Source organism: Phallusia mammillata, chromosome 6 (genome assembly GCF_965637545.1).
Source record: "Phallusia mammillata chromosome 6, kaPhaMamm4.hap1.1, whole genome shotgun sequence".
NCBI classification, from domain to species: Eukaryota; Metazoa; Chordata; class Ascidiacea; order Phlebobranchia; family Ascidiidae; genus Phallusia; species Phallusia mammillata.
The window spans coordinates 26,198,164-26,480,251 of NC_137257.1; the positions used below are offsets into that span (position 1 = coordinate 26,198,164).

Below are 282,088 nucleotides of genomic sequence, written 5' to 3' on the forward strand. Positions count from 1 at the left end.
ATTTTGTCAAGAATTGCTTTTTTTCTGATAAGAAGATGTAAATTTTTGTGTTTAGCATAATCTTGTGCTGATTAAAATTGTTGTTGTTTTTGCAATTAAAATGCATCAACTAAAAAGTCCCAATGTTAAATTATTGTATAAATTACCTATCTGTTTAAATTACTATTTTTAGAAAAACATCTGTTTAAAAATTTCTGTGTTTCTTGTAAAAGTTTGACAAGGCTGCAACAAGCTGACCATAAACCACCATGATTTCTCTCCTGATATTTTGCAGGAAGCTTGCCACTGCTCAGTGTCTTAATGAATTGCCTTCAACGTGTACTGATGGAAAAATATGGTTATATAAATTGGATTTAAAACAAATCTTTCAGTTGAATATTGGTTTGGTGATAAAGTTTTCTCAAAATTCTTCCACCAATGTAAGAAATTATGTCAATTTGTTGTTTGCCGACAGATTTAGAGATTTTGTCATATTGTTAAACTTGTAGGTTGCACATTGTTTAACGGTAACCTATGTTGCCTATTGTTAAACCTATGCTGTACTTTAATAAAGTAATGTTACACATAATGTGCCATACACAGATTTACTTAAGAAAAACATGGGTTGCACATAGATTGGGTTTTTATGGGACAAGATTATTTAATGTATATATTGCTAATTAGACTATATGTTTTTCAATTGACTATGTAAACAATTTTGACAATTTTTGACCTTTTCTAAAAATTTTGACAAATTGTTTTCAAAGAAATCAAAAAATAATCACCCTAATGATAATCTGCAAAAAAGTTATTAACAATCTATAAGAAGTGTGTCATTTGTCAACCCTGGACCTTTCCAACAAAATAAAGAGCTAAATTTCCATGACTTGATGAACCATTTGATGAAGTCTTCCCCTTGATATTGTGGATTTAAGAGGTAAGATATTTACACAGAACAAAGTGTATTGCAGGTGCCCCGAAGTTCAATGCTGTCATTAAATTTGTTGTTTCAGATTGCTGAATGTTTGAATTAAAGCCACAAAGTTGGATCCTAGCAAGCCAATGGAAATGTACTTTCCAAGCATTTCGTGGAGCCTGCAAATAGCAAGAAGATGCTTTTACAAAACAATCTAAATAATCAAGGTATTTTTTAAAGGCGTGTCATTGCCATTAATAATTGCTAACAACATGACATCTGTAAGATAAACTTGAGCGTATTTTTACACATATATATGTAAGGTTAAAAAACTACAGCCATCATCACCACTACTTGGATACTGCCATCATCACCACTACTTGGAGGTGTTATAAGTACAATGTAAAGATCATCAATATATTGAAAACTGTCAGTAACCAGACATTATTATTATTAGTTTCTTGGGGTCAGGTACTGGATATACATGTAACCAATGTGCTTATTTTTAAAAATTATAGTAAGTGTGTACCACTTTTTGCAGTGTGGATGTGACAGATGCTGGAGATGGTATTGTACTGACCCAATGGGTAGACAATAAGAACACACTGCCGTATATCTGACTCTAATAAACAAACAAACTATCACTGTCGAAACGAACAACAAGACGCAAAACTAGCTTAACGTTCCCACATTATATTTTAATAAGGCATACCACGAGAGCGCCTCTTGCGCTAAACACGCAACACAAAAGTCACCGCGCACGAATCAACTGTGAGACATCAATTCTAATGCGTACTCTAGTCACTTAAGGTAGCTTAAGGTAACTTAAGGTAACTTTAGAACTGATTTTAAGTCTAAAATGTGTCGATCTTTATAGCGTTCAGGTCAAATCTCGTTATCACCGGCATAGTCGTAAAACGTACGCCCGAGAAGATTAACTGTGTTCTAAACCGTAATTATTCTTTAAATTGCTTATAGAAGTGTCAAGTTTAACATGGCTGGAAGCAGATTAAGACGTTGCTTCACGTTAACACGTAAGGGGATGATAAAACGATAGCCTTAAGCAGTAATTGACCGGAGCAGTAAAGAAAAACAGGTTTAACAGGTGGTCAAGCTTTTGTGTAGAAAAAGGCGAGTTATGAACGGGGATGACCGTGGTGATATGACACGACAATTACACGAATTAAAATGTTTTGAATTAAAAAGTCCAAAGTCCGATGTATTTTGAATTAAAAGTCCAAGGTCCGATACAGTATCATACAAGTTGCACTGGGATCCCAGAAAGTTTTGCTGCTTCTGTATGCTGGCCAAATCCTGTTTGATTTAAAGAGCTTTTTTATTGTTTACTTCCATTTCTCATTCTGTGTAATAAACAAAATAGCATATTACTGTTTTTGTCACACATAGGTTAACATGCAGAAGCGAGAAGCAAAAATGACTAAAAACCTAATTTTACTTTTAGCAAATATGTTTAGCAATAATAAGGATAATTTTGTGTGTTTAAAGGGAATGCCAAAAAAACTATGCATACTTTGTAAGCTGTAATTTTCACAAAAATTGCACTGTCGGTGTGTTCCCGTTTTTTGTCAATTTCCACCTTGTTTTAAAACTGATCCTTACTCTGAGTTGCTGTGTCTTCAAACTCTGAAATGAATTTACTTAGTATTTCAATACAAAGATTACTTTCCTTAGATCTTATGGTAAAAAACTAAATATAAAACAAAAATTACCAGCAGGTCCAGTAATATGATAATATCCAGTTTTGTTGTGTCTTGCATGTATTGCTGATCTGTCATAAAATGTAAAACGTTTTTTCCTTGCTGTTCAAACACTAACCAAAACTTGACTAAGTATTACAGGAAACAGCAGCAAAAGTATTTTTTTCCAAGTGTGGAGCTGTAATTCTTGGCTAAGATTAAAATCAGTTCATTCTGGGTGATTACTTTCTCTAAGTATTACTTATATAAGATATAAAACACGTCTTTGATGCTTCATAAAGGTTAGTTTCAAACAAATTAAGATTCACAAAAGCGGCAGATGAAGTGGTTGACATATAATAGCCGAATTAAAACAGTTGCGACCGATCTAAATCAATCTGCTCAGTAGCCAGGAGGAACAGACAACGCTAAACTGTACCGCTACCACTAGCGGCGCTACGTGCCAACTCAATATCAATGCGCTTGCCATCTTGTGTATGTAGTATCTATGGCCAATGTCCACGTGAAGCTCAACTGCTAACAAAAACGGCCTTCCACAAGATGTCGCAAAGCGCGACTTCCTGATTTTGCTGAGTCAGACGTCTTTTTTCTCACGATTTTGACGCATTCTCTCGTTTTTGCGTCAGGCTTTAGCGAGGCGTTTGCGAGGACACTTCGTAATACCAAATACGTTAGCGAGTTTCTCGCTCGCTAAGTCCTCGCTAAAAAATATTTCAGCGAGCTCGTTAAGTCAGCGAGCGAGGAAGTGTTGATAATGCCGCCCCAGATCTCAATGTTTTTTTTAGAGCTAATAAGCAATTTCAACAACACAGAAGACATGCGTGTCAGATTTATGTATTGAGTACAAAAAGGCAAAATTTACAATCCACTGTGTATCAATATAGATGGTAACGTCATAAACAGATTAAACTAATCGCCAAACGGTTTGGTTTAATCTTTGCATTAAGTTAGAAATCTATCGAAACTGTAGGCACGCTTGTTTTACATCCGTTTATTGCGAGACACTGAATAGAATGAAGCGTGCACACAATCCAACATCGCAAGTACTGTCGCGAGTCGCGTGTCGCGTGTAATTTAAAGATACGCTACAATACCCCCCACCAGTGTTCAAGTCATACACGATAACGCAAAGGTAAATTAATAACACGACCAGAGCGCGTCACTGTTGGATGGGGAGATACGATAGGAGGAGAAACAGGTACAACACGATTGGTAAATTCTTGCGACGTAAAACTTTGTTCAATATGGGCGGGTTTTAAACGGTCAATTGACACAGTGTCTTGTCGCCCATTAATTTCAAGACAAAAGTATTTAGCGTGCTTTTGAATAACTCTAAATGGACCGTCATAGGGACATTGTAAGGGTGTACGGTGCGCATCGTTTCGAACAAAAACAAAACTGCAATTGCGTAATAAGCTGGGCACTCTGTTATGAGAATGTCGATGCCAGGTTGTCGGGGTCGGTCGCAAATCCCTCATTGTTTCTCGTAGTTTTGAGAGAAACGACGTTGGATCTTGTGGTTCAGTTGACGACGTGAAAAACTCCCCGGGCAACTGTAGTGTACCACCATACACCAATTCGGCGGTTGAACATCCAATATCTTCCTTAACAGCAGATCTCATTCCGAGCAGTACGAGTGGAAGATGGTCCATCCAATCGGTGGTTGTTAAGCGTGCTTTTAAAGCGGCTTTTAGCTGACGATGCATTCGTTCCACAATGCCGTTACATTGGGCATGGTAGGAGGTTGCTCGTTGTCGATGGGCACCCAATAACATACTAAGGTTGGCCCAAAGTGTTGACTCGAACTGACGACCTCTATCTGAAGTAATGGTCTGAGGCGTTCCGAAACGTGAGACCCAAGAGAGTAGAGCTCTTGCGCAAGACTGCGCTGTTGCGTCAGTCATGGGGAAAGCTTCTGGCCATCTAGTGAATCGGTCGATGCACGTGAATAAGTAAGTGCATCCCCGAGAAACGGGAAGAGGTCCGACAATGTCCACATGTATATCAGCAAACCTTCTGGTTGGCAGTGAAAAAGAGCTGTAAGCAGCAGCTGTATGTTGTTGGATTTTAGCTTTTTGACATTGTAGACAGGTTCGTGCCCAGTTACCAACATCTTTGTTCAAACCATGCCACACAAAACGGTCTGAGACCAGTTTACGGCTTGCACGTATGCCTGGATGTGACAAATTATGAATCGCCTGGTAGGTTTGGCGACGATACGCATAGGGTACAACAGGACGGGGGTACCCTTTAGAAATATCACAAAGAATCGTTAACTCTGTTCCAAACAAAGGTACATCACACAAATTAAGTGACGTGACCGAGGTGCGATATGCAATAATTTCTTCATTATTTTGTTGTGCAAGTGCCATTTGAGCGAAATCAATTGCAGATGATGTTGTAGCATTAATGCTGGCTCTCGACAATGCGTCAGCAGCAAAATTACTTTTACCCTTTATGTGCTGTATATCAGTAGTAAACTCTGAAATAAAGCACAAATGGCGAACTTGTCGAGGTGACAATGCAGTAGAGTTTCGTTGGAACACATGAATTAAGGGCTTGTGGTCAGTAAAAATAGCAAACACCCTGCCTTCAACAAAATAACGAAAGTGGCGAATAGATAAATAAATAGCAAGAAGCTCGCGATCAAATGTACTGTACCGTGTTTCTGCGGGTTTAAGTTTTCTTGAAAAGAAACCTATTGGTTTCCATTCCCCGTTGTGGCGTTGTTCCAGTGAAGCGCCAACCGCAGTGCCTGAAGCATCTGTTGTGATTCGTGTAGGCGCGTCAGCCTTAGGAACAAGCATCACTGATTTTGCCAGGGCTTGTTTTGATGCCTTGAATGCAGTTGTGCAATCCTCTGTCCATTCAAAAGTTTTCTCTGTGCCTGTAAGTGCCTGGTGCAGGGAATGCAAAATTTTTGCGGCACCAGGGACAAAACGATGGTAGAAATTTACTAGTCCCAAATATTCTCTTAGACTTTTCTTGGACGTTGGTTGGGGAAATTTTTGGATGGCTTCCACCCTGTTTAAGAGTGGAGAATGCCTTGGGTGGTGATTTGATGTCCCAAAAAGGCTATTGTTGTGCATCCGAATTCACATTTGTCAGGAATCACAACAATCCCATAGGTTTGAAGCCGTTTGAAAAGCAAACGCAAATGTCTACGGTGAGCAGACGCCGAAGGGCTGAAAACCAAAATGTCATCGAGATAGACAAAAATAAAATCTAAACCTCTGCACACCTCATCCATAAATCGCTGAAACGTCTGAGCAGCATTGCAGAGGCCAAAGGGCATTCGTGTGTGTTCGAATAATCCAAAAGGGGTGATAATTGCGGTTTTGGAAATATCCTCTTTAGCAACCGGAATGTGGTGATATGCTCTGACAAGGTCAATCTTGCTAAAAATTGTCGCACCATGTAGATTAGCTGAAGAATCTTGTATTAAAGGAATTGGGTAGCGATCAGGAATAGTGATTTTGTTAAGCTTGCGGTAATCGCCACATGGCCTCCATTGGCCAGACTTTTTGAGCACCATGTGCAGTGGAGAGGCCCATGTACTTGGTGAACGGCGAACAATCCCTAAATCCAACAAGTTTTGAAACTCTGCTTTAGCACATTTTAGCTTGTCTGGAGATAGCCGACGAGCTTTGGCATAAGCGGGAGGACCATTGGTAACAATGTAGTGCTTGACGTTGTGTTTCAAGGAAGCATCATTGTATACCGCACTTTGCAAAGCTGGGAATTCCATAAAAATAGCTTCAAATTCATTTCTGTTGTTGGTTGCGGCAAACAAGGCAAGCGCGGCAGTGTTAGAAATGCCAGTTTTGACGCTGTCAAATGTTTTGGCATTTATTAATCTATTTCGACTGAGATCAATAAGTAAACCAAAATGTCGAAAGAAATCGGCGCCAAGAATCGGCTGCGTGACCTCGGCGATGCTAAAATTCCATGAAAAGATTTCACCCAAACCTAAATTAAGGTTAATTTTTCTGGTGCCAAATGTTGCAATGGTACTTCCGTTTGCTGCAACAAGCTTTAGGTTTCGTTGGCAAGTATTGCGATCTATCCGGTTTGCAGGAATAACACTTACTGCGGCACCAGAATCAACCAAAAATGTCCGACCAGTTGCTTGGTCAGTTACATGCAGAAGGCGGCGAAAATGACCAGCGGCACCAGCCGCCATTAGTGGCTGGTCTCCACGTTTCCCTTGCGGCTACAAGGCGAAACACACTTTCTTGCATTATCCCCCCAGCGTCTGTGGTACCAACACAACGTGGGAAACGTGCTTCTTTGCTATTTTCGCCTGTTTGAAAATGCTGTGTTGCGTTTCAGCAGTGCAACATCTTGTTGTAGTTGGTCTACTTCTGCTAAAAGAGGCTGTGGGTCAACTAGATCAACCATACTGTCGGCTTTTTCGGCAAGCTCAGTTATATCCAAATCTAGTGCAGCAAGAACAATTCGTAGGTTTGCTGGAAGCCTTTGTAGAAATACCTCACGAAGAATCTGTTTAGCTTCCACGTCACCCAGTAGTTGTTCCATGTCCCGTAGCATTTGTGAAGGTTTGCAGTCCCCTAGATCATCAGGCCGAAGAAATTTTTGCAGCCTTTGGTGCTGTGACATACCTACTCTTCGCAACAAAGCATTCTTTAGTTGTTCGTAGGGTTCCTCACTAGATGGATGCTTAATAATGTCTCTGACCACTGAGGCAATCTCAGGAGTGACAGCAGAAACAATATGATTAAACTTTGTCAGTGACTGGGTTACTCCTCTGACGGTGAATTGTGCTTCCACCTGCAAAAACCATAGCTCTGGATCTTGCGGCCAAAAGGGTGGAATTTTGACTGCAACTGGTGTCACATTGCTTTCTGTCATGACTGTGAGTTGATTTATAGCTAGCCTACAAATCCAGCATCAATAGCTCACGTCGGGGTCACCATTTGTAGGCACGCTTGTTTTACATCCGTTTATTGCGAGACACTGAATAGAATGAAGCGTGCACACAATCCAACATCGCAAGTACTGTCGCGAGTCGCGTGTCGCGTGTAATTTAAAGATACGCTACAAAACTATGGAGTACCAATACTAGCAGCATAATATAATGAATCATAGGAGACACTTGGCGCGATTGAGGAAACAAACTGACTAAAATGTATTTTTTTTCTCTTGATCATCTGCCACAAGCAAGAAAAAAACAAGTTTCAGGGGTTCTTTAACCTTTAGCTTTTATATGGCTTGTCTGTTGAAAGTTTATAAGCCCACACGATTCAAAGTTGGCTAGAAACAACAGTGTCAGATTCCGTGAAGCGAGGTTTTTGGCTTCACAGGGACAACTACAAAAGCAAGCAATGTCTTTGTATATGTCAGTGGTTCCCAAACTTTTTCATTAATTTGTCAAAACGGTCACTTTGCCATTATTTCGAGGGCTCGCGGTCCTTAAGCTGGAATGTGCATTTCAGGAAAACGAAAGTTGATTGCAGGATTTTCGCTAGTTATGCAAAATTGCGCATAATAATGATCTAAACTCTATAAAAGACAGCTTGTGACATTACAGACAAGACAAAAAGCAGTACGATTGTGCGTGAACAATTGCATTTTTGATAGTTGTCTTTCAATAAAAGCTATTGTTTAGCAATGGAGACGTCGACTTCTCAATTCTCTTGATTTAAACTTATTCAGTGGCACAAACTGACGCTAAATAAGATTATAGAATTACTTTACCCGCTTCGCGGTCCCCCCAAAATTGCCTCACGGACCCCTAAAGGACCGCGGACCCCAGTTTGGGAACCGCTGGTATATGTGTATACCCCTTGTGCCTCCAGTGCTTTAAACCGTGATGTGTTTTCAGAATGCTTTTAGCGAATTGTTCTAGTGCAATAAGTACGCCGCATCCTGGTTTATGGAATCTTACATTTAAGTTACAACAGGGATTTTAGACGTGACTAAAAGTCTGGAAGTTTGTGGTTGGATCATTGCTATCAACTACAACACTGCACAGTAAATTTCACGACTTTGTCAAATGTGTCATCCAATGATTCCAAACATTGCAGACTTGGTTCAGTTTGCACGATTGCGACTTGTTCAGTTCAGATATTTTAGTTTAGGGGCCACTGATATGTGACACGGAAGTTTCAACGCGTGTGTGAGGTAACCTAATACAAGTCATTGAATTAAAGCTGACACGGGAGCTGTGGTTATTTCAGTCACAGTTTAAACTTAGGCTTAACAAAAGTACATCAAAGCTTTGTACTGAGCTGTATTGCAAATGTTTGAGTAAAAACAACGACTACAAGCGTAAGGAAAAGCTAGTCACAATCAAAATATTAGCGTTAAAATGCAAATGCCAAAAATTAACAAGTTAAAACTTTCGACTACGACCCAGCAGACAGAGGCAACTATTTGACAGCATCTGACGGTCAATCAAATTTCTTTTTCAGGAAAACAAACAAAACGAAATCAAAATTCGTCGATATGGAACTTAAGTTGTTTGCAGTAATAGTATTTTATGCTTGCATTCGGCAAGTACATGGCTTAGATTGCATGATCGGATCACAACAAACTGTGGGTACAGACCCTGCAATTGGTACAATTATCCTTGCAACATGTCCGAGCGATCACCTATGTGCCCGGACTGAAACTACCACGACTGGTAAGTATGAATTCACACCATTTTGCAAAGTAATTAAGCACATGTTGTTTTGCTGGGTACGTATTGTCGATGTTGTGTCGATGACAACGATAAATATTTTTTTTTATTTGTATGGCATGACAATTATTATTTCAACATATGCTATTATCAGTGTTATTAAACTTCAAAATAAGCGATCGAGTGTTTTTATCTTTTTTTATCAATAAAACGCCATTTTTCCATAACCCTGTCTTGTGCCGTATTTTTGTGCTTTAGTTGATGCAGTTGCCACTGAAGACGTTTTGGTATTTTGCTCAACTCAAAGTGCTTGCGACGTTCTATGCCACGGTGCAGCGTAAGTCAGTTTATAAATATCCATTATCGAAATTTCACACGTAAATAAAAACCTTTCACGCCACATCATGTCGGATGTTGCACTTCGTTACCTGATAAAGTTTCAGTTTAAATCCCAATATGTAATTTTGGAGTTGTTGTAGTAAATACATGTTTACAGGAATTGTGTTGGGGCTTGCTGCAATGAAAACAACTGCAACAACGAACCAGTGGCAACCATCAAGAACATTGTGAAATGTTTTACTGGAACCGACACTGATGCCCCCTTGACGATCATTGAAGCATGTGGAGAGGGAGAGTATTGTGGAAGAATGGAAGTAACAGACGCGGGTAAGGTTGACCTCCAAATAATAATTAGTCCGTTTTTACGCATTTAGCAGTAAAACATCTTCCGCACTCTGCAGTGATATAGATTATGCCAAGCAGGAAACAAAAAGCAAGTAACGCTATCAGAACTTTCCAAGAAAGGTTGACATGTGACTTTAAGTCCCCTGTAAGATTAGTAATTTATGACAGCGAGATGGAAAAATCGCTTCGCATTGCTCCATCGTCCATCTCACCGAATATTGCCAAACTAGTTAAGAGAACAACTTCACATTGAAATGTCGACGTATGGGAAAAACCTTGTTGACTTTACTATATCTTGGTATGTTTATTGTTCTTATAACTGTAAACGAGGATAATAGACATTTCTAAGATTAGAATTTCGGTGTGAGGATTTTAATTAGAAATTATAAGACAGCTATTTCTAAGATTTTTTAAATTAGCAGTAACTTTCAAGTGGCCCGCGCAATCATTCGTAAACCGCATGTGGCCCTTTGGCCAAAAAGGTTGGACACCCCTGTTCTATAATCTTATTTGTCTGGTGATGCGAGTGTTAAAATGTGTAGTAAGTCAAATCTACCAAGCAATGCTCCTTTGCTACGTTACAAGGAAAAAAGAAAGCAATTGTTCGCGAACAATTATTTTTAGTCTTTTTTGTGATGTAACAAACTGCCTTGGTTGAAATCCTATGAGACTAGGTAACGTTAATCCTACACGTCGTGGCAGGAATATCTGACCCGCGGCCGTAGTTTGGTGCAAAAAAATTGCGAGTTGTCGGCTTTCAGTAAATCAGTGCTCTTCAACCTTTTTAGTGGCACGGAACCCCCAAGGTGTTTTGTCAAACTTTGCGGAACCCCCAATAAAATAACTTTAATGAGCGTAAGAAGTAGGCTATGTCAAAGAAAAAGATTTCATTTTTCTTAACACACCCAAAGCACATAATAAAAGTTGAAATCAGTTGAATGACTATTTGAAACACGTTGCCGTGTTACTTGGATCGGTCGTTTTTATATTATATCGCAATTTGGAGTGGATCATGGCTGTGTTTATTACGTCACAATTGATCAATGGTGTAACCAAGGTTAACAATATTGAACAGGCGAGCATTGCTGTTCGTAACAGTGATATTATGAATCATTCGTGTTTGACTTGCAACACCTAACCGCTGCGAACCCTTAAAGTTCATGGAACCCCTGTAAGGGTTGTACGGAACCCTAAGGTTCCGCGGAACCCCGGTTGAAGAGCACTGAGGAAAATAGGAGGTGACACTACGTTGGTTATTTGTGTGAACAGCCTCGGTATAATCAAAGATTCAGTATTTGCAAAAACAAAATTGGTGTTGTTGACGGTGACTCAAACGTTTCAAGTCAATGGAAGAAAAATTACAACTGAAAAGTGCCAAAAAGTTTGAGCGTTTACAAATTCAAAAAAACGCGACTCTGCAAAAAATAGGTTGATTCCGAGTAAAGTTTCGGCAACACTTACAAGAACGTCCATACGGACCAGGACGTGATTTTAGTAAAATATATTTGTGGTCAAAGGCCAAAATAGTTGCTGATTGTCAGCTTTGGTAAAACAGCGGTTTAACAATTTAACGGTAGTTTATGTGAACTATTTTCTTACGTTACACATGGATTTCAACCTACTGCGAAGTGTGTTAATGTAAGCTGTGTCTCAGTGTTATGATATATTTGAACTGATTCTGTACATTCCAAAACCGCTTGATTTTGAAAACGCTAAATATAACTTTAATGAAATTGTCGAGTGTCATGGAAAACAGAATCTAGTATTATGGAAGTAATACGTAAACAAAATTCTACTCCAAAACAAACTGATTAATGTTCTGGCGGTCGAAAGAAAAATTAGGTATGTAGTACTGCGTCATTTGATTGCATTGAAAAGTTCGCACGTAATCCATGAATGTCTTTCACTTTTTAGTAAGTTGCCTTTAACTACATGCATTGAGCAGTCAAGGAAAGAGACGAAATTTGATCAACAATTGCCAAGTGTCAAAAAAGACCTTCAAACAATTTTAAATCGATAAACACTTAAAACAGCTGGTGGTCAAAAATTGCTTTCCAGGTTTTATTTAGTTACAAACCAGGTAACGTCAACCACTGTGTATTTCCTCGTTTCTTACTTAAAAGCAGTCAGGGGACAAAAAAGAAAAAAATGGGGGCTGTCTGAGCGCGCGTTCGGGAGCCACGTGTTGTGGATTATGTTCTAATGCCGCCTCAACGCTCACAGCAGAAGCAAACCGACTGCCACTGAACTAACAACAACAGTCAAGTACTCATAATTACTAATTTAAAGTTGCTGTTGGATAACTTAGTTATACAGAAAAACTCAGTAGTTTAGTGGTACTCAGAAAAATACACATGTTAAATCGTAAATGCTTGTCACCGGTAAACTTAGCAAGCAATAAATGATTGGTTAGAAAAGTCACGTGTATCGTTTATGGCCAAAAGAATCAGCAACATGAGACCTCAAATACCGTGGAAGCAAACAGAAGCGCAAATCAGCCACGAAAAAAACGCGGATCATCACCGCACACGACGAGTCAACACGTGGAAGCGACCTTTGGAAAATTTCTAATAGCGCTGTGCGAGAGAAAAAAAAAGTTTTGGGGGGAATCAGACTCCCTTGAAAGAGTCGGCACGCTACAATGTAGTGAATATGTGCAGTTCGGTTGAGTTTACGGTGAAGTGAAGAACAAAGAAACTCGGCGAAATTGCGCTTGGAACAGAATGTGTCGGACTGTCGGTGCTACGCGGCAAATTGGTCCAAAATTGTCGAAGGTTGGCAATGCAGTCGAAGCCGTCTTTTGGGCGTTTTTTTTCTTCGACATAAGCTGAGGACACCAGCAAATGTACAGTTATTGTGTAGGCCTTTTTAATACAATTTTCCGTAACTGTCACAAAAACGCCCATGCGTACTGTGTAGTGCATTCAGCAAAATATTTTGTGTCACAAGGCTTAATAAGCTCAACATCTCAACCTGTTGTTGTCGGATTTAAGCGGTAGAAAGGCGCCAATTTTACGTTAGTTATTTGGCCGAACATACGCGACTTTAATAGGAACATGCGCACTGACAACTTTCGTAGATGACCGAAGACAAAAACTTTTACACGTGGTGCACGGTCGGCGACTCAAACGTTCAATGAAAGCGAATTTGCAACAGAAAAGGAAAAACAAACTGACCGCTTCCAAAGTTACGAAAAATAGACAGTGCCATAAATATCGTAAGTGGGGTCGTAACTGCAATGTTATGGGTTACACCTTAGATTTATTTGCCATTGCATATTTTGAACTCTTCAGAATTATATAGGAAAATTTTATGTCAGCAAAATAACCGAGCCAATACATTGATAAGATACTGTTGGGTTTAATTTTATTTAATAATTCATTATACATTAAAATGGACCAAAAACACGTAGTTGCACTGTTGGCTGTTTTCGATTTGTGTGGTGTGTCGTGTATCAACGCTCAGCCTTCGAACTGCATGGTTGGTACGAATATTTTAGTCGAAACTACCTGCGCTAGCGCTGAACTTTTCTGTGGGAGAACAGAAACAGCGAACGGCGGTAAGTATTAAATTGTTATAAGCCACCAAACCACAAAGGTTTGCTTTGGTAATTGACTTGTTCCACAAGTAGTAACAATTTAAACAATGTAATGTTGTACATTTTAGATACGGTAGGAGATTGTACTGCCACACTGGCCGCCTGTGACGCTCTCTGCGCCGAAACAACGTAAGTAGATGCAAACGAATCAAAAGAAATAAAAAAGGAAAACTGAAACTTTGTTGTCATTAACACCTCGACATCAGTAAAGCTGTGACCACTGTGGTGGGAGTAAAGCATTGTGAAATATTACATTAACGCCTTTTCAGTGGCTGTGTATCAGCTTGCTGCAACGATGCAGATAATTGCAACAGTCCAACCGTTGCCGAGATGCGGAATGTGGTGACTTGCATGACGGGGTCAGTAACTGGTACGACACTCACTGGTACCACAACTTGCGCAGCAGGACAATTATGCGCCAGGACTGAAACAATTGATGCTACACGTAAGCAAAACAAAATGTTGGGGTGAAGAAGATTTGAAATAAACTCTTTAATCCTAACGTAAGATTGTAAGAATTTTAATAAGTTTACAAACTATCTGAAGTTCACGGTGGGACTACCGGCTCATAGTCGAAGCGTTTCGTTTTTACTTGGACTATTACATCCTATAAAACGGTGATCTTAGAATGAACATATGCAAACTGTGTACAGCCAGGTTAAAACTATATGCTGGCACGAGATAACAGTTCATATGTAACAATGTTAAGCATAAAAGGTTAAACAAACGCACATTCTTTTTCAGCCACAGTAACAACCTTTGGGTCGTGCGCGACACAAGCACAATGCTATTTGCTCTGCAGTGGTGTCACGTAAGTGAACAGTTTAATGAAGCCACAAACATTTCATGGGGCAAAACACGAGCTTTAAATAAAAAACATACTGCTTTCCAGAGATACGTGTGTATCGGCATGTTGTAACGATGCGGACAACTGCAATGACCGAACAGTTGACGATGTAAACGACATTTTACGGTGTGGAACTGGTTCAACTACCGATGGAAATCTTTCTGCCTACATGACCTGCGACACCGATGAACAATATGGAAGAACCGAAACTTCGGTTACAACGAATGGTGAATTCAAAAAAATATATATTTCAATTACTTTTTGACATGTACTACCAATGTCCAATCAATTTTTAGGAAATACTGTGGTGACAACCGTGGGATCTTGTCAAACATCGGGTGCTTGTGGAGGGGATCTGTGCAACAGCGCTGCGTAAGTTTCAGATTTACCATCATATCCACTAGCGGTTTGCATATTTGCAGACATAAGTATTTTAACTGAGGTAAAATAAACGCGGTTTACATAACAATTGCGCAACAATTCTTTTTACACTGCAATCAAAGCAGTTTAGTCGGTTTGCTTTCAAATATCACAAACTTGAACTAAGACCTCTGATCAACAGCAAAAGCGCACAAAAAAAACAGTCAACGAAAAGGAAAGTAGTTGCGATGAAAAGCATTTCGAATCTTTTTTCTTCTTGCCATGGACATAGTTGCAAGCTCAGCAACAAAAAAATCAGCAATAAAAACAATAAATATCTTCTATTAGCACACAAAATGACCAAAATACGTTTTTAGAGGATGTGTGGATGCTTGCTGTAACGATGTAACACTTTGACAGTCGCTGAACAGACAGGCAGAGTTTGCATGGTTGGAACAACCAGAGTTGCAAGTCGGGCCGGGCTTTTCGGGCCGGGTTCGGGTTCGGGCTTAGGTATTTGTGAGAAAACGGGCTTAAAACGGGCCTGACTTTACGTTCCGTGTCCGCCATCGTTTTTTAAATAAAATCACTCAGCTAAGTAACAATTCTCTGGCTTTGACCCAATGCCCACCCTCCTCTAAAACGTATTGTTTACCCCATTGTCTACTATTGTTCATTGTGTTTGTTGTCTTTCTCTTTTTTCTATCTCATCCTTTGTTGCAAGGCTTTCGTGGATAGGCCTGTCAATCAAAATTTCGGGCCTAAACGGGCTTTGCAAAAACGTTTCGGGTTCGGGCCGGGCTTCGGGCTTATACTTTCGGGTTCGGGCCGGGTTCGGGCTCAGATTTCCGTCCCGCTTGCAACTCTGGGAACAACCACCACAATTGGAAGCAACGCTGCAACTGAAAGTATGGTGGCCACACATTGCAGTCCAAACCTTTTACTGTGCAAAAACTGAAACCACCACAACAGCAAGTAAGATCCGACACATAACTCTACTTAACTTAATGTTGCCTTTCAACAATATAGATTACACAACAATACACATAACTTGTTTTTTTAGATTCTGTCGATACTGTAGTTGTTGTTGGTTCATGCCAAGCTACAGTCATCTCTTGTGAACTACTTTGTGTTGGTGTTGCGTAAGTAAATAATAAAAAAAACTTTTAGTCCAGTGAGGATGCAAAAATACCTGAAAAAATTGCATAAATCCAGAACTTTGCCATAAAGTTGTACTTGTCAGTCATTTTAAAACATGCAAACTGTAAACTCAAAACATGTTATATTGTGTTACAGGGGTTGCATGGCAGCATGTTGCAATGATGCCGACAACTGTAACAGCGAAATAGTCACTGATATCAAGAACGTAGTGAGATGTGGAGATGGGACATTATCAACCGAGGGAGTATTTCCAACCCCAGCTATGGCATGCCAAGCTACGGAACAATGTGGTAGAACAGAAACAACCACAAACGGTAATTCAAAGTTAGGCTTTAGTGCGCGGTTTAAAACTTACGGTCGTAATAGTTACTAATGTTTGTCATTTTTTTGCAGAAATTGTGTTTCTGCTTGCTGTAACAATGCTGACACATGCAACACTCTAACCGTAGCCATGCAGAACAGTCCAATTTGTAAGGTTGGAACAACTACCACAGTTGGAAGCAACGCTGCAACTGGAAGTTTGGTGGCCACACATTGTAGTCCCAATATGTTCTGTGGAAGAACTGAAACCACAAAAACAGCAGGTGAAAACCATCGGTATGATGTTGAAACTATTCGTCTAAACTTTAAAACCACCATTTTGCAGACAACGTGGACACAGTGGTTGTTGTTGGATCATGCCAAGCTTCAGCAGACTCATGCGACTTGCTCTGTGCAGATGACTCGTAAGTTTATAAGTTCACACGCTACAAAAACCAATATAACCAACATTACACAACTGCGTCCGCGCATGTTGTAACAATGCTGACGGTTGCAACAGTGTTTCGGTTGCTATGATGACAAGCACGCTGACTTGTTACGATCAAGCAGTTACAGGAACAGCGACAGCTTTAACCACAACAGCGGACTGCACCACCGATCAAGTTTGTGCTAGAACAGAAACCGGAACTGGAAGTAAGTCCTGTTGGTGTGGATAGTTACGTCGTTCTGTATGACTTAGGTTTGAATTACATGGAAACTTATTGTAAATGGACATGGTAAAGGTAACTAGTTTTTATTCGGCAGTGAGAATCGTGCACTTTAAGCAATTATTTGCTGTTGAAAAAGTCAAATAAACAACAGAACTGACAAACGGCTTCCCCTGTGTACAATAATACGCGATTTTACTGCCGAACAAAAACTAACACCAGAGCAAAGATTATTTTACCGCAATAATGTTCGAACAGATACAGCAGAAGTTGTTACATCTTGTCAAGCTGCAACTGCATGTGCAACATTGTGTGGCTCAACTCAGTAAGTATTCAACTATGTCACAATTTCTATTACTGCCTGAAACAAGTAATAATCTCTTAAAGCGCCGTGCACAATACGTCCTAGAAGCTTAAATCATAGTTTTAGTTTTTGAACCAATGGACTTTGGGTTTTCGGGAACTCCTAATTGGGAAGCAGTGACCCAAATTAATAGTTGTCAGCAAACCAGTTTATTCTATTTCATCAGCCTGTGAGATCAAAACACAGGTTACAATAGACAAGGGTCAATTTTATTTGTGATTTTTTTATTTGTCTATTTTTTCACAGAAATTGTGTGAGTGCTTGCTGCAGCAGCTCGGATCTCTGCAACATTTTAACAGTGAGCCAACAAACAGCCCGAAACTGTTACGTTGGAAGTTCAACTTCAGACACACCAGTTATGGATATGACTTACACTCGGTGCGCTGCATCTGAACAATGCGGAAGAACTCAAACCTCTGCAACATCCGGAAGTAAGTCTTGTACGACGTTACCTAATGCTTGGGTCTTATTTGGACTTTCGTGCGTAACAACCCTAACTAAACTACTGATAATGGACATTATACTCCATGAGCATATTTATATTTTGCAGAGATATTTTCTAATTTTGATTTGCTAATGTCCAGGTACAACAACAGTGACTACAGTTGGATCTTGTACAGCAGCAACTGCATGCGACACACTTTGTGGAACGTAAGTTGGTAAAACATACTCATAAAATACTGTAACTGTCTCAAATTTCACACAAACCTTTGCCCTTAACTTGTATACAAATGGATTCATACTAACTTCGTCCCGTCAAATGTAATAATAACATCATTTCTTTTAACATGCATATTAACATGTTTTCAGAAAAGAAGAAAAAAGAACAAACAGCAAAACATGACTATCTTATTTTCATAGAGCGGCAAACTGTGTATCAACTTGCTGTGACACGGACGGTTGCAACTCTGCCGCTATTGCCACAACAACAACCACTTCTATAACCACCACCACTGCAGCAGAAACTACAACAACTGGTGGTGCTGAACATGCAGCACAAATTAATATGTTGGTGATGATGGGTCTTGTGGTTCTCGGTTGGTTCATGGCTTAATCGATGTGTTTCCAATGCATCAGCATTACTGTGTTTGTGTGATTTAGAGAATATATATCCAAGTTTAAACTATTTTCTTACGTTGCACATGGATTTCAACCTACTGTGAAGTGTGTTAATGTAAGCTGTGTCTCAGTGTTATAAAACTATTAAACTGATTCTGTACATTCCAAAAGCGTTTGCAATTTCGCCAAATATAACTTTTGTAGTAAAATGCCTGTGATTTATGATTCAGATGAAGTCAAATCGTGTGCACAATAGTTCTACACTCGACGCTAATGACTCAAAATAAAAACGCGGAAAAGACGCGTAAACACAAAAGTAGCGCAGCATGAAAAACGTTTTTCGATGTCTTAGATTACCCAGTTTTTTTGCTATCTGTAATCACTCAGCACCGATCTATGTCTTACCTTACAATGACAGTCACCAAACATTATAAAATTCACAACATTAACTGGGATTAATTTGAACCGATTCTGTACATTCCAATACCTATTCCAGAAATAAAAAAATAGTTTGTTGTGTGAAAAAATGTGTTACATCCTCATGCATAGACCCGTCCGAAATTTAAAGAATGGTTTAACACCAATTTTTGCTCAATGCCTTTGGTATAATAGGGCAGTTAACAGGCAAAAAACATGCAAAATTTAAACAACATAAAGTCACCCGTAATTTAGGCAACCAGACATGACAACCCGCAGTAAACACCACAAAAACACGCTTCCATTCAACACGAAATAATGGGGCACGGGCTAAAAGTGTTGATGTTTTTTGTTTAACTCGAGTGCGAAAAGGGAGTTTTGGTGTAACTCTATCCTATTGAATTGATTGCGACACCACGGTGATGTGCATAGAAGAGCAACGCCGAGTTGTTTTTACACTGTTGGGAGCTGTTTTAATAATAAAGCGTATGTTCACTCTGTTACTCTGCAATAAAGGTAAACTTTAGCACTAGAACAAATAAAAACTGGGCTGCTATGTAGACATTACTGATATCGACCTGATAAAAACATTAACGTTGAAAAACAGAATTAAAAAAAAAAAAACAGGTTCAAGCAGCGTGAACTTATTCAACAGTGGCAAGCACATTGTTTCCCCCCAACCACAAAAATTGATACATAAATTTTACAAACTTCGGTTGGTAATGGACATTACAAATTAGAATTTAAGGGGTCTTGTAGACGTTCATCACCTAATCCATGCACGATAGGGTTTCGTTGTGAAAATTGTTCCATAACCACCAGCAAAACAAACGTTATATAGACACTTTACAAGTGATGCATTTCAAAGTTTTTTAAACAAACCGCTGTATATTAAAAACAAGCTATAAAGGTCTTCGCTGACATATTGTATATTTTGGCCCGAAACCAAACAACATGAGGATTTTGGTTGCCGATCAACACTGATGCCTTACGTCAAACGTAACGAACGGCAGCCCGGTTAATACCGTAAGGTGGCGATCTTAAGCGATTTAAAAGAACGAAAGTGTTGCCTATTCAGTTTCAAACGGCAAAAATGATTTGCTCTTTGTTGGATTTGCAGAACGCATATACCATGAGGACCAGATGTTTGTGTAGAACATAAAAAATACCTCATCTATCAAGGTTTGTAGTTTTCTATGCATTTTAAGTATTAATTTAAACGACAACTTGTTTAGCCACGTGAGGGCAGTCTACACCCAATAACGAACAAAAAAGAGGGAGGGGCTTGATCGATTCCTAGCACGAGAAAATGACCGTGTTATATACAGAAAAACAATATACACTAAATTTAGTTTGACGTAAACATGTATAATCAAATGGACCGTGAATGGATTTGCCAGATATTCGGCTACAAACCAGGGGCGGCATTACGAACACATCTCGCTAAGTTTAGCGAGCTCGGTATAGACGCACGACCTCGTTAACTCGAGATTTGGTATTACGAACCCCCGTCTCGCTAACCGGGCCTCGCTAAACTCCTCGCTAAGTAGCGAGGAGCTCAGACCACTCGCTAACGCCGAATTATTCCGGACATAGCCGCACAGCTGCGTCAGCAAATAATAATGGCTGCCTATTTTGCGGTAAAACGCTCAAATAAACGAAAAAAGGTCAGACAAAATCCTCTAGAAATGTCGGACGTAGAATTAATTTCAGAATACCGAATGCCGAAAGCTGTAATAATGGATTTGTGCAACCATTTGCACGAAGATTTAAAACCGAAAAGTGCCAGTAAAAGATGTCTTACAGTGGAAGAACAAGTTTTGATATCACTAAAACTTTTGGCATCGGGAAGCTTTCAAAATTCAGCCAAGGACAATATTAATGTGTCACAACCAACTGTTAGTGTGGTACTAAGTCGATTTATGGACAGTTTGATTTCAAAACGACATCAATTTATCCACATGCCAAACAGGGTGTCTTCAACAATGATAAAGCAACACTTTTACTCAATTGCACGGTTTCCTGGTGTCATAGGTGCCATTGATGGAACACATATTCCCATAATTGCACCAAGTGAAGAAGAACATCTCTTTGTTAACAGAAAGGGTTATCATTCTATCAATGTGCAGGCAAGTTGTATACTTTTCCCTTGTTATATATTGGTTTCATTTTTAAATTATTTTTGCAGGCTATATGTGACGCCAATATGGTGTTTTTGGATGTGGTATGCAAGTGGCCTGGCTCATGTCATGATGCATTCATTCTTCGACAATCAAATGTATACCAGGATTTTGAGGATGGAAAATATCATGACGACATTTTGCTAGGTGACAGTGGTTATCCATTAAAACCTTGGTTAATGACACCTCTTAGCCACCCAAGTACCCCTTCATAACAGAAGTATAATAAGGCTCACAAACAAACACGATCAACAGTAGAGAAGTAAGTTACATTTGTCCTGCATCTCTTAATGTGAACATAAATGATAATAAAGCTTTGTTGTTTAGGTCATTTGGTGTTTTGAAACAAAGATGGAGAGTTATTGATCACACAGGAGGAAGGTTATGTTATTCACCTCTACAAGTTTGTAAAATTACAATGTGTTGTTTCATTCTGCACAATATTTGTCGCCTTTACAATGTGCCACTGCCTCAACCACTGCCAGCAAATGCTGACATAGATTCGCTTTTAGACACCACCACAACAAATGAAATTCATGACTTGCAAGGTAGTACTGTGAAAGATTCGATTATTTCCACATTCCAATAAAGATGTTTGTGAAATGTTTTTTGTGGTTGTTTATTGCAAAAAGTGGCAACACAGCAACACAGAAATGAACTTGAAAAATAGGTAACAGAACACTGAACGAATATGAAAGTCATAAGGTAGGTAAGAATAACAGTGAAGAATAGGAAACTACTGAAGTAGGGCAATTAAAAACAGTGAACAAGAATGAATAAAACCTTGACAGGCTTGCACAGATTGAGGCCTTTAACCAGCAGTGAAAGTAGTAAATAACAGAAAATTGAAAAACACATGCAGAAAAAAGCATACTGTTAAAAATGCATATTAAATCTAACCATCAACTGTAAAGGGTTGACTGCAGGTTAATTCAACTTTACTGGTTTCAGACAACTGCAACTTTTGTCGCTTCAAATCATTTGCTATTATCATTTGTTCCAACTGTTGCTGTTGAATTATAGCTATGTTTGATATTTGGACATAAATTTCTTTTTGTATGTCAACTATGTCCTTTTCTGGATCACGACGGCGGCGCTTTGCTTTGGGTTGTAATGATGCTTCAGAGTGTGACGATGCAGGGCTCACTGGTTCTTCAATTATTTCAAAAAGACTGTCATCTATAGTCGAACATGTGAATGCCACCGGTTCTTCCACATCTTGAGGTGCTTGGCTTGTAGTGGCAACCTGGGAAACACTTCCTACAAAAAAAATTAAGCATTACAAGTGTATGAACCATTTCTAACGTAACAAAGGGTACTTAACTGTCACTGCTTTCAAGTGATGATGCACCTTTTATTCCATACACTGCCTGTTGTCCAATTTGATAATGAACATCTGAAGGTGGTGTAGCTTTGTTCACACCACCACCAGTTTTAGTTGATTCTTTTTTCCATTCCGACACTGATTTTTTTGCAACACTTTTTAGATCCCACCACTTATGTTCCACTTGCTCAATTGTGCGATTAACACCACTGATATTGACTGAATTAACCTATAAAATATCATAATCTATGTACAGCAGTAATAAAAAAATATTGTGCACAAATCTTACCATAGTTGTCACTATTTTCCAAGCTTGTTGTTTTGAAGCAACTGTAATTTCTGGTGAAAATGAACCCAGAATGCATTTTGCATGTTTTTCCACTGCATTAACTAATGCTTCTACTTCAGCAGCTGTCCATCTTGGAGATCGCTTTTTCACAATTTTACTGGTCTTTGTATCCATAATCAATTTACTTTTTTAAAAACTAAAGCTTACACAATGACTAAACACAAGAATAAAATAATTCGGCGTAAAACTTCCAAAACAATGCCGCCAATGCATAGATACTACATACCCAAGATATAAAGCAAATTTCTATGTTTCTCTGTGAACCAATTAGATATTGAGTTGTCACTATGCGCCGCTAGTGGTAGCGGTACACTTGTCGAGATTTTGCAGACAGCTTAGTGTAGCTTTAGTTAAATAAAGTTTGTTTCAGTCAAATTTTATGCTTATTGTATCGTGTAATGTAGTATAATACAGTGACAACAACTATAGCGCGGTAATAACCAACTAAAACTGTTTCAAATTCTTCATTGCAGTGAATAAAAAGTCTATATTCCTAAAACAGATTTCGGGTGACACTAAAACGCTGAATGGGCGGGATGGGCGGGACGTCGCGGAAACCGCTCAATATCGGGTAAATTGCTGACGGTTAGTGCTATTAGGGTTAGGTTGAGGTTTTATAATAGTATATGAATCAAAAAATGTCCCTGCCTAAAACTTATTCAACTATTTCCTGACATTAGGCAAAAATGCTATGGCGGGACGTCGCGGGAGATGGCGGGACGTTTCGGGCGCGGAATGTAGTGTTCGGCGGAATTTTTTTTAATGATTTTCTATTATAAAACCTTATCCCAACCTTAATAGCTCCAACCGTCAGCAATTTAACCCGATATTTAGCGGTTTTCACGACGTCCCGCCATCTCCCGCGACGTCCCGCCCTCCATTCCGCCCATTCAGCGTTTCAGTGTCACCCCAGATTTCCATTTGCGAGAGGATTAGAGATTTTTTTTCACGACGTTTTGCGTAAATTATCAGTTTTTAACTTATTAAATTGTGTGCATTCAGTTGTGAAATAACTGACAAATATATTTTCATTTGCAGCATTCTTTATTTTGTCAAGAATTGCTTTTTTTCTGATAAGAAGATGTAAATTTTTGTGTTTAGCATAATCTTGTGCTGATTAAAATTGTTGTTGTTTTTGCAATTAAAATGCATCAACTAAAAAGTCCCAATGTTAAATTATTGTATAAATTACCTATCTGTTTAAATTACTATTTTTAGAAAAACATCTGTTTAAAAATTGCTGTGTTTCTTGTAAAAGTTTGACAAGGCTGCAACAAGCTGACCATAAACCACCATGATTTCTCTCCTGATATTTTGCAGGAAGCTTGCCACTGCTCAGTGTCTTAATGAATTGCCTTCAACGTGTACTGATGGAAAAATATGGTTATATAAATTGGATTTAAAACAAATCTTTCAGTTGAATATTGGTTTGGTGATAAAGTTTTCTCAAAATTCTTCCACCAATGTAAGAAATTATGTCAATTTGTTGTTTGCCGACAGATTTAGAGATTTTGTCATATTGTTAAACTTGTAGGTTGCACATTGTTTAATGGTAACCTATGTTGCCTATTGTTAAACCTATGCTGTACTTTAATAAAGTAATGTTACACATAATGTGCCATACACAGATTTACTTAAGAAAAACATGGGTTGCACATAGATTGGGTTTTTATGGGACAAGATTATTTAATGTATATATTGCTAATTAGACTATATGTTTTTCAATTGACTATGTAAACAATTTTGACAATTTTTGACCTTTACTAAAAATTTTGACAATTTTTTTTTAAAGAAATCAAAAAATAATCACCCTAATGATAATCTGCAAAAAAGTTATTAACAATCTATAAGAAGTGTGTCATTTGTCAACCCTGGACCTTTCCAACAAAATAAAGAGCTAAATTTCCATGACTTGATGAACCATTTGATGAAGTCTTCCCCTTGATATTGTGGATTTAAGAGGTAAGATATTTACACAGAACAAAGTGTATTGCAGGTGCCCCGAAGTTCAATGCTGTCATTAAATTTGTTGTTTCAGATTGCTGAATGTTTGAATTAAAGCCACAAAGTTGGATCCTAGCAAGCCAATGGAAATGTACTTTCCAAGCATTTCGTGGAGCCTGCAAATAGCAAGAAGATGCTTTTACAAAACAATCTAAATAATCAAGGTATTTTTTAAAGGCGTGTCATTGCCATTAATAATTGCTAACAACATGACATCTGTAAGATAAACTTGAGCGTTTTTTTACACATATATATGTAAGGTTAAAAAACTACAGCCATCATCACCACTACTTGGATACTGCCATCATCACCACTACTTGGAGGTGTTATAAGTACAATGTAAAGATCATCAATATATTGAAAACTGTCAGTAACCAGACATTATTATTATTAGTTTCTTGGGGTCAGGTACTGGATATACATGTAACCAATGTGCTTATTTTTAAAAATTATAGTAAGTGTGTACCACTTTTTGCAGTGTGGATGTGACAGATGCTGGAGATGGTATCATACAAGTTGCACTGGGATCCCAGAAAGTTTTGCTGCTTCTGTATGCTGGCCAAATCCTGTTTGATTTAAAGAGCTTTTTTATTGTTTACTTCCATTTCTCATTCTGTGTAATAAACAAAATAGCATATTACTGTTTTTGTCACACATAAGTTAACATGCAGAAGCGAGAAGCAAAAATGACTAAAAACCTAATTTTACTTTTAGCAAATATGTTTAGCAATAATAAGGATAATTTTGTGTGTTTAAAGGGAATGCCAAAAAAACTATGCATACTTTGTAAGCTGTAATTTTCACAAAAATTGCACTGTCGGTGTGTTCCCGTTTTTTGTCAATTTCCACCTTGTTTTAAAACTGATCCTTACTCTGAGTTGCTGTGTCTTCAAACTCTGAAATGAATTTACTTAGTATTTCAATACAAAGATTACTTTCCTTAGATCTTATGGTAAAAAAATAAATATAAAACAAAAATTACCAGCAGGTCCAGTAATATGATAATATCCAGTTTTGTTGTGTCTTGCATGTATTGCTGATCTGTCATAAAATGTAAAACGTTTTTTCCTTGCTGTTCAAACACTAACCAAAACTTGACTAAGTATTACAGGAAACAGCAGCAAAAGTATTTTTTTCCAAGTGTGGAGCTGTAATTCTTGGCTAAGATTAAAATCAGTTCATTCTGGGTGATTACTTTCTCTAAGTATTACTTATATAAGATATAAAACACGTCTTTGATGCTTCATAAAGGTTAGTTTCAAACAAATTAAGATTCACAAAAGCGGCAGATGAAGTGGTTGACATGTAATAGCCGAATTAAAACAGTTGCGACCGATCTAAATCAATCTGCTCAGTAGCCAGGAGGAACAGACAACGCTAAACTGTACCGCTACCACTAGCGGCGCTACGTGCCAACTCAATATCAATGCGCTTGCCATCTTGTGTATGTAGTATCTATGGCCAATGTCCACGTGAAGCTCAACTGCTAACAAAAACGGCCTTCCACAAGATGTCGCAAAGCGCGACTTCCTGATTTTGCTGAGTCAGACGTCTTTTTTCTCACGATTTTGACGCATTCTCTCGTTTTTGCGTCAGGCTTTAGCGAGGCGTTTGCGAGGACACTTCGTAATACCAAATACGTTAGCGAGTTTCTCGCTCGCTAAGTCCTCGCTAAAAAATATTTCAGCGAGCTCGTTAAGTCAGCGAGCGAGGAAGTGTTGATAATGCCGCCCCAGATCTCAATGTTTTTTTTAGAGCTAATAAGCAATTTCAACAACACAGAAGACATGCGTGTCAGATTTATGTATTGAGTACAAAAAGGCAAAATTTACAATCCACTGTGTATCAATATAGATGGTAACGTCATAAACAGATTAAACTAATCGCCAAACGGTTTGGTTTAATCTTTGCATTAAGTTAGAAATCTATCGAAACTGTAGGCACGCTTGTTTTACATCCGTTTATTGCGAGACACTGAATAGAATGAAGCGTGCACACAATCCAACATCGCAAGTACTGTCGCGAGTCGCGTGTCGCGTGTAATTTAAAGATACGCTACAATACCCCCCACCAGTGTTCAAGTCATACACGATAACGCAAAGGTAAATTAATAACACGACCAGAGCGCGTCACTGTTGGATGGGGAGATACGATAGGAGGAGAAACAGGTACAACACGATTGGTAAATTCTTGCGACGTAAAACTTTGTTCAATATGGGCGGGTTTTAAACGGTCAATTGACACAGTGTCTTGTCGCCCATTAATTTCAAGACAAAAGTATTTAGCGTGCTTTTGAATAACTCTAAATGGACCGTCATAGGGACATTGTAAGGGTGTACGGTGCGCATCGTTTCGAACAAAAACAAAACTGCAATTGCGTAATAAGCTGGGCACTCTGTTATGAGAATGTCGATGCCAGGTTGTCGGGGTCGGTCGCAAATCCCTCATTGTTTCTCGTAGTTTTGAGAGAAACGACGTTGGATCTTGTGGTTCACTTGACGACGTGAAAAACTCCCCGGGCAACTGTAGTGTACCACCATACACCAATTCGGCGGTTGAACATCCAATATCTTCCTTAACAGCAGATCTCATTCCGAGCAGTACGAGTGGAAGATGGTCCATCCAATCGGTGGTTGTTAAGCGTGCTTTTAAAGCGGCTTTTAGCTGACAATGCATTCGTTCCACAATGCCGTTACATTGGGCATGGTAGGAGGTTGCTCGTTGTCGATGGGCACCCAATAACATACTAAGGTTGGCCCAAAGTGTTGACTCGAACTGACGACCTCTATCTGAAGTAATGGTCTGAGGCGTTCCGAAACGTGAGACCCAAGAGAGTAGAGCTCTTGCGCAAGACTGCGCTGTTGCGTCAGTCATGGGGAAAGCTTCTGGCCATCTAGTGAATCGGTCGATGCACGTGAATAAGTAAGTGCATCCCCGAGAAACGGGAAGAGGTCCGACAATGTCCACATGTATATCAGCAAACCTTCTGGTTGGCAGTGAAAAAGAGCTGTAAGCAGCAGCTGTATGTTGTTGGATTTTAGCTTTTTGACATTGTAGACAGGTTCGTGCCCAGTTACCAACATCTTTGTTCAAACCATGCCACACAAAACGGTCTGAGACCAGTTTACGGCTTGCACGTATGCCTGGATGTGACAAATTATGAATCGCCTGGTAGGTTTGGCGACGATACGCATAGGGTACAACAGGACGGGGGTACCCTTTAGAAATATCACAAAGAATCGTTAACTCTGTTCCAAACAAAGGTACATCACACAAATTAAGTGACGTGACCGAGGTGCGATATGCAATAATTTCTTCATTATTTTGTTGTGCAAGTGCCATTTGAGCGAAATCAATTGCAGATGATGTTGTAGCATTAATGCTGGCTCTCGACAATGCGTCAGCAGCAAAATTACTTTTACCCTTTATGTGCTGTATATCAGTAGTAAACTCTGAAATAAAGCACAAATGGCGAACTTGTCGAGGTGACAATGCAGTAGAGTTTCGTTGGAACACATGAATTAAGGGCTTGTGGTCAGTAAAAATAGCAAACACCCTGCCTTCAACAAAATAACGAAAGTGGCGAATAGATAAATAAATAGCAAGAAGCTCGCGATCAAATGTACTGTACTGTGTTTCTGCGGGTTTAAGTTTTCTTGAAAAGAAACCTATTGGTTTCCATTCCCCGTTGTGGCGTTGTTCCAGTGAAGCGCCAACCGCAGTGCCTGAAGCATCTGTTGTGATTCGTGTAGGCGCGTCAGCCTTAGGGTGAACAAGCATCACTGATTTTGCCAGGGCTTGTTTTGATGCCTTGAATGCAGTTGTGCAATCCTCTGTCCATTCAAAAGTTTTCTCTGTGCCTGTAAGTGCCTGGTGCAGGGAATGCAAAATTTTTGCGGCACCAGGGACAAAACGATGGTAGAAATTTACTAGTCCCAAATATTCTCTTAGACTTTTCTTGGACGTTGGTTGAGGAAATTTTTGGATGGCTTCCACCCTGTTTAAGAGTGGAGAAATGCCTTGGGTGGTGATTTGATGTCCCAAAAAGGCTATTGTTGTGCATCCGAATTCACATTTGTCAGGAATCACAACAATCCCATAGGTTTGAAGCCGTTTGAAAAGCAAACGCAAATGTCTACGGTGAGCAGACGCCGAAGGGCTGAAAACCAAAATGTCATCGAGATAGACAAAAACAAAATCTAAACCTCTGCACACCTCATCCATAAATCGCTGAAACGTCTGAGCAGCATTGCAGAGGCCAAAGGGCATTCATGTGTATTCGAATAATCCAAAAGAGGGTGATAATTGCGGTTTTGTAAATATCCTCTTTAGCAACCGGAATGTGGTGATATGCTCTGACAAGGTCAATCTTGCTAAAAATTGTCGCACCATGTAGATTAGCTGAAGAATCTTGTATTAAAGGAATTGGGTAGCGATCAGGAATAGTGCTTTTGTTAAGCTTGCGGTAATCGCCACATGGCCTCCATTGGCCAGACTTTTTGAGCACCATGTGCAGTGGAGAGGCCCATGTACTTGGTGAACGGCGAACAATCCCTAAATCCAACAAGTTTTGAAACTCTGCTTTAGCACATTTTAGCTTGTCTGGAGATAGCCGACGAGCTTTGGCATAAGCGGGAGGACCATTGGTAACAATGTAGTGCTTGACGTTGTGTTTCAAGGAAGCATCATTGTATACCGCACTTTGCAAAGCTGGGAATTCCATAAAAATAGCTTCAAATTAATTTCTGTTGTTGGTTGCGGCAAACAAGCCAAGCGCGGCAGTGTTAGAAATGCCAGTTTTGACGCTGACAAATGTTTTGGCATTTATTAATCTATTTCGACTGAGATCAATAAGTAAACCAAAATGTCGAAAGAAATCGGCGCCAAGAATCGGCTGCGTGACCTCGGCGATGCTAAAATTCCATGAAAAGATTTCACCCAAACCTAAATTAAGGTTAATTTTTCTGGTGCCAAATGTTGCAATGGTACTTCCGTTTGCTGCAACAAGCTTTAGGTTTCGTTGGCAAGTATTGCGATCTATCCGGTTTGCAGGAATAACACTTACTGCGGCACCAGAATCAACCAAAAATGTCCGACCAGTTGCTTGGTCATTTACATGCAGAAGGCGGCGAAAATGACCAGCGGCACCAGCCGCCATTAGTGGCTGGTCTCCACGTTTCCCTTGCGGCTACAAGGCGAAACACACTTTCTTGCATTATCCCCCCAGCGTCTGTGGTACCAACACAACGTGGGAAACGTGCTTCTTTGCTATTTTCGCCTGTTTGAAAATGCTGTGTTGCGTTTCAGCAGTGCAACATCTTGTTGTAGTTGGTCTACTTCTGCTAAAAGAGGCTGTGGGTCAACTAGATCAACCATACTGTCGGCTTTTTCGGCAAGCTCAGTTATATCCAAATCTAGTGCAGCAAGAACAATTCGTAGGTTTGCTGGAAGCCTTTGTAGAAATACCTCACGAAGAATCTGTTTAGCTTCCACGTCACCCAGTAGTTGTTCCATGTCCCGTAGCATTTGTGAAGGTTTGCAGTCCCCTAGATCATCAGGCCGAAGAAATTTTTGCAGCCTTTGGTGCTGTGACATACCTACTCTTCGCAACAAAGCATTCTTTAGTTGTTCGTAGGGTTCCTCACTAGATGGATGCTTAATAATGTCTCTGACCACTGAGGCAATCTCAGGAGTGACAGCAGAAACAATATGATTAAACTTTGTCAGTGACTGGGTTACTCCTCTGACGGTGAATTGTGCTTCCACCTGCAAAAACCATAGCTCTGGATCTTGCGGCCAAAAGGGTGGAATTTTGACTGCAACTGGTGTCACATTGCTTTCTGTCATGACTGTGAGTTGATTTATAGCTAGCCTACAAATCCAGCATCAATAGCTCACGTCGGGGTCACCATTTGTAGGCACGCTTGTTTTACATCCGTTTATTGCGAGACACTGAATAGAATGAAGCGTGCACACAATCCAACATCGCAAGTACTGTCGCGAGTCGCGTGTCGCGTGTAATTTAAAGATACGCTACAAAACTATGGAGTACCAATACTAGCAGCATAATATAATGAATCATAGGAGACACTTGGCGCGATTGAGGAAACAAACTGACTAAAATGTATTTTTTTTCTCTTGATCATCTGCCACAAGCAAGAAAAAAACAAGTTTCAGGGGTTCTTTAACCTTTAGCTTTTATATGGCTTGTCTGTTGAAAGTTTATAAGCCCACACGATTCAAAGTTGGCTAGAAACAACAGTGTCAGATTCCGTAAAGCGAGGTTTTTGGCTTCACAGGGACAACTACAAAAGCAAGCAATGTCTTTGTATATGTCAGTGGTTCCCAAACTTTTTCATTAATTTGTCAAAACGGTCACTTTGCCATTATTTCGAGGGCTCGCGGTCCTTAAGCTGGAATGTGCATTTCAGGAAAACGAAAGTTGATTGCAGGATTTTCGCTAGTTATGCAAAACTGCGCATAATAATGATCTAAACTCTATAAAAGACAGCTTGTGACATTACAGACAAGACAAAAAGCAGTACGATTGTGCGTGAACAATTGCATTTTTGATAGTTGTCTTTCAATAAAAGCTATTGTTTAGCAATGGAGACGTCGACTTCTCAATTCTCTTGATTTAAACTTATTCAGTGGCACAAACTGACGCTAAATAAGATTATAGAATTACTTTACCCGCTTCGCGGTCCCCCCGAAATTGCCTCACGGACCCCTAAAGGACCGCGGACCCCAGTTTGGGAACCGCTGGTATATGTGTATACCCCTTGTGCCTCCAGTGCTTTAAACCGCGATGTGTTTTCAGAATGCTTTTAGCGAATTGTTCTAGTGCAATAAGTACGCCGCATCCTGGTTTATGGAATCTTACATTTAAGTTACAACAGGGATTTTAGACGTGACTAAAAGTCTGGAAGTTTGTGGTTGGATCATTGCTATCAACTACAACACTGCACAGTAAATTTCACGACTTTGTCAAATGTGTCATCCAATGATTCCAAACATTGCAGACTTGGTTCAGTTTGCACGATTGCGACTTGTTCAGTTCAGATATTTTAGTTTAGGGGCCACTGATATGTGACACGGAAGTTTCAACGCGTGTGTGAGGTAACCTAATACAAGTCATTGAATTAAAGCTGACACGGGAGCTGTGGTTATTTCAGTCACAGTTTAAACTTAGGCTTAACAAAAGTACATCAAAGATCTGCAGTGCTTTATTGCAAAACGTTTGAGTAAAAACAACGGCTACAAGTGTAAGGGAAAGCTAGTCACAATCAAAATATTAGCGTTAAAATGCAAATGCCACAAATTAACAAGTTGAAATTTTCGACTACGACCCAACAGGCAGAGGCAACTATTTGACAGCATCTGACGGTCAACCAAATTTCTGTTTTAGAAAAACAAACAAAACGAAATCAAGATTCGTCAATATGGAACTTAAGTTGTTTGCAGTAATTTATGCTTGCATTTGGCAAGTACATGGCTTGGATTGCATGATCGGATCACAACAAACTGTGGGTACAGACCCCACAACTGGTACAATCATCCTTGCAACATGTCCCACTGATCACCTCTGTGCCCGGACTGAAACTACCACGACTGGTAAGTATGAATTCACACCATTTTGCAAAGTAATTAAGCACATGTTGTTTTGCTGGGTACGTATTGTCGATGTTGTGTCGATGATAACGATAAATATTTTTTTTATTTGTATGGCATGACAATTATTATTTCAACATATGCTATTATCAGTGTTATTAAACTTCAAAATAAGCGATCGAGTGTTTTTATCTTTTTTTATCAATAAAACGCCATTTTTCCATAACCCTGTCTTTTGCCGTATTTTTGTGCTTTAGTTGATGCAGTTGCCACTGAAGACGTTTTGGTATTTTGCTCAACTCAAAGTGCTTGCGACGTTCTATGCCACGGCGCAGGGTAAGTCAGTTTATAAATATTCATTATCGAAATTTCACACTTAAATAAAAACCTTTCACGCCACATCATGACGAATGTTGCACTTCTTTACCGTGTAGAGTTTTAGTTTAAATCTCCACATGTAGTTTGGGAGTTGTCATAGCAACTACATGTTTACAGGCAGTGGTGGAATTAAAAATTTTTTGTCAGTAGGTTCTATCACAAAATACATTTTTTTCAACCGGTTCTGTTACTGAAAGTGAATTGACAGTAACCAGTTATGCTAACCGGTTCGCTGATCTCATAAGTTTCGTGAGACGGTTTTATAGAACCAGGGTGAACCGGCTAAATCCCACCACTGTTTACAGGGATTGTGTTGGGGCTTGCTGCAATGAAAACAACTGCAACAACGCACCAGTGGCAACCATCAAAAACATTGTGAAATGTTTTACTGGAACGGAAACTGATGCAGACTTGATGACCATTACAGAATGCGGAGAGGGAGAGTATTGTGGAAGAATGGAAGTAACAGACGCAGGTAATGTTAAACTCCAAATTAAATAGCTAAATATAGCTGAATCTTCAAGCATTGTAGTTACACATACGACAGTTTGTTTCTTGGCCATCAAAAAACGGCAATCTTTTCCATTTGAATAGATTCAAGTGCTGTAACTGTGACCGGTTCCTGCCAAGCAACTGACACAACAGATTGCACCATCTGCGCAGCGGACGATACGTAAGCGTTTCCTTAACCTGCTTACTTTTTCAAGGACGATTTCAGCGTTATTTATTTACAAATGTAGTACATTTTGTCAGATGGAAATAACAAAAATGTTAAACGAACTATAGCAACAAATTCCAAAGAGATGTCGGTATTACGTATACGTGTTTCAGAGTAATAAAGCCACTTGTATAAACCAGACTAAAACTCTTTACAGTTTCATACAACTGTTATTACTTTATGAAGCTTTGCATGGCTGACGTGGTATTTATATATTTCCCAGTTGTGTGGACGCGTGTTGTAACAACGCTGACGGTTGCAACGGTCAAGAAGTTGCAAAGATGAATGTTCTATCGTGCACGGACAGCGTCGCAGGTTCTGTTGTAAATTGCACCGACAACACGCAAGTTTGTGCCAGAAGAGAAGGTAAAAAAGCTCGCTCATATCGAGCTAGCTGACACAATACATATGTAAGAATAACCAAATACTTCGTATAAGAAAATAAATAATAAGTCGGTCAACATTAAATATGTTGTCCTGCGACGTCCAGCAAAAAAGCAGGACCGTAAGAGCGTCACATTTATTTAAAAAAAAACTTACTGTAAGTCGGTGGGTTTTCTTTCCAGCAGTGTTTTAGGACTACACTTGGAAAACCTCCGCTTTGATCTCAAATTTTTCAGGTTCACTGTTTTTTCCTGTTGCAATAGAGAGTAGACAATTACGTGTTCAGGCCGCTGTTTAATACTTGTTTTGTTGCAGCCACTAGCGGAACTGCGCAATCTTGTCGAAACCTGGGAGATTGTGGATCATACTGTGATGAGTAAGAGTTTCATGTATATAGCAAAATGTTTTGTTAGCTTTTAGGCGGAATAATTTACCTCTAGCATGGCAATAACTTATTATTCAAACCAATCTATATCGAGCACCTAATCAAAGACTGGTACTAATACTTATGCGATGGTTTAATGCCGGAAAGTCGTTGGCAATATTGACCGTGGCAACCTAAAATGCAATAGTTACCATAAAAACGCATGTGTTGCTTAAAACAAGAAATTATGGCCCAAAATAGTAAGTGTGCTTACTGACAACCAATTAAAGCGATTTGATAACCCAGATTTTAACGTAAATCAATGTTGTTTCAAAAACTCTGCATTCAGTAAACATCAAGAATAGGAGCATTTGAAATTGATATTTTTTTCAAAATTTCAATGCCAAAAATTGAAACATTAATTACTCGAGTAATTGAATCAAAACTTTCACGCAGCTCGTGTACTGAAGCGTGTTGCCATTCGGATGACGACTGCAACTCTGCAACGGTCGCTGATTTAACGACAGCTCTTAATCGGAGAGTTTGTATGGTTGGAACAGTTGTGGTGGTGGATGGAGCTGATTCAGCTGACAGGTTTACAGTAACCACGTGTGATTCTGACCAAATTTGCGGGAGAAAAGAGACAACAAGTAGGTCTTGCAGATTTTTTACTCGCTTCACAATTTAGTAGTGCATAAAAATTTCTTCAGGTAAAAACAATCTTTAAAACAGATACTTCAGAAGTTTTTGTCGCAGTAACCCATATCTAAAGCAGTGATGCTTAAACTGTGTGTCGCGAAATATTTCCTATTTTAAAGTGCAACATTCTCCGGTGTTTAAAGACTTTAGTGAATAAAAGAAGGTGAACATAACAACGTTTTATAGTTCATATTTTGGTTATTGGTAATGAAAAGCATTCTTAGCCATCATAATAAAGTGGAAAAGAAACTTTCTCTTCACAACTTTTGTTGTTAGCCTGCAAAGCGTGCCGCTGACAGAAAATTTAGTTACCTAATGCGCCGCATGGTTTAAAAGTTCGTAAAGGCCTGATCTAAAGCCTTTAATAACCCTTGATGTTTCACTAAGTATGTGTTGTTTATATCTTCAATTGTAGACACAATAACATTTTCATTGTGTGTTTGTGGCAGGTGGAAATACAGTGACAACAGTTGCATCGTGTGAGGCATCACTGACAACATGCGATGCACTTTGCTCAGACGAAGTGTAAGTTGAATTCCAAACAGCCATCACAACAACAAAAATCATAGCAACAATGTCGCAACAGCCTACGCCACGTATTTCTTACAATAGTTGCGCAATTCGCACAAAGAATACCGCACTATATTTAGCCAATTAGCTTTGAAATAGCAAACGCGGAACAACAACACGGGTGTTTGAATTGAACACGGTGAAATTTGACCTCGGCTCTTTTCGAAGTCACTAATTAACGCAGGGATCCGCAAATAGTGGGTCGCGACCCAAATAGCAACTGACAATATCATAATACCAGTCTTAGTTGAATAGTATTTTCCACAGACTTGATGCTTGGGTCGCGAGAATTTAGAGCGATTTTTTAGGGTCGCGCCAAAAAGTATTTGCGGACCCCTGAATTAACGCACAGGGCCACTGGAATCAAACGGCAGGTTCACAACAAAAAAGGCTTACAACATCAAACTTTCAATATTTTAAGTAGCTTTATGGCCAAATATAATCACTGCACCGGTACAATGTATAAATCGTAATATTGCGCACTGTACTAGCTGCCGATAACCAAAACTAATGGGTCTTGTTCGGCACAGGGGTTGTGTTTCTGCATGCTGCAACGACGAAGACAATTGCAACCGATTCTCGGTGTCCGAAATAAAGGCCGTGCTTACATGTGTTTCTGGAACCGCCGATGGCGCTGTACCGACAACAATAGCGATTTGTGGCACATGCGAACTATGCGCAATTACAAAAACCGGTACCAGTAAAAATATATACTTCATACAAATATGCTGTATGCATATTAACTTGTTCAGAAGCATGTTGGGTAGTAATGACAGCATAAATGCGACACTGAGGCGAATCTTACACTCCGTAACTGCTAAACATGCTGACTTTCAAGAGTTTGTAAACTTTTTTTGCACGAATGTGCAGTGAGTATCTCGGTATTTTCAGAAGTATGCTGCGTAGTAATACCAGCATAAATGCCACACTAAGGTGGACCTTCTATTTTTGCACTTTACAACTTATGTACATACTCACTACTATTATCAACATGCAAACTACCTTTGTTTGCTTGCTCAATCTGTTTTTGCAGGAACACAATATGATGGATCATGTTCAACGCAAGCCAACTGCGACCTGCTTTGCACGGGAGTAACGTAAGTTATATAAACTATTGCTGCCAGCGTAATATCAAGTTTATAGCTCTATAAACTTAACGTATGTTATCTGACAAAATTATCTTAACAAACAGATATCCTAGATTTGTCTATTGCGGTGATAGTTCGTTTAAAATTACAATACTTTAAACCAGGGACTGCACATCAGCTTGTTGTAATGACGCGGACAACTGCAACAGTTTGCCTATTTCTGACATTACAAACATTCTCCGTTGTGGAACAGGGACAGTCATGGATGGAGTATTTACCGAATTCACAACATGCGCTGCAGGACAACAATGCCAACGAACCGAAACTAGTACGAAACGGTTGATAAATAAAACCTCACACTATACAATTATTAAAGTACTCTTACAGTTAAAGCAAATATTGTAACGGACATTGCAAAAATATTAGTGACATAGGCGCCGGCACAATTGTTTCGAAGGAGGGGCCAATTTCAAAAACTACTCACATGCATAATTTTACTAAAATTACTATTTTAAGTAATAATGTACACATGGCATAAAATATATGCAGTAGATTTGTGTTAACGATAAAAAAATCCCTGCACAGCCAAGTAACCAATTACTATTTTGTCCGTTCAAGAACAACAAGAACGGCAGAGGCTTTGGAAACAACGCTGCATACGTAAACAAAGCAGACATCGTTAAGGACTCTTGTTTAGTCATTTGCTTGTGACTGTATAAATTTCCCTTCTCAGAGCACTATCTATTTTCAGTCATCAAGTTTTTCGAGAAAATATTGAATTTTGGGGTACTTTGAAATTAAAAAAGGGTGAGGACTGCCCCTTCTTGGCCCTACGTGCCGGCGACAACGATTAGTGATAAAAATTACCGGGGTAGTTTGGCTGTGCGCCAGATGGTAACTAGTACAGTGTAACACCACCAACTAAACTTAACTTAATCTGATTTATAGCTGCAGGTGTGGCAGTGACCACTGTTGGGATGTGTATTGACGCAAGCGCAGAGTGTGGAGTTGGATGCACCGCACCGTAAGAGTTTGAAGTCTAAAAATGTTAACACACAAACGATAATCACGACAAAATATACCAACAAGTTTCAAGCAGGAGTTAAAAAAATATAAACCAGACCCGACATAACCTCATAAATTTTTTCATGAAACATTTTTTAAACCAATTCCACGAATACTGCTTTTATTTGAAAAAACAATGATTTAGTTTTCTTTTTGATATGACAAACACAATTAAATCGCTGACGTCATGTATTCAGCTACATAGCCTAGCCAAATACGAAACAATTCTGGCAAATTTGATTTGACTCAGGGATTGTGTATCGGCATGCTGCAACGATGCTGACGGCTGCAACACACTGACTGTTGAACAACAAACCGCCCTAAAGTGTTTGGTAGGTTCTGATGCGAGTGCAGTGATTGAACATTGTACGGGAGGCCAAGTGTGTGGAAGAACCGAAATAACAGGAGCAAGTAAGTGACAACTTATGTCTAAACTTCGCCTTTTAAACTGGCCCAACTAACTTTACAAACAATATCGTTTATTCGACACACGCTCATATTGTGCACCCTTTTCTTCTTTATTTAACAAAACTATGTGTTACTAACCATTTCTCAGAGGAATGTATATAGCGCACAACGCAATACAGAAAAGAAAGTAAAAAAATCTGAAGACAATGAGTCTATGTGCTGAAAATATGTGGTCGCAATTTCTGGACACGCCAAAAACGAGTTTTTGTTGCAATTTACAGGTCCTGCCGTTGTCACAACTTGCCAGGATTCACCAGCAACATGCGACGCTTTGTGCGATGGGATCATGTATGTAATGCAGACTTTTAGGGTTTATGTGTGTTAGGTAATAATAAACCGGAAACAAACACAGCTGTGATGGGACGTACGGTTGCCAACGCCTGGTTTTAGGTGTTGGTAAATACAACTTCGGTGGTCCCTAGGTTGAATTGTCAATGATTATATGCCCGTAGCAACAAACACAAAGTTTTAATTAAATACAAAACACTTGCCCTTTTGAAATCACTAACGAAAAGACAGTTCTTTAGCAATGCTGAAAACAAATAAAAAACGTTTCCACAGCAAAACTGGGTAACATATTTCTTGTTACCCACCAGCCAAGCAACAGCTTCCATACAATTGGTTATTTGCAGGGACTGCATTTCAGCTTGCTGCAGCGAAGATAACTGCAACAGTCAAACTGTGACCGAAATGAGGAACATAGTTACTTGCGCAATAGGAACAGTGCTTGACACAAGTGAACTAACTGACACGGAACAATGTGATGCAGGGAAGCTATGCGCGCGGAGGGAAAGAACTACAGAAGCAGGAGGTCAACAAACAACAAGATAAAATCTTAAACTATATGTTGATAAAGTGTGAAAAATGATTCCCTATTTTATTAACATAATTATCAACACAACTTTTAGATTTAACAGGAACCACTGGAGCATGCGCAACGCAGGACGAATGTGAAAACTTCTGCAACAGCGTTGCGTAAGTGCCATCCCCGATTGAGTATTTCTCTAATAAGTCTTAATATCAAGACAACTGTGTTCTGTTTTAACCAAATAATGATTCTGCAAATTTTCTGCTAAACTAAATTAATGTAAAGTGATGACAATAAGTTTAACGATCACGAATATCGGTATTTATTTACAAAATTGTTTTAACTGATTGCTTGTAATTGCCAGACTGTGCGTAACGGCTTGCTGCAACGACGCTGATCAATGTAACAGTCAGAGAGCGGCAGAAATGAACGCAGTTCTAAGATGTGCCAGTGGAAGCGAAGTGGATGGGACCTTAACTGACTCTGTCACGTGTTCAAATGGAGAAATTTGCGCAAGGACGGAAACAACAGACGTCAGCGACGGTAAACTATAAAAAACAGCAAAAAAACTGGATTGGGACAAATTCGCTTCATAGGAAACTCCGTTTTGTTGCATACTAAATCTCAAATTGTAGCCCTCCCATATAGTTCAAAAAATAGTGCGGTAATCGAGTGTTTTGCAAAACCAAGTTGCTATTGCATAAAAAAAGCCGCAGAAAAATACTAATTAAGATAAAATATGTATTGGGGTTTTAGGTGTTTAGATTTACAAGGGTTAGCATAGTAATTTAGTTTAGATGTGTGATGAAAGAAAACCTTTTAAACAGTAACTAGTACATCAATATTGCGTTCAGCCATCACCATCGTTGGAAGCTGTCAAGATGTTGCCGCTTGCGAATCGCTGTGCCAAGGTGCAACGTAAGTAACGTTACCAATAAAAAACATCAGACCTACCTTCAACTGAAAAAAGTTTAATACTTTATCATCAGTAATAAGTGAAAGAAACTAACTCCCGTTTTCTGGTATTAAAAGAAACAATAAATTTACTGCACTGCAAAGCACACGTAGACGCTAAATAACAATATGGTTGACGGCAGGGGTCGGCAACCCCTGGCACGCGTGCCAAGTTTGGCACTCGATGTGATTTTTTATAGCACTCCAAAAGATTTGCGTGTTTGTATTAAAGTATTATTTTGAACTGTTACACTGCTTGTTTCCAGTTGTTTATGATTTAATATTCTTAAACTCCAGCTTACACGCACAGATCTGTGTGCTTTCTGTTTATTATTGACATCAGCTGGCACAAACCACTATTACTTAAAAAATGTTGGTACGCGAAGTCGTTACCACATGAAAATAACAAGTAAAATGACATGCGTCGCCTGAAAGGTTACCGACTATTTACGGTTTATCACTCTATGTCTCAACAGAGTTTGCGTATCCGCTTGCTGCGGTAGCGGAGATCTCTGCAACAGCCAAGCTGTCAGTGTGATGAAAACCCATTTGGAATGCACAGTAGGAAGTGGGACAACCTTAACACGGAGAAAGAACTGCGATACTGGAGAAATCTGCGCAAGAACAGAAACAACAACGGCTGATGGTAGGGTGCATGTGTGAGCTTGTGCTGTATATAAAGCACACCATGAGCAGCATTAATATTTTGGCAGGTACAACAGTGGAAGGGTCGTGCCGAACTCTGGCACAATGCCAAACGCTTTGTTCCGGTCAAACGTGAGTATCCGAGATACAACCTACAATACGGTACTGCAATATACGTGTACGGATAAATATAAGTAGAAGAATAGACTGCGATGCAAAAAACGAATCCATAAACTTTTAGATATATTCACAGTGGAAGCGACAAAAAAACGTACTGACACAGAACTTTTGCTTTGGACATCCGCAACATACTAATTGGGGCTGTTAGATAATTTACTGGTATTTTTGGCAGAAATTGTGAAGCGGCGTGCTGCGATGATGCAGACAACTGTAACAGTCGCGGAGTAAGCGATATAAAAGCAATTGTAACTTGCGGCACTGGGACTTTAACTTCTGGGGGAACGTTCCCTGAAACCACCACGTGTGGCACAGGAGAGCTATGCGCAAGAACAGAAACGACCCCAGGTAATATGTTGTGTGTGAATTATACAGTGATACCTGGTGAATTATACAGTGATTTTGAAATAGCTTTTTTGTTATAACCAGGAGACACTGTTGGATCGTGCCAGGCGCAAACGGCGTGTGACGGAGATTTGTGCAACGCAGCAGAGTAAGTCACAACAACAACAACAGCACTCGTCGGTAATATGACGAAAACAAAATCAAACCAATGCATTCTACTGAGTACCGTAATTCTACAAATTATGCTTCACATGGAAATATGCATACCAGTTCAACCATAACTGCAAAAGATAAACATTTAAAATTCCGCATTGAGTGAGTTTATTTTTTGCAGAGGTTGTGTGGCTTCATGTTGTAACTTTGCGGATGGGTGCAATACCTTATCGATCACCCAACAAACAGTAAGACAATGTTTTGTGGGTACGGCCACCCAGACAGGCGACACAGTTCCTTCAACTACACCTCAAAGTTGCAACGAAAATCAAATTTGCGGACGAAGTGAGACGAGATCCACAGTGAGCAGTGAGTCTCAGTGACACCTGACTTCTTTGAGTTGCTGAATGACACCTGTCATATTTGATTTGCTCAGTGACACCTGACACATTTAAGTTGTTTTATGACATTTTTTTTTCATACAGCTGAGCAGATTGAAATCAAAGGAAGCTGTGTTACCTCTCTTACAGATTGCGACTCGCTCTGTGCTGATTCCAGGTAAGTTTGAAAACAAACTACAATGGTCGATATCATTCCGAAGGTATAGCAGATTGTATTGGGTAGTCTTAATTTACTTATGAGTGGACGAGTACTTTGTGCCTTGGGTTATGTTGAGTTTATTTCGCTTGGTGAAAGACAACATAGCGACACAATTGCACTAAAATAATCACCAAGCTGGAAATAGCTGCACAACGTTAAAACGTTATAGAGCGCAAAATAGTACATTCACAATTGGTGGATCATGATTAAACGCGTTTACTGTTTTGTTTACTGTATTAAAGCGTTTGCCTTTGTTGACAGTGCTTGTGTATCTGCATGCTGTGATCAGAACGACTGCAACAGCGCAAATGTAATAGCGATGACTCTCACAGTAACATGCGCAACAGGAGAAGTCACTGATGGAACACTGACTGGAACTGAAAACTGCGCGGGAGGGTTGCTCTGTGCACGAAAGGAAACCACCACAAACACTGAGAGTGAGCTATTTTCTCATATTTTTGAATTACGTCTTCGTAAAGTCTTTTATTTAGACCTGCCGTTTCTGGTCAGCGTACAGATATTTGAGGTAACGTTTAAAATTATTTGCAGCTACCACCGTTGGATCGTGTACAAGTCAAGCTGATTGTGATGATCTGTGTGCTGGTACAGAGTAAGCATGATTTTGTATCACTGCTGGACATATTAGATTTGTTTCAACTATTCTTCTGCTTCTTAGTGGTTGTGTTTCGGCTTGCTGCAAAAACGCCGACATGTGTAACAGCAAGGCCGTCACCGAAATGAAAAACACTTTAATTTGTGCAACTGGTATCGATGTGTCTGGGACTGTTACTCAACTTACAACCTGTGCAGCTGACGAGCTCTGTGCAAGAAAAGAAACAACATCACCTGGTATTCATTACTGTACTGTTAAATATCCCTGGTGTCGTCCTGAAATTAAGACCAAACCAGAAAGTACAATCCTGAAACTTGCCTCGACCCGACATTTGGTTGAACTAAAACCCTTATTAGGCCTAAAAGTTTTATTTACCAAGGTAAAATTTAGGCACAAAAATGAGGTAGCGTGGAGTCAGGCCTGGATCAAACCCGGTACTTTAAGTGAAGCCCGAATCCGAACTACAACTCTGACATGGATCATAAAACTGGAAAACGCTCAGCCCTGCACGAGCAAACCACAAAATCCTAAATTCATTAACAGCTTCGTACAAAGGAATCAAAATAGACATCCAGCAACACAAACTCTCACAAAGCAATACGCCTGATGGCGACCTGTACAAACACGCAGATTTTCGACCAAGTTTCAACTGGACAAATATGAAACAGTTAGATTAAAAGCAAATTTACAACTTCCTTAAAACTAGCTTTATTAAACCAGGACTGCCTGACAACTTTTGTTTTTCAGATTCAACTGAGTTATCTTGCCAAACTGAAGCCGCATGTCAGACCCTTTGTGCAGCTGACGCAACGTAAGAAAACTTATTTCGAACAAAATCAGATTTTTTCGCAAATCTCTAAAACATAATGCATTTTTAGTTACTTTACGACAAATAATAAACAATGCAGTTTTTTGAAAAACGATACTATTTAATTTATTTTAGTATGTATAAAGTTACCTGAAAAAGTTATGCATTTTTTTACATAATGGTCTGACTCTAAAAAACATTCATTGCTTTGCAGGAATTGCAAATCGACGTGTTGTAGTGATGGGGACAGCTGCAATAGTCGCAGTGTTGATGACATAGTTTCTGTAACAATTTGTGGAACCGGTACTTTTTCTGGTGGAAACTTCCAAGATGTTAAAACTTGTGCATCTGGTGAACTTTGCGCGACTGTAACGAACGGAAGTAAGTTGCAGATAAATATGTTGCCAGAGAAAAAAAATTATAGCCAGTATTAAAACATAACCGAATAGTGTACCTAAATTTGTTGTTAGTTTGACGATAAATACTTTTGTCTGAAAAATTGCATAAATGCATGTCCAAGTCAACATGTCTGCTTATTTCTGTCTGATTTTTTCAGATTAATTGGCATATAACTTTCTCCAATATTTTCAGATGTAATAACTGGATCGTGTCAAAGTCAGGCTGCATGTGACGGAGATTTATGCAACGGCGCACAGTAAGTCACAGCAATAAATTGAATGATTCTTGCCTCCTTGAGTTGTTTGTGTGTTTGAAAGTAATTAAAGTGCAAAACGACATGATGTGTGGGCCTTGGGTGCTAACATACTAGTTATTGGAAGAAGCATAGCCTGTACAAAACTGTGTAAAGGGCAAAAACATAATGGGAGGGAATACTGGGTTCAGATAAAATGTCGAGTAAAACACAGCTTTATAGTTGCCAAAACGTGCATTTTCAGTGGCCACTTTGGGCCTGCTCGTAAGTCCACATTTCGCCTGGGTAAATACTATTTAGTCCAGCGGCGGCTGTTTATATTTTGGAATACCAACTACCGTGCTTTTTGTGCAGAGGTTGTACAGCCACGTGTTGTAACAACGCTGATGGGTGCAACAGTGTTGGATTAACTGAACCTGAAGCGAACAGACAATGTTTTGTGGGCACGGTCACCCAGACCGGAGACACAGTTCCTTCAACCACATCTCAAAGTTGCAACGAAAATCAAATTTGTGGACGAAGCGAAAAGACATCCACAGTAAACAGTAAGTTACAGCAGTATGAACATGTATTGGGTGCAAAATTCACTTATGTTGTTCACACAGACGAGCAGCAGATTGAGATCGAAGGAAGATGCGTTGATGCTCTGACTGAATGCGACTCGCTGTGTGGTGATGCCGAGTATGTATTATTTTGGTAAAGCGCACAACATCAAAAAAAGTTTTACTAACGCTGGGCCGTGCTGATGTAGAGTATATTATACTAAACTCAGTTGTACATATATACCTCTGACCCTGGTACTGGAGTATAACTAACAATACTGATTTACATTTCATAGATTCTGGTACTGGAGTATAACTAACAATACTGATTTACATTTCATAGATTCTGGTACTGGTGTATAACTAACAATACTGATTTACGTTTCATAGATTCTGGTACTGGTGTATAACTAACAATACTGATTTACATTTCATAGATTCTGGTACTGGTGTATAACTAACAATACTGATTTACATTTCATAGATTCTGGTACTGGTGTATAACTAACAATGTCGGTTTACATTTCTTAGCAACTGTGTATCTGCATGCTGTGATCAGGACGACTGCAACAGCGCAACTGTGAAAGCGATGGCGCTCACAGTAACATGCGCAACAGGTGAAGTCACTGATGGAGCACTGACCGAAACTGCAGACTGCGCCGAAGGGTTGCTCTGTGCACGAAAGGAAACAAAATCTGATCCTGAAAGTAAAAATCCTTTGCTAAATTTAAAAACAAAAAATGTTTTATAACAATAGCACAGAAGAATTGAAATTTTTCTCGATCTAGCTACAACGACTGTTGGATCGTGCAAGAGCAAAGAGGAATGCGACAACCTTTGCGCTGACATCGTGTAAGTTTCACACTTTTACATGACACATGACTTCTGCCACATAGGCATGAACATGTTGTTTTCTAGTGGTTGCACTTCGGGATGTTGTAGCAATGCAGACAAGTGTAACAGCTTGCCGGTCAGCGATATTAAAAGCAAGCTAAAATGCGACGTTGGCTCTTCGACGAGTGACAGTCTTACAAAAACCAAAACCTGTAAAACCGGTGAACTGTGTGCAAGGAAAGAAGAGACCACTGACGGAAGTATGTGTTGTTTGCTAAGTCTTGGTGTAATAAATCACTAGTATCAGTTAATAAAACGGAAAATTAAAACGAAAAGCCTATGCTGCCCAACCAAAAACAACCAATTGTGAAAAATTTATCATCAGGATTTGTTCAACGGACCTCTTTAAAAAGATTCAACAGCGTTTCAACTCATAAAAAAATATAAAATTTCAACACTAAAAAACTACTGGAATTTTCCCTTTGGTTAAAGAAATCAAGTCACATTTTGTCCAAAAAATAAAACTTTTAAGCGATAATGTTTGCGTTTTAATTTAGCCACCACCATAGAAGGAACCTGCCAAACCAAAGAAGCGTGCAAAACTCTTTGCAGCAACGAAACGTATGCAAAATTAAACCAATATTATTTCTTTGATGTAAAAACTTGTTTTAATTTTCAAATTAAACGGCTAAAAAACTACCAGAAGTAATTTGTTTGTTTTGTTGTTTAACACAGAGACTGCGCGTCAGCTTGTTGTAATGATGGCGACAACTGCAACAGTCGTAGAGTTGCCGAAATAAGAACTGTTATCAATTGCGGAACTGGGAATTTGACTCCTGGCGGAACGTTCCCTGACACAAGCACGTGTGCCACAGGAGAACTCTGCGCAAGAACTGAAACTGAAGGAGGTAAAACAATAAGACTCGCCGAAAGCCGTATACAAATTTTAACGTTAAATATTTTTGATTTTCGTAGGAGCTACAGTGGGTTCGTGTCAGACGCAAACTGCGTGCAATGGAGATCTATGTTCTGGAGCAGCGTAAGTCAAAATTGCTGTAAAACTGATACAAAAATGTGAAAAAGGTATTTGCTCTATTTGTCTAGGGGATGTCTGAGCGAATGCTGCAACTTTTCTGACCTCTGCAACACAATTCCAATCAATACAACGAGTGCTAATCCTACAACAACCACAACAACCACCACTGTATCAACTACCACAACAGTATCAACAACAACTGGTGGTGCTGAACATGCAGCACAAATTAATATGTTGGTGATGATGGGTCTTGTGGTTCTCGGTTGGTTCATGGCTTAATCGATGTGTTTTCAATGCATCAGCATTACTGTGTTTGTGTGATTTAGAGAATATATATCCAAGTTTAAACTAGTTTCTTACGTTGCACATGGATTTCAACCTACTGTGAAGTGTGTTAATGTAAGCTGTGTCGTAGTGTTACTTAGGGCGTCCATGCCGGATATCCGTAGAACACATATATATATAATGTCAATGCAGCATTTCAATAAATTCTGTACTTCATAGTGTTTGTGATCGTGTTTATTGTTGTATCTATTGAGTCAACAACAAATCTTCCACGCAAATCTACAAAAAATGTTGTCACCAAGCAACAAATTATCCTTGCCTATTAGAAAGGGAATTATTAGAAAACATTACAGTCACAAAAAGTTTCGGTCCCAAAACCAAGTTAAAAAAGACTGATGTGCAACACCGTTTTTTATCTCAAACATATTTGAAAAGTGGTAGACGAAAAACGAAAACAGTGAGCTAAAAAAAGGGAAGTTACTTATAAGTTTGGACAAGCTACACGAGGACAGAAAGCTGTTAACTCTTGGATGGCTCTTTACATGAACAGTGGAAGACAATTGTAGAAAACATGAACAGTTTGAACGTTTGATTTGCGCCTGTAACCCTGGGTTGTGACGTTCATTTTACGGTTTGCCTAAACTTTATGACCGGAACGGACGCAACCAAAACGAGCGTTCCTGGTGATATTTACCGTTATTCAACTGTAACCACGCGTGGTGAGTAAGATAAGTGTCAGATGACAAATGTTCACTTAGAAAAAAGTGGCTAACCACGCTTCGTTGATTAAATCTTACCTCAACTAGATTTCAGGCAATATGTATGGTAAAGATAGAAGACAAGCCTTTTATTAGTGAATTGGACCTGAACGTCTTTCGGTATGAAATAGATACTGAATTAACTAAACTGCTGTCCATATACCAGACGAAATCACGTTTGTAGCAAATGCTGGAGATTGTGTTCCACGCTTCAATTACGCAGGAAGTCCATTAAGAAGACACAATATTTACGTCAGGCTCATAAACTTTTATAGCGAGATCGAGTCATAGCAACCGAACAAAACAACTAGAACACAAAGACCTTAAACGCTTGAAATGTTTTGGTAACCTTTGAATTTCACAGTCTAGCTCCTCTGTCCCGCGGCCGTTTCATGCCTAATGTCACAAAAAAACAGTCCATCACACAGGAGTATAGTAAAGTGTACAATATAACAAGTCTGACAAAAAAAATTAACTCAACATAACTATAGTTTACCAGTTTGGTTACTGCGCTTTGTGTAACTTGAAGTACGTCCTATCAGACTTTACACGTAATCTTTCAAAGTCAATTTACACAAAATGTTAAGATGAACATAAATTCATAACTGGGATCAGCCCTGAAGCGTCCCGGAAAGACTCCTGTCGTGGGTTCGAATCCCACCGCAGGCTAGATTTTTCTAGCCTACGCCTTGCCATATGGTGGTGAATGCTTGGTGACCGGCTGATTCGGTGTGACGCCTTTAATGGGCCTGGCGTACTGTGATTTACACAAAATGTCAATTTTTCGCCAACGATTTCCAGTTTTACAGATTTCCGAAAACCCATTTTTGGATTCCAGGTGTGAAAAACAAGTGGATTAAACGAAAAATAGGTGAAGTATCCTTTTAAATCGGCGTAGTGGTAGTGGTAGCAATAAGCTCTTCACACACAAAACATCTGATGGACTGTAACAGGGTCACAGTTTAACATCCAAAAAAACATTCAAAAGTGGATAAGTTTCTGACTGAACAATAAAACGCCTTGGAATTTTAAAATGCTGATGAAACTTATCATTGGTAGCGCCCATGATAATAGCCTTTTTGTTTTGTCATTAACCTGTGCTAATAAATATGAAACTCTAACTACAAATGCAATTGGTTTTAACCAGTTACAGACAAACAAAATATATTAATAGTCACATTACGGTATGCGATATACAAATACCTAGAATGGTCGCGGGTCGTAGCAACGGACGCGGAACAAAAATATTGATATGAAACCAGTTCAAACTCGTCGCGACAAAAACGTTTAAGTGAAGTATAGTTCAATTAAATGACATTAATAACGCACGTTTTAAAAGATAACAAAACCGAACAATGCAAAGAGTCACGAGTTAGAGGAAGAAAGCCTTGCAAAAATATTTTCAGCATTTCGTAACAATGTGTGTCAGATCCAATCGCTAATAAAAAGTTTTTCCAAGCCTGACAGACAACGGCAGTGTATCAACGTTACGCTGAGACGTCAACGGTATTGCATTGAGCGAATCATCGGGTTTGAATGAAAGTCTCGCTTTTGAAGCGTTCAACAACAAATAAAAAAGATAACAGTCGCACGTTCGATATGGTTGCTTGGAAACTGGCTGTGCTTTGGTTACGGATGTGCACATCACAATGCCGTGCAGCGGTGGAAAAACACCATATATTATTGCGAGGTGAAAAAATATTATCACACGAATAGGTATAATATAGCCACCTTGCCGTCGAGCGATGCCAGTGTTACAAGTATTCAAGCGGGGAAAGAGAGTGGGGGCAGACCACAGGCTCTAAAGCTAAATTAATAGTCTAACTTTACTTTGTCAAGAAAAGTAAAGTAGGAAGATAGGTTCCAAACATCATGTGCTAAAAAACAGTGCCAAGATCGGGGTAAATAACTTATAAATTTATAACGGTTTCAATGTATTACAGAATTACTGTGGCAAATTATCGAAACAAAATTAGGCATGATTCAATTACGAGAAGTCGCACTATTAGCGGTGGTATTTGCGTGTGGCGTTTTGTTCAGTGATGCTCTGGTTGCAACATGTATGGTTGGTACTGGTGGTACTTTAACTCAAACTAACTGTACATCAAGCGAACTCTTTTGCGGAAGAACTGAAACGGGTGGAAGTAAGTAGTATCTTGTCGAGAGCTACTATTTTGTAGTTTATTTATTTTTTCGTAACAAACAACGTTACTAGAGTCGGTCCACTAAAAGATTTAAAAAAACAGTATGAAAGGTTGTCAAGTGGTAACCGCTATTTTACGTCATTTAAGGATTCAGGACGGTTTATTGCACATTGTCTTACTACTGTTTTATGTCTCAGCTTTTGTCGGGTCGTGTGTGGCTGATCTTGCCGCTTGTGATGCTCTCTGTGCTGGAACCGCGTAAGTTTGCACAACGACTATTATTATTAACCGTATTTTTTCATTACATATGTAATCCACTTCAAAATACTTTCACAACACATTTGTTGAATAGCATACTCACAAATATGCTATGTGCTAAAATACATTTTTGGATCTTCTTGAAGTAAAATCTAAACGTTGAAAACTTTGTTGAATATAAATTTTGAACCAATTTCAAAAAATATTTTACATAAAATCAACAAAAGCGTTTTTGCCAAGTACTTGTCGTTACGAGACGCCTCTTTAGGGATTGCATATCGGCTTGCTGCGATGTTGCCGACTGCAACAATGATACTGTCGCCATAATGAGAGAAATAGTGAAATGTGGGGTTGGAGTAGAAACCGGTAGCGCGTTCCCTACCCCTGCAATGACGTGTGCCATGAACGAGTTGTGTGGAAGAAAGGAAGTAACGCCTGCTAGTGGCAGTAAGTATTAGCAGATACCCCTACAAATGCAGATGTTCATTATTACATGAGAGTTTGTTGTTAAAAAGTTTTAACAGTCCTTCTTGAAAAACCACTTGTGCCTACAACACAACATTTTTCAAAGAGATAAACAATTTCGTGTAGAATCAAACAATTATAAATAAAAAAGACATTTAATTTTAATTGTTTGATCAAAATTTGAATGACTAGAACAAAATGTAATACTTTACAGCCACAACCATCACTGGATCGTGTACAGCTGCTGCAGATTGCGAAACACTCTGCAATGGCGAAACGTAAGTCGTTTGGAGTTGTATAAAATCTTCAGTAATAACCAGAGGCAAAAACTCCAAATGCTTCAAGTGAAAGCCGATTGTGGATAACTTGCGTTTAATGCTAAATAATTAAATTCATAAAATCGTACCATTATGTGCACGTTTGCAAGCCATACAAAACGTATATTGCTACAAATGAACAATTCAAGTTGTTATTGTAGAGATGCGTGTGTATCGGCATGTTGCAATGATGCTGACACCTGTAACACTCGGACAGTGGAAGAAATGAGCACTTATGTACGATGTGGATCTGGGGCGGACGCCACTGCAGCAATGTTGACATGTGCTTTAGGATCACTTTGTGGAAGAACCGAAATTACTGGTGGTAAGAAATAATTGAAACTTATTGTAACTTTAACAGTTAACTAGTGTGCACACGCCTATTATATAATTCTGGTTACAGGCGCCACCACAGGAACTTGTTCCACTCAAGCCGAGTGCGAGACTCTCTGCGGCACTACCGCGTAAGTTACAATGCCATAAGTTTAGTCTCACATTTTCACTATCTGCTTGATATCCTTGATAACATTTTTTTTAATTTTAAAAACATTAAAAAGTCGACCTTTCGGTTGATGGTAAGGTGACAGTAGTACAAGGTTTTGTTTCTCGTAAGTCAGCGACTCAACACAGCTAATTGAACTACAGTTATTAACTCCAGCAAAGAATAGAAAGCTTGCTATACAAATCTTGAGCAAATTCATGCACATCTACTTTATCCCCTCGCAGGAATTGTGTATCGGCATGTTGCAATGATGCTGACAACTGTAACACTCGGACAGTAGCACAGATGAGTAATGTAGTGCGATGTGGAACTGGGGCAAATGCTGCGACACTGTTGACTTGCGCAGCTGGATCGCTTTGTGGAAGAATGGAAGTAACTGGTACAAGTAAGGAAATTTGTATTGCTTAGTAGATTGTGGTTAATTTCAGTTTTACTGTTTTCTATTCCCATTAACTTCATACCCCACATTTAGATACAAGTTTTCTTGCTGTATACCTGAGAATGCGAAAAAAAATGACAATGAAAAACAACTATGATACCAGAACTCTAGTCTTGTGTTTAACAAAAATTGCCACTCAATCACTGGGTTTTGAGCTATAACTTACCCGAATAAGCATGCAACCAATTTAATTTTTGGAGGAATAATATCCGACACGCACAAAAACAGTTGCTTTGTAGCATCGTTGCATAAATTAAACAATGGACTGGTGCATGATTTTTACTTAATTGGAACGGTGGTCCATGGCGTGAAACAGGTTGAGAACCACCACCGTACAGTAACCCTCCCCAGCTTCATTGCGTCACAAACGTGTTGTGACGTCATAAATAGCTCGACAACTAGTGACGTGGCATTGATGGCACCTCCAAGCAAAAGCAAATTTACGAATAGCGTTGTAATTTACGTGTTAATGCAATGGTAATATCAACGATAACAAACTACATCGCAACAACGAACCACTTGACTTCACCAAGTTTGCCATCCCACGAAATACGGTTGTGCCCCACTAATCAGAAAGCGCTGGTTAAATTAAACTATTTTGCACAACTTTCAAGTTAATGGGAATCAGTTTGTTTTCGCTTTAAGGTGCAGCAACAACCGGTTCATGTTCAACTCAAGCAGAATGCGACGACCTCTGTGCTGGAACCGCGTAAGTGTGAAAAAATATCATATCAAAAAACCTCATAACAAACACCGAAGGATTTGTTTTGGGGGAATTCGAAAGAATCAACAATTCATATTTTTCGTTATTTGTACAAACGGAAACTGCTTTCAGTTTATTGTTAAAACGAACTAATTTAAGCATCATATGCACGTTTCACAGAAACTGCACAGCTGCATGCTGTAACAATGCCGATGACTGCAACAGTCGAATGGTAGCACAGATCGAAGCTGCCATTGTATGTGGAACTGGAACTTGGGATGGTTCCGCATTTCCTACAGCCACCACTTGTGCCGCTAACGAACTTTGCGCAAGGACAGAAATAACAGGAGGTAAACAAATATAACTTTGATTAGCGAGTCGATATTTTCTAGACATTCTTTCATAGCAAAAAAATCCAACTTGTGAATTTCGCCTCTTTTGGTTGTTTAGCTGCAACTACACCTGATAGGTAACAACCACACACAACAAATTTTTCACCAGTTCACCAGTAACATGTAACCAAACGAATAACGATGTTTTATTTTGTTAAACACCAAAAATTATTTCCAGGTGCTACAGAGGGATCGTGCCAGACACAAGCTGGATGTGATTTGCTCTGTGCTGGACAAACGTAAGTTCCCGTTAACATTAACAACGGGATTGTCGAAAATAAACTTCGATTACTTTACAATTTCCCTTGCAAATTTTACAGGGGCTGCACATCTGCATGTTGCAATGATGGAGATTTCTGCAACAGTCTTTCTGTCATGAACATAATAGATGTGGTCCGATGTGGAGCAAGCACTGAAAGTGGGTCTGCGCCGGCTACAGCATTCACTACAACAATGGTTTGTGCATCTGGTGAACAATGTCAAAGAACTGAAACAACTACAGGTATTATCTGTTCTCCCTCTTGATTTAACACATGATTAACATTGGATTTATTTCAGGCAGCACTGTTGCAACTGCAGGGTCGTGTATTGCTGGAACAGCTACATGCGGAACTGGATGTACTTCTCCGTAAGTTTATTTGTGAAAACCATCCTTCTCTTTGCACATCACACTCTGACAGGTTCAGCTAAAAACAACTTTTGGAGCAGAATTTTCTAAATTAGTTTCAAATAAATTACTAGGGAAAAGCCTGTTAACTTCTAAATGCTAGAATGTAAGCCTTTGGACAACAGCAGTTAAAACCATGATGTTTATACAAATACACTACTAAAGTTCATAGTCATTAAAACACTGCAATGGTATTTAAGATTACAAGAGCTATAAAAAGTGGCATAAAGTTAACAACCATTTTGTTATCATGTACAGGGATTGCATGTCAGCTTGTTGCAACGACGCAGATGGATGTAACACTCTGTCAGTGGCAACACAAACAGCAAGACAATGTTTGGTTGGAACAACTACCCAAGTTGGAAGTGCAGCAGCAACTGGAAGTTTGGTTCTTCAGCATTGTGCAAGTGGAGAAATGTGTGGAAGAAAAGCAACAACAACCACAAGTGGAGGTTCTAAACTTAAGTTTAACATTCTAGAAATACAAAATCTCAAATTGATCAAAGTAAAATATCCGACTGTAACATGTTCAACCATTTCAATATATATACATGACCATAGCCCATAACTGCCTTTGTTTTAGACACATCTACAGTAGTAATAGAAGGATCTTGCAGCACAGCAGCACAATGCAACGATGGAAACATGCTTTGCAATGGGTATGTATATTAACAATTCAATCATACTAAAATTTACCCAGATGCATCAGAACTAAAACAATAACTTAAGCTCTGATTTTAAGCGGACCAAATATATTTCATTTGGTTTTATGATGTTAATTTACACTTAATGCAAAAAGTTTGCTTTCATCACCATAAACAGCATATTGAATCACATATTATGTTTCTGCAATGTGTATTTTTCTGTGTTCAAGTCAAAATGTATGTAAGGGTAATTGTTTATTTTGTTTGCAGAGTTGCAAATTGTGTTGAATATTGCTGTGACACAGATAATTGCAACTCTGTGGCAATTACTACAACCACCACCACCACTACTACAACCACTACAACAACTGCAACCACATCTGGTGCTGAACATGCAGCACAAATTAATATGTTGGTGATGATGGGTCTTGTGGTTCTTGGTTGGTTCATGGCTTAATTGGTGGATTTTAATGCATCATAATTACTGTGTTTGTGTGATTTTAGAATTTTATTGTATTCTATTTTATTTTTTATGTTGCACATGGATTTAATTGAACTGTGAAGTGTGCAAATGTCAAGTACGTGTGATATGTAGGTTTGAACATGTTTTTGCTAGTTCCATGGTATTTTCTTTGATACAATTACAGCAGAGATATTGTTTATCAGACATTACAAACCTCAACAGAAAGAAACCAGCAAAAAAAATGTGTCTACTTTACAGGCACCAAAAAATTAAATAGTATCAGGTCTGACAGAAAAATACTACTTGAGCTGTGGGCAATTGCACTTAAGCCAGGGAAAACATAAACAGGTTAGCTGCACATTTGTACGAATTCTTACAAATGAACCTTTATGTACAGGTCCACAATCTGATAACAATATGTGATAGCCAAAGATGAATTGTTGTGCCAAATAAAACTCTTTAAATAGTTAGCCTATAAACCTATAGTCTCTTGTGTAGTTTAATTAAATGCTAATAATCCCCTAAAACAAAAATTAAAAAATTGGGCTACCAACTCGAACACAAAAAAGCATATCTTTAAACAAAAGTGTTGCAACAATTTGAAGGTCCTTAAGTATTTTGAGCCAATTTATACGTTACAGCTAAATTCAAAGCTAAATTCAGCTTAAACCATTCTTAACTAACATTCAAATTTTTTCAAAGTTAAAACATATAAGCATTCAGCAGAATTATTAACCATGGCTAACAAACATTTTGAATCATAAACTAATAGGTTAATAGTATAATTAAAACTTTGCATTCAATTATCATCAATATGCAAAAGTATATATCACAACACAAACTAAGCACTTATATAGTTATTCTACTGATTTAGTTACAATGTGACCATAGACATTTTTAAAACAATCGAAATATTTTTACTCCAATTATACATACATACATATACTTTCTAACAACACTAACAGTAATGTTTACTAATATTCCATTTCAAGAATCAATTACATTACACAAAAGCACATTCATCCTACCGTTATGATCAATTTTGTTTCAAAAAATTGAATTCTTCAAATTCTTTAAAAAACTCAAACTCTTACTGCCTTTTATGAGCCAATTACCTTGTTCAGTAAGAATACTTTCTCAGCGTTTTTCACTTTTCTCAGCATTTTCTTTCTTTGGAGAAACCGGAGTGATGATAAAGTTCCAACACTACCAAAAGTCTGATGAGCAAAAAAACGTTTTAATGTGATTTTAATATGTCATTCCTAAAATACACTTTTGAGACTTCTTTCAACATTTATAAAAATAAACCCAACACATATATATGAGTCTACCAAAAAAATTCAAGACTAAAGGGTTTTAATTTGTGATGACATCTTCATTCTGTGAAATGTCTTCATTTTCAAAATATCAGTGTGATTGAAAAGACACACATCCAGGCATGTAGTCATCACAAAAGGTGTTTGGAATGTAAATGAACAACTTCAACCAATGAGATATTTTAAAACCACCCTAAGCAAATTTTCAAAAAAAGAGTTTTAAAAACTTTCTATGAAAATGGTATGATTTTTTTCAAATTTACACCTCCCACATAAACTGTGCAATATTATTTTAATTTGTTCATTATAGTAATTATAATTTATATTAAACCATCACAAAAGTTAGTAAATATATCAAATTGTTTCACTGACAACAGCAACTAAAAATAAGAACCTTATCAAATGCTCAAATTTTTGTAGATTTTGAAAAAAATGTAAAGGTAATTTAATATGAGTATTAACAAAAAAATTATTTACCAGAAACACAATATTCTAAAAAATATTTTTTTTAGTTTTTTGGTCTTCAGGTTTGCCAGAGCAATGGGTGAATGTCCATGACAAACTTAGCACCAAAAGAAACATTTTTAAACTCAACTATTTGGAAAGTTTGTTCTATCTGAATATTTGTATTTTAGCTTTAAACAAAACATATTTTTCAAATAAATTATGACAACACAACCAGTTGTCACAAATGTCTATCCCAATGGGTAAAGGTAAAAATTAAACAAAATATTGTTTATTGTTATTCCTGCATGTTTTGTATTTTATGTCTAAAAAAACAATTTAGAGTATTAAATACAGTAACACATTAGACACTGCCAATAAATGTGGACACTGCCAATAAATGATTAGACACGTCTCATTAGACACTGCCAATAAATGTGGATTTTACCTACAGGGTTAAACATTTTGTCAAACAAGCTGTCCCCAAATAAAATTACAATGCAAGAAAATTCTGTTGGCCCCTTTAAAATCAAACATGAATCTTACCGACAATTACCGATTTCCATACTTCAATCTTCAAACACCATATTGTTTTTCAATTTTACTTTTTGAGAACACCAGATCCAACATGGGAATGTCATAAACACCAAGTGCCCATATCTAATGAGCAAGAAAATGTGATTATTATTCTTTTACTTTATTGCAGTTTGTTCACATGTATTTTGATGCAATAAACATAGAAACACCTTGTAGTGGAATAAAAAACACAGGACATAAATGTGAAAATCTAATGGTTGCAATATGGCTAAAATGAGGGGAAGAAACAATGGTTAAAATAAGGCATTATAAATTAAAATTTCAAACATTTTTTCAATCTGTATTTTAGCTTAAAATGTATTGTAGCTTTTATTGTTTTTATTTAGTTTCATTTGGCCAGCAGAACCCATAGGTTCAACCACCCTCTTAAGCAACCGGTCAGACCCTGCCAGGCATGGACAAACGGCAAGTATGGGCACTTGCCCCCCCTTGGGATTTTTAAGTTTCTTAATATTAATATATTTCGCATAGCGGTATGGGGATTTTTAAATCTTGGACGCAATTTTACTGTATATATTTTATGCCTATGTGTACATAATTATCAATATATTACAGTAGGACTAATCTATCGATGTAAATATATATGTGTTTGTCAAAATTTGCCTCCCTCTGGAAAATTTTCTGCTTGTGCCCATGCTGCCAGGTATGTGCGGTTTGTTGCGATCCTATGGCAGAACACACCCAGAAAACAGATTTTACCCACCATTTAAAAAATAGGACACTTGACTCGATAGCACACTTTTTTATGTCCTTGCAGTTTACTTTAACCATTTAACAAAGGAGCTGTGATAATGACGTGACAATGCAAATAATTTTTTGACCTGACTAGACTTAAAACAAACCTTTGCAACAACAACAAAAATCAGCACATGCATACATATATTTGGAAAAAGCAATATCAATAAACATCAATCATTTACATAAATCAGGCAACTATAATTTCAGTTTAGTTGTTTGTAAATTTTAGTCATAGCTTTATGTATGTTGGTACCAATCAAAATCTTTCCAAAAAAGATAGTCTTTTTTATAATTACCACTTGGGCTAACCAGCTTACTTAAATACCATACATCAATGGCACCTTTTTAACTTATTTACATTAGTGTTTATCAAACTTTAAAACTCAAACTCTATATAACACATAAGCTCACCCGAAAGGTTTGGCAATTCATTTCTATCATGAACAACGACTTCATTTTTCATGGGTTTTTTTATTCTCAACAAGTGTTGATTATCTTCAAGAAATATGGGTCAAAAATGAAATGTAATTCCAACGTGGCCAACCATTCAGTGTAGTCAAACATAAATCTCTTGAAAAAGCAGGTTTCAAAAAAGGAGTTTTTAAATGCATAAGTTAGTATATTTTGTATTAATAATATTTGTCAATGTCAGAAGAAGAAGAAAAGGCGAGAAAACTGCTTTTGTTGTGACGCTTTTGGGCAAAAGGAGGCTGTTTTGTCGTAAAATTTGTGTTGAATGGTACCTTACTCCTATTTTACGGCAGAGACGCGACTGTTGTGCTTGCGCTGTTCGCGTCACAGGGTTAACTTAGTTTAAGGTGTCAAAAAGTTGTGTTAATGATGAGCGATTGACGTCATTTTTTGCATGACGTCATCAGAAGGTGTGATGACGTCATGTATAAAGTTTGGGCTCGCTACGATGAGTATTTCACAAAATGGCGTTTTTTAGAAGGCCTGTAAAATTTTATGATGACGTCATAGTGACGTCATTATGTGTGTGACGTATCCGGGTTATGACGTAGTTCATTATATATCAATATCGTAAGGTTACGTCATAGGGTTCGGAAGTTATTGCGTTTGGTCAAGAAAGTACACCAGACCCTAAAATTCTTGCCAAAAACGCTACATATTCTGTTGTGATGTCACTTTTTTCTGCTGAATACTAATTTTTACTGCTAAATGATTTCAAAAAATGCTGAATCCAGTAACAAAAATGCTATATTTGCAACACTGCAAGCGCCCAGCAAAAATGAAAACGAACGACCTTGAAAAATCGCAATACTGCGGATGAACACTTTCAACCAATCAGACGACGTTCTATAACCATTCTCTTTGTCATCGAATTTAAATTGAAAATAAACGTAAAAAATAAAATTACTCAATGCAAATGTTATTCTTTCTTAATTTTACAAGTAGATTGTTTTATAAATTTAATTATAGGTTAAAAGTTATTAAAATATTTTTTTATTCATAATACCTATGTGTTTTGTGGTCGCAAAAGGTTGTTGTTTATCCGTACTTTGTCAAATCTCCTTTTTGTTTACAAATCTCTTTTTCTTGCACATGACATAACAGAAACAAATAACAACCCACATTTTACCAATTTCTGCAAGACAGAAGGTTAGTTTAATGCAACAAAAACGAGAAAACAAATTAATTTTAACGTGAAACATATGCAAAAACGAGGGATTGTGTAATAAAAAACGTGCGTTTTCGTGTCTGACTGACTGACTGTGTGTTGCATAACAGGCAATATTTATTTCGAGCGTTTCGGAAACGCGACTTACGTTAACTACTTACAGGTACAAACAAACTGATTAACTATAAAAAACAATATATTTTGTTTGATTGTTGTCCAAAAAAATTCAGATCAAAATACCACCCACGGAAAACAATTTGCAAAAAAAACATGTCAGGACTTTTAGCCAACAAGGTAGTAGTGGTCACTGGAGCTGCAAGTGGGATTGGAAAAGCAGTTTGTTTCCATTTCCTAGCAGAAGGAGCAAAAGTTTTGATGGTGGATAAAAACCAGGATTTACTATCCAAAACCTTTGACGATTTTGGACATGACCATGCAAAATCTGTTAAAATGTTTACGGGTGATGTTGCAGATGAAACTACTGCTATTGATGCGTTCAAGACTATTTCTTCACAATTTTCTGCTCCCAGTACAGTGCTAGTGAACTGTGCTGGAGGGGGAATCAGTTCACCCATTAACAAGACAACTGTAAAGGATTTTAAAACTGTCGTTGATGCAAATTTGTTGGGAGTTTTCATCTTCACTAAGCACTTCCTTCAAAACCTTGAATATGGAAGAAATCTACCATTGGTGAATGCTAGCATTGTGAATATTGCAAGTGTGGCTGGTAAAGTTGGCATGGATAGACATGCTAGTTATGCAGCAGCTAAAAGTGGTGTGATCGCTTTTACCAAGTCTACCTGCATGGAAGTTGCTAGATATGGTATCCATTGATCGAATCATCGGGTTTGAATGAAAGTCTCGCTTTTGAAGCGTTCAACAACAAATAAAAAGATAACAGTCACAAGGTTCGATATGGTTGCTTGGAAACTGTCTGTGCTTTGGTTACGGCTGTGCAATAGTCGTGCGGCGGTGGAAAAACACCTGATATTGTTTCGAGGTGAAAAAATATTATTACAAGACGAGGTATAATATAGCCACCCTGTCGTCGAGCCATGCCAGTGTTAAAACTATACAAGCGGGGAAAGACATGGTGGTAGAACACAGGCTCTGAAGCTAAATTAATAGTGTTACTCATCTTTTTCAAGAAAAGTAGGAAGATAAGTTCAAAAAATCACTAAAAAACAGTGTCAATATCGGGGTAATTAACCTAAACTTTATAACGTTTCCAATGTTTTACAGTATTACTGTAAATTTATAAATTATGCAAAAAAATAACATGGGCCAAGTACGAGCAGTTGCACTGTTAGCTGTTGTATTTGCATGTGGCGTTGTGCTCAGTGATGCTACAGTTGCATCATGTATGGTTGGAACTGGTACTTTAACTCCAACTCCATGTACGGGCAGCGATCTTTTTTGCGGAAGAACTGAAACGGGTGGAAGTAAGTAGTATCTTGTCGAGAGCTACTATTCCTTAGTTTATGTATTTTTTCGTAACAAACAACGTAACTTTTAAAGAGTCGGTCCACTAAAAGATTTAAAAAAACAGTATTAAGGTTGTCAAGTGTTAACCGTTATTTTACGTCATTTTAAGGATTCAGGATAGTTTATATTTGTACATTTTACGTGTCCTACTCCTGTTTTATTTCTCAGCTGCTGAAGGATCTTGTGTGGCTGATCTCACCACTTGTGACGCTCTCTGTGCTGGAACCGCGTAAGTTGGCACAGTCGTATTTTTCAATGCAAAAATATGATTTTCGTTAAATACGTAATCCACATCAAAATTCGAAACACATTTGTGGAAAAAGCATCCTTACAAATGTGCTAAAATTTGTGAGCTTCTTTAGGTGAAAGTATTTTATCAACAAACTTACAACTATATTAAAGTAAAATCGTTTATAAAAGTAACAAAAGCGTTTTTTGTGTGAAGTAGGCTACTTGTTACGAGTCGCCATTTTTAGGGACTGTGTATCAGCTTGCTGTAATGATGCCGACGACTGCAACAGCGATGATGTCGCTACAATGAGAGGAACAGTGACATGCGGGGTTGGAGTACATACCGGTAGCGCGTTCCCTACCCCTGCAATGGTGTGTGCTGCAAACGAGTTGTGCGGAAGAAAGGAAGTAACACCGGCTGGTGGCAGTAAGTATTAGCAGATACCCCTACAAATGCAGATGTTCATTATTACAAGAGAGTTTGTTGTTAAAAAAGTTTAAACAGCCCTTCTTGAAAAACCGCTTGTGCCCACAACACAACATTTTTCAAAGAGATAAACAATTTCGTAGAGAATCAAACAATTATAATTAAAAAAGACATTTAATTTTAATTGTTTGATCAAAATTTGAATGACCAGAAAAAAATGTAATACTTCACAGCCACAACCATCACTGGATCGTGTATAGCTGCTGCAGATTGCGAAACAATCTGCAATGGTGAAACGTAAGTCGTTTGGAGTTGTATAAAATCTTCAGTAATAACCAGAGGCAAAAACTCTAAATGCCTTAAGTGACAACCGATTGCGTATAATTTGCGTTTATTGCAAAATATTTAAATTCATAAAAACGTACCAATAAGTGCACGTTCGCAAGCATTACGAAACGTATATTGCTACAAATGAACAAGTCAAGTTGTTATTGTAGAGATGCGTGTGTATCGGCATGTTGCAACGATGCTGACACCTGCAACACTCAGACAGTGGCACAAATGAGCACTTATGTACGTTGTGGATCTGGGGCAGACGCTACTGCAGCAATGCTTACATGTGCATCAGGATCACTTTGTGGGAGAACCGAAATTACTGGTGGTAAGAAATAATTGAAACTTATTGTAACTTTAACAGTTAACTAGTGTGCACACGCCTATTATATAATTCTGGTTACAGGCGCCACCACAGGAACTTGTTCCACTCAAGCCGAGTGCGAGACTCTCTGCGGCACTACCGCGTAAGTTACAATGCCATAAGTTTAGTCTCACATTTTCACTATCTGCTTGATATCCTTGATAACATTTTTTTTAATTTTAAAAACATTAAAAAGTCGACCTTTCGGTTGATGGTAAGGTGACAGTAGTACAAGGTTTTGTTTCTCGTAAGTCAGCGACTCAACACAGCTAATTGAACTACAGTTATTAACTCCAGCAAAGAATAGAAAGCTTGCTATACAAATCTTGAGCAAATTCATGCACATCTACTTTATCCCCTCGCAGAAACTGTGTATCGGCATGTTGCAATGATGCTGACAACTGTAACACTCGGACAGTGGCACAAATGAGCAACGTAGTGCGATGTGGGATTGGGACTACTGCATCTCTGATGATGTGCGTGGCTGGATCGCTATGTGGAAGAATGGAAGTGACTGCTCCAAGTAAGTAAATGTTTCGTTTGTTTGCATTAAAACGCCGATTTCCTGTACCGAAAACAATATTTGAAGCCAAAATATTGCTTCGACCAAGACACTAACCAACTCGCAAAACATTCAAACTGGTTCCGATGTAAAGATAGACCAATTTGTCAGTAGATTCTGATCAGTTTCAGTTTTACTGTCGAACCTCATTAGCTTCGTACCCCATATTTAGAAACAAGTTTACTTGGTAAACAACCACAAGAGAATGACAATGAAACCAACTATGATATCAGAACTCTAGTCTTGTGTTTACCAAAAACTGCCACTCAATCGCTGGGTTTTACCTAACCAATTTAGTTTTTGGTGGAACAATATCCGACACGCACAAAAACAGTTGCTTTGTAGCTTCGTTGCATAAATTAAACAATGGACTGGTGCATGATTTTTACTTAATTGGAACGGTGGTCCATGGCGTGAAACAGGTTGAGAACCACCACCGTACAGTAACCCTCCCCAGCTTCATTGCGTCACAAACGTGTTGTGACGTCATAAATAGCTCGACAACTAGTGACGTGGCATTGATGGCACCTCGAAGTAACAGCAAATTTACGCATACCGTTGTAATTTACGTGTTAATGCAATGGTAATATCAACGATAATAAACTACATCGCAACAACGAACCACTTGACTTCACCAAGTTTGCCATCCCACGAAATATATGCTGAAAAATCGACGCCTACGGTTGTGAGTTCTGACCCACTAATCGGAAAGCGCTGGTTAAAACTATTTTGCACAACTTTCAAGTTAATGGGAATCAGTTTGTTTTCGCTTTAAGGTGCAGCAACAACCGGTTCATGTTCAACTCAAGCAGAATGCGACGACCTCTGTGCTGGAACCGCGTAAGTGTGAAAAAGATCATAATAAAAAACCTCATAACAAACACCGAAGGATTTGTTTTTGGGGAATTCGAAGGAACCAACAATTCATATTTTTCTTTATTTGTACAAACGGAAACTGTTTATTGTTAAAACTAACTATGTTAAGCATTATATGCACGTTTTACAGAAACTGCACAGCTGCATGCTGTAACAATGCCGATGACTGCAACAGCCGAACAGTAGCACAGATCGAAGCTGCTATTGTATGTGGAACTGGAACATGGGATGGTTCCGCATTTCCTACAGCCACCACTTGTGCCGCTAACGAACTTTGCGCAAGGACAGAAATAACAGGAGGTAAATAAATATAACTTTGATTAGCGAGTCGATATTTTCTAGACATTCTTTCATAGCAGCTGTTTGTTTAGCTGGAACTACACCTGATTAGGTAACAACCACACACAACAAATTTTTCACCAGTTCACCAGTAACATGTAACCAAACGAATAACAATGTTCTATATTGTTAAACACCAAAATTTATTTCCAGGTGCCACAGAGGGATCGTGCCAGACACAAGCTGGATGTGATTTGCTTTGCACTGGACAAACGTAAGTTCCCGTTAACATTAACAACGGGATTTTTTGAAAATAAACTTCGATTACTTTGCAATTTCCCTTGCAAATTTTACAGGAGCTGCACATCTGCATGTTGCAACGATGGAGATTTCTGCAACAGTCTTTCTGTTACAAACATAATAGATGTGGTCCGATGTGGAACAGGCATGGTAATGGATGGAACACTCACTGCAACAATGGTTTGTGCATCTATTGAACAATGTCAAAGAACCGAAACAACTTCAGGTACTATCTGTTCTCTCTCTTAATTATCACATGATTACGATTGTATTTATTATTTCAGGTAGCGATGTTGCAACTGTTGGGTCGTGTATTGCAGGATCAGCTACATGCGGAACTGGATGTACTTCTCCGTAAGTTTATTTGTGAAAACCATCTTTATATTTGCATCTTACTCTACTCCAAACTGAGACAGGTTCAGTTTAAAGAAAAATTGAAGCAGAATTTCCTAAATTAGTTTTTTTAATACTATGAAAAAAGCTTGTTAACTTCCAACTGCTGCTAAGTATGGACAACGGAAGTTAAAACAATGATGTTTATACACATACACTACTATAGTTTAATGCCATTAAACACTCCAATGGTATCAAAAGATTACAATAGTGCTATAAAAAAGTGGTACAAAGCATATTATCATATATATACAGGGATTGCGTGTCAGCTTGTTGCAACAACGCAGATGGATGTAACACTCTGTCGGTGGCAACACAAACAGCAAGACAATGTTTGACTGGAACAACCACCCAAGTTGGAAGTGCAGCAGCAACTGGAAGTTTGACTGCTACGCATTGCTCCGCTGGTGAAATGTGTGGAAGAAAACAAACCACAACCACAAGTGGAGGTAAATAAGCAACTTCTACTGAAATGATGCTTTGCAACAACAAATAGACATAAGCTTACGTTAATATATGTTTAGTATTGACCATAGTGACCACAGTTGGATCTTGCAGCACAGCAGCCGAGTGTAATGATGGAAACATGCTTTGTAATGGGTGAGTTGGTTATACAAAGCCATTGACCGCATATACCAAGATAAATTATAAAAAAAAAAAAATTTTTGGTGCAAATTAGTACAACCTTGGATTGCTAATATGTTATACAACATGATAAGTGTTAAAGAATAAATAAGTCCAGTTTCAGTGCACAATTCACACTTTGTCAAGAATGACATTGTTGATCAGTCAGTTATCAAATGTTACAATGTGTGTCATTGTTTAAGTCAAATTGTAAATAAATCACTGATTTGTAGGGTTGCGGATTGCATCGAATATTGCTGTGACACTGATGGTTGCAACTCTGCCGCTGTCACTACAACAACCACTGCATCAACTACAGCCACCACCACTGCATCAACTACAACAACAACTGTATCAACAACATCTGGTGCTGAACATGCAGCACAAATTAATATGTCGGTGATGATGTGCATTGCTGTTTTTTGTTGCTTAATGATGTAAATCATGCATTATTTAATGCATGTTATTAGTGATGATGTGATTTATATATACATACATATCTTTTATCTATCTCTTTTTTTGCACATGGATTTAAACCTATATACACTGATTTAAACCTGAAGTGTGCAAATAAAATGTGTGCGTTTTGTAGAATAAAATGTTGATGTTAAACTTTGTGCTTTGTTTCAATAAAATTATCACGTTTTACTGAATGCTTTATTCAATTATAGAGGTAAAATGAATGTTTAGTTTGGACAACAACTAACAACTCCACTGTTTGGCACTATCCCATTGTACTTCAGGTATTATTTGAACTGCCAAAAGAAAAACAATCAAGAAAGCAGAAATGCATTGTATGTAGACAAGGCAGTTTAAAAGTTGATACTATTTGCCAGTTGCCACATTTATAGTGACGGTAAAATATTTTTTGGCTCATAATACAAGTAAAACTGTTAAAACATCATACTCAACAAACTATAAGTATTACAGAATTCCAGTACTTCAGGGAGTAAGCAAAGATGCTTGATTAAAAGATAATCACAAATAAGCTAAACTACACATATAGAAATTCTGGCAAACCAAACACAAGAAATTCTTCATCTCGTTTTGACTTAAAAAAGTTCTTACCTTCTTGTAAAAATTTTATTTCAATAAAAAGATATATCTTAACTAACATTAGCTTTGAAAAACACTGTGTACTATTGTATTGTCCCTAACAACTGAAAACAATTGGAACCAAACAATTAAATCTTACCCTCAAACCAGTTTAGTAACAGATTCTCCATGCAATATTTTAATTATTTGTTCTATTTGTATTTAAGTTTAGCACAAACTTTTTCGTCAAACATGTGCTTTTTTTCTTTTATTTTTTAAGTAGTTTTTTTAAATGTTCATTAAAACAAAACAACTTGACAAAAACATTATGAAAATAGATTTAGACAGTATGTTAAAAATTAAATTACATCACACTTTTTTATTGAGACCCTGTGGTAAATTCAACTTACCAAACTGATATTTTCAAAATATTGAAAAATACTTTAAATTACAACATCGTCATCTAATTAAAATGTAAAACAAAAAATTGAATTTTCTTTTAAATGAATAAACCAGTCATCAAAGTATCTCTTTAAACAAAGCGAAATAAACTGAACTCAACCATACTCGAAAACTTCTTTCTAACTAATTTCATACAAAAATATCTAAAAACTGCTGAAGAAAACATACAGATATCCATAACTAAATTACCTTATTCATCAGGAAATAAAGTTTTTACTTTTTGTTTCTTTCTTCATCCCGCTTTTATTTTTACAAACACCTAAACCAGGGGTGGCCAACCCGCGGCTCGCCGCATGCGGCTCTTCGCCTGGTTTTATGCGGCTCTTCGCCTGGTTTTATGCGGCTCTTAAGTTGTTGTCGAAGTTTGGGGCCATTGTGTATATTTGGGTTAGTAGGCTATGTGGCGATCTGGTATAAAAATCGTTAAATTTAAAGTAAAGCTTCAACAATTTTGCTTTTGAACACACTTATTATTGGTATGGCCACAAACCTTACCTTAAAACTGCAACTGTATGTGGCAAATGGCTTGATTATGATGGCATATATTCAATTGTGAACAATGAATGGTTGCTCATTGTTGCGTACAATGCGAATGAGACACAAAGCAACAGCAATATTTGCAACAAATGTGTTCCAAAGTACATATTGCTTCAATCCGTTTTTTCGGGTTATGACGAACGTTATATTTTATCGGCAGTTTGTCTTGGGTTTGAATTGAACGGTTGTTGGTGGTGAATGCATTAAATGACGTCGCAATGAATTAGTTTTGCCACTTTGCACCTGGCGCACATGCGCGTTAGGTGTTTAGGGCGCGTGCGCGTTAGATGAAAACACCACGAGTTTTTTCAGCAGGGAAAATCTTTTAAATGCACAATTTTTGTCAAGTTAGCCTTCAAATTGGCAGTGAAAAAAGATTTTAGCAATTCACCAGAAATGAATCTCACCGCACGTTATTTATAGCAGGGGTCGGCAACCTTTTTTGCACTGCGGACCGTTTTTGAAAGTGAAATTTTATCGCGGACCGGTCTTCAAAAAACTACAAATATTTAGCAATAAAAACGCTTATCATCTCCGGGATAAATAGACAAAATGTTTTAAAGCATTTAACCTGAAAAATTATACGGACTGGTAACGAACTCCTCGCGGACCGGTACCGGGCCGCGGACCGGCGGTTGCCGACCACTGATTTATAGAATGAGAAAAGAAAGGGGATTTTAATTCATATGTTTTTGTTTGATGGATTCGTTGAAATAAGGGTTTTGTGTGAGATACAGTGTTTGCACTGACCATTTATTGTTGAAAATGACTGGCCCGTGGTCTGTACAAGTCAAATATGTCGTTATTATGTTGGTATGCGACATTTAGAATAGATCTGGCTAAGCACAGGTCTCTGTGTGTGAGGAAGGGACAAGGAATTGAACATATCTGCTTATGCGTATAGTGTGGCTCTTTGTGGTAACACAATAAAAAATATGGCTCTTAGGCTTTGACCGGTTGGCCACCCCTGACCTAAACAATGATCGAATTTCAGCAAAGTTAAAACTACCAAACTGATTTTTTTAAAACATTGATAAAAAACTTTAAATTACCACATCATCTAATATACAACCTAATCAAAATGTGCATGCTATTTTTTTAAATAAATCAAAGAATCCCTGTAAACAAATATGTTAAGAAAAAAACATACAGATATCCATAATTAAATTACCTTATTTATCAGGTAAGTTTCATTATTAATCCCACTTTATTTTCTGCAAAAATCAGAAGAATGATGCATTTCAACAGAGCCAAGGGTCCAGTCAGCAGGAAAACGACATTCTAAAATTGACTCCGAAATAATCAACAGGTTTTTTTTCAATAATATACGTACCATATGTGTGTATTTATTTTTAAATTAACATTTTGCATTAAACATCCGTCAGAAAATGAGTTTAGAAACTGCGTTAAAATTTAATGTTATGTGCATTCACAACACAAATTGTAGGCAACAATACTTTATTTCTTTTAAATTGTAGTTTATATTCTTAGTCTTTTAAGCCAAGTAAAAAACTGTTTTAACTTTTTTAAAAACTTCAACTTCCATAAAATATTAACTGAACATTATTATCTCTTCAAACTGGTCTATATTTACCGATTTCTTTCGTTAAATATATTATTATTATTATGAACAGTGGCAATCAGACTTTTTATAAACCACCATACATGAAACATACCTTTACCATGAAAAATATGACATTTATATGGCCTGTTTAAATCAAACAAACATAGCTTACAAATAATACTACATTCCATGATTCATTGGTTCTTTGTTTTTATTCTTCATCAAGTTTCTATTCTTCGAAGAAAACTAGAAATATGGTCACACTGTGCCGCAGCTTGCAACCTAACATTTAATAAGCATGAAAGAAAGTTTCAGAAGGATATCAACAAACTCTGCCACTGAGATGGCGTTCTAGAATCAGCCATACCAGGACTAAATTTACAATACTTCGTCAAGACAGCTGTTGAATATTTAAAAACATCCACAATCCCACATTCATTTCACCTACAATATCTAACATTGTCATCCCATTACCAAAAGCAGCACATCCAATTTTACATCGAAATATTCAACCATTTAAAAGTCGAAACCTCAACACACACGCTTACCGCAAAATATCGACTTTCCCATTCCAACAAGTTTTTTTTTTGTTTCTTAGTTTCAGTTTGATACTCAAAATAAGTTTTTTAATTTTTTTAACGATGAAATTCCAAGCTATCAACGCCAGCGGTCATGAAAACGACCTTCACAATGTTGACAACCGAACTCAGTCAATCAGACGACGTTCTAAAAGTCGCCAACTTCAAATTAAAAGAAAATTAAATATAGTTAAAAGTTAAAACTAAACAAACACAAACGTCATTCTGTCCTAAGATTAAAACAGGATTGTTTTTTTTACCTTACCTTAATCAAAGATTAGAAAAGAGCTAAAAGCTTACAATAAAATAACAATGTTTTGTGGTCGCAAAAGGTTGTTGTTTATCGGCACCTTGTCAATTTTACTTTTTGTTTACAAATCTCTTTTTCTTGCACATGGCATAACTAAGAAACAAGTAACAACTAACAACATACATTTTAGCAACTTCTGCAAGGCAGGAGGTTTTTCTAATGCAAAAAAACGAAAAAAACAAATTAATTTTAACGTGAAACATATGCAAAAACAGGGATTGTGTAAAAAAACACGTGCGTTTTGGTGTGTGACTGTGTGTTGCATAACAGGCAATATTTATTTTGGGCGTTTCGGAAACGCGACTAACGTTAACTACTTACAGGTACAAACAAAACTGATTAACTATAACAAACTTCCCAGTACTAACAGAAAACAATTCGCAAAAAAACATGTCAGGACTTTTAGCCAACAAGGTAGCAGTGGTCACTGGAGCTGCAAGTGGGATTGGAAAAGCAGTTTGTTCCCGTTTCCTAGCAGAAGGAGCAAAAGTTTTGATGGTGGATAAAAACCAGGATTTACTATCTAAAACCTTTGATGATTTTGGACATGACCATGCAAATTCCGTTAAAATGTTTATGGGTAATGTTGCAGATGAAACCACTGCTATTGATGCATTTAAGACAACTTCTTCCCAATTTTCTGCTCCCAGTACAGTGCTAGTGAACTGTGCTGGTGGAGGAATTAGTTCACCCATTAACAAGACAACTGTCCAGGATTTTAAAACTGTTGTTGATGGAAATTTGTTGGGAGTTTTTATCTTTACTAAGCACTTTCTTCAAAACCTTGAATATGGAAGAAATCTACCATTGGTGAATGCTAGCATTGTAAATATTGCAAGCATGGCTGGTAAAGTGGGAATGGATAGACATGCTAGTTATGCAGCAGCTAAAAGTGGTGTAATTGCTTTTACCAAGTCTACCTGTATGGAAGTTGCTAGATATGGTATCCGGTGTAATGCAATTCTGCCAGGGTTTGTTGAAACTCCTATTTTGGACAAAATAAGTGAGTCTTACCTGGCCGCGAGTGTCCAAATGAATCCACTTAAACGATTGGGCAAACCACATGAAGTTGCAAATTCTTGTCTGTTTTTAGCTTCAGACGAAAGTTCGTATGTGAATGGAGCAGCATTGGAAGTCTCTGGGGGACTAATGGCATAGTGTGTAAAATGAGGTGCAATAATTATCAGTACCTCACAGTAAGATATGCAATTGTTTTGTATTAATTATGATTCCTACCTGCTTCTTTGTTGTATTTGCTAAGTGACAAGTTTGTGTATTAACATACCTCTTTTTGAAATGTTATTTAAGAATGCACATGAGACCCATTGAATGTCTTTACATTTACATGTTATCAGAAGCAATATGCAAAATGTAATTTACTGTTTAAAGACGTTTAATTGTATCTAAATGTAGGTTAATAATGTGACTTGTTGCAGTTAATATGTAATAATTTTAATTTTTTAGGAAAATGACTAGTTAACAAAGTACTTAAAATGGAAAGAGATAGGGATATTAGTAATTTACCTGATTTTGCATATCATGAAGTTTTCAAATACCTTGACTACAAAGACATCAGAAGTGCAAGCCTAGCCTGCAAACATTGGAATGCAATATCCTCCGAAGATATAATCTGGAAACCGTTGTGCAAATTCTATTGGCTGTTGGAAACCATTCCTGACAATTGTGTGACATGGAAAGATGCCTTTACACTATTTGAGCAAAAATACAGTGACTATATAAATGAATACAGGCATATTAAGGGAGCATGGTCAAAAATTGAAAAGTGGTATGAAAACAATTGCCCTGAAGTTCTTCACAACTTGCAAGATGGGATTGATGAGTCTACCCTTGAAGAATTTGAGAAAGAAAACGGTGTATTTCTGCCAAAAGATTTAAAGCTTTCATTTTTGTTACACAATGGACAATCCGGTGAGGCTGAAATCGGAATTCTTGGAAGTTTGTTTGAACAGTCATCATTTACAGCTGGAAACATGATTTCGAACTTTCTATGTTCGTTTGAGACATCCCAGGAGAATTATGATAACAGTCGGAAAATGTTGCTGTTAAATGTGTCACCAGATCCTGAAGTTTTAGTGTCTCCTGCCAAATTTTTCCTGTTTTATCAGAAACTTTCTGAGGCTGACCAGGAAGAAAATACGAGCGACATTGTAGCATGTTCAAGATATGTCACTGGAGAAAATTATGTTGCTTCTGAATCATACACACAGTGGCTGTGGGAATTTGCTGAGAAACTGGCAAGCGGCAGTTTTGCTACCATAAATGGGCAAGTAGCACTTTATGATAGCACTACAGAAGTAAAAGCTGTCACAGAAAATATCACAGTAACAGTAAGATGGGCTTTTGTGCCGGGATGGAACCAAAACCAGGCACGATTTGAATACTTTATCCAAATGGAAATGGATGAAACGGCAACTGAGCATGAGGCATGTAAACTAGAAAGTCGTTATTGGATTATTCGTGATGATGACACTAAACATCATGAAACAGTTTCTGGCAATGGTGTTGTGGGAGCATACCCAACTATGAAACCAGGAGCAAAATTCTATTGGCAAAGTAGCACCTGGTTTCAAAACAAAGGATGCATGGGAGGTCACTTTGTTATGCACAGACTACGCAACCCTGGGTTCAAAATAAATGTAGCCTGTCCAAACTTTTACATGGTGTCTCCTTGGAAGAAACTAAATTGAAACTCTGTTCTTTGTGTACAAATTGTAATTGTATTTTGGTGTGTTTGTAATTTGCATGGTTCACTACAACTAACACATTTTTGTGCAATATCTTTACAGTTTTTTGTGTAAATAAACAAACTAACATTTACAAGCAATGTCTGTGTAAATATCTGCCTACGTGATTATTAGATAGCAACATTTGTGTAGGTTAGTATGTTTTGGTCTGGCTGTAATAGACAGAATTGGAACTTGGAAGTAATGAGAAAAAAATCTATTTTGTACACATATACGGCAAGTGACCCCTTACATCCCTATGACACATTTGTCTCATGTACTTCTGAAATTTGATGTACAGTAAAACAAAAAAAACTAGTTTCTGTTTTGTTTGTGCTATTTTCTCAAATCTCAGCTATTACCATCAGAAAAACCATTATATCAAACAAACTAAAATTAAACCACAATTTGCAGGCATTAGGACATGTTTAATTGTACCAAATGTGAAAATTCAACATAATAAGTTAACCTTGTATACCAAACAGTGAAAAGTCAGGTGACATAAACGCAGTTTTCATTCCTCCTTCGCTGCAAGTTCGTCAACAATTTTTGCATATTGGCTTTTAGCTTCATCTTTACTCATAGACCCAAGAGAACTCCATGCCTTCCATTTTGCTTGTCCCACGAAATTAAAAGCTCCTGGCTTGTCAGTTGTGTTTTCACCGATTGTGGCTTGCTTAAAAAGTGCGTACATCTGTAATTTAACGTCATTTCCAGGATCTTCTTTTAACGTGTTTAATTTTTCTTTTGCAGCTGCAAAATCAGTGTCCACGTCTGTAGACATTAATCGCACATTACCCCGCATAAGTATGGCATTCTGCCGTTGAATCGTTCGCCAAACGTTACTAAAAAGAAATCTGGTTTGTTTTGCCATATTTGTTTCTCACGGTCATTTAAAGAAAACTGCAATGTCCTAACTTATGGGAATTCCCCCTGGTTGTTGTTGCTGTTACGACCGCCACCTAACGGACAAATTTTCTTAAATTCCTTGTCACTTTTAGCAACGCTCGTAAGTATTATAAAAACAGTTTTGTCCTTGCAACCTAATCAATGAAAAAAATCAGTCTCTTCCACCTAAGATTTGAAACGTGCATCTTTTCCATAGTACACTGTCTCAATTGTCTCATAAATACTACACACAAAATATTTGAAACAAAAAATGTACTTTTTACAACAGGAAAAGAAGTGAACAAAAATCAGCAAACTTCAAATGAAGGCAGAAATACTACGCATAGCTCCGTGAATAATTTTGTTTTACAGCGATGCATGCTTTTAATTATTTTTGGGTAAATACACATTGAGGATAATTTGCACAGCTACAAAAACATTTTCTGTAACTACATTTTAACGACTTACACACCAACTATTACAAACAAATCAAATATTTCCAAGTTAAGTTTTGATCTAGCAACAAAAGCACTACAAGCTTCAGTGCTAATTTCTTCACAGCCTCTTAGATCAATTTCAGTGATCTCAAGCATTTTTGTTGTTGTGTCCAGAGCAGTATCAGTTAGTTTGGCACAGTGTTGTGCTACAACTGTTGTCAACATGTACTGGCCAGAACAGCTTGGATTCAGGATGGTCTGAAAACCCTCATCAGTTATAGGACAGAAACTGACATTGAGTGACTTTAAATGAGGTAGAGTGTTAGTTATCAACTTTACACCTAGGTCTGTGATATCTGTCCCAGTCAGGTTGAGATCCTTGCAGAATCGAAGTCGAGTATGAGTCATTTTTTGACCAGGACGGGCATCAGAGGGAGTTGATAAGAGTTGTTTCAAATGTGAATCTGTAAATCCGGATGTCCATGACAAATCAAGCAGTCGCAGAGGAGGGCAAGCTGCTGTTCCAAGTGCAGCTACTGAAGCCCATGAGCATCTTACCAAGTAAAGCTCTCTCAAAGCAGGGGACCTCTCAATTAACCACAGCAGCTGTTTGTATCTTAAGTTTGTTTGTGAAAGATTTAGTGATGTCGGGGCCCTACGTACCAGGGTTTGCAACATACTGCTGCTGATCGTAGCATCTGTCAGGTCTATTTTGGACCAAAGTGATGGTGCTCCACACCATCGCAGGAAATCTTTGCAAACCAACATACAGTTCACCAGTTCCTGATGAGACAAGTATTTAACTACTTGCTGCCATGCTTTTGCATTTGGAAAATCATCTGACTCAGCTGCAGGCTCTGCAGGTCTGATAGCATATCTACTTAGTTCATTGGCAGGAACCCTTGTCACAAATACCCGAGGAACAATTGGTCTTGGTGGAGGCGATTCTTCTTCGGGAAAAATTTCAGGTTCAACTTTAGTAACTTTCACAGTAACATCGCTCTCGTTGGAGCCAGCTCTTTTCCTTCCCCTTTTCCCGGGCTTGGGAGCTGGTGATTCCACAACAGGTGGGGTAGGAACTGTCGGTGACTCAATAATGGAGTCATCCTTTACTGTTGATGGCAGAATTGGATTGAGACATCGTCGCATAATGCATGTTTGCTTCATTGTACCAGGCCCACCATGTTTTCTCATATCTTTGCAGAATGCACACTCCATACAGTCATCACGTAGGCATGCCTCGCACTGTTTACATCTAACCCGACGCACTCGGCCAGTTCCACTGGGTTTTTTGTATGCTGGAGTTGAATTGTATGGTTTTGGCTTTCTAATAGCTTTGGCTGCATCAGGTCGGTGAACAGCTGGCCAAAAGGCTTTTGCTTTGCCAGTGATTGCCAACTCATGGTCATCTCCAGAATGATTGTAGAGTAACTTCTTTGCTGCTTCCAGCAATTCTTCTGCTCCAATTATACCCTCTGGGACATTTTGTTTGTTTTTTGGTATATACTCCAAAGTTTCAATCATTTTCTGTAGTCCCTTGTACTCAAATGGTGTAAGATGAACATACTCTTTGTTTTCCTTTTCCTCTGTATTAACTTTGCTGTTGCCCAGGTTTTTGCTTTGATACTCTTCAGTTAAGTAATTGTTTCCAGTGAAGCAATGCACATATCTCTCCAAGGCATACCAGAGAACCTCGGAAAAGAAGGGGAATCGAAAGCGATTTGGCACATGAAGTCTCTCCTCCACTTGTGCAATCCTCAACTGCATTGGAATATTAAAAGAATGCAAAAAGTTGCCTCCAAATACAATAGAATCCAGTGGAGTGTGAACTGCATGAATCCAGCCACTCGGAATTATTAAGGAATTGCCTGCTTTCAATTCAATCCTTTGACAGGTTGAAACCATGTCACCGAAAAATATGTCACCTTGACTTCCTGACATCGTCCAACGCTCGTATAAACTCAGGTTTTCATTGGTTGGCTCAATTAACCAAAACACTTTTCCGCCTTTAAGTATGTGATACCAGACTGAAGTGCCACCAAAGTCAATATGAAAATCTGTATAGCATCCAGCCACGGACATAAGGCAATACTTCTGCACTTTTGGATATTTCATGTGTACCAGTTTGTTTGTCTGTTCAATTTGGTTCAGTTTCAGGTGCTGTGGCCAAACCAAGTCAATCCAGTCTAGACAATCAATTAACTTGGGTCTTTGAACCAAAGATTCCAAACGAGATTGTGAAAATTCCAGGGATATTACATTGTAAATGTGTCTTCTATCTTTGCCTTCAAAGTATTGCTCAAAATCTCTCATGGACATTTCAAGCGCTCTTTGAGTTTTACATTCCATAACATCGACCATCCGACGACTTCCCACCATAGCACGGACATTGGAAACACTGAAATTTGAACTGTCTGGAACCGTGAGACCTAAAAACAAACATTGCAAGGATGCTTAACTTTTGTCTAGTACATACACAAACACAACATACTACAATGTTACAATTTTTACCCACTAAAATTATTTAAAAAATTGCAACTTGTTGCCAAAACATTTACATTTACTTTAAACAACATATTTCAAAAAATAAAACCAAAAAATTTGCATTTCAAGAAATTGTCTATTTGCATCATATTTAAAAAAAAAACATGAAAAAATGTAAATGACATAAATAACAGTAATAATATCTAACAAATGTAACATACACAATTACACTTAATATCCAAAACAGCATGCAATGACGTTGCACGTTTATTTAGGAGAAATGACTGCTGGCAAATATTCAAAATGGCTGGCCGTATGTGTTTGGCTCAAATGTATATTAATCAACAACCTAAAATAGTCATTTAATCCACATTAAAAATAACACTAGTTTGCAATGTATAAAACGAACAAAAGCGTGTTGTTTTGTAAAACCGTTTCAAGTTTATGCCGACCCGTAAGCAGTAGCCATATGTGTACAAGCAGCTATCAGCAGTTTACCAAATTTTAAATTCCAAACTACGGTTAGTACGCATCGTTATAATAAGCCACCTAAGGCGAATCAAATATACTTTTTATTAATAAAACTAGTTTTATTACTTATAATTAATTGAATTTAAGAAATAAACTTACCCAAACCATCTTTGTTTTTGATACGAATTGGGTGCGTCAAGCCCACTCTCTGTATGCGCTCGAATGTAACGTCGCTTCCTTCCAAGTCCAGAAGCAGGTCGGCATTATATTTGATGCTGTTTAACTTATCTTGCACATCATAAGTGCGTTTTCCATCAATTTCATCAAGTACAGCATCGTCGTCATCATATACAGGAACCGATTTATGTCTTAAATACCGATCACCCATGGTATACTTGTTACATAATCATTACAGGCCTACAAAAGTTAAAGGCGTTGATCACAAAATCACCCTAAAAACATGTTGTTTGTTTTTTAGGTTGTTATTTTGATGAACTTTTATGCATTGATGTAAACTTACATAAATAACGCTTAAAATGTTCACACCAAAGCCACGACTTAGGTACATAAAGCGCGTTTGCACTACATTGACTTGTAGACATGTTTTGCAACGCGTGTTAAATGGGCTTTCCAAACTACATGGGGCAACAAAAAAACGTTTTAGTTAGTAAAACAAAAGTATTAGCGTCTAGCATTAACAAAACTGTAACCGAAATTCCGTAGAGTAGTTTGTTAAACCGACAATTTCCGAAAAATCTTATGTCAGTTTGGCAAAGTCGTACCGAAATGTATGATTCGGGCAGTTGTCAAAGCGAAAATTTTGCGTTTTCTGTTTGCAAACGGAATTATTATTCATACAATTAGCTGTAAAAGTTTGTTAAAAGTATAAACTTCCACAATATTTGCAAAATTTATTTCAGGCTGTTGGCAAACATTTTTTATTAGCGTTGTTTCAACGCATCTTTACCATTTTCAGAAAAGCTGTTTCGGCAAAATTATTTTGTTTTCAGCAAAGTAACAGCTTTATTTGGTTATTTTTATTAATGTCCAGTAAATTTTTAATTGTTTGTATTAAAAGCTTTATTTGCAAGTGCACGAAAAGTAGTTTTTCACTCGAACATTTTTCATATTAATAGCATATCTGGTTAGTTGATAAGATTCGAATCATTTTTAAAATACTCTAAACTTATTACATTGGATTGAAACGATCTAATAGTGATCCCAAATTAATGTTTGCTTATATATTTTACGACTTTGGCCGAAATTAGTTGCCATTTCGGCGTTTAAATATATATTTTGTTCATTACTCCACGCCGCATTTACCATTAAAGGTTGGTTTAGTTGACCGTTGGTTATATGTTTGGCGCATCAAACATATTTTTATCCACTCAATCTTAAATGAGTTTTTTGCATTGTCGTATATCAAGGGCGATTTTAACCGAAATTTGCAGTTACGCTATTTCCAAAATGTCGGACAAGGAGAAAAGAATCAGCGCAAGCGATCACCTTTGTCGCTTTGTTTGTTCTCACATTGGTTCGTGCAAACAAGCGTGCGAAATTTTTTAGTCTTTGTATGTGGATTTGTGGACAAACAAAGTCATTGGTGTAATCATTAAACAAAAATCTATTAGAAACTTTACTACATCTAAAAACTGATAACATTAATCCAAAATTGTTGTTGAACTGATCGTTTTTCGGCTTAAATTTGATCTATGACAAACACTGTACAAGTCAGCAGGTTACAAATCTTGAAAAACTTTAGCCACACCCTAACGACAAAACCCAAAACAGTCAAAAGTAAAAACGCTCAAAGCTAGTCAAAGCAATTCTTCTTTTTCTTTTGCGGCAACCTACTTTAAAATCCCCACTTGCCGCTTTTCACACACTTTTAAATGTTGAAACCGTTGGCAAAAAATTGCTTTAACCAGTGGTGAGATTCAAATTTTTTGTCAGCCGGCTCTACCACAAAAGTCATATTTTTTAGCCGGTTCTGCTACAAAAAGTCCATTGACCGTAACCAGTAATGCTAACCGGTTCGCTGATCTCATAAAATTTCGTGAGACGGTTCTACATAGAACCGATGCGAACAGGCTGAATCCCACCACTGGCTTTAACCCTCCTTTGTTTTGCATCATAATCAAATCAAAAAGAGGGTTTTAAGCTTTGTAGGTGACATTGTGACTCCTATGGCTGACCACACGCTGTTTTACCAAAGTTTTAACAAAAAATACATGAACGGCCACAAGCGTCCGTGAGAGCTTATTTTATCACGTAACACAGCAAGTATAAAAAACTTTGTGAGACTGCAAGACCTTGTTGAACGGGTAAGGAACCACTGCTCTGGATTAAACCACTTTTATGAACATCCTACTGATCCTAGTACAAAATATCCGCGGTCCGATTGGCCTTGACTTTGCCCTTGTCTTTGGAACGAAAATGTATGAAGACAACTTCACGAAAACCACTATTCTCGTCAATGCACAGTGTGGTAAATTGGCGAACACTAACAATTTTGACAATGTAAGCAAAAACTGAATAATTGTAGGTCAGGCTACACAAAAACGCAAACCGTATAAAAAAAGTTTTATACTTTGCAGCATAAATCGCAACACTAAACATGTATCTCGTATGACGTCATACATCGCAATGTGACGTCACTGTTCCACTAGGGTCCATTAAAAGTGACGTAATTTCCACAAATTCAACAGAACTTCATCTTTTGGAAATTTTTAAATGCACAAATTCATCTTTTTTCACTGTCCTTGTCTGAATTTTCTTGACCTTCTTTTTCGATGTCGGACGCATACGGACCAAATGGAACGGTCGGAGTCTGAAATTAATTGCCACTTTTAGTCAACATACCAAGCAAATTTAGACATTCATGCATATGTTGAAACCCACTTCAACCGTAAGAAAATTAGTTTAGAAAGGGAAAAAGATCCTACTAGCATAACGCACACTAAGGAAACTGGTGTTTATTCGCATTCCACTTCAACCATAAACGTCAAAACAAAAAACGACCTAGATTTTAGTTTCTAATCGCAAAAATAATTTAACCAATGCTAAAAACATAAGCTACGGGCCTCATTTTATACCACACGCAGTGGTAATCATCACATACAATTTATTTACAATTTTGAAAACTACTTTGTGTTATTACCCTGCAAACTGTATCACGAAAAACGATGGTTAAATTTTTTCAAACAAAACAACAAACTTTGATTTGCTTTTAAAACTCACCTGTTTTTTATCGGCGTAAGCTGGAGGTCCAATTAACTTCTCCACATCGTCATAATTGAGCGATTCTCGACGGAACAATTCACTTGACAACGTATCAAGGGTGGTGCGGTTTTCGGCAAGAACTGATTTAGCTCGGGCATAGGCCTTTTTGACCACATCTCTTACTTCCTAGAAGATGATTTAAAAAATATGACTAAAACAAAACAAAAAGCTATGTGTTACCAAATTGACGAAGTACACAGGACAAATTGTGGAATAGTAAATGTCAAAGGTTGATGCAATTTTCAACGGTTTAAACCTCGCATTGCTTAAACCAGTGGTTCTTAACCTTTTTGGTTTCCACTAAAGTAAATTCTTAACCTTTTTGGTTCCCACTAAAGTAAATCACCAAGTTCAAATTTCCCCCTCTGTTATTTTTATGGTGATGTTTTGTGCTCAACATTAACAATATTTTTTTACTTTGATCGAAATAATTTTGTGAAGCGATTTGGTTGGGACCTTAAAGGTATGCTGCAATCTTATTTAGTTTGAATAGTTATTTCGCGAGAAAGTAAAATGGAATTTTGTGGAATTTCGAAAAATCCCGTGTGCTTGCGTTAGTCATTTATTGCATCACAATAAACAGATCAAATGCATTTATTTGCGAACAATAACAGGGTCATTGATACTTTTAGTAATTTCTGTGACGTAACAAACGATTTTTGGATTTTTATGCGCCTTGTTAAACTAGGTGATCTTAATCTTACATGTTGTTGCGGAAAATATTGTATTAAATTAACTTTCAACGGTTAATTTCAACCCACGGGCCCGAGTTTGGTGACTTCTGACTCACATAATTTCCCTCTAAAAACATTAAATTTCCCACTAGTGGGAAATTTCCCACCGGTTAAGAACCACTGGCTTAAACGGAAGCATCATTAGAAACCGGTTTGAAAATCTACCATGATTGACAACCTCTATTACATTTGGTGCGGTTTCGCGCTTTGGCTAGTCTGACAGGGCTTGTTATACTAAAATACTTTATTAAAAATCGAGTTTGGGGTGTCACAAAATATTCACATGTCTTACCACGTCCATTGTATTGCTGAGAGCGTCACTGAAGGGTTTTATATATGTGTTGTCTTGAAACGAGATGGGACCGATCTTTTCGCTGAAGCCTAAGTACTTCACCTAATTATAAAAAATAGTACAAAAACTGCTGTGTACTTAGGATGCTTGCGTGTGGGACAAATAAATATGCATGCTACGTATAAACTGGTGCGTGGCCACAGCGTGTACATTTAATGCCGCTCACAGTGGTCCTCAGTGTACTCAGGGAGCTTGTGTGTATGTCCAGACACATGAAAATCTATGCTGCCCAGAAACTGATGTGTGGCCACAGCACATCTAATGTTGCAGTGGATCCCAGTGTATTTAGGCAGCTTGAACTGTGTATATATATGTGGTGTTTGCCATCCTACAATTTAGTTTGTTTTTCTAGTAGCGCGTTTCAACACCACATACATGATCGTCACCTTAAGACGGCTTTACATTTATTATGGAAAAATTAGCCTCACCAGTATAAACAATAGCAAACAAAACGATGCGTAACAAACCTGTGCATAAGCCATATCAGTGACCTTCCTCAGGTCGTCCTGTGCTCCCTGTGTGTATCTTCCCAGCACCAGGTCCTCAGCAGCTCGGCCTCCAAGCGCCATGCACATAAAATCAAAAAGCTGAACGAAAACACCAAGTAAAGTCAGTATGAGAAAAACTTAACAATCTGCCACATCAGCCTGGATAGGTTTTGGGTTTCAATTGTAGTTGTAGAGTTTCAACAAAACTGGGGCTTGATATGGACCACCACTTGGCGATATTTGGGTCGTAATTTAAAAAAAACTATTTCGAGTCTAATTGGACACAACGTTGGTTCTAAAACCATAGCAGGAAGGTTTTCTCCGCCCTAAAGCACGAAAATGGTTTGCAGGTTTCCATTAGATTGGTCGCATTTACGTTTTAAGCAGTCTTGAGTGATTCGGGGTAGCGCATTTCAAAATGGCGTATACTGTGGTTTATTTATCAAACATGCATGCCATTAAACAACCGATAACACATTAGTAAAAAGAAAATGCATCTAGAAAATATTTTTTTCGTGTACTTGTTCTTGTGTGTGCAGATGTCTGTCGGATGGAACTGTCCTTGCAAATCCCAGAGCAGCTTTCGTTCTTGGTATAATAGTGACTTTGGCAAGAGCGTCTGTGTGTTCAAGCAACCAACCAATCAAAGCATGGCCTGCCTCGTGGATTGCAACAACTTTCCTTTCTTCAGGAGAAACAGAAGTAGCAGACTTTGGTGCCCCTGGACAAGATTCAAACAGTTTTCTCCAAATCAAACAGTCGTTAAAAGATAATTGTTTTAAATTTGATTCTTATTACTACGAAACAGAATAGTTATCTTATCATTTAAACTTTTTAGCCATTGTCGTCATTACTAAAGACACAAATATAGCCTGTGTAAGTACAAATAGGGAGTGTTTGTTAAAAAAACTAAATTGCAACATTTTTACACAACTACTATGACAATTTTGGTTTTTCTTGTTTTACTTTGATATCATCCCAAATTTTGTTAGTTCTTTAATACTGTTACAAAACTATAACAAAATGATACAGTGATAAAACATACAAATGATCAGGTTTTTCATGTAGATTCAAGTTTTATCCAATTTACCTGCAATCACTCTTTCCACTGCATAGTCCAAATGTTTATTTGTTATCACTTTGTCTCCTTCCCTGGCAGCATAAATAGCAGCTTCATTACAAACATTGGCAAGATCGGCACCTGTTACAGAAAAAAAAGTTGTTTTGAGTTTAGTTCATTCACTAGGTCTTAACGAGTGAAGTCAAAGCCATTTGATGAATGACTTAAATTGACTATGCTTTCGAACACTATATAGAAAATGTTCATAAGTATAACGAAGAAAAAAATCCCAGAAAAGTTGTCAATAAAATACTTTTGTGAGTAAGTAACAAGTAGTTATTCAACACAAAACTGATAATAAGCCGAACAGAGAATATAATGCAAGAAAGAGTTTTTAAATTAAAGTAATTCATCACTTTTTTCAATTAGTAACAAGTCTTACTTGTAAAATTAGTTCAGAGTAATATTATGCGATGATATTTGGTTTGCAATAAGCTAAAACTAAGGAATCAGTCTACTAAGAAAATGTGAAGCTTGGTCATTCAAACATAGAGGTTCAACTAGTTGATAACACCATCAGCAAATTGCTCACCACTCATTCCAGTTGTAACTGCTGCCAATTTGGGAGCATAAGATGGAGGTTTATCAGAAAGTTTCAGGTCATTTAAATACCGCAGGAGTATTTCCTCTCGCTCATTTCGATTGGGCAGTTCTATCTGAATAACCCTGTCAAATCGCCCGGGTCTAAGCAATGCCTGTGAATAGAAAAGTCATGTTTATTCGTTTATTGCTTATGTAGTTTGTAAGAGTAACTATTTACTAAAAACTCACATATGATAAGGAAATGATGTTAAACATTTCATATAACATTTGTATGGGATACACACTATAAAATTGTGAAAAATGGAGTTGTCTGTATGTGTTTTGTTTGTAGTTAATCTGGTATAGCAGTGGTTCTCAAACTTTTTTTTGTTGTGACGCCTCTGAAAAAGTTTTATGGGCTTGCGGCGCACCAGCAAATAAAAGTTAATGAGGAAACTTATTATTAAAGTTGTGTTTATTGATACAACAACAAAAAGCCACAAAACAGAACTATTCTGCGACGCCCTTGGAAAATTGAAACGACGCACAGTTTGAGAACTACTGTGGTATAGGATTATGAAACCAAAACTGAAGTTTAATTTTGCAACATTTCAATGATTATTTATTAGCACTGAGTAGTAACAAGTTTTCAACCCCAAGTCACAATTTTATACCTGAGTCACAACAAAGTTAGTTTTCGTTGATAACTTCAATATTTTGCTGAAAATGACCCAAGAGAAATCTAGCTTAAATATCTTTAAAATCATGCCCAATTACCAATTAATCTTACTTAACTTTAATGACAATTATAACAGCCCAAAATGATGTATAAAGTGACATCTTTATGCTGTTATCAGTGAAATGACAGGCTCAGTCACAACTGTTGATAAACACTTGTAACATAACAGCACCAGGACTGGAGTTAAAAAAGCAATAACCTTGTCCAGCATATCAGATCTGTTTGTAGAAGCAAGTATGATAACTTGGTGTTCTTTACTTAACATCCCGTCCATCTCAACCAGTAGTTGATTTAGTGTTTGATCTTTTTCGCCAGAGCCACCGAACCTTTGATGTTTATCCCTTGCGGCTCCGACTGCATCTATTTCGTCGATGTAAATAATACAAGGAGACATCCCTCGAGCCTCCTACAAAATTTTGTTCAGATTAATAACCTTCTGAGAAATCTGTTAGTAAATACTTCAGCATTAAGCTTTACAATCTGATAACAAGCATAACAGCTTCATAGATTATCCAGTGGTGGGATTCAGCCGGTTCGTACCGGTTTTATAGAACCGTCTCATGGAATTTTACGAGATCAGCAAACCGGTTAGCATTACTGGTAACTGTCAATTGACATTTTGTAACAGAACTGGTTGAAAAATATGACTTTTGCGACAGAAGCGACTGACAAAATTTGAATCCCACCACTGATATTATCATGTTGTTTGTTCTGTCAAAACTGCAACAATCAAATATAATTAAAAGCTCAAATTTACTAAAGTAGGCATTCGACCAATTTACATATGTTTTATTTATAAATATCTTTCAAGCTATTGCAGTTTCACCTTAAACAGCTCCCTCATTCTTCTGGCCCCCAATCCACCGATAAGTTCCACAAAATCTGACCCTGCTTTGGCAATAAACGGAACATCTGCTTCTGTTGCGACTGCCTTCGCAAGAAGTGTTTTTCCAACACCGGGTGGGCCAGTGAGCAGACAGCCACGAGGCATTTTCGCACCCAAGCTTTCATAAAACGATGGTTTCTAATGTCACAAAAACATTGATTGAATGCTTTAATAAATATTTTTAGCAGGTTATCTAAACCAGTGTTTTTTTAACCTGTTGGTCGCCACCCCGGTGGAGGTTTTGTGCCATTTTACTGGGGACTTTGAGCACTAAGTGGACAAACAAACGCCAAAACACTTATCGTAGATGAAGCATGTCAGTGTGTTGTAACAGAACACTGTGTAAGAAAACTTCTGACCAGCAAGCTTAGACGCCTTCTTTTTGCCCAAAGTGAGAGTTCATTCTGGTCATTATTTAAAAAACTCAGTTATTTTAAAAGTGACTCACAAGTTACATTTGGTTGCTAAAATGGGCCGCGGCATAAAAAAAAGTTGAAAAACGCTGATCTAAACAAAACACTTGAAGAACTTAAACAGTGATTTTTTTAACTTCACTTTATTAAAAACTTCAAACCTTTAAAAAGTCAACAAACTCCATGACTTCTTGTTTTGCTTCTTTCATTCCAGCAACATCTTTAAATGTAACATTTGTTTTCTTCACAACTTTTGATACTGGTGCCAGCACTTGTTTGAAGGTTTCTGACTAAAATCCACAAAAGAATAATCAATCATATGCCTAATAAACGAAAAAAATCACAAAGGTGAGCTTTCTATGTATTTGTAATATGAAGGACCCACAAAAACTAGTGAAAACAAAAAAAATGTGCCAAAACAATTTGACCCAAAAATATCTGATATTCTTGGCTTGATCTTTTAAAAGTGGGGTAAATGTTAAAACCCATTTATTAACACTCAGCTCAATAATCATTTTATACCATTTCAAAACCAGTTGAACCTGGTGGGTTGAAATAAAAGAGAACTTAGCCACAAAAATCATACACATCCATAGACTTGCAAAAACAAGCGCCTCGATGGCGAACCAATTGTTACACACTCAGGCTTTGCTTGCCAGCAGAGGTTAGAAATAGAACAAACAAACATCAATTCACCATAGAGTTCAATGTTTTCTTGGCTGAACGAGTTCCTATTATTATTCCTGCTATGATTGCGAGGATTAAGATTAATTCAATCAAAGTCGTCAAACTAACGAATTCTCTGAAATGAAGTTAAGGGTTAAGTGATTTGCGAATAATTGCTAAGTTTAAAACATCCCCTCTTTTGTTGAGACAATATAAAAATATTCTTGCGTCGAATCAGTTGAACATTTAGATTGTTTTCATAAATAAACAGGCACAAAGCATATATAGTGTTTTAAAATTGACAGAAATATATATTTCACCATCAAAAACAGACATCATCAGTTTTCTTATTCAACACAATCTATTATTGCTAAATTGAAACAGAAATATTTAAAATCTAATTCAACTTTTGGCAGGCTTACTACAGTGGGATACATTCACACAACTAAATCATAACTTGCTATGGCATCTAAACCCAAATTGTTAACAGTGTCCTGAAATGCTTCTTTACAAACCCACTAGTGAATGTCCGATACATTTACTTCTGCAGGGAGACACAATTCACCTCATTTTAACAGGAATTCCATCAACTGGATTAATCCCCAATTTTTTTTCTTCCTTCCAAAGCAAATCCTCAAAATTTGATGTGTCCTTTAGGTTTTCTATTTTAACATACCTCACCTGCAAAATTACTTTGTCTATAACTTACAAATCGCAGTTTGCAAGTTGATAAGTTACAAACAAAAACAGTTCAATGTCAAATAAAAGCCAGCAATTTTACTATTAACATTTTAACAAACATTACCACTTAAAAAGCATTTATGCATTTTACCAATTTGTTCTGTAAACTTTCAAGATTTCAAAAACCCAAATAAAATGAAAATTTCAATGAACAGAAACAGCTCAGGGTTCCCGCGCAATTTTCTTTAAAAAATCTATGACTTTTTCAAAACATTTCAAGAAAAAAAACAAATTTCCATAACCTTAATCGAAAAAAATCGATCAATTCCCATAGTAAAACTAAAAAAGAGGCTTTGGTATATATATATGGCCAGTTTACCATACTTGCAATGAATATATAAATGTTACGCAATTTGAAATTCCTATCTCTATCTGGCATTTTCAGGGTAAAACAGGCGCCAAATTCCATACTTTTTAAGGACTTTTGCAAAAGTTGTTTTTTTCAAAACTTTTCCAGGGTTTAAAAATACAAATTTAAATTCCATAGCTTTTCCAGGTTTTTCATACCCGCGGGAACCCTGAGAGCTCGTAATTTTTTCACATACCGGTTTTCCCTTGTGTTTGGCATTTGGGTGCAAAATAGCCAAAACTGAGTGATCTGAGATCACCCGGATTTGTTTTACTTCTCCAGTTGGTAAAATATCGTCAACAAAATCTTGCCATGAAATGTGGATCACGTTTGATGCCAAAGCAACACCTGGTTGTTCTGCAGATTGATCAGAACCATCTCGTGCAAATAACACTGTAAAAAATCCAACGTATCATTTCATGTATCATGTGTAAGTAATTAACTAAAAAACACCTCTGAATAAGACAAAAGAGAGATATGAGACCAAAAATCCCACAAAGATAAGGTTTCTCCCATTGTTCTGGTTTTTGTTGCCTTCCTCTTTTGGTGTTTGAAAACAGCGGGAAGTGCTGTGCAAGTTTCTGTATTCTGAAAGTAAAATATATTGTTCTTTTAACATCACCACAATTAGTTTAATATTATCTTTGTTGACTTGTTTGTTCATATTTGCACTGTTTGTACCAAATGCTTAATTCAGTCAAACAAGACACATTTTTCTACTGTGTAAACTGCAACTGTAAGTCGTTCAATATTAAGTACACTGCAGAACAATTAAACCAGTTTTTTGGCCACAGTGCAACTTTTAAATATAAGATCTTTTAAATTAGAGTTGCACCATTGCAAAAGTAGTCCAGGAATGTATCTTTGTGTGTCGCTTCAGTATAATGTATTTACCATTTAGTAAACTGAACTAGAAATTGTTTTATTGCTGGTACTTCACACATTTATTGGAATTTTTAAAGGTGCAACAAGAAAAAACATAATTATAAGAACTACTAGCCTAGTGTATTGTCATAAAGCATACATACACAGAACCTTCAATCATTGATCACTAAAAAAGGCACAAAATAGGCTTTAAGCAAAAAACGCTTACTTATGGACAATCGTTGGCTTGTTTTTCCAACACAGCAAATCAAAGGATGTTGCAAAAATAATAGATGTTGTCTGTCTCCATTCCTTGTAGGTCTCAAGCATGTCCCGAGAGAAAGTGTGCGAACATTGTTCAGAGTGTTAATTAAATTTAAACGACCATGCCGTAACACTCCAATCTGGAGCATATTTCTAATGGACAAAAAGTCAAATTTAAAGACACATCAAAGTTTGCAAATACTACAATCAAGGAACATTTACAACCGGTCAAAATTTAGAATGTTATTAAAACGTAATGTCAAAAAAGTAAATTACCAATGTGTTTCAACCTTGATAATTTGTTGCAATTTCAAAAGTGTTTTAAGTTTTTAAGCCACTTGAAAAGTCACTAAATACGGCAATCATAAGTTTACGCTTAAAGCGGTTTGCTTCATTTGTTAAGTGTTCAATAATTCCCAGTTTCAACTTAGATGATCCCGTCAATTGAGTCAGCAGTTTATGAGTTGCTTCATCATGTTTTCCCGGTCTTCGAATCAACTGGATGATTTTAGTCACAACTCCTTCATTAGCAGACTTGCTTTCATGTTCATTGTTATCAAGCGAAGCTACTGGTGAAGAAACCTTTAAAGTGGAAATTTCTACTTCATCATTACTCACATCTTCAGTAGCAGTCTCATGTGACACTTCATCGAGCTCTTCACCAACTTTTACAGCCACACCTTCATCAGAAGAAGATGCAGCGCTGGTGGGTTTTCCTTCAGCAGTCTTTGGCAGAGGTTCAGATTTCAATTTATTGTTGCTTTCCACCTTTAAACCTTTCTTGTCTTTTAGACTCACTTTCACTTCAGCAGTGTACCTTGGGTGCGGACTGGAAGGACGCTTTCGTTTGTGAGGTGGCCCTGAATGGTCCAAAGATGTTTTTCGCTTGCTGCTCTGTCCTGCAGCTGAAGGTCCGTCGTAACCCTCTGTCTCATCAACCATCATTCCCTTTTCCTTGGCCAGTTTAAAAGGATTTCCGAATGTGTGCTGTCTTCGTGGGACATCTGGGTTTGCTTCTCTCAGTGGAACAGGCATGTTTTTCACATATTCCTGATAATTTCCCATCTGTGCAATGGGCTGATTGTGAACCTCTGCACGATCTTGCAGTCGGACACGAAGGGAGTTGGTTAGTTGCTCAAGCGCTGACCCAGAGCTGGCATTAAATGAGCCCTGAACAATTTGCTTGAAATTAATCTTCATGCTTCTGATTTGCTGCAACAGTCGATGTCTAGGAATGTCAAATGGATTGTGATAATCTCTCGGAAGAATCTTCTGTGGAAGATGTTCACCGAGACGGAAGCCAGAAAACTCATCTACTTCAATTCGTCTGCATGCGTTTCCACTCTCAGCCATGTCACTCAACATCTTCTGGAAGTTGCAATGAGCAGCAATAGAGAAGGAGTTTGACCTTGGTTTCAAGAGGACACCTGGACGGGGTTTGGCAACATCTGTGGCAGCCATGTTGAATCTGTCAGCGGCTACTTTTGTTTGTTCTTTGAGTTTCTTCAAGTACACATTGACAGAGTAGCTTAAACCTGTTCCATATGACTCAGGAATTAGATTATGAGCTCCAATTTGCTTCAATGCCTTCCGGAGAGGATTGATGTAGTAATGAGGTACACCTTTAAGGTAATCCTCAAATGATCTTCTCCACTCTGGTGAAGGCTTCATCTTCTGTTTGATCAGTTGATCTATCAGTGGCAGAAGCATTGGGTAATTGTAAGGCATCACAAACAGATTAACGCTGGTCAGACTTGAGCTGGATTTAAGGTAGCCACAGGGATAGAATGTGCCGCTGTGTTTGCCACAGTTATCAACATAAACTTGCCAACAAATGTGGGCATTTTTTTGCTCAAGGAGAACTTGTGTTAGTGGAGATGGCTCCAGTTCGTATTTGTCGTATGGAAAGTTTGTGAGTAGAAGTGGCTCTACGTTCTCACACACAAATCTGAGAGTTGGGTGAGCACTTCGCGGAGGCAAAGTCGGCGCATTTTGGTCAGGAAAATACGATTCTGGCAGAGGCCAATGACCAATTGGGGTTCCACTCTTTGGGCTTGGTCGGACATAAATCATTCTGTGCAAAGAATGCCATGAGAGAGTTTCGTTAGTGTTGGTTTTGACATCCATGGGTTCCACATTACTAGGAACACCCTTTAAACCAAACTTCACCAGTTCTTCTTTTGAAAGTTCAGATTTATCAAAGTGAACTACAACTCCACTTTGCACTTTTTGCACCAAAGAATCAAGGCACTGCAGCAAAGTTTTCTGCGTTTTGATGCAGTACGACCGGCCACCAGTCACCTCACACATGAGACTTATTGGGGAAGGATCAGTTGGTACACTGCCTAACTGCTCAGGTTCTTGTGTAGCACTTGCTGGAAGTCGAAGCACAAGAGAAAACAGGCGCTGATCCCAACGAAAAGGTTCTTTTGTGAGCTCAGAACCAGGAAGCAAATTGGTCATGGGAAGATGCAGTTCATCAAACACAGCAGACCGATTGCTTAGCTTACCACCATCAGTCAGCGCTATAACAATAGATGGTTCCAAGTAGAATGGACTCCTCCCATGTCCGTAAGTGTCAATGCCTGTTAAATGTCGATTAATGCTCAACAAGTCAAAGGATAACTTCAAAGCATGGCCGAGTGTTGTTACGCCATCAGCTACAATGTTTTTTAATTTGTTGAGAGTAAACGTGTGATTTTGACATTCTTTCCAACCAGCTTTTATTCCGTGGTTGCCTTCATCGAGTGTAACAAGCATATATTTGTCAGTTCGATTGCATCTCTGTTTCACGAAGGTTTCAACTGCACTTTTTGCAACATCCAGCAATGTCGTGCCCATGTAACATTTCTGGTTCATTGACGCCGAGTTGTCAACGAGAAATACAATGGTCTGCATTGTATTTAATTAATAACTATTTCTGGGCCACTAAACCAAAATTGTTTACAAATCGTTCATAATTTAAAACTATTAACCTACGGGTCCGGATAACAAATGCATATTATTAAACCAAACGTGAGAATGCAAAAACAGGTTGCAGTGTGATAAATTTTGGTTATGTTCAAATACTATGTGTAAAAAGCAATTGCAAAAACTACAAACAAAACAAGAGTTTTACAAAAACAAAACAACGTGACTTTCAGTTTTCACTGGGTCGGGTTTTGCTTCGCTACAACGATAATTCCTCATGCGTAACAAAGATCTGTAATTTCTCATGCGTGAATTTCGAAAACGTTTGCGATTTATTATTCACTGTTCAAATCCAAATTAGTAAATACAAATTTTAATTTACCCCATAGTAATAAGTTATTTACCTTATAGTCAATGAAGGGCGGATTAAAATCGAGTAAATGCGCTACAGTTCATTGGATTTGGGATAACCTTGTCCGGTAGCATATTTTCAACATGCAACCATTTAGAAATCGGAGATCTTTGTCAATCACAAAATTTTCCGTTTATTCAACATTTTTGAAAGTAAAAAAGACCCAAAAAGAAAAAAACGTACTGAAACCGACAATGAAAAAACAACAGTTGTTCTGAGTAAACTGTGACGTCATACCATCACATGACCGCTGTTTTTGATTTTTCATTTTAGTTTTTACGGAAGTAAACACAATCATGGCGAATTTGCTGCAGAAAATAATTGTCTTATTTGTCTCAAAAACATTCGCCTGATTAAACACTTTTTGTAGTTTCTGGAAAAGTCTAACAAACGTTTGTGTGTTTTTCTTTTTAGAAATTGTTGCAGACAGTTTTGTTGTTGATTTGTACGAGTAACGTCAATAAGTCGTGCAAGATGGGATTTTGCTCTGCATCGTTGAAATGTCTTCTATTTGTGATGAACTTTTTCTTTTGGGTGAGAGAAACAGAAAAAACACTCTTTAAAACTCTTTAGAATTATAAATAACCAACTGTTAATTTCCTTTTCTGCTTGTTTTTTTAATTTCCATGTGAAATGCTGAACCGCATTTTGTTTTACAGTCCGCTGCAGCCTTTATGATGTATGCTGGAATTGAGTTTATTAACTCGAAAGATGGCGGTTTTGCCCAAGTTAGTGCTCGACCAGCAATCATCCTTATTACCTCTGCATCTGTTCTCATTCTTGGTGGATTAATTGGTTGTCTTGGCGCAATTTGTGAGAAAAAAACTTGCCTCGGATTGGTAAATTGACTGCTTGATTATTTATCGCCGACACATGCAAATTTATGGATAACATATAGTCTGCAGAAATGCCACAAAACCCTTGGTTTTTTATTGCTATTCTCGAGGTTTGAAAAGAATTAGCTAGTATCATGTGTGGCAGTGGTTCCTAAGATTTTTTGTGTTGGCTACTGTTAAAGTTTTATTAATTTGTATCCCCTTGTTTTAAATAAGAGACAGAAGTAAAATAAATTGTAGTAATTGTGAAGTAAAATTGAAAGACTTTTTACACAGTAAGATGCTTAACTTTACTATTTCACCAATAGGTTTACACAACCTTAATTTTGACATTTTGTTCAAACCCCCTTTAATGGTTTGAGTCCCAGAGAGTACACACACCCCTTACCTAGAACTCCTGGCATTGTTTGTTAAGCCATATTTTATTTAAGTGTGTCATATGTACTTTATCTTTTAAATTGTGTTGTTGCAATCTCCTGATAAGCATTTTTTCACCAGTATCTGGTCTTCCTTGTATCGGTGCTGATCGTACAAGCCTCAATTTCCGGAATTCTACTTGTGAATCGGAAAAGCACAAAATCTTCATTCGACAGCTTTTTGAAGGATCAATTCCATCAATATGGCAACAACACTGTTCCTGACTCCAACTCCACTGATGATGTTTATTTCAATGCAACCTCATTCGTTGACCTGATTCAATCAGATGTACGTCAAATGTAGTCTGTTATATTTCATTTAAAATGGAATGTTTATAATATTGTTTGTACAATTTATGTAAAAATGGTTAACAGTGTTTATTGTACTAACATGTATTTAGGCGAAAATGGTGCTTGGTGAATTTCATTTTAAGTTGCTATGATGGCAGCTAAATAACTTTAAAATTGTATATCAATGGTAGTGACCAATCTATAATGCATGTAATGCCTTAGCTTTGTAGAGTACTAAGCAGTGCACCGAACCTCAGAGATATCAGTCAAAAACACATGTAATGAGAAAATATATGGATGTTGTCTTTTACATCTGTTTACACCATAATACTAAGAGCAAATGTATGTACAAAGACCAAACGTTTTATTTTTATGCTTGGTTAAGCTAGGATTTGTGTGGCTAAATCATTATGAAATTTGCATTGGGTCATAGAGTTAGCTTTTCTAAATGTACAAATAATGTAAACATTTAAATCTGTAATGTTCCTGCTGTACTTATTCTGCATCTAATACTTCCAGGTTGAATGCTGTGGTTACCACAACTACACAGACTGGTTTGACCTGCCATGGGGAGGAAAGGGAAATGTGGTTCCTACTTCTTGTTGCAACACAACAATGAACGTTAACTGCACTGGTGCCACTGATAAAGAGCATCTCAAATTCATCTACACACAAGTAGGGATTAATTTTTATTGTATTTTAACAACTTTAAGATGCTTAATTTAAAAACAGATTTCTATCTTGGTTTACTATATTGACTTTGGTCCTGAGTAAATTTCGGCTACACGAAAGCTTAAAACATTTACCAAATATCATAACGGTTTTACGGTAGGCCCTTTAAATTATATATATATATATATGTCTCGTAAAAAAACTTATCCCAATACCAAGCATTATGTAGTCATGTGTAAAATAAAACTTTTATTTTTGTGTAGGGATGCAAGGAACCTTTGAACAAAGCCTTCAAGTTTGCATTTGATTTCATGGCATATGCTGCTCTTGGTTTGGCAATATTCATTGTAAGTATTTCATTTTAAACATCTGTAAACGACAAAAAATTGGACAGTTAACATTTATTAGCTTGGTTAATTCAAGTGTTTTAAATTTATTGGTCAAGAAATACAGAAATATATGTTACCTTGTTCTTTTAGCCATGCAATGAATTAAGCTTTGTGTAATAAAACTCTTTGTGCAAAACCAAGCTTTATGCTTTGATAAAACACAGACATCCTGTGTTCAGAGACAAAATGTCTGCAGTGAAATGTAATTCACTGCATGCATAAGCTCTCCGGCTCTGTCGTTTTTGATTAAGCTACTTTTTCAAACAAATGTGTAGAGTTCCAATGTTGATCTTTGTTTTTATAACAGTTCATTGGAACTCTCATTGTCATTGGATTTCTCTGCAAAAACAAAGACCAGGCATTCGGATATTCTCAAATGGATCCCCAGTACACAGATGCTTGATAAACTCCACACTAATGTATCCAAAACATATTTCTTTTTCACTGTTTTCCATGCTTTGCAAAAAATTGTTTAACTGTGGGTAATTAGAGTTTCAGTAACTGTGGATATTACAGACATTAGATTTAAAATTTATACCAAACGTAACCCTACAATTTATAATGTATTTGCAAACTTATAAAAAAATATTGCCCACCATGTCAGAAAAGGTTCCAAATCAACAAAAAGATTATCAAGCACTTTTATTTTTTTCCTTCAGTTCCTTTCAGTAATCGTTTGTAAATATTTGTACAAAATATTTCTGCTTAAAACGAGATGCTTTTGAACAGGATTTTGAAGATATGTTGTTGGTCATGACATGTGATGTATCTAAAAAGCAAATAACCTTCTGCATGTTTTGTTTCTTTGCAATTGATGCTACCATTATCTTGTTATCTTTCTCAGACAACTTTACTTTTTCTCCCACTTAACTTCAAAATCATTTCCGAGAAACACATAAAATATTGGTACTAGTTTTTTAGTTTCAAGTTTAAACCATGTCAAAAAGCATTTATATTAAATGCTGTTTTAAAAATAGTTACAACGTAGAAATAAAAAGTCACCAAAATCATTGACATGATTGGTTTGCATTATTTTCACCACTTATAATCCATTTTATTGTAGCATTACCTAGTTGTGTGCATAAAAAGTTCCAGATGTCAAAAAAATGCATCGATTAGTTTGCACAGATGAAACTCATTAAAAAAAACTCAAGTGCATTTGCACAACAGTTTCTTTCATCAGTTCTAAAACCGCATGTGAATGTCAGCCCTCTATTTTCTGTTTCAAACAAATCTATCACAAAAATAAACCAAATAATTTTTAAATTTCCCGCTACAAACAGTCACAAATTGCTGTGTTGAATGTAGTTGTGCATCACGTTGTATGCCTTTTGGTTCTTTTGTGAAATAAATTTCTTTGCTGTTAAAGCTTTTGAGCTACTCATTATTTTTATTTTTAATTCCCGTAGAAGCAGTGCGACTCGCAAGTTTGCAACAGGCGTAGCAGAGAATGTCATTGAAAAACATGCAGTTCTATTTGCCTTTAAAGACTCAAATGCATGTTTACCGCCGTAAAATACGGGTTGGAAACGTTTTTGTCTTTACAACTAAGAGTTTGAAAATGCATTTCCAACATTTGTCAACCATAAAGTATAAAACGATTTTTGTGCTGCGAAGAAAACAAAAAATCATTTCCGACAAGGTTCAGTTGTTTGTCTGCTTTTTGTAAAGGAAAACTTGCAAATTGCAGTGGCAATTAAATAAGCCTAATAGATTTGCACAACATTACGCCAGCAATTAACACCAAACCGTTTATGCATCACAAACAAACAATGGCGGTTCACAATGGCTTTTGATTAGTGGAATTCATTCTCTGTTTAGATGCAACTTGAATGGTTGTTTTGCGTTCTCTGAGCTCTGAAAGTTGCAACAAATATTTGCGGGAACCAAGTAAGCTAGAGATTGTCTGTCAGCGCCCTTAATCATTTGTTGACTGATTACAAGCAGGTGTTTAGACAGAAGGGCCTGTTTTTTATCGACACCGATCAGCTTTTTACCAGGGTTGTTTGCTGGCTTTTTCGTTCGTTTTAGACACTTAACATTCGATAAGGCGTTTTCAGATTTTAGTTGGTTTGCAACGACAGCATTTGCAAGATATCTCCGTGCCTTAGTATAGTGTTTTTAAACCGGTGTTCCGTGAAAGATCGTTAGGTGTTCCGCTAGAAATTCGCTGGTTTGACTAGTAGCCCATTTCTCACCGGCGTAAGTTGCTTATCTTTCATGAAAATAATTATCTAGTATCACCAGTTTGAATGTTTTATCGTGATTTTGCTTATTTATTGTTGTGTAATAGTAAAGACTCGCTGTGAAATAACAAGTAAATTGTTTTAATGTGTAGTGTGTACTGTGTTCCGTGGCTGAAAAATACTGTCTTGGTATGGCTATTCAAAATAAATTGATGTTTTGTTTTTCATTTATCAATCAAAATCATGCTTGAGGTCCTTGGAAAAACCGAACCGACCGACAGAACTTTGTATTCTTATTAAAGAATTAATGTGAACTTGTTTTTTGAGATTTTCCAGTACTACTTGTATTGTTGTTTGCAGGTCGAAGAAAGGAAATTGTGAAATTTGATGTAGTAATATAATCGGCCTGTTGAAAATGAGGACGACTTCAGAGACCTGCTGTTGTTTTATTGTTTCAATGATATTTGGACTTGCAAGCGGATTCGTAATTCCACCAAGAAACAAATGTGAGTTGTTATGGCCCTATGTTTTGCCACGTGGCTTGTCCACAGTGCTAATCAGTAACCTTGACTAAAAATAAATGCAAATTAACGCAGTGACTGTTTTTGAACATGGGCAATTATACCTTTTCCGTGTAATTTAGGCAATTTGACGAACCACCATGAAAACGGGATATTTGTCACCATTATGTTATTATACAAATTTTTTAGTCATCGACCTTTTTGATGCGAAGTCATCAGTCTCTGCCAACCTGGAAATAGCTGATGATCTTGTCGTGGCTTTTAATAAATGGGCCCGTTTCTTCATCACTTTTGACATTCAGGTAAAACACACCAGGCGAAAACGTTTTTTAAATTTACTGTTTTTGATCTACCTTAGAAAAAACAGAACCCGTAAACTTATTTTAAATTAAGGACTCGACAAGTGTGCCACAATGTTATTTAGCCTTGTGAAGTGGTTTCTAAACTTGAGGCTTTCTTATTCTTTAAGCATTTTTGAAGTGTTTCTTACCCCCAGTCTGAAATGATTGACACAAATAAACAAAATTGTTGTCATTTACATGAAGCCCTTTTTTTACATAAGTTGAATATGTTAACAGTATCACAGTAGATCTACAATCCGTCACCACATTTAACAACCAACCAGTCTTTTATACACCTGATCAGTTTATAAACCTTTTATTTTTCCCAGACCAACAGACGTCGTGGTGTATCGAGTATTTTTAGGCTGGAGAGTTCCCAAGAAACTGATTCCATTACGCCCTTCGAAGTGCTGGTAAACACTAACACTGACACAGGTGAAAAAATATTTTCTTGTTAGAAAACAACCTACTGCAGGGGTGGCCAACCGGTCAAAGCCTAAGAGCCAATTTTTTTACTGTGTTACCACAAAGAGCCGCATCATAGACATGGACACATATCTTCATTTCCTCGTCCCTAATTCCTTACACTCAGAGACTTGTGCTTAGCCAGACTTTGTGACATTTTCAACTAATGCTCCCCAAACTTATGCGTCGAGTTTTACAAAAATGCAAAGCAGCGAAACTAAATTTATTGCGACGTCACTAGTGCATTCAACACCAACAATCGCTCAATTCAATTCAAGACCCAGAGCCCATAAACCATAACGTTCGTCATAACCCGAAAAACAATGGACTGAAACGTTATTTATTTTGGAACAAGTTGTTGTAAATATTGCTGTTGCTTTGTGTCTCATTCGCATTGTACGAAACAGTCCGCAATTATTCATTGTTTAACAATTGAATATTTGTCGTCATAAACCGATAGTAAGTTTGTTCAAGAGCAAAATTGTTATAGCTTTACTTCAAATTTAACGATTTTTGTACCAGATCGCCACAAACTAATCAAAATATCCACAGTGTCCCTAAACTTCCACAACAACGTAAGAGCTGCATAAAACCAGGCAAAGAGCCGCATGTGGCTCGCGAGCCGCGGGTTGGCCACCCCTGACCTACTGCATTAAACCACGGATAATCCGGACCCGATTGAACCAAAAAAATTGACCGATGCCGATTAGTTAAAGCCTTACCACGTAACAAATCATTTGTAATCATTCGTTTTGTCCGAATTATGCGAAGATCCAGTTTAACCGATGTTTACTGTAAATGCCTTGAGAGTGCAAACACATGTAGCCAAGACCAATAAGTGATATAATACATATATTCGTTTTATTAACATACACAGTTAACATACAAAAAGTTTATTTTGCAATTAATAGGTATAATATCTGATTTAACAGACAATGAATAATTTTTCAACAAAATGGATATGCGATTAGGCCTCTTTTGATTTAAAAAATGTTTTGTTAAACTTGCAGTGGTTGTGAAGTTCATGAATGCGCAAGGCGGACACACAGTGGCAAAATTTCCCGATGTGGGTGTGTCTGGGATCGGAAACCACACTTTGGCTCTTGACTTTTTCTCCCGAAATGAGAAACCTCCATCTTATCCAAGCTTAAAACTCTACGTTGATTGTTTCCTGGTGGACAGAACCGCGGATGTCTCTGGACTGAGGGACGCTTTTTCGTCACTTTCAAACGGCGCAAAAGTTCGTTCCTTTACTTTACTCTTAATTAACGTCACATCGCTACTTTTTAGGCGTTTTTTGCAGCAATTACAATTATTTTTTATAACATACAATAAGATTGCACTTACCAAAGTGGGTACTTTAAATCAGTTTATATAATATTTTAAAATTCTATATACTAGATTCAAATCTCAGCCCTTCAATTGGCAGTGGCTCTCAAACTTTTTTATTGTCCCGGCTAAATGGTAGTTTTTTATGTGTAGAGAACCGCAAAAAACGCGACCTCAGAAAATCACTAAAGATTATTATCCTTAAAGATAAAATAGCAGTCTTTTGTGGTTTTCTGTGGTCTGGTACGAGCCGCAAAATAAGTTGTGGGGGGGCGCGTTTGGCAATCACTGAATTAGCGCCATAATTAACTTCCAAAAAAGTAAACAAATGAGATAGGTGGCATACGCCATGAAGTTACACAAAAAATAATAAATGATTTACCTAATACTTCACTTTATTGTCCAAGTATTTGTCCTGACGCCAAAGTTTTAAAAAAACTTTTCAATCTGTTTTACGGTATATTGTTTTAAAGTAAAACTGTAGTTTTTCATTGTCTAACTTTCAAGTTTTGCCCCTGCAGATCAGCATCGGCGATCCCAACAACCTTCATCTGACCGTCACGACCTTATACCTTCGCTACCTGACAAATGTACAACATGTGCTATACCGAAGCGGCTGTAAGAATTATAAAAGCGGAGGCACAAGCACCGGTGAGGGCTTTACGTACGATATATCCCCTTCTTTAAATGTACAATAATGAAATAGAACAACCATGTCACAAATATTGTTTCTGCAATTTTTATTCTATTTTGTTCCCATGCACTTGAACGTAGTACACATTTTTGTAATGTGACACGGAAACACAGGACACAGCTGCGAAAACCTAGGGGTTGAAAATGCGCTAAAATAATAAACAGGGGGGGTGGGGAGATCAACGGTAAAAAACGCAGCAGTTGTATCTGGTACAGAGAAAATAGAATAAAAGACAAAAGATCTTTACGTTTATCACGGTTTGCGAACCTACTATCATGTGCTAAATCAGCTGAAATCATAACAGAGTTTTTTTTCTGTTTTGAACATTAAAACAAACGGACTTTAAATTCCATTGTTGGTGCTCACTATTGTGGTTTTGATTTTGAGTTGCAAATTAAAACCTAAGTGAACAGTTTCAGCTTCGGCCTCTGTTGTGGGAACTGACAATGACGCAGTGAGTATTATGACGGCACAATTGATGCAATTCACCCGCTTGATGTCGCAGTTAAAGCGGGATTTGCGCCAACTGTCGGAGGAAACTGAGGAATTGCGAAACACAATGATGAGATGTCACGCTTGTGGTGAGAAACTGGATTTAAAATGTTTGTTAGATAAAATACGGAAAAGAAGAATATTTTAGTTTAAAATTGTTTACAATAAACCCTGTGCGCCCAAAAATGCAATTGGTGAGAGTGTTTAACTTTAACCCCTATTAGTTTCATAACACCATTGTTATGCTAACTGATGTCCAAATACTACAGTAACATTTTGCATTAAAATAACTTTTTACATTGTTGCCCTTGCCCCCCTGCAATCAGGTTTTCACTTTTGCTAAAAATGCAAAATAAACAAAAATAAAAGTTTCTGGTCTTTACTGATTTTAACTTTTCGGTTTTTGTTCTTATTATTAATTCCGTTCATATCTTATAACATTTCGTTTTCTCTAAAGCGTGATTTTCACTTCATTGATATTTTGTAATGACAAGTACAGCAGCGTTTGTTGAAACATCTGAAAAAAAGCATGGACAATACACAAGTTATCTGGCAGTTTTTTTAATAAAGTTATTTATTAATTTGATTCGAAATTTCTCGTTGCAGGTCTTGAAGGGAACGTTTCACCTCCTTCCTCTTGTGACGTCAACAATCCATGTTTCTACCCGACCACGTGTTCGTTGTCAATCGACCGTGAAATCACGTGCGGACCTTGTCCAATAGGAATGCGGGGCGATGGAAGGCAGTGTAGGGATATTAATGAGGTAAAGTCCATTGGTTAGTGGTTCTAGTCCCAGCGTTAATATCTCCAACATTCTTCTATCAAAAGTAGATTTTTGGCAAAACAGACAAATGCAAACAAGAGGTTTATCAGTGCTTGCATATAAAAGTTTTAAAACTTTCACAACTTGACCGGCGTGCAGACGTGGCTAATCAAGTATTTTTAAACTTAAAAGGTGTCATAAAGAAAATTATATCCTCTCGGTCTAATACGTTTGCAGTTTATAATATCAAAAAACATGTACAACAATATTTTACCACTTTCCCAAACTTTAATGTTTTAAACTTCAGTGTTCCGAAGCTGACCCTTGTTCACCTTTGACCGAGTGTGGGAATTCCGAACCCGGATATCATTGTTCCGAATGTCCTTCCGGGTTCTCAGGAGACGGCGTGGAGGGCGTGGGAATCGAATATGCGAGATCCAACAAGTAAGCACAAGATTAACATAACCTGACAAAAAGATATTTCAACCTCTAGTTCGTGGGTTTAAATCCCACTCCGGGCAAGGGTTTGCTAAGTTCTGCCACATAAATGCCTTAAGTATGATCCTACATGAGAGTACCGTGCATGAACGCTTCAGTGCTGATGCAAGTGATACATAAATGTTATTAGTTGCTTTTAAAACATTTAATTAGGTTCGGTGTATGTATATAACTTCGGTTTGTTACATATTAATGTTATTTGCTGATTTTCAGACAAGTTTGTGCTGACATTGACGAGTGCTCTACGGATAATGGAGCTTGTCCCAATAACACAGTTTGTCTCAATAATGAGGTGAGAAGTCAACAGTAGTTTTGAAATTCGACCTTTGTTCTTCAGAAACAAATAACGCAAACATTGTAAGGTTAAAAATCTAAAGGATCAGTCTTTATTACTTAATAACCAATAAAGTTACCCAGTTTATTTATCAAATACAAGTAGCTTATGGGTCGGTGCATTGTTGAAAAATAGCCTCAAAGCAGGAGCTGCAGTGTCCCAAACCAAGCATGTTACTGTTAAAATATACCGAGAACTTTTCGATAACTGAAACATGGGCAATCTCCTTTTTGCAGGGTTCGTACGAATGCGGCGGATGTTTGCCCGGTTACTATGGAAACCCGTCGGTTGGATGTCATCCAATCCAATCTTGTGGAAACCCCGGTCTTGGATTCCAGCAAACCTGCCACCCTAACGCTCAGTGCAGAATGCAGAGAAGAATCGCCATCTGTGAGGTAACTTACGCCTTTGTCACGTCATATCAAGTAATTTGAAAAATGCATGCTCTATAGTTTGTTCTTGTTTGCAAGTAAATTTAGAGTGTTATATTGCTTAAAAATGCCAAAATTGGAGTTTTATTTATTGTAATTGACGGTGTGCTATTTTTTTTACCCATAATGCATTGCTGTATTAACGTGTAAAATCATAGTGACGTCATCGTCAATACAGTTCAGAATTTGAGCGACTTCTAACTTGTGACGTAAACGTGTTTTTTACCCACAATGCATTGCTGACTTTACAACTAACATATTCGTGATGTCATATAGTGACGTCAGCGATCCGACCTGTGACGTAACCTTGTTTATTTCCCCACAGTGCAGCATTGGTTGGGCGGGAAACGGTTACATGTGCGGGGAGGACAGCGATTTGGATGGTTACCCGGATGTAGCTCTGCCATGCACTGAACCCAACTGCAAAAAGGTGCCAAGATTTTTTAAGCAAACGTTTTTAAGGAATATTTTACTTGTTTGTAGGTGTTTGTAGCATACCGAATTAGCCGGATGGCGTACTGTGATTTATATATAAGTGTGCCGTAATCGCTGGTCTGCATAGACGCTTCAGGGCTGATCCAAGTATGACGTTATGGTCATCTCAAGAATAATCTCACTGTTTAGGATTTAAGTATGCCAACTATCACATTGTAAACGAGAGCATCAGATTCTGCTTGTGCTATCTCATCAACTCCTGGTTCTTTTACTTCCAGGATAATTGTCCATCAACTCCCAACAGTGGACAAGAAGATGCGGATTCAGATGAAATCGGTGATGCTTGCGACGAAGATTCGGATAATGATGGAATCCTCAATCTATATGTGAGTTTTCATGTAAACGAGTGCAACTCGTATCTCTGCTGCAATCTCATTGTAACTTAATGTGCATTACCATTAATTAGTATTTTCATAAAGCAAGAGGTAAACTAGTTTGTGGTAGGATTCGGACCCATGACTGTGTTTGTTTTTGTACAAAAAAAAACGCACGATTTCAATTACAACGTATGAAATCAATTTGTATGTACATGTGAACTGTACCAGTTTTTTTACGGGACGGCTGTCTAAGCAGAATCAAACTATTTTCGTACGACAAACGCGTAAACTAAAAAGTTGCCGTTTGTCGTGGGATTTGAACCAACTACAGCAGAACTTATGGGGTTGAAAATATTTAAATCTTTGTGCGTTACCAGGACAACTGCCCTTATGTTCCCAACACCGACCAGCGCAACTCAGATTCAGACAGTATAGGAGATGCATGTGACAACTGCGACACAGTTTCAAACTTCGACCAATCAAATGTTGATAATGACGCGGACGGTGACGCCTGTGACACGGATCTTGACGGGGACGGTACGGATTAATTGCCTTTTTCTTAACAACACTTTTGTTACGTCCATTGCCAATGATTGTTGTTTTACAAAAATTTGAAGCAAGTTTAGCTTACAAACTATTACTATTCTTAAAAAATGCTTCATATCACTGATTATGACATGGGCATTTGCCGAAACGTTTTAGTCATAAAGCATGTCACTTTTTAAGTCTATTTGGGTCGCTATGTTTTCATTAAAATAAGATTTTATTCCAATATATTACTGCGATAAAGATACGTATAGGCAAGGGTTTGTGCCATATTGCTTGTTTGTTGTGTTGAAGACGAGTTGAATTTTCCCGAGAAAGTCAATTTGTATGACAGGTTGTATACTACGCAAGAACACTGTTTAAGCAGTCAAACAAAACTGCTGTTTCCGAACCCGAACCCAGATTTTTATTGCAGATTGTGTAATTCCAAGTCATGATTGCACCTTTAAAGTCACAACTTATTTCATTCATATTCAGGTGTTGAAAATCGCAGCGACAACTGCCCAAAGATTCCCAACCCAGGTCAGGACGATGGAGATGGTGATGGGGTTGGTGATGTTTGTGATAATTGTCCTGCTGTACCGAACCCACATCAGATAGACTCCGACGATGATATGCTTGGAGAACAATGCGACAATAACATGGTAATTCTGTCTGTTTGTCTGTTTCTTTCGGTCTGTTTTTTTTCTGTCTAACGAACTGTTTATATCTGTTTGTGCGTCGTTTTTTTCTTTGCGACAACAACATGGTGATAATATATCTGAACTAACTATTTCTTTCTGTATGGTTGGTCCATTTAATCTGTCTTAATTTGTTTGTTTGTTTTGTTTTTCTGTCTGCCTGCTTTCATTTTTCATCTGTCACTCAAAGTAGTCTAGCGGATTTTGTTTAGATCAGGGCTTCCCAAACTGGGGGTCGCGACCCCGGAAGGGGTCGCTTAACAAACTTGAGGGGTCGCAGAGAGCTGTACCAATTTGTGCAAAAAGTAATCAATACACTGGCGCAGAGTACGGGGTGTGAGGGTGCCGCACACCCCTGGCCTTTATCTTTGTATAACGTCAAAATCGCATCTTTGTTCAAGTTACGTCGGTTTTGAAACGTTTTCAGCCAAGCGCAAACGCGCTGTAGTGACGCCATTGATCGAGCAGACGTCGGTTGAAACGCAACAATTGCAATTGTTTTGAAATACACAGGCATTTTAATGCAGCATAAACGTGACATATAGAGTTACAAACGTTTAAGCATTGTTTGGCGCAATAACTTTCTCTAATAAAAAATAGGCAATAAATTTACGACTTTTAAGCAGTGTTTAATATCCGTTTGCAAAGCACTGCAACGGCAAAAACTTGGTTCAAGGTGAGCTCAGTTTAGGTGTCAACAATACATGATCTGAAACTTGAATTGCTATTAGTTTATTTTCCGCCCTAACAAATTACTTAGAACCTAAATCGTTGTGAAACTTGCCGACTCGGTAAATCGGGTAGAGCTACTAACACCATAACGCAAATGACAACCAAAGTCGATTAGGGGGCGTAAAAAGCTGATTTTTTTATTTAGCGGCTATAAATGGGTTGGTTTGGGAAATAAGTTTTTAAAATTTTTGCATTAGTAACTAATTTTTGGGGTTAGTTTTATTGAATTTTAAGTGCAAATACCTTACCCCGACCCTAATAGCCCTAACCGTGAGCTGTTTGGAGATATAACCAAATCGACTTTGGTTGTCATTTGCGTTATGGTGTTAGTAGCTCTACCGGTAAATCGTCCTTTACGAACATGCATATGTTCTCGACGCACAGCAAACGTTCAAACCACACGAAGAAATTGTGACAAGTGCCTATTTGCAAAACAATCTGTCAGAAACTAAGGCTAAAGCACGTAAAAGTTATCGGTGTTTGAACGTGTAAAGTAGTAGACTCCGAGTACCGGTTGGTTGTTTTTAGTTTTCGCTCGAATTCGGCGTTTCAATAAATACAACAAACGTTTTTTTCGCACTGTTTATCATATTATCCGTGAAGGGTCGCGAAAAATTTAAAGAGATTAAAAGGGGTCGCGATCAAAAAAGTTTGGGAAGCCCTGGTTTAGATAACCACTTTTTTTCCTTTTTTTTGTTTACGTATATTTTTTTCTCTTTGTCTGTTTATTTTTTGTCTCTTTGTTTGTCAACTATGACGCATGTTTCATCCTCTACATCAGTTGCTATGCAATAATTTTTTATGTGACGTAGGACAAAGACGGCGACGGTATCCAAGACAACCAAGACAATTGTCCTCACGTCATCAATACCTCACAGCTTGATACCGACAACGACGGAATGGGTAAGATCTTTATGTTTTCAACGCAACACTTGAAACATCAACGATTTAAAAGAACATTTTGTTTGTCCGTTTTTAGACATCAAAAAAATATTTTTTGGGTATTAAATTGCAAAATTTTGACGCAAATATTTAATTTACTTAAAACTACTAACTCAACAGCATGCTGCAAACGCGGCCCGTCACAAACTAAAATTGCGTTCAAAAACATCTTATTTCAAGTTTGAATTTAGAAAGCGCAAAAAGAAACCAAGTTTGCGTCACAAAGTGGGATTGTTTTGTCACAAATAATCAGTTTGTGCGCGAAACTTGCGTCAGTCAGTTTGCTTGTGGTTTGCCACTCTGCAAGAAACTTCATCTCATACGTGTCGTTTCACGGCTGACACCAGGTGTTTAACTTTTAAGGTGTGGCCCGACGTCAGCGACCGCATTCCGCCGACATCGCGTGCAGATAAGGCGGCAAAATCTTGCGAGATTTCCCGAGATTGCAATCTAGGCGGGTGCGGTCAACATAAAATTAAAATTTGTGGCGCGGAAAAATGTTACTATAGAACATTACGGTTATGCGGGCCACCGTTTGACTTTGAATTAAATGGTAACCTACATCTGGTCTTTAATTTAAATCGATTTAACCGTAAATAACATATTCTTTAGATAACCTACAAGCCGACATTTTTGCAATGGGCACACTAAACATAGTTATAAATAGCAATTTAATCAAAACCACAACAGTCAGTTTGTATACATTAAACAAATATTATAGCAAGCATTTTGTAAGCAGTTGAAACAAAGTTTAAACAGTTGTTTCATTTCTCCCTTGTATTTGAAATTTGAATTCAACATTGTTACGTGTTGCTTACGCGCTTATCTTGCTAATTATGTTAATAGGACAAGTTTTGCGAGCAATAAAAACTCGTGCATTAAACTTTTCATGTAAATATTTCTATTTCGAGACGATTTAATTTCTGGCTTTTGAACTTGACCTGACATGACAAGTTTTACATCAAGGCTGTTGCAGATATGTTATGAAAATTTTTGGTTGCCAGGCGACGATTGTGACGACGACGATGACGGAGATGGTATCCCGGATGTTCGACCTCCTGGACCTGACAATTGTCGGTTGGTTGCGAATGCCGATCAAGTCGATGCAAACTGTGAGTTTAAAATTAAGCTGCTGATATTCAATTTTGGTGGTTGATAATTAATTAGCATGAAATCTTCTGCAAGTGAAACCTTTGGTTTAACCATTCTTCTGACATATGCAACTGTCGCTAGGTTGTAAGGTCTGTAACCATCTGATGATTCGCCCTGGTGTTTTGTGACAATGTCACTTTGATAATGTGACCTTAGAAATTTAAAAAAGTTCTGGACGGGACAAAAAACTTTTCCTATTTGACTACTTGATGTTCACCTACTGGTGCGTTTTCTTGCTGTATCACTGTACTATCTCCATATAAGATCATTGAAATTTTCTCAAATTTCTGTCGAACAGTGGCTGGATATTGACACGTACGATTTAAATACGAACCTATTTTCCTATTTAAAAAATTTCTCCGTGTTACACAGTTTACAAGTTTACCAAAAAATGTTTTATTACACGACTACATCATACACACATGTAAAATCATTATATTAGAACTCCCTCGCATTTTGGTCAAGCTGATATCTGAGTTGTACCCTTATACTATAAACGTTGGAATTTTCTCGAAACTTTGTCAAACAGTGTTGGTTGAATATTGAAACGAAGAAGTTTCTATCTGGCATTTTTTCTACAGTGGATGGAGTCGGAGATGTTTGCGAGGACGATTTCGACTACGATCGAGTTCCAGACAGATTCGATGTTTGTCCAGAAAACGCCGAAGTCCATCAAACCGACTTCCGAACTTATCAGACCGTTATACTTGATCCACTAGGTGACGCACAGATCGACCCGCAATGGATGGTTCAGAACCAGGTTTGTGCTGTGAAGAAAAATGCATAGTGGAAAACATGTTCAACATTTAAAGTAGACAGCATAAAGTAGACAAATCGTTTTTTAGACCCTATGCATAGAACGGTCCTTGTAAAGTTGATAAACATGTTCTTAGCAGTCAGCCAAACCGTTTTAACAAGTTAATCTTTTTTCTGAAGATTTTGTTTTTAATTAACCGAATTTTTGACGTCCAATACAAAACTCCTAGATCAAGTTAATAGCTCATCTCAAAATTCAAAGGTCTTGTAAAGCAACAAAAGCATCCATAAGACCCATATGTGTTCTTCCTTGTTCTGTGTATTTGAAAACTGCTGCGGTGTTTGTGAAATGACTGTATATGTTTCCAGTGCTAAGTGGGTTTCGAACGAGCTTCGTTCGGTCAACCGCAACAACGTTTGTGCGTGATATCGTAATCAGGACCTTACCCTTCTTGTGGTTGCGTTAATGTGCTTGTGTATAATTTTACGTATCCTATGAAAGGACTTCTTAAAAAAGTAAACAAACCACTTGTTGTCATGCCAATGTATTTTTTTGTTAAAGATATATATGTATTTGTGTGAATGCTTTAACACATCTTTTACAAGGACATAAAAGACAAATAGTTTTTTATGTACTCACCGATACTTTTACGCTTTCCACACAGGGACGTGAGATCGTGCAGACGATGAACAGTGATCCCGGTTTAGCGATTGGACACACAGCTTTCAATGGGGTCGATTTTACGGGAACTTTTTACGTCAACACAGTGACTGATGACGATTATGCCGGATTTATATTCGGATACCAGGTGAAATTTATTTGAAACTGATTTAAAAATGTTTTTCGTAAAAATGGCAAAAAACAAAATTAGCTTGGGACTAAAAAATCAAAATTATTAAGGCGTCAACCTAAACAACATCAAAGATTACCTGTTTTTGTCGAGCGCAATTATGCCAGGTAAACCAAAAGTATAAGCGAGTCTAAATCGAAAAGTACAAACCCGAAACCCGATGTTTTAAAAATTAAACCCCGAAAACAAATGAAATTGCGACAAACTTACACCAAGTGTGAAGTCAGGCCCGAATTGAATTTGTTTTATTCAAAATTATAAACCCTGGCCGACCTACAAGTCTTTCACAGTTGATATAATTTTTAGGGGTTGGTATAAGGTTAGAGTTCATTGTGACATAATTACGATGGTGTGAAATGTATTGGATATATTTTAACACTCACTTGCTTCTCCAGGACAGCAGTAGTTTCTACACTGTGATGTGGAAACAATCGAAACAAACTTACTGGCACGCTTCACCGTTCCGCGCCGTTGCGTACCCGGGAATTCAACTCAAGGTTTGTATGATTTCTATCCGTATGTGCCGCTTTTGTCCTTTTGCAAAACATGTAAATTGCCACTTCGAAATACGATCTTTGGGTTGTAAACAACCAATTGTAACTGTTACAAACCAGTAAGAATTAAACAAAGTAAGAATATTTTAAGTACAGTATAGAAAGTTTACGTGCTTACGGCATTTTTGGAGATATTCAAAAACTTTTTATACTCACTTTTGCAATAAAGTGAGACAAAGCCCTCGAAAAAGACTTTTCCAACGCAATTGTGCCGCAGTTGATTCGCTGCAACCAACAAAAAATGCAAATGCTTCAAAAAGTAGTAAAAATTCCCCGATAAAACCATCCTCTGCACGTAATCTCCGCTAATCCGTGACTTGCAACATAAAAATCTTATTAATCCGTCACGTTTCGATATGAAAGGGGGATTTCCCCACACGGACCAGTAAACAAGCTGTCAATCAAAAAACGCGCGGCGCCAAAAGCAAAAGTGCAAGCTGGGAGTGCGTGGGATTGTCACGTCACAATAACAGTAGTCAAATGTCGAACTTTATAGGATTTAAAGTTTAAAAATTTCTGTTTAGCAGTCGCAACCACAACTTGAAGTTTTTGCAGAGGGCTAGCTGACGTTTCATTTTCTGCAGGAAATCCTATTTTACAAACAAATTTAACATTTTTTAACTTTTATTTTTTTTATTTTGCATTTTTTGTTTATTACTTTTAGCTAAAAAAGATTATAGATTCTAAAAAAAACAATACAGAAGAAAAGGACAGAACAGAGCGTTCAAATCAAATTAAATAAAAGTAATTTAACCACGTAACAACACATTTGATGTTTTTACGAGCAACATGATACCGCATGAAATGTTTATATAAACATCAACTGACAGCATTTCGCGGTTCAGATATTGTTAGACTTTCTCGGAAGCGAAACACGTGAAGGAATGCCACAAATTTTCTGCCAAAAACTTCAAGTCATAGTTGACAAGCATTTCTACATACTTGCTTGCCTTTCCAGAAATTATTTTGCCTCTACTTTGTCGTAAACTTGAACCAGGTGTACCTGAATCACGCTGTGCATAAATCGGCAAAATCCGATTAATGTTCAAATAGACTTATGATGCAAATTTGCTGACGCGGGTTTGAAAGTCGTTCGATGCAAATTGGTTTTTGTATAATATGTTGTGCAAAAAACCTTTTGGGTGGCCGAAAATTGCTTGTTTATTTTATTAAATTTAACAGACCAAGTGCATAAAGTTTGGTGTTGGATTTTTATATTCGGTTTTCCTCTAAAAAAATGTGTTTTGTACAAATTTTTAGTTATATATATATTTCTGTGTGGGTAGGAATACACTTAAGTAAACAAATAAAAAAAATAAGGTACGATCAGCAACGAAGATTTTTGACACAACAAATAATTAAAATGCACTTGTCTATTTGAAATTTCAACTCAGAAATAAAATTAGATAATTCTTTTTTTTAATTTAAAAACAATTGTTAGTTGACTTAATATATTATCCAGGTGATTTCGATATAGGTTACATCGGGCATTAGTGTACGCCTATTAAACATTCGAAAAGAATGTAAAGTGTTACATCAGGAAAATCCCAAAACAAATTTACTGACAACGTGGTGTGTGTTAAGAAGAGAACATTTTTAAACAATTTTATTAATTACACAGTATAGTCGTGCAAACAAAAACCATTAATAACTTTTTTCTTCTAAACTCTAGACTTAGATTTTAAACAAATACTCGGTTTGTTATGTATAAGTCTAATCCAACTCACGTTTAAAACCCGCTAATGTCAATTTAAGATTGTTCGAAATTTTTCTATCCCACATTTTTTATTCCCGCTTTTTTTAAACTCCGCACGAACAACCTTGTGTGGCTGAACTTAATATAAGCACAAAACCATATCACGATAATTTGCCACAAAGATGTCTCTTTAGAATAAATATAACCCAGAACGTGGGGATTATGAAGGCTGCTCTCCAAATCAGCAAAGGTGGGAATTTAAATTGTTCTTCCACGAAACATTTTTGCCATAAAAATTGTGAAATACTGAGTACAAAAAAGATGAAGCTTACCTTTAAAAGTTTAGGACTTTTCGTTTAAAGTCATGACTTCAAGCAAAAAATATAACAAATTCAGGCACCAAACAACTTACATTTTTAGCAGAATTCAAAATAGAACTTTAATCTCAAAACAAATCGCATACACGACGTATTTGCTCAAATACTTTAAAAATGACGATTTGACAATACCACTTAGACAAAAATAAACACCCACATCGACAATCTCTGAGAAATTTTAAATGTTTAGAATTCCGCCACACCTCAGTAAATTAATACTTACAAATTTATCACAAAAATTCCCACGTTTCCGGCGGTGTGACACCGCAGGTGGTCGAACCGCCGAAATGCGTCATACTGCAATCTTACCTGTAATTAACAGTGACAGATGACATAAAAATGTGACAGGTGACATATGTATGTTACGTTCCGGCCAAATGCAACAACCGCGCAAGTTGCAATTACAATGAAATCAGAATGAGTGTTGCAACACTTTCGCTGAAACGTGCGTAAAATGTCTCCATTTCAGGTTTGAAAAGTTTTAATTTAAATTAGGTTTGATTGTTGATCAATCTTCAAGGAATTGTAGCTCAAAAAATTGCACAAAATCTGTAATTTTTTGCAAATTAAGGTTATAATGTTCCGTCTTTCATTCACACCCGTCTTGTAACATTGCTATTGGTTCAGCTATGATCCACTAATTGTGCACTCCAAACGTTTTAAGGATTTCCAGGGTGATTGTTTCAGTGCAATTGTGTCGCTAAGTGTTCCTTCAGCAAGCGAGATAAACTTAGGTAGAAAATAACAAAAAATGTATTTTTTTGATCCTGTTATCTTTATCCCCACCAGGCGGTGAAATCGAGCACTGGTCCGGGTGAATCACTTCGCAATGCATTGTGGGAATCGGGCGACACACCCCAGCAAGTGCGCCTCTTGTGGCGAGACCCCCTGGACATCGGATGGCAAGACAGAACATCGTACAGATGGGAACTTAAACACAGACCGTCTGTCGGTTACATAAGACTCAGGATGTATGATGGAAGTCGCCTGGTAAGTTCATAAGTTCGTAATTTATTACATTTCGATGCGTCGATGTTATTTCATTGCTAATTTGTATTATTCTCGGACTTTCAGGTTGGTTTAGAAAAAATGAAAATTATTTAGTGATCTGATTTATCGTGGATTTTCTTTCTTTGTCGTTTTTAGATAATCGTAATAAACGTCTGTGTTAGTTGGTAAACATAATGCTAACAACTCTTAAGTGTAATAGCATATTAGGTCACAGTACGCCAGGCCTATTGGAAGTGCAGCCAGTTTCCCAAGCATTTCCACCTATGCCAAGACGTAGGCTAGAAAAAATTATACTATATACGTTGTTGTAGGGTTTTTTTAATGTCTAACCCTCTGTTTACGACCTCGCCTACATATATAACTTAACTGAATGTTAACAGACGGCGGATTCCGGAGTAATAATTGATCACTCCATGAGAGGAGGAAGATTGGGAGTTTTCTGCTTCTCACAGGAAAACGTCATCTGGTCCAACCTCAAGTACAGATGCAACGGTAAGTTGTTACGTCACTATCACCCGTTGGTGACGTCACAATCAAAATATGTCTCTTTAGTTACGTCGTAGGACAATGTGACCTTATTGTACACTTTTCTGCACGGCGCAATATGGTACTTAAAACTTTTATGCAAAAGCATAGAGCCAATAAATGATAAGCTGCAGACAGTGCACACTGTTTCAACCTATAAGGTCTCATCAAAACTTTTATGTTTGTTTAAAATCTTAGATTCTATTCCTTACGATTTCAATCGTCAATCGATCGGGGAACACCCCTAAGTGAGAATGGGTCGGAAGATTCGGGGAACCCCCTGTTGCGCAGGAGGAGCGTGGCTTTGTACAGTAAAAGCATTGTGCGCGTTTGAAGCGTGTATTTTATTTCCAATGTTTTACATTGTGCGTTTATGTTAATTTTATGTGTTGAGTCAACATTCAAAGTTAACATACTCACTCAGTCTTTTTTAGTTTGTATTACAGCAAATTTGTTTGACACATTCTAAAACATATTGCAGCTAAAACACAATTTTTCGTTAAAACTGACACTAACGCTATACTTATTGCATTTCATCACTTTTTACAAAATTATCTGATCGCATTTTATTTTTTACACAAAATTTTGCCTTTTTTCTGATTTTTTTTGCCTGACTTCACTTGCATGTCTCACTTTATCTGCACTCACATTTTCGCTACAGCGATTATTTTCTGTTTGGCGCAATTACACACACAGTCACGTGACATTGTTTGTCGGTTACGATTTGTTTCACTAACTCAAGATCAGTTTGAAAGTTAACGAGAAAAGTTTTGATTTGCAACAAATATTGATTTTGTATGAAAAATCTAAAAGCCGACTCAAAATGCAGGAGTCACCAAACTTTTTTTCACAGCGGGCCAGATAACTAAAATAATTTGAATATTCACTCACGAGAGCCGCATGGCCTACAAGCCCTGACGCAGCTTTTCTCAAACTGGACATGCGAGGCAGTTTTGACAGGAAGACCATGGGCTTTTCCACAACCTTAGTTCTAGTCGGATGGTTCTGCTGTTAAATTGTAAATTAATGACTGTGTAAGTGTCTCATAGATTGACTAATGTTCCTCTATCGCAGGGGTTCTTAACCAGGGGTGCGAGAACTGTTCCTAGGGGGTGCAAAAAGGCTAAATCATTAAGGTTGGTTAGGTCTATTATATATAAATATAGAAACCCAGCGGGGTGCGAAAATTGGTTGGTGATTGGAAAGGGGTGCAGCAAGGATAAAAAGGTTAAGAACCACTACTCTAACGCAAGTAACAAAAAAGGCAATTGTTCGAACACAAATACTAGTCTTTGATTTTGTCTGTGACGTAAAACCGCGTTTGGTTTAACCTATGCGTTGTAGTCCTGTCAGTACAGGTAAAAATGTTACTAGAATGTATTTTGCAGGTTTGCGCATCTTCAATGTACTACGTTTTCGTGTCTGATAAAATGACACCAAGGGCCGAATCTGGCCCGTGGACCGTAGTTTGGTGACCCCTGGTTTAGTCGGTTATTTTACTTTTAACTTATGTCACAACCACGTTTTAGTAGATGTTGAATTTAGTGATAGAACAATTAAAACGTTCGTTAACTAATTAACAATCGTGGAAGCGATTGTTGCCTCATAATTGTGATTGTCGCTTATTAATGACGTGTCAATGGCTTGGTGGCTAAATTTGACGTATAGTGAAAATCATCGTCAGACTTTGAATTCAGTTTGAATGTTGTTAGTTACCACAAACGAATAGATAAAATAGCAGTAGAGTTTACTTTGGTAACTTCGTATTAAGGTTTCAAAACAAGAAGTAAAAATTTTTCGGCAACTTTGCTGATAGCAGATCAAACCTTGTACTGCTCTTAAACGGAAACAAAAAGTCCCAGTGCCATTAGGTAGATTATCACATAATTTTAAAGTTCCCCATGCAAATTTAAATTTTAAGCTTATGTTGTAAATGGGGATTCCATTTCTGTGCAGATAGGTTATCAACGAAAGTTTTGATTTGTAAAAATATATGTTGTTTTCATTTATTTGGTGTTCAAAGTATTTTATTGTTGCCAAAATACCTTTCCTTTTTACGTGTAGTCACACACCAGTTTAGAAGGAGCAAGTGATTTATTGAGCACTGAAGATATGGTGAGTATTCAGTTGCGTAGTTTAGAGAAAACATGCGCTTTGGGAGAGAAAACTTAGCAAAGTTATATACGGCAAAGTTTGGACGCATTTATAGACAGTTTAACATTCTGCTGGGGGTGTATAGACATGTATGGGTACGAATGTATTTAACGCGTGAGAACCGATTTGGGTTCGTTACTACATCGGGTGACTGATGACAAGATAATGTTTAAACCCTTCCCCAAGCAGACCTGTTATCGGATCGGATGATCGGAGCAATTATCTCCGGCATCTTGACCTTAAACGTCCGGACGCACGACTGATGTGTTTTTCTCTGAATGTGACATGTTTGTTTCCACGCAGAGGATGAACGTATTTAATATGTAGATGCTTTGCGTGAATTGTTTTTCTGGTTTGCATTGAAGGTGTGCTAAGGTGAGGGTTTGAGCTGAAGTTTGACATAATTTTGTGATTTAACACCCGATGTGGCGGCAGAAATACTCGAAATTAAATTGCATTGTCAGCACTTTTACCATGAAACGACTTCATATGCAACTTTTTATTTCGCATAGAATAAGAAACAAAAAAAATCTAGATCAACACGACGAAAGCTGTGTTCAAATTTAGAATTGCTGTGTTCAAATTTGGAAATTATCTCAGTCATAAGTAAAACTGCCAAGATTTTTCATATTTTGCAGCGACAATATTTGGCAACAAAATATATAGAGCAGAAAGGCTCAAATTTTTTCCGACAGTTTTGATTGTAATCAGTGTTTAAAATACTTCATGAAAGGAAAAGTGCTAAGTGCTTGAAATACCGTGTCCTATGGCTCGATTGACAACCAGCACTATAATGACAACAGTGATTGTTGAAACGTCTGCATAATGTATTCTGTATACACCAGTACTCTGTCAGTTATGTTTTTGTCCCTCAAGAAGTACTTGTATTTTTAAATCACTGTTTTCTTCCTGATATTTAACCGTCAAAGGAGAAACTCAATTTAGTAAGATCAGAATGTTTAAATCAAACTGTTTATGGATTCAGTCGCATTTTAATGTTATTTCTCCTGCCGCGTTTCGACCAATATCTGACTCACTAAAGTTTTTATTTATTTGCACTAAAAAGTCGAAAAGCCACTTTAAACTTTTTGAGCCGTCGCTTTAGGCAGGCTTTACCACCAACCGCTGCTACTAATGCCACAACCCGATAATACCAAGATAGAAATCAAATATACCTTGCGATTTAATCCTTCCAGTTTCGATGTTCCTTCTAAATAAGGAAATCTTTTGCATTTTATCTACTTCACAAGAAATGATAGTTTGTCACTTATTAATGATAATCACAGCAGAGTTATAAGCGTCCCGAAACTAAAATATTTTTATAAACGAAACTTTATTTAGACCCGAAAGGTTGGTTTATTTAAGGTAAATTTCACAAATGTTTGAGTATAAAATCAGGCTCGAATCAAGCCTGTTTTATTCTAAAATAAACTCGTATGTCGTTTACAATTCTGCAGCATCTCTTGCTTCCAACGAAATTCCAATTTAATTAAATATATTTAACAGAAATATCCAACATTAAATATCCTGACACGTTGAGCCATACTTATAAAATACCTTTAACTTTAAGCCCGTTATATTTATATTCGATTAAACAAATTAGGCGATCAATTCATCTGCGCCAACCGGTTTTTGGTTGGTTCGCTGGTTTAACCGACGTGTATTAGCGAAATTAGCAATCTCTAAATATACCTGAAGCACCTGTGAGATCGGCATGTTTCCGGATCTGTTCTGTTAAATTTCGCAATAAACTGGATTTTTAAATAAAATTTACGTAATGTTCAGCTTTAAACATTAGTTTTGCTTAGTTAACTTTATTACTTTGAAAATTTTTACAAGCATAAAAGTTTTTGTAGCTATTTTCCATCAATCTGACAAGTAACAAACTTTACCGTAGGACTTGATCACCTAATAAATTGTTTCAATGTTTGATATATTTAGGCAGTTTGTTAAAAAATAAGTAACTTTAAAACTCAAAACTAAGTATAACCACGCGACATTTTGGCAAATCACAGAAATCAAAGATTAGTTTTCAAGATGAAATATGTTTGTCCAGAATTTTCAATTTTCCGAAAGCAATTCGTCGATTTTCAGATTGTATCGAAAATAAATAGTTCGCTTTAATGTTGAACCTCGTGCAGTGCAGGGAATTGCCTGAAGCGCTTAACGCACACGCGCCAGTTTTCATGACGAGCTTATAAATAGCAATACTCGGCAAATCTAGTCAGTCTCCTGAAGTAGTGTTGGTGAGATTGGAGAATTCAGAATAATTTAGCGGGGAATCGGACGTTAATTCGCGGCTGGTTCGTGTAAACTTCCAGGTGGTCTTTGTAATTGGAAAAGCGTGCGCTTTAACGTGAATTTAAATGGTAATTTCCTGTAATTACCAGCGATTAATCGTAATTGCTACAAATTTGTGAAATTGCCACTCAAACCTGTTAGATTATGTTGCAATTTTTATTTGCTATGACAGATGTTTGAAAAAATATTTAGCTTTTTCGAAGAAGATTTTAAACGTTTGTTTTTGTTTTGTAATAGACATTCTGCTTAGCGAAGGTTTGTTATTAGTTAATGAAAAGTTATATTAGGCGTTGCTAAATGTCATGGCAATTTCAACGTGGTTTCAGTTTTGTAATTTCTCGGAAAATTGCTTCAATTAGACGGTTATTAAATAAGGAGTGATCAACCTGTGTCAGGATTTCAGTGAAAGAAAACGTTGTCAGGAAAAGTGTTTATCCTTCAAACGAGTTTTAGTTTGTATTCGAGAAAGAAAGTGATACTAAAGGTTGAAGAAACCTGTTGAGTGTTTAAACTCTTTGTATTTGTATTCGTTTAAAGGATTATAGAAATGCTTGATTATAAACACATGTCAGTTATTTAAATGCAATTGCAATGTTTTCAAGTTTGGATAGTTAAGAGACGTTATACGTACCCTAAAACTAAAGTGTGGCTATTTTAGATTATTGACTTTAATTAAAGAAGATTTGCTTACAGACAAAAGCGTTAGACAACAAATTGCATCAGTTAAAATTTATCAATTTATTTACTGTTTTTTAGTTGACAATCGACGATAAGCTTTGTGCAGAGGCTTGGAGTAATTTTAATTTCTTAAAACTTGTTTGTGACAAAATTTGTGGAAGTATGATTGTGACGTCACTCGTGCAAACGTCAGTTGTTGTCCTGGCAACTATTTTCCAAGCATCGGCCAATAGGAGCACGATACGTACGTTTTATTAGTTCAGGTTGTAAATTTTAAACGCGTATTTGATGTCTACATATCATTTACCGATGAGTATTAGCTTGTAAAGACACGAATATTTTATACGACATTTGTTACACCCAATAGTGATGTCTGCTTAACAATTAAAAAAACACTCGTTGAATATACTAATGCAGTGGTTTCCAACTTTTTCGACAAACTATTTAAAACCTTTTCGTTCCTCCCTAATATACTGCATGGTACCTAAATGCCAAACCTTACAGAGATCATTCAAAACTGGGGCTTCATTAACTTTACAAGATATATTCCCAAACCTCAAATGTTTATTTACAAACCACCACATGTAAACATTGAAAGTAAATTCCTCCTTGTTTGGGACTATACTAGCATATTTATTTTTAATAGTCACAAAGTTACAAAGGTTTGGATCTTAAAAAAATTGTCAACCAAAAAATACGCAATATTGTGAAGGAAACCAAATTCTTAAATCAGTCGTCTGCAAAAACATAATCGAGCCTAATTGTTTCAACTTAATTTAAGTAATCTTTGTAATTGAGTGGCAAAATTCTTATCCCAAACCGCACCCTGATGGTTCGGATCAAGCAAACTTTGCCCTTCTCGTTTTTCTTCATTCCTGGCTTTTGATTGGCTTCTGATAATTCGCGCGGTTTTTCCGTGACCTCGGGTCAATTTGAAGGTTAAAGTTTCAGGAGAAATTCCTTGAAATCGGATAAACTTTTAAACAACGGCTCGATTTCGTGCAAATACTCCAAATATTTGAAGTACCTTTGGAATATAGGACTTTGAAACCTGCTTTAGCGGTTTGGTTTATTGCGTTGCTTCGGGGGTACGATTTATCGCGTAGTTTTGTTTAAACCAATCAAAATTGAAAAATTACTTCCATATTACGCATTTAGGAATTATTATAGTTTGTCCGCTTCTTCAGTAACAGATAAGACTGCAAACAAATTAATTTTATTTTCTGCTGTAAGTACAACTATATGAACAAATGGTTTTCAAACTTTAGTTATTTTTTGTTTGTTTCTTTTCAATTTTCTCGACCAATTGCGCAGGCCGAGCTAAAAAATATTTCCGCGGCATAACTTAATAGTCAGTCACACTATGTGACATTAAATACGATCGTAGAAAGAAATCTTAGCGGTTTGCCAGAAATGAGCTTTGCAAAGGCCAATCCCATCAATACTGGAATACATTAAATTTTATTACAATAGTGCAGATTATTAACCCAAAAACTCTTCCATACACTAGGTACATTTGCGAATTTTGTGAGGTAAATAAGAGATTATTTATTTTGCAACATTTGATATTTTGTTCATGTTTAGAATGTGGTCGGACTGGTGCTTCAGTAAATGCTCGGGTGAGCGGAGGATCCGAACCAAAAAGCTCTGAAGACTGGCCCTGGATCGTGAGTAACACTTAAGTTGTTACACTTACACTTATAATAGCTCCAGTCGAGATTTTTACCAAAATTTTGCTTCGTCATGATGCCTGTTTATTAGGCCTTTGACGAATAACCGTTACACTAATTACACTCGCTTAAAAGAATCTGCTAAATACAAATTCATCTTAAACCGCTGTTGTTGTTATTTGTAAAATAATTGCAATGTTTTAATAAAAGTGCTTTGCCAAAATCCATAGCTCCTGTGAAAATATATTTAAGTTCTGCAACAAATGAGTCCATAAACTTTTATTGAAAGGTGAAATTGCGACGTAAATATTTCCGAACTTGATGCCAGGCCCAAATCAAGCATGTCTTATTCAAACTTATACCCGAACTCAAACCCCAGTCTGAAGCACGCCCAACTTCACGATATGCCCCGAATACACATTTTCAGTGGTTTTGTGGATTTTTACACTTCACCACTTCAATAGTAATAATTGTTATTTGATTTTAGGTGACTTTGAACACAGGACCTTACTTGTTTAACCCTCCTCGTTCGTGGAATCTTGGACATGACTGTGGAGGAACGATTGTTCACGCACAATGGGTGATTACCGCAGCTCATTGTCTCGACGAGTAAGTTAACTTTGTCCAAACTAAATTTCACATCGAAATGTTTGAGGTCGTGTACATTAAATGCTGTTAAAGTTTACCTGTCAGCTTGTAAACGATTTTGATTTGTGTACTGAATCCTTTACTATACTGTTTCTGCTTGCTTTTTTCCACTACTTTGTTTAATCACTGACGACCCTGTTTTCCATTAATGCGTTTCGGCTTGTTGCATAACGACACGACATACGGCAACTTTCAGTTTTCGGACTGTCGCCTGATTGTCGAAAAGACAAAAAAGTACATTATCTGCAGCTACCTTATAATTTCATGACCCTGTGGTTTAATGAAGTCGTTCTTATGGTTGGAAATATTGGAAAGTAAAAACTATTTTCAATCGATTTTATAGACAGCCGATTAGCCGTTGGTAGAAAGCCAAAGATTTTTTAAAAGATTGTGTATTTACAGACGTAAATGTTTTCAAATATAAATCAAACTTTTAGTGTGAGCAATTTACATGTTTTTTATATATTTGCGCAATTTTATGTAAAAAAATCGTTGCAAAAGTGGTTTTAGTAGCTACTTCAGTGTTATGTCGCAAAAGAAATGTCAAAAAACAGAAAATGACAAAATTGAGGCACGCAGGCAAATTGTCAAATGTCCAGAACCCTGTTATTTGTTTGATAACAAACCTAAATTGGTAAAATTCGGGGCGTTGTTTGCGATTCGTGACAGATTGAAACCTTTTAGGGGCTTTGAGGGTTAGTTTTCCTGTAAATAGGAATGTTATTGCAGATAATAACAACACACTTTGCTAGTTTAAACACTTGTCGGTTGTAATTTGACTCGTTTAATTCGAAAAGTGAAAAAAATCCTTTCATTTTTACTGCAATAAATAAGTTTATCTTTCGACCTGGTAAAACTGTTGACCAGACCGTGTGGGTTTTCTATTCCAAATTATTTCCAAAATTATAAATTATTTCCAAATTAAATAGAACGTAGTCATTTTATTAACCAAACGTTTCTACAAAAACAATTCAACCTTTTATCAGTGTGGTGGAATTGATTGGCCTTTTCTCCATTCCCTTTCATTTCCCTGTTTCCGCTTCTGTATTATTCATTCTTCACTAATGATGACATTTGTTGTTGTTTTTTCGATACGCTTGCTTAACAAAATGTCTGCGTTTTATTCGACATCGCTGGCAATTTTGTTCCAAGTAAAGCTATGTTGTACAATTATTTTTCTGTTGTTTTTTCTATTTGAATAAGTTTGCGTCGTTTAAATATTTCTCTGTCGCTTTTCTGTTTCAATAAGTTCATGTTGTTTAATAATTTATCAATTATTTTTCTATTTGAATAAGTATTTGTTTATTATTCCAAACAGCGAGAACAAAAAGTTTCCCGAGGTAACTCCTGACTTCTGGACCGTGACGGCTGGGGTGTTTTCCCGTCACGTGACCACAGCATCGGTTCAACGTTGGCAGACGAAGAAAGTTCTCAGATACATACGTCACAAAAGTATGTCACATCGAGATCGTATGAACGTGTATGATATCTATGTTTCCAGCCTAATAATTAATCGTGATCAACTAAGACGAAAGCTAACAAGGCAATTTGATCACTGCTTATTGTTTGTCTATTTTTGACTGAAGCGTTTGATGGCATTTAAATTTAAATGTTTAATGGCATCTAAGTTTATGAAAAAACAACTGCATTGTCCAACATGAATATAAAAAAACAATAGCAAACTGGCAACATTGTAATACATAAATGTTACGTTTTCGTTACTTACTGCCATGTTTTTTACTTTGGCCTTGTTGTTGGAGACGCATAAAAATGTCAACATACTTTAAATATCAGATTTTTTACCCGCGGTCAACCATTAATAAAAGGAAACTTTAAAGAGCAAACATATTTAGAGTATGCAGAATTTATGTGTATTAAAAATTAAAAACTTAAACTTTTGTGTAATATCAAATCTTAAAAAACTTTCCACGGTTTTGCATCGAACAAAGCTTTCAGTCTCTACCACTTCGTTTGTTTTTATGTTCAATTTCATCCCAACATCTAGGCGTGAATTTTTAAAAAGCAATGATTTCTCAAATTCGAAATATTCCTGCAGATTTCCGAGACGAGGGTGGAGCCCAACATCACGACATTGCGCTGCTCCAGTTAAAAACTCCATTCGTGTTCAACAACTTTGTTCGTCCTATTTGTCTTCCATACTTCCGAGCTACAAACCCTGGCGTCCACAGCAGATGTAAAACTGCTGGATGGGGAATAACCTGTAAGTAGGATAGAAATCATATTGAGTTGGGTTGAGTTTGTTTCGTCGGTGATTAAAAAATGTACAGTCACATAAAAATAATCCCAATTACAAAATAACAAATCAATCATGGCGAAGACATGTGAAACCTTACAGCATGATGTAAATAAGTTGGAAGTACATTTTGAAAATGCTCAAAAAAATCCTGTATAGTTTTTCTTCAGTCTTTCCAAATGCGCCACTTTTCAGCAAACTATCTTTTTTTATAAAATCTCAAATTTAGAGTCTTTTTCCAATTGATACGGGGTCGCTACCTTTATTTTTAATGATGTAAGATTAACGTAATGGTTACTTTGGTGATGTGGAAACTAAATTACAGAATAAAATAAAAAATGTGGTATTTCAATTTAAACTTTTCGTTTTTACGAATGTTGTCTTTTTTTACCAATTTTGCCTTAATAAATATAATATTTCCCAATCTTTTCGGTTCAAACTGAATTTGTTTGTTGTTTTTAGCTGAAAACAGCAAAGTGTATTCCCTGCGACTGCAAGAAGTCCAGATTCCAATCATCAATTATTCGACTTGCCGTCTGGTTTACCCCAATTCCGTGCAACGCAAGGAACACTTGTGTGGCGGGGAATTTTACTACGGAAAAGTGGATGCATGCAAGGTAAGTTTACGACAAGTTGTCGTGGATATAACCGTTTGTGAACTGTGTGTGAAAAAAACATTTCCGTTGAAATTCTACCATACAAACAGTAATCAGTCAAACATACATTACAAATCTACCCATAACCATAAGCACCAAGGAAACCAGTTGTACCATGCACACAGGTACATGTTGTCCATCACCACTTTCGGTTTGACATAAGATCAATTTAGGGTACAAAGGCAGTCTTGATATTTTTTTTAAATAAAGAAATGAATGTATTAATATGCTTGGGAGATTCGACATAAACGCCTTCAATGGGCCTGGCGTACTATAATTTATGAATGAGTGTGCCGTGATCGCTGGTCTGCAAAGACGCTTCAGGGCTGATCCCAGTTATGAATTTATTCATCTTAGCAGCCAATTTTATTATTTTATTCCAGGGCGACAGCGGCGGTCCTCTCGCTTGTGAACTAAGTGACGGAAGTTGGTACTTGGCTGGAATTGTATCTTGGGGCGTTGGATGTGGTCGAAAACATGCCCCAGGAATTTACACAAATGTGAGATCCTATGAGCAGTGGGTGCTCAAAAGAATAGCGTACTACAGTTACAAAACATAAAGTACCGTTTTTGTGTTCTCTGTCGATTTTATCTTTTGACAAGCCTGCAAGTTATATTGTAGCCTACATTTTTCATCTTCATGCAAGGCAGTTATTTATCATTTTAATTATTTATCATTTTTCATTTCACTTAATTAACTAACTATCACCATTTGAAACGTGTTGCCCCAAGCGGACAAAAAAAATACTTTGGTACGAAATCTTTAGCTTGTACGAGATTTCTTTTTATCTTTTAGATGAGACTGCTTTGTTTTGAAACAAGCTTCCATTCTTGCCACTAACAATAACATAACATTGATGTCATAATGGTTATTGTTTTGCTTTATTTTGTGAACTTATGACGATTAGAGTTTCAGAACTCTTGAATTGTTTTGTGATTTTTTTACTGTGATTTGCGATAAACGTGTTCGTATCAATAAAACGAATCTCCCGACTTTTTTTTTATGTGTGGATATTGCCAACTTGTATTAAACTCAAGCCATACAAAACCAGTAAATATTAAAGTAAGCGTCCCTGTGAGCTTGTGGGCGCTAAAATTACATTTTGGCGTTTGGAAGTAGGACAGTGACAACGGAATTTGGCCATATATCTTTTTATTTGTCAGACATAAGCAATTTTGTAAAAATTGTTTGCGATGCAGACCACTTCTAACTGATGGTGGGATTCAAATTTTTTGTCAGACGTATCTATTACAAAAGTCATATGTTTCAGCCAGTTCTGTGGCAAAATTTTATAGACAGTAACCAGTAATGCTAACCAGTTCGAACCGCATAAAAATTCGTGAGACGGTTCTGTAGAACGGGTGCGAACCGACTGAATCCCAACACTGCTGCTAACATAATTTGGTGTGATACACTGATGTCAGTGTATAACGCTGAAAAGGGGAGTGTTTTGAAATCATGAAGCAGTTAAGAGTTGGTACAAAACATGAAGGAAGAAAGGCACTGTTAGAAACCTTACAATAAACGATATAGTGCATTAAAAATATTTACAAAATGTTGACATACACACCAAGCACAAGTAATAATCCCGCAATATTACAAATTACATCTTCTTGTTGATGATTGCTTTTTCAAACCATGATTTTTTGCTCTTTGTAGTTTAAGACAAGTTGAAATAGTCTCACAACAGACCCAATCGGCTTTTCCCGCCTTTTCTTGACCCCGTCGCGTTTCTTGACCTCAATCGTGGAGTTGTTTCTCGCGAAAATATTTCCTTTGGTGTAAGTTCGATTTCAAAATCCCGCAGAATTCGTGTTCGTATATATCTGTGAATGAAGAATTAAAATTACCAAAACATAGGGTCAAAATAGTCAAATACAACAACAATAACAGCAACAGCTACAAAAACAATAACAACTGTATGAAGAAATAAAATTACAAACAATTTTCAGTGGAAGAGACACAAAAACTTACAATTAACAACATTGGAAACTGAAACAACAACAAAAAATTACAGAAACAAGAACAATAGCAAACCTCGTGTTTCTTGCTTCTTTCCATGCTCGAGATATTGGTCGACTGTCAGGGCTCGAAATAAGTCGACTTCTGTTTCTCATTTCGAGCTCTGTGCTTGCTTCCAGTCCGTTCACCAACACAAGAATGTCAGCCATCTTTTGTTCGGCATTTTCCCTGTTTTGCATCTGACAAAAATAATTTTAAGGTACTGCTCTTTACTGTCGTCTAGCGGCCATATTACTGTGTGTGTGTTTAAGGTTAGCTTTTAAGAAGTTGTTGAACCATTTAGCAGAAAAAAATACGTCATTTTGCGGTAAAAATATCGAAATTTTGTGAACAATAAATTTTTTTGTGGCAAAATTAAAAAAATCATAAAAAGTGGGTTTGATAATTGTGTGTGTTGCCTCTACCGCCCCCAAGTGTTACCTCTTCCTTTTCCAGCTTTGCGACAAACTCTTTAACTCTCTCACTCGCTCTCCTCTGTTTCTCGTGCGCTTTCAGCAGGAGCCGATAATTCTTCCTCCTCCTGTGCTCCTCCCGCTCTTTCATCAGGAGCAGAGTGGGATCCGTGTCACGTGACATCTTGCGCTCGTTTCGCTTCATCAGTTCCTGACGTTTACGCTTCGTCTCATCCACTATGGCTTGCGCGAGTTCTCGCCGTAGGAGGGCGCACTCGTTGTTTGTTTGTTGAATGTCAAAACTGGCAGAAGCAAGATGATACTTGATTGACCGAAAAAGCAATCTTTCTTAAGCAAAAGTTGCGTGGATTTAAATTTGGGTAACAAGTTTTGTTTTAGTGATGCTCCGAACCCGCTTCAAAAGGTAATTTTACCTTTATGTTGAAATTTCAAATGATCTTTATGTTGTTCATGTAGGTAAACTCTATTATGACACTCCAAAATCACTTCCACAAGTCGTAAGCTTTACTAAACTTCGGACAACGTTAAATATTTTGCTGACAGCGTTGCTCGTAAGACATCATGGCCCGTATTTTTCAGATGCAGCAACAAATTAGTCAATTAAGGTTGTATTGGCGATATTGTGTGTTTAGGCATTAACTTCATACAATAAAAAAGTTCGGTTTCGGCCGAACTTTCAAACTTCATACAATCAAAGACATTGAAAAACAGCGTATTTGACCGAAATGTTTTGGCCAACCGTTTTAATCACTAGTTTAAAGGACTCATTGCAAGTTTAACTTCTCGCCTGTTGTGTTGTTTCGTTTTATTTTATCGGCGCAAAAGACAACATTTTCGTAATCTCACCAAAATCTGCAAATATTTATTTTCTCACCGATATTGTGCGTTGATTCCGCCGTAACCTTCAATTCTTGTCGTCAATCTTTTTCTTTCTCTGATATTTTCTTCCTTGGTTTGTTTCATTATGTCTGGCCTCTTTCTTCGATTCATTTTAACAAATATTTTTTGGCTACTTTTATTTGCTTTAAAAATACTCTGTGCTTCAGAAAACCTAAAACGCTACAAAACAATTAACACTCAGTCCAATGTCGATGTAAAGGTATAATCTCGGTATTGCAGTCAGTTCATGGTACTTTTACCTCTGTTGAAACATTTTTCTCGTAATGGTTAAAACTTGCAGATTCTTGTTGTTGCCTTCCATCCAAAATAAATATTTGAAACTATTTTAGCACACGCCTCAACAAGTTTTTATCAACTACACTAAATGTTAGCAGTCGTAATATTATTTACACTTCTCCTTGGGATAACAGACTTTTCGTATTCTCGGGGTTTCATTCACATCGTGTGTATTAACTTCTCGCTGCAGATTAACACTTCAACTTATCTCTCTGTTGCGTCACACTCCCTTTGTAACCACACAATGGCAAGAGAAAACACGCGGTTTAAACATCGCAAAGTTGCTTCGTGTGTTGCCAAAGATAACAACACATGTATGCTATGTACAAACTTGCCAAACTTATGTAACTGTGTGTTTTATTGCTGTTTGTGCAAATTCTGCAAAGAAACAGTTTTTGCGTTTTTTCTTCATCACATCATTGTCAAATTCATTTAGTTCAGCGCCATTTTAAATGACCCAAACCAGCGTTTTTCACTTAATCATGTTATACGCCGGGCACATTGAAGCGTTATACCGAATCACCCGGTCACCAAGCCTTCCCACACGGTGGGCAAAAGCTAGAAAAAAGTAGCTTTCCTGCGATGGGATTCGAACCCACCACGTTTGTCCGGAACGTGTGCTCTGCCAACACTAGAAAACTGTTTGGACTATCACATCCTTATTTTAAATTAAAATCAATTTCAATGACCCGCATGTTAAAATTTAATTTCCAAATTAAAGATAAAGTTTAACAAAAATTACAACAAAAATGAAATTATCAACATTCAAAAGCACATTTCAAAAGATTTTAAAAATTACGTCATATAAATACAGAACAGCGGCATTTAACGATAAACACATTTCAATTATTTTCACCGGCTGGTGGCGATAAAGTTCTTCGAATGGACTTCTTCCGTTTTGTTTTGTTAAAAAATAGAAAGACTGGAAATTTCTGCAAAAACAATGAGGTAGCAAGTTTTTTTTCAACTTGGAGATCGTTTCAGCAGCAAATGTAAGTTGTTATTTGTTGGATTGTTAAAAAACGTGGAGAAAAGTTTTGCAACCGAATTATTATTTTTTCCCAAACATGCCATAATAAATCAAAATTCTATGCTGTTATTTTGCAGTCAAATACTAAAAATTACCACTGTCTAGCAAGTAAGTAAGTAAGTAAGTAAGTAATTTATTTTTGCGCTGTTTAAGCGGCAGGGTGGCGAAAGACCCTAAGGTCACCTTGTCAGCCACCCTTGATTTCAAAACAGGCAATCAAATGAATAAACAAAACAGAAAACATAGCACTACAAAAATGTTATATTAAATTTTTCTTACGTGTGTTTAGTTGACAAAATTTTATGCTTTAAACAACAACAAAACCAGTTTAATTATGGTTTCTTTCACCAAGCATACTAAAAATTGTATATGATGCTAAAATTGGTACTTAAATTTCGCTGTCATTAAGGAAAGCAGTGATTTAAAATACTTGTCAGCAGTATGACTGTTTAGCTTTTTTGGAAATAATATACAGTACCAGTTTATTTTATCAACAGATGGGTGATCGCACGAATTCTGATGCGTCTTTGAGCACTCACACTTTAGAGAAAGTTAAAAAAGCGAAAGTGTCGATTGAGACGTTTTACTCGAACTTGGTGAACCAGCAAATTGAGAGAGATGGACGAATGCAAAACCTGGAACGACAGATGAATAAAGGAAACCTCAATGAGGAAGAGGTTTTTTCTTGTTGTTGTTTTGTTTTGTGTTTTTTAAATACATTTTAATAACTTAAGCACAGAACTTGCAGATTTAAAACTGTACAGCAACATACAACCCAATATATTTGTGTACGGCATGTTGTTTCAATAATCATTTGGCATCTTTACATCATTTCCAAACATGAAATTGAGTCATGTATTTTTCCTGGTCATTTACAAATCCAAAATATTACAGTAGTGCATGATTAGGTTTAGAGCTGTGAACTAATATGTTTTTTAAAGCTTTTGTTAGATTTAACATTGAAATACTCGGATGTATTTGAGGTGTGATACCTTATCAAGTTTATTTACTAAACATTCCCATAGGGCAGGGGTGTGCAACCTGCTAGTCGTGGGATAAATGCGGCCCTTGATTCAAGGTTGTGCGGCCCGCACAAACGCTTGAAATTCAAATGTACTGACAAACGAGTCCAACTATTATATTTTTGAGCAGATTAATGCACCCGATGCTATTTTTCTGCAACCAGGCAATATGTGGCTAGAATCAAATGTGATATTTACTTGTAGTTAAGCATATTTGGTAAGTAACAAAGAAAAATCACCTTGTGTTATACACAGGTGCGGCCCGCGATCTAATTTTTGGCAATTGTGTTTGGCCCCACAGTAACAAAGGTTGCACACCCCTGCCATGGGTCGTGTAGTTTTTTTTGCAACAAAAAATCAGTATTTGGTTGCTGGTGAATAAACGTATTGCGCTACACATTTTAGTAACTTCTTAGTAGGAGTTTGGCAAAACTTTTGTTGTAAAATAATGTAAAATAAATATGCACACAGGTTTGGACTCTTTTGTGCCAAAATTTGTTTTCCACTATTATTTTTGTGATTTCAGAGAGAAAGAAGAAGATTGGTTCATGCACAGAAAGAAACCGAATTCCTCCGATTGAAACGTACCAGATTGGGGCTAAGTGATTTTGACATGTTAAAGATTATTGGTCGTGGTGCGTTTGGGGAGGTAATCAACAGAATAAAATAGTAACAGTAGTTTTGCTTATATAGCATTATTTTGTTGGCCATTTATTGCAAAACTGACAATGTCTTGTGGTTATCTCCACTTGTTGTTGTTGGAATCAACTTTTTTTCTCTGTCAAAAGTACTCATCTATTCATTTTAGCAGACTGAAAACTTTCACAAGTCTAAAGTCGTAAACCGTTTTTTATTTTTAAACATACATATTTCACCTAAGTAATAGGCATCATCAGTATCCAAAAACAAACAGTGCAATAAAATTGGCTTCTATTCTATATATACATACTACACACAGTTTCTATTCGTTTTTAGGTCAGGCTTGTGCAGAAAAAAGACACTGGACATATTTATGCGATGAAAATGTTACGCAAAAAAGATATGATGGAAAAAGAACAGGTAACATATATACATGTCGATTTCTTGACTATTATACTGAAGTCAAAAGATATGATAACTGAATACATTAAAATGGATTTTTACTGGTAGGGTTTTAATTATACCTGGTTTATTGGTAATAAATACAAAGATATAAAATGAATTTTGTATGTAATATGTTTCAACCTCTTATAAAGCATTAACTTTTAACTCTGCTAATAAAGTCATTGCCAGTGGAAACTTTTATCAAGGTGTAATGAAATTTTGTGGTTATATTTTACATTTAGCCACTGAAACTTCAATATCACTTATGTCAACTCAGGTGGCTCATGTCCGTGCTGAGCGAGATATTCTGGTTGAAGCAGAAAACCTTTGGGTTGTCAAAATGTTTTACTCCTTTCAAGACCCTTACAACCTTTACCTGATCATGGAATTTCTGCCGGGAGGTGAAACAATAGGCTTAAACAAGATCAGTTTCTGTGCTGTTGTGGTTGTATTGTATGTAAATTGTAGTTAAAATTTATGGGTCGACACAGAATTTAACTAAGTCGAGGTGTTTGCAACCACCTTACGACATATAAATATATTTTGTTGACCATACTGTTCACTTTTACATTTATATTTCCAGCTCAATGAAGGTTGTCCAACACTAATTTTGGAACTTATAATCTAAATCTTACATTGCATTATTTACACATTTTTTCAATTGGGTTTAAATATGTTAAAGAATAAAATGTAATGATGTAATCAATAGTCTACCGAAAAAGTGAACCAAATCAAGTTCAATCCTCAAATGTGGTGAACTTGAAGAGTTTTCACGCAGGTGACATGATGACACTTCTCATGAACAAGGACACACTCACAGAAGAACAGACTCAATTCTACATGGCAGAGTCTGTTCTCGCAATCAATTCCATTCACGATCTGGGCTTCATCCATAGAGATATTAAACCTGACAATCTTCTGATCGACGCCAAAGGACACATCAAACTTTCTGACTTCGGATTATGCACTGGACTGAAGAAAGCTCATCGCACTGACTATTATAGAGATCTCTCTTCTGCACAACCTATTGATTTTTGTAAGTTCTATTTTATAATGTTTAAAAGCTTTTTTAGATTGGAACCAGGAACCAGGAACCTTTATAGACCAAAAATATGAGATAGTTGTTCAACTACTTTAAAACGATTTATTTTTGTTGCGCACTTGAAAATATCTTACAAGAAACTTGAGTTGAGTTTATTCCGCCGGTGATACAAATCGTAGCAGCACAATTGCGCTAAAATATTCACCAGGCCGGAAATAGCTGCGCAACGTTCAGACATTAAAAAGCGCGACAAAGTTGAGGGCACAATTGGTGGAGGGATGGTAGACATGCTGCAGCTACACCGTAATAACTTGTTGGTCAATTGGTTGAAAAATGCAGGTCAACTAAATTTGATGGTGACAAAAGCACTAAAGTCAGATTTGAACCAAGAACCTTCTTGCTATTGCAAACAGTTCACTTTACAACCCTTGCAGTAACCTTCCTGGCAAATATAGGTCAAACATATTGACATTTGACCACCTAATGTTCTATCCAATGCTTTAATTGACATTTAATGTATCATTTCATGGTGAGCATTTGTAGGTTTGCCAAACCGATTGAACTTATTGTGAATGCCAACTACATAATGTCAACAGAAAACCTTTTCTAACTGGCTTTGTTTGGTAATTAAATACATATGACACAATTATTTCTATGCATTGTGGACAAGATATTAAAGTAAGAATCAAAAATCTTTATTTTATGAAAACTTACTTTTGGTTTCTTACTACTAATTTAGCTTTTTCAACCAATAATAGTATTTTATTTCCACATTTTCAAATTAGTGCTTTGCATTGGTGCTCTTTGCTTTTGACAGTTGTGATTTTCACAGTAAAATTGGGAAATAGTGTTTATTTAACCAAATATATTTAGCTTTTCATTTAACAATGCAAACTAAGTATTATTATTCAAATTAAACCAGCAACACGCCCCCTCACTGCCAATGATTCAAGACGAAAAGCTGAAACATGGAAGAGCAAAAGACGGAAGTTGGCTTACTCTACGGTGGGAACACCCGATTATATTGCACCAGAGGTTTTCCAGCAATCGGGATACACACTTACATGTGACTGGTGGTCACTAGGTGTCATCATGTACGAATGTCTGATTGGTATGTTATTGATTTTCTTTACAGAAAAAATCTGTAGTATAATGCATTTGTTGCCACTTTATACATGTAAATAGTAGGGATAGGCCAAAACTGCAAATGTTCTGTTTGGTCAGACACTGAACATCTTCTGTTAATGCTCGGTGCATTGTGACGTCACAAACATTCCCGACTCCATGCTAGTTTTGTAGCTTTCCAAGGTCTCTTACATAACCAGTTGTGTATTAAGCTGTACAGGCTCCAGAAGGAAGCATTTTTCCACCACCTAGCGCATTTAAATAAACAATCATTTTGGTCTGTCTTTGTTTACCAAACCATAACTCTTTTGTTTGTTTTTATTGAACAAAATGATGTCTTTGGTTGGTCCAGGACATCTTTTATCATTACAGTATTACTATAGTTTTATTTCATTTTTCAGGTTACCCACCATTCTGTTCCGAGAGTCCTCAGGAAACTTATCGCAAAGTTTTGAATTGGAAATCGACGTTGGTGTTTCCTGACGAGGTTCCCATCGCTGACGTCTCTCGCAACCTTATTTTATCCTTGTGCACAGAACCAGAGAAGCGGCTCGGACAAACTGGAGTCGATACACTCAAAAATCATCCGTTTTTCAGGTTTGAACTTTTCTTCTTAGATGATTCAGCTGCAAAAAGACCTAACTTTCAATTTATAAAAGGTTTTGCTTTAGGTAACAAAAGTACATGTAGCTGAGGTTATTTTTTGAAATCGCACAAATTGAACAAACCACATTTTATGCTCTATTCAAAATTTCATTTTTAATTAGAATCTTTTAGTCACAAACTAACGTGACATTTTATGCTCAACGCCATTTTTAATTTGGTGTAGAATTTTTCTGTTTTACAGAAAACAATTTTTTTTTTCACTTTTCATCTTCCAGAGGTGTTGACTGGGAACACATCCGAGATCGGCCGGCTGCAATTACGATAACAGTTCGAAGTCTGACTGACACCTCAAACTTTGACGAGTTTCCTGAATCTGACCTTAAACTTGGTGAGCAGTTGTGCACTTTGTACATAATAATGTGACACAGAAGTGTTTGCTGCTCCACAAAATAAAAATGTTTAAATTGTTAGGGAGAAAATTATTTTACTTCGACCCAACATAGCAGCTGAAAAATATTGTTAATGAGGTGACAGATTTATCGATAAAATCTATACTGGTAAAAAAAATGTATAAGAAGGCGAGTTATGACTAGATTTCATTAGATTTTCATTACTGTGTTGTAAGACAAAAAATTGTGACTTGTAGGAAATTATTTCGAACCTTATCACATTAACAAAACTAACTTTTTAGGTCTGATGACCTCTGTGTACCTTCTTCTAGAAACTTCTTTAAATTTTTAGCATTCCCTGGTCCCTATAAACTATCTCAAGTGTTCCTTTGGGTCCATTAATTCCTGGTCGGAAACCCCATTGTTACAGATGTTTTCGGCTTTATACATATTTATTTTCTGCATATTTACTTGACAATCATGTTGTTTCAGATCAAATTGATGAATCAAAGGACTGGGTTTTCATCAATTATACTTACAAGCGATTTGAAGGGCTTACACAGAGAGGTAGCGTCTTGCTGCCATGAAAAGTTGAAACAAGTTTATGGCGTGTCATGAAATGCTGGTCCGAAAAAAGTAGTGTAGGATGATACTAACCATCATCATAACATGCAAACGTTTAAATTCTATCGTTTTAGTGTACGTTTCAAAACACAAATTGATATTTTATGAAATTTTGTTTCTTGCTTTTTTATCACAAATGGTTATGTAGTTGAAAAGTTTTGTTTAATGTATTCTGCTTTAAAAGCATTGTTTCTTAAAGTGTGGTAAGTTTGCTATAAATAGCCTGTCTAATATTTAAACGTCAACAAATTTGATTTATTTGCTGTTTGTTTGTGTAAAATCTGTAAGTTTTAAAATGTCTTGTTTAGAGTAAAAGCAAATGTATAAGTTAATGTTATGTATCGAAGCAAGTGACCATCTCAATATCAATGCTTATCACTTGGTTAGTGTTGTGTTAAATGCATATTTTTGTTTTGTTAATAGTTTAGCGTATGTTTGTGGTTAGATTTAATGTAATTACTCTGCCAAAACAGAAAAATGTGAATAATTGATGTAGCATTGTGATGTCATAAGCCCTGTCTGTCCATAGAAGAATTTAATGAGATGTTTATGATGTATTTTTTTCACCAACTCTTATCACAAAACCATAATTGAGATGTTTTCTGATGAATTGTACAAATTTAACAATCAAGTACAACGTTGTGTAAAAATTAATCAGTTCTGTGTTATTTTTCTGGCAACATTCATTTTTATTTGCACAGATTTTTTTTAAATTTCACATTTGGTACTGGTTTGATGACTTCGCATAATGGGCTTTCCCTGACGTGCAAATGAAATAAAATGTTTTCTAAATTCTTTAAATGTGACAAAACATATTCGACTTTTGTATGATATCTATGTGGTTTAATAACTTGGGTCTATTTTTCACCACTGTAGTAAACATGCGATTCATTGTACATCGATTCACTTGTTGTTGTTGTTGTTGTTGTTTTATTGTGTTTGTGCTTAGTTTGTTTGTCATGCACTGATGTTTGTGTACGCACTACCGCTTGTTACTTGACCATAAAAAAGAAACACACTCGATTGTGAAAGGAATTATTTTAATGTTTCTCATATGATTTTCATGTGACAGTCAACACGACTGAGATAATTGTCAGGTTTTGCAAATGTTAGCCAACAAATTAAATTGTCTTTGTCCATAGAAATATTAACATAAATATTTTGCCCAGAGTGACACGTTAAAGTTAAAATTCAGATCCAGTACTTAAACGGAACCATGGTAAGCCAAAATTGAAAAGACGGGAAGGAAAATTAAATCTGTTAGTTTACAATAAACAAAGATTAAAATTACTCACTAGTTGCGAGAAAACAATCTTACTTATTAATTTTCAGCGAAAATCTTGCACATTTTTCTTCAGAACTACGTAGTTTAGAAAGAAAACTTTGACAGTAATAAGTTTGAAAATTGGCGCTGTAAGCTTTCGTATTGTTCCGAGATGAAACAAACTAATTGAAGAATACCCAAGCATGCGTTTTTATGTAAGATTTCATCTGGTTGTTATGTGAGGCGTTCAATGGAAAACAAGGCAACACTGACATGTGAGTTAAAACAGTAAAATGAAACATTTTCCGATCCTGTAACCTTGCAGCTTATGCCTGTTTCCTCAAATAAAATTTTACTAAAAGCACTGGACATGTGAACAGGGTCAAAAAAGGTGGTTTAACATAAACCAAAATCTACAAAAAAGCTGTAAAACACTTTCCCGTGAAGTAAACATCAAAACAAACACTGGTATTTTTTAATCAGTTGCTTTTCCAAAAAAGACATGTGGAGCAAATCACTTATTTTAGAAACGTGTTATGACAGATTGCACAATATTTGTTAACAACCAGCTTTAGGTGCCAGAAAAGATTGAGAAACACTGTATTATGCTAATCACAAAACAAACATTTTAGATTCATTCTCTGAGTCTGGTGATGAAAATCTCTTTCTGACGTTGTCCACTCGATTGTGCGACACTTTATCCAACCAAACTGTGGAATGGAGGCAGACATACGGTCGAGCAAGTCACCAGTTTCAGTTAAAAGTTAAAATTCTTCCACTAGCCACAGCATTGCTCGAGAGAACTGACCTTGTAACTCGACCATATTTTCACATCTTCTGGACTGACTGCAATGTGAGTATTAAACCCTTACTAAGTGTTTGACAAGTTTGTAAGTCCAGAGTTGATACAACCCTTAAATGTCTATGCCTGAGTAATCTAACTTTCATATAGAAGTGTAAACTTATACAGGGCGTTTATTTTGAACACAATAGTCCAGAAGCATTTATCTTGAGCAAAACGTCTGCAAATAAATAAAGTGTGATAGGTAGTGTTGGTATGAAGATATGCAGGCAAGTGATTTAAAAATAGTTAAACATGCTCCTGTTTTTGCTGCTCTTTAACATTTGGTTGTGCAGGCATGGACTTTGTATTGAATAATTGAAAAACTTGCTGCATCTATGTATTATCATCTAATTCTGATCATGACTTTAGAGACCAATCTTTTTTTCTGTAATAAAATGTCTAAAATATCTGTCCAATTTATGCTTGCTTAAATCTGAAATACAAGTTTTTGTGTTTTTTTAGGATTTGGATCAATATCGATCGACTATTCGCACAGAAATCTCATCGTGGGTGAATACACTGAAGAATTACAAGGACACCGAGTGGATGATTGTGGTTGTTGCAGGAGATATTCTCTCGAGGTTGACCAAAGCTAAACTTCCAATTCCAAGAATGTCAATCCCCGATAAAGTCAAATCAGATTTCTGTTCAAAAAATCCAGAAAGGTTTGTAGGCTTGTTTGTTTTTTACAGGTGTATGTCTACTTCAAAATCTTGCTTATGTGTTATGTCATGATTCCCAGGACCAAAACATAGCTTTTTATTTGCAAGAATATACTCATGCTAATCAAGGTCTATTATTGTAAATTGTAAAGGAAATTTAAATGTATTTTTGGGGCATTTTTTGGAAAGAAAGATGAAAACATCATTGAGAATTGTACAAACAGTTTCATTAAGGTAGATTCATTCACATTTAAGTTTGTTAATAACTGTATTTAATCTATTAGGCTGCACATATTGCACGACCCAACCAAAGAAACCACGAAAAGCACAGAATCATGGACAGCATTAGGATTAAAAGTTGCTAACCAAACTGTTCGTTGTATGGAAGTTGTTGTTTCCAAATACGAGGAACGTGTCCGTGCAGAACGAGAGCGTCGCAACGAGAAATCATGGGATTTTTGTTCATATCTTATTTTACAGGTAATTTTTGCATACCATCAAAAAGGCTAAATCTTTAGACAGAATTTTTGTCCTAAAACTGAAAAGAACTTATAACCTGTTTCCAATGGTTAATTTTGGTTAAAAAACTACTTTGCACACACAATGGTAAGGTAGTAGTATGCACACAAAAATTATGGTAAATTCCTTCTAAAACAGTGGTTCTCAAACTGTGGTACACATACCACAAATGGTACGTCAGGGCGTTTCAGGTGGTACGCCAATAGCTTTCTTCTAAACCTAATTCAGGTCACATCAAGAATTGCTGCTCAACTAACCGAAGTGACCAGCCAAGTTTTTAACAGAACCGATGACAGGATGTTTTTTAGGAATCGCTAACACGCTGGTTTCATAAATAAGCTAGTGTAGTCAAGAAGAACTCTTGGTCTACCCATGTAAACAAGATTTAGGTGGTACACAGCGATAGAAAAAGTCGACAGGTGGTACGCAATCAGTATAAGTTTGAGAACCACTGTTCTAAAACAACTGTTTTGTCATGATATGAATGCATGCACAGAAAGCAAATATTTAAACTTGTTACCCTTGTGTGCATTTCAGGAGGAACTGGCTTTCATGTATGAAATGTTGGGAATGTTTTCTCCAGCGCTGGTGCAATATGATGAACTTGATGCAATGTTTACCCAATATGTGTTAAATGCAAATGCTGGAGGTATATTGTAATCAAAATACAGATATTGCTTAAATATATATACATTTTAATGGCTAATATTTTACACACACTCCTGGTTAAACAAAAAGGTTGATTACAATTTCTGTTTAATTGAATACTGAATTCCCTGTTATTACTTAATAGCCAGAAAAAGTTTGAAATATTGGACCTTGAATGAATCAGGATATAAAGTGTCCATTAAAAAACATTAATTTGCTCAATTTCAACTAATCTTGTTCCTAAAATTTTAGTCAAACAGTGTGTGAAATACCACATGTCATGTTAACAATCAATCACACTTATGTCCTCATTTGCATAGCGTCACAACTTTTAGGTATTGAATTGGCATGGGCTTGCTATAGCTGTTATAACCTCACAAGCATATGTTAATGCCACAAATCTGTGACACTGTTTGGGATATTCTTTGAATTATAATGTTTTCTGTTTTCAATTTGGTACATTTGTAGTGCAGTGTTTCCCAAGCTTTTTTGACAATTCACCCTCTAACAATTCATAGTTAATGCTGAAACATACAAGATCATTTAAAACTGGGTCTTTTGTTACCTTTACAAGTCATATTTCCAGCTGAAGTGTTTATTTACAAACCCTAAGTAAGAACTAAAGTGAATTCTCCCTCTCAAAGTTTTAAAGTTCGCCTCTAGGGAGAAATTCCTCCCTCGTTGCAAACCACTGAACTAGGGTTTAAATAATGGTCTAATCTGAATATTTAAGTTACTACATAGAATTGCTGAACATAACATTATCAGTTAAGTATTATTACAAAATGCCTTAAATAAAAATTTTCATACATTAAAGCATTATTTCTATTCCTCCAGATATAGCTCATTGGTTGTCACGCTTCAGTGAGCCGATCAAGCACTGGCATTCTATGTTGTTATGGAAACGAATAGACGGTGACGCACGTCGTTCCATTCTCGAAGGACAGGCGTCGATCATTGATATTCGCAACTATTTATTCACTCGTTTGTGCCATTTATTGTTCGAAACGGGAAAACTTACGGAGATTACGCAACGAATGCATATTTTTCTTCACTCACTTTCGACTGAGATTGCAATTCTTGAGGTAAAAAATACTTAGTTTTTTATTATTTACTCAAAATAACAAATCACTCAAGGTATGGTGATAAACTTTAAGATAACTGCAGAGCGGTGGGGGTCTGCAGAACTTTTTTAACAAAATAAAGTAAAGAGGTCCGAAAATTTTACAAATGGTGATTAAATTTAGCAAAACAATAAAATAAATAAACTTTTGTTTTGGTTAGAAAACGATAATAAATGTTTTTATGCTATGTTTATAAACGGAACTTGTCTCTTTGGCCACCTGGCTGACAACATACAAAAACACATAATATTGAATACTTATTTATCTATTTTCATGATGTGTAGATAACTGTGCCATCAGGAGCCATTGATTGTTGGGTTTTTATGTGTTGCCTCGAACTAGTTGGTGCCTTGTGTCGTAAATCGCAACTTCAAAATGAGACTGACAACACAGCCACTGACAATCCATGTTTCGATATGAGCAACGAACAACTTGTTCTGGAAAACGCAAGTTTATGGAACATTGCTAGATTAAAGGTAAGGCTATATGCTACCACTGGATGTCAATTGTAGGTCAAATATATGTTCAGAAGTTTTATATCGACTGATTTTGTTCATTGAAACCTCTTTCCATATTTAGCATTACATTTTGACAAAACAGCGGTCATTAATAAGCATGTTGCCTGTTAGAGGGTCACATATTGATTCTAAATGCTAACAGAACTAAAACTTTTTATATATGTATATATTTATATATGGTCTTGGTGTAAGTTTTTTATGTATGGCATTTTATTTCCATGTTGATGTTATTTCAATGGAATATTCTTTTAGTTTGTGACATGGCATATTTCATGCAATGAACATGTAGCATATCGAATCTGTTTTCTGTGATGTACTTATCTTTTAATCTGGGGATTTAGTTACAATGCCAATATTAAACCAAAATTGTTTTGAGTCGAGCTCACATAAAATGATTACAATTTCTTGTCTCACATGTTGCGATGGTTAATATTGTTTTATTACTGATTGCAAATTCAACAAATTTGTGTACCCCCATGTGCCCTCTTATAAACATTTCTTCTGCAACTAATTACAGTCAGGAACCATTTCAGGTACTTCTTGGCCAATTCGGATCCCAGTAGCATATCAAGTCACAAAATGCATTTAATTATAAGTCATTGAGAGTGATTATACTGAAGAAAATCAGATCCTTCAAAACACAACACATTCATTGACAAACCAGTTAGGCGAAATATACATATATTCTATGTAAATTCATTGATTGACTCTGTTACTTGAACAATATTTTCCATTCTCAATTAGTTAACCTTCAGTCAATATTTTATCCCATAAAAATTAAAAAAACACATAAAAATTGATAAATTTGTTTCCAGTCAACGACAATCATCTTTATTAGGTTTCATACAGTTAAGCTGATAGTACACAAATCTAATTTCCATCCATTTAAACTTGCAACATATATCTTTTATTTCTTTTCCCAGCTTTATTCCCTCGGTGAGTTGTGTGGACTTATGCCAGGAATAGTGACGACCTCAGCTCATCTACAGATTGTCGTTGATCTGCTCGCTGGGATGGGAGAGGGTGAGGAGAGAGGAGATGTGGCTACATCACCTGCACTGGTAGGCAATATGGAACTTTGTGGTTGTAAATGTCAAGTAGTAGTTATTGTTTTAAACAGTGCGAATATTACTGTGCCAAAAACGCATTCATACAAGTACATACTATGTCATTGCTGCTACAAGTAGTTGATTGGTGGAAAACTTTAAAACAAATTACAAATGATTTAAATGTTTTGAGTTGTGCAGGCCTGACTGAGATGTTGATCAAAAACTTATTTTCTGTAGCAAATAAAACGTTTTTGTTTGACTATAAGTCCACAGACTAGTTGTCAGTTTTTGGGGGGGATAGCTAATAACAACTATTATATGTTTTATGAAGGTTTTGAGAGAAGCACTTTCATCGAAAAACAACTTTCAAAAGCAATACTTTGAACTTTCTGAACTTGCGATGGGAACATTTAAGCACATGGGTCATTTTCGTGCAGTTCGATGCATCGGGAACGACATGGCTGAGTTTTATCTGTAAGTGAAGTTCTCCAAGTAAAATCTCTATTTTTCTACAGGTTTTTGAAGTTTTTGTAAACCTTTATGGTAGTTTGTAAGTGGTTGACAATAAGACTGCGAAATACAATGTTAGCATAAAAGACTTAACAAACTGTGGGACAATGTTAACAAATCTACATTACGTTAAAGTGAAATTCAAAGTAGATTTGTTCTATCCAACTTTTCCACATATTGTAGGCAATGTGCGTGGACAAAAAAAGCTTTAAGGTAAAATTAAATTGTTAGCCATAATGCTGCATAATCAATGCATGGTCGAGGCTGTTATTACACATCTTGACTGACACAAATACTATAATTAAAAGGTCCAAATGTTTAATTACCTCTATTTTGAGGTCCTCAATTTGCCTGTGAAAGATCTTTCATACAACTGTTTAAATGAATTGTCTAAACCAGTGGTTCTCAAACTTTTACGTGGCGACGCCTCTGGAAAAGTAATCTAATCTTGCGACGCACCAGCAAATAAAAGTTAATGAGGAAACTTGCTATTAAAGTTGTGTTTATTGATACAACAACAAAAAGTCCACAAAACGGAATTATTCTGCGACGCTCTTGGAAAATTGAAAGGGCGTCGCGACGCACAGTTTGAGCACTACTGGTCTAAACTTAAAATATTCACAGAAAACTTGGTGAACCAGCGCAGGCAGAGAATTATCTCATAGACACAGTGAGAATGTACGAAGCAGATGGATGGCCACTGCTGCTTGCAAAAGCCAATAAAATGTTGGCAAGATGTTACAAGAAAATGATCAATATTAGGAAGTGAGTTATCATTGTGTTTGTGTGAAATATTATCAGACATATTTTGTTCAGTTAAACAAACCTGTCCTTGAAAACTTTCTTGCAAAATGTTTTGTTTTTTTTGTTCAACTTTTAAATTTGTTAAAAAGAATAATTAAGAAGGTTTGTGCTTGTTTTAGTCATTTTTAGTAAAAATGTTTTTTTTTAAATTGCAGGTATTTGCGACTGTGTTACTCGCTCATGTGCGACGAGATGATCTCTCAAGAAGAAAGAATATTTTATTGCGACGAGTTTAAATCACTTTCAACTGATCTCGGAGACGACACACTTGCACTTAACATTCATCCTCTTGCATCTGTCACGTGAGTTTGTATGAGCACATTTCAATCTTATTTCGCCGGGTTCTACTTTTCCCTGTCGGTTACAAACTGTGTGTGCAGTATTTTATATTGTTATATGTCATCAGAGGCAAATTGTTATATGACATATAGAAACAACAGGCACATAATATATGTCTTTAAACTTTTGATAAAGTCATCCACCTTTTATGTATGGTATATATAAGTTTGTTTCACCAAAAAATATGCATTGTTGCTTACTTTAAACTTAAACCAAAAACACCAAAAGTACAAAAATTTAAAAGGGTAGACTGAAAAATTAAAAATTAAAGACTGAACAGATTTTGACTAAATCCTCAAATTGTATCTGTTTCATCTGCATTAATACTCTGCCATATTATTGCACTGTGTACTTGTTATTAATATTGACATTATTGACTTTTTTCAAACCACAGATCAATCCAGTTTATTCCGGCTGAAACCAGTTTGCGATTAAACTCAAACCATCATATTGTTGTCACTATAAATAGCAACGCACCAAAACCAATGACATTTCAGTCGCTGCAAATTAGTTTGGATCACCTCGGTCCTGATGACGGCATCGAACCTCACAATATACCTGATGTTATAAGCTTGTCGTCATTCTTTTCAAGGGTGAGTTACATGTTATTTACAGTAGACCGGATTCGGTTAGTCTGGATATTTGCCCAATGATACAAATAATTTCTAATGTGGTAAAAACTAATCAACATCGGTTAATTCTAACAACTTGTTGGTCCAAACAGGTCCAGGTTATTTTTAGAGTATACGTATTTCTAATGCTTCTGCTTCTCATTACATTGTATCTTATATCTGATTGATCAGTTGTACACAAACTGTAGTTTGTCATTAGTTAAGAAAGATATTTCTTATTTGCGCTTGTGAAAAATTGAACCTACTGTTAACAGCTAATATTTGTGCATACTGTAATATCAGTTATGTTTTTCCACTTAAGTTTTAAATGGTAGTTTTTCTTACTTTAAATGCAAGAAAATGCAGTTTGCAAACTTCTTGTTATTTTGTTTCAGACCTCAGAAGATGAAGCAGATGTGAAATCACTTTTAAGCCGAAACTTTTCACATAACAGTTCAGCTTATAGTGAGTATTTGCAAAAAAAATTGTATCATAGTCGCCTAAAATAACAAAAAGTGATGTTTTAAAGATCCCTTTAACAATTACTTTCAAAAGCAAGTTGTGTAATTAAGCTGAATGGAAAAACTCCATTCATGAAAGTTTTTTTGATTATTTGAATTTGGAAGCTTTGGGGGTTTCCCTAATATGCCAAAATTTAAAAGCGAAAATTTATATATCCTTGTGTTAGAATTGTTGCTGAGCTGAGCTTATCAGGATTTGTAATTAAACCGTTACCAGATATAAAGTAGGTTTTTTACAAATTTTCAGATTCCCTTCAACCATTTCGACGACATAAACGATATGCGTCCACTACCAGCAGTAGAGAGTTCATGTCGAATCAGCCAGCAGAAATTAACGATGAAGGGCGGATAGATTTGATTCACTTCCAACATTCAAAACCGAGCAAGTTTCCAGCTTCGATATCTCTTCATGCACAGAGAGATCTACAGGTTCTTATTTATTGTCTCATCATGTTCCAGTCTTTAAGTGTTTAGTTGTAATAGTGTTAAACAGTAGTGTTTTATTGACTTAAAAAAAAGTCATTGTTCATGTTTTAATGCCTGAGATTGTTTTGTAAAAATGTTCACTGTTTTCACCCACAATACTCTTTTTGTTTAATTTGTTTCCTTTGTAACTTGTGCACTACAAAGTGTTTTTGTTTTTTTTATTTTGCTCAAATGCAGTTGTTTGCTAGACCCACGCTTTTTACTGTAATCTGCTTGAAATAATAAATCGTTTACTAACAAATTTAATGTTGAACTACATAAAACGTTTACATAATATAGTCAAGTATATTGAAAATAATGTAAACCACTGTTGCTTTGTTAAAATAAGGTTCCATGTTACATTGTAAGATTGCATGTCGCTTTTAATGTATTCTGTCAGAGGGTTGTTATTCCGAAAAAAGTTTTTTTTACCAAGTTTCTGTTTTCTGCAGGATGGCGCTCTTGCATGGGCGGGAATCACTTGTCGTCATGCCAACGACCTTTTGCGTCGTCAGGACAGCAGCCAATCACAGGTCGACAAGCATCGATCGACTATGTCCGTAACCATGGAAACGTACGAGTGTTGCCTAACAACGCGCCAGGTTACACTTAATCCTGGAATGAACAGAGTGAAGTTGAACGCCAAGGTAAAATGATCAGTAAAGCGTGTTGGAGTAAATGTGATAGAAATGTTGCTTATTGTCAGGGATTTAGAAAAGGGGGTCGCATTTTTACGTTTTGGCGTGGTCATAAATTTTGTTACTTGTGTTAATCTTGACAGGTTTGTGGATATATTTAACCAAACATTTGTGTTGGTAATGACAATAACGGCTTTTTACAAAATGTTCCGAACACATCCTAATATGGTTTGTCGTTCTAACTCTGGGACGTGGTTCAATTGATATCGAAGACTAAAAATGACTGTTTTCTAAATGTGTTATGTGGTGAAAAAATGTGTACGTCTGGGGGCTGTACACTCTTTACTAAACGCCTTCCAAATTATAAAATAAAATTTGACAAAATTATAAAATTAATGCCATCAACCAAATATTTTTTTGTGTTAGGGGTCTCTTTTAGCCTCTAAAAGTTGTGGTCTTTCAAAAAAGCTCTATAGACTCCTTGTTTTAACCATCATGATCCAAAATACATGTACAGACTGGTGTTCTCATAACATTTTTCTTATTTAACCAGACGGATTTGGAGGGATATTTCACTTTACAACAACTTCGAATGTCGTTGCATAAAACAAGTTTTGTGTTGCCTCGAATTTATCCCCTCGTTTCATACCAAGTCTCATATTTGCAACCCAAAGTTTTTATGGACCACAACGAAGAGTAAGTTGTATCTGAATTTATTGATGTTATCTAAAAGATTTTAAGCTGTTCATTAATCAATATTAAATTCTGTAAGAATTAAGAAATGAAGTCATTTAAGCTCAGATTTTTAAGATTTAAATATTTTACTTAAACAATGTTTTAAATATCTTATTCAAATAGAATCAAAAATAAAGTAAAAATTAAGATTTTAGGTAGTTTGTATTTACAAATGTTTTTTTTTTTTTGAAAACACAAAACATACATATGGATATTTTAAATAAATTTGATTTTTATCTACATATGTAAATTACAACAGATGTTTACCAAATTCAAACACTCAAATTGCTTCAAACACTTTTACTGTGGGCGTTGTATGGTTTCGATAATTACATACGTCTAAATTTTTTTTCAGTTTAATTAGCGGAATTGTTCAGCACATAAACATTGCAGTCAACAAAGGAGATTATGTTAATCCGGACCAAGAGAGTAACTCGACTCTCTCATTTAAAACACCACCTAGTGTTCGACTATTATGTGTGACTAAATGCTCTGTAGCGACACCTGATGGTAAGTACAATCATTTTTGTAACATTGCGTCATATTTAATTTCTATGTTTGCAGAGGATGTTAGTGAGATTGAGAAGCCCTCTCTGGTGACATCAAGTGATGAGACAAGCATAAATCTTCCATCAACTTCGCTTCATGCCACAGTTTTACTCAAAATCGCATGCTTGTGTCTCACAACACCATATGTGCAAAAACTAGGTAACTTTTTTTACAACAATGGGTAAACAATGAATTATTTGTCATGTTATTGAATTTGCATACTTGCTGTTACCCATAACGTATAAATAAACACTGATTTTGACATTTACTTGTGACTTTTCAAATTGTTTAAAATTACCAAAAAAGTTTTTTTAATGGATCTTTAAGTAAATAAATATGTTGTTGTTCATCAAGTAACAGTAAAAAATGTTTTTATTTTTCACAGACGTTCGCAAAAGGCACCGCCGAACTCACAGTGCACCCCCTGCAACATTCTCTCGCTCCCCCAAATCTGCCCCCAGACACAAACCCATTGTTGAATCGCCCCCTAACCCTTCCCCTCCATCCGATGGTGATGTCACGGACAGTATTGTCGTCCATAGTGACGTAGCAAACGGTAGTGACGTAACAAACGGCGGTGACGTAGCGATCACGACTAGTGAACCAACACTTGATGTGAAACAAAGTCGACTTTCGGATTTAAAAGATTCCATTAAGAAAAGTCGCAACAACTTTAAGAACAAGTTTTCCCGCGCAAAATCCCCGAAACCCGCGAAACCCCGCTTCGATGATTGGCCGACAGTTCCCCCCAACGACCCTGACGTCATAATTACGCCGTCGTTACGCATCAACGGCGATTTGATCGAGGTCACCTTGGATGATAATGACGTCACTCAACCGGTTGCGCCCTCCCCTTCCAAAATCACCGAAACCGTGTCGATGACTTCATATAGCGAAATGACGTCATCAAGCTCTGATGATGAAGATTGCAAACCGGTTTTGATAAGAAAGGTGGGGAGGTTGTGAATGTGAGTTGCTTCGGTGTAATTTGACCTTGAAACGTTTTTATTTCAGCATTCATCGACCTTGCCACGTCACACGCCCTCCAAGTCTGACGTCGGCCTCACAATCCCACCTGTGACGTCAGCAACAAGCAACTCTTCCAGTCAAATCACCTACGATGTACGTTTTTAATTTTTTCTTCAATCTCAATTTTCACAATTTTACGTTTTGATTTGATTTGCAGGTTACCATAACAACGCCGTGGGGCGACGCCAGCACTGTGACGTCACAGATCACGTGCAAGCGACCGGTGGAGTTCACGCATTCGTGGTCATTCGCCGGAACTGACGTAGTGACGAGAATCCTAACGGTTGTCGTTGAAAACGTGACGTCATCAGCTCTGACGTTATCCGAGCCAAAACTAAGTTTGAGTAACATCAAAGATATAACGTCACTCAACGGGAAAAAGTTTCGAGTGAGAATTTTGATGTTTGGTTGTAGATTGTTGGCAACGACCTAATTCCATCAAATCAAAAAATTGCTAATAAGATACGTTCCATATAAAGTTACAAACACGTTATTTTGTGCCAACATTAGAGTTTTTTCTGACATCACAAATCTGTTTAGGTTTTTAATATCTTGCCATCCAGGGTGGGTTAACTTGTGTCGGATTAAACATCTCATAAAAAATGCAATAGAATTAACAAAAAAAGAAATTGCAAACTGAAATATATTCGGTACAATGCATTCTGTCTTGTTTTAAATTTCTATGTAACTGTTAATGTCCGTCCGTCAGATTAAATCTTTACCTGATAAATGCACCCATATTGCCTCATTTAATCGGACTTGCAAGTGTGTCTACATTAAAACACCTTAACGTGTTGCACGGGCCCTAAAAAAATGTTAGTAACCCGGATGTAAATATGTCAAACTAACAACAATCATCTGGTTTCAGCCTCTCCGTGCGCTCGGCTCATCCACGTTTGCATGGAAAGTTTCTTCTTCCCCGTTCAACTCTCTCAACACCTCAGCTCAATTCCACGCCGACCTCGTTTCGCGGTGTGACGACATCAGTGATGACGTCACTTCCACTGTGACGTACCAGTTCGAAGTGGACAACCTTCGTGTGAGTACGATTTACGCTGCGCGCATCCACTTTCCGGATAACCAACCTTGCGCTGATCCTTTTTTGCAGCCGATCTACACAATCGCATGTTCCGTTGATGACGACGAGGAGCTACGTAACGGCGTGATGACGTCATTGCGCGTCGACGTCACTCGGTTGCGTGATGATCCGGACCACGAGACGACCAGTAACGGTCAGCAGCTTCTCATGTTTCAAGGTGGGAGGGGATTGATAATGTTGGAAATGTTTGAAATATTTGTTTCTGATAAATAGCTGCACTGACGATGCTGTGCTGTACATGTATCTTTAAAACTAAAGGATGAACGACTAAGTGTTTTTTTCTGAACTTACATCGATTGCTATAAGGCTCATTAGTCTTCATCCACCAAGCAACGGACTGGGTGATTCCAGCTTTAAGTTTCAATTACGAGTATTGATAAATAACTGGATTTAATTTCGGTTTGGAAATTGGCTGAGTACGACATAGAAATCATATAAACAATACTTAAAGACTGGTTTAAATAACTTTGGGAGCTTTAATAAGTGTAAACTTACTAAGGGTTGTTCAAGCTTTTGTATGTTGGTGCAAGTAGTCACGTAGGCAAACTTTTTACTTACTTAAAAAACAAATTTCACGAAATGGTTTTCGACAAAAAGTTTGCAAAACGTCACGTTTTTGTAATAAATTTTGGCCAGTCTGTTTTTTGTAATACGAGAAAATAAAAATAACCTCAAATACAACTTTAAAATACAAACTAAAATACCTGTGTGCCATCTGTCTTATTATTATACTTGGGCGCTGAAACAAATGTAATTTAAACTTCACATTTGTTTAGTGATGGACACTCGAGGGCGCTGGGCGGTTTTCGGCAAAAGCAGCGGAATCCTCAGTATGCCTGCTTCTCGGATCAGGGAAAGCACCCACGACGCCACGCACGTTGCTACGGCAACCGTCGAGGTCATGCCCTTGGTTTCCGGTTCACTGCACATGCCCTACGTTTTGCTTCACCGCTTCATGAAACGTCGCTCCAGCGAATTCGGTAAGCGCGTATGATATCTGTGGATAATGGCGTCAGTGGTTTATTATGACTTCTATGATAAATCATATACACGTGGAAATATACAATCTTCGTAACAAACAATTTCTTCTTTCATATAACCTAACTTACTTTACTTTGAACTGTTTGACTTTTTTCGCCCGACGACATGAAAGTTAACTGACGTTAAAAATAGTAAAATAGCAAAAAATGGCTCAGGGATTTCTTTGTTAAATATCTTGCACAAGTTTAAACGCCCCCTATGTATTAAAGCGGTACTCGGCTATAAAGGATGAAGTGGATTTGGTTGAGCACTCATAAATACTCAAAGCTCGGTCAAGTACGCTCGAACTATTATGTCGTCACACTTATATGACGTAACAATCGATTAGTTGCCTAAATTATAATACGTGTTTTTTTGTTACAAAATGTACATCCGTGCAACGAAGCCTTCTATAGTTGCTGGGAAAACCTGTAAATATATTTCCCGTGTTTTTTACCTGGTTCGGGAAAAATGGTTAACCATACGCTCTCAACTTTTCTCACAGTTTTTAGCACACTGATTCCGAATACCGAACAAAAGTGTGACTTTTTTAGCTTTCAGATATGTGCTTATTTAGATCAGATTTTAGGTGCCAAATTTAGAAAAAAGATTTCATAAGAAAACGGCCACGATTAAGCGCATTTCATAAACCGTAACCGCGCGCGATCTTCTAAATTTGTGTGACCACTGCATGGAACCGTGCACTGTTTGTTCGCCCATGCCCTCAACCCCCCCCAACGCACACCACAACACTCAACATGTTTCTGTTTCAGACGAACAATTGAGTTCAACACAAAGTCCAGTCCTTAAACCACCAAGATTGCGAGATTTCGAACGTGGCGAAGTCTTCTATCATCACGTCGCCCACCAGGTAGCGGTCCTCCCTCCCCAGTCTGACGTCACGCATTGCGTCACCGAGTTATGACGGCATTTGCGAAAAAGGCCTGCCGGTTTTTGAAATTCTAGCATCAAAATTTAACTTTTCGACTGTGACGTCATATACGTTAGAATGGACACTTACGTCACTGGTCATTATTACGTCATAGGTATGTTGCCATCGCAACATAGGTATGTTGCCATGGCATTGTATTGTTTGTTTTTTTGCATAGTGTTAATTCCAGTAGTTCCCGTCGCGAGTGCAATCATGCGTACTTTATGACGTCATAAGTGTTTGTGTGACATCATAGATAATGACGACTAATTTCAAACGAGTACTTAAAAACTGCCAGAATAATAAGTTAACTGCGATTACATACTGGCATGTGGAATATTGTAGACCTCAATTTATGTTGAAACTTCGGGTTTGTTACACCATAGACATCATATAATTTACCCTGCTTTACATTTACAATATTTTTAGTAGTTTTGCGACAAAATAACGTAAGGTTTTTATGCCTAAAAGTTGAACTTGGTCCCTAAAGATAAATCTTATTTTCATAAAATCCATCCACGGTTGACTGCACAATGCTCGTTATTCAAACCCGCTTCAGCTGTCGAAGGTTTATGACGTCACTGACCGACATTAATATGATTTCAATTGATACAAAAGAACTTTTCTTCGATCGCATATTTTTACCTCCCCCCACAAACTTATACACAATTGTTACCGAACACTAAGTGCTTTGTGACGTCATCATACCGCTGCATCGCAATAAAAAGTTCGTTCGACTGAAACTTTTTATCGTTGCGTAAAAGTGGAAAGTACAGGGGGACAAAATATTTCGTAAATAGGTCAAAACATGTAAGTGTAAAAAGCATTTGCAGCGGACATATTTGGTCGAGTTTCGGTTGACAGCGCACAGCCATTTTGCAAACCCAATTCGAATCTCATTGAAGCGCTTCTAATTTGCGCAGCTAGCAGAATATTAATGCCGAAAGTGCTGCATGTTTTTTCAGCGACAAACTTCCACATTATGGGAAAAAAATTAACAATCAAGTGATATTTTTCTGCAGTCATCTGTTACCGGTAACGATAATTTGATAAATTAAAGAAAATATTTTGGCGTTTTCCACATTAGTTTCTCTGATTAACGAAAAACACTAAAAAGTTTGCATTTATTTATTTGGAAAACGCATAAGCACGGATATGCTACAGTGGAATTTATAATAAGAACTTGGCCATGATGAAAAAAATAGAACGTCAAAATGTTGATACTATTTCAAAATATATTTTTTATATTTTTAACGACTTTTGTTCGACGAATGAAACAGTGCCTTCTAATAATTTCTCTGTGCAGTTATTTCAACGAACATTTAAGCAAATTTTCGAGTTAGCAGACATTAAACAAACTGAGTAATTCGACGAAGTAGTCACAACTTGTAACGATTACTTTAATTTGTAAACACAAGTGGTCTATTCCAAATATCTCCACGCTTTATTAGAGTTTCATTGAGCAGTGTACAGACATTACAGACACGACCAATTAGTACAACTCGGTCCCCAAACGCAACGCTGGCCCGTGCACTAATTATTCAATCAGACACGAGACTTTATTGTTCACCATTACACGCTTATCTGTGCACTGATAAGAAATTTATGTTGATCTCATTTCACAGCAATCAACTAATTTCGACGTAAACCTATCCATCGCCAAATCGTATTTTTCGCTCTAATTTTGTTGAATACTTAAATTGGAGATCAGTAAAATTCTAAAAAGTTTTTTTAACTGTAAAAAGCCACGGCTTTAGTCAAGTTGGGCCATTTTAAACAAATAATGTCAAAACTAAATAATATTATATTTGGTAATTATACACTAAAACGTCGTTTTTCCATTGTTCCAAACTAAACGTCTTTTATTTTCACTTTTTATCGTTTCAAGTTTGTCACTGAAAGTATATTTGCTCAAAAACCTGTTGTGTTTACGTCACAGCTGGATGACGTGGTTGGCACTTATTGCGTCACTGGCACAGCGTGACATCACTGTTACATTTTAAATATTTGTTTAAAACTAAACCCGCTGCTATTGCAAACAAACTAATGTTAAATGTTTGACCACTTTTTAAGGCATGTGAAAGTATTTTGTCCTGGCAAACCAAACCGTACAACTTTAGTTTTAATCCTTCTGCCCCAAACTTTTGTGCAGGTTCGCGAGTTTAAACACAAATAATTTACGACTCAAATTCTGCTTGATATCGAAGGTAATAAATTTTACACGTCACATCTTATTATATGTTACTTTTTGTCACTTGTTTTTCGCAAAGTTTACAAAAAAGGACATAGCTTCAAACGTTTATGTAACTTAGTAAAACATCATATATATACGTCCCTTTAAATATTTAAACAACATGTCTGTTGAGTGGGTCGTAACAAAACTGTTTGTGTGGCCGAACAGTTTATCATCCCAGTGTCGAACCTCAAACTCTAATCCAGTTACCACTTTGCAGAGTTTGCACCTTAAACCGGAACAACCCATCCTCAGTGAACTTGCACAGTTAGTAAAGTGGTTTACACCTTTCGGGAAGTGGCACCTTATTTCAATGTGCGAATTTATTAATGCGAATTGTTGAGTTAATTTGTCATTTCGCTGTCGTTATTGCACAAAAAGTTTGGTTGAATATTTACAAATTAGCCAATTTCAGACTGGTTGTTAAGTTACGTTTTTTTAGTTTAAAGTCGAATGGTTTAAAATTGCCATAAAAATCTAAGCATTCAATTTGCCTTTTTTACTTGCAGAAGCTATAATAGATTGAAGATAATGATTTTTCGATACTTGCTTTTCCTTAAAACGGCTAGAAAGCTGACAAGCATTTTATTGTAGTTCTCAAAAATAGCTTTTTATGCATAAATTAACTTACCCATTCAACATACTTAAGTTGTATACAGCAGGAAGTATATTTAGCCTAATAGAAAGTAGAAAATATAACACGGTGCAGTTTTTAGCACCAGGAATTTGAGGAAACAAACAAAGTGTAAATAGTAAGTAGTTGATCTGTCTTCCATCTTGTCAATCGCACCTGTACCGTATTTGCTTCCCTCCCCAGCCCGCCACACACAGCGGGCCTCCCCCTCACCTGCAGCGAGCGCCAGACTGTGACGTCACAATGGAAAAGTAGAAGAAAAACGCACCATGGGAATATAAATAGCGGCCGATAAGCTGCGTAAAGCAATTCAAGTTTCAACTTAGTGACATCTGCAAATTTGCTTCGCTGTATTTCAGTTGAAGTAAAAACAAGATTATAGACAGTGAGTGAGTGATTTTTGTTGGCCACGTTTTAAAGGTAAGTGTTTTATTTCCTTAGCACTAAATAAGAATATAAATTGCAGTGAAAAACAGATTACGTTAAGTTGTTTTTTTCTTCTTTACATTAAAAAAAATGTTTTATGCGCATACTTATGGCACTAAACTAAATTTTTTTGAAATGCTTTTTAAATAGTTTTGACCAAAACAGCACAAACTATTTCGCTGGATCGAAGAATAAATTTGTTCTGTCTTTTCAGTTTCATTAGATCCGAGATTCGATTTCAAACTGTGGAATCTCTGATCGTCACAATGAACGTCGTTACAAAGCTGTCACTGATGACGTGTTATTTTCTGATTGGTCAAGTCGAGTGCTTTTTCCCATTACGTCCTGAAATGGGCCGAGGCGGACCAATCAGATCAGGGGTCAGAGGTGAGAAAAAATTGGAACCTTAGAAGAGATTTTACACTCGACATCACTTCTGTCGTAACTTCTCCTAGCTAAATCAAACATTGGGGCCAAATTTGGACTTTATTTTAGCCGTTTTAGGAGCTAAATTCTGGTTTCAACCATCAGTTCACAACATTTCTTAACTGCTTACAGGTTGCACTTTCGGATTGAAGTACCATGCGATTGGTTCATCCTGGCATCCAAACCTCGGTAACACATTTGGGATCATGTTCTGCGTCACGTGTCACTGTGTCAAGGTAAAATCCATTCCATATGTGCAACATAAACGTGATTAAGTTTGTGTGGAGTGCTATAGAATATAGAATAGATTTCTATGTTTCGTCTACTGACAGTTTGTTTTAGGTTAAAACAAATGAAACTTTTACAAACTGGTTTAAAATCGAAATTTAACACATAATAAACGTAGAGGCTATTTTAAGTCTTATCCATCTTATATGGATTTTCTTGCTGAAAACGAATTTATAAATCAATCAACTTTGTGCAACTGACCGCAAAGAGGTTGGAAACCCTATTCTTTCTATGCTATAAAACTGCATTGTTTTTGTTCTGTGCTGGTTTCATATGCTGAAAACGAATTCATAAATCAACTTAGTGCAACTGATCTTAAAAAAAACCTGGAAACCCTATTTTTTGTGTGAGTGTACTTAAAATTTGTAACATTAAGTTTTTTATAATTAAACTTTTACTGAAACAAATTAACGTAACAGGTAGAAGAACCCATGGCGTCACCGTTTCAAGTGGGAAGGTCAAAGGTGATGTGTCATGACGTCAGAAAGGATTGCGAACCAGTGACGTGTAAAAACGCAAAAGTCCCAAGAGGAGAATGTTGCAAAGTTTGTCCTGACGGTCAGTGGAAAATAAATATGTAAAAATTATTTTTATGTCTGTTTTCAACTTGGGTTGCTGAGCAATAAGAAAGTTATTTGGCGTAATGTTGCTATAATTTTAACTTTAATGCAGTTTTGCTTGATACTCATTGGAATTTAAAAAAATATTTAAAAAACTTGTATCTAAGCTTATTTTCTTTTCATAATTAGATGTAGATAAAGAGATCGAGAGAAGCATTTCATCCAAAGCGGTAGAAGGAGATCTTTCTGCTCGCGTTGTCTCGATTTTAGGCGACAAAGCGATTAACGACGAGGATTCGAAATCAAGCGGAGATTCGAAAACTAAACGTGAGAACATAAATTAAAGATTTGCATTTCATTTTACACATTATCTTGCAAAAAATCATCTTTTTTTGTTGCACTTGCAATAATTTGCAGTTTAATTTTGCTTTTGCTCCTGATAATAATAATGATATATTGTTAATGACGATTTTTTATTTCTTGCTTTACCAGATTTCGTGTCCTTGCTTACCAGCGCCTCTGGTGGTGCGTTGATGAGAGCAACTTTTACGCTTCACAGAGGAAATTTGCATTTCACTCTCCATCATCCATTGTAAGGATGCGAGCTTCGTTACATTCTTTTTGTTGCTGACCTGCTTATTATAAAAAACTTATCTGTTTCCAGCTCCGAGCGACCAAGCACGGTGGAGTTACTTAACCATGACGACACGATTTTGTACGATCACGTGAGCGGGGAATCACCTAAACCGCAACAGTCGATCGTGTGTGGGGTGCGTTAAAGTTTTCAAATGCTGTTGTTTTAGAAATCCAACTTTTTTAATCGTATTTATTTCTGCTTTTCCAGGTTTGGCGAAATCTCCCGAAAAACGTCTTGCACTCATTGGATCGACGCGCTTTGCAGTTAAAAGTAACTTTTGACACGCCCGGTAGTGATTCTGCAGAGAATGCAACCAGCACAGGGCGTATCATAAAACACAGAGCACTGAGCAAAGGTGAGTTAAAAAACGTTCCACCTAAATAAGCGTTTCACTGTGACGTGATCGTTATGACGTAACAAACGTAACTTTATGACGTAGGATCCTTTGTGATTAGTGGTTATACCCCTCCTTTAGGTTCATTTAATTTTGATTTTCAGAAACTTTTAGTTCCCTTCTTTCCACGAACTCGAATCCGCTAGATGGCAGCAGAGGTGCCCTTGTGATGATGACGTTGGGAAGACAAAGATTCACTCGACTTCATTTCGCTGTAGTTTTCAGGTAAAACGAGAGGCTGAGGGTTCGAATCTCGCGTGGGGCAAAATGTAAAAATTGTTGGCATTTGTTTTTTCAGGAAAAACTCGAGTCTATCCAATGAGAACAAGGTTGCACTGAAGCTGCTCAACGAAAATGGAATTGTGTTGCGAAAGACAGAGAAAACTTTGTCCATGGATGTAAGTTTTTGTCAGTTTTTAGACTTAAACTTCTTTTATGAAAGTTATGGCTAATGTTTCATTTGAAAAAGATCTTCTATTTAACGTCGTTCGTTTCTAGTCGAAAACATTGTAATCACAAAATAATTGGACTACAAATTTTCGTCGACAAATAGAAGTGTTCAGTATTTATCTCAAAGCTTTAATACAAAAACTGATCTTAAAAAACAACAACTAGTAACTGTTTACTTCAACAGGAAAACGAGTTCGGGGATGTTTGGCCGACCAATTCCGAAATTCTCCGAAGGTTAGGAGAAGGGACACTTCACTTGGAACTCACTGTCGGCGCCGATGGAAGCGACGGAAGCGATTCCTTCACCGGAAACGTCACCGCCAGAGTGACATGTGACCGTAAGTTGTGCTTCTATCGGTGACGTAGTTTCTTTACGCAGCGCGATTAACTGTTTGTGATGTCACAGTGCTTCAAGTTGTGTTGTCTGGCAACGGATGTGCGCAGAAGGCTAGCACGGGAGCGGCGGGATCAGCAATTGTTGTCGTCAACCCTGATAACACCGTTTCTTATAAGGTATGAACAAAAACCAAGTGAAAAAATGTAGAATATCTAAAACCATCTAAAAAGTTAGAATAACGAAGTTCGATGTTGGATAAAAACACTATTCGTAATTTTCACATAAAAACACACAAGAAAAAATTTTAATGCCCTTTTAACCATTTACGTTTTTCCACCTCACTAAACCCGTTTTATCCGTTAGATGTCGCTGGTGGGTTTGTCCAGCGCTGTGACGTCAGTATCATTTTTGGGGGATTACCGCAAAAAGCGAACGCGCGTTATCGCCGATGTGACGTCACAATACGAGAACGGAAAGGCCGAAGGAAGATTAGAAACACTGAACGGTAAAGAGGTACGTCACAATCGTTGTTGTGATGACGTTACAGCCGATGTTGTAATGACGTCACAAGCGAAGCTTTGATGATGTCACAACCACCGTTGATATTCGATTTTTTTCTATTTCAGCTTCACTTGCTGTTGAGCGAATTTGTTCGAGTGAGAATTGAAACCGAACAAAGCAACAGTGGAGAATTGGGCGGGAAAGTGACGTCATTCTTGTTCGGGGGGCATCTCGCCCGTTACAGAGGTTCGTGTGAAAAACAAACAATATGAAGCACAAAGGCATAAAAATAAAAAAGATGACGTTATGTGCTTGCAGTTCAAAGCATTCTTAACGCAAATGCGTTTTCAACCTAACTGAAACGCTTTTAAAATGTTGTTTTGGAAAATAAAGAATTTTTTAATGGTATTTATTTTTGCTTTTTCAATTTTGGTTCACGCAATGTTTTTTAACCTGATTTAAACGCTTACGCGTACTTGCCAATAACATAGAAATCGTACTTCCAGGTTTACCAACTCCACTAGCCGGTGCTCTCGTTCGCCCTCCAGTGTTCACAGGATCGGCCGGTCACGCTTGGCTGGAGCTGAACGATCAGTGTCATCTGTATTACGAAATTGGTGAGTGGAAAAAAGTTTTCCAGGCTTGTTTTAAGCGGGGAAGAAGTCATCCGTAACATTGAAACTAGTGACCAGTTTGCTTTGATTTATAAATGTCTTGGTTTGAGAAATGGAATTAATATAATTATTTTACGGTTATTGCTGTGTGAGAATTAATTTTACGTGCAAATGCGCAGGTTGGGAAGAACATTGCATTTGATTTTTTGCTAAGTAGCCAAGTTTACTAAAATATATGTAAACTTTATCAAAATTCATCACAGTACGCCAAGCCTATTAATGGCGTTATGCCGAATCAGCTGGTTTCCCATACATTCGCATGTGGCATGATTGTGTTTACACTGGTTGCTTCATTGTGTCATGTAGTTGTCGACGGTTTGAGCACTCACACCGATTCAAGCGTTGCTGCTCATCTCCACGGCCTGGCCGAGATTTCTGGAAGCGAGATTAACCACAAGCAGCTGCTGAAAGGATTTTATGGAAGCGAGGTTGGTGACGGTGGTCATGTGATGAAATGGTGTCATCTGATTGGTTGTAAAACTTCTGTATATTTTTTTGCAGGCCAGAGGAGTTTTGCAAGTTATGAATTCGGCTCTTTACGAACAACTCGATCGTGGAACCGCATTTATCCAGGTCGGTAGCGTATTTTTGCTGTACTTCAGTGGTTGTTTAACAGTTCGCTCTGTAAGGTGGCCAGCTGTGCCCTAAGATAACGGAAAAGTTGAGAAACGTTTGCATGAAATATATGTTTTTTTCATTTTATGACTTATTTTCCGTATTCATATGACTGGGACCCAAAAATATGGTTGTTCGCTCAAAAACTGCTCTATTTGTTTTTAATTACATACTACCACACTGATAATATACTTATGTCCTAAAATTTAAAGAACTGTGATCACTACGTAAATAGGCAAAATTTCTACGAAAAGATAAACGAAAAAATGTTTTCAACATAATTGTGCAATTGAAATTTTTAGGTAAAAGTAAAAAGTGCATCTATTGCTTTCCCCGTAAACCACGTGTTTTCAAAACATCGATTATTTCATTCAGATTGCCACGAAACGAAATCCTCAAGGAGAAATCCGAGGTCGAATTCATATTCCTAATCAGTGCTCTCAGGTCGGGGGAAACACCAAGGTGAATTCCCAAGGTAAGAATACAGAAAAATAAATCACAAAAAAATACGAAACTAAACACAAAACTTTACAGACGCAATTTTGCCCGAAAACAACCTGAAAGTTGCCTCCATTGCGCCGCCTACCGAGATCACGACACGCTTCGGTGACTTGCACGCAGTGGTGCATGACGGAGCTGCTCCCGAGCTCACCCAGCGGCGACTTGAAATGGATCCGATGTCATGTTACTCAGAAAGCCGCTGGAGGGCAGACGGGAGCCAGTGGTCGCCTAGTTACGACCAACGCTGCACGAAATGCGTCTGTGAGGTAAGAATTGGACGAAAACACAACATATCAAGAAATTGTTTTAATGTAGAAATTTAACGTTTGAGTCTTACTATATCAGTTGATAAAACCAATTGATTACTGTTTAATTAGTGGTTCGCTTGCACCAGTCGTTATAGAAACAGTATACAAACAGTTTGTAACGGAGCTGCGCAAATTGAAAGCAGACTAAAGATCGTGTTAAACGTTGTATATCGCAACATAGTATCTAGAAACAACACAATTTTGTTTTACAAACTTAATTTACCTTAACTGATTTCTCCACAGGGAGGCAGTGTGGTGTGCGATCCAATTTATTGTCCGCGCTTAACCTGCAGTAGACCGGTTGCTCTCGAAAACGAATGCTGCCCTGTGTGTAATGATGGCTTTGGAAGCATTCCCGCCAAAGAAGAAGGATTGCCCATTGGTAAGTTACCTGCCATCTGTATGACGTAACAGAGGCGGAGTGACGTCATAGACAAAATTGTTATTGTTATAATTGTAGGCCACACAAAGGAAAATATAAAAGGGGCCAAATTTTTTATTTTTAGTGAATAATAGTTCTGATATCTTTGCAGAAAGGATCATAGATTTTTAGCAAGCAGTATAAGTTTAGAAATATTTACAAATAATTTATTTCTTGCAGGATCTTTATTTCAAAGCACTCTGGACTTACACAGACAAAATATTGGAGGACTTCCACAAGTGAAAGAAGTTACTGAAGGTACATGCCACTAAACTGGTCAATTGAGTGATATTTTGTACCTTCCTGTTCAACTGTAAATTTTGTTGTTTAATTTGAGAATTTTGGAACTAAAAAGTAAATCCGTGCGTTTTATGAAAAATTTTACTCGTTGCAAACGAGAGGGTTTAACGAAAGTAGTTTCTATGCAACAAAAAGTAACTTTTAAACGGATATCATATTTTTATTTTATTTTTAAAATGTGGTAATAACCTGCGTTTTGGATTTTGTTAGTTTTTTTTGTAATTTCTGTTCGTTGGTTTTGTGGGAAATGCAGTTTATGTTTATCGGGTATTCGGTTCCGGTTTCAATAAAGCTAGATGTGTAGACCGGTTCACGGATTCGCTTTAGATCCGGTTCGATCTCTAATTTCAACCTTGTCGGTATTTTTAGGTTGTTATGATGAAAACGACGGTAAAATGCACAGCTACGGTTCATCTTGGACGCCATACTTCCCCATGTTCGGCCTCGTGGCTTGCCTCAACTGCACATGTCGGATGAGCGGAGAAATAACGTGCGGCAAGGTCACGTGTCCACCTGTCACGTGCAAAAACCCGAGGCGGGAAAGTCGGAACCAGTGTTGCAAAACGTGCCCAGGTAAAACGCGTTGAATAGTTTGAATTGAAACTAAATGGCAAATGCAAACTACCATTATAACATGCTGGGCATACACGCAAGTACACTGAAGACCACTGCAAGCATCATATGACGTGCACGCTGTGGTCACACACCAGTTTATACATAGCATAGATTTTCACGTTCTGTGCATACACACAAGCTCCCTGAGTGAACTGAGGACCATTGTAAACAACATTAGATGTGCACCAGTTTGTGCGCAGCAAAGATTTTCATGTGTTTTTATTTTCATCATCATGCACAAGCTTCCTGAGAGCACTGTGAGCAACATATTGATGCACAGCATAGATTTCGTATGGACTTAAAACGTGCGAGTAGTAATTACAAGCCTAAGAAGACATCTCAAATGGGACATAAATAGGTCATCGAATGTCCTTATGACGACATACGAGCTTTATTACGTCACAGTGTTACTTTACTTTTTTTAACCTATTTTTGAATTGTGATGTAACAAGAGTTTGTTGTTGCAGAAGAAACAACCGGTTTCAGCACCAGGTCACGTGACCCGCGTATGCAGGACGACAGTAGCGTGGGAATGTGCTCATTCGGGCGTGACCTGTACGCGCGTGGTGACAAGTGGAGTGTGACGGTCCCCACTATGATTAAACGGGATTGCGTAGAATGCGAATGCCTCTATTCGGCCACTGGAGGTCTCAAATACAAGTGTAAATGGAAGTGCGCGCGGAATTAAACTATAGAAACAGTATGAAGTATTTCTTATTCCGGAGCCACGAGGTGTTAAAATTACTTAAAGGCCCGAATTGTATGTGCTGAGTTTATTTTTATGTCGTGTGTTTAGTAAGGTTTGCGTTTTTACTACTGCCAAATGCCTATTTATGTTTTTGTATATCGTAGCCTATACTACAGTGCAATTGTGTTTTTAACAATAAACCACAAAAACAAATGATAACAAGCATGTTGTTCATTTTGTGTCCATTCATTTCCAAGAAGTTGAAACACTTTCTTCTTTTACGACCACTTCCCCAAGATTTTGTCTTGAACTTCACCCCCTCATTTTGCACTAACAGTAAAATTGTTTAATAAATTATTTCGTTCAACTGGTGTAATTCTAAACAAAATACTAGTTGTTGTTTCAAGAACTTGTACTTTTGCTGACGTTTCGCCCACCAGAACGGTAGGACTTCTTCAGAGCAATGAACGAATAATACAGCGGGCACAGAGACGACAATGTATGGAAACAGCGGGATACGATGCACAATAATTACATTAGGACAAAGGCTTTCCGTGAAGAGTTGCGTGTGCTACAAAATGGCAGAGCGTAACTAATGCACGATATTTGTATTTTGTATTTACTAGTATTTTGTTTAGAATTACACCAGTTGAACGAAATAATTTATTAAATATGCAACCTGGTGAACGAAACGCCTGTTCAGTAAAATTGTTGCCGCTTTACTTGCATGTTTAGGGCAAGAAATGTTGCTAAGTTCTGGAACACTAGAATGCCTGAGGTACCTCGTAAACTTTAGAAGTAGGTAATTAATACGAATTTCATGATTAAAAAAACCTCTCCGTTGTGAAGGGCTTGTCCGAAACGTAATGCAGGGAGGTTATGAAACACTAACAAAACTGTTTCTAAACTTGCTAGCTTTCTGCATGTAGTATTATAACTGCTTTTCAATGGGTAATTAACTAATAATAAAATAAACAATCGTAAAAGTTAGTCTAAGCAATGGTTTGCATATCGAAGATCTTAAATTGCTGAATAAATAGAAGAGCAACTTCTAGCATCATTAGCTCGTGGCGCTAATTTTAGTTTGAGAGCTGAGAAAACGTATTTTGTAGCGTTGCACAATCACGAAACAACATCGTGTGGCCTCAATTGTTTACCCTGCACAAATAAAATGTCCACATATTGTGCAATAAAATGTTTACTCGCCTTCAAGCCCTATCAAATATTTTTTCCCCGAAACTTTATGGTATTTAAAAGTTTTCTCAAAAATAACTTGCCATTTAAACCTACCGCGTCCGAAAAACAGTGTTTATTTTGGAATTAATTCGCATTAAGTCCTATTTTAAAGTCAACGGGTTTGTTTTAGTTGATATTTATCCTTTAAATGATCTAAGAGTTTATTTTTTATTATTTGATTTCTATGTTAACACGTCACACATTGATGATTGCCAAAACGGATGTGACGTAACGAACGCTCCTTTCTTTTCGGATCGGCGAAGCATGTGCGCTTAGAAAACGTGGTTACTTTTTAGTTGGCCACAATCATTTAAAACGTTTTTAATTGGTTATTTTGCTTATAAATCTCGAAATAAGTTCGGTATTGTTTGTGTGTGGCCACGTTTTTTGTTGAAATCTTGTTTTTTTGTGAGACCTGTAAACAAAAGGTGGTTTGCTAAGAGTGAAGACGTTTGAAATAAATTTACTAAACAAACAAAGTGTAAAGTAGATGTAAATTTACTCTTATTGTTCTTGTGATTCCAAATAAATAGTGATTTAATACGTACATAGTTGACACTTTAGGCAAGGTATATCTGACAAAAACATAAAATCTAAATAATAGAAGCAACTTGTCGAACACTACAGCACTTTCCCAATAAAAGGAGTTGTGAACTGATTTGTTCTCACGTTTTTAATTTACAACTACCTTTAAAGCAATTACATCTTAACTGCTGTTCATATTTCAGTCGATAATATTTCTGTTAGACTTCTGTTTTCAAACAAAACCCGCGAATGTCAGCATAAATGGCTACGGGCTTTGGGTGCTGGTAAAATTTAAACAACGTTCAAACTAAACCTTCATAAAAATTGGATGGTTTCTGAAATGTTTATGAGAAACATTATACTGTCCCTAGTAGAAAAATACCATGCCTAGCTATTTGCTTGTTATTTTTTAAAGATACTGAATAATAATTAAGTTTTTTTTAAACAGAATATTTATAAATTTGACTGGTTTATAAATTTGAATTTTTCGTCGAGAACTTTCAATTACCAAATATGGATGAATACACAAAGGCAGAATCTGGAGCATCGCAAAGTTTTCCCCAACAATGCTCAGCTCTTCGTAAAAATGGTCATGTACTGATCAAGGAACACCCGTGCAAAATTGTTGAAATGTCTACATCGAAGACTGGAAAGCACGGACATGCTAAGGTGCTTAATATGGCATTTTGTTAACATCCCATCAAGTTTGAAATTAAATTTTTGATATTTATTTTTAGATTTTGTATTCAAATAATCGATGACTTATAAACAGGGTTGCCATCGACTTGAAACCAAAAATAAGGACAACTAAAAAATTAAATTTTCATATGAAACGAAACAAACGTTTTTGAACAAATCTTTTCATTTTTACGAGCCATGACATATCACATGTCATATTTTTTTGCCCAGAAACAATCTGTTCTAGCAACCCCTTGTTCGTAGAAAATACTTCGTGCATCTCATAACAGCTCAGGTCTAGGTTTACTTTTACTTGTGACAGGAGTTTAACTAGTAATTATTAAAAATCAGACAAAACTAGAAGGGTGGCTTAGCACATTTTGTCATTCACATACACTAAAACCTATTTTAAAACATTCATATATTTCCTCTGCTTATTTTATATTGGGTCCCACATTATCCACCGTCTTTTATAACCTTAGTTGTTTATGCAGGCAAAAACTCATGGGTCCCCACACATGCAAAGTTGAAAATAATGCATTTCAAGAGATAACCATGAGTAAGTCGGGTGTTGTAAGGTAAAACACAGTGATCAGCACTGGGCGTAAATAATAATACTATCAAACCACAATAATTCAATCAATAGTACTACAAAATTTGAGCCCAATCCGCCAATGTTTAAAGGTTTGACCACTAGAGGTATTTTGAGCAACAACCGTTAATGCTTCTGACTACATAGGGCTGTTAACAACCCCCTAACTGTCATGCCGCAAAAACGTCCACCAAGCAGCTCAAAACACAAGTAACATACGACTGGTTGCCCTTGTAACACTGTTGGGCCACAGAAATCTTTCGTTTGTGGTGCCCAATAACATACAAATACGTTTTACACTTTGGGGGCTAGTGGGGTGAATGTTGGGGCTACAGGGTTGAACACAACAATCAACACCTATAAATGGCCTCTTCAAGCTATCCAAATTTCAGCCCATTCCGACACTGTTTAAAACCTCACCCATTTTATGGGGTTAACAGGGTAAATACTGGGGTTATCAACACAAACAAAGTGGGAAGCACATCTACATAACTATCTTTACCATATGTGTAAGTTTCATCCGAATCCATTAAACATTTAATGGCAAAACGAGTCGAACAAACTTTAGGGGGTAAAAAAACAGTTTAGGGGGCTAGCGGGGTAAGTACTGGGGTTATCAACACAAACAAAGTGGGATGCACATCTACATAACTGTATCTACCATCTGTGCAAATTTAACCCAAATCCATCAAACATTTGATGGAAAAACGAGTCGGACAAACTTTGGGTGAAAAAAAACATTTTAGGGGGCTAGCGGGATAAATAGTGGGGTTATCAACACAAAGTGGGATGCACATTTACATAACTATATCTACCATCTGTGTAAGTTTCATCTAAATCCATTAAACATTTGATGGCAAAATGAGTCGGACAAACTTTGGGAAGAAAAAAAAAGAAAGAAAAACAAACAAACAATTTGAGTAAAATCAATATGTGTCCCCTTCAGGGAAGGGGACCCATAATAAGGACTCAAGTCAAAAATAAGGACATTTCTTAGAAATAAGGACAATGGATTTTCTAAGACATAGCCCTACAAAATAAGGACAAATCTTAGAAATAAGGAAGGTATGGCAACCCTGCTTGTAAAGCTATTTGTTATACCAACCTATTTTTCACAAAGGTTTTTGGGAAAGCATTGACCGAAATTAATGATATTGCTGAAATGTTGGAATTAAAAAACTAAACAACTAAGCAATGTTATGAACGGTGCCTTCGAATACTACAGGTCCGCTTGGTGCGCTGAGTGTACTTGGTCCGCTAGGTATACTGCAGGTTACTCGTTTTAATGCAACAAAGTCTGTAAATAGTGCAGGTAACCTTTTTTGGAGCGAGTAAACTCGCAGTTAATGCGACATAATGCAATAATGCTGTAGGTACTGCATTTAAGGTTGGGTTAGGGATTAGGGTTTAGTTTTGGTTGTGTGTTGGCACTATCGTAACACTTTTTCAGCACTATTTGCTTGTTTAATGTTAACTGCAGTATTTACGATTCTTCGCATTAAAACAGGGCAGCTACTGTATTTTCGAGTCACACCGCACCTATTATGAGTTTAATCACACTAAAGCGAGTCACTTGCAGTATTTTTAAGTTACGTTGCACGAAAAAAGGTTACCAAGTGTACCTAGCGCACCTGTAGTATTCGAAGGCACCCTGTTATGAAGAGTAATATTTAAATTGAACCTTACCTCAAGAAATTAGTGAAGTGTTGGGAAATTGCCATTATTCTGTGCTTCCTTGAGGAAAGTCTGGCCCAACATATGTTTTGAAAAAAATATTCAGAATGACTGCTTATAACTTAACATTTTTAGATAAAGATTAAATCACGCTTAGTGTTGTTTTTGTCTCAAAAATGGTGTGAAAACCAGCTGTCAAGTGTGTAAAAAAACTTTTTCCAATCAATTGCAATGCTTACAAAACAAATGTGACTTGAAGTGAAAATTTGCACCAAGTATTGGCCTACCCTTTAATTGTTTCTGTACTAAAGGTTTATGTTTTGTGCAGGTTCATATGGTGGCTATTGATATATTTGATGGAAAGAAATATGAAGATATTTGTCCTTCAACTCACAACATGTCTGTGCCACATGTTAACAGAAAGGAATATCAGGTATATATATATTTGTCTATGCAGTATGCATTATAGTTAGTTAAGTTGTATTCTAGGCCAGTGGTTCCCAACCTTTCGAGGACCGTGGCCCCCTTAAAGTAACTTTTTGGCCTCGTGGCCCCCTTCAAGTTACCATGTAGGACCTGTGGCCCCCTTAAATGTAGGTAGCAATCTCGGGTTGGAATGCTGTATTAATTTTGGCCTTAACAGGTCTAATATGGTAAATGAGCGTGATAAACCTCACTATAATCAAATAGTATAGTTGATTAAATTCGGGAATAAAGTTAAAGTGAAAATGACTTTTAGTGGGTGTTTCTTGTGAATCTATACGCCCGGAACACAGCTCGTGCCCCCCCCTGGTCGGCCATGGGCCATGGGCCATGGGCCCTGGGCCCTGGTTGGGAACCACTGTTCTAGGCAGTTGAACTCACATTCCCAAGAATGTGACCAAATTCATGTTTAAACACTAAGAATCTGTTTTTACATTTAACCGTTATTACAGGTGAATTTTCACAAAGGTCAAACAGGGTTCCCGCGGGTATAGAGAACCTGGAAAGGTTATGGAATTTAAATTTGTATTTTTAAGGCCTGGAAAAGTTTTGAAAAAAGCCAACTTTTGCAAAAGTCCTTGAAAAAGTATGGATTAGGTACCTGTTTTACCCTGAAAATGCCAGATAGATATAGGAATTTCAAAGTACGTAACATTTGTATATTCGTTGCAAATATGGTAAATTGGCTACAAATACCAAAGCCTCTTTTCTAGTTTTACAATGAGAATTGATCGATTTTTTTTTCGAGTAAGGTTATGGAAATTTTTTTTCTTGAAAAGTTTTGGAAAAGTCATGGAATTTATAAACGAAAATAAACGCCGTTTATTGTCCAGTGGACTACGCAACAGCACAAGCATTTGGATGTTCTTAAATAGTGACCTAATTTTTAAATAAGATCTGATATCAAATATATAACATGACATATATGTTTGACACCAAATATTTTGTATTTCAACATGAAGCCAATATCTTAAAAGTCACACCTGTTCTTTTTAAAATAGAGACCAACCCATTGCTTATCATGGTATAAGTCAGTTAAATGCAATGCGTTTAAGATTGCTGAACAATAAATGACTCTGTTTGTCTTCATTGTCACCTTGTGGAATTTCAAAATAACTGTTGTGATGAAGTGAAAATATGTTTTACAGATATAACCAAATATTGCTCATCCAGCAGGTTTATTATAAACAATCGACTTTTCGACGTCCTATAACTGCTGGATGACCAATACTTGGTTATACAGTGTGCCTGGCAGCAATAGCCTATTTCATGTTTTACAAATGTCTGATCTTCGTTGAAATTTATCATCTTTAGCTCGTTGATTTGGACGAAGATGGCTATTTGTCTCTTATGGATGACAATGGTGAAGTACGCAACGATATCAAGATAGATGATGGTGACGTAAAAGACAGCATCGAAAAAGCCATTAAGGAGGAAGAAGATGCAAGGGTAAAGCGCATGGTTTGAATGTAAAAAGTAGAGGTGTACCGAATATTCGGTTTGCGGAAGTTTTATCCGCCCATGTTTACAAAGATTCGGTTTCAGTCGAATAATTTGTTGCGATTCGGCCAAAACTGATTCTTTTACAAACACAAATTTAAAGCTTTTTTTGCATCAAGTATATATAATTACACATATTGTTTTTGTCTGTATTTTTTTTTCTTTTTTTCCGTCTAACGCGGATTTGTTCCCACGTTTTGGTCAAGAAAAAATAGTTCAAACTTTTTCAAATTTACACACATTATAGATATTGGTCTAAAGATGGTCCATGTGAAATTTGACCCCGTTTAGTTCACCAACATCCCCCCAAAACGTGAAATTTTTAAAATGGCTATACTTGCTAAAGTACATTGCAGCGTATTTTAAAGTATTTTGTAACTTGAAGATGTATATATCCATTTTCACCCCTTTACCCTCAAATATTTGTTTGTTTGTTCACATGTTAATGAGGTCAGAAACACAAGACTTAACCTGCTGAAATTTTAAACAGCTGTGGATAGGGTGCTCCTTGTTGGCTGTTAAAAATTGCAAGTATGGTAAATTGGCTACATATACCAAAGCCTCTTTTAGTTTTACTATGGGAATTGCTCGATTTTTTTCGATTAAGGTTATGAAAATTCAGGTTTTTCTTGAAATGTTTTGGAAAAGTCATGGAATTTATAAATAAAAATTGTGCAGGAACCCTGAGTAGAGGTGTACCGAATATTTGGTTTGCCAAAGTTTCACACCGCCTGTTTTTTACAAAGATTCAGTTTCAGTCGGATAGTTTGTTGCGATTCGGCCAAAACTGATTCTTTTCAGACACAAGTTTGAAGCTTAAAACTTTTTTTTTGCATTAAGTATAATGATTTGTAATAAATTATTGTTTTTTATACTCTAGACACCAAATCAGTACTTCACTGGCAGGCTGGCAATCATGCCTGAGCAATGTTAAACCCCACAGAACTAATGCTTGAATATTCTGCACTGTTTGCCTGGTTAAAAGCTTATATTTTCATGTCAGATGCATAACATACGACTTCATGTGACAGCATAAATGATTCTTTAGATTCGGCCGAATGTATTCAGCAAAACTGCCGAATATTCGGTTTCTGTTGGGTTTTAGCTAAAATTATTTGGTTGTTGGTAAAACTTCTTTCTTATTAGTCCTGATCAAAGTGTGGGTGGATCATACATTACAAAAAACATTTATACTTCATACAAATCATACAAACATTTATACTTAATAGAAAGAATACTTTCATCAGCAAAATATATTGATATTTTCTGTTTTTCTAGTCTAATTATGGGTCCCCTTCCCTGAAGGGGACACATATTGTTTTTGTCCAGATTTTTTTTTTCTTTTTCTTTTTTTCCGTCTAACGCGGATTTGTTTCCACGTTTTGGTCAAGAAAGAATAGTTCAAAGTTTTTCAAATTTACACACATTACAGATATTGGTCTAAAGATGGTCTATGTGAATTTTGACCCCGTTTGATCCCTCGGTTCACCCACAGCCCCCAAAACGTGAAATTTTTAGCGCGGCTATTGTTCCCACGTTTTGGTCAAGAAAGATTGGTTCAAATTTTTTCAAATTTACACACATTACAGATATTGGTCTAAAGATGGTCCATGTGAATTTTGACCCCATGTGACCCAGAGGTTTACCCACAGGCCCCCGAAACATAAATGTGTCTAACGCTCGTTTGGTCAAGAAAGACACTGTAGGCAGAAGTACCAAGAGAGTAACTCACTGGTTTACGATAGCGGGAGGGCTCAGCTTGACGTCGGACAGACGTTTTACGAGACGTCGTTTCAGTGATTAGAAATCAGCTGTTTTGCACAGCAATGCTATGTCGTTTTATTAAGTTATCACTCACATTTTTAGTTTTGGCGAAGGTTTTACACCTATGACGTGATTTAAGCCTAATAACCGTGCTTCGGTTTTGTATATGTCAAGAAAAACTTTGTTAATAAAAGTTAAGATGAAAAAATTAATTTGACTTTTTTGCCAAATAAATGTTTTTTTAAATGCTCGCTGTCAGGTTGGCCGCAGCATGATCACGGGTTACTTAAGGTCAACTATTCGGTATTACAAACACAGCTCAGAACTTTCTTCATAACGTAGCGTTTTTTGACAATCAATTTAGGAGTAAATACTCAAGGCATGTATAAATTAGGCTTAACAGTATTGTTGAACACCAATGACGGCGTGCTATTGAAAACGGTGTCAAAAGGTCAAACAGTCGTTTGGCATGTGCACCCTGAGAGGTCACTACAGGTCAATGGTACTCGTTTTGCGAAACAAAGTTAAATAAAAAACTTGTTATGTATACACTTGTAGCAAATTGCTTTTTAATTTAAAGTGTCTGTAACACAACTGTTACAGCTTTCTAAAAAAAATTGTGTTCAAAACCCGACCTTGGAGGACTATATCTGGGTCAAAGCAAGAGATTAAATTAAAGTATTTGTTACCTTTTTTTAAATGTTTTTGTAATTACATGACAATAATAGTGCAAAAAGAATACGAACAATTTTTTTTATTGTTGGGTTAATGCTTTCTAAAAATCTGTCCTTAAGAATCTAAAAATCACCGCAACATTTGTTTACTGTAAATCCGCACAAACGCGCATGTGGGGACCCATTAGTTTTTGTTTACAAAAACAATCATATGTGTAGATCAAATGATGTGTATAGTAAATTGGTAAATATCGTATAGAATATATAAAATAGAAGTATATCAGAAAGCCACTCTTCTAGTTTTAAACCATTTTTGGTTTTAATTTCAGGTGACCATTCTTTCATCCATGGGTAAAGAAAAGGCGATTGCATGCAAGAATTCCACCAAATAAAAAACCAAGCAACATATGTAACACAACATCAAACAGGAAGTTTTTTTTAGAAAATAAGCTGTTATATTTCTGCATTTTCTGGTCTTTATTTGGTTTTGGAAGAAATTCTGTGAATTAAACACCCAAGCTGGTGTCAAAAAGTCAGCGCCAGCGATTTTATGACAAATTTGTTTGCAAGAAGTTCACTAGTTTATTTTAATGTAATGAAGTTTTGTGTTGTACCTCCCACCTTCTATCCACTATACTACTCTGTTTCCCCGCACGTGTCCCAGCTGAATTTAAACCTGTTATATATCTGTTTAAAGGTTGTGTTAATTTTTCCTCCATGAGCACAGTAAATGAAATCAGTCCAATTTGAAATAAGTTTGCCAACTATTGTTTTTTTCTTTCAATGCCACCAGCTCATAACAAGTTCATGGCACATGTGGTGTTTTTTTTCAACGTGGTTTTCTGTGATGTTTTGAACAAATCGAAAACAATCGAAACGTTTTTATAATTGTCAATGTTTCGGTAATGGCTTCTCTAAACAACTGTGTACATTTTGTAAAACATCTAATTACCATGCAGAACCGAAAGTACCAAGCATGCTTGTATTCGATAAACAGGGCTTTTTCGATTTAAAATTTTAGGAAACCATGTAAAACAACCCATGTTTGTTGCCTAAGTAAACCCGGCCCGCTGCTAGATGGCGCGTTTGAGCTCGTTTCAATACATTTGTGTTCCGTCAGCGCGTGTTTATTTAAATGTTTTGTGTTTTGTATGCGGTGCCGCCGTAGAACAGTAGCATGGGCGTATTTTAGGTGAAATGATGATGTCATCGCTAATGACGTCACAAACTTTTTTGTCACTAATCAATTTGAACCAAGACCAGGACCGAATGTTAAAACACCGATTCGACTTTGTATATGTGTTAATTGCAATAAAGAACCCTCCAAATCAAATTGTGTGTTTTGTAAGTTAGAAACGCAACTTCAAATTTTAAGTCTTTTAATCTAGCATTCTGGCTAAGGCAGGCGTTGTGCAACATACAGCCGCTTACATTCATGTTAAAATAGATGTACTGTGTATCTTGGCGTAGAATAAAACTCGTTTGCCAAACATTTCCTTTTCAAAGCTAGTCTACAGATTTTGGGGGACTGGAAAAATACACGTTGTGACATTATAGCAGTTAATTGTGAGCCATGAATCGTTCAGGTAAGTCGGTGGGTGAAGTTTGATTCCAGTCTGTATCTATAAACAGTATTTAGAATATTATGAGCCAAGTTTTGTTTTTCACAACAAATATTCATAGACAAAAACATTGATTTGTTACAATAGAAGTGTCTGTTGTGTTGCGGCCGTGATCACTGATGAAAGTGCATCTGCAATAGCTTCCTGTATTCATAATATTGAGGAACTGGAACTGTGGGGTTGTCAACTGACAAGTGTTGGAATTTGTAAAATTGCAGAAGCTGTTTCCAACCTTTCACAACCAGTAAGTTTAAAAATATGGTAAAAGTTACAAAATTACTTCACGTTGAACTAACTTCATGTTTTAAAAAAAATATTATTGTTACCGATTTATCACTTTCATATTATCTGTTTCACAGATTAAACATTTGAACCTTGGTAAAAACGAAGTCACTGATGAAAGTGCATCTGCAATAGCTTCCTGTATTCATAATATTGAGGAACTGAATCTGGTGGAATGTGAACTGACAAGTGTTGGAATTTGTAAAATTGCAGAAGCCATTTCCAACCTTTCACAACCAGTAAGTTTTTAGTGAAATATTTAAATGTACATGAGTTATATGAGTAAATTATTCTTTATGTTAAGATGAAATCTCTTAACATTGGTAAAAACACAATTGATGAGAAAGCAGAAAATAGTTTGCTGGGTTGTTTGCACAACATACAAGATAAACTTTATGTGCAACAATCAGGCATAAGTGCAGACTTTAAATCAAATTACTCAAGTCTACCTGAACCAGTAAGTGAAACATTACCATACTATTTCTTTGCTATTGACATTAGTTTACATCACAAATTTATTTACATCCAGAAACCCAAACTGAGGGGGTGGTAAACTGCAATGTATACCAGCTTATTGCTTCAGTCAAAAGCAAAAAAAAATATTTGCTGCTACAAAAGAAACCCAAACTGATAAACTCAAATTACCTTCTTGTGTGATGGATGCCTGCATTGATAAGGTAAAACATCATGTTCTGCTACAGGACAAAATAATAGTTACTCTAATGATAAATATATTGAGAGAGAGGAAAATATTATTTGCTTGTTTGTGCAACAAACTTGTTGTGTTTGAAAAAGACACAATTGCAGACTTCAGATTAAAGTGCTGAAAACTACCTAGACCAGTAAGTGATAGCTATTTTAAGGTGTTTGTAATTTATTCTGTTTTTTGATTGCGGTATTATTTAAGTGCTGACCTTTGACTCATCGGTTCAGCTCATCTTGTTCAACAAATTCAATCTTCAGGAAAGGAAGATGAACTGCTGAATTCCTGTAATCCTATAAAGTAAGTTACAATGTTTTTTTGTTTGTCATTATTAGACACTTTTTGTGCCATTCAACTATCTATTAATAGAAATTACTGTCAATTCCCTATTTTGTACCTTTTGATAATTTTCACATCATCTGTATTTCTGTGTGGTAAAACTAGACTTAAAGTTGTATTCATGGTAAACCTATTGTTTTCACAGATATACTTTACATTAAAACATATGTATTCAACCTAAATTAGACTTTTAGATGATGACTCTTGTAGTCTTATTAAGGATATTGTTTAGAGGGTATTTTTCTGTCATTTTGGGTTAAAAAATATAGTCCAGTGTACGTTTGTAACATAGATTTATTGTCAATGTTTTTTGACAAAACTTGTTCCCACTCTCTCTTTTGTCGTACACAGAAAGATACCTTCTACATTTTATTGACAATTCCTTGCTCCAGTGCTGGACACCAATACTGCAACTTGGACTTTAACATTTACAATCCCCTGGAAAGTTGAACTTGGTAATCAACATGTTTTCACCAATTTTAGTTTTTCATGATAATGTTGGTGTTATGTGCATATCATGCTTTGATTAGCTTTAATTATCTTTGGACTTTTACTGGTAAATGTTACCCACCTCTGTGTTTGTACATGAAAACATGTCTGGATAAGTTTTTATGTAGCATCCTGACTTTGTGACTAAAACCTGAGTTTTGTTCTGTGTATCTTTCTGTACATTTTCAAATTTTGCACTGCACAGAGTTTAAACCTTCCTGTTTTTCCAGTTCTTTCCACCCAATGTATAGACAAGTGTCACCAACCAATTTCAAATTACCGCTCTACTAACTAAAAACTCATTCAACCAAATTAATTTTGCCATTTTTACAACTTACACATTATTTTGTAGATTGGAAGACTTCTACAATTGACCCACAATCCTTCACTCCAGTGGTGGTCACCAACATTCCAATGCTGTCAAGCTCTCTCTTCTACTTTACAGCCTCCAGGAAGACTGAAACTTGCAAGTAATTGACATTGTTTTATGTTCTATTTGCACATTGGTTTAGTTCAGGATTCTTAAACTGAGGACTGTACTTTCAGTGGAATAAATGCTGAAATATTCGTTTAGACCAGTGGTTCTCACTCTTTAAAGCCTGTGGACTCATATGATTTCAAATTAACTTGTGTGGCTCCATGTTTTATAGAATCTAAAAGTGTAAAGACAAAAAAAAATAACAAAATTACATCTGATTACATCACAATGTCACTAACTACCCTTATTTTTAAAATGATGCTAACATATAAACATTATTTAACCATTTAAAAATATCTAACAAAGAGGTACTATAATAATTATTGTAGCATTACCTGCCAAGTTTCGATCACACATTGTACTTTTGTAACGTAGATTTATTGTCAATGATTTTTTAACAAAACTTGTTTTGCAGTTCCACTCTCCCTTTTATTGTGCACAGGAAGACATCTTCTACATATGACTGACAATTCCTTGCTTTAGTGCTGGTCACCAACACTTCACTCAAGCTGATGCTCTTTAACTTCAGCTTGGATTTCAACATTTACAATCTCCTTAACAGGTGAACTTTCAAGTGAGTGAAAATGTTTCAACAGTTGCGGTTTTGCATGATAATAGAGTTGGTATTATGTGCATATCATGCTCTGATTAGGTTTAATTATCTTTGGACTTTTAGTGGTAAATGTTACCCACCTCTGTTTTTGTACATGAAATCATGACTGGATAAGTGTTTATGGAGCACCCTGGCATTTTCAACATGCACAGAATTCGCTGTTTGTCCAGTATTCTTTCCCGGTTCTTTCCACCCAATGTATAGACAAGTGTCACCAACCAATTTCAAATTACCGCTCTACTAACTAAAAACTCATTCAACCAAATTTATTTTGCCAATTTTACAACTTACACATTATTTTGTAGATTGGAAGACGCCTTCTACAAATGATCCACAATCCTTCACTCCAGTTGTGGTCACCAACATTCCAATGCTGTCAAGCTCTTCCACTATACAGTCTCCAGGAAACCTGAAATTTTCAAGTAAGTGACATTGTTTTATGTTCTCTTTGCACATAAGTTTAGTTCAGGGAATTCTTAAACTGAGGACTGCACTTTCAGTGGCATAAATACTGACATATTCATTTAGATCAGTGGTTCTTTACTCTTTAAAGCTTGTGGACCAGTAAAATTTCAAACTAACTTGTGTGGCTCCATGTTTCATTTTTGCAACTTTATGTTTGATTTGTAAAGCATCAAAACACCTGTACTTTAAAAGACTGTAAACAATGGAGTTGGGCTGATGATGTTTAACTTTAACTTTAGCATCAACCTTCGCGTTCTCCGGGAAAGATAAACTTTTAAGTAATTGACAATGCATCACGTATTTCACTTTATATGATAATTAAGTTGGTGTAGATGCATTATCATACTAATAATAGTTATGGGTTCCCTTTCCCTGAAGTGGTTACATTTTGATTTTGTTCAATTTGTTTTTTCCTTTTTTTCTTTCCTGCAGTTTGTCCACCCATCCTGCCATGAAAAGTTTGATAGATTTAGATAAAATTACAGATGGTAGATATAGTGATGTAGATATGCCATCTGCTTTGTTTGACCTGATAATCCCAGTGTTTACCCCTTGATAACTGCTTACACCCTAAAAGTGTTTTTCATCTGTATGTAAGCCTCAAGTCACCACAAATGAAAAATTTAGAACATATCTTACTTGGATTTGTGATCTGTTTGCAAAACATGTGGGTATTTTTGCAGATGGCAATTACAGGTGTTAACAGCCTGATAACGTTAGAAGCGTTAAGAGGTACTGCTCGAAACACCTCTAGTGGTCAAAATTTAAAACAGTTGCTGATTGGGACAAAAATTACTGGATAGTAGCTTAGCTCATTGTGGTTTTATATTTTATATGTTTGGGCGTAGAATAGCCCCTAAAATGTGTAAAAAATTTCAACATAGCCTGAATTGTAGGAAATTTGAACAGATTGTACAATTTGTCATTGTTGTGTTTTACCCTGTAGCCAACATTTACCCCACTAGCCCTTGGTAATGTTTTTTCTTCTTATGGTTATTTAAAAAAGTATTATTTGCAACTTTGCATGGGTGGGGACCCATGAGTTCTGCTTGCAGAAACAAACTAGGGTTACAAAAACAACAGTGACTAACAATGGTACCCAATATACAAAATAAAAAATAAGTGTGAGGAATATATAAACTTTTTAAAATAGGTTATTGTATAAGTGCCATGCCACAGTGTGCTAAGACAACTTTTCAGTTTATAATTTTCTTGTTTACACTAAAAAGCTCTTCAGTTTTGTGTCAAAGCATTTAATTTAATATCAATTTCTTTGCTACACAGTGTGAGATAAATTTGCTTTAGTTTTCATTTTGTAGTTGATTGAATGTAATCTGTCTTACTTAGGGGGATAGGGGGAGAGATCAGTTGCTGATTAATAGGGATGGGCCAAAACTAAAAATGTTCCGTTTGGTTGAGCACCCAGCATCTCATGTTAATGCTCAATGTTCGGTCATGCATGCTCGGTTTATTGTGACATCACAACCACTTTCAATTAAACTTAGTTTTGCAGCTTTCCAGGGTCTCATATGTTACCAGCGGTGTACTAATCTGTGAAGGGCCCAGAAGTACGGGCTTTTCTTTATCTAATGCAGTGGTTCCCAACCAGGGCCCTTGGCCCCCCAAGGGGGCTACGAGCTGTGGTCCGGGGGGCCACGGGTGTAGATTCACCAGAAACACCCACTAAAAACCATTTTCTTTTTAACATTATTCCCCAATTTAATCGACTATTTCACATATATACTATTTGTCTATAGTGAGGTTTTTTACAAGTTCAGATTCTTATTTACGCTACTGGACCTGTTTAAAGCCGAAATTAGTACCAAATTTCAACACGAGATTGCCATTTACATTTTTAGGGGGGCCACAGGTCCTGTAGGGTTACTTGAGGGGGGCCATGAAGCCCAAAAGTTACTTTTAGGGGGCCACGGTCCACGAAAGGTTGGGAACCACTGATCTAATGCATTTGAAAAAACAGTCATTTTGTTCTTGGATAACCTTTTCAGGGCATAAATATGCAAATTTAATCCTCAGTCAGTTTGTGCAACTGCTCGCCCGAGCACTGAAAACAGCGATGCTCGGTACCGAGTACTGATTAATAAATATCTATGTTGGCAATTTATTAAAACAATGAACATTGTTAGTTGATTCTAACTGTGAATGGCAACTGTGATGTCACATGAATAGTAACAATGATCGACGGTTTTGTTAAATTGTGGATTCTAATGTAGTCTGTAACATATTTGTCTTGTTCAAAAACAGCAATGTTTAATAAATAAAAACCTAAATTCTCATCTTCTACTGAATAGTCATTCATTTTAATGATAAAACTAAATTAGTTTTGTTGCAACAGATTTGTACAACCTGTGACCTTTTGAATGTAACTTGTGCATAAGTTTCAGTTGAAATGTGGTCTTCAAATATTTTTTAATCATAACGTACCACAAAATTGTTTAAAATTCTGCCACAATTATATGTCACTCAGTTTAACCCACTAGATTTACTTTTATTTTTCTGTAAATTCGTAACTGAAATAAAATAATGTTTGATATAGGATAAAACAAAGTCACTCATGTCAAAGTGCATCTCATGCTCAATTTAGGTTAACCATGTATCTTCACCTCTGTTGTAGATTAAACACAAATAACATAGCTAACTTTTTTATGCCTGAGTTTTCTTTTCACCCAATGTATAGGCAGGCTATATACAGGCACCAAACAATATCAGATCTCCACTATATTAGCAGAAATCATTCAACTAAATCTATGTTGTCAGTTTTTAAACTTTACACATTTTATTGTCATCGACAGCAATACTTCTACTCCACATGAATGGTAATCCCTCACTCCAGTGCTGGTCACCAACACTTCAGTCAAGCTGATGATGTTCAACTTCAACTTGGACTTGCATGTGTGACCGTGATTTGGAGCAACATAATACCAGTTGGTTTTTATATTTTGAAACTAATGAGTAACATTTAAATACTTAAACAGTGGTGCAAGTAGCAGGAAACATAAACAACAATCTTTTTTGTGAGGGCTACGATTAGCCAGCAAACCAAAATCACATGTTGCCAAATGTGGGACCAAAATATAAATGGTATATTCATTATGGAAGTGTGTCCATTTAAAAAATGTAACAGTGTATGTACGATCACCACATGTGCAAAGTCATCTTCTAGTGCAGGGGTCTCAAACATGTGCTACCCTCTAGTGGGTTTTGTGCGGCATGCTTTAGGCATTTTAAGTTTGAATTTATTATGGGGCCAAGCAAAGATTTCAAACAGCTTGTCTCATTGACTGTTGTTCTTCTGTTTTATCGCAATTCTAGTAAATAACATGAATGAAATGCATGTTGTACATTTCCATCACAATTTTTGGTTCATCATCAAACAAACTAACTATAAAGTTTATTTTCAGTCTCCACTAAGTGTTCGAGACCCCTGCTCTAGTTGATAAAAGTGAAAGTTTAATGCAGTTTTTTTGTGCTACCAATCACCACAAATAAAATGTTTATGTGCTAAAGTATAAAATATGACAATCTCATTAATTGGGTTAAGTATGGTTTTAGGGTTGAGAATATGAGTTATTGAAATAGCTTAATGATCAACCGGTATTGAAATTGTAACTGTGCCATTTATTCCTAACCTACTTAAAATCAGTTCTGCACTGAACAAACTAATTACTGTGTAACCATTCATTCTTTTCTAACAAATAATTGTATGGAATACATCTGTGATGTCATAGTCAATGATAAGCATTAAACTGGCACTGTGTGGTTCAACTCCTTATAACAAATAAATGCAAGATATTAAAAAGCACCCCATGTCAAAACTAAACCAATCCATTGTGCTATTACAAGCTTAAATCAGTGTTTTAATATTGTGGGTTATTACATCACAAATTTGCGGGCCAAGTGGGCCTGCAGTTTTAGACGTGACCCTATGTTTGATGCTATACAATATTGTGACTTTAAAACTTCAAAAATTAAACTAATTTGAAACTTGGTTTTAGTTAATCACATAGTGTGCAGTGAATCAATTAGACCGATCAATTATCAACTTGAGAATCCTACCCTATTTCAAAAAACGTTTTGATGCAATTAATTTCTTGTTTTTGCAGGTTTCGCAAGTTACCTAATTGTCTTCCATATTTTCCTGGAAGAGCTACAAAGTCTGATTCTTTTCTACCAAGATCACCATGTTAGTGCTTGTGCTGATTTGTCTATATTAACTTCTATTCTGGCAAAAACGATTCTAAACTTGGGTTATTTTTTTTGGACTCAAATTCCATAAGAATAAAAAATGCTATTCAACTTTCAGATTTTGGAATCCGATTTAAACCGGGTTGCAGGCTTATCTACCAAGATCACCAGTGTATGGATTCATTGGATGTAAGTGTTTGTGCTGATTTATGTTTAATAACTTAATTCTGGCAAAAACGATTCCAAACTTGGGTTAACTTTTTTGTCCCCCAATTCCGCAAGAACGGAAAGGCTATCTAACTTTCTTATTTTATAATCCGATTTAAACCAGTTTGCAGGCCCTACCTAGTTTGAAACAGAAATTTTCCGGCGAAAACCCACCCAAATTCGTGATTTACCTCAAAATTTTGTCCCCCAAAAACCGATAAAATGGAAAGCCTTTGGGTTTTTTCCAAAATCGGGATAAAATTTCACATTTTAGAATCCGTTTTAAACCGGTTTGTAGGTTCGCTAGGAGGCAGAAACCGCCCCTACCAGTTTGAAACTGGAATATTCAGGCGAAAACCCACCCAAAACCGTGATTTATCTCAAAATTTTGGCCCCCAAAAACCGAAAAATGGAAAGGCTATAGCCTTTGGGTTTTTTCCAAAATCGGGATAAAATTTCACATTTTAGAATCCGTTTTAAACCGGTCAGTAGGTTCGCTAGGAGGCAGAAACCGCCCCTAACCAGTTTGAAACTGGAATATTCCGGCGAAAACCCACCCAAAACCGTGATTTACCTCAAAATTTTGGCCCCCAAAAACTGAAAAAATGGAAAGGCTATAGCGTTTGGGTTTTTTCAAAAATCGGCATAAAATTTCACATTTCAGAATCCGATTTAAACCGGTTTGTAGGTTCGCTAGGAGGCAGAAACCGCCCCTACCAGTTTGAAACTGGAATATTCCGGCGAAAACCCACCCAAATTCGTGATTTACCGCAAAATTTTGTCCCCCAAAAACCGATAAAATGGAAAGCCTTTGGGTTTTTTCAAAAATCGGCATAAAATTTCACATTTCAGAATCCGATTTAAACCGGTTTGTAGGTTCGCTAGGAGGCAGAAACCGGCCCTAACCAGTTTGAAACTGGAATATTCCGGCGAAAACCCACCCAAATTCGTGATTTACCGCAAAATTTTGTCCCCCAAAAACCGAAAAATGGAAAGGCTATAGCCTTTGGGTTTTTTCCAAAATCGGCATAAAATTTCACATTTCAGAATCCGTTTTAAACCGGTTTGTAGGTTCGCTAGGAGGCAGAAACCGCCCCTACCAGTTTGAAACTGGAATATTCCGGCGAAAACCCACCCAAAACCGTGATTTACCTCAAAATTTTGGACCCCAAAAACCGAAAAATGGAAAGGCTATAGCGTTTGGGTTTTTTCAAAAATCGGCATAAAATTTCACATTTCAGAATCCGATTTAAACCGGTTTGTAGGTTCGCTAGCAGGCAGAAACCGGCCCTACCAGTTTGAAACTGGAATATTCCGGCGAAAACCCACCCAAAACCGTGATTTACCTCAAAATTTTGGACCCCAAAAACCGAAAAATGGAAAGGCTATAGCCTTTGGGTTTTTTCCAAAATCGGGATAAAATTTCACATTTTAGAATCCGTTTTAAACCGGTCAGTAGGTTCGCTAGGAGGCAGAAACCGGCCCTAACCAGTTTGAAACTGGAATATTCCGGCGAAAACCCACCCAAAACCGTGATTTACCTCAAAATTTTGGCCCCCAAAAACTGAAAAAATGGAAAGGCTATAGCGTTTGGGTTTTTTCAAAAATCGGCATAAAATTTCACATTTTAGAATCCGTTTTAAACCGGTCAGTAGGTTCGCTAGGAGGCAGAAACCGGCCCTAACCAGTTTGAAACTGGAATATTCCGGCGAAAACCCACCCAAAACCGTGATTTACCTCAAAATTTTGGCCCCCAAAAACTGAAAAAATGGAAAGGCTATAGCGTTTGGGTTTTTTCAAAAATCGGCATAAAATTTCACATATCAGAATCCGATTTAAACCGGTTTGTAGGTTCGCTAGGAGGCAGAAACCGCCCCTACCAGTTTGAAACTGGAATATTCCGGCGAAAACCCACCCAAATTCGTGATTTACCGCAAAATTTTGTCCCCCAAAAACCGATAAAATGGAAAGCCTTTGGGTTTTTTCAAAAATCGGCATAAAATTTCACATTTCAGAATCCGATTTAAACCGGTTTGTAGGTTCGCTAGAAGGCAGAAACCGGCCCTAACCAGTTTGAAACTGGAATATTCCGGCGAAAACCCACCCAAATTCGTGATTTACCGCAAAATTTTGTCCCCCAAAAACCGAAAAATGGAAAGGCTATAGCCTTTGGGTTTTTTCCAAAATCGGCATAAAATTTCACATTTCAGAATCCGTTTTAAACCGGTTTGTAGGTTCGCTAGGAGGCAGAAACCGCCCCTACCAGTTTGAAACTGGAATATTCCGGCGAAAACCCACCCAAAACCGTGATTTACCGCAAAATTTTGGACCCCAAAAACCGAAAAATGGAAAGGCTATAGCGTTTGGGTTTTTTCAAAAATCGGCATAAAATTTCACATTTCAGAATCCGATTTAAACCGGTTTGTAGGTTCGCTAGCAGGCAGAAACCGGCCCTACCAGTTTGAAACTGGAATATTCAGGCGAAAACCCACCCAAAACCGTGATTTACCTCAAAATTTTGGACCCCAAAAACCGAAAAATGGAAAGGCTATAGCGTTTGGGTTTTTTCAAAAATCGGCATAAAATTTCACATTTCAGAATCCGATTTAAACCGGTTTGTAGGTTCGCTAGGAGGCAGAAACCGGCCCTAACCAGTTTGAAACTGGAATATTCCGGCGAAAACCCACCCAAAACCGTGATTTACCTCAAAATTTTGGACCCCAAAAACCGAAAAATGGAAAGGCTATAGCCTTTGGGTTTTTTCCAAAATCGGGATAAAATTTCACATTTTAGAATCCGTTTTAAACCGGTCAGTAGGTTCGCTAGGAGGCAGAAACCGGCCCTAACCAGTTTGAAACTGGAATATTCCGGCGAAAACCCACCCAAAACCGTGATTTACCTCAAAATTTTGGCCCCCAAAAACTAAAAAAATGGAAAGGCTATAGCGTTTGGGTTTTTTCAAAAATCGGCATAAAATTTCACATATCAGAATCCGATTTAAACCGGTTTGTAGGTTCGCTAGGAGGCAGAAACCGGCCCTAACCAGTTTGAAACTGGAATATTCCGGCGAAAACCCACCCAAAACCGTGATTTACCTCAAAATTTTGGACCCCAAAAACCGAAAAAATGGAAAGGCTATAGCCTTTGGGTTTTTTCAAAAATCGGCATAAAATTTCACATTTCAGAATCCGATTTAAACCGGTTTGTAGGTTCGCTAGCAGGCAGAAACCGGCCCTACCAGTTTGAAACTGGAATATTCCGGCGAAAACCCACCCAAAACCGTGATTTACCTCAAAATTTTGGCCCCCAAAAACTGAAAAAATGGAAAGGCTATAGCGTTTGGGTTTTTTCAAAAATCGGCATAAAATTTCACATTTCAGAATCCGATTTAAACCGGTTTGTAGGTTCGCTAGGAGGCAGAAACCGGCCCTAACCAGTTTGAAACTGGAATATTCCGGCGAAAACCCACCCAAAACCGTGATTTACCTCGAAATTTTGGCCCCCAGAAACCGAAAAAATGGAAAGACTATAGCCTTTGGGTTTTTCAAAAATCGGGATGAAATTTCACATTTTAGAATCCGATTTAAACCGGTTTGTAGGTTCGCTAGGAGGCAGAAACCGGCCCTAACCAGTTTGAAACTGGAATATTCCGGCGAAAACCCACCCAAAACCGTGATTTACCTCAAAATTTTGGCCCCCAAAAACTGAAAAAATGGAAAGGCTATAGCGTTTGGGTTTTTTCAAAAATCGGCATAAAATTTCACATTTCAGAATCCGATTTAAACCGGTTTGTAGGTTCGCTAGGAGGCAGAAACCGGCCCTAACCAGTTTGAAACTGGAATATTCCGGCGAAAACCCACCCAAAACCGTGATTTACCTCGAAATTTTGGCCCCCAGAAACCGAAAAAATGGAAAGACTATAGCCTTTGGGTTTTTCAAAAATCGGGATGAAATTTCACATTTTAGAATCCGATTTAAACCGGTTTGTAGGTTCGCTAGGAGGCAGAAACCGGCCCTAACCAGTTTGAAACTGGAATATTCCGGCGAAAACCCACCCAAAACCGTGATTTACCTCAAAATTTTGGCCCCCAAAAACTGAAAAAATGGAAAGGCTATAGCGTTTGGGTTTTTTCAAAAATCGGCATAAAATTTCACATTTCAGAATCCGATTTAAACCGGTTTGTAGGTTCGCTAGGAGGCAGAAACCGGCCCTAACCAGTTTGAAACTGGAATATTCCGGCGAAAACCCACCCAAAACCGTGATTTACCTCAAAATTTTGGACCCCAAAAACCGAAAAAATGGAAAGGCTATAGCCTTTGGGTTTTTTCCAAAATCGGGATAAAATTTCACATTTTAGAATCCGTTTTAAACCGGTCAGTAGGTTCGCTAGGAGGCAGAAACCGGCCCTAACCAGTTTGAAACTGGAATATTCCGGCGAAAACCCACCCAAAACCGTGATTTACCTCAAAATTTTGGCCCCCAGAAACCGAAAAAATGGAAAGGCTATAGCCTTTGGGTTTTTCAAAAATCGGGATGAAATTTCACATTTTAGAATTCGATTTAAACCGGTTTGTAGGTTCGCTAGGAGGCAGAAACCGGCCCTAACCAGTTTGAAACTGGAATATTCCGGCGAAAACCCACCCAAAACCGTGATTTACCTCGAAATTTTGGCCCCCAGAAACCGAAAAAATGGAAAGGCTATAGCCTTTGCTTTTTTCCAAAATCGGGATAAAATTTTGCATTTTAGAATCCGATTTAAACCGGTTTGTAGGTTCGCTAGGAGGCAGAAACCGGCCCTAACCAGTTTGAAACTGGAATATTCCGGCGAAAACCCACCCAAAACCGTGATTTACCGCAAAATTTTGTCCCCCAAAAACCGATAAAATGGAAAGCCTTTGGGTTTTTTCAAAAATCGGCATAAAATTTCACATTTCAGAATCCGATTTAAACCGGTTTGTAGGTTCGCTAGGAGGCAGAAACCGGCCCTAACCAGTTTGAAACTGGAATATTCCGGCGAAAACCCACCCAAATTCGTGATTTACCGCAAAATTTTGTCCCCCAAAAACCGAAAAATGGAAAGGCTATAGCCTTTGGGTTTTTTCCAAAATCGGCATAAAATTTCACATTTCAGAATCCGTTTTAAACCGGTTTGTAGGTTCGCTAGGAGGCAGAAACCGCCCCTACCAGTTTGAAACTGGAATATTCAGGCGAAAACCCACCCAAAACCGTGATTTACCTCAAAATTTTGGACCCCAAAAACCGAAAAATGGAAAGGCTATAGCGTTTGGGTTTTTTCAAAAATCGGCATAAAATTTCACATTTCAGAATCCGATTTAAACCGGTTTGTACGTTCGCTAGCAGGCAGAAACCGGCCCTACCAGTTTGAAACTGGAATATTCAGGCGAAAACCCACCCAAAACCGTGATTTACCTCAAAATTTTGGACCCCAAAAACCGAAAAATGGAAAGGCTATAGCCTTTGGGTTTTTTCCAAAATCGGGATAAAATTTCACATTTTAGAATCCGTTTTAAACCGGTCAGTAGGTTCGCTAGGAGGCAGAAACCGGCCCTAACCAGTTTGAAACTGGAATATTCCGGCGAAAACCCACCCAAAACCGTGATTTACCTCAAAATTTTGGCCCCCAAAAACTGAAAAAATGGAAAGGCTATAGCGTTTGGGTTTTTCAAAAATCGGGATGAAATTTCACATTTTAGAATTCGATTTAAACCGGTTTGTAGGTTCGCTAGGAGGCAGAAACCGCCCCTACCAGTTTGAAACTGGAATATTCCGGCGAAAACCCACCCAAAACCGTGATTTACCTCGAAATTTTGGCCCCCAGAAACCGAAAAAATGGAAAGGCTATAGCCTTTGCGTTTTTCAAAAATCGGCATGAAATTTCACATTTTAGAATCCGATTTAAACCGGTTTGTAGGTTCGCTAGGAGGCAGAAACCGGCCCTAACCAGTTTGAAACTGGAATATTCCGGCGAAAACCCACCCAAAACCGTGATTTACCTCAAAATTTTGGCCCCCAAAAACCGAAAAAATGGAAAGGCTATAGCCTTTGGGTTTTTTCCAAAATCGGGATAAAATTTTGCATTTTAGAATCCGATTTAAACCGGTTTGTAGGTTCGCTAGGAGGCAGAAACCGGCCCTAACCAGTTTGAAACTGGAATATTCCGGCGAAAACCCACCCAAAACCGTGATTTACCGCAAAATTTTGTCCCCCAAAAACCGATAAAATGGAAAGCCTTTGGGTTTTTTCAAAAATCGGCATAAAATTTCACATTTCAGAATCCGATTTAAACCGGTTTGTAGGTTCGCTAGGAGGCAGAAACCGGCCCTAACCAGTTTGAAACTGGAATATTCCGGCGAAAACCCACCCAAATTCGTGATTTACCGCAAAATTTTGTCCCCCAAAAACCGAAAAATGGAAAGGCTATAGCCTTTGGGTTTTTTCCAAAATCGGCATAAAATTTCACATTTCAGAATCCGTTTTAAACCGGTTTGTAGGTTCGCTAGGAGGCAGAAACCGCCCCTACCAGTTTGAAACTGGAATATTCAGGCGAAAACCCACCCAAAACCGTGATTTACCTCAAAATTTTGGACCCCAAAAACCGAAAAATGGAAAGGCTATAGCGTTTGGGTTTTTTCAAAAATCGGCATAAAATTTCACATTTCAGAATCCGATTTAAACCGGTTTGTACGTTCGCTAGCAGGCAGAAACCGGCCCTACCAGTTTGAAACTGGAATATTCAGGCGAAAACCCACCCAAAACCGTGATTTACCTCAAAATTTTGGACCCCAAAAACCGAAAAATGGAAAGGCTATAGCCTTTGGGTTTTTTCCAAAATCGGGATAAAATTTCACATTTTAGAATCCGTTTTAAACCGGTCAGTAGGTTCGCTAGGAGGCAGAAACCGGCCCTAACCAGTTTGAAACTGGAATATTCCGGCGAAAACCCACCCAAAACCGTGATTTACCTCAAAATTTTGGCCCCCAAAAACTGAAAAAATGGAAAGGCTATAGCGTTTGGGTTTTTCAAAAATCGGGATGAAATTTCACATTTTAGAATTCGATTTAAACCGGTTTGTAGGTTCGCTAGGAGGCAGAAACCGCCCCTACCAGTTTGAAACTGGAATATTCCGGCGAAAACCCACCCAAAACCGTGATTTACCTCAAAATTTTGGACCCCAAAAATCGAAAAATGGAAAGGCTATAGCGTTTGGGTTTTTTCAAAAATCGGCATAAAATTTCACATTTCAGAATCCGATTTAAACCGGTTTGTAGGTTCGCTAGGAGGCAGAAACCGGCCCTAACCAGTTTGAAACTGGAATATTCCGGCGAAAACCCACCCAAAACCGTGATTTACCTCAAAATTTTGGCCCCCAAAAACTGAAAAAATGGAAAGGCTATAGCGTTTGGGTTTTTTCAAAAATCGGCATAAAATTTCACATTTCAGAATCCGATTTAAACCGGTTTGTAGGTTCGCTAGGAGGCAGAAACCGGCCCTAACCAGTTTGAAACTGGAATATTCCGGCGAAAACCCACCCAAAACCGTGATTTACCTCAAAATTTTGGACCCCAAAAACCGAAAAAATGGAAAGGCTATAGCCTTTGGGTTTTTTCCAAAATCGGGATAAAATTTCACATTTTAGAATCCGTTTTAAACCGGTCAGTAGGTTCGCTAGGAGGCAGAAACCGGCCCTAACCAGTTTGAAACTGGAATATTCCGGCGAAAACCCACCCAAAACCGTGATTTACCTCAAAATTTTGGACCCCAAAAACCGAAAAAATGGAAAGGCTATAGCCTTTGGGTTTTTTCCAAAATCGGGATAAAATTTCACATTTTAGAATCCGTTTTAAACCGGTCAGTAGGTTCGCTAGGAGGCAGAAACCGGCCCTAACCAGTTTGAAACTGGAATATTCCGGCGAAAACCCACCCAAAACCGTGATTTACCTCGAAATTTTGGCCCCCAGAAACCGAAAAAATGGAAAGACTATAGCCTTTGGGTTTTTTCCAAAATCGGCATGAAATTTCACATTTTAGAATCCGTTTTAAACCGGTCAGTAGGTTCGCTAGGAGGCAGAAACCGGCCCTAACCAGTTTGAAACTGGAATATTCCGGCGAAAACCCACCCAAAACCGTGATTTATCTCAAAATTTTGGCCGTCAAAAACCGAAAAAATGGAAAGGCTATAGCCTTTGGGTTTTTTCCAAAATCGGGATAAAATTTTGCATTTTAGAATCCGATTTAAACCGGTTTGTAGGTTCGCTAGGAGGCAGAAACCGGCCCTAACCAGTTTGAAACTGGAATATTCCGGCGAAAACCCACCCAAAACCGTGATTTACCGCAAAATTTTGTCCCCCAAAAACCGATAAAATGGAAAGCCTTTGGGTTTTTTCAAAAATCGGCATAAAATTTCACATTTCAGAATCCGATTTAAACCGGTTTGTAGGTTTCGCTAGGAGGCAGAAACCGGCCCTAACCAGTTTGAAACTGGAATATTCCGGCGAAAACCCACCCAAATTCGTGATTTACCGCAAAATTTTGTCCCCCAAAAACCGAAAAATGGAAAGGCTATAGCCTTTGGGTTTTTTCCAAAATCGGCATAAAATTTCACATTTCAGAATCCATTTTAAACCGGTTTGTAGGTTCGCTAGGAGGCAGAAACCGCCCCTACCAGTTTGAAACTGGAATATTCAGGCGAAAACCCACCCAAAACCGTGATTTACCTCAAAATTTTGGACCCCAAAAACCGAAAAATGGAAAGGCTATAGCGTTTGGGTTTTTTCAAAAATCGGCATAAAATTTCACATTTCAGAATCCGATTTAAACCGGTTTGTACGTTCGCTAGCAGGCAGAAACCGGCCCTACCAGTTTGAAACTGGAATATTCAGGCGAAAACCCACCCAAAACCGTGGTTTACCTCAAAATTTTGGACCCCAAAAACCGAAAAATGGAAAGGCTATAGCCTTTGGGTTTTTTCCAAAATCGGGATAAAATTTCACATTTTAGAATCCGTTTTAAACCGGTCAGTAGGTTCGCTAGGAGGCAGAAACCGGCCCTAACCAGTTTGAAACTGGAATATTCCGGCGAAAACCCACCCAAAACCGTGATTTACCTCAAAATTTTGGCCCCCAAAAACTGAAAAAATGGAAAGGCTATAGCGTTTGGGTTTTTTCAAAAATCGGCATAAAATTTCACATTTCAGAATCCGATTTAAACCGGTTTGTAGGTTCGCTAGGAGGCAGAAACCGGCCCTAACCAGTTTGAAACTGGAATATTCCGGCGAAAACCCACCCAAAACCGTGATTTACCTCAAAATTTTGGACCCCAAAAACCGAAAAATGGAAAGGCTATAGCCTTTGGGTTTTTTCCAAAATCGGGATAAAATTTCACATTTTAGAATCCGTTTTAAACCGGTCAGTAGGTTCGCTAGGAGGCAGAAACCGGCCCTAACCAGTTTGAAACTGGAATATTCCGGCGAAAACCCACCCAAAACCGTGATTTACCTCAAAATTTTGGACCCCAAACACCGAAAAAATGGAAAGGCTATAGCGTTTGGGTTTTTTCAAAAATCGGCATAAAATTTCACATTTCAGAATCCGATTTAAACCGGTTTGTAGGTTCGCTAGGAGGCAGAAACCGGCCCTAACCAGTTTGAAACTGGAATATTCCGGCGAAAACCCACCCAAAACCGTGATTTACCTCGAAATTTTGGCCCCCAGAAACCGAAAAAATGGAAAGACTATAGCCTTTGGGTTTTTCAAAAATCGGGATGAAATTTCACATTTTAGAATCCGATTTAAACCGGTTTGTAGGTTCGCTAGGAGGCAGAAACCGGCCCTAACCAGTTTGAAACTGGAATATTCTGGCGAAAACCCACCCAAAACCGTGATTTACCTCAAAATTTTGGCCCCCAAAAACTGATAAAATGGAAAGGCTATAGCGTTTGGGTTTTTTCAAAAATCGGCATAAAATTTCACATTTTAGAATCCGTTTTAAACCGGTCAGTAGGTTCGCTAGGAGGCAGAAACCGGCCCTAACCAGTTTGAAACTGGAATATTCCGGCGAAAACCCACCCAAAACCGTGATTTACCTCAAAATTTTGGACCCCAAAAACCGAAAAAATGGAAAGGCTATAGCCTTTGGGTTTTTTCCAAAATCGGGATAAAATTTCACATTTTAGAATCCGTTTTAAACCGGTCAGTAGGTTCGCTACGAGGCAGAAACCGGCCCTAACCAGTTTGAAACTGGAATATTCCGGCGAAAACCCACCCAAAACCGTGATTTATCTCAAAATTTTGGCCGTCAAAAACCGAAAAAATGGAAAGGCTATAGCCTTTGGGTTTTTCAAAAATCGGCATGAAATTTCACATTTTAGAATCCGATTTAAACCGGTTTGTAGGTTCGCTAGGAGGCAGAAACCGGCCCTAACCAGTTTAAAACTGGAATATTCTGGCGAAAACCCACCCAAAACCGTGATTTACCTCAAAATTTTGGCCCCCAAAAACCGAAAAAATGGAAAGGCTATAGCCTTTGGGTTTTTCCAAAATCGGGATAAAATTTTGCATTTTAGAATCCGATTTAAACCGGTTTGTAGGTTCGCTAGGAGGCAGAAACCGGCCCTAACCAGTTTGAAACTGGAATATTCCGGCGAAAACCCACCCAAAACCGTGATTTACCTCGAAATTTTGGCCCCCAAAAACCGAAAAAAATGGAAAGGCTACAGCCTTTGGGTTTTTTCCAAAATCGGGATGAAATTTCACATTTTAGAATTCGATTTAAACCGGTTTGTAGGTTCGCTAGGAGGCAGAAACCGGCCCTAACCAGTTTGAAACTGGAATATTCCGGCGAAAACCCACCCAAACCCATGATTTACTTCAAAATTTTTGACCCCAAAACTGCATATTAGGTCTAAATAAAATCTTTTTGAACTGAATTTTTCTTTTTTCTCAGATTTCGTTTTGCGGCATTCTCTGAAGGATTGAATCTCTTTTTCAGATATCCGATGATCTTCACTTTTCGTGTGTTTTGAATTGTGTTATACGTTTTTTTCGTTTGTGAAAGTTTAATAAACGTCCATGATGGGACCCCCCCCCCCCCTTTTACCCCCGATTCTACACCTTAACTAGTGTACCAGCCCTTTCTTCGGGCGTCCCCCTTACAACTTAACTAGTGTAAGAGCCCTGCCTTTGGGCGACCCCCTTACAACTTAACTAGTGTACAGCCCTTTTGTGCGTGATTGACCCTTCTAATTTCATGAAACAAATAAACTATATACTCTTGACACAACGTGGATGCAATGGAAGAAGCAGTAAGCGTTATCAGGCTGCTACAGTTTGCCGCAAAACAATGTCTTAACCCCACAAATGGAGTGAGCCATCGCCTTACTTGCATTTTGTGCCGCACAATGCCATTATGTACAGTGTTTTTTTTTGGGTCAGTTAACCAGAAAAGAATTAACTTTTGCAGAGAACACCCGGAATGGTGGGTGAAGCACTGCCTAATCTAAGTTGAATAGGTATAGGATGCAGAAACACCCGGAAAGGTGGGTGAAGCACTGCCTAATCTAAGTTAAAGTAGGTATAGGATGCAGAGGACACCCGTAATGGTGGGTGAAGCACTGCCAAATCTAAGTTAGTATAGGATGTAAAACACTGCTTAATCTAAGTGAAAGTGGGTATAGGATGCAGAGGACACCCAGAAAGGTGGGTGAAGCACTGCCTAATCTAACTTAAAGTAGGTATAGGATGCAGAGGACACCCAGAAAGGTGGGTGAAGCACTGCTTAATCTAACTTAAAGTAGGTATAGGATGCAGAGACCACCCGGAAAGGTGGGTGAAGCACTGCCTAATCTAACTTAAAGTAGGTATAGGATGCAGGGGACACCTGGAAAGGGGGTGAAGCACTGCCTAATCTAAGTTAAAGTAGGTATAGGATGCAGGGGACACCTGGAAAGGTGGGTGAAGCACTGCCTAATCTAACTTAAAGTAGGTATAGGATGCAGAGGACACCCGGAAAGGTGGGTGAAGCACTGCCTAATCTAACTTAAAGTAGGTATAGGATGCAGAGGACACCCGGAAAGGTGGGTGAAGCACTGCCTAATCTAACTTAAAGTAGGTATAGGATGCAGAGGACACCCGGAAAGGTGGGTGAAGCACTGCCTAATCTAACTTAAAGTAGGTATAGGATGCAGAGGACACCCGGAAAGGTGGGTGAAGCACTGCCTAATCTAAGTTAAATTAGGTATAGGATGCAGGGGACACCTGGAAAGGTGGGTGAAGCACTGCCTAATCTAACTTAAAGTAGGTATAGGATGCAGGGGACACCCGGAAAGAAGGGTGAAGCACTGCTTAATCTAACTTAAAGTAGGTATAGGATGCAGAGAACACCCGGAAAGGTGGGTGAAGCACTGCTTAATCTAACTTAAAGTAGGTATAGGATGCAGAGAACACCCGGAAAGGTGGGTGAAGCACTGCTTAATCTAAGTTATAGTAGGTATAGGATGCAGGGGACACCTGGAAAAGTGGGTGAAGCACTGCTTAATCTAACTTAAAGTAGGTATAGGATGCAGAGAACACCTGGAAAAGTGGGTGAAGCACTGCTTAATCTAACTTAAAGTAGGTATAGGATGCAGAGTACACCCGGAAAAGTGGGTGAAGCACTGCCTAATCTAACTTAAAGTAGGTATAGGATGCAGAGGACACCTGGAAAGGTGGGTGAAGCACTGCTTAATCTAAGTTAAAGTAGGTATAGGATGCAGAGAACACCCGGAAAGGTGGGTGAAGCACTGCTTAATCTAACTTAAAGTAGGTATAGGATGCAGAGAACACCCGGAAAGGTGGGTGAAGCACTGCTTAATCTAAGTTAAAGTAGGTATAGGATGCAGGGGACACCTGGAAAGGGGGTGAAGCACTGCTTAATCTATATGGGGTAGGGGGAAACTCCTGATTGTAAACCTGCCTGATTCAGAATTTAAGTCAGCTACCTAATGACACCAAGCATTGCGAAACGAAAAACAATAAACACAACACAACAATACAATTGGAAGGAGTAGGTTGTTCACCGTGCAACAAGTCTGAAAAACATGAATTGCAAATTATTAATATTGTCACTGTATATGTAGTAGATTATAATAAGCAGTTGATTAAACAATGTATAGCAGCAAAATTTGTTTTGACATATTTTAACATCACTGTGTTTTAATGTTAAATTGACAGTGGTACTTGAAAAGTTTGTTAGCAAAAAACAACTTGGTGTTATAGGATGAAACTGAAAACACTAAAAACAGTTCATTACAAATTAAAATTCTGACAAATAGTGTAAAAAAAACAGTTTTATTTGTTTGTTAGATTTTTCTATACAATGGTGACCATGCATTATTTATTTAGAGATGAAACATCTTAATGTTTTTGTTTCTACAACTCACTTGTTACAGGTGATGCTTTGGCATGGAAGACTTCATTCAAACATCAGTCCCACCCAACAGTGTAATGTCTACAGCAGACAGCCCAGCTTCAGTTGGCTGCTTGATCCAGCCAACATCGGCCAAAGCACCAAGCACCCAGACTCGATATTAACAACAATTCAATACCCACTTTAAGCAAAGGCAACCTGGTCTCAGTCGGCTGAAATTGCATTCAAACAACATTGACCAAGATGTCCCAAGCTTAAATTAGACATATCAAATCCAATCTCAACAATACAACACAGGCTCTAGACAGGCATGCAGTCAGGTCTCAGGCAGCATACGACATGTCACTTAAATAGTTGTTATAACGTAGCTTTAATATATAACATAACCATATAAACCACTGCAACACCACAGGCACATATACCAACGTAGTCATACAACACCACTATATCAACAATTCACAAAACAAACTTTGGCAGAATAAACACACCTGAAATGCAACACCGTATCTATATTAGAATTAAAGAAAGTTTTATCTTAATCTGCCTAAGTTGAATCCACATATACAGTTAGCCTAATAGAGGACAGCAAAGACACATGACATATCCAATTCAATGCCATCTGAGAACCAGATGACAGCCCCGCTTCAGTTGGCCGAACGTGGACCCACCCCTTACGGTTGACAGTGGACCCAGTCTTTCAGCTTCCCTCCACCAGGCTGCCCCCAGCCAACATCCGGCATACCAGACCGAAAATAACATGACATGCAACAGGCAGACAGTCCTTTGCAACCAGCATCAGCCATCTTAAAAAGTGACCAGGTTAGGGTCTCAGACAACATCTGCCAAGAAGCTCCAGACTGACACCAGACAAAAAAAGCCTAATTGATTCTTACAACAGTCAGCTAGCAAGGATATAACCCAGTTCCAGCTCCAACTGTGACAAAGTCACATATTTTGGTAACCTTCCCTGAGCCGCTCCAGACTAGCACCATACCAACAGACTTGGCGAACCATGCAATCATCACTAAATGCTGCAGGGTCATCGCTCTAGCCTAAAATATTCAGCCAAGCTCTGCCCTACAACACTAATGACATCAGGCAACACAGACCGCAACAAAACATACATCCTCCAGTCAGCCAGTAAAGAAGTGCCACAGACCAGCGCCAGCCGAGAAAGAGAAGTCCGCAGACAAACATCTTTTACAAGGCCTTAACTGAGAAGCATCAATACTGGCATCAAACCCGAATCACAACAATACAGTGCCATCAATTTGAGGGGGAGATGTCTAGCGGCGGTGCACAGCCCACAGGCAGCTGCCCACCTATACCAGTAAACAGGGCCCGAATGGTAAATACATGAACTAGCGAGGTAAGCATTCCTACTAGCTAAGTACCCCTACCGATGAGCAGGAACAAATAACTGCAGTGTACAGCCGCGTGAGCAGCTGATACACACACCGGTTTAAAACGGGAACAATCCGAACCCCGTTGCGAACCAGTTGCTATCCCACCACCCAGTCGCCTATCTGGCATCGAAACACAAACTGCAACAATTCAGACAGCCATACTCGATGCGTGATTGAGGCAAACCAGCCACAACCAACAACATCAGCCAAGCACATCCCAACCACCATTACACAAGCAGGCGGAAGAGCAGACATTCTCAGGCTCACTATACAATTATTGGAGACTACTACATAACGATTACAACAACAAAAAATCGCTCGACAAGACACTGTTGAAATGAAACTGATTGTCCGATGACCTTCTCTGCGAGTTCTGCGAAAAATAAGTTTTTGTTAATGAAACATACTTGTGGTAAAAATATTCATAAATAAACAGCAAAAGATTTCCAGACAGAATATCAAATCAAGTCTGAATCTTTTTAAATGCAATATTTCTAATATTACTCACAAAAGTGTGACAATTTTTAAATAATATTTGTTTCAGGGGCAGAGAAAACAACTAATCAAACATGTAAAACTGCTCTTTATCAGCTAATACACAAACTTCTTAAAACTAGAAGGGTGGCTTAGCACATTTTGTTGTTGCATTTACACTATAACCTATTTTAAAACATAAATATATTTCCTATGCTTATTTTGTATTGGGTCCCATATTAGCCATCGTCTTTTACAACCTTAGTTGTTTCTGCAGGCAAAAATTCATGGGTACCCACACATGTAAAGTTAAAAATACTGCATTTCAAAAGATAACCATGGTCCACATGCTACCCAAATTTTAGCCAATTCCGACACTGTTTTATAAGGTTACCCATTTTAGGGGGCTAGTGGGGTTACTAATGGGGTTTGACACTAAACTAAAAAAATATGAAGCCTCAATGACTCAATCAACAGTACTGCAAAATTTCAGCCAAATCTGCCAATGTTTAAATTTTCGACTACTGGGGGTAATCAACAAAAACAAAGTGGGATGCACATCTACATACCTATATATACCTTCTGTGTAAATTTCATTCAAATCTATCAAATATTTGATGGAAAAACGAGTCGGAAAAACTTTGGCAAGAAAATAACCCATTTTAGGGGGCTAGCGGGGTAAATACTGGGGTTATCAACAAAAACAAAGTGGGATGCTTATCTACATACCTATATCTACCATCTGTGTAAATTTCAGCCAAATCCATCAAACATTTGATGGAAAAACGGGTCCGACAAACTTTGGGAAGAAAAAAAAACAGAAAAAAACAAAAAAACAAATTCGAGTAAAATCAATATTTATATATATATGTATATATTTTCTTATTGTTACACAGATTTCAATTCACTTTTTTTTGGTGTTTATTAAATCACTAATATTTTCTAAGACAGCTGGCAATACACAGGAACACTGGAGTTATACACATAATTTCTCACACAATATACTGTACTCTGTATATTATTATCACATGTTCAAGTAACATAAAAACTTACTTATTGTCAGTTGGTAGTAAATCTATCCATATGGAAGATGGTGTATCTAAAAAAACAGCCCCATAATTAATTGACTTAAATAATGTGCCTATTATTGCTACAAACTACATTTGAGAGTTTTTTTAAAGTTCAATAATTGTTGTACTAGAAATATGACTTTCTTTAGTTTTCAAAACAGTTAAAAAAACACAATATAGTACATCATATTTAATCAGCAACATTTATAAGCAGGGGCGTATCCAGAAATTTTTAAAGGAGGAGGTCCAACATTTTATTTTGGGAATTTCCCTAATGACGTCATTAAATCTGTTTGGAAAATTTCCCACACAAATATGCTAGACCGGACGAGGCTGAATACGTAATTCACACGTCAAACTGCCACTAAGTCCAATTGACAGAAAGAACAAACAATTTTCGCGACAGCTTTGTAGTTTCCTGATTTCGCCGCTGCTATCTAGCTTACTCAGTAAAACTGCCGCTGCAAGATAAGCGTCAGGTAATCAAAATCGTTGCTTAAAAAACGAGGAACAGATTCTCAAGGACTGAACGCCTTTCTAAAGCGATAATGCTACTGCTAAGTTGCGCAATGTCACGAATGCACTAAAGTTGGTAACTGCAGAAGGCATAAATTGTGACAAGTCACAAATTCCGTGTACCCTAATAACATAACTCGATTATCATCGATCTAATGTTTGTGACAAACTATTATGTGTTTGGCGGGTCAAAACAACACAACATTGAACGCTTTTACCCATTTTTTACTCATTTTACATTGTTCAAATGCAAAAAAAGTTTGATATGTTGCATTTAGTGCAGTTAACACCAACCAAGAAATTACAACCAGCGTCCTAGCCGGAACATAACTTTCCAATTGTTAGCTCATAAAACTCCTTATTAAACCATTGTTACGTCACAATTGGCGATGAGATAACAAGCGAATACAAGAGATTGAAGCCTCAAGAGCTTTTAGATAACGATTCCCTGTTATCAGTGGTAAACGGAAACGATTTGGGCCTATTTCATTTACGCACAACATTTTGAAGGGGGGGGGTCTGGCTTTTTTATATGTTTCCATCTGTATATTGTATATATATCCTATTTAACGCTTTACTATATACACCAACTAACATGATCGTTTTTTAAAGCAAATAAATGGATCCCCACACATGTATTTGTACGAATTCGTGATGGTATAAAAAGAGTGCAAATAATTTCAAACTTTGAAGCACAAATTAGTCGAAAGCATCAGGCCAAATTTAAACCTCCATATTCTTTCCATCACTCAAATGTTATACACCAAGCAATAAAAACTAAATAACTCCCAATTCTCCAATATATTTAGTCTTTAGCATTTTGGTCTTATTGTAAGAATTGTGCAGCAGCAAAGCTGACAAAAACCATTGTTGACTACTTAGTAAGGATTTTGGACACATCCAGTTTATCGATAACCTTTCTGCTCATTAAACATGCTTTGCCAGACTTATACAAAACCTAACTATCGCTTAACAAGTTTTTAACAATAAAATATGAAACCTTAAGCATCTAGCTAAAAATAGACATGATATCAGAATGGTATTGCTATGTAAAAACAGCTACCGTATTTTACGGACCATAAAGCGCACCCGATTATAAGGCACACTGTCAATAAATTGCTTTGATTAGTTTTTGTTCATACATAAGGCGCACCGGGCTATAGAATGCAACGTATTTTCAGGAGTATGAGTTACCGTATAAAGCTCATTATTATAATAATAGTATCGTACCGGTTTTGAGTGCAGGCAATAAAGCACTACTTGATCCATACATTAGGCGCACCGACTTGTAAGGCGCACGATCAATTTATACGGAAAAAAAGGATTTAAATTGCGCCTTATGGTCCATAAAATACAGTAATTTCTTTAATAACCATATAGAATGCCAAGTAAGATGTCTGTCCATGCGTTGGGTTGAGGATCTGAGCCTATCCATTAAACCACTACAATTGTAAACCAGTAAATCAATCCCTTGCAACTTTTTTGTTAGCGTCTAACTGTACAGTGTACACATATTAAAGAGCAGGGCTACTCAAATAGCGGACCGCGGTCCTATCCAGGCCTTTGGGGCGTTGAGAGTGGACGTCAGTGGTCATTTGATTACACCTACATACACTATATTGTGTGTTAATACTTGATCAATGCTTTGTAGCAGGAATACTTCTACTTGGGCCTGTATAGCGATTTCTCATGGGACTCCGAGTAGCCCAAAATACAGTATTTCCAAAATCTTGTGTAAGGCCAGACTGCAATTGTGACGAAACAACGGTCCAATTATTCCACAGCACCATTAACAAAACAGCAATTGTTTGTGCACAATTTTATCTGTGGTCTACTAAAATAATTTTGAAACACTGCCACTCAAAGTACTCCTTTAAAAACTAGATAAAATGTGTTTTGTATGTTGTTGTACCAATATACGCAAGGTGTAAATTCACGTTTAGTGCCTATTTTAAGCTTTTTCTTTCCTGACAAAAACTTTCAGCTTGAACATATGTGTTCACCTTAGACCACGATTCTCCCCATTAGCTACAACAAAAATTGACGAAGCCATGTGCATTTGCATTACTAACAACTAATTTAACCTCGTTAATTTTTACCTTTTGTATCTGGACCTTTGACAAAACTATTTGAGTAGCAGTAACCATTGGGCCCACCAGCAAAAAAATACAGACAAAAACACCATCAGAAGCCATGTTCTAATAGAGATTCAACAAATCATTAATACTGTATTTTGCAATATGTTTATGTTGACGTGTAGTAAACACCAAATACCTTTTCACTTGACATGTATTTTATTATCTTATTCAACCACAGTGCTGATCAGTATATATACTTGGATAGCTTCTACTTATACCAAAGTCATATATTGTGCGTGGAAAACTAAAAACACATGGACATTTTGTAAAACCATTCTAGGATCTTAACACTGCTATACATTGCAGCAAGACCAACAACAAACCAATCAACCAATACATTTTACAGTAAACCTTCACAACATACACCACAACATGCGAAATCTTTTATGCAGTCTGCAATTTTTTTCGAATTTAATTTTAAATGTAACAGGTGGACACTCCTAACAAACAAAATTCAACACAAAAAACAAAAAAAGGTTTCAAATTTGTAAGTTGTCAGGTGTATCAAGTATAGGCCTACACATGTACTTTAGTAACTTTCGGAAATGACTGGCAGCAATATCGCCCGTTTAATTGACCAACAGCAGTTAGCCAGGATCACATTATTCCCTCTTCCCTGACACATTTTGTTTTACTGATATCCTGTTAGAACCTTTCAGCTTAATTCTCATCATTTATATTCCCTACGTTTTAGGGCAAGTGTAGCTTTATACTCATTTTCGTACCAAATTCTTCAGACTGCTTAATAACCTAGTTATGTACTCTTTCTAATAATTTCAGTCCCTTTTTACTGTTTTTGTCCATTTCTGCAATATTCCAATTAATATTAGGTAAGTGGAGCCCATTGCTTGTCCTTAACCCCCAAAGCCACATTGAAGTGTGCAAGATATGCACATTTGATACAGATCTTTTTTTTTCTTTTTAGTTGTGTTGTATGGGTATTCACTAGTAATGTAGCATAAAACATCTTGGTAATTCATGCAACACCAGATTGTTATTTGGGTAACTGGTGAGCATCCAACATGCAGAGGCAATTTTCCATTGCCTGCCACATTATTAGCAAATGAAAAACATATAATTTATTATCAAATAAGAAGCTTTTTGAAACTAGAAGGGTGGCTTAGCACATATTGCCCTTGCACATACACTATGATCTATTTTAAAACATAAATATATTTCCTATGCTTATTTTGTATTGGGTCCCACATTAGCCATCGTCTTTTATAACCTTGGTTGTTTCTGAAGGCAAAAACTCATGGGTCCCCACACATGCAAAGTCGAAAATAATGCAATTCAATAGATAACAATGAGTAAGTTTGGTATTGTGAAGACAAACACAGTGATTGGTGCTGTGCATATTTAAATATGTTATATGGAGTACAAAGTATTTAAATTAAAAAACTCATTTTAGGGGGCTAGTAGGATAACTAATTGAGGTTCAACACACACAAACTTAAAAGTAGGAAACCACAATGACTCAATCAATAGTACTGCAAAATTTCAGTCCAATCTGCCAAAGTTTAAAATTTCAACTACTAGAGGTGTTTTGAGCAACAACTGTCAATGTTTCTGACGTCAAAGGGCTGTTAACAACCCCCGAACTGCAATGGCGCAATAACGATAATTGGCATACTTTACAAGCTATCCAAATTTTAGCCAATTCTGACATTGTTTACAAACTCACCCCTTTTGGGGAGCTAGCGGGGTAAATACTAGGGTTATCCGGACAAACAAAGTGGGATGCACATCTACGTAACTATATCTACCATCTGTATAAGTTTCAGCCACATCCATCAAGCATTTGATAGAAAAACGAGCCAGACAAACTTCGGGGGAAAATACCCATTTTAGGGGGCTAGCGGGGTAAATACTGGGGTTATCAACAAAAACAAAGTGGAATGCACATCTACATAACTACCTCTACCATCTGTATAAGTTTCAGCCACATCCATCAAGCATTTAATGGAAAAACGAGTCAGACAAACTTCGGGGGAAAATACCATTTTAGGGGACTAGCGGGGTAAATACTGGGGTTATCAACAAAACAAAGTGGGATGCACATTTACATAACTACATCTACCATCTCTGTAAATTTCAGCCAAATCCATCAAACATTTGATAGAAAAACAAGTCGGACCAACTTCGCGGGAAAATACCTATTTTAGGGGGCTAGCAGGGTAAATACTGGGGTTATCAACAAAAACAAAGTGGGATGCACATCTACATAACTACATCTACCATCTGTGTAAATTTCAGCAAAATTCATCAAACATTTGATGGAAAAACAAGCCAGATATACTTTGGGTAAAAAACACCCATTTTAGGGGGCTAGCGGGATAAATACTAGGGTTATCAACAAAAACAAAGTGGGATGCACATCTACATAACTATATCTACCTTCTGTGTAAATTTTAGCCAAATCCATCAAACATTTGATGGCCAAATGAGTCGGACAAACTTTGGGGAAAAAACCATTTTAGGGGGCTAGCGGGGTAAATACTGGGGTTATCAACAAAAACAAAGTGGTATGCACATCTACATAAATATCTCTACCATCTGTGCAAATTTCACCCAATCCATCAAACATTTGATAGAAAAACGAGTCGGACAAACTTTGGGTAAAAAACAACCATTTTAGGGGGCTAACAGGGTAAATACTGGGTTTATCAACAAAAACAAATTGGGATGCACATCTACATGACTACATCTACCATCTGTGTAAATTTCAGCCAAATCCATCAAACATTTTATGGAAAAACGAGTCGGACAAACTTTGGGAGAAGAAAAATGAAAGAAAAAAAAAAGAAACAGAACAAAACAATTTGAGTAAAATCAATATGTGTCCCCTTCAGGGAATTATTTACTGTTCAATGAACATTATTTGTTTGTTAAGCAACAACATTTTGCCTGACATAGAACAAAGCGAAATACCGTTTATCGAGTTTAAATCACGTCTAAGGTATGAAACCTTGGCCAAAACTAAAAATGTACAAGCTAACCTCATAACCCATATGGGACTGGTGTGCTAAAACTGCTGATTTTTAATTATTATTTATTTCCGACACTGTTTAAAACGCTTTTCCACATTAGGGGGCTTGGTAAAGCTATAGGGTGAAACATAACAATCGACACCTACAGAGGTGCTCATGGCAAACCAAACAGATGACTCACCTACATGACTATAGACTATATCTACCATCTGTGAAAGTTTCTTTCAAACCTTTACATGCCAAAAGTGCATAGACAAACTTTACCCGAAAAAAAAAAAAAAACTGAGTGAAATCAAGATGCACCCCATAAGGAAAGTAGACCCATTATAGACGTCGATTTAGGGGTGGCCGGGGTGACATGTCTACATATGCATTGTTACCCTGTTTTTTGTTTACAATTTTTTTTGTTTGAGAAAATATTGCAAGAAAGATCACATACATGCCTAAGCTGTAAAGTAGTGACAACCAATAATAAAAATTTGATTCTCGTGTAAGCAGCGCTCCTGAGATTTTTGTCGGAATATGCCTGGCATACCCACGATCAGCGCGTATGCTCCACAGCAACATAACATATATATAGTCTAAATCAGTGGTTCTCAAACTCGGTTTTCGGGGCTGCATGCGGCTCCCAACTACTTATTTTGCGGCTCGCACCAGACCTCAGAAAACCACCAAACATTGCTATTTTAGCTTTCAAAGTAATAATCTTTATTGATTTTCTCAAGGTTTCGTTTTTTTTGTGGCTCTCTACACACTTAAAAAAATACCATTTGGCCCCGACAATAAAAAAGTTTGAGAACCACTGGTCTAAATTCCACCAGATTCTAACATTGTATAAAAGTTTGGGTATTTAGTGGGCCAATGAGCTAACTGGTGGGGCTAATATAACACAACAATGGTGTATTATACAAACTAGCTGAATTTTATTCAATTTAGACATTGTTTGAAAATATACCCTATGATGGGTTCAATAGGCTACAGTGCTAAAACACAAACCATACCAATCAACATCACAAAAACATATTCCAAAACATATTCCAAAACAGTCTGCATTTCATTCCAAATTTGAACATTTTTGACACACTTTTTACGATCAGCAAGGTAAATGCACAGAGTTCCACAGTTTAAATCAAATACTAAACACAAATGATACCTTTTGTGTATAAATTAAGTCCAGGCAATATTGTGATACACTTAAACCATAAACTACCATTAGTGTTTATTCAACAACTCCTTTGAAGTCTTAAAAACAGGTTTTAACATAACGAGATATAATATTCACCTTAAAATGTATGAAAGGTAGCTGTACCACAACTATAAGTCTTCTGCAACTTGGAAGACCCACTTAATAAGTTGGAAAATGTGCTTTGTGTTCTGCAAAATTCAATTGCAATTTCCCCCTTTACATGTATCACTGTTGTATATTAGTGCTACAAAGCTATGCACGCGTAAAACTCACAATTTTTTTTTACATTTAACGCAAGCTTAAGTGTCATAAAATCTTACATTCAAGCTAAAAATTCTGAAAACAGGCAAGAATGCTGAATTTTCGTTTGTTAGGATTTGTACTTGGGACACACAAAATAGTAAATAAAAATTTAAAGGCTGAAAATAAATAAATCCAATTAAAAGTTACAAAATGCTTCAAACTATTTTGTAAAGCACGAAAAGTCATATAAATACTTCGTAACTTCGTAAGTACAGCTGTTTTTTTACATTTTTTCACCCTTTGGGGGCAAGTGGGTAAACTACTTGGTTATCTGGGGTCAAATTTCTTCTGGTAATGGAACCCGTAAAAAATGTAAAAGATCAATCTTTAAGAACAGTTATTCACACACACAGTCCAAATTACCATTTGGAAACATATTTTAAGACAAAGCAATTAATCACACAGGATATTCAAATCACCCGCATAAACTAAAAATATTAGCAACCAATAGCAGACAAGCCAGAGTTGGCATGCAAGTCAAATAATTATGGAACCAAGTGATTAAGAAGTTCAGATTTAAATATATACCTTTGAAAATAAATTGAACTGTTAAAAATGCTCAATCTGCATTTGTTTGAGCTTACACATATAAATCTGCCTACTTTCTGACAACTTTTCAAATCAAACCACTGTTACAAACAAAATGTTGGCATGGATAGTTATTACTTGAGAAAACCCGGATTCGCATTAAAAATTTGCCGACCGCTATTATAAATCAATTTGTTTTTATCAAAATCTTAGGAAAACCCATTAACGTATTTTACGGACCATAAGGCGCAATTTAAATCCTTTTTTTCCTCATAAATTGATCGTGCGCCTTATAATAATTTTGAACACAAACAATTAATCTGCATTTTTTCAAATTTCAGCAAGTGGCGATTTAAAAGTTGAAATTGGATAAAACTAAGAAAATGTAAAAGACCAATGTTTTAGAACAGTTAACCAAATCAGTGATATAAACAACTATTAGCAATTTATGTCAATGGCATACAAACTAACAACCTGGTACACATGCAATGTCTAAGTTTAATTTTTTAGTCAACATTAGACTTACCGGCATAGTGATGTAATCTCTTTATTCTGGATCTGCACACTTCATAGAAAGCAATGCCCATCATGATGTGATGTTTGGGTTGATGTGGTGCCACTGGTTTGCCTTTACAAAAGTATGAAAAAACACTAAAAGTTAATTCCAACTCTCTGGGAATTTTATCTCTTAAAGCTTTAACTTTAAAATTGCTATCCAAATCCAGTTTTAAAACAGTTAAAAATTTAATGGAACAGTATTACACACACTGTCAAATTTCGAAGATATTTTGCAGCAAAGATATATACAACAAACTGTTATTTAGTTACTTTGTTTTGAAAACCATATACTGTTTACCTATAATAGCCTCTTGCAGTGGGCCAGCTGAAAGGCTGTTAAACCTTTTAACACAATTTTAGTCTCATGCAGTTTGTTGTGTTCAACTACAATGTTTTGCCTAATTTATACATAACTCAAGTGTTGTTTCCGGGAATATTTTTTGTCAAAAATAAAGACTTTAAAACCACCAACTTCAAACAATCTTTTGTAACCAGGAAATATAAGTTGACTGTCGAAACACCACAACAGGTAATGGCAAATGACGTTTATTTCCTAAATCTACAAGGTAAGTCAAATTAAGTAAACAACAAACTGTACTCATGACAAAACCTCAATACAGACAAAGAGTGTGAGAAACAGTCGATTAAATTAGGAAAAAGAGAAATTTGCAACACATACTTCACTCCGCGCATTATGAAAGAAAATGGCTCAATGGCTTTTGCTGGAAGTTTATAGTGAGCATACACCCGTTGCCTCCCAGGAACACAGCTTGTGTCCCCCTGTGGTGACTTGAAACCTGGTTGAGAGACAGCTAATCAGACTCGAATTTTATACAATCATTTAAAATACCTCACAATACAACAACCAACAAAGTACAAACTCCTGGACGACATACTGAAGCAAGTACATCCTTTTTAAAAGTTAACGTTTATGGGGCCTGTGGATACCGATTGGTTATCCGGGGTTAAACTTTGGAAGGATCAACTTGGATAACTAACTAACATGAGTAAAAATTGGAAGTTTACAGTTTACAGCACCCTTTCTTGACCAAACATATGGAACAAACCAACGTTAAACAGAAAACGAAAAAAAAAAAAAAAAACTAGCACAAATCTTAGAGGCTTAACACATTTCGCCATCACAAATACACTATATATTCCCTATGCTTATTGCGTCCCATTTTAGCCAAAATTCTATGTAAACTTGATTTGCAGATACTCATGGGTCCCCACCACTAGCACCCACATAGTGGGAGGCGCCACCTCCTGGGATATTTACAAGCAGGTCCGAATTTAAAAGTACAAATCCGAAACATTTTTTACTGTAATGAGCCATGAGCTATAGAAAGTACCAAAGTTGCAAGTTGGGCCAGATTTCGGTCTTTTACGTTCACAGTTAGGCCTGCTTTGCTACATAAAGACAAAAGCACTTTGCTGCATAAGACGTCATTTTAAATCATAAAACACAACAGACAACAAGACTGGTGTCGGACAGATCAATTACAAGTATTGGGGTGCAGCCAAGCACATTTATTACCCAAAGCAGGATAAATCTACCACAGAGTGTGATTAAGAAAACTCCCCCAATAAAATGTTGTACCCAGCTTTCTCAGTCAATCGCTCAATTTTGTAACAACAAATCTGAATGTTAATTTCACAACAGAAAAAAACACAAATAAATAATTTTACCAAATGGAGCATCACTAGTGTTTAATATAATTATATACTTGACAAATACATACAGAGTACAGTTTCACAAAGCATTTTATCCCCAACATTTTGTTAAAGTTGAGTTTACACACTGCTACATCTCAGTTTTTTTTAAGCTTCTGTCATAACGCTTGGTAATAATTTGTAGCTGCAGCACATTCAGCCACTATACACCAATTGTGCCCTCCACTTTTTTTGCACTTAGTAATGATTTAATGTGGCACAGCTATTACCAACTTGGTGATTGTTTTAGTACAATTGTGTTGCTACGTTTTCTTGTACCGAGCAAAATAAACTCATCTTTCTTTTAAGTCTCACAAAAACTTACTTGTCAGTTGCTGGAAGTCCATCCATGATGAAAGTAGTCAGAGAATCAGTCATCTATGGGTGCAGTGATCATTCAACATGACTGGCATGAATCACTTGGTTGTTTGATCTGTCCAACATTAGCTGGGCCACCGTGGTAGCAGATCTAATACAATCCAATATCAAATGATTAAATTTTCGGCAAAAAAGTGATAACTGCACTATTTTAAATCAAAATATCATCTACAGTTTAAGATGTTTCTAAATATAAAACGTTTTGTAGTCAGTTTTGTTTTTCGTTGCTAATAGAAGTTCATTCTTTTTATCGTTGGCAACCCCCCTGCTGTTGTCAGCCAGTTTAGGCACCCCCTGTGCTGTTTTCTGTACCTAATATAACATATATAATTCTAATGAATTTCTATCTTTGCACCCCTCTGATAACAGGCTTCGCATTTTATGGCAATGCATTACGAACCACTCTCTCTTAGCATGTTTGCTCTTTGGCTTGCTTGGCTTCTGTTCAAGCTCTTTTTAATTATTTCCCTGTTTACGCATTTAGATGTTACCTTGTTTAGTCCCCCTAAGCCCTCTAAGAACTTTTAGCATGGACAAAATTGCGTTTGTAGTGGCAACAAAAGTTTTTTTGAAAAAAGATCAACAACACAAGTGCCAGGTAAATAGACAGTTTACACCAAACATAACTGGACATTTACTTGTTATATTGCATGACTTACAAAATATTTCATTATTTGACTTTGAGTAAAACTTATCTTGGGTTTTGTACATCCATGTTAAACTAAAATACATTAATGGATGTCAAAACTTTGGTAAGCTAACATACTGTAAAAAATAACATAACAAGGAATATTTTAGTGTGTTTTCAGCCTTATTGTGGGTTGAAGTGAGATTTTTAAATATTGTCTGATCTTCACCATTTTTGTTTAAGTAGGCCCAAAATTGAACAAGGGCAACAAGAATTCTTGTCATCAATGATTAGAAAACAAAATGGGTGTTTTTATGTGTATTAATATAAATTTTGATGGGTTGACGGTAAATTGTACAATACAACTCTATTATACAATTGTCAGTTTTAGGTTGGGAGTAGAATTCAGTTTACTCAAGGTAAGTGAATAGTAGTCAAGCAAATAGGATGCAGCTATATGGCAGCATATCAGATTTATAAAGTTGCAATGGATGGGTAAATTTAACTTATTATAAATATTATAATAGTCCGGTTTTAAATTGCTAATTGATATACCTATGGTTTCAGACTGAGTCAAACATAGATTGGTGTAAGTTATAAATACGTGCACTTTAAAACGGAAAAGTTTAGGTTTGTGATAAGCATTTGATAAAACTAAATTAAATTGGGTTATGTCAAACGTGAATTTAAGTTGTAGTAATGTGTGTAAATATTCAGGTAGATATTTTTTGACGTTTTTCTTCTTTAATTTTTAGAATTTAAAGAAACAAAACCAACCTCAATTTATTTTCGACCTTTGTCTTCGCAGACTCTTTCAAACGAGAATGAACAAATTTGACCTTGCCGAAAAGTTGCTATTTTCACACAGGTTCAAACATTATTCCGTTTCATCGGTTTTTGGCTTCAAAACTTTTTATCGTTTAAAAAGAACACTATGCTTTATATTTGTAACTTTAATAAAAAAAAAGTAACGGTTTTTATTACATTTTTAAATTGTTCTTTCGAATGAAAAACTATTCCTAAACTTTCCACATACAGATGACGATCTCCCCTGTGTCTTTGAAAAAGATTGTCTCAACATTTAAAAAAATATTAACATTTTTTTGTCAATTTTGTTGCCATCAATCCACACTTGTTTATTTTGTCTACTGCGCCCAACTTAATATTTTTGTCAGGAAAAATAAAACGTAACAAGGAAGTGTTGCAAACAAAAAAGGATAGGCTTAAACCACACGTAGCTATTAACTATAGTAGCTGACACCAACTATTTGAACTGGCAAAACCTGAAAATTGTGTTTTTGAATCGCAACTTAAAAATATGTAGTGATGAGCTTGTCACATAAGCAAATAAATTAAACTCGACACAAAGCAATGTGAACATAAACGAACCAAGAACGTCGTGATGCAATAAGCAAATTGCGCTTCAGGCAATTATTGCGCGCCAGCGAATTGGCAGAATTTTTTTCACTCTTATTTTTTTACGGGGTTCGAACCCAGTACACTCCAGGGGACGAATCTCGATCAAGGTTTTTTATGTCTGTATATGGGTCAGGAGCGCCAGACCATTCGGCAAAGTTCCTGCCCGAATTGGAAGAAATTAAGGCAAAACATCCCGCGGAATGTACATAGTACACCTCGTGGTGCTACATGCCGTACATACCAGATACCACGCGTATAAAACTGCGGGTTTGTGGATTTGATCAAAAACATTTTAACGTCTAATTAGCGACGTTTTAAACAGGGTGGGAAAATAAACAACACTACTACACGCAATTGTTTGTGCTTTAATTCTGCGAGCTATAACAAGTCAAAAACAACCAAACTTTTGATTTATTATTTCCTTGTTTGTTAGGATCGCCGTCTAAAAGAGCGACAACTTCTTCGGTATTGTGAGTTCATGGAGTTTGTCACACAATCCAGTGCTATACATAATAGGTGCTGTGGCCCGGTATTTGCATTGTTTCTAAACTTGCAAGGAAATCAGCGCTTCCTGCCAGCAAACTTATATCGCCTAGTGTCCTTTTAGCTAAAGCCTCAAGCTAACGCATTGTGACAGCGGCAACCTGTCAGCATCGTTAAAGTATACTTAGACTATAGTCTGCAACCAAGCTTTAAATACTTAAAAGTAGATTTTAAAGGTATCAACTTATTTGGTCTAATATCTGCTGCATTAATGTTTTCAGAAAAGCAAATTCCAATGATGTTAAAGCGATTTACTTGTTTAGGTTTTTAATATTTTTACTCTTTGAGCAACAGATCTGTGATTCGTAAGCAGTAGCCTATAGCGAAATATTATCTAGTTATTCTCGTAGATTGTCTTTAGTTCTTTAGTTTTGACATTTTTATGGTTGTTTTAATAGTCAGCAGTTTAAGGGTCAACATATTAATCTGTAAATCTTGATCTCTTATTAGTTTCCCTCGATAATTTTCTGGACTTATTTTCGGTTTTTAAAGTTTTACTTTGCAAGTTACGAGGTGTCGACGTTTTAGCACTTTTTTGTTGTGGTCAACTACCAGCGATCTTTACTTTAAAACAATAATAAAGTTAAACTTAAAGCTAGACAATTTACAAAATCAACAAAGATGGAAACCAAAGGAATGGAATGCTGCAAGTTTCTCCATTTCGTCGTTAACTTTCTCATATTCGTGAGTACAAGACTTTGACCTTTTTTGAACATATTTTGACATAACATTAACGGCATGAACAAGTATTTTTTGTTTCAAGCCAACTTAAATACAACCGAATTCAGTCAAAAAATTTAAGTTACCAAATTATTCATGCAGCTTATTCAACAAATATTTATGAAAAAACGGGTGGAATGATGCAATATGACAAAGTCGCAAACTCGACTCGATTGTAATCTCGCTCATGGTATTGTGACGTCATGGTCACTTTCCGGCGTTCGTTCGGTTAAATAGGAATCAAACCGCGTTGTCGCTATGACACAACAATAGTTTAATTATTATCTTGTGTACGTCACATGATTGTTTGTATGTAAAGCGCGATTTACAATGCCAACATTTACATCTACCCTGCTCAGCTGTTGTGAAATCAAGATTTGATGTAAATCTTCTTCCGCTACGTCGAAGAAAATTCACATTGACCGATTTTACATAAATTATCTGCCGCATGGTGACAATAAAGAGTCGTTAACTCGCTGAAACTGTTGAATCAATGAGTCACCATTACGTCAGCAAAAAGCGTTATCATTCGTCGGGAAAATGTTTTAATTTGTCAGGATTGCTTAAGTTGAACTTGTCCTATCTTTAATTACATACGGAATGTTTGACATTAGGCGACAACGGTCTATCCAGGGCCGGTCCAAAACCAACCAAAAGGGGGTGACTAATCCCGCAACTCAATTCTTTCTGAAAACCATTTTTTGGCAGAAATGTTCAAATTAAACTTGCGGCGTCTCTAATTATCGGCAGTATATTGCATATTAAACAACTACAGTCTATATAGGACCGGTCCAAAGCCAACCAAAAGGGGGTAACCGCCCCTCCCCTTCTCTTTCATACGCTAATCCCACATTCAATTCTTCGTCCTGTCTTTAACTACAGATATTTCATATTAAGCGACAACAGTTTATCCAGGGCCGGTCCAAAAACCAACCGAAAGGGGGTGACTAATCCAAAAATTCAATTCGTCGCAGATCGCAGGTGGGATTATCCTCGGTCTGGGGATTTGGGTGAAAACAAGTTCGGACGCGACGAAGATTCTGGAAACCAACCAGGGTTCGATGGGAACAGTCATCGCAATGATCGTCCTTGGTGCGACTCTCACTTTGTGCGGCTTCTTTGGGTGTTTGGGAGCCGCTTTGGAAAACAAATGCTTGCTAGGATTCGTAAGTGACCGGTTTCGTAGAGTTGTAAGCGGTGCCGAAATTTGAGCCCGAACCCGAATCGTTTTTGTGAAGCCTGTTTACGCCCAAAAGTTTGATTGACAGGCGTATAATAAAGAAGACATACACAATTACCATAGTAGGCAAAATATAAGCGTATCATCCGCTTAGCGGTTAGACGTTGTTACAAATTTCTTTCCAGCTTTGTCGGTTCGAGCAGCATCGAATTAACTCCGCAAGTGATGTGGCATTCACTGCATGTTTAATTCGCTCTATATATTGAAGTGGCTTAAACAAAACGTTTTGGGACTGTTGGGCATTGGGTTATATCCAGCAACTAGCTACTTAGCTCGGTAATTTTATTTTAAAACACTATGGACACAGAACGTGCAGTCAGGCCCGAACTAACGCCGTTTGCTATAAAAACCAAAGCTTAAGCACGGCCTGAATTACAACTTTGCGGTGTCGTATTTTAATGTTAAGTTGTCACAACTTTGTTGCAAAGTATATCTAAGAATGTTGCTGACATAAAATTTGCTTTGGGCATTTCAGCTTCCACTACGCAAAGACCGGGATGGGAATAGAACCCACAAACTTGTGAACACAAACGTGTCAAACCTGACAATTTGTCAAACACCCAACCGTGTCTTGTTAAACAACTTTAAAACTAAATGAAGACAACATTTGTTTATTTTTCAGTTCTTCACTCTGATCCTGCTGCTGTTCCTGGCAGAAGTTGCAGTGATCATCATCATTGCTGTGAACATCCCAAAACTAGGAGCAATTAACACCAGCACAATGTCTAATACTGCTGAAATGAAAAAATGGGATCTCTTGCAAACCAGCGTATGTTGGAACACTATACATACGGAAGTTTATTGATGAAAATAACGACTTAAACAAATGTAAAATGCGACAAGCTTGTAACTGATGTGGCCCTTCATATCACTGATGATGGCATGAGCATTCGCCGAAACGTTTGAACAATAATACATGTCACTTTTTACGCCTATTTAGGCCGTTATTTCATCATTGAGCGTTTGTAGGACTTTTAATTTTATGCTTAACCTTTGAGGCTTGTCTTACTCTTACGCAACGTAGTAGGCAACAAAATTTACACAGTTAACCTTTGCGCCGCGACTTTAAAAAAAGGTTGTTTTGCAAACAAGTTTTGAGAAGTCAATAATAGCGCTCATATTCTATGCATGTCTGAGCGATTCTAAATTGCAGTTGACCGCTGATAACCCCATGTATTGTTAAATCACAGTTACAGTGTTGTGGAGTGAAGGGGCCACAGGACTGGGGGATTAATATTCCCGCTTCATGCTGCAAGACTTCAAAAACCTGTGTATCTTCTTCGACGGATTTGTTCAAAGGGGGATGTCAGGCCAACCACAATCAGATGTTCTGGATAATCATTGGCTTCGCGATTGGAAGTCTTTTCTTCGAGGTAAGTTTACCGGTCGAGGGTTCGAATCCCACCACCACCACCACCGCACAATTTATTTAGTTGTTGAAAGAGCCAGGCCCATTTAAGGCGTAATACAAATTCACCCAAAGGCCAAGCATTGTGTATGACAAGTGTTTTCTAGCCTGTTTTATGAAGAATACTTAAGCGGCGCAATAGTTTTATTTTTATTCAAATTATGACGATTGTCGCGAAAACAATAGTAAAATAACTTCAAAACAAAATAGTTTCAATTATAATAAAACTAATAACATTTTGACAAATATTTTCTTTTATAATTTCCAATGCGAAGTATCGTATATAAGAGATATAGGCCTATTATTCAAAATCACTTTGTTTAGATTGCTGCAATGGTGTCTGCTTGTTGTTTGTGCAAAAACGTTGGAAGCTACAGTGCCGAGGTTACTGCGATCAACAGGTCATAAGGTCACCACACAACCAGCAGTTTCAAGCAGCGGTGTTAATCCAATATTTACTGTGTTTGCATGTAAAGTTCCTCATTTTTAACCCTACACTGAACAGTCTCATTTCTCGCCCTGCGTTGTAATCAAGTAACATTACACAGAATAAAATTGATTCGGAAGGAAACGATTATCCGATTTTTTAACTATTTTCGCGAAGTAGCATTTAGTATTTTAGTAGACACTGCTTTATGTAATCACATTTTTAATCTCTTAGTAAACCATTGTTAAGGTTAAATCGAAACAACAACATGGTTTATTTTCATATATAACGAAAATAAAAACGAAAATATCGGTACTAGGTAATGAGCAATATAAGGTAGTAGTAATCGTATGTTAATATGTCACGTCTTTGTTTTGTAAATTTCTTACACAATCATGCTTTTCACTTCTTTAAACCTGAGTTATTGCTTGAAAACCAACACGACGCAGGGTCATACGATTTTCGGCCTATTTTGTTTAAATCAAACTCAAAATCTTGTTGTTATTATTTAAGGTAATAGTTAGTATTGCGTCGCTTGGTGTCGCCACACAACAGAGTTAGTCTCTTAAGTGTACAGCAGGGGAATTTCCAGAAATTATGTCATAATATATCCAGTTAGTTATCAATTGTACAGTTAATACATTATAATTGTAGACACAGAGACACAATTGATCAAGCCGTTAAGAGATTAATATGTACAAGGTTATATGTTGCTATGTAGACTAAGAACAAACTGATAGCGATGTTTCAAGCATAAAATCTCTTTATCTCATCAGCTGCTTCTTTCACTTTTTCACCGTCATATTTTCCTTCAGCATTAGGGGGGGAAATCCTGAGACAAAATTTAAAAATTAAATGAACAAGTTTATGCATATCAGATTCATTAAAAGTCTACGTCGGTTTATTTCATGAGCGGACCCAACGCAAACTAAATACAAATTATTTACCTACAGATATATTTCAAAGTCGGTTTTTAAAATGACAATCACAAACAAACACATAAATTTACAATCAAATCATTGGTTCAGACAATGTCAGTAGATCTATTTGTACAAAAACTGACTGATGTTTTCTTTTGGTGCAGGTGGTTATTCAAAACAACATTCAAACAAACTTCAGTTGGTATTCTGGTTACTTACCGATCGATGATTGTTTTAGCTCCCTTCAAACGAAGATCTGCTTTGTATTGGTAAATTTCATCCAATCTTCCGCTATTGTTGGCAGCCTGTTCTTTGATATTTGTGATGACCTCATGTAAATCGTGGTCGTTAAAAATTGGCTGCACCTTTCCACTACATTCATTATCAAGTGCTAATTTGACAAGGGAGGCTGTTGGAAAGTTCCAAAGTGTTTGTGAGCTTTCCAATATCTCACATGACACTTTGCTATTTCGAACAAAACTCCCCCAAACAATCGACGATATTTCGGTTCCGAATTGACCATCCTCTGTTGCATGTATATCTCATATTGCTCGGATAATGTGGAGCGAAATGTTTCAAGTGCTTGTGAATCGTAACCTACTAACTCAAGGTTCTTTTGACGCTTGGAACATGTTTTATCATCAAATGCTCTTGCAAACAAACCTTTCTCGTGTTCAAATTCCGCTAAAACACCTCGCAGTTCAAACCAACAACTGTAAAACACGGTCAGCGAGGAATCTGGTTCGTTGTTGGCCAGAAACACGAGGCAATTTCCATTTTTCATCAAATCTTTGTTGTTTGTAAGTGATATCAACATTCGAAGAAATTGTTTTCCATTTAAATCAGCAATCTCAATTTTATAGTATTCTAGTTTTTCAAATGAAAACTGTCTTCCCTTGCTTTGAAAGTACGAAATTCTACTGCCAAGGTCGTCCTTCAATCCTCCTTCAAAATCCGAAAATCTTTGTGGATCCACAAAACCTTTATCACCAACTTCAACGATTATGTTTAACAAATCAAGCACCTTCTCAAACGACAAACTCATTCTCTAGGATTAACTCTTTCGTCCGTTTCCAAACTTTGGTAGGCTACTGTATTTAGGGTTCGATTTTATTCAACCGATTCTGTTTTTAGAGCCTACTTATAATCACAATGAGTTACTTTTCCACGTGTGCTAAGGTTAACCACATACATTATTCCATGACGAAACGCAATAAAACCTTATTCACGCCAATGGGTAATTCCCTTTGTGGTTACGCTTGAATTCGCGTATTAAACAACAATTATTTATCGTGTTGTCCTTGCGCACCATTGAAAAGTTTTAACTACCATTAAATATGTTATAAAGCAGGGGTGTGCAACAGGCGGCCCGCCGGCCACAATCCGGTCCGCCAAGTTATTTAGTGTGATCCTCACCAACACACTGATTCAGAGAAAGAATGCAAATCTTCTGAGAATTCAGCAAACTTTTACACTAGTTTTTGCTAATTCTCAAGTTGATATAACTTTCTAAACGTAACAAGTAAAACCTAAACCGGCGTTTTTTAACCGGTCAGCCATACGGCAGTTTGTAAGTACTTCCGAATGTGACGTAATAACTCTCTTTGTCTATTAAACAATTATTTTGTTGTGAAAGTCAGTGTTGCGGCGAAACTCAGTATGTTTTGGAAAATAAAAGACAAAAAAAAATGTTTTAGAAATGTACCAATGCTTTGAACGGATCTCAAAATTATTGTATAGATGAAAAAAACTGTTTGGCCCTCGCTTGATGTCCGAAATTGGTTTGATGGCCCACCAACTAAAACGGTGCACACCCCTGATTTAGTTTAATAATTAATCCGCAGAACATTTGCTTGGTGAAAAACTTAAAATTTGAAATTAACATTGCAAAAAAATGAGTAGCACAATAACTTTTAGCACCAGCTGTCACCGCATCATACTTCCACGAAAATTCGAATCTTGATTATGTCGTCACAGCTTGCACAAAGGGCGTCTTATTACTCGACAATGCGATTATCAATGGGCCATTGATTAATAGAATCTTGCGCCTTGGGTTTTCGGGGCTCGGTTTGTTTTGTCATAAACAAACTTCAGTTAGCTCGTTTCATTCAATTGACGCATTCTGCTTTTGTTTGTCCACCAACAATTGCATTGTTACGCACAGTGCATTATAATTGTTACGTAGTTTCTTAAAAGGGCAACGCCTGCACATGGGAGGATTGTGGAAAAATCTTAACCCGATTTTTGTTTTTAGTCCAAACTAATTTTGTACTTTGGGTTGTTGTTGTCGTCTGAAAAACAGGATTGAAATTATATTGCAGCAATGCGTAGGATCTTTTTGTGTCCAAAATAATCGAGATTTGTAAAGCGAAGGGTCATGAGTTCAAATCTCAGGAGTACAGAGTTTTATTGATATTTGTCATCTTCGGATAATTAAAATGTAAACTCGCATTTTGAACAAGGTGATTTGTGACCTTTTAATAAATGTGACCTTAGGCCACTTTCGAATGAAAATTGTTGTTTTGTCTTAAAGCGTGTGGGCTTATTTAATCCAAGTTTACAAACCAATTTAAAACTTTTATCACCAAAAAACACATTAAGCTTCATAAGCAAAACTTTAATCTGTTTGGCGCTGGAAACAACAACAACAAACAACAATGAAATAAATTCGAAAATAAATAAATTCGAAAAGGATAATTGTACAAGCAGAGCAATAGAAAAAACAACAGTGCAGAATTCCACAAAAATATCGAAAAAATTATTAAATAGGATATTTTTTTAACTTTAGAAGAAATTTTTGTTGATAAAGTTTGCAATCGAGTTTCTTCGCAGCCCTCTCACAGCTTCCCGCTTCGCGTTGCTGCGTTTAACGGCCCTCGCTAATTTTCCCGGATCTTGGCGGGATGGAAGCCACAGTTTTCTCGCCAAAGTTTTCTTAAACCGTCGGTCCTGGCACGCCCTCGCGTGGTTAGAGCGCTGTACCAGGGGTACCAGACATTGTGCTATCGGTGGAATAACACTGTTCCGACCTGCTGGGTCAACTTCACAACTTTCTGGAATATTTCGTGGCAGAAGTTCTCTATTGAAGTAAATTAAAATTTGAATGTAGAACTGCGATTTTCACTAGTGTATAAAAAAATAAAATCGTGCACAAAACACCATTTACACAACAAACAATGTGATGTGACCCTTCATATCACTGATGAATAGCAGGAGCATTTGCCGAAACGTTTAAAAATAATGCATGTCGCTTTTTACGTCTATTTGGAACATTATTTTCACCATTAAACTTATGAACAGATCCGTATGTAGTGTTTTAAATCAAACGAAATTACTGATTTTGTTCATAGAAATAAAATTATCTTCAAGATTTTTTTTGCAAGTGTCTGCAATAAAACACAAATCCCAAGCGTAGTTAAAATGTTGCTAGTGTGCAAAAACATAAATTTCTTTACATGGGAGTCTGCTTGTATTTATCTTTCAAAATTTGCTAAATCAATCCCTGACGCTATTGTTAATTTTGGTAATAACTATACAACAGGGTAAAATATTTTGTTGCAACAAAGCGAAATAATATTTCTGATTGTCGTTTTTAACGCAACGGAGACACCAAAAACTTTAAAAAGTTTAAATACAGCTTAGCCAGCTTAGTTTTGGTTTTATTTTGTTTTGCAAAAAAGTGATGTAAGCGTCCAGTTCTTCCCACGAAACAAAACTGAATTAACTTTTCAAATAACTTTAGTAAAGTACGCTTATTGGCAGTTTTTGGTCAAAAATACTATTGATCAAAATGCAAAAAAACGCATTTTAATTTCAGTTTTTGGCGCAGGGATCGTCGCAATTACTTCGAGTAAAATGTTTCAAAATCTACATTACCGATTGCCACTGGCTATCGGACAGTTTGTTTCATATCTACCCTAATACTTATGCACAATCCACTAAACAAAGCTCGTTAGGTAACCCGTTTTAAAGTTGTATTTTATATGTGTGGTTTTGTGTTGTATCTCACGCGTAAACTTACGCTACCCAACAAGCTGACCACACTTGATATAAAGGGCATGTCTGGGTGGTTTTGGCTGACAGGAAATTTTCGTGTAAAGTTTGACAATCTGTCAAGTTCTGATTGTATCTTGATGTTAGCAATGTTTGTATCTACACAACGTTTGGTGTTGGATGGAGACATGCGAAAATACAGATAATCGACAGGTAATCGTTGTAATTAACTTTTCTGCAAACGTTGTTTATGTTTTGCGGGAGTGAAAACAAAACCTTCTCTATCCTACCAACAAAAAAAGCAAATCACTTTTTGACTCTATTGTTTATAGAATTATGAATTATTGCTGCGGTGTACTACCGAATTTCGAAACAAGAAAATAATTTTATGATGCATGAAAAGTTTTATAATCGCAATTGTTAACATGACGTGGCTTTCCGATCAACTGGCTTCGAGCTCAACGACAAACGGATTTTACAATGAAATGATTCAAAAACGATTTAAACAAAATCATTACTTATACAAGGCATGCCCAGACAACAGTTTGAGGACGCAAAATATTTTATGGTTGGTTGGAAAAACACAATCCAGTCTGTTTATACATCTATGACATGACAATTACATCAGTGCTTTCTAAAATAAAACATTCGCACCATTTTAAATGTATAGTTTTGTACCACGAAGACTATTTAAGCCAATAAATGTGTTTTTGTTAATAAAATACACCCAAAACATTTTTGGCCATACAATCTTTGACTGCAAACTTTGCCGCCGCGATGCGGAGTAAGTTTAACCAATTATTAGAACAAAAATCCCAGATATTATTATACTTACATATGTGTGCATTTGATGAGATACGGAGCAAGGCAGAGACAATGTCGACATCTTTGGTTATCGATCCAATGTTCTTCCCGCAAATAATCAGTTCCATGATGTCGACATACGAGTCGATTTGAGACGACAAAAAATGTGTCCCCTGAAATAAATAAGCGAATGTCAATGCATTGAAGTTTAAAATACTTAACATAATCGATAAGATTGACAAAAATGTTTTGTATATTTTATGTATTGTATTCTAAGATCCAATATTTTTATTGCGAGGGATTAGGAAATATACTTTTTTGTTGTTTAATTATCAAGTTATTTTTTTAATATGTTGAAAACTAACATTTCAATTTTTTCAAAGGAATTAAAACAATCAAGACTGTTTCAATTGACGATTGACGCGTGAAGTCAAAATATTTGAAACAACAACGCGTTAAAAATAAATCACAAAATAATGCGAAACGGTTGCAACTTTGAAAACGAAATTTAATACTAAATTATTTTGAAACTTCATAATAACCTTATCCAGGAATTTTCGTCTACAATTAATTCGCTTTTCATTTCATTTTATAGAAATAAATAAAGTATTTGTGCATTCGACGCTGCAAAATTACTTATAGCAACTGCTGTTTTTATTTGAATGAAATTGAAAAAAAAAACTAAAATTAAAATGTACGCACTTCCTCGTTTGAAGTAAACATTTCCTTGGATTATTTCCGCATAAACATCTTGATTCTTACGTATCCGTGACGTCATAGTGGTTTTAGGTCTTTCGAAATCGCTGCTTAAATTGTAAATTTGCTGAGAAGTCGAAAATTCGGCAAATGCGAGCAACATAAACAGCTTGGAAATAAAATCCATCGAAACCAATTTGATAAATCCACAAAATTATGCTGGTGATTTGAGAAACAATTAATGTCGAGCCATTTTGTGCAGTTTCGTCTTTTATAGAAAACGCTCCGATTTCTGCCCAAAATCACGACGTAAAAGGAAAAAGTTGCGCAAGACAATGGAGCCCTGTTTGTGATCGAACAAAACAGATGACATCATTGTTTAGATTCAAACTTGCTTCTGACGTTGTTACGTCACAGAGGAAGGTTGTCTTGTCACAATGCAGCTTTACAGAGAGAACTGGTATTGCCAGCTGACAACTTCACTAATTTACGATTTTTCGATAATTATTGGGTAAATAAAACATGAGTAATTACCGCACAAGTCATAACAACCGGATTCGATCAAACTTCGGTTTTCTGCCAATTTATGATTCACGAATGAATGACGTTTTTCCAAATCCAGGGCAAATTAAGCCGACCACCCAAACTGCTTAAATTTCCTCGGGAAAGTTATTTTAAAGTCGGGATTGTAATTTTCGTAGACAAATTCAGTTAAACCTAGTTCACAAGCGGTTAATTATAACGCCAAATAAAAGGTTGTTTTAAACGAAAAGAAAAGAAAAAAAACATTATGGAAAGTTGAATTTACTTTTTAAAACTGTTTAACTGTACAATAGTAAAATTGTTTTTTAAAAACAAGTCGGTCAAGTAATTTTCGGTTAAAACTGGTCCCCAAACCCGCTTTGCGCGTTTAATTAAACGTAAAGTTGTAAAAAGTTGTTTCAAACAAAAAAGCATTATTCGATTTAAAATACTTATTAGAAGTTGAATTTACTGTTTAATTTCTTTTTAATTTAACAACAATAAAACCGTTTCTTTAGGCATTTTTTAGGAAAAAATTATTAATTTTATCACAGGAACCTTTTCTCGAGTGCATTGTTTCGCAACAAACAATGAAAAGATTCACAAGTTTGCAATTTTCACGTGATTTCCCGGAATCGCGCGTCCGTGAAGAATTTGGCGCGAAATTGTTGATTAGTTCCGCTTCTCACTGTCGGGGGCGTTGCCTAGCAACTGTAAAGATGTGACGCGCGCACGCCCGACAAACCGCGTATTTCACTGTGACGTCATACACGGTATGAATCAAGGATCACGTGTTCCATGATGTCAGCAAAAGTTGACGTCGTTAAACGTTCTTGTGTCATATTTTGTTGGGATGTGTCAGAAAGTTACAAGCTGCATAATGTGCATATTATTTCGACCTAAAATATCTCATCAGTGCAGCTGGTGACAATAGATAGGCCGCATTGGCTTGTGTAGGCATCCAACGGCACTCCAGTTTGTTGGGAGTGACAGGGTAAAAATCCATGCCTCACCTATTCTGTGCGATGCCACTATACTATATACTATACAAACCGGAGCACCATTGGACGGCTACACTAACCAATACGGTCGATCTCTCTTCACCAGCTGCACTGATGAAACCTTATAGGTCGAAACAGTGTGCACTTTCTACACTACAGCTTATCGTGTTCAATTAAATTGGTGTTTTTGGAAGAACAGCAACTTTGTTTTGTCGAAATACAACAAATAATGCAGTGAAAGTTTCGTTTAGTGATAAAGATAGCGACACAAATGTACTTTAACGATCATCGATTCGAAAATAGCTGCGCAACGTTGAAACATTAAATGAAACGCAAAATTACAAAGGCAATTTGTTAAAATGTTTATTTGTTAAAAAAGATCCCTCTTCAGCTTGTCGTGTGCTTTTATGTGCCTCTGATTATTCAAATAATTGTATTCTTTTTTGGTGCGTTTATGCCAAAAAAATCGTTTTTCCAGTACTTATAAATAATTTTTCTCTCACGCGTTTCGCACTCAGCCATAGTAAAGTGGTGTGATATTGTCGCGTTCCAAAACAATCTGGCCTGATTAAAGTTACGGCAACATCAGCGCAGCGTTATATATCCGGAAATAATTAATGTTATAACCTTCCTTCGTGTGTGACAAGCCCTACAAATGGCAAAAAGGAAGTCTTGAAGGCGATAAACCGGATTAAAGTGACGATTGTATAAACAAGTGCGGTTTAGTTACGAGATGTTCGAATGTTCGGCGGTGAAACCTCACAACGAGATGAAGCGGCTGATTTTAGTTGGATCCGGGGTTGGTTATTCCGCCATCTACACTGAAAACTTGTTACGTTACATGGAAACTTAATTCGAAATTAATTACTGTGGTTTTTTATCCTGCCATTCATGGTTCGAATACACACATAGTCTAAACTTAGATTCAAAACGCAAGTAGTTTTATCAAAATATACAACTTATTTAGGGAATACGTTCTATTAGCAGTCAAATCAACAATCGCCGTAAAAAATCGCCACGATTGTTTAGTTTGTTAAAACATTGTTACGCTTTAAACTAAGTAGGCCTAAGCGGTTTTCAACCTTTTTTCATTCAGCGACCCATTTTAGCAACCAAATGTATTCTGCGACCCCCTTTTAAAAATTTCTCAATATTTTCATAATCACTAGAATAAACTCTCACTTAGGCCAAGAGAAAGGATCTAAGTTGCTAGTTCTTTCGGTTTTCACACACAAGTGTTCCCGTTATACCACACTGACATGCTTCACATGGTATAGGACAGGGGTGGGCAAACCCTGGCACGCGTACCAAGGTTGACACGCCTGATGGTTTTTCATGGCACGCTAGCCGATTTGCATGTTTAAATTGAAGTAACAATTTCACGCATTAAACTGCTTGTTTATAGTTTTTATCGTGGTATTGTCTTAAAATTCAGCCTTACATGCACAAAACATTCTCCTTTCTACCAAGACCACCTGACAGAAACCACTATTACTCAGAAAAATGTTGGCACGCGAAGCCATTACCACATTGAAATAACAAGTAAATCGGCACGCGCAGCTAATTAAAGGTTGCCGACCGCTGGTGTAAGGCATAAGCAATCATGTTCAATTTTAATGTATGTTTTGACGTTCGTTTGCCCACAAGGTGCAGTGGCATTTATTGTCTGTATAGTGACATAACCACGCATTTGTTTTAACAGTTACCAATAAAATGGTTTGACTGTTTTTACTTGTTCTTTTTTGTTTATCAAAGGTTTGCCACTCCCAGTAAAGCGATTTTAAATTCATTAGTGAAATATCTCACATTTACTCTGTATTTAAAGTAGCCTGTCAAACTTTGTCATGTGACCGATGGAAAAGTAAAATTTACTGAGATTAAATCGCTGTTTTGCAAAAGTCAAAACAATAAATCTGACAACATTTCAAGCAAATAGGTTTATTTCATCACAAAGCACAGATCAATGCAATATGCAAAACAAGGCAGCTAAATCTAGGGAGTGAAATGTGATGATGGAATGGCCAAGCGAAATGAGGGAGTGAAGGCGTGACAAGGGAACAGCATTCATCTTTGATCAAAATCTTGACAAGGATTTGCAACAAAAATGACTTGATTTTTGTGGAAAGACGCCTTGAAATAAATGCAAGTTAGGTACAACATAGAGTAAATATTTTTTGGTAAAATATAAACATATTTTAAACCTATATTAACAAATAGTTGTTTACTTTAAAGACAGTGATTTTATCAGATTATTCAGTTTGAAATAAAGGCTTAAATTCCCAAAACAAAGAAATAAAACAAAAAAATTCGAGCAAAATTGATTCTTCCGTAAACAGAAACTGGAAAAGTCTTTTAAATCATCTCAACCTTGAAATATAAGTTTGTTACGCATAAAAAAATAATAAAACGTTGTAATTATGTTTCACAATTTCAGATAGGCTACATATTAACTTCGAAATTGTTTAAGTTTTTGAAATGTTGACAGAAAACAAGTTTTTGGGTTTTTTCCTGCCCTTCCGAATAATCCCCAACATTTATCAAAGCAGGGAATATAAATAAAATAATTTACAAATACACATTTGTTACCGTCAGAATATGAAATCGCACAGATACACTCGAAAAAACACACAAGTTCTCTTCGTTACAGAAATGATTGTTCGATATATGACGTCACAAAGCATCACTTGTTACGTTCGTTTTTTAAGCTAAGCATCCCTGTGTCACGTGATGAGCAATGAAAATTTAATATCGACAGCAAATTTAAAATCGCAGTGGCTAAAAAAAATGGCACCGTTAGTCGTAAGGCACCGGAAATTCAGTGAAAAATATGGAAGAAAAATCTGTAAAAATGAAATTGAAAATTCAACAATTTTTGGTGGGATTTTGGTGTTTTTTGCGGCAAATTTTGGTCGTGTTTTGTTCTTGCAACATTTTTGTGGTTCACCGAACACTTTGTTCAGCACCAAATATAGGCGACGACATTTGTTGGGGTGAAAAAACAAAAGTTCAAAAAGAAATCTCCGCTTAAAACACGAAACGATGTGAAAATTGATTTGCTAAAAACTTTGAAACTTGATATGAAAGTGACAAAAATAGAAATCTTACACACGAAACAGCTTTCTGCAAAAATATCGAAACGGTAAAAGGCACTTGATTGGATTTGTACATAAAAGTGCAATAGAAATCATACACATTTAATGACGTCATGCATTGATGACGTAATGTAATGATGACGTCATTTACGCATACAAGTTGGATGGAAGTTGGACGTAAATACTGAACTGCATCATATATGACGTCATTATTACAAAACTGAAATGACGTCATCGGGCTGGAGCAATGCCATCATCAACAGTCACGTGACGAGGTTGTTGGATCGACATTAGGTAGTCAGTTTGTAAAGGTTTTTCATGTTTCTCGCCCTCACATGTTCGTCTTCAATTTCCTCACATCTATTTGCGGGAAACCACCCGACTTCCCCATCTCTCATCCTCTCTCCTTCCAACCATCCTATATAACAACAACATTCACGTCATGACCAATATATCCAAACTACGTCATGACGTCATCACTTACCATCTGACGTCTTCTTGTATATTTGCATGACGTCATTAACATCGATTGAAAGTTCGTCGGGTTGTTCGGCGATGTAAGGTTCCACACAAGTGTATTGCGGACAATCTACGTCATAACAAGTTGTTACGCCATAACCCCCATACATGACGTCACAAACAAACTTACCCCAGGTCTCGTAAATGCTTTCCTCTGTACTTCCGAGTTTTGGCGGGTTCAAAGCGTCAGTCCAGCGAGACAACTCGTTTCTGTGACGTAACAACGAATATTAGTGACGTCATAAGGTCATTTATTATGCGGTCATGACAACTTACTGTGATGGAGGCACGAGGGTGACCTCTGACCTTTTACCGGCCTGGTCTTCGAGTATTACAAGGAATATGGAGTTTTCGCTCACAGCATATTCGTTCACGTAAAGTAGATTCCGTTTCGACCAATTCACAACTTCGTAACGAGTCGAATTTCCCGCCTCCATGAAACTGCAGGAAAACAAGGAATTAAAGTAAATCCGAAATAATCCGATTGTATCCGAAAAAATCCGATTGCATCCGAAACAATCCGAACAAGCAAGATTAACAAATCTGCTTTAGTTTTAAGATGCTACAGGCATTTTGTCTTCTATACGGTTTAAGACGTCAACGACAAAAAATATCATTCGTCACAGGCCCCACACATGCGGATAATATCTTACGACAATTGCTCACAGGAATTCAGATATAATTAATAGTGAATGACAACATCGAAACCTTATTGTCAACCGATTTGGACTGCGGCTGGCAAAACGATAGAAAATACTCATAAGTAACTAAATGAAAGCCGCAAAATATGTTCGGTCGTTAGGTCAGGGAATTAGTGCAGGAGAAGTGTTAACAGGAATAACTCTTCATGTCTTATGGGGCCGTGCACTTTACATGTTTTTCAGTTCAAAACGTAAATACCACCTTCATAATATGGAAAAAATCTGTGACAGATGAAGTTCCAGGCGTTGCAAATGCAACCCACAGACGAGACTGAGGTTGATACTACAGACAGAGTAAAACTTATCTGGGCGAAGATATTTGGTGGAAATGATGACAAAAGATTTAAGTGGACTGCAACAAACAGGAATTTCCCACCACTTAAAGACCAACTTTCAAGCGGGCGATATTTTTTGATAAACACGCTATGGTTCACGGGATCGAAATTAAAGCAAATTGAACAGAATCGAAACGTCACAAAAATAGGATCTATATTCTACGATAGGGCTACTAACATAAAAACTCAGTGCAGACCAGGTTGAAGAGATCAAGATTAACATTAACTAAACCGAACGCGTTGCAAATTCTTGAAATTCTGCTGAACATAAGAAATCACATCAGACAAAGTTGCTAAATACCGACAGGTGGCGTAAAGAGCACAATTATTTAAATAAACAGTGAGATTGGGATTAGGAACTACATTTACAAGTTAGTTTTAAAAGGTATTATTATAAAACCCCACCCAACCCTGATAGCCCCAGTCATCAACATTTTGCACAATGGTTTTTTTTTTTACACAATGCTGCATTTTAAAATTCTATGAATGCTCTTTGCACCACCTAACGGTAAATTGCAAAGTTTGTCTGATGTGATTTCTTAAGTTAAACACAATTTCCAGAATTTGCAAAGCGTTCGGTTAATTTAGTTTTCATCTCGATCTTTCATCCCAACCTCTTTTTCCTGGCGATGAAGAGGACGTCGGTGAAGAGGAAGAGCCACAACTTCGATCTGTTGCCGCTCTTTTTCGATTCCGTCGTCATGGTAACCATCATCTCGCCTTTCTTCACCAGGTTTCTGCGCCAAAGATAACAATTAGACAACATTAAAAATTTCAATCAATGGATTCGAATTTTTGGAACAATGGATTCGAGTTTTTTGAACAATGGATTCGAGTTTTCGAACAATGGATTCGAGTTTTTTGAACAATGGATTCGAGTTTTCGAACAACGGATTCGAATTTTTGGAACAATGTATTCGAGTTTTCGAACAATGAGATAGAACTTTTCCATTTGTAATGATGGTTTAGCAGCAGCGCGTTTAGCTCCCATCCACCAGTTCTGCCCTTCACTACTTATGCGCAAATAACGTTTCAACGTTGCACAGCTATTTCAGACTTGGTGATTGTTTTAGAGCAATTGTGTTCCTATTTTTTTCTTTTACCAAGCGAAATATACTCAACTCAACTCAAAAATGGATTGAAATTCCTGAAAAACGGATTCGAATTTTTCGAACAATGGTTTCGAATTTTTGGACAATGAATTCGCGTATTTAGTGTAGACTATTGCCGCGTGCGTTTCGCAAGGCTTTGATGATGCGACGTGTCTTGTAATTTGCCGCGAGAAAATAAAACTGCTTTGAGCTGCAGCCTGAATACTAATAACTTCAACGCCGCCGGGTTAATGCACAAAAATGTCTGTTGTCGATTTTTCGTTGTTGCCTTAGGCAAGCTCGCTTGTTTGTGGTTCGTGCTTATTTTGCTGCGAGTCTATGTTTTGGTGGCAATATTTTGTTTGGCTTGTTGCTGTAACTTGTTTAATGGCATCTGGAAGTTTGGTGTTGAGTAAATTTAATGAAATATATGCAGGGCTGGAAAAAACGGACAAAACACGCTTGCGTTTCTAATAACACTATTTCAGAGTGGCCTTGCTCAGTTTTAACAGCGTTTTCAAATGTTTAGGGTGTTTAGTGACGTTTTAAGCAACAGCAATGAACCAAATACTTGCTGTAGTCTTGCCGGTTGCTTTGATGTTGTTGGAAGCGCAACTAGTCAACGGTTTGAGTTGTGGTCTGGGATCGGTTACTTTGATGGAAGTGGTTCCACCTGAATATACCTTTGCAGAATGTCCTGCCTCTGCTAGTTATTGTGGATTGACAGAAACAACTTTAAACAATGGTTCTATAACGTATGTCGGATCGTGCCAGGATGACGTCGTCGCATGCGATCAACTTTGTGCAGGAGTCCCGTAAGTACCCATGTAATGAACTGAACTGGAGGTTAAGTAAGTGAAATAAAACAAAAAAATGTTCCACTTCAGAGTGACATGTTTTCAAAGTATTGAATTAAAGACAGTTGTTTTTAAAAGCCTTAATACATTTACTTCTGCGGCCTTCGGTTGATTCAAATGCTCGATGGCGCTTCACTTAAATGGCAGCTGTACAATTTTTGTGCATTTAAGTCTTGTAAAAAGCAGGTTTAGGGTTAAAAAGTGATGAAAAATTAGTCATTGAGTTTATGAGGGGTTGTTCTAAAAATCTAAATGAACCAAACAAGCGTAAAGAATAAAATGAAACGAATTGTTGAGAAAACAAAATAAATAAAACAGATTGTTAGGGAAACAATAGCTAAACGAGCTATATAAGAAGACTTAGTTGCCGTTCGCCTGAAGTCTCATAAAAAACGACGAAATAATCGCAACTTTGCTCAAAATGCCAAAAACGTTGCGCACTGTGGCTTCAGGCAACGATTGATAAGAATTGTACCAAGGCCTGTTTGAAAAGAAACCATGTCAAGATATACCATCATGGTTTATTGGATAGACAACTGAGTATAGTAATGATCTTCACATTTGGCAACGTTTAAATCAAACCATAACACTTCATGTTTGTAGCATGCTTATAATGACATGCACTGTTGAATAATGACGTATTCCTATTCGTAGCAGGATTATTAACAAGAAGATATGTTTAGGAATTGTTTGTCAGCGTGTTGCAGCGATCGGCCAAACTGCGACTACGTTGTAGCTGTAATGAAGAATGAGGTGACATGTATGACGGGAACAACAACAAATGGAACCCTTAGTGAGAAGAAAACATGTCAGGTGTTTGAGTGTTGCGCAAGGAGAGAAGTTACCACTGATGGAGGTAAGGAAAGTTGATAAGTTACAACATAGAAGTCCGCATTCGATTATAAACCAACGGATGGACCAATTCTTTATTCATTTCTCTATAACTTTTGTTAGTATAGTTTAATTAATACTCAAAAGTATTTAACACAGAGGCTCGACACAACGCAACGTTGTTAACTAACTCTCATTGTAACGTAGTTATGTATTCAGTCACAACAACAACCGGCATGTGTTCGACAGACAAAACTTGCAATATGCTCTGCAACAATTTCACGTGGGTAAATTTCGTAAATTTAAAATATATTAGTCTGTGATCTAAAAAGGTTTTTGAGCTTTTTCCGAAAGCAGAAAAAGTTCGAAAAGACTAGGTAGTTTGTTAAATAAAATCACAAATTTTCTTATGTTCAGAAATTGTGTATCGGCATGTTGCTATGATGCGGATGAGTGCAACGTGCGACCAGTTAGTGACATAACCAACATTGTGCGCTGTTTGACCAAATGGAGACCAGATTTAGGTGAATTTCAAGACAGCACTTGTGCTCCGGGCCATCGGTGTGGAAGAATAGAAGATGGGAATCAAACAGGTTGGTCAGTAACTTAAATTAAACAACAAAAGAATGAATTAAACAACTGAAAAGTGAAAATGTTGATGGTGGTTTGTAAAAGTTGGATTGAAACGAGAAACAAAGATTTGTTTGTGAGTTGTCTGAAATGCGATAAAATGTCGTTTGCTTCAAATCTAAAACTTCTTTCTGTTTCAGTAATGGAAGTTTCTTGTCAGACAGCGGCTGCCTGTGATGCTGGACTTTGTGGAAACAGAACGTAAGTTACTTATTATAGATATCTTACACTAAAAATGTATTTTTGTAGTATCTGATTTTGGAAATTTGTAAAACTTTTATTGATCGTTCTCCTAAGTTAATGTTTAATTAATTATTTTCCGGTCGCTACTGTAACTTCTTGGTCAGTTTAATTTCAAAATAACTTACGTTCTGTGTAAAAGCATATGAGCCAATAAATGATAAGCTGCAGACAGTGCACACTGTTTCGACCTATAAGGTCTCATCAGTGCAGCTGGTGACGAGAGATCGGCCGGCTACACTAGCCAATGCGGCCGTAAGATATCTATATAAGTAAAATACACGTGTTTTTGCAGTAACTGTGTGGCTGCCTGTTGCCAAAACGACGAATGTAACTACCTGAGTGTGGCTGAACTCAATGAAGGGAGAACCACAACACCGGATACGACAACAGCAACAACAACTTCAACAACAACACATACAACACCAACAGCAACAACACCCACAACAGCAAAAACAACAGCTACGGCAACAACAACTTTGACAACAACACCTACAACCTCTACAGCAACTACAACCTTAACAACAACCGCTACAGCAACAACAGCCACTATAGCAACAACATCTGGTGCTAAACACGCAGCACAAAATAATATTTTGATGACGATGTGTCTTGTGGTTCTCGATTGGTTCGTCGTTTAACTAATGACATTCTTGGTTGGTGTTTTTGTTACAAATAAACTGCGCATACATTTGTAACTCGAACGGAGAAAAGATTTGTTTAAATAGCAACAATAATTGTAAATACTTAACCTACATAAAGACGTTTTATCGAATCACAAATATTCATTTAAAGCATAACCGTCAGTAAGATTGTGTATATAGAATACATATTAGTGCAGTTGTTTGAACAATCGCTGTTGTCATCATCATCAGTGCAGGTTGTCAACTAAGCTTGAAATAAATAATCACATTTACTGCATGAATGATGTATATTGTAATTTAAAACGTGCTCCCATGGAAATGTTGACTTCCAAGTATTTCTCTGTGGTTGAGTTCAAACTGATTGGTAAACTTGTGGGTAATCGAATGTCACCGAAAATTAAGACACACAGGAGATTTCAGGTTTAAACACATCTTCATCGGGTAAAGTTTGAAGACGGTTGGTGTTTGCGAAAAAAAAACAAGTCAGGCCCTCATTTGTATGTGTTTCAAACTCTCAGTAGCTTCACACATCGAAAACTGCAGTAAAGGGTTTTTGCTGTTTGAAGTCTAAATTTTATAATTTAATTTGTTATTCAGCGAGAATATACCAGTCGCATTGGCTAACTTGACTTTGGTTTAGCAAACACTGCGACCTAAACAAATTGCCTATCTGTTTTTAATCGGGGAAATCATCAAATTCCGATCTGGTAATCGTTTCGTTTCGGCGTCTTGTGACAGGAGTTTGTTTTTGTAAAAATACGTGTGCTTCCTGTGTAAAGTAACTTTATGGGTCTGCCATTTCAGCCCAATTTATTCTGGTATGAGTTTGAAGAGGCTCGCAGGGCGAAATATTTTTACGTGACACGATAGAGTTGATTAACCACGCAAACATCTTCTGGTGCAACCTAACAGAGGTATAACTGGTGCAAGGGTTGTGGCGATTTACGATTTCCACGCGGTCGTTGCGCCTCTGCACAACACGGGGGGCGTAGACACGGCCCGACTGGCGTAGGCGATCCAACCCGGCCTCCCATTGGTTGAAACTCCTTCCATTTGGCTCCATACATTTTTTACATTTCCCCTCGCGGGTTTGCTGCCAGCGTTTCTCGGGCTCACCCCAATAAAAAATACTGAACAGAAGTGACCTCTGCCGAGAAGGGATATCCAGCTCGGGACTGTATGAACTCGTCCGTTTCTACAGCCCGGTGCGTATGCTCGATATCCGGTATACTGATAAACCCGTTGAACGGCACCTTTCTTGGATGACATAATATTCCCCTCGCCGTGAACCAGAGTTGCAAGCCGGCCCGAAATCTGAGCGTGAACCCGGCCCGAACCCGAAAGTATAAGTCCGAAGCCCGGCCCGAACCCGAAACGTTTTTGAGAAGCCTGTTTAGGCCCGAAATTTTGATTGACAGACCTATCCAAAAAAGCCTTGCAACAAAGGATGAGAAAGAAAAAAAGAGAAAGACAACAAACACATTGAACAATAGTAGACAATGGGGTAAACAATACGTTTTAGTGTAGGGTGGTCATTAGGTCAAAGCCGGAGAATTGTAACTTAGCTGAGTGACTTTATTAAAAAAAAAATTCGGACACGGAAGGTGAAGTCAGGCCCGTTTTCTCACAAATACCTAAGCCCGAACCCGGCCCGACTTGCAACTTTGCCGTGACCAGCTCCTGTGCGATCAGGCCAAATTGCGTCGTTCAGTTTGGAATAAATCCGGGCCGGGAAACTACTAGCTTCTTTGTTCCGGGATTCGACTGATAGCGACGTGCATACAATAAGTGGGTGAGGTTGTTTTAAATATTCATCTTAGGTGAACTGGTCTTCTTAAGACAGCTCAGCATAAACAGCTAAATTTGCATCCACATCCAGTAAATCAGACGGTTCGTATGTTTTTGATAAAACAAGTACGAAATAGCATTTTCCACATAGCTCATCGTTGGCAGACAGTTAGGCAAATCAGTTAATTTCTTGTTCAAATAGAACATAATAAGCATTGACAGCAATTAACAATACGACGCTATGTACACAAACCTTTGCTGGCCTGCGTCGCAAAGTTTCAACCAGCGCTTCAAGTTAAACTCAAAGTCAATTTTCGAGCATTCGTTAAATTTTCTAGGTCCCAACGCTTTAAGTTAAACTTTGCCATTTTTTGAGCCTAATCTAAACTGACGGCAGGTTAGCCTTTTGTTTCGCTCCTTCCTATCCAAACGTTAACATAAAAATGGCATTTTTCACCTAAATCGCGGTTTATCCAAATCGCAGCACCCTAACACGAGCAGCCCTGATGAATTCGAATTTTGGACAATGGATTCGAATTTTAGGCGTCGATTAGAATTTTGGGTCATGGATTCGAATTTTGGACAATGGATTCGAATTTTAGGCGTCGATTAGAATTTTGGGTCATGGATTCGAATTTTGGACAATGGATTCGAATTTTAGGCGTCGATTAGAATTTTGGGTCATGGATTCGAATTTTGGACAATGGATTCGAATTTTAGGCGTCGATTAGAATTTTGGGTCATGGATTCGAATTTTGGACAATGGATTCGAATTTTAGGCGTCGATTAGAATTTTGGGTCATGGATTCGAATTTTGGACAATGGATTCGAATTTTAGGCGTCGATTAGAATTTTGGGTCATGGATTCGAATTTTGGACAATGGATTCGAATTTTAGGCGTCGATTAGAATTTTGGGTCATGGATTCGAATTTTGGACAATGGATTTGATTTTTTGGACAATGGATTCAAACTTTGAACCATGGATCCGAACATTTGGACAATGGAATCGATTTGGGGAAATGAATTCGAATTTTCGGACAATAGATTCGAATTTTTGGACAATGGATTCGAATTTTTGGACAATGAATTCGAATTTCGGACAATAGATTCGAATTTTTGGACAATGGATTCGAATTTTTGGACAATGGATTTCGAACTTTTGAACAAATAAACATGAAATTTTTGACAATGGATTGCAGTTGTTTGACAATGGAATCGAACTTTTGAACAATGGATTCGAATTTCGACTGTTGTAACTCACCTTGATTGCGACACGAGTGCAAACATTTTCACCGATTGCGAGTAGTCGAGTTGCGATGCTATTTCTGCGAGTTGTTCGGTCTGTTGCATTCTTCTCGCTCCTTCGTTGCATTTCTTCACAAGCTGCGTGAAAACAAAAATGACGTCACTCAAGTTCGACGGTTGGCATGGTTACCAACAATACGTGGTAAAACTAGAAGAGTGGCGTTCTGATATACTTCCATTTTATATATTCTATACGATATTTATCAATTTACTATACATATCATTTGATCTACACATATGATTGTTTTTGTAAACAAAAACAAATGGGTCCCCACACGCGTGTTTGTGCGGATTTACGGTAAACAAATGTTGCGGTGATTTTTAAATTGTTAAGAACAAATTTTTAGAAAGCATTAACCCAACAATAAAAAATTTTGTTTGTATTTTTTGCACTATTATTGAACGCGATTTGTTAAAACGCGATTTGCTGCAAGTGTATACATAACAAATTGTTTTTCATTTAACTTTGTTTCGCGAAACGAGTACCATTGACCTGTAGTAACCTTTTAGGGTGCACACACCAAACGACTGTTTGACCTTTTGACACCGTTTTCAATAGCACGCGGTCCTTAGTGTTCAACAACACCGTTTGACCTAATTTCTACATGCCTTGAGTATTTGATTAAAAAAAAAAAAAAAAACGCTAAGTTATGACGAAAGAAAGTTCTGAACTGGGTTAGTAATACCTACTAATTGACCTTAAGTAACTCATGGTCATGCAGCGGCCAACCTGACAACGAGCATTTAATAAAACATTTATCTTGCAAAAAAGTCAAGTTTATTTTTTCATATTTAGTTTGATTAACAAAGTTTTGCTTGACATATACGAAACCGAAGCACGCTTATTAGGTTTAAATCACGTCATATGTGTGAAACCTTTGCCAAAACTGAAAATGCGAGTGATAACTTAATAAAACGACATAGCATTGCTGCGCAAAACAGCTGATTTCTAATCACCGAAACGACGTCTCGTAAAACGTCTGTCAGACGTCAAGCTGAGGCCTCCCGCTCTGCCCTATTATTCGTAAACGTACTCTCTTGGGACTTCTGCCTACAGTGTCTTTCTTGACCAAACGAGCGTTAGACACATTTACGTTTCGGGGGCCTGTGGGTGTACCGCTGGGTCATTCGGGGTCAAACTTCTGGAAAATCAAGTTCAGATTAATAACTAACATATGTCCAAATTTGAATCAATTTGAAGCACTCTTTCTTCACCGAAACAGCGTTACAAACGAGCGCTTAAAAATTTTACGTTTTGGGGGTCTGTGGGTGAACCCCTGGGTCATTCGGAGTCAAATTTCACGGAGACCAAACTCGGATTAACAACTAACAACTGTCCAGATTTGAATAAATTTGAAGCACGCTTTCTTGACCAAACGAGTGTTACAAACGAGGGTTTAAAAATTTTACGTTTTGGGGGCCTGTGGGTGAACCGCTGGGTCATTCGGGGTCAAATTTCACGGGGACCAAACTCGGATTAATAACTAACATCTGTCCAAATTTGAATAAACTTGAAGCACGCTTTCTTGACCAAACGAGCGTTACAAACCAGCGTTAGACAGAAAAAAGAAAAAAAAATACGGACAAAAACAATATGTGTCCCCTTCAGGGAAGGGGACCCATAATATATATTGATCAGCTTTTAAGGGTTACTTTGTGCGTTGGGTTCTCTGAATTTTGAACAAATAGAAAATTGTTGTACCCTAAAATTGTGTATTAGTGGGAAATGGTTCTAAATTCTTGCTTGTAGTTATCTTTTAAACCACAAGGCCAAGCCAAGATGTGTGTCGAATGAAAATTTGCACTGAAGTTTTTTTTGTATGAGCAAGGTATGGTGGTTTAGAGTTGTAAACAGGCCTGAAATTGAAGTCAGAACCCGAAAGTACAAGCCCAAGACATTAAAGCGTCAGGAAAAAAACAAAACAACAGACACAATAAACAAATGATCTTGAACAAGGGGTTTTAGGGCTGTTTGACATTAGGTCAGGTCCAGTAACTGGCTAGTGGCTACTTCGCTATTTAATTTATTCAAACACTGACACAAAGTTTAAAGTCAGGCCCGAATCAAGCCTGTTTTTTTAAAGAAACCTAAGCCCGGCCCGACTTACAACTCTGTGGTGTTTATAATGACTGCAGCTTACCTTGTTAACGACACCTAAGGCGTGCTTGGCCCGCTTGAGCGCCTTCATATCACCAGCTGCATCAGCTGAATTGACGATCGCCGTCACAAGTAAAGGTAACCTCGTTACTCTTTGCATGGGGAGAAGCAGAAACGACAACAGTGGAAGTTTGTTACATGCAGGGGAGGATTCTAATCTCGCTAACTCCTCAGGGAATCGTCCATTTGATCGCCTGTAAACGGTAAAAGCGAATTTGAGATAAGAGTTAAGATTTATATGGGACTGCTTGTAAGTTGACGATCGCAACGTAGTGGGTTCAAATCCCACCCCTGTCAAATTTGAATTTCTGAGCTAGAAACAGAAACGTCCATTGCTGAAAACTATGTCTGCAGCCTTTCATTTATTAGCTCAACCGACAACTAATCAATTGTAACTAAAGGACAACAGCAGAATAAATGTGTTTAAATTATCAAATAACAACATAGTTTAACTTACTGAAGTTTTGTTAACACCCGATCCTGGTATGTTTGGTTTTGTATGTAGCGAACATAGACATCAAAATCGCTCTTTGCATATTGTGCAATCAATTCACAAATTTTCGTCAATTTAAATTCTTTCCAAAAATGTTTTTCAAGATCTTGAAGGAATCTACGCAAAAAACAAACAAGTTGAAGTCAGAGTTGCGGGTCATGATTCATGAAAACATTGTTTTGAATTGTGATAATGTGTGATTTCTATTACGCTGTTAAAATAAAAAAAATCAAGTGTATGAATGTCAGCTGGTAGCAAGCCACAATCTGATTTTTCCTAAATAATTAGAATAATTTAGAGAATAACCATAGAAAATAATTTAGAAAGCAACTGGTTTAAGCAAAACATTAATATAATGGGTATTTATTTGTGCAGGTGACAAAATACTTTTTTACCAATTAAGTTGCGAAAGAATAGCAAAATTTAGCTGGAAAAAATTCAAACACACAACTGTGCAACAGTCTGCATTTTTGTGAACGATTTTTTTTACGAAAAACAATACAATAAGTTATAAAATGCAAACAAAAATTTGAACACATAAAAGCACTGTTAGACCACAAAGCAGTCCAGAAAATGTTTTTGTGATTTCACGATTATATCAACACATACAAAAACATTGCTTAATAGAGCGCGAGTCCCGGAAAGACTCCTGTCGTGGGTTCGAATCCCACCGCAGGCTAGATTTTTCTAGCCTACGCCTTGCCATATGGTGGTGAATGCTTGGTGACCGGCTGATTCGGTATGACGCCTTTAATGGGCCTGGCGTACTGTGATTTGCTTAATAGTGTTCATTACTTTTTATTTTTATTAAGACCACAAATTGTTAATTTTGGACAAAAACGCTTGATGATTGAGACATGCTCACCTAACATAGTTTATTCTTATTTCTATGATGGTTTCATTTAGCTTATTTAACAATTTTTCAACTCACTTTTGTTCAACACTTCTCACTGTTTGAATGTTTGAAAACAAAACATGTCGATCGGCGGTAGGAAGCACATCACAACTTTCCATCGCCCAATCCTCCATAAAATGGGTGACGAGAATGTTCATGCTTCGCAGATATGATGCTTGGGAAGTGATCACTTCAAACTGAGCCTGGTTTAAGAAGAAATGAAGTGGTGTTTGTTTAAATGATACTCTTTACACTGTGACAATATGAAACTGTTTTTTGATGACATGATAAAAAAGTGTAACTAAAACGTAATCTAAAATCAATGAAGCTAAATTACATAAAATACAGTTTGAATTTGGTCAATTATCTGCTTTTTATGCACAAGGCACAGAAATGCCTTGTCGTGGCAAAAATGCCTAACCTGCTTTTGCAAGTCTATAGAGCTCTTCTGGCAATTGTATACAAATTGACATTATGCTTGGAAGCAATAGGTTATATACTGCCTTTGCAACTTGTCTCGCGCGTAGTGGAAAACAGTTCCCCAAAAGCCCACCTCATGCAAATATACTTAAATCAAAAATCATAATAAATATTTTCTTATTAATGAAATCTCATTGCAAGTAAAGCAACTGCGACGATTCAGGGTCAATAAAATTCAATGTGAAAACCCCTATATCTGTCGCTGCGTTTTATTTGTTTTTACGAAAACAAATGCATTTTGATTTTTTAAGCATAAATTAGTAGTTATGTTAAGGTTTAGTGGTTTTCACGCTGAAACTTGACCTGACACTTAAACCATATTTGCATTTCCCTGCAAAACCCAACTTGCCATATATATATATGTACATATATATACCTGCTGAAGTTTCAGCTCTTCTGGGGTCATCCCGTCCTGGGCTCCACTTTTCATAACCTCAGGAATATTCCTCCACAAAGTAGAAGTCCCAAGATCCTCAAAATTTAATTCCCCTTTCCGTTCTTCTTCATGCTTAACTGACTTTGCACGCTCTACGTTTTTTCGCTTCGATGATGCGTGAGACATTGTACGATTGCGATAAATCTAAAAGTTTAAACACAATGATCAAAATGTTAACATTTATGATGTTACCTATTCATCTCTGATTCGCATCGAATTGTGCCATTTGCTCTCTTTTATTGCCATTGCCTCCTTATAAATGCCCTTTGAGTTGTTGTTTTTTGCATGGTTCAGATATGGTGCTGCTGCACATTTACATCAACCGCTCAAAGTCAAACAAAGTATGTTTCATGATCAAGTATTTGTTAAAAACTATGAAGGGTACATGAACTCATTATGAGGCAAAAGCCAAAACCTTTAATTGTTCTCTTTCATGAAGCACAGACCATTTCAAGTCAATACCTGATGTTTTGACTATTATGGCAACAGTTTCGATTATCATGAAACTTATTTTTGGTAAAAAAATTGAATTCAGTTTTTTTAGAAGTTATCTTTTCTGTTAAAATTAAGAGTTATTGAGGAAAGTTGCTTGTTGCCTAGCAATAGGTCACCTGATACAGCGGCTCAGAGCTAAGGAATTTCGAGGTTCCATCCAGCGCGTATGGAGATGGAGGCACGATGTTCGATGCTGGTATATAAGAAATATGTTTGTGAATGGTTTCAAACAACACACACAAAAGTAACAGTTTGAATTGATATGCTGTCCAAGACTTTGTTTTCTCTATATCAGGGTGTGCTACTGTGGGGCTGAGTACAAAATTAAATCGCGGGCCACACCTGTGTATAACACAAAGTGGTTTTACTTTGTTGCTTACCAAATATGCTTAACTACAAGCATAATTTGTATTTGATTCTAGCCACAGGTCGCAGAAAAATAGCATCGGGTGCATTAGTCTGCTCAAAAATATATAATAGTTGGACTCGTTTGCCAGTACTTTTGAAATCTAAGCGTCTCTGCGGGCCGCACAATCTTTAATCAAGGGGCCGCATTTGGCCCACTGGCCGCAGGTTGCCCACCCCTGCTCTATATTATCAATTTTTGTATGTGTGATTATCAAACTTCCAGCCACTGAATTAATTGTCTCGTCCACAACTCCTTTATAAAGTCCTTATATAAAGTAGTCATGAAAAATACACTATTTAGGTGAGAACAAAAAAATTGTTTGCCGTGCACTTGTGTGTTTTGTTTCAATATAATTGTTAGTCTTAGGCGTAATCAACTCTGCAAACATGAATGCAAGTAACTCTATTAAACAGTGTTCCAAGTGCTTTAGGTTTTACAAAGATGACAAGGCAGTGGTTGGCAGTTTATCACCACTCAAAGTCTGGTAATAGAGTTCCAAAATATGATTAACAGTAACGGTAGTAAAAAAATAAGTACAACACATGGCATACATACCCCTGCTTTATAGTTTAGTGGTTTCCTAGTTTGCAATAAAACCTTAAAAGACTCAGGCTGGGTTGATATTAACAGCCAACTTTAAAATTTGCAAAAAAAAATATTTTAAAACTTTTACATGTCCTTTATTTTTAGAAGTTATATTTAACCAACCTTCGTGTATGTAATCAGATTCATCTCTCTGTGGTATCGGTGGTGGGACTTCCCCTCCATCCTCATACTCAGTCGAATAAAAATCCTTCATTGCCTCTGATTTGGGGGGTCGGGGTGGGGCTGGGCTGATTGGGGGGTTTCCCTGGGGCAACTGCACTTGAGGCAGGGACTGTTGTCTGGGAAGGGGCTTGGGGGGTGTTTCGCTCCCCTGTGTTGAAGTTGTGTTTGCCCCGTGAAGAAAACTTGTCACTTTAGGACGGTCTGTAAAAAAAATTAAATGTAAAAATATTCGTAACCAGAAATAGATGCACAAGTTGTACTAAATATATTTGTACCTATTTGACATGTTGGTGCTGGCTTTAAAGTTTTGTAACACAGTTTTCAATATATAAGCTATTGGCTCTCAAATAACACTGGCTCACAAATAAAGAATAAATTTTATATATTCTACATCCTCTTGACGAATTTACTATGCACATTATTTGATCTACACATATGATTGCTTTTGCAAGCAAAAACAAATGGATCCCCAGACGTGCGTTTGTGCAGGTTTACGGCAAACAAATGTTCCGGTTATTTTGATATGTTTAAGGAAAAACTTTCAAAAGGCATTAACCCAACTTTAAGTTTTGTCTGTATTCTTTTTGCATCATTATTGTCATATAATTACAAAAAAACAAACAGTAAATATGAACGGGAAAAATACTTTCAATTAAATCTCATGCAATCTCATCCCCTTTAGGGAAGGGGACCCATAAATACGGACAAAAACAATATGTGTCCCTTCGTGGAAGGGGATCCATAACAAAAGTAAGCAGGTTTTGTGCGTATGCGAAATCAGAAAGTGAAAAAAACATCCGGGCAAATTCCTACATCGAACGGAGCAAAAAAGAGAAGTTTGAGAGAAAATTAGTCGCAAACCAATATTTTCTGACACAACTTTTCATCACCTGGTTCAGGAGTTATTTCAATTTCATCTGTATCTTGGTAAATCCCCTCCGGTAAGAGTTGGGGGTTGCTGGATGATTTGTGATATTGTGGGTGCATGACCGGGGAGGACATTGGTTCGTTGCTCCAACGTCGATGCTCAGGGCTGGCAGTGGGAAGGACCTTCTGTGATGTCATAAACATGTTTCATTGTATAAAACGTTTGTGCCACAAACACCGGACCAATTTTGTTACAGTACAAGATAAATTATGTGTTTTATAATAAATATGTCATTTATTGACTTTTTAAGTCGCTTTTAATCAACTATCATTTGTAAAAAAATGACAGATAGTTTGATAGAGGATTACCTACAGAAGATGGAAATGAAAAATTAATGTGATTTATAGCAATGTACAGAAGACTATTACAATTAACATGTGTGGAAAGTTTAAATTTTATTCTTGAAGTTTAACTCGACCAAGAGAAGGTTTTCAAGAAAAATGTTTTTGTTAAACTTTTTTTGTTAACTTTTGCATTAACGTTATAAGTTTTACACACTGGGGAAAAAAGGTAGCATTTCTATGTGATCATCTCACCCATTTCACCGTCCTGTCGTCTCCGTGCAAACTTGTGACGGCAACTTCTCCGTCTCCTGAACTTTGAGCACTTCCACCACTGCTTGTGTTTACCACCGATGTGCTTCTGCATTACAACATATTTCAGTCAGGTCTACTAGATCATAGTACGCCAGGCCAATTAAAGGTGATTTTCGATCAGCTAAGATGAATACATTCAAACTGGGGTCAGTCCTAAAGCTTCCATACAGATCAGAGATCATGACAAAACTCATAATATGCAAGGCCATATATAGGCGATATACCGAATCAGGCCAGTCTCCAAAGCATTTTCATATGGCAAGGCAAAGGCTAGAAATGATGTTCAGGGTTGATCCCAGTATGAATTTATTCATCTTAGCTTATGTCTACTAGTGGTCAAATTTAATGTTGGGGCTACAACACAAAACCATTAAAAAACTTATAATTTTCAACATTACAGAGAAGATATATAGATCAATACGTTTAAAATGGCACAGTGGGCATTGGGCATCAGCTAATTTGTCTTAGAATGGTGCACAATGCAATAAAATGCCTGATTTAGAAACTCAGATACCTGAAAACGTAATTTATTGCTATTTTCTACATCATGAATCTTAGGTGAAATCATTTTATTTTCTGCTTGACTGATTATCAATTGTCGAGCCTGACTGGAAATATTCATCATGAAAACAATGCTCTCTTTTACACAATAGAGAAATGGCAGATGCACTAACCAGTAGTTCGTCACATAGCAGAGCATACACACAAATATACCCTGAAACTTGCACAGTCACAAAAGCATATGTGCCAATGGTCAATGTGGCATGTTCCAAAATGAAATTAGCGAAAATATTCCTAAATCAGAAAGAAAAATTGAGAATCTCTGCTTTAGTAAATAGATGTTGTTCATTTATTTTTGGAATAAAAACAGAGTGCCTTGGCTAAACAAAGAAAAGATTCCAGGAATTTCGTTTCTATGTAAAGTAATTTCATGTTAGCTATTGTTTGAAATGAATTTTTGGAAGTTGCCTGCAAAGTTTCACTTTCCATGAAATGAATGGTTGCATGAGTTAAAAATATTTTCCAAACAATTGTCTGAAAGTGAAACTGTCCAAAGCAGAACATATTGTTCTTTGTTGACAATTTTGAAGAAAAAATGTTTGCTCAATTAGACACAAAGTGTGTAACAGAAAAACAAAAGGGCAGATTGTTAAAGACAATGTTGCATCCATGTTTAATCTTCATGTTTATAGAGCTCTTCTGGCAAATCTATTTTATTCCGACGTTTCGACGTCCTATACAGGTCGCCTTCATCAGGGTAAATAACACTTTTGCCATACAATTGCCAGAAGAGCTATATCAACTTGATATTATGGCTGGCAACTAGCTTACACATTTTTAATCTTCATGTTCATAACTATGGGTAAGCGCTTTAAAAACTTATATATTGCAAAAAAAATCATAATAATTTGTATATCTGGACAATGACACCCACCTGCGAATGTTTTGAACATTAGGTGGACAGTGAAACTTAGTCATAAAATACGTGCGATTACAATTGTGGGTGGAAATTGCATTCAAATTTTATAAATAGTGAAAAAGTGGATGATGATGTATTAAGGTTGAGGAAAGCTTTGCTCTACATCATTTCAGTACCACACATTATAACTTTTTGGGCCATTAGTGTGTTGATAAAATGATCCTTTAATATTAGAGATAGACCGATATGGATTATTTAGTGATAATTAATATTTTGTTTGCAGTAAAAGGCCTCAATTTATACATTTTAGTGGCAAAAAACTGCACTGTTGTTGTTGGGTGATTTGTACGAAAATTGTAGTTCATAGCTCGAGTTTTGCTACATGTATAAACACTAACAAAAGAAATGACAAAGTATGAATTTCACAAACACAAAACATCTATAAATTCTACTTTTGCCGACAACAATACATTATCAAGATATTTTTACATCCAACAATTCCAAAATACCTTGATGTGTTGGTGGAAGTAGCAGATGACGTCGTTTCAAGATCGAACGTCCCTGAATCGGATTCTGCATTTCTCATTGCTGCATCACTGTTTCGTTGGTCTTTCTTGTTCTGAAACACAAAACAACCAAAACCTTTGAATGTATTTAACCTTAATGTTCATAACTATGTATCGATAAAAATCCTGTAAAACAAAAAGAAAACATCTATTTTGCATGTTGCACGGTTTGCTTATAAGATTTCAATTTTCTTTTAATAGATAAATCTTGTTCTGTTCAAACAACCAAATTTATTAGTTTACTAATTACTTTTGTTAAAATATACATGATGTTTCAGTTGTGTTTAAGTGATACACAGATGATGTGGTTTTTATAGCTAACATCTGTTTGTAGTCAATGACTGATGAGAAAACAGCAACATTTTGCAAAACACACATTCTGGCTACTGTGGGATTCTTTTTGACAATGATTCAATAAAAAAGGCCAAAAGCAAATACCCAACAAAATAGTAGGTGATATTCTAAACTGAATAACATGAATAGAGGCAAAAATGCCAAATCGGATTTGTTTTGCTATTTGTTTATTATAATACTAGTTGTTTAATGCAACAGAGGTCTGCAACGATAAAATGTTAGAAAATTTCAGTAGCAGGAAGCGATTATAATGTCAGTAGCAGGAAGCGATTGCAAGTGTTTTACTAAAACAAAGAAAAACGTAAAAAGTTTGGGAACCTTTTCATTTTCTGTTTTCTTCTTGCGCAGAAACCTTCCACTGATCCGTTTTTTCTTGTTTCGTTCTTTTTCAAAGTCAGTCAACTGCTCCTAAATGTCATGTTAAAAAAAGTTTAGAAAATTTTACTAAGAGCAACCATTCACCAGCTAAAAATCACCACAGTGCAGAAAAAGTTTAATAGTGCAGGGAGAATAACAATTTAAGCACAATTTTGTTGTTGACTTTGTTCCCACAAGTCAACAGTCATCTGAATTTGTATTCTCACATACAGTAAATAAAACTATAATGGTTGAGTACAACACACTGCCTTTGCATTTAGTACATTCACTGTTTTGAGTTACATATTCATGACATATTCACACGCTTATTATCAGCTGATGTATTTGTGACTTCTTTATTCTGGCAGACAGAAGTGCATGGTTTCATACAAAGACTTGTTAAATCTGTTTTTTAGACATAAGAATTTTGAGATTTGTATGAAGAGTCAAACACACAGCAAGCAACAACATCATTAAGGCTTATTTTTCAACAGTAAAAACTTTGTCTAATGGGACGTATGTTATTTGTTTAAAACATTTTACAGCAGTATAAGAATGAAATTCGTAATTGGCAGCTAAAAATTCAAAACATTGTCAAAAGCAAAACTGACAAAAATCTCACTTTTTCAGCTGGTTTTTCCGGGGAAGCATTGTTATTTTCTTTGGAAGTAAACAAAGCTTGTATTTTGTTCTTCACTTTTTTGTTTTTATTCCTTGGAACGCTGCTCAAGCCTTCTTCACTGGTTCTGCATAAAACATGAGGATGCAAGTTCAAATACCACTGTATCATTCAGATATTACTCAACCATATAATTATGACAAAACTTAGTTTTAAGAGCTATAGTCTCTTAATAGAGGTAAAATATTAGTGAGATGAAAACACCCGAACTTGTTGGAACTTCCTATTAAAAAAAAATTCTACACAGGTGGATGTTTTTGAAGAGTTGTGCCTCAAAAGACAGAAAATCAAATTAACTAAAAGTTATAAAATCATTCAGAATACTTTGTATTTTAGTAATCAAAGCCGTTAAAACAAAACGATTTGGGGGCCTGTGGGTGAACTGCTGGGTCATTTGGGGTCAAACTTCAGGAGGATCAATAGCTAACATCTTTGTAAATTTGAAGCACTCTTTCTTGACTAAACACATATAACAAACCAGCGATAAAAAAGAAAAAAAATATGTGCACAAACAATTCTTGTCCCCTTAAGGAAGGGTGTAGAAGTATAAGCAACCATTAATTAAGATCTGCTGCCAGGAACAAAGAAGAAATAATCTATCTCTGAATTGAACTTACCCTGAACCACTTCTATCTCTGGTGGCAATTTCACTTTCCGACAAAACAACAACATCGCTGTAATTTGTCTTCGGTTGGTGAGTTGAACGGACAAAATTATTTCCCATATTTGACGAGATCTCCACATCAACGTAATTCAATTTCTTGGTGCCTTAATGGAAAAGAAATGCATTTGTACATTTTTTACTTCCACAAAATCATAAGTTTACACTTGAATCGATTTAATTGCGTTGAAAACTAATTGCAGAGAATTGTAAAGCAAGTTACAAATTATGCAAAACAAGAATAAAAATATATTCACAAATGCTACAGGATCATAAAACAAATTGGTTTGGAAGTTTGCAAAGCTTTGTTAAACATTGTAACAACAAATGAGGGTCTGTAAACAGAAGATTGGGTTGCAAAGTGGTAAAAACATAAGGTAGCAAGTTAACCAGCTGCAAATGGTAAAAAAGTGGTAAAAACATAAGGTAGCAAGTTAACCAGCTGAAATCCTCTTTGCACAAATAATTGCCGTCTTACCGCTGTTTACTTTATCTTTCAAATCTTTTACAATTAGTTTTTTCTTTTCTCTTGTCAGCATCATACTGCGGCGACCAACAACATTATCGGGGGGCAAGGGTGGGGGGTCTTCGTCCACCGATTTGCTCGTTACAAGGGGTTTTATCCCCGGGGGCAATCGTGGAGGGTCTCGGTCGGGGGGTGGGGGCACTGGGGGTAAAGGGGTAATTAAAATTAATTCATTGCACAATATCAAAATAAAAAAATGAAATAAAAAGCAAAATGAAAACTTAACAACTTTTGATTTTCTTATTTATATTGCAGCATAATGATTGAAACATTTTCATATTATGTCAAAAAAATATATAGTTTTTAAAGATTAAAACATGATAAAATGCAAAAAAAAACGGGAACAATTCTCACAGGGAACTGAAACTGTTTTACATGCTGTGATGTAACAAATGAAAAATAAACAAAATTGTTCTTCTCTTCAACATTAGGAGAAAATCTCATAAATTTCAATAAATGAGTCAAAATTTACTAAAATGTTTAAGCAATCAAAGATTTACTTCATCATATAATTGGTGAACTAAAATGAAAAATTGAACATAAAAATACATGCTGTATAAATGCTGTATAAACTGGCTAAAATAGGAATGATTGAAATTAAATGAAAATGATAAATTGATGCCGAATTACTTGTAGGTGCTGTTGATTTGGCTGAAAAGCAAAAATCGGTTTAAATTTTCAAGCAGCGTAAATGCTTTAAAACACCATCCCATAAAATTCAGTTGGGAGAATAATATGTTTTAATCAACCCTATCAACACATCAAACAGAGTTAAAGATATTTTCTCCCATTAAGCTAATGCTTTAAGCCTCCAGAAAAAGAGGAACTTGAAGACAAACATCGAAATTTTATTTCCTCACAAAAATATTTCAGCCTAAAAATACAGTTAACCTTTTCTTTCACACAACTTTGTAAATTATCACAAAAATTTATCAAACAATTTTCGAAACGGGTTAATCTTTTCTATTGGTGTGGAAAAATTATCCCAACAGTTGTTTAGTGATAATTTTGATTTTGGCAACAAAACCACTTACAGGTAATATACCCATGGTGAGGTTGTACATTTAAAAATCTACACCCCAAGCAAACTTTCTGTGAATGTGTTTTGTCATATAACCCTAGTTTAGTGTTTTTGAGCAAACAAAGATTGGAGACAGCAAACAAGCTGTGCTTAATTAACATTGTAAGGTTCAAATTGCCAATACAGCAAATATCACAAGCTTTGGTATTGCAAGCAATGTACTGAAAAGTGGGTATAGCTGTTAATATATATATACATAAGTTACTGAACTATTTGTTTTTACCAATTGGGTCGAACCGGTTAGCATTACTGGTTACTGTCAATGAACTTTTGTAACGGAACCGGCTGAAAGACATAACTTTTGTGATAGAAAAGGGTGAGAAAAAAATTGAATCCCACCACTGTCTATATATATGTTACTGAACTATTTCTTTTTACCATTTGGGTCGATTTCGTGATATTCTGGTGTAGATTTGGGTTTCACAGCTGGTGGTGGAACAACTTGACTGCCATAATTGCTTGATGGAAGCTGAAAAACACAGAGAATTAATGAGAGATACTTTAAATTCAAAGTGAAACTAGTTTGTACCAATCATCAGTGGTTGTTTACTCACACATGACAAACATTTAGAGCATTACTACAACCACACAAACACACAAACACACAACCACACACAAACACACACAAACATTGGTCTTTCAATTCTAACTTCAGCTTGCTCTTTAAAACATTTGCAAGGTCCTAGTTGAAAGGTAATGCAAACACTAGCTGGTAATGCAAACACTTTGAATTGCAAAGTTATGCTCATTATCCAAGCAATGGTTCTACATTACATCAAAGTTAACAACAGAGGGCAATTGTTTGGCACAATTCATTCTCCTGCCATTGTAGGAAAACTTCAGAGTAAATTTCTAAAGAAGTTGTACAGATCATTTGGTTAAAAATGACACAAATTCATTTTAAACTTACTGTTAACTATTAACCCCTAGTAAATTAACAGAAGTAAAAATACTAAAAAGTCTTACATATATATATAATGTATTGCAATTCACAACTGAACATTTATGACAAGTAACTTGCCAGGTGACTTGAACAAGCGAGAAAGCCTGAAGGCAAAACGACTTTACAAGCCAGACTTACACACGTATATACTTCTACTTTACACTTATCTGTCTCAAGTGAACAATGCAGGCATCTACAACTTATGTGTAAACCAATCACAGGACTTATCACCCAAATGTTTACTTTGTGACAATTACATAAAAATGCATTGCTCCATTCCTAGTATTGCTACTTTTATTGCTTTTTTGATTACTTACCTATTAATTTTCAGAAATGACAAGTTACATTTGAAACTAGAAGGGTGGCTTAGCACATATTGCCCTTGCATATACACTATAACCTATTTTAAAACATAAATATATTTCCTTTGCTTATTTTGTATTGGGTCCCATATTAGCCATCGTCTTTTATAACTTTAGTCGTTTCTGCAGGCAAAAACTCATGGGTCCCCACACATGCAAAGTTGAAAATAATGCAATTCAAGAGATAACCATGAGAAAGTCGGGTGTTGTAAGGTAAAACACAGCATTCGGCACTGGGCTTAAATAATAATACTATGTAGAATACAAACTATAAAATTAGATTCACCCCAGATATTGTTTGAAGTATGTCCTATTTAACGTTTTAAAAAACTGACCCATTTTAGGGGGCTAGTAGGGCAACTAATTGCGTTCGACACACAAACTAAAAAATATATAAAAACCACAATGACTCAATCAATAGTACTGCAAAATTTCAGCCCAATCCGAGAATGTTTAAAATTTTGATCACTAGAGGTATTTTGAGCAACAACCATTAATGTTCCTGACGTCATAGGGCTGTTAACAAGCCCCAAACTGCCATGGCGCAAAAACGACCACCAAGCAACCCACCAACGAGCAACATACAACTGGTTGCCCTTGTAACACTATTGCTCCAAAGAAATCTTTCGTTTGTGGTGCGCAGTAACATACAAATACGTTTTACACTTTAAGGGCTTGTGGGGTAAATGTTAGGACTACAGGGTTGAACACAACAATCGACACCTATAAATGGCATACTATACAAGAAATCCAAATTTCAGCCAATTCTGACACTGTTTAAAAACTCACCCATTTTAGGAGGCTAGCGGGGTAAATACTGGGGTTATCAACAAAAACAAAGTGGGATGCACATCTACATGAATATATCTACCATCTGTGTAAATTTTAGCCAAATCCATCAAACATTTGATGGAAAAACGAGTCGGACAAACTTTGGGTAAAAACACCCATTTTAGGGGCCTAGCGGGGTAAATACTGGGGTTATCAACAAAAACAAAGTGGAATGCACATCTACATAACTATATCTACCATCTGTGTAAACTTCAGCCAAATCCATCAAACATTTGATGAAAAAACGAGTCGGACAAACTTCGGGGGGGGGGGGGGGGGGAAAGGAAGAAAAAAAAAGAAAACATTTCGAGTAAAATCAATATGTGTCCCCTTCAGGGAAGGGGACCCATAAATATATGCTCTACATCTGTATATTGGTTAGTCTATATCTTTTTGGATTTTCAAAACCCTAAGGTGTGAACAAAATTATTTCACACTTACATGCACTTCTTGGGACATCCGCTCATATCGTATCTCAACCATAGAGTCTGGAACATTCCCGGACATCGGTAAATATCCCTGCAAACTCCTTATACTTGCAGAATGATGAGGAGGGTAGGGAACGTCGTCTGCCACTGCATAAACTGCACTTGTTACACCGGAGTCAGTTTCATCGAAATCCTCATAAGTTGCAATATTCATTCCCGGGTTATCCTCCAGTGAATCACTGTCACTAGGAATGTTGTATATCGCAACGTCAGCGTTTGCAAGTATTTCTTGCGATGTCATTCTTGTTTCAACATTTGAATGGGTTTCTTCAGGTTTGGGAGCTTTGGCTGTTAAAGTATTTAGTTCTTGTTATCTGGGGTACCATATTTTATTTCTTGTTATCTGGGGTCTATAAACTGTTTTTTATTTATAAATCGAATTAGGCATGTAAAACAGTTTGTTTGCCAAAACAAATCCAAAGAAACAAACAGTGAAACTGGATTTTGACAACCCCTAAAATGTAACTTTAAATCAGGGGTGTGCAACCTTGTTACTGTGGGGCCAAATGCAATTGCCAAGATTAGATCGCGGGCCGCACCTGTGTATAACACAAGGTGATTTTACTTTGTTGCTTACCAAATATGCATAACTACAAGTATAATTCGCATTTAATTCTAGCCACATATGGACAGGTCGCAGAAAAATAGCACCTGGCGCATTAATCTGCTCAAAAATATATGGTAATTTGACTCAGTTGCCAGTACTTTTGAAATTCAAGCATCATTGCAGGCTGCACAACCTTTAATCAATGGGCTGCATTAGACCCATGGGCCTCAGGTTGCATACCCATGCTTGAAATGATGGACATTTTTAACACTTTTTTGTAAACCAACTGCAATGACACAAAATTTCGGTTTGGCATACAATTGTGTAAATCATGTTTAACAACAGATCACTTGGAAATTGCCACTGTTTTAAGCTTGACCGTCACAAATTCAGCGCTGTGCATCCAAAAAACGAAAATATTCACTTTTTGCAATTTTGCAACTTACCTTGCACTGAAGAATTCTCTTCTTCAGGATTGGCGGAATATTTATGGATTGCTGATTCATCAAATGCAAAAGTTTGATCATTCGTAGACACAATTAGTGTGCCTGTACTTTCAGAATGCTGATAACTTTTAGCAGATGAGCGATTTATGTAAGGTTTCGGTGATTGAAATTGAATTGACGAGGCTCGATTTCTAAAAGCGCTGCCAGAATCATGCGTGGAATTATTTTCATCAACGGATTGTTTTTTGTGCATTGAAACTGACTTCCACGTTTCACCTTGATGTGTGTTAGATCTTTGTTTGATGGCTTGAAGTGGTTCCCTGCTTTGTGGAGCTTCTTTAGTTTTTGTATCCCACATTTTTATGAGATTTCCCATCCCAGGGCTTTTTGCATCTCGTCGCATTGATGGTCTGCACCATAAGATATGTAAGGAGTTATATACTCAGAACAATTAACTTCACTTAGTTTGCCGGCATCCAATATTGTTTACATATACTTCTGTATAAGTACATATATAAATAAATTACCAAATTCAGGTTACCGAAATTTAGGTTTTTATTACAATCACACATTTTTTTAGAATGAGATCATGGTAAAATGGTTTAGTTTCAACTAAACATATCTGATCTGTCATAATTATATAGCATCACATACAAAACTAAATTACACATATTGTTTTGTTTAAACATTTAACCACAGTCAAACCACACTATATATAGTTTTTCAATAGTACCTGTATGGGATAGGAGTTCTTGGCCCAGAAAGTGTTGGACTAAATTTTAAATTCGATGGTTTTGAAAATTCTTCTTTCTTATCAATTTCCCCCGTTAAAGTTTTTGTGTCATCTTCTGGGAATTTTTCGTCTTCACGAGTCTCCACCAAAGTTGGAGGGACAATTTCAGGTTTTTGGGTTGATCCATTACTTAATTTCTTCTCTACTGCAGGTTTTGTATGCATCTGATGTACTGGTCTCCACACGCTACTGCCAAATGGACTTGGAGGTACTTTTCGCTGCGGTGGATCTTGATGGACAGGTTTGTGTTCATTCTCGCGGACCAAAGGAGCTTTCACCCACACTTTGGGGGTCATATGATTAAGGGATGGCTGTTTAGCAAGATTTTTATTTACACCAGTTGCCGATTTGTCAAAAGATGGTTCTTTTTTAAGATGACTTGGTTTTGCTGCAATTGCAGGTTTTCCACCAACTTTCGGCCTTGGTTTGGGAGCCACAAATGGCTGCATGTTGGTTCGTTGTTCCATTGCAGCATTTATCCCACAATATCAATGATAATTCACATTGTTACATAATACAAACTGGCACCATTTACAAAAATACAAAATCTGTTTCATGTAACAATTTTAAACTATTAAAAACTTAGAAAGCAGTATGATGTTGCATTTATTCCGTTTGTCACATTAAGATAACCTGTAGAAACCAAGCCCATTTCCACTTAACAGTTTTGCAATCTGTTTGTCTATTTTTCTAAAAGTTTTATTTCCACAGCAGATCTCTCGCAACCAGCTGCACTGATGAGACCTAATAGATCGAAACAGTGTGCACTGTCTGCACTTTTATTTCTCTATTTTCTTGTTTTACGCAGTACATGATTTGATTACGTTGAATACACTTTTTTAGAAAATTGAAACTGAATTTATTTGAAGTAAAGTACGTAGCGTGTGTACAAAATTTGAAAAACAAAAATATAATGTTTTACTGTCACATTGGGGGTAAAAGACTAAAACTTAACCCTTTTGCAACTATAATAATAACAACAATACCTGATAGCAACTTCACATCACACACGCTAGAAACTTAAATCCACCTGCTACTGTCTGTCACCGAAACCAAATATCGGCGCTAATACTAAAACATCGACTTAGGTACAACAACAAACAATAAAGGGCAATTTAAAACATTAATATTTGTTTGTAAAATGCTGCAATCCACTAATACAGTTTTCAGAAATTTAATTTTCTAAATAATCGTTAAAATATTCACATAAGATATAGCATATTTACTCGGGTGAAAAACCATAATCTTGTAGAAATTGTTTACATTACACCCTGTATTGTACCTAAGTATGGAATATTTTTTAGCGCAATTTTAGAATGTGACTTTCTCATAACTTACGATCGTGCAGATCCAAAATTCCTAAAAAATATATTATATTGTGCGATAAAAATGTTTGCTATTTTACTAGGTTTATTTGAACTAAATGAACTGAAACACATTTCAAAAGGAAGTAATTACAATCTTTTACATTAATTTATATGAACTCAACTCAATTTAGATCAAAGCAAACAACAAATCAAATTAAAACGTTTGTAACATGTTTTGTTATTTTATATCTGAAGGAAATTGAAAAGAAATGAAACACGAAGTTGAACAGCAAGAGCATTGCAAATAACACTACAGTAGTTGCAAATTAATTAAAATCCACATTTTCATTTTTAAACATAACTAAAAGTGCAGACAACTAGCATTGCAACAATTAATTGAAATATACACAGTCTGAAATTGCATTTAAACGGATAACACAAGTTTAAGCAAATATAAATCACAGTAAAATTGACATGTACAGAATACAACACTTTAATGTTTGGCAGGCGGTTTAAATCCAAAGAAATTGAAAACAATGTTTTTCTTCATGCCAACTATAAAATGGATAAAAATGAAAAGGCAAAACAACAACAATAAACTTTTTGAACACTAGGTATTACACTTTAAGTGGGATTGTCCACATTGGTAGTCTCAACATATTACTTTTAGGCAACGAGCTTGAAATCTGGAAATACTGAAAGAACTTGATTCCCTGCGACATTACCAAATGCCAGATATTCTTCGCTATTTTGGTTCTGGACACAAAAAAGCGCCAAACAACAAGAAAAGTGACTGCTTGCCCAAAGTAGCCAAGAAGTTGAATTCTAAAAAACAATGCATTGATTAAGCTGAGAAATCCGTCATTATTCAATTTAATTCAATCTAATTTGTTCATGGGTTTTCTGACAAGTTTATTGTAATATCTTGGTATTTATTAACAGCCTTATTGCCTGCTTGTTAAGAGCTCAGCAACACAGAGTTGTGAACGGGCCCTAAACTGGCCCCCGAATCTGAAAGTACCAGCCCGAAACCCGGTCTGGACCCGAAACATTTTTGAAAAGCTCATTTAGGCCTGAATATTTGATTGACAGGCATATGCATTGAAGCCTCAGGAAAGACCAACACAACAAACACAATAGGCAATTGTTAATAAACAAGGCTTTAGTGCTGTTTGACATTAGGTCAGGTCCTGCAACTGGTTACTTAGTAGTTAAATTTATTCAACAAAATACTGACAAAGAGTGTAAAGTCGGGCTCGAATCAAGGCCGTTTTTAAGAAACCTAAGCCCGATTTACAACTCTGCAGCAATATTATTTGGTAAACAAGTTGTGACAGCAAGCAAAGCTAACTTTTACCTCTGAAGACGGCGCCTCTGAGCTGAGTAATTGTCAAGATCTTCTTTCAACAAATATTTTTTCAAGCCAATTACATATCGGTCAATGTACGTCTGCCAGTTGATTGATCGTGCATCAAAGTTGAAACTCTATAAAAGTGGTTATTTTGTCAATATTATGCAGGTTATTTTGTCAATATTATGCACCAACCTTTTGATCTGACGGTTTTAACTGTGACATGAGCTCTTTTGTTTTTGTGACATCCCAACTCCACTGGTTGGAAATGAAATACTGAAGCACTTTCAAACTATCAGTAACTCTTTGATTCAGTCTCATTGCTCTGTGGAAAATTTATGATTATGAAGTTGCGTCAGATCAACAAAAAACAGTTTTGTTTGACAACAAGATTTTTAAACATTTGTGTGATAAGCAAGACTGCTTTTAATAACAAGTAGTATTAAAATGGGGTTTTACATTATAGTGGTGCGATTTACACCTTTATGTGTCATTAAAAGTTTTTACTATAGTTAATCATTGTACCCTTTACAAACAAGCACTGGGAAACCTTTTACTGCTCACAGTGGTTGAAAAACACCAAGTTTAATCCTAAAGTTTATTGATACAAAATTTAAACCAAAACTTTGTTTGGTGAAGAAAAGATGTAAACTACTGACCCAGATTAATATAAAGCAAAACTAGTGTAATAATGTCATAAGAAATACATATACATACTTTGGTTTTCGTCCGACCATTTTTAGTCCATGATCAAACACATAAGCTGGAACATACTCATAAACAAATGCAAGGAGTCTGTGGAGATGTCTGCAACAAAATTAGAATATGTCATAACTCTGTCAGATGAAAACCTGAATGCAATCAAGTATCTTTTTAACAAAACCTTCAAGATCAGCTGCCCAAAAATGATAAAGATTTATTGCATTTTTTATTGATTCTGCAAAGCAGAGATCCCCAAACCAGGCCCCAGAAGTTTTTACTTCAGCTGGTGTCGCTAAACCACTTTGTAGACAATACTTTAGAATGGCTCTGCATTAGGTAAGCTATGTGGCCATTGTATGTAATTTTTATTTGACCTTCAGTAAAAAATTTGTCAACCTCCGATATAACAAAATACATCCAGTGGTGGGATTCAGTCGGTTCGCACCGGTTCTATAGAACCATCTGACGAAATTTTATGAGATCAGCGAACCGGTTAGCATTACTGGTTTGAATCCCACCACTGGATACAACACTTTTGGTAAAGTATCAAACTTCAGTCAGTGAGTGCGTAGGGATAAAGTTTACAAGATATAAAATAGAGAATATCAGTGGCATACTTGTAGGGTGTGATTTGAACATTCGGACGTCGAATCACGTTGTCAAAAGGATAAACCATGAAAGAGTTGTGAAGCATCGTAACTTAAAAAACAAAAACTAGTCATTGTTTAATGTAAAAATCCACACTGATTAGAAACTGCCATTTGCATTATAAACCATATTACTCAATTTGTTAACATAGTATGTGCCTGGTGCATTTAAAAGACAAACAATTTATAACTGGATATGATCTTCAGTTCTTTTTATTTTCATATTACTATCAATGGTGCCCCATAAATTTTAACTACTTTACAGGTGCAGTCTAAGACAAAAGTTCAACACTGCCGCTTATACTAAACCTAGAATTGTTTTTGTAAGCAGGAACACATGGGTCCCTATACAGCTGAGATGAAAACATTCAAACTGGGATCAGCCATCAAGTGTTAATGCAGACAAGAGATCACGGCATACTTATTGTAAATCATAGTACAAAAGGTTGGTACTGTCAAACTGGCGATCACCTACTAAGAAGCTGACATGTGCAGCATATAAGGCAGGCAACGGTGCTTGTGATTCAACTTTCGGCGGATTCTCCACTGAGCCTGCGTAGCTCAGTTGGGAATGCACAAGTCCCAGAAAGACTCCTGTTGTGGGTTCCAATCCCACCACAGCATAGATTTTTTCTAGCCTAAGCTGTGCCATATAGTAATGAATGGTTGGGGGACCGGCTTAATTCAGTATGATGCCTTTAATTGGCCTGGAGTACTATGAGGTCCCTATACATAATTTTATTTTACAAAATTGGAACCTACCTAATTTTTGAATGGGCAAAGGATTTGTTTTCCCAATTACCAAATTGTAAATTGGAATTGTTTTTCTTCTTTCCATAATATCATGATCGCTCAGTGGAATCAGCTGGTTATTGCTTGAAGATGGAGTTAGACCTAAAATGTTTTGTATTCAACTAAAGATTAGGCAGTAATTACAACATATGGTACAAAAAAAACTAATTAACAGTTGACTGGAAAAATAAAACATTATGTTTATTAAAATCAACCCTATTTCTAGGGTTATTCTTCTATTGGTCAATATACATTTGAGTAAGCTATATTTATTACATATGACTTTTTATTGTTACATCATACAAGCTGTCATATAGGACATCATACTGTGAGGGTTGGACAGAGCAGTTTTCCATGCTGCGGCAATTATTCCATTCACGACCAAATCTGATGGGATAATGTCTACGAAAGTTTTTCCGCTGCCCCATATAGAACATAAAAATCCTTTTCCAACAGCCAAAAACAAACCAGTAGGCCCATTCACATTGTTAATCCAACCCTGAAAAAAAAATTTGGGGGTTTAGTTTATCTTTTTATTTTATCATTATTCAAAAAATCACAAATAAGTGATAAGTATGAATATACTGTTCTTTCCAGCCATATATTAAACATTTTCTTTATATTTACCGGTTAAACAAAACAGAAAATTTGAGTAATAAGTATATTTTTTGGAAAAAGGGGGGAAGATTAGGTATTTCCATAGATGTGTTTATTTTTCAGAAATCCTTTTTCAGAAACTGGTTAATAAAGCTTTCACAGAAATGAACTGCATTTGAACCAGATGATCACAGTATTTGTTTGCCTTTATGTGAAATTAAAATTCTGAAACAAGTTAATGAGTAGCTTTCTCAGAACAAAATGAAGGTCAAACTATTTCAGTTACTTATCCTGAAATCTACAAACAACCAACTTTCTAAGAATCAAAGTGAGATTGAACTTTCCCGTTTACTTTTCCTGAAATGTACAAACAACCAACTTTCTAAGAATCAAAGTGAGATTGAACTTTCCCGTTTACTTTTCCTGAAATGTACAAACAACCAACTTTCTAAGAATCAAAGTGAGATTGAACTTTCCCGTTTACTTTTCCTGAAATCTACAAACAACCAACTTTCTCTGAACTGAAATGAGGTTGAACTTTTGTGTTTACTTTGCATGTAGACTAGAAGAAAATATTTAACACTGCATGGCATGTTGACTTTTTTAGAAATATAACACCAAGTGGCCTTGCACTTTACGGTAAATTGTAACGGACATCTGGAAAAACCTTGATTGCGACATTTGTTTGTTTTCAAACCTGTGATGGTTCTTGATACGTTGACCCGACGATGCTCGGTCGCACGATACAAAGTGGAAGTCCTGCTCCCTCGTTTACGACAACTTCTTCACCAAAAGCTTTTGTCAGGGTGTAAGTGTTCGGCCTGGAACATAAAGTAGTGGTGGTCATATTTTGTAAGCTAGTTAACGTGATGAAACATTTTCTGAATAACATGGTTTAGAATTAAGTTTAATTTAAATGGCTAGCTTTGGTAAAGTAAATAACAAAGTCCGAAGTACTTAAATAAACATTGTATAATTGTTTTATGCAAACAAAATGTTGTCAGTTAACATAAGGTTTCATCTTTTTGGGGGGTAATCTGGAAATTAAAAATTTATTGATCAACAAATAACAAAACACTGAGTTAGGTATTCTATTCATAAAAAGGTTGCTAAAGTCTTGGTTGATTAGAAATGTGATTTTGTGTATTAAGGGTTTTAGTTTTTCATACACATGGGATACTTTAGCAACAAACATAATGGCCCAAATGGACTTAAAAGCAACATACTTTGTATATTTTATTTTGAAGACAGTTGTTCACAAATACACAGCTCAGATGAATATATTGGTAAAACTTGACTTTTCATTTATAAATTTCTTCACCTGTCCTTGAGGATGTCTGGAGTGAGTTTGGTGATCATATCATCTGACATCCATTGCAGGGATTCATGTAGTTTGTTGTAATCTTGTCCGGTTTCATAAACTTCCTCCCCAATGTGCTGCTGGTTGCAATAAGCATAAGCTGCAAAATAAGATGAACATAAATTCATAACTGGGATCAGCCCCAAGCAAGATTTTACAGCACTGCATGAAAACAACTAAAACTACCTTTTCAAAAAAAGCATTTTAGGCTTCAAAAATAAACTTTAAAAAGAAATAATCTCATTGATATTATAGATTATTAAATGTAACTTTTAAATTTAGAATTGTAAGGTTGAGTTTGTTACAAGAATCTTAAAATTAAACAGGTGCATTATTATTTATGGTTGATTTTTCCCTTACCTGTGGAAATGTGAACAAGTGCTTTGAGATTCTTAATTCCCCTGCAAAGACCGATCACAGTTCGAACTGCGAGAGTGTTTACTTGAAATGCAGTTCTAAAAAAATAGTTAAAAACTCTTTGTATGAAATTGCACAAGGTGATGTTAAAATCCCACAAAAATAAACTAGAAGGGAAATTTTCTTTGAGTTTTGGAATTTATTTTCTGATAGCTATTTTATTGTTGGCATTTCCATCATAATTGTGGCACACACATACACGCAAATAACTAGCAGCATTTGTTGATCTGAAAATTTCGCCGTCATATGGTTATAATTGAGGGAATTTTCTTGGTAAATGGTTCAAAACTTCTCAGACACCTTAGTTCTGTAAGCAGAATGAAAAACAAAACTTAAGAAATCTCATGTACCAACCTAAAATGCTCATTGAATTTTACGGTTGCAGCAGAATGGAAGAAAATTTGCACTTCATCTTGGATGAGCTGAACATTGCCCTCATCCAATCCAAATCCTTCTTTTTCCAAATCACATGAAATCGCGACTAACTTTTGCAACAAGCTTTGATCAAAAGTTTTAAAAATCTAAAAAAGCAAAAACGAAATAATTATATAAAATAAAATTACATTGACCCACATTTCCAATTTTGACATTATACCACTCTTACATTATTACTAACTTGTGCAACTTACAAACCTGACAATTTATCATTTTTTCGAGCCTTTCTTCAACACTATCTGATTTCTTGTTTCGCATGAACAGATAAATTTTCTTGACACCCGGACATGATTTAAGGAGTTTAACAATGAGGCATTGTCCAATGAACCCAGTCCCTCCTGTGATTGCAACCGTCTTGTCATTAAAAAATTGGGAAATGCTCTGCAAAGATTCAAATAAACAAGTTATAATTTATTGTTTATCAGTAATACTTTATTTGTAACAAAAAGGTGAAAATTTACTTTTTATTTGAATTAGTTACAGGTAATTCTGTAATAGCAACATATTTTAAAATTAAACAAACAAATAACTAACTGTTTTTATACACTTGAATGCTTTTTTGGGGGTACTTTGTTTAAATTATTTTTAAATTATTTATTTGTAAGGATTTTATTTACTGCATTTTTTTGGGATATATAGTTGAAATTATTTTATTTTTAATTCAATTATTTTAATTTATTTTTATTACCAATTTTTAATAATTTAGTTATTTTTAAAGTTTTCATTGATTTTTTACTTAAGCTTTTTATTATTTAAAATACCTTTTTTAGTAAAATAATTAAAAATAATCTACACAAAATACCCCATCTTACTTAAATAAGATAATTTTTAATTAGCAAATTATACACATACCTTATAATCAAGCAACCAAATGACTTACTGTTTTGCATTTTTGCATTTTTGGGGTATTTTGTGTAAATTATTTTTAATTATTTTACTAAAAAAGGTATTTTAAATAATAAAAAAGCTTAACTAATATAACCCACCATTTCTAAGGTTGCCATTTCAGGGCTTTTGTCTCCAAAAAATCTGCAAACAACAAACAAAAGTTTAAAACCCTGAAAATCACTAGCTAACATAATTGTCATTAAAAAATTACAGAATTATCCATACTGCAACACAGGGCTCTGCGAATAATGCCTTGACTTTGGTTGCTTCAGAAGTTTTGTACTGTTTTTCAAAACCACAAGCACACATGTTCTGTAACTCATTAAAAATCACAAAGTGAAGTTGATAACTGTAAAATAATTTATTTCAAGGTAAATTGTAGTTTGCGGACTTTGGACTTTGAACTATTTCCAGTAAATGCCGGCAACTCGGTGTCAGGATTTCCCAATCTTTTTGGTGTCATGACCCCTTGATAAGGTTTACCAAGTTGCAGTGACCCCAAGGATAAAATTAGCAGGCTAAATTTAAAAGGTAGATAAAATTTCTGAATTTTGGAAAATTTATTGGCCTTATGGTTTTTATTTACAAATTTTCAATAACTAAATTATAGGGTTATTACTGTGAGAATGCAACACAAGTTGGCAGGTGAGGAGTTGATTATGTATTGTAAATGCATGATTGTTAGGTAATACAAGGCAATAATCAGCATTTTGTGAGAATGATTAGGTCTCAACAAATTAAAGATCTACCCTGCTGTAGTTACTAGTTTGGATATTAATTAACAAACAACAGGGGGGAGGAATTTTGAGCACTTTTGTATTTTAATTCTTAAATACATTTTGGATCAAAATGCTTTTTTCTCAAGTAAAGTGGTCCATTAGTTTAATATATTGGGGCTAGTGGCCCATGACCTAAAACAAGTTGGGAACCACGCCTTAGGCGACCCCAGGCAAATTGTCAGTCGACCCCAGTTGGTTGGGAACCGCTGGGCTACTGGGACATAAAGACGACATTTGACGGTGAGCCACAAGTACTGAGGTAAAATTAAAAAATACAAAAACTGAACAAATTATATTGACAAACTATTACCTGTATTTCTTACTAAATGTTGACATTTACGTCAAGTCATTTATTTCAATAAAAATTAATTACTTTTATAAAACTAAATAAGATGTGACGAATAAGTTAGTTTTGAAACACAAACAAATTTATTTCCCATTGTACCTCACAAAATATGTCTCGTACTTTACTCATTTAAAATTTGATTGAGGTATGTTTAAAAAAGAAGCTCATTACCTTGAGAGTCATCTTGATGTTTAAAAGTTTGCTATAATCTGGAGATGGTTTGATAAACTATTGCTTCTTTTCGAATTAATGGGCTTTGCCGTAAATGCTGGTCTTTCATCGACTTTTGACGTGGTTTTAGGCACACGTTTGGTTGCATGTTGTTTTCGCTCTATTACTTTTTGCATTTATAACTCAATAAATTTACACAACTTTTCTAAAGTATGCAAAAATGTCATTGAAGCATTTGATAAACGGCATTGCATTAACACAGTTTTTCTATCAAATGGAGAAAGAGTGTGGAAACGTTTAAATAATTACATTAATTACACTTAATACTGTTGCAAACAGTCAACAAAACACTTTTATACTTCAAAGACGCTGGAAACAAACTAAAAAATATCTGGTACCCGCCTTCACTGTTTCGCCAAAGGTTATCCCAAAATTCAAACACACGATGTAAGGTACAACATCAAATCATTTTTAATTAAAGTTGCAGCCAAGAATACCGAAATGAAAGTTCAGCATAGTTTTAATATTTTATGGTTTATCTTGCATTGGTGATTTGATAGCATGTAGTACCCTGTGCTGGGTAGATGTACATTTTAAATGCACATAATTACAATTTTCAAGAAACACAATATGCAATCATAATAATGTGATAAAAACAAGCCTGAAGGCAACGCCACAAACCAGACTTTCACACAAACTAAAAACTGCTACTTCACACTAACTTGTTTCAACATTCGAATGGGTTTCATTACGTTCAGAAGGTTTTGCTGTTAACGTATGTTAATTTTTGTTACCTGGGGTACTTGGCTATAAACTGTTGTCAAATTTGAAATCGAAAAATACATGTAAAACAGTTTGTTTGCCAAAACAAGTCAATACACAGTAAGCTAGATTTTTTACCATATGTTAGCTCGCATGGATTAGTTTTTTAGTGCAACTTTAGAATGTGACCTTATCCTAACCACATCGTGCAGCTCTTTAATTCTGAATAAAAACAAAAAAATCGTTAAATTAAAATGTCTGCCACTTCAATAAGTATCTTTAAATACTAAATAAGAACTCAATTAGTAAAAAGAAGTAATAACAAGCTTATAAGTTATTTTTATGTACTCAACTCAATTCAGATCAATGCAAACAACATTCTCCTTTCCATGAACATAAATTAAAACGTTTGTAACATGTTTTGTTATTTTATATCAGAAGGAAATTGAAAAGAAATGAAACACGAAGTTGAACAGCAAGAGCATTGCAAATAACACTACAGTAGTTGCAAATTAATTGAAATCCAAATTTGCATTTTTTTAAGTGCGGAAAACGAGCATTGCAGCAATTAATTGAAATATACACAGTCTAATATTGCATTTAAACGGATAACACAAGTTTAAGCAAATACAATTCACAGTAAAATTTACATGTACAGAATAAAACACTTTAATGTTTGGCAGGCAGTTTAAAATTGAAAATCCAAAAGAAACAAACAATATTTTTCTTTGTGCCATGCCAAACATGCGATGGAACGGAAAAGACAAAACAACAACCACAAACTTTTTGAACACAACGTATTACAATTTGAATGGAATTGTCCACATTGGCACTTTTAAAATATTACGTATAGGCAATGAGCTTGAAATCTGGAAATACTGAAAGAACTTGATTCCCTGTGACATTACCAAATGCCAGATGTTTCTCGCTATTGTGGTCCTGGACACCAGGAGGCGCCAAACAACAAGAAAAGTGACTGCTTGCCCAAAGTAGCCAAAAAGTCGAATTCTAAAAAAAGGATGAATTAATAAGCTAAGAACACTGTGGTCAGGTTTTTTTTTTAAGGTTTGGTTTGGGTGCCTGCTAAGTAGTTTTAAGAGACCGCAAGTGTTTCATTTAAATACCAAAAACTGTGGTTGTAGTTGCAAGTCCAAATTTTGGGAAACCGCTGGAGAAATTTGGGGGACCGTTTCGGTCCCCCAAAACACCTTAAAAAAAACACTGACTGTGGTTATTCAATTTAATTCAATCAATTTTAAACAGACTCAGATAAAAAATTTACAGGTTTTTTGTGGTGGATGATGTTTTTCCAGAGGGGAAATTTATCAATCTGAATTTCAAAACTTGCTCGGAGACAAGAAAGAAAATCAACTAAACGCCAATATAGACAATAGGGTATATTGCAATATTTTAGTTTTTATTATTGTCTGCCTGTTAAGAGCTCAGCAACATAGAGTTGTCGGGTCCAAAGCTGGCCCCAAACCCAAAAGTACAAGTCCAAATCCCGGACCAAACCTGAAATGTTTTCGAGAAGCCTGTTTACGCCCAGATATTTGATTGACAGGCTTATGCATTGAAGACTTAGCAAAGACCAAGACAACAGAAACAATAGGCAATTGAACAAGGTGTTTAAGGGCTGATTGACATAAGGTCCAGCAACTAGCTACTTTGGTTAGCCAGTTAAATTTATTCCAGAAAATACTGACACAGAGTGTAAAGTCAGGCCCGAATCAAGCCCGTTTTTTAGGAAACTGAAGCCTGAACCCGGCCCAAAAAGCCAGACTTACAACTACTCTGCAGCAATATTATTTGGTAAACAAGTTGTGACAGCAAGCAAATTTTATTTTTACCTCTGAAGACGACGCCTCTGTGCAGGGTAACCATCAAGATCTTCTTTCAACAAATATTGTTTTATTCCAATCACAAAGCGATCGCAGTACGTCTGCCAGTGGATCGATCGTGCATCAAAGTTGAAAGACTTAAAATTTGCAATGAAACAAAATATTATCAACATGGAGTTTTATTTTTAAATTAGTTTTTTTATTGTTTTCGCAATATTTTTGTCATGGATGACACTGCTCAAGGTCTAACAATGATGTAATATTTTTCTCATTTTGCCATCAAACCCTAATGTAATAGGAATTGCATTCAACCAACACAAAAAAATCATGGCATGAAGCTAAGGACGTCCAACCTGTTGATCTGATGAATTTAACTGTGATACGAGCTCCAAAGTTTTTGTCACATCCCAATCCCACTGGTTATAAATGAAAAAATGGAGAACTCTTAAACTTTCATTTAGTCGATGATTCAATCTCATTGCCCTGTGAAGAATTTATGATTAACAAGTTGCGTCAGATCAACAACAAAAAAGTTTTGTTTGCAGCAGGTTGCAGAGAAAACAGACAAACACCCAAACAAGATTTTAAAACTTTTGTGTGATAAGTAAAAAAGCTTCTAATAACCAATAATATTCAAATAGGGTTTTACATTTGAGTGGTGCCATTTACACCTTCATTGTGTCATCAAGAATTAATACAGGAGATAATCATTGAACCATTTCACAAACAGGATCCTGGAAATCTTACATGGCTCCTTGCGGGCATCAGCATGGTTAAAAACACCAAGTTTAAGCCTAAAGTTTAAAGAAATTTAACCAGGACTTGGTGAAGAAAAGATGTAAACTATTGACCCTGATTACTATAAAACACAACTAGTGTAATAAAGTCATAAGAAATACCTACATTGGTTTGCGTCCGACCATTACCAGTCCGCGATCAAACACATAAGCTGGAAGATACTCATAAACAAATGTAAAGAGCTTTCGGAAATGTCTGCAAAATGATAGAACATGTTAACTCTGTCAGATGAAAACCTTAATGCAATTTAGTATCTTTTTTAACAAAACCTTCAAGATCAGCTGCCCAAAATTATAAAGAATTATTCCATTTTTTCTCATTCTGTAGAGCAGAGGTCCCCAAACCAGGGCCCAGAGGTATTTATTCCAGCTGGTGGCGCTAAAGTGCTTTGTAGACAATACTTTATAATGGCTCTGCATTAGGTAAGCTATGTGGCTGTTGCATGTAATTTTTATCCAACCTTAAGTAAAAAAGTTTGGTGACCCCCGCTATAAAGAAATACACTTTTTCTGGGTAAGGTTTACATGATATAAAGTGGAAAATATCAGTGGCGTACTTGTTGGGGATGATTTTGAGATTTGGATGTCGAATCAAGTTGTCAAAGGGATAAGCCATGTATGAGTTATGAAGCATCGAAACTTAAAAAACAAAAAGTAGTCATTGTTTAATGTAAAAATCCACACTGATTAGAAACTGTCATTTGGATTATAAAAGCATGTTATTCAAGTTGTTAACATAATATGGGTAATTTCGATCACCTTGGTACATTGCCTGGTGCATTTAAAAGAAAAATAATTTATAACTTGATATGATCTTTGGTTCATGTTATTTTCATGTTACTATCAATGGTACAACCTAAAATTTAAACTATTTGAAGATAAAAGTGCAACACTGCCCTTATATTAAACCTAGAATATAGGTACACACAATTTTATTTTACAATTTGGAAACTTACCTAAATTTTTAAGAGGTAAAGGATTTGTTTTTCCGACTACCAAATTGTAAATCGGAATTGTTTTTCTTCTTTCCATAATATCATGATTGCTCAGTGGAATCAACTGGTTATTGCTTGAAGATGGAGTTTGACCTAAAATGTTTTAAATTCAACTAACTTACTCTCAACATATGGTACAAACATAAAAAAACTTTATGTAACAGTTGACTGGAAAAATAAAATATTGTAGCGAGGTGTTGATTCGAGGTACATCTCAATAGAATAACACAATTTGCGAATACGCCGCATAAGACGAGAGTCAGAGAAAGAAAGCAATCTGTCCGTTTCGCTGTAGTATGAAGGCACACGATAACGGTAGTGAGAGAGGCCGCTATAATGTTATGTTTTTTCAAATCAACCCAATTTAGGAAATTGGTCTCTCAAAAGGCAATATGAGTGTGCTGTGAATATCACATTATGACATGTCATTGTTACATCATACAAGTTGTTATTTATGACATCATACTTTGAAGGTTGGACAAAGCAGTTTTCCATGCTGCAGCAATCATTGCATTGACGACAAAATCTGATGGAATAATGTCCTGCTTTGTCTTTCCGCTGCACCATAAAGAACATAAAAGTCCTTTCCCAGTCGCTAAAATAACACCAGTGCACCCATTCACATTGTCGCACCAACCCTGAAAGAATATGATTTATTATATTCATTTCAAAACTAGAAGGGTGGCTCAGCACATTTTGCCATTACACATACACTGTAATCTTTTATGAAACTATTAAGTGTGTTTACTTTTTCATAAATCGTATTTTGGAAACCGGTTAATAAATAGTTTTCTCAGAAACGAACTGCATTTGAACCGGAGGATCACAGAACTTAAACAACGAACATTGTTAATTTGTTTACTTTTATCTGAAATAATATTTCAGAAACCGGTTAATAAGTGGCTTTCTCAGAACAAACATGCGGTTGAACTTTAAGTTAAACTTTTCCGTTTACTTTTCCTGAAATCTACAAACAACCAGCTTTATCAAAACTGAAATGGCTTGAACTTTATGAGAAATTGCAACGGACATCTGGAAAACCCTTTGGATTGCGACATTGTTTGTTTTCAAACCTGTGATGGTTCTTGATACGTTGACCCGATGATGCTCGGTCGCACGATACAAAGTGGAAGCCCTGCTCCCTCGTTTACGACAACTTCTTCTCCAAAAGCTTTTGTCAGGATGTAAGTGTTTGGCCTGGAACTATAGAAGAAGTGGTGGTCATATTTAGTATGCTGAGCAACTAAACAAAAAGTTTTGGTCAGAAATAAAAATGGTTTATTATTCAATCTTTGACAAACGCTTGTCATCATCAGTCGATATTTTATTTTGACAAAAAAAATTGTTTTGAAGGTGTAACCCTATTTATACAAAATAAACAATTTTCCTTTTGTTTTTAAATTTCTTCACCTTGAGTAAACTGTGGGTCGGCTTAGATGAAATATTGGTAAAACTTTACCTATCCTTGAGGATGTCTGGAGTGAGTTTGGTGATCATATCATCTGACATCCATTGCAGGGATTCATGTAGTTTGTTGTAATCTTGTCCGGTTTCATAAACTTCCTCCCCAATGTGCTGCTGGTTACAATGAGAATAAGCTGAAAAGCATTTGCACATTTCTTAAGGAAGACATAATTCCAGAAAAAATTTTCAGAAAAAAGTACCCAATAAGACGAGCATATGTCAAAACATCCTAATTTATTTTTAAACTTTAAATTGTGAGCAACAAAAGTTAATTTTATGTGGACAACAATTTTGTGATTTTGTAATGCCCTTATTGCTTTTCAAATATTTAATCTGAAGACAAGCAATTTTATTTTGAGAAAATCACAACATGGCTGTTATAACACTTTCTATTTACAACAGACATTTTTTTATCCTTCTTAATTGTTTTCATAAGAACAAACAAAAAAGACAAGCAAGATTTTACAGCACTGCATAAAAACAATAAAACTACCTTTTCAAAAAAATAAAAAATGACAAAAAAGCATTTTAGGCTTCAATAATAAACTTGTACTTGAAATAGCCTTATGGTTATAATAGGTTATTACATGTAACTTTATAAATTTAAAATTTGTAAGGTTTGGAGTATCGAGATGACTTATATTGCGTTGTTATTTATGGTTGATTTTACTTACCTGTGGAAACGTGAACAAGGGCTTTGAGATTCTTAATTCCCCTGCAAAGACCGATCACAGTTCGAACTGCAAGAGTGTTTACTTGAAATGCAGTTCTAAAAAAACAAAAATAAGATAAAAAACTCTTAGTATGAAATTGCACAAGGTGATGTTAAAATCCCACAAAAATAAGCTAGAAGGGAAATTTTCTTTGAGTTTTGGAATTTATTTTCTGATTAGTATTTTATTGTTGGCATTTCCATCATAATTGTGGCTATAAGCAGAAACAAATGGGTCCCCACACACATTCATGGAAATCACTAGCAGTATTTTCATCTGGAAATTGCTCCATCATATGATTCTAATTTAGAGAATTTTTCTTGGAAAATGATATAACATTCTCAGACACCCTGCATAATTGAAAACAATTTTGAGAAAACTCAACCTTAAATGTTCATTGAATTTTACAGTTGCAGCAGAATGGAAGAAAATTTGCACTTCATCTTGGATGAGCCGAACATTGCCCTCATCCAATCCAATTCCTTCTTTTTCCAAATCACATGGAATTGCGACTAACTTTTGCAACAAGCTTTGATCAAAAGTTTTAAATATCTGAAAGAACAGGAACAAAACAAAAATAAGAAATCCGTTTCACATTGATTCACATTCCCAATTTTGACATTATACTACTTTTTGACTTGTGAATCTTACTAACCTGAGAATTTATCATTTTTTCGAGCCTTTCTTCAATGCTTGTAGATTTTTTATTTCGCATGAACAGATAAATTTTCTTGACACCCGGACATGATTTAAGGAGTTTAACAATGAGGCATTGTCCAATGAACCCAGTTCCTCCTGTGATTGCGACCGTCTTGTCATTAAAAAATTCTGAAATACTCTGCAAAGATTTAAACATACAAGTTTTAATTTGTTGTCTATCAGTAATATTTTATTTGCAAACATAAAGGTAAGAATTTTCATTTTTATTTGAATTAGTTACAGGAAATTCTGTAATAGACATATCTAAAAATTAAACAAACAAATGACTTACTGTTTTTATAAACTTAAATGCTTTTTTTGGGGGGGGGGGGGGGGATTTTTGGGAGTATTTTTTTATTTTTATATATTTTTATCAATTAAGTTTTCTATAAAGTTTTTGTTATTTTTTTACTTAAATTAGTTAAAGATACTTCTTTATTAACATACATACAAATACCTTAAAATCAGGAAAATAAATGACTTACTGTCTTTTTTATCAACTTAAATGCATTTTGAGGGTATTTTGTTCAAATTATTTTTAATTATTTTGCTAAGACAGGATAGACAGGTATTTTGAATGATAAAAAAGCTTAACTAATATAACCCACCATTTCTAAGGTTGCCATTCTGCAGCTTTTGTCTCCCAAAAATCTGTAAACAACAAACAAAAGTTTAAACTTCTAAAAATCACTAACTGATATAAACGTGATTAAAAAATTACAGAAATATCCATACTGCAACAGTGCTCTGCGAATAATGCCTTGGCATTCAGCGCTTTGGAAGTTTTGTACTTTGTTTCAAACCCACAAGCACACATGTTCTGTAACTCATTACCACAATGTCAAGTCGGTAACTGTAAAATAATTGATTTCAAAGTAAATTGTGGTTTGCCGCGTTTGAACAATTTCCAGTAAAACACCGACGTGGGTATCGTATCAACGGGCTACTGGGACATAAAGACGAAATTTGACTGGGGCCAGAAGTACTGAGGTAGAATCAAACAAAAAAAACTGAACAAACTTTGTGGACAAACTATTACCTTTATTACTTACTAACTGTTTATATATAAGTTAAGTAATTTTGTTTCAATAAAATTATAATTACTTTGAAAGATGTGAGACGAATAAATTAATTCTGAAACACAAACAGCATATTTACTTGCAACTGTACCTTACAAAATGTGTTACATAGTTTACTAATGTACAATTTGCTTGATGTATGTTTGAAAAAGAAAAGTCACAAAAATAACCAAGCACATACCTTAAAAGTCATCTGAATGTTTAAAAGTGAGCTACGATTATCTGTAGATGGTTTGATAAACGATTGCTTCTTTTCGAATAACTTGTTTTTTCCCAGCAAGTCTTCCACAGACATTTGGCCGTAGTTTGTGACACACATCAGGTTGCATGTTGTTTTTCGCTCGATTACTTACACTCTTTACATTGGTACGCCTAATAAACTTACGAAAATTTTCCAAAACATGCAAAAGTGTCATTGAGGCATTTTGTAAACGGTCTTGCATTTACTCAGTTTTTTTATCAAATGCAGTAAGAGTGTGGAAAACGAACGAATGCCGTGTTAAAACACTGAATAAACAGAACTTATTATTGTTACATACAGTTAACAAAACACTGAAACTATTATACTTCAAAAGACGCCGGAAACCAATTAAATCTACTTGCTTCTGTCTGTCACACTGATCTCTACAAACGACAAACGTGTAGAAAGCGATCAGTGAATTTAAGCCTTAACACATTTTGTAAGGTACAATTAACAATTACAGATAAATATACTGTTCGTGGTTCAAATTAAATTATTAATCGTGTTACATTTTTTAATTAGTCACAAATTCATTTGAATAGTTTTGCAATAAAATTCTTTAGATTTTATGTTGTTTAATTTTACTTCAGTATTGTGGCACAGCGTGGAAGAAGGAAACAATTTCGTCTTTATTTTCCAGTAGTCAATGGATACAATACCGACGCCGAATTGCCGGTTCAAAAGTTCAAAGTCCATGAAACGGCGCAAAACACATATTTACTTTAAAAGTGATGATTTTACAGTTTTTAACATGGCTTGACTTCGTGATTTTGGATAAGTTATACCAATAATGTGCTTAGGGTTTTGTAAAAACGTACAAAACTTCCGCAGCGACCAAAGCCAAGGCATTATTTGCTAAACAGTGTGAGCACTATTGCAGTATGGATATAGTTCCGTATTTTTTTTAATCACATTTATATCAGCTAGTGTTTTTCAGAGTTTTTTGAACATTCTGTTTGTTTTTTGTAACTTTTTGAAACAAAAGGAAAATGTCAACCTTTGAAATGGTTAGTTGTCTCAGTTGAGCTTTTATATCATCTAAATTACCTGTCTTAGTAAAATAATTTAAACAAAATACCCCAAAAAATACATTTAGGGTTGAAATAACAGTAAGTCGTTTGTTTGTTTGGTTTAATATATGTGTACAATTTGCTATTGCAGAATTACTAATTGAAATAATTTCTTATTATTTTTGCAAATATTACAAATAGAGTATTGATAAAGAACTAATTTAAACTTGTATGTTTAAATCTTTGCAGAGCATTTCACAATTTTTTAATGACAAGACGGTCGCAATCACAGGAGGAACAGGGTTCATTGGACAATGCCTCATTGTTAAACTCCTTAAATCATGTCCGGGTGTCAAGAAAATTTATCTGTTCATGCGAAATAAAAAATCTATGAGCATTGAAGAAAGGCTTGAGAAAATGATAAATTCTCAGGTTAGTATTTTGCAGAAGTTGGTAATAATTTAAAAGCAGTAAAACTGGAAATGTGAATCAATGTGAAACGGATTTCTTATTTTTGTTTTGTTCCTGTTCTTTCAGATATTTAAAACTTTTGATCGAAGCTTGCTGCAAAAGTTAGTCGCGATTCCATGTGATTTGGAAAAAGAAGGAATTGGATTGGATGAGGGCAATGTTCAGCTCATCCAAGATGAAGTGCAAATTTTCTTCCATTCTGCTGCAACTCTAAAATTCAATGAGCATTTAAGGTTGGTATATGGGTTTTCTCAAATTATTGCTTGCAGTATTAAGTATGCAGGGTGTCTGAGAACATTATATCATTTTCAAAAGAAAATTTCCAAATTAAAATACTGCTAGCTCTTTCTATGAATGTGTGTGGGGACCCATTTGTTTCTGCTTACACCCACAATTATGATGGTATATGCCAAAAATAAAATACTAATTAGAAAACAAACTCACAATCTAAAAGAAATCACCCTTTTAGTTTATTTTTGTGGGATTTTAACATCACCTTGTGCAATGTCATACAAAGAGTTTTTATCCTGTTTTTTTAGAACTGCATTTCAAGTAAACACTCTCGCAGTTCGAACTGTGATCGGTCTTTGCAGGGGAATCAAGAATCTCAAAGCCCTAGTTCACATTTCCACAGGTAAGGGAAATTATACACAAATAATAATGCAACATAAGTCATCCCAATATACTAACCCTACAATTCTAAATTTTGATGTAGCATGTAATGATTCTTAAAAAGGATTTGTTGACAAAAAAATTCAAACTAGAAATATAACCAAGTTCAAATGCTGTTTTTACTTTAAAATATTTTGCAGCTTATGCTTATTGCAACCAGCAGCACATTGGGGAGGAAGTTTATGAAACCGGACAAGATTACAACAAACTACATGAATCCCTACAATGGATGTCAGATGATATGATCACCAAACTCACTCCAGACATCCTCAGGGACAGGTGAAGAAATTTAAGAATGAAAAGTCAAGTTTTACCAATATTTTTTCTAAGCTGTGTATTTGTGCACATTGAATGTTGCTTACAGTGCACTTTAGGGAGCCTTGTTTGGTGATATGTTAGGCATTAGTAAGCATTTGATGTATGAGTTTTAGGCACTTATTTAAGAAAAAATTCTGGTGAAAATGAATGTATTTTGAGTAAGAATCAAATATCTTGCCACACAGGATGTAGATTTATTCTGTTACAAAATATGACCACCACTACTTTATGTTCCAGGCCGAACACTTACACCCTGACAAAAGCTTTTGGTGAAGAAGTTGTCGTAAACGAGGGAGCAGGACTTCCTCTTTGTATCGTGCGACCGAGCATCGTCGGGGCAACGTATCAAGAACCATTGCAGGTTTTAAAACAAACAATGTTGCAATCTAAAGTTTTTCACTTGTTGGTTGCAATTTCCCATAAAGTTCAAAACCACTTTGGTTCTGAGAAAGCTACTCATTAACTGGTTTCAGTAATATTATTTCACATAAAAGCAAACAAATCAACAAAAAGTACTGTAATCCTTTGGTCCAAATGCAGTTCATTTCTAAGAAAGCTATTTATTAACCGGTTTCTGAAAAAGTAAACATACCTATTGAACTATTGAAATGCCAAATATCCCCCCTTCTCTTTTTTTCAGAAATATTTACTTATTACTTAAACTTTCTAGTTTGCTCAACTGGTAAATATGAACAAAATATTTAATATATGCCTGGCAACCACACTATATTCATATCTATCTCTCATTCTTGATTTTTCAAAAAATGATAAAATAAAAAGGTAAACTTATCAATTTTTTTCCAGGGCTGGTGTAACAATGTGAATGGGGCCACTGGCGTGTTTTTAGCCGTTGGGAAAGGACTATTATATTCTTTATGGGGGAACGGAAAAACTTGCTTGGACATTATTCCATCAGATTTTGTCGTCAATGGAATAATTGCAGCAGCTTGGAAAACTGCTTTGTCCAACCCACAAAGTACGAAGTCATAAATAACACCTTGTATGATATAACAATCAAAAGTCATGTGTAATAATCACTGCACACTCATATGTATATTGCCTGATAAGAGACTCTAGAAATAGGTTAAATTTGTAGAACTGCTTTATAGGATAATGTACAACAATTTTTATAGTTTTTTTTTACTTTTTGAACCAATCGACCATCCAGATTTGGTTTTAAGTTGTACCATTTTTCAATATTTAATCTATATGATATTGCAAGGAAGCGCTACAAAACTCAGCAAAATTTTCTCGGAAAGATATGACTTGAAAAGTCGCATAACTAAATCAAATTGCCATTAAAATCCCCATTATTATTTAATATTAAAATTATTTTTTCCCAATTTTGTGCTTGGTTTATCCCTGTTAATAGTCAAACCTGCTTTTTTACAAAAAAACAAAAACAAAACAAATATTTCTGTAAACTGTTAAATAATTCTTTTTTCAAACAAATATTTTGTAATTAAGTGCTCAACCCAATCAGTTGAATTTAAAACATTTTAGGTCTAACTCCATCTTCAAGCCATGACCAGTTGATCCCACTGAGCAATCATGATATTATGAAAAGAAGAAAAACAATTCCAATTTATAATTTGGTAATTGGGAAAACAAATCCTTTGCCCCTTGAAAAAATGGGTATGCTGAATTTTGTAAAACTAAATTGTGTGTAGGGACCCATGTGTTTCTGCTTACTTTAACATGTTCATGTGTAATGTAAGACTAGTGTAAAACTTTTATATCCCAGGAAACTATCAAGAAACTTAAACTTTAAATAGTTATATGTGAACAAACAGGTATCAACCAAAACCAGTGTGTTAAAGTGACAATGCTGGACCACATTTAATGAACAAATGGTCTAACTATGTTTTATTACATACATTTCTAATCAGTGTAGAGTTGTGCATTTAATATTGCCAAAAACTTTTTTTTTTCAAGGTATCCTGCTTTACAACTCATTCATGCTTTATCCCTTGGACAACAATTTTCGATGCCCAATCGCCAAATGCACCCCAAACAAGTAAGACCTTCTAATTCTCCACTTTATAACTTGCAAACTTTATCTCGCTTACTGAAGTTTGATACTTCAGCAAAAGTACTGTATTTTTTTACAATAGGGGTCACCAAACTTTTATCACTAACTTCAAGATTACATGCAATGGCCACATAGCTTATTACAAGTCCTAACGCAGAGTCAAAACTGTGGTCCACAAAAGTACTTTGGCGCCACCAGATGGAGTAAATGCCTTCGGGCTGTAGTTTGGTGACCTCTGCTTTGCAGAATGAATAAAAAATATTTATAATTCAAACTTAGAAAGTTTTAGATTTACATTAAATTTTGTTCTTTTAGAGTTATGACATGTTCTAATTTTGTTGCAGACATCTCCACAGACTCCTTGCATTTGTTTATGAGTATCTTCCAGCTTATATGTTTGATCGTGGACTAAAAATGGTCGGACGAAAACCAATGTAAGTTTTTCTTTTATATTTATCTGGGTCAGTAGTTTACATCTATTCTTCACCAAACGAAGTTTTTGACTAATTTTTTAATCAATAAACTTTTAGATTAAGCTCAGTGTTTTACATCCTGCCTCTACTTATTGAGACTATGTTATATATTCTTAATTATAGGTTTTACACATCATTGGTCAGATTTTTCGTATGCAGCATACCTGTGTTCGGCTGCTATGGCTGCAGCTCACAATGAGCCATGAGCAATTTCTATGCATCTGTTTGTGAATAGTAAAATGATAACGTCTAGTATTAATTCTAAATGACATAACAAAAACTGACTAAAACCTTATTTTAATATAATTTGTATTAAAAGTTTTTTTACTTACCACACAACTGTTTTAAAAAAATCTTGTTGAGTGTTTGTTTTCTCTACCAAGCTTACTCCAAACAAAACCACTTTTTTGTTGATGGGTTGCAACCTAATATTCTTGAATTCGTCACAGAGCAATAAAATGGAATCAACGTATTACTGAAAGTTTGAAAGTGCTTCAGTATTTCATTTCAAACCAGTGGGATTGGGACGTCACAAAATCAAAAGAGCTTATGTCACAGTTACAACCGTCAGATCAAAAGGTTGGTGTGTACTTAGCTTCTTGGCATGATATATTTGTGTTTGGTGAATGCAATTCTTATTGCATTAAAGGTTGATGGCAATTTTTTTTTTTAATTTCCTAATATTTCTTCACCCTTTTGTCAATATTTGATCTCTTTGTACATTTACAGAGTTTCAACTTTGACGCACGATCAATCAACTGGCAGACATACATTGACCGTTATGCGATTGGATTGAAAAAATATTTGTTGAAAGAAGATCCTGATAGCTATCCTGCACAGAGGCGCCGTCTTAGGAGGTAAATACTAGCTTCCTGTGGTTACAACTTGTTTACCAAATGATGTTGCTGAGCTCTTAACAATCAGGCAATGAGGCTGTTTATAAATAGTGCAATATTACTATAAACCACATTATCTACACAAGCTTTTAGTGATTTTTTATAAATGCCCCCTGTCACGTTCCCGTTTGCACGGTTACGCAAAAGATTGGGACTGACTATGGAAGTTCTTTAACAACTAACGCTTGTGTACTCTGATCGGCAGCAAACCTCTTCTTTTACATTTATTCACGTCCAACCACAACCAAAACAACAAAAACAACAATCCAGCACTACTTCGCAGTTATCTCTATACCGTTCTATATCATTCTATCTTATATTATATCATTATGGTTAGATAGGGGCGCTTATATATCATGCGTTACAATTATTGAACGGAAAAAAGGCGTTAATTCGCTGTGACGATTTCCTTTAGATAAACAATGGTGACTAGCACCCCGTTACAGCGCGAACTGATAAATTGGCACATTAAACACAAACAAAAGAAGTGATGGTGTGAAACGGCCATTCGCAACACAAAGACTTGACCCACACAGTAAACCTCCAGCGGTTGCGGGATAACGTCGCTTGAGAACTGGGCTGCGGGATATTGTCATGGGGCGGCCTAGAATATTTGTGACACCCCCAAGTAACATTTAGAAATTCAAATAGATATATTTCGGAAAATATGCTGACACCATTACTCATGTCAGTCGCACATTTAGCTAAAAATTTAATGTAATGTAGATTTTTCAAAAACTTACAGCCCAACCCTACCCCTATTTGGCCGCTAAATAAATAATTCAGCTCCTGTGCCACCTATCAAAAATTTGCGACTTGTGTGAGTTTTGCACCACTCACCAGAGGGCGTTAGTATACAAAAACTATTGAAAAAAATCTCTAAATCTGTTTAAAATCGTTGAATTAAATTAAATAATGACAGTGTTCTCAGCTTAATAAATTCATCGTTTTTTAGAATTCAACTTCTTGGTTACTTTGGGCAAATAGTCACTTTTCTTATTGTTTGGCGCCTCCTAGTGTCCAGGACCAATATATCAAGGAACCTCTGGCATTTGGTAATGTCGCTGGGAATCAAGTTCTTTCAATATTTCCAAATTTCAAGCTCGTTGTCTAAAAGTAATTGTTGAGACTACCAATGTGGACAGTCTCTCTCAAAGCTTAATACCTTTTTCAGTTGCTGTTTTTTATAGTAGGCATGGCGTAAAGGAAATATTGTCTTTTTTTATGTATATCTTTGAATCCAAATTGTTTACTGTTGATTATAACATTAAATGGGTATTTTTCTGTACATGTTAATTTTACTGTAATTTGTATTTGCTTAAAATTGTGTTATCCGTTCAAATGCAAAATCAGATTTATCAGTTGTTGATACATTGCTGTTCATATTTTAATTAAATTTATGCAATGCTCGTTTTCTGCACTTTTGTTGATGTTTGAATATGCAAAAGTTGATTTTTTATTAATTTGCGACTACTGTATTGTTAATTACAATGTTCTTTCTATGTGACTTCCTAATTTATTTTATTTGTTTTTAATTTTCTTCTGAAATAAAATAACAACCCTTTTTAGAAACCGTTTAGTTTATGCACATAAAAAGGAGAAATTTGTTTGCACTGATCTGAAGTAATGCAAAATATTGTTATTACTTCTTTTTGAAAAGTGTTTTAGTTTGTGCAGTCCAAGTATAGTTAGTGAAGTAGCAGATATTTTAATTTACCGAATTATTTTTATTTATTCAGAATTGAAGAGCAGAACAGTGTTAGGTTAGGGTCAGGTCACATTCTAAAGTTGCACTAAAACTAATCCATACAAGGCAACAAGTGGTAAAAAATCTAATTTTACTATGTGTTGGTCTGAACTTGTTTTGTCAAGGAAACTGTGTTACATGCATATTTTGATTTCAAATTAGGTAACAGTTTTTTTACAAGTACCCCCAGGTAAGAAGAACTAACATACGTTAACAGCAAAACCTTCTGAACGTAATGAAAGTCTTTTAAATGTGAAACAAACATGTCATAAATCAATGTCTTAAATAACAATGGAAACATATGAACCGTTGAGTAGAAACGTGGTTTCAGCAGAAACGGCAGTCAATATAGTGGCTCTGGGAGTAGCGCAATCCAGTGTTTATGGAGATCGGTGCTTACTTTTCGCAAAAAATCCCATTTCCACAACGCTAAACGATCACAGTTTTATCATTTTAGAAAACAAAATTAGGTAGTTTACTAACTACTGATTTTTGATACACATCTGGTTGCATGTTGTTTTTCGCTCTGTTACTTAAACATTTTACATGGTACACCTAATAAACTTCTAAAATATAAAAAATGCAAAAACGTCATTGAGCCATTTTATAAAGCCTTGCATTTACTCCGTTTTCTATCAAATGCAGAAAGGGTGTGTTTCCACTGGAAAACGTTTCGAGCAGCTTTGTAAAAAACATAATTACATTTACTATTGTTGCAAACATTCAACGAAACAATTTGGAATTTACATGTGTCTGTTTACCACCGTTTCGCCAAAACCCAAACATACGATGTAATGAGGTTCTGAATTTTTAAATAAACTTGCTGTCTGTAATCCGTACTTGCGATTTTTAAATTTACAGACATTCTTACACTACATACTAGCGTCTTATTTAATTTTTCACAGTTTAGCATCTCAAGGTATGGTGCTGTTTTAGCGCATATTCAAAAAAGTGAATTTCTTACACGTTACAATCACCAAAACACATAAAAAGGCCAAACAAATACTACTTTGACTGGTGGAACATATTCACTACTCTGTCTGCGTGACAGAATAATGAATAACAATCTGTGTCACATTTTTACTTGCTAACACATGATACCACTTTCTATGCTTTACAACATTTGTAATATGTTTTGTTATATTGTAAGTAAATTGAAATAAATTCAAACAAGTTCAGTACATAATCTCTGAGTAAATAATTTCAGCTATCGACAATATGTTTGTAAGCAACACCACTACTGAATAGAACATTGTAAATAACACAACAGTATTGCGAATTAACCAAACCGCATTTGCATTTCTAAACATTTAGTAAGCAGGACACAAAGATGCACCATAAAAATTACAAATAGCAAAAACGAGCATTGTAACAAGTAATCTTAAATATGTAAATCAATTTTTTAATACAGAATAGTTCGGTATTGCAGTTGCACAGATTAAATAGGCTTGAAAACATTAGTTTTAGCAAAATATGGTGCACAAATAAAATACATAATCAACAGTTAGGACCTTAAATAATTAGCGGATTGAATCGCAATGTAAGAAACATTTACATTTTAGTCATATCAATTTGCCATGAATACAAAAACAGCGGACTATAAAGTAAGCTTTTAGATGACGAACTACCTGAAGTAAATGGTCTAGTACCAAATCGTGAATGAAAATTTGGGACAGCTTAATCAGCTCATAAGCCATATGGATGGTTTCATCTTAAACATGGCTTTTTTCATTGCCCGAAATAAAGTCCCACATAAACTACATAAAATGATGCACATGTTGGTGACCAATAATTATAGCACTTATTACTACAAGGATATTCGAAATTTGTAAACAGTGTTACTAGTGTGGAAAAAGTTTACCACATACAGCAGTGTTATGCAGGTTTAGCCAAACCTGAAAGCAATTAAGCAAACAGAAAAACAAACATAGTGTGTTATCACTAGACTACGAACTTTTTGAAATCCAGGCACTAAACCACCAACCTGCATCACAAACTTAATGTGCATAAAAGCTTGTTCATAGCAAGTTTTGTGCAATTAGCCACAACTGTGATATTACAAACATACAAAACCTTTACACAACAAACATACAAACCTTTACACAACACTCCATCTAAGGCGTATGTTAGTTTTAAGTTTTATCATTCATAGTGGCTTACAAATAGGCTGGATAATTTATACTTCTGTTCAGTGTTTGTTTTAAGGTGTTTTGGGGGACCGAAACGGTCGCCCAAATTTCTCCAGCGGTTTCCCAAAATTCTCGTTTAAGCAAATATGGCTATTTTTTGGTATTTAAATGAAACACTTGCAGTCTCTTAAAACTACTTAGCGGTCACCCAAACCAAACCTTAAAAACAAACCTGTCTGTTTAAATTAATAGCAACATGTTAAAAAAAAAATCAATTTTGTGTTAAATTTGGTTGAACTTTCTTGGAAGAATTGTGTCTGAAAATTTGAGTTAGCTTTTCCACAAAGGCAGCCTCAAAAAATTGCTTTTTGGCACCGAGCTTGAAATTTGGAAATATTGAAAGAACTTGAATCCCAGCGACATTACCAAATGCCAGAGGTTCCTCGCTATATTCGTTCTGGACACAAGGAGGCGCCAAACGAGGAGAAAAAGAACTCCCTGGCCAACGTAGCCAAGAAGATGAAGTCTGAAAAGCGATTATATGTTTAGTATTTAGTACAGCCAACTGTATACGCTACCTTTGAAAAACTTAACATAGTCTCTGACGCCCTTTGGTGGGTGTTAGTGATTGACAATAAGGCCTATCACAAAACTGTTGGTTAACAAAACAAATAATCATTAAATTATAAGTCACACAATGGTTTGCAGGTCTTTTTACACTTTTAAAGAGTCCAGAGTAGTTATTGGATGCAATTCTCGTTTTCTGCAAGCTAATATTTACCTCTTAAGACGACGCCTTTGTGCTGGGTAGCTATCAAGATCTTCTTTCAACAAATATTTTTTTACTCCAATCACATAACGGTTAATGTACGTCTGCCAGTTGATCGTTTGTGCGTCAAAGTTGAAACTCTTGTAGAAAACATCAAATATTAGCAAACTAGTGTACAAATATTTGGGAAAAAGAATAATATGAAAAACCTGTTGATCTGAAGAATTTAACTGTGACATGAGATGCATTGTTTTTGTGACATCCCAATTCCACTGGTTTGAAATGAAAAACTGAAGAACTTTTACATTTGTGGCAATCCTCTGGTTCAATCTCATCACCCTGTCAAGAGTTTCCGAAAAATTAAATGTTAAAGTGTGTTTCTCATTAGAAATAAAGAAAAAGAAGTAACTCGAACAAAGGACTGCCAGGAAGCTTGTTTATAGAGAATACATTTTCAAACAATCAACCACTGTTTTTTAGTGATTTGGCTAGATGAGCTTTGCAGCATTGAAATGTTATAGACCAGTGGTTCTCAAACTCGGTTTTCGGCCGCATGCAGCTCCCAACTACTTATTTTGCGGCTCGCACCAGACCTCAGAAAACCACCAAACATTGCTATATTAGCTTTCAAAGTCATAATCTTTAGTGATTTTCTTAAGGTTTCTTTTTTTGCGGCTCCCTGCACACTTAAAAAATAACCATTTGGCCCCGGCAATAAAAATGTTATACAGTTATAGTTATACTGTTAACCACTGTCATAGAGGGTGCAATTAATTGATACTTGCAAAATATAACTCAGTATAATGAAGCGTTGTGTGACTGAGATTTATGTGAAATTGAATTTGGTGCATTGTGGGTAAACACGACAGGTGAGCAGTAATGAGACTTTTCTAATAAAACTTACATTGGTTTTCGTCCGACCATTGTTAGTCCGAGGTCAAAAACATAAGCTGGAAGATACTCATAAACAAACGCAAGGAGTCTGTAAAGATGTCTGCAACAATATGAACAAATATAACACAGCTACTCAGAACAACTCCCACAACAATACAAGCAAGATACTTTCTTTTGTCAATGTTTTTGCAAAACCCCACAATTAAATATAATTTAAACATTTGTTAAACAATTAAACATATTTGTTGTTTTATGGTTTTTAAACTGAATGTTTTAGCCAGCAGTGCATCAAAATAAAGCTTTTCCCTGTACATGCATTTCTGCAAGTTAGGTGACTGGAGTAAAAATGTTATTAAATATTGTCACAAACACACTGGTATATTTGTCATACTTGTTTTCGGTGATTTGGAGTGAAGGAGATCGAATAACATTGTCAAGAGGATAAACCATGAATGACTTATGCAGCATGGAATCTAAAAACACAAACCTCTTTTTCAGCAAAATAGGTTAATTATTATTTTTATGTAAACAGTGAACAGAAACCAAAACGGTTGCATCCTTATAAGTTGTCCTTTTACAAACACAAATTCTTAATCTTTCAACTAAATATTGATTTTTTACAAATATCACATTTGACATTAAATTTGGGTATCACAGTTTTTCTATCGATTTGCAAAAAAATGTTTTTTTGTTAGCAGACACATGTTGGTTAAAATTGGTGGAAAATTATTTCAAGTTTGTGTGTAAGTTTCATTGTACCACAATACTTATCCAAAAGAAACAAGTAAAATCACATTTGAAAAGAGAAAACAAAGTTTAGAAAACATTGTATAGCTATAATCTCAAAATGAGCTGCAACTTTTTTGTTTTTCTTAACAAATTTGTATTGCGTTTACTTTTGGCCTACTGTTGAAAATCAAGTTTAACAGTTTAAAACTTACTTAATCTTTCAATGGGAAGAGGATTGGTTGATCCGACCACCAAATGATAAATTGGAATCATTTTCCTTCTTTCTGCAACAACTTGGTCAGTAAGAGGCTTTAACTGGTTGTTGCTCAGAAACGGAATTTGTGCTGAAAAAAAAACATTTTGCTTTTAACCGATTGGTTTAAACAGTTTCTTGCAAAACAGTAAAAATGTGCAACAGATCAATGAAAAAAAGGATTTTTTCTGCAACTTGTTTCAGGCAGAAGTTTCTAATGGATTTAACATGGCTCAAAGTGATGCAGAAAATAATAAATGTGACTGAAACACTATATTATATTTTTTACTTAAATTTTGCAGACACTTTTTAACACAAAAATGCAAAAATATAAGTCACAATACTAGAAAGGTGGCTTTCTGATATACTTCCATTTTATATATTCTGTACGATATTTACTATACACATCATTTGATCTACATATATGATTGTTTTTGCAAACAAAAACAGATGGGTCCCCACACGCGCGTTTGTGCGGATTTAACGTCCTGGTTATTTTTAGATTCTTAAGAAAAAACTTAACCAACTTTAGTAATAACCCAGCTTTAAAAGTTTTGTCCGTATTCTTTTTGCATCATTGATGTCATATAATTACAAAAAAACAGTAAATAAGAACGGGAAAAATACTTTTAATTTAATCTCATGCTTTGACCTTGATATTGTCGTTCAAGGTCAGTTTTTAACACAATTTTCCACAACTGAAAATGTGCTTGATACTTAATAAAACGACATAGCATAGCTGCGCAAAAACAGCTGATTTCTAATCACCGAAACGACTGTCTCGTAAAATGTCTGTCCGGACGTCAAGCTGAGCAATCCCACTGCATTCACCCGCCTTAATCGTAAAGAAGTGAATTACTCCCTTGAGAGTTGAGAGTTGAGACTTCTATCTGACTGACAGTGTACACATATTATGGGCTGTAAAAGTAACTATTTGGCCGAATAAGGCAAAATTTTAAGTACTGAACGAATAACCTACTGCAAACAATTGTTTAACATTTCAGCACATTAGGGCTTGTATTTTTGGCCTAAAACTTATTATTTGGGGGTTTAAGGGGTAAAATGGGTGAATCCAATAAAAAGTTACAAAATTCTTTAGAATACCTTACATTGCACCAACCAACAAACCATGAAACTCGCAGATTATGTACTTTAGTTAGTACAGCCGTTTTTAATTTTTTTGGGGGGAGGGGGGGCTGTGAGTGAACCACTGGGTCGTTTGGGGTCAAACTTCAGGAGGATCAAATTTGGAACAATAACTAACATCTGTGCAAATTTGAATAAATTTGAAGCACTCATTCTTGACCAAACGCGTTTAACAAACCAGCGTTAGACAGAAAAAAGAAAAAAAGAAAAATACGGACAAAAACAATATGTGTCCCCTTAATAGAAGGGGACCCATAATAATCAGAGGGGTCAATTTGTTGTAAATCAACAAAACTGTTCCTTGAATAAATTGGCATTTCTAATCTTAAATCAATTTGGACAATTTTTCAGGACAACATAAATAAACATGTGTGTCTGTCATTGTTACATCATACAAGCTACATGACATCATACTTTGTGGATTGGACAGAGCGGTTTTCCATGCTGCGGCAATTATTCCATTCACGACCAAATCTGATGGGATAATGTCCAAGCAAGTCTTTCCGCTGCCCCATATAGAACATAAAAGTCCTTTTCCAAATGCAGCAAACAAACCAGTCGGCCCGTTTGGATTATTGCACCAGCCCTGGAAAAATATTAGGTAATGTTGAAGTTGGTATGGTGACTTTTCAAGAAATCAGTTTTCGGTAACTTAATAATGTACAGCTTTCTTGGAACAACACTGGAAAAACTTGAACTGTTTACTTTAACCAGAATTCATGTTTCAGAAACAGTTAATAAGTAGCTTTCCTGGAACTTTTCTTTTTCTCTCAGGAGCTTTTGTCCTTGGTAAATTCCCATCAACTTGTATGTTTACTATTACAAGAATTTAGCT

General features: G+C 36.6%; 31 protein-coding genes, 5 long non-coding RNA genes and 1 pseudogene across 46 annotated transcripts in view; 20 read left to right on the top strand and 17 right to left on the bottom strand.

Annotated features, from left to right (window-relative positions):
- Positions 1-1,059: 1,059 nt before the first annotated feature.
- LOC145234743 (uncharacterized) lies at positions 1,060-2,796 on the bottom strand. Of its 2 annotated transcripts, XR_013861331.1 has the most exons (4): positions 2,626-2,774; positions 2,427-2,539; positions 1,425-2,256; positions 1,060-1,074 (listed from the first exon to the last, which is right to left on the bottom strand). It is a non-coding gene; the product is annotated as an uncharacterized LOC145234743 (long non-coding RNA). The 2 variants fall into 2 exon arrangements; XR_013861330.1 differs by lacking the exon at positions 1,060-1,074 and having other exon boundaries at positions 1,573-2,256; positions 2,626-2,796.
- Positions 2,797-6,906: 4,110 nt separating this feature from the next.
- On the bottom strand, positions 6,907-7,485 carry LOC145234567 (uncharacterized). The gene has a single exon (XM_080099278.1). It carries the CDS (start codon positions 7,483-7,485, stop codon positions 6,907-6,909), a length of 579 nt encoding a protein of 192 aa, XP_079955404.1.
- A 7,133-nt stretch (positions 7,486-14,618) lies between these two features.
- On the top strand, positions 14,619-15,882 carry LOC145233464 (uncharacterized). Its single transcript, XR_013861106.1, has 3 exons — positions 14,619-14,757; positions 15,123-15,720; positions 15,809-15,882. It is a non-coding gene; the product is annotated as an uncharacterized LOC145233464 (long non-coding RNA).
- Positions 15,883-16,047: 165 nt separating this feature from the next.
- Positions 16,048-16,698, top strand: LOC145233348 (uncharacterized). 2 transcript variants are annotated; one of them, XM_080098061.1, is made up of 3 exons: positions 16,048-16,220; positions 16,300-16,490; positions 16,553-16,698. In XM_080098061.1, exons 2-3 carry the CDS (start codon positions 16,358-16,360, stop codon positions 16,633-16,635), a joined length of 216 nt encoding a protein of 71 aa, XP_079954187.1. In that variant the 5' UTR covers positions 16,048-16,220; positions 16,300-16,357; the 3' UTR covers positions 16,636-16,698. The 2 variants fall into 2 exon arrangements, with proteins under 2 accessions (XP_079954187.1, XP_079954186.1); XM_080098060.1 differs by lacking the exon at positions 16,553-16,698 and having other exon boundaries at positions 16,300-16,362.
- LOC145233347 (uncharacterized) lies at positions 16,674-18,474 on the top strand. Its single transcript, XM_080098059.1, has 5 exons — positions 16,674-16,860; positions 17,133-17,199; positions 17,485-17,669; positions 17,823-17,889; positions 18,100-18,474. Exons 1-5 carry the CDS (start codon positions 16,740-16,742, stop codon positions 18,290-18,292), a joined length of 633 nt encoding a protein of 210 aa, XP_079954185.1. The 5' UTR covers positions 16,674-16,739; the 3' UTR covers positions 18,293-18,474.
- Positions 18,475-21,455: 2,981 nt separating this feature from the next.
- LOC145233823 (uncharacterized) lies at positions 21,456-23,460 on the bottom strand. Its single transcript, XM_080098608.1, has 3 exons — positions 22,508-23,460; positions 22,219-22,447; positions 21,456-22,154 (listed from the first exon to the last, which is right to left on the bottom strand). The coding sequence occupies exons 1-3, from the start codon at positions 22,679-22,681 to the stop codon at positions 21,790-21,792; spliced, it is 768 nt and encodes a 255-aa protein (XP_079954734.1). The 5' UTR covers positions 22,682-23,460; the 3' UTR covers positions 21,456-21,789.
- Positions 23,461-23,470: 10 nt separating this feature from the next.
- On the top strand, positions 23,471-25,211 carry LOC145233825 (uncharacterized). Its single transcript, XR_013861190.1, has 4 exons — positions 23,471-24,032; positions 24,360-24,529; positions 24,606-24,735; positions 25,050-25,211. It is a non-coding gene; the product is annotated as an uncharacterized LOC145233825 (long non-coding RNA).
- On the bottom strand, positions 24,629-25,725 carry LOC145233824 (uncharacterized). Of its 3 annotated transcripts, none has more exons than XR_013861189.1 (4): positions 25,554-25,725; positions 25,355-25,467; positions 25,038-25,137; positions 24,629-24,687 (listed from the first exon to the last, which is right to left on the bottom strand). It is a non-coding gene; the product is annotated as an uncharacterized LOC145233824 (long non-coding RNA). The 3 variants fall into 3 exon arrangements; XR_013861188.1 differs by having other exon boundaries at positions 25,038-25,184; XR_013861187.1 differs by lacking the exon at positions 25,355-25,467.
- A 4,114-nt stretch (positions 25,726-29,839) lies between these two features.
- Positions 29,840-30,418, bottom strand: LOC145234568 (uncharacterized). Its single transcript, XM_080099280.1, has one exon. The coding sequence runs from the start codon at positions 30,416-30,418 to the stop codon at positions 29,840-29,842; it is 579 nt and encodes a 192-aa protein (XP_079955406.1).
- Positions 30,419-51,042: 20,624 nt separating this feature from the next.
- On the top strand, positions 51,043-54,283 carry LOC145234019 (uncharacterized). The gene is made up of 9 exons (XM_080098792.1): positions 51,043-51,197; positions 51,897-51,960; positions 52,135-52,304; positions 52,525-52,585; positions 52,667-52,848; positions 52,905-52,974; positions 53,272-53,465; positions 53,597-53,672; positions 53,928-54,283. Exons 1-9 carry the CDS (start codon positions 51,098-51,100, stop codon positions 54,112-54,114), a joined length of 1,104 nt encoding a protein of 367 aa, XP_079954918.1. The 5' UTR covers positions 51,043-51,097; the 3' UTR covers positions 54,115-54,283.
- A 4,666-nt stretch (positions 54,284-58,949) lies between these two features.
- LOC145233401 (2-dehydro-3-deoxy-L-rhamnonate dehydrogenase (NAD(+))-like) lies at positions 58,950-59,733 on the top strand. The gene has a single exon (XM_080098122.1). It carries the CDS (start codon positions 59,125-59,127, stop codon positions 59,686-59,688), a length of 564 nt encoding a protein of 187 aa, XP_079954248.1. The 5' UTR covers positions 58,950-59,124; the 3' UTR covers positions 59,689-59,733.
- A 2,332-nt stretch (positions 59,734-62,065) lies between these two features.
- On the top strand, positions 62,066-65,367 carry LOC145234639 (uncharacterized). Of its 2 annotated transcripts, XM_080099352.1 has the most exons (9): positions 62,066-62,217; positions 63,033-63,096; positions 63,263-63,432; positions 63,625-63,685; positions 63,768-63,937; positions 63,996-64,065; positions 64,360-64,553; positions 64,629-64,704; positions 64,962-65,367. In XM_080099352.1, exons 1-9 carry the CDS (start codon positions 62,121-62,123, stop codon positions 65,167-65,169), a joined length of 1,110 nt encoding a protein of 369 aa, XP_079955478.1. In that variant the 5' UTR covers positions 62,066-62,120; the 3' UTR covers positions 65,170-65,367. The 2 variants fall into 2 exon arrangements, with proteins under 2 accessions (XP_079955478.1, XP_079955479.1); XM_080099353.1 differs by lacking the exon at positions 64,962-65,367 and having other exon boundaries at positions 64,629-64,708.
- An 80-nt stretch (positions 65,368-65,447) lies between these two features.
- On the bottom strand, positions 65,448-69,053 carry LOC145234642 (uncharacterized). 2 transcript variants are annotated; one of them, XR_013861310.1, is made up of 4 exons: positions 68,875-69,053; positions 68,499-68,608; positions 67,934-68,043; positions 65,448-66,633 (listed from the first exon to the last, which is right to left on the bottom strand). It is a non-coding gene; the product is annotated as an uncharacterized LOC145234642 (long non-coding RNA). The 2 variants fall into 2 exon arrangements; XR_013861309.1 differs by having other exon boundaries at positions 65,448-68,043.
- Positions 69,054-69,387: 334 nt separating this feature from the next.
- On the top strand, positions 69,388-70,683 carry LOC145234641 ((3R)-3-hydroxyacyl-CoA dehydrogenase-like). Its single transcript, XM_080099356.1, has one exon. It carries the CDS (start codon positions 69,605-69,607, stop codon positions 70,370-70,372), a length of 768 nt encoding a protein of 255 aa, XP_079955482.1. The 5' UTR covers positions 69,388-69,604; the 3' UTR covers positions 70,373-70,683.
- An 18-nt stretch (positions 70,684-70,701) lies between these two features.
- On the top strand, positions 70,702-72,048 carry LOC145234638 (F-box only protein 3-like). Its single transcript, XM_080099351.1, has one exon. It carries the CDS (start codon positions 70,708-70,710, stop codon positions 71,920-71,922), a length of 1,215 nt encoding a protein of 404 aa, XP_079955477.1. The 5' UTR covers positions 70,702-70,707; the 3' UTR covers positions 71,923-72,048.
- Positions 72,049-73,104: 1,056 nt separating this feature from the next.
- Positions 73,105-76,715, bottom strand: LOC145234634 (lysine-specific demethylase 2A-like). The gene is made up of 2 exons (XM_080099348.1): positions 76,398-76,715; positions 73,105-75,712 (listed from the first exon to the last, which is right to left on the bottom strand). Exons 1-2 carry the CDS (start codon positions 76,624-76,626, stop codon positions 73,311-73,313), a joined length of 2,631 nt encoding a protein of 876 aa, XP_079955474.1. The 5' UTR covers positions 76,627-76,715; the 3' UTR covers positions 73,105-73,310.
- Positions 76,716-78,639: 1,924 nt separating this feature from the next.
- LOC145234637 (mitochondrial inner membrane m-AAA protease component paraplegin-like) lies at positions 78,640-87,809 on the bottom strand. Its single transcript, XM_080099350.1, has 15 exons — positions 87,624-87,809; positions 86,984-87,118; positions 86,727-86,923; positions 86,006-86,121; positions 85,471-85,576; positions 84,936-85,064; positions 84,302-84,499; positions 83,675-83,881; positions 82,747-82,909; positions 82,185-82,295; positions 81,616-81,815; positions 81,074-81,193; positions 80,547-80,648; positions 79,479-79,646; positions 78,640-79,068 (listed from the first exon to the last, which is right to left on the bottom strand). Exons 1-15 carry the CDS (start codon positions 87,805-87,807, stop codon positions 78,982-78,984), a joined length of 2,223 nt encoding a protein of 740 aa, XP_079955476.1. The 5' UTR covers positions 87,808-87,809; the 3' UTR covers positions 78,640-78,981.
- Positions 87,809-90,775, bottom strand: LOC145234635 (integrator complex subunit 6-like). Its single transcript, XM_080099349.1, has one exon. It carries the CDS (start codon positions 90,554-90,556, stop codon positions 87,980-87,982), a length of 2,577 nt encoding a protein of 858 aa, XP_079955475.1. The 5' UTR covers positions 90,557-90,775; the 3' UTR covers positions 87,809-87,979.
- Positions 90,776-91,374: 599 nt separating this feature from the next.
- LOC145234640 (tetraspanin-36-like) lies at positions 91,375-94,952 on the top strand. Its single transcript, XM_080099355.1, has 6 exons — positions 91,375-91,514; positions 91,640-91,819; positions 92,315-92,521; positions 93,043-93,198; positions 93,459-93,542; positions 93,892-94,952. Exons 1-6 carry the CDS (start codon positions 91,455-91,457, stop codon positions 93,985-93,987), a joined length of 783 nt encoding a protein of 260 aa, XP_079955481.1. The 5' UTR covers positions 91,375-91,454; the 3' UTR covers positions 93,988-94,952.
- A 692-nt stretch (positions 94,953-95,644) lies between these two features.
- On the top strand, positions 95,645-112,977 carry LOC145232341 (cartilage oligomeric matrix protein-like). 2 transcript variants are annotated; one of them, XM_080096940.1, is made up of 23 exons: positions 95,645-95,786; positions 96,131-96,276; positions 96,481-96,593; positions 96,962-97,067; positions 98,108-98,337; positions 98,948-99,077; positions 99,534-99,701; positions 100,219-100,376; positions 100,684-100,820; positions 101,088-101,166; positions 101,445-101,603; positions 101,965-102,069; positions 102,353-102,460; positions 102,829-102,988; positions 103,475-103,641; positions 105,222-105,312; positions 106,356-106,463; positions 107,085-107,263; positions 107,925-108,068; positions 108,506-108,607; positions 111,527-111,727; positions 112,129-112,240; positions 112,472-112,977. In XM_080096940.1, the coding sequence occupies exons 2-23, from the start codon at positions 96,186-96,188 to the stop codon at positions 112,519-112,521; spliced, it is 2,898 nt and encodes a 965-aa protein (XP_079953066.1). In that variant the 5' UTR covers positions 95,645-95,786; positions 96,131-96,185; the 3' UTR covers positions 112,522-112,977. The 2 variants fall into 2 exon arrangements, with proteins under 2 accessions (XP_079953066.1, XP_079953065.1); XM_080096939.1 differs by lacking the exon at positions 112,472-112,977 and having other exon boundaries at positions 112,129-112,422.
- Positions 112,978-117,490: 4,513 nt separating this feature from the next.
- LOC145233236 (prostasin-like) lies at positions 117,491-123,631 on the top strand. The gene is made up of 7 exons (XM_080097928.1): positions 117,491-117,650; positions 118,991-119,073; positions 119,564-119,685; positions 121,043-121,176; positions 121,781-121,945; positions 122,441-122,595; positions 123,018-123,631. The coding sequence occupies exons 1-7, from the start codon at positions 117,569-117,571 to the stop codon at positions 123,192-123,194; spliced, it is 918 nt and encodes a 305-aa protein (XP_079954054.1). The 5' UTR covers positions 117,491-117,568; the 3' UTR covers positions 123,195-123,631.
- A 205-nt stretch (positions 123,632-123,836) lies between these two features.
- On the bottom strand, positions 123,837-126,207 carry LOC145233161 (uncharacterized). Its single transcript, XM_080097830.1, has 4 exons — positions 125,945-126,207; positions 125,078-125,351; positions 124,673-124,836; positions 123,837-124,461 (listed from the first exon to the last, which is right to left on the bottom strand). The coding sequence occupies exons 1-4, from the start codon at positions 126,058-126,060 to the stop codon at positions 124,317-124,319; spliced, it is 699 nt and encodes a 232-aa protein (XP_079953956.1). The 5' UTR covers positions 126,061-126,207; the 3' UTR covers positions 123,837-124,316.
- A 911-nt stretch (positions 126,208-127,118) lies between these two features.
- Positions 127,119-134,190, top strand: LOC145233136 (serine/threonine-protein kinase 38-like). The gene is made up of 10 exons (XM_080097794.1): positions 127,119-127,238; positions 127,774-127,953; positions 128,825-128,947; positions 129,274-129,357; positions 129,659-129,782; positions 130,160-130,417; positions 131,346-131,534; positions 131,950-132,145; positions 132,430-132,542; positions 133,036-134,190. Exons 2-10 carry the CDS (start codon positions 127,774-127,776, stop codon positions 133,128-133,130), a joined length of 1,362 nt encoding a protein of 453 aa, XP_079953920.1. The 5' UTR covers positions 127,119-127,238; the 3' UTR covers positions 133,131-134,190.
- A 310-nt stretch (positions 134,191-134,500) lies between these two features.
- Positions 134,501-149,789, top strand: LOC145233134 (trafficking protein particle complex subunit 10-like). Its single transcript, XM_080097792.1, has 25 exons — positions 134,501-134,706; positions 135,064-135,284; positions 135,738-135,940; positions 136,222-136,417; positions 136,994-137,105; positions 137,942-138,189; positions 138,513-138,704; positions 139,670-139,807; positions 140,127-140,269; positions 140,930-141,070; positions 141,265-141,411; positions 141,843-142,041; positions 142,455-142,524; positions 142,828-143,009; positions 143,498-143,692; positions 144,237-144,379; positions 144,774-144,928; positions 144,983-145,126; positions 145,353-145,918; positions 145,982-146,089; positions 146,154-146,384; positions 146,865-147,035; positions 147,105-147,252; positions 147,872-148,075; positions 148,889-149,789. The coding sequence occupies exons 1-25, from the start codon at positions 134,682-134,684 to the stop codon at positions 149,038-149,040; spliced, it is 4,434 nt and encodes a 1,477-aa protein (XP_079953918.1). The 5' UTR covers positions 134,501-134,681; the 3' UTR covers positions 149,041-149,789.
- Positions 149,790-152,212: 2,423 nt separating this feature from the next.
- Positions 152,213-160,421, top strand: LOC145233135 (chordin-like). Its single transcript, XM_080097793.1, has 23 exons — positions 152,213-152,333; positions 152,554-152,726; positions 152,898-153,001; positions 153,473-153,611; positions 153,803-153,940; positions 154,106-154,205; positions 154,278-154,383; positions 154,458-154,605; positions 154,749-154,869; positions 154,943-155,042; positions 155,279-155,432; positions 155,501-155,607; positions 155,795-155,944; positions 156,058-156,178; positions 156,439-156,549; positions 156,913-157,034; positions 157,108-157,179; positions 157,597-157,696; positions 157,756-157,988; positions 158,274-158,412; positions 158,632-158,709; positions 159,121-159,324; positions 159,834-160,421. The coding sequence occupies exons 2-23, from the start codon at positions 152,606-152,608 to the stop codon at positions 160,052-160,054; spliced, it is 2,889 nt and encodes a 962-aa protein (XP_079953919.1). The 5' UTR covers positions 152,213-152,333; positions 152,554-152,605; the 3' UTR covers positions 160,055-160,421.
- A 1,817-nt stretch (positions 160,422-162,238) lies between these two features.
- LOC145233137 (eukaryotic translation initiation factor 5A-like) lies at positions 162,239-170,513 on the top strand. The gene is made up of 4 exons (XM_080097796.1): positions 162,239-162,484; positions 165,088-165,192; positions 166,557-166,691; positions 169,510-170,513. The coding sequence occupies exons 1-4, from the start codon at positions 162,329-162,331 to the stop codon at positions 169,570-169,572; spliced, it is 459 nt and encodes a 152-aa protein (XP_079953922.1). The 5' UTR covers positions 162,239-162,328; the 3' UTR covers positions 169,573-170,513.
- A 240-nt stretch (positions 170,514-170,753) lies between these two features.
- On the top strand, positions 170,754-189,874 carry LOC145234569 (uncharacterized). Its single transcript, XM_080099281.1, has 14 exons — positions 170,754-170,774; positions 170,864-171,046; positions 171,162-171,323; positions 171,389-171,541; positions 171,614-171,761; positions 171,992-172,087; positions 172,478-172,581; positions 172,968-173,085; positions 173,509-173,667; positions 174,012-174,128; positions 176,982-177,113; positions 178,293-178,372; positions 178,493-178,563; positions 189,545-189,874. Exons 1-5 carry the CDS (start codon positions 170,754-170,756, stop codon positions 171,635-171,637), a joined length of 543 nt encoding a protein of 180 aa, XP_079955407.1. The 3' UTR covers positions 171,638-171,761; positions 171,992-172,087; positions 172,478-172,581; positions 172,968-173,085; positions 173,509-173,667; positions 174,012-174,128; positions 176,982-177,113; positions 178,293-178,372; positions 178,493-178,563; positions 189,545-189,874.
- A 3,593-nt stretch (positions 189,875-193,467) lies between these two features.
- On the bottom strand, positions 193,468-206,731 carry LOC145234645 (uncharacterized). The gene is made up of 5 exons (XM_080099359.1): positions 206,670-206,731; positions 205,212-205,355; positions 203,142-203,243; positions 194,938-194,983; positions 193,468-193,783 (listed from the first exon to the last, which is right to left on the bottom strand). Exons 2-5 carry the CDS (start codon positions 205,231-205,233, stop codon positions 193,507-193,509), a joined length of 447 nt encoding a protein of 148 aa, XP_079955485.1. The 5' UTR covers positions 205,234-205,355; positions 206,670-206,731; the 3' UTR covers positions 193,468-193,506.
- Positions 206,732-208,377: 1,646 nt separating this feature from the next.
- On the top strand, positions 208,378-211,796 carry LOC145232990 (tetraspanin-18B-like). The gene is made up of 5 exons (XM_080097654.1): positions 208,378-208,538; positions 209,549-209,740; positions 210,437-210,583; positions 211,005-211,187; positions 211,547-211,796. The coding sequence occupies exons 1-5, from the start codon at positions 208,476-208,478 to the stop codon at positions 211,628-211,630; spliced, it is 669 nt and encodes a 222-aa protein (XP_079953780.1). The 5' UTR covers positions 208,378-208,475; the 3' UTR covers positions 211,631-211,796.
- LOC145232991 (uncharacterized) lies at positions 211,789-214,352 on the bottom strand. Its single transcript, XM_080097655.1, has 2 exons — positions 212,789-214,352; positions 211,789-212,481 (listed from the first exon to the last, which is right to left on the bottom strand). The coding sequence occupies exon 1, from the start codon at positions 213,612-213,614 to the stop codon at positions 212,961-212,963; it is 654 nt and encodes a 217-aa protein (XP_079953781.1). The 5' UTR covers positions 213,615-214,352; the 3' UTR covers positions 211,789-212,481; positions 212,789-212,960.
- Positions 214,353-215,352: 1,000 nt separating this feature from the next.
- LOC145234091 (uncharacterized) lies at positions 215,353-218,284 on the bottom strand. Its single transcript, XM_080098869.1, has 3 exons — positions 218,069-218,284; positions 217,398-217,539; positions 215,353-215,648 (listed from the first exon to the last, which is right to left on the bottom strand). The coding sequence occupies exons 1-3, from the start codon at positions 218,247-218,249 to the stop codon at positions 215,354-215,356; spliced, it is 618 nt and encodes a 205-aa protein (XP_079954995.1). The 5' UTR covers positions 218,250-218,284; the 3' UTR covers position 215,353.
- Positions 218,285-221,507: 3,223 nt separating this feature from the next.
- LOC145233887 (uncharacterized) lies at positions 221,508-249,905 on the bottom strand. Its single transcript, XM_080098654.1, has 23 exons — positions 249,272-249,905; positions 248,539-248,948; positions 247,499-247,833; positions 245,300-245,390; positions 243,793-243,981; positions 243,271-243,421; positions 242,597-242,720; positions 241,936-242,025; positions 241,207-241,316; positions 239,218-239,323; positions 238,644-238,806; positions 237,694-237,954; positions 236,693-236,769; positions 236,022-236,225; positions 235,202-235,368; positions 234,235-234,387; positions 233,761-233,971; positions 231,576-231,697; positions 224,847-224,969; positions 223,473-223,637; positions 223,327-223,406; positions 223,162-223,266; positions 221,508-223,095 (listed from the first exon to the last, which is right to left on the bottom strand). The coding sequence occupies exons 1-23, from the start codon at positions 249,796-249,798 to the stop codon at positions 222,968-222,970; spliced, it is 4,092 nt and encodes a 1,363-aa protein (XP_079954780.1). The 5' UTR covers positions 249,799-249,905; the 3' UTR covers positions 221,508-222,967.
- LOC145233897 (uncharacterized) lies at positions 225,689-228,792 on the top strand. Of its 2 annotated transcripts, none has more exons than XM_080098666.1 (6): positions 225,689-226,138; positions 226,864-227,036; positions 227,219-227,294; positions 227,429-227,604; positions 227,782-227,842; positions 228,177-228,792. In XM_080098666.1, exons 1-6 carry the CDS (start codon positions 225,882-225,884, stop codon positions 228,520-228,522), a joined length of 1,089 nt encoding a protein of 362 aa, XP_079954792.1. In that variant the 5' UTR covers positions 225,689-225,881; the 3' UTR covers positions 228,523-228,792. The 2 variants fall into 2 exon arrangements, with proteins under 2 accessions (XP_079954792.1, XP_079954793.1); XM_080098667.1 differs by having other exon boundaries at positions 225,690-226,138; positions 227,231-227,294.
- Positions 249,906-250,847: 942 nt separating the features above from the next.
- Positions 250,848-259,409, bottom strand: LOC145233888 (fatty acyl-CoA reductase 1-like). 2 transcript variants are annotated; one of them, XM_080098656.1, is made up of 14 exons: positions 259,124-259,409; positions 257,926-257,968; positions 257,138-257,320; positions 256,859-257,025; positions 256,448-256,542; positions 256,049-256,187; positions 255,425-255,548; positions 254,458-254,629; positions 254,101-254,232; positions 253,309-253,390; positions 252,707-252,796; positions 252,185-252,314; positions 251,996-252,123; positions 250,848-251,463 (listed from the first exon to the last, which is right to left on the bottom strand). In XM_080098656.1, the coding sequence occupies exons 2-14, from the start codon at positions 257,941-257,943 to the stop codon at positions 251,256-251,258; spliced, it is 1,668 nt and encodes a 555-aa protein (XP_079954782.1). In that variant the 5' UTR covers positions 257,944-257,968; positions 259,124-259,409; the 3' UTR covers positions 250,848-251,255. The 2 variants fall into 2 exon arrangements, with proteins under 2 accessions (XP_079954782.1, XP_079954781.1); XM_080098655.1 differs by lacking the exon at positions 259,124-259,409 and adding an exon at positions 258,039-258,173.
- A 799-nt stretch (positions 259,410-260,208) lies between these two features.
- LOC145233890 (fatty acyl-CoA reductase 1-like) lies at positions 260,209-268,228 on the bottom strand. Its single transcript, XM_080098657.1, has 15 exons — positions 267,655-268,228; positions 267,116-267,247; positions 267,003-267,045; positions 266,351-266,533; positions 266,081-266,247; positions 265,657-265,751; positions 264,978-265,116; positions 264,592-264,721; positions 263,985-264,156; positions 263,480-263,611; positions 263,081-263,162; positions 262,630-262,719; positions 262,080-262,209; positions 261,736-261,863; positions 260,209-260,893 (listed from the first exon to the last, which is right to left on the bottom strand). The coding sequence occupies exons 2-15, from the start codon at positions 267,160-267,162 to the stop codon at positions 260,686-260,688; spliced, it is 1,746 nt and encodes a 581-aa protein (XP_079954783.1). The 5' UTR covers positions 267,163-267,247; positions 267,655-268,228; the 3' UTR covers positions 260,209-260,685.
- A 428-nt stretch (positions 268,229-268,656) lies between these two features.
- On the top strand, positions 268,657-274,861 carry LOC145233894 (fatty acyl-CoA reductase 1-like; annotated as a pseudogene). Its single transcript, XR_013861208.1, has 13 exons — positions 268,657-268,721; positions 268,974-269,156; positions 269,262-269,428; positions 269,735-269,829; positions 270,008-270,146; positions 270,423-270,546; positions 270,990-271,161; positions 271,689-271,820; positions 272,121-272,202; positions 272,562-272,651; positions 273,140-273,269; positions 273,420-273,547; positions 274,542-274,861. The product of XR_013861208.1 is annotated as a fatty acyl-CoA reductase 1-like (transcript).
- A 1,349-nt stretch (positions 274,862-276,210) lies between these two features.
- The window catches only part of LOC145233895 (fatty acyl-CoA reductase 1-like), an 11,465-nt gene continuing 5,587 nt past the window's right edge, over positions 276,211-282,088 (bottom strand). The window contains exons 7-13 of the mRNA XM_080098664.1: positions 281,668-281,839; positions 280,067-280,198; positions 279,517-279,598; positions 279,136-279,225; positions 278,441-278,570; positions 278,244-278,371; positions 276,211-277,988 (exon numbers count right to left, since the gene is read on the bottom strand). Of these exons, the coding sequence (XP_079954790.1) occupies positions 277,793-277,988; positions 278,244-278,371; positions 278,441-278,570; positions 279,136-279,225; positions 279,517-279,598; positions 280,067-280,198; positions 281,668-281,839 (930 nt within the window). The 3' untranslated portion in view covers positions 276,211-277,792. The remainder of the gene's footprint in view (positions 277,989-278,243; positions 278,372-278,440; positions 278,571-279,135; positions 279,226-279,516; positions 279,599-280,066; positions 280,199-281,667; positions 281,840-282,088) is intronic.

Bases quoted from the DNA above. Each gene is read 5' to 3' on its own strand.
- LOC145233236 (XM_080097928.1), top strand. From the start codon at position 117,569: ATGATTGTGACGTCACTCGTGCAAACGTCAGTTGTTGTCCTGGCAACT. The intron at 117,651-118,990 runs GTACGTTTTATT...GTTCATGTTTAG, and splicing joins GGCCAATAGGAGCACGATAC to AATGTGGTCGGACTGGTGCT. The intron at 119,686-121,042 runs GTAAGTTAACTT...TATTCCAAACAG, and splicing joins GCAGCTCATTGTCTCGACGA to CGAGAACAAAAAGTTTCCCG.
- LOC145233823 (XM_080098608.1), bottom strand. From the start codon at position 22,681: ATGGATACAAAGACCAGTAAAATTGTGAAAAAGCGATCTCCAAGATGG. The intron at 22,448-22,507 runs GTAAGATTTGTG...GATATTTTATAG, and splicing joins GGAAAATAGTGACAACTATG to GTTAATTCAGTCAATATCAG. The intron at 22,155-22,218 runs GTTAAGTACCCT...TTTTTTTTGTAG, and splicing joins ATCACTTGAAAGCAGTGACA to GAAGTGTTTCCCAGGTTGCC.
- LOC145233135 (XM_080097793.1), top strand. From the start codon at position 152,606: ATGAACGTCGTTACAAAGCTGTCACTGATGACGTGTTATTTTCTGATT. The intron at 152,727-152,897 runs GTGAGAAAAAAT...AACTGCTTACAG, and splicing joins AATCAGATCAGGGGTCAGAG to GTTGCACTTTCGGATTGAAG. The intron at 154,384-154,457 runs GTGCGTTAAAGT...CTGCTTTTCCAG, and splicing joins AACAGTCGATCGTGTGTGGG to GTTTGGCGAAATCTCCCGAA.
- LOC145234567 (XM_080099278.1), bottom strand. From the start codon at position 7,485: ATGACAGAAAGCAATGTGACACCAGTTGCAGTCAAAATTCCACCCTTT.
- LOC145232991 (XM_080097655.1), bottom strand. From the start codon at position 213,614: ATGAGTTTGTCGTTTGAGAAGGTGCTTGATTTGTTAAACATAATCGTT.
- LOC145233890 (XM_080098657.1), bottom strand. From the start codon at position 267,162: ATGCCAAGGCATTATTCGCAGAGCACTGTTGCAGTATGGATATTTCT. The intron at 266,534-267,002 runs GTGGGTTATATT...AAATCTTTGCAG, and splicing joins GAATGGCAACCTTAGAAATG to AGTATTTCAGAATTTTTTAA. The intron at 263,163-263,479 runs GTAAGTTTCCAA...TTGTTTTTTAAG, and splicing joins TTTACCTCTTAAAAATTTAG to TTTCGATGCTTCATAACTCA.
- LOC145234634 (XM_080099348.1), bottom strand. From the start codon at position 76,626: ATGGGTGATCGGTATTTAAGACATAAATCGGTTCCTGTATATGATGAC. The intron at 75,713-76,397 runs GTAAGTTTATTT...GTTTGTTTTTAG, and splicing joins CAAAAACAAAGATGGTTTGG to GTCTCACGGTTCCAGACAGT.
- LOC145234641 (XM_080099356.1), top strand. From the start codon at position 69,605: ATGTCAGGACTTTTAGCCAACAAGGTAGCAGTGGTCACTGGAGCTGCA.
- LOC145233401 (XM_080098122.1), top strand. From the start codon at position 59,125: ATGTCAGGACTTTTAGCCAACAAGGTAGTAGTGGTCACTGGAGCTGCA.
- LOC145232341 (XM_080096939.1), top strand. From the start codon at position 96,186: ATGAGGACGACTTCAGAGACCTGCTGTTGTTTTATTGTTTCAATGATA. The intron at 96,277-96,480 runs GTGAGTTGTTAT...CAAATTTTTTAG, and splicing joins AATTCCACCAAGAAACAAAT to TCATCGACCTTTTTGATGCG. The intron at 101,604-101,964 runs GTAACTTACGCC...ATTTCCCCACAG, and splicing joins GAAGAATCGCCATCTGTGAG to TGCAGCATTGGTTGGGCGGG.
- LOC145233348 (XM_080098060.1), top strand. From the start codon at position 16,049: ATGGCAGCATGTTGCAATGATGCCGACAACTGTAACAGCGAAATAGTC. The intron at 16,221-16,299 runs GTAATTCAAAGT...ATTTTTTTGCAG, and splicing joins AACAGAAACAACCACAAACG to AAATTGTGTTTCTGCTTGCT.
- LOC145234568 (XM_080099280.1), bottom strand. From the start codon at position 30,418: ATGACAGAAAGCAATGTGACACCAGTTGCAGTCAAAATTCCACCCTTT.
- LOC145234638 (XM_080099351.1), top strand. From the start codon at position 70,708: ATGGAAAGAGATAGGGATATTAGTAATTTACCTGATTTTGCATATCAT.
- LOC145234569 (XM_080099281.1), top strand. From the start codon at position 170,754: ATGAATCGTTCAGGTAAGTCG. The intron at 171,047-171,161 runs GTAAGTTTAAAA...TCTGTTTCACAG, and splicing joins TTTCCAACCTTTCACAACCA to ATTAAACATTTGAACCTTGG. The intron at 171,324-171,388 runs GTAAGTTTTTAG...CTTTATGTTAAG, and splicing joins TTTCCAACCTTTCACAACCA to ATGAAATCTCTTAACATTGG.
- LOC145234091 (XM_080098869.1), bottom strand. From the start codon at position 218,249: ATGGATTTTATTTCCAAGCTGTTTATGTTGCTCGCATTTGCCGAATTT. The intron at 217,540-218,068 runs GTGCGTACATTT...TATTTATTTCAG, and splicing joins TGTTTACTTCAAACGAGGAA to GGGACACATTTTTTGTCGTC. The intron at 215,649-217,397 runs GTAAGTATAATA...TTACTTCAATAG, and splicing joins CTCATCAAATGCACACATAT to AGAACTTCTGCCACGAAATA.
- LOC145233887 (XM_080098654.1), bottom strand. From the start codon at position 249,798: ATGGAACAACGAACCAACATGCAGCCATTTGTGGCTCCCAAACCAAGG. The intron at 235,369-236,021 runs GTATATATATGT...TTCTTAAACCAG, and splicing joins AAGAGCTGAAACTTCAGCAG to GCTCAGTTTGAAGTGATCAC. The intron at 223,267-223,326 runs GTAAGTTTGTTT...GTTATGACGTAG, and splicing joins AAGCATTTACGAGACCTGGG to ATTGTCCGCAATACACTTGT.
- LOC145234637 (XM_080099350.1), bottom strand. From the start codon at position 87,807: ATGCTCCAGATTGGAGTGTTACGGCATGGTCGTTTAAATTTAATTAAC. The intron at 84,500-84,935 runs GTTTGAAGTTTT...TTGTGACATTAG, and splicing joins AGTTTGTTGACTTTTTAAAG to AAACCATCGTTTTATGAAAG. The intron at 81,816-82,184 runs GTAAATTGGATA...AATCTTGTCCAG, and splicing joins AGTGGAAAGAGTGATTGCAG to GGGCACCAAAGTCTGCTACT.
- LOC145234639 (XM_080099352.1), top strand. From the start codon at position 62,121: ATGAGCAACGTAGTGCGATGTGGGATTGGGACTACTGCATCTCTGATG. The intron at 63,097-63,262 runs GTAAGTGTGAAA...CACGTTTTACAG, and splicing joins GACCTCTGTGCTGGAACCGC to AAACTGCACAGCTGCATGCT. The intron at 64,554-64,628 runs GTAAATAAGCAA...ATATATGTTTAG, and splicing joins AACCACAACCACAAGTGGAG to TATTGACCATAGTGACCACA.
- LOC145234635 (XM_080099349.1), bottom strand. From the start codon at position 90,556: ATGCAGACCATTGTATTTCTCGTTGACAACTCGGCGTCAATGAACCAG.
- LOC145234640 (XM_080099355.1), top strand. From the start codon at position 91,455: ATGGGATTTTGCTCTGCATCGTTGAAATGTCTTCTATTTGTGATGAAC. The intron at 93,199-93,458 runs GTAGGGATTAAT...ATTTTTGTGTAG, and splicing joins TCAAATTCATCTACACACAA to GGATGCAAGGAACCTTTGAA. The intron at 93,543-93,891 runs GTAAGTATTTCA...TTTTTATAACAG, and splicing joins TTGGTTTGGCAATATTCATT to TTCATTGGAACTCTCATTGT.
- LOC145233134 (XM_080097792.1), top strand. From the start codon at position 134,682: ATGGAAAACAAGGCAACACTGACAT. The intron at 135,941-136,221 runs GTTTGTAGGCTT...TTAATCTATTAG, and splicing joins TGTTCAAAAAATCCAGAAAG to GCTGCACATATTGCACGACC. The intron at 140,270-140,929 runs GTAAGTGAAGTT...AAATATTCACAG, and splicing joins GACATGGCTGAGTTTTATCT to AAAACTTGGTGAACCAGCGC.
- LOC145234019 (XM_080098792.1), top strand. From the start codon at position 51,098: ATGAGTAATGTAGTGCGATGTGGAACTGGGGCAAATGCTGCGACACTG. The intron at 52,975-53,271 runs GTAAGTTTATTT...TATCATGTACAG, and splicing joins GGAACTGGATGTACTTCTCC to GGATTGCATGTCAGCTTGTT. The intron at 53,466-53,596 runs GTTCTAAACTTA...CCTTTGTTTTAG, and splicing joins AACAACAACCACAAGTGGAG to ACACATCTACAGTAGTAATA.
- LOC145233888 (XM_080098655.1), bottom strand. From the start codon at position 258,136: ATGTGTGCTTGTGGTTTTGAAAAACAGTACAAAACTTCTGAAGCAACC. The intron at 257,026-257,137 runs GTTTGTAAGTTG...TTGCTTTTTTAG, and splicing joins AAAAAATGATAAATTGTCAG to ATTTTTAAAACTTTTGATCA. The intron at 252,797-253,308 runs GTATGCCACTGA...ATTTTGTTGCAG, and splicing joins GTTCAAATCACACCCTACAA to ACATCTCCACAGACTCCTTG.
- LOC145234645 (XM_080099359.1), bottom strand. From the start codon at position 205,233: ATGGACTTCCAGCAACTGACAA. The intron at 194,984-203,141 runs GTAAGTCTAATG...CTGTTTTTTTAG, and splicing joins GAGATTACATCACTATGCCG to ATACACCATCTTCCATATGG. The intron at 193,784-194,937 runs GTAAGTTTTTAT...TATTTTTCGCAG, and splicing joins TTACTACCAACTGACAATAA to AACTCGCAGAGAAGGTCATC.
- LOC145233136 (XM_080097794.1), top strand. From the start codon at position 127,774: ATGGGTGATCGCACGAATTCTGATGCGTCTTTGAGCACTCACACTTTA. The intron at 127,954-128,824 runs GTTTTTTCTTGT...TTGTGATTTCAG, and splicing joins GAAACCTCAATGAGGAAGAG to AGAGAAAGAAGAAGATTGGT. The intron at 132,543-133,035 runs GTGAGCAGTTGT...ATGTTGTTTCAG, and splicing joins TGAATCTGACCTTAAACTTG to ATCAAATTGATGAATCAAAG.
- LOC145233897 (XM_080098666.1), top strand. From the start codon at position 225,882: ATGAACCAAATACTTGCTGTAGTCTTGCCGGTTGCTTTGATGTTGTTG. The intron at 226,139-226,863 runs GTAAGTACCCAT...AGATATGTTTAG, and splicing joins CAACTTTGTGCAGGAGTCCC to GAATTGTTTGTCAGCGTGTT. The intron at 227,295-227,428 runs GTGGGTAAATTT...TCTTATGTTCAG, and splicing joins ATGCTCTGCAACAATTTCAC to AAATTGTGTATCGGCATGTT.
- LOC145233161 (XM_080097830.1), bottom strand. From the start codon at position 126,060: ATGAATCGAAGAAAGAGGCCAGACATAATGAAACAAACCAAGGAAGAA. The intron at 125,352-125,944 runs GTGAGAAAATAA...TGCTTCTGCCAG, and splicing joins GGAATCAACGCACAATATCG to TTTTGACATTCAACAAACAA. The intron at 124,462-124,672 runs GTTTGCTATTGT...CTTCATTCACAG, and splicing joins AAAGAAGCAAGAAACACGAG to ATATATACGAACACGAATTC.
- LOC145233347 (XM_080098059.1), top strand. From the start codon at position 16,740: ATGATGACAAGCACGCTGACTTGTTACGATCAAGCAGTTACAGGAACA. The intron at 16,861-17,132 runs GTAAGTCCTGTT...ATGTTCGAACAG, and splicing joins AACAGAAACCGGAACTGGAA to ATACAGCAGAAGTTGTTACA. The intron at 17,670-17,822 runs GTAAGTCTTGTA...GCTAATGTCCAG, and splicing joins AACCTCTGCAACATCCGGAA to GTACAACAACAGTGACTACA.
- LOC145232990 (XM_080097654.1), top strand. From the start codon at position 208,476: ATGGAAACCAAAGGAATGGAATGCTGCAAGTTTCTCCATTTCGTCGTT. The intron at 208,539-209,548 runs GTGAGTACAAGA...AATTCGTCGCAG, and splicing joins TCGTTAACTTTCTCATATTC to ATCGCAGGTGGGATTATCCT. The intron at 211,188-211,546 runs GTAAGTTTACCG...CACTTTGTTTAG, and splicing joins TTGGAAGTCTTTTCTTCGAG to ATTGCTGCAATGGTGTCTGC.
- LOC145233137 (XM_080097796.1), top strand. From the start codon at position 162,329: ATGGATGAATACACAAAGGCAGAATCTGGAGCATCGCAAAGTTTTCCC. The intron at 162,485-165,087 runs GTGCTTAATATG...TGTTTTGTGCAG, and splicing joins GAAAGCACGGACATGCTAAG to GTTCATATGGTGGCTATTGA. The intron at 165,193-166,556 runs GTATATATATAT...TATCATCTTTAG, and splicing joins TTAACAGAAAGGAATATCAG to CTCGTTGATTTGGACGAAGA.